Below are 288,358 nucleotides of genomic sequence, written 5' to 3' on the forward strand. Positions count from 1 at the left end.
ATAGCTAACAATTTAATATAGATAAAGAATTTTAATTTAAAAAAGCTAGAAAAAAATAGATTAATAGACTAAGAAATTGCTATTTTGGTTTACTTTTTTCATTTTATATTTTATTTTGTACTACTGATAACTGATTTTATTTGTAATAATATTGCTTATTTTGTTATTTTTGTTGTTGTTGTTGTTGCACTATTCTCTTTAGCATGTTCTTAATAAAATTACCTTCAAAATCATAGCAGAGACAAACCTCTCCAACCTTCATCAGATTTGGTCAACTGATTCAGAGAGCTTATTCCTCAAGACCCCTAAATTCCAGGAAGTCTTGGAAGAATTGGAATTTTTCTCTGGAATGGTGGGTGAGCATGAAGAGACCACATTGCCTCATCTGAAAATAACCTTTCCTACACTGTCCCCTTTTTTCCGGAAGAGGGATTGGGCCATTTCCCTAAAAGTCACAAAATGGTCAAATCATGAATGCAGCTTCTTGACATCTTAATGACTCAGATTTTTTAATTGATAACAGTGACCACATTAACCACATGAAGGGAAGTTGCTGTCAAATTACAGCCTTAGAGGCATAGCCTCTGACTCAAACCCAAGCAGCCTGATCTGGGTTAATACGACAACGCCTCAGGCTTTGAAGGCTTAGTGAGAAGCAAGTCACCTTGCGTGCCAGATATTGAGAAATATTTGATGAGTTATCCTAAAAGGCCTTGAATCCATAAAGTGGGGTTTTTCCTGGAGTTACACACAGCTTGATTTCAGCGCTGCATATTTTAAAGGTGTTCACAGGCATCAGATATTTTATCCATATGGTCTTGGATTTTAAGAAAAGCCCCTGAAGAGGCTACTATTGGCCTCTAAAAAGCTGAATTTTCAGCATCATTACTCTAGTCTTCAGCGTCACATGATCCTTCAGAAATCACTCTAATATGCAGATTTGCTTTTGTGTACATTTTTACAAATACACCCTTTTCAGTAACCAAAAACATTTTCATATGATAAATTACTTGTTGTCGACCTGAAATAGTATTCTTAACCCCTTTTTAATTTAAGAAATCAATTTGGATTTCATGTTGAAGTTCTTGTAAATTCTCAGATTAGTATGAACAGCAATCCCTCTTAAAGAAACGCTTCATTTAAAATATTCATTACATTTTAAAATGTCAATAGCATTCCATCTTGTATTATCTAAATAAAAGTTCTACACAGGAAGTGCAACTTGGAGCAAGTTCATCTATTTAGCCTTACGATGTGCCATGACCAAATACTGTAGGCCCTAAACCGCTCTCATGATAAACTGTGATCTCACAAATATTCCACTAAATCAGTCCAGTCAACCATAAAACAGCAATGCTATCGTGTCGGTATGTTAATAGCATGCTGAAATGCAACAGAACACAACATACTTGTGTGCAATTATTGTTGTGTAATTATAGCGGTGTACACTCCTGATTGGGTTTGTCAGGAATAGGGTTTTAATTATAGACAAACAGATCTTTAAATGTAAATCAGACACAGAGTCATTGTTGTTCGTGTTCTGTTCTGCTAGTAAAGGGCTGCAAATGTTTTTGTGAGTTTTTTTTCCTTATATTGAGAACACGGTGAACCACCATCAACACTCAATTTCAGAGCAAATAAAACTTTATATCATCTGCAGTACCAGAGGGAATCTGATCCATGGAATCAGCAGATTGATTTTTGCATTTTCCACACTGATTTTGAGGGGGGAAACACTGGAATTGTAGGGTTAGTTCACACAAAAAAAAGAAAATTCTGCGTTTCGTACACAATTTTAAAAATGAAGATTCCAAAAAGGATTTTTCACACCAATATCATAGAACATACAAAGAAAGTATAAGCCTTTGAGGGAAAGTTCTTAAAAGAACCATTTTTTTTTTTTTAGATGAACATTTTAATAATATGATGACATTTTTTTACTATAAAGAAATGGAAAGGTTCTTTGGATGTTAATGGTCCCCTCTTGGAACCATAAGGCTGGGACACACTAAGATGACTTCAAAGATCTAGCGCGTAGGACCAAAAAGCTGCACTGGAACACACCGCACTGACTACTGCCGAAGGCAAACAAACACGTGCATTCGGGCATGCGTGAGAGGAATGAGCAGTTCATATCAGCAGCTATTAATGGTACACATTTGTCATTCAAAAGGAGAAACCAAAACAAATATATACAAGATTAATGCAGATATATGAAATGTAAAGAAAGCAGCGCCTACTCACCATTTGGAATATCAGTAATGTTGATAACTTTAATCATTTTAAGTGGCACATGTTGTTATGAAAACATTCGCATATTAGAATGATTGGGAAAGATCACATAACATTGAAACAGCCTTCTGTCTGTACGGCCTTAATTTACATGCTTGTTATAATCGCTTTAATTCAGGGGAACTGACTCGTTCGCTTAACTAAACATCCAATCAGAGCTCTCACTTGCAACATGTTGAATCGGGCAATCTGCAGCCGACATGAGCCCAATAAGAGCCAACGAGTGGAACACTATAGATGCCAATAAATAACTTTCATTTTTAAGAGTGTTTAAGAGAGTTCCAAACATGTATGCCTTTCTTTTGGAGAGATAAACAACATTTTGAACTTTTTTTTTTCTCTCCATACAATGAAAGTTCAAAAAACATGGTGGATTACAACATATTTTTTGTTTGAACACTATTATTTGTAGCTGAAAGCATAATCAATCAACCTAATAGTCAATAAATGAAGACGCAATGGACATGGGATTTGTAGAACGTTTTAGAAGTCAGGCATTGCAGTTTCTTTGGATCCTGGGTTTCAAAAGTTATTTTCCTTTGTTGTCATTTAAAACGTTCAGTAAAATCCATGTCTCTTTTTAAGGACCAAAATTGCCTCATTCTGTAAAAATCAACGCGCTTGTGACTTTTGTTACAGACTTCCTCTGAATTCTTCAGCGTTCCCTCACATTAATCTGGCCACAGATCAGTATCTAGGTGCTCCTTTGTACTTGGCTTACAAGCATTTGCAGTGACATCATTTTATGTGATCACTCAATGTCAAAGCTCGTAAGCTGCACAGGATTGAATAACTGCCACACAATGGCTCATTGTCCCTAAACATGAGATGTAGAAATTGCAGAAACAACAAGCAGGGACCGGGAACCCTGTGTAATGACTACCAGAGTCCATTTCAGCCAACGCTTACATGCCCAGCTGGCATGATAAGATGCCATGAAGTCCTGCATGATTAAGTCGTTTTAAAGACAGCATTGGATATTTTTGGAGCATAAAGCAGCATATTTTGGAGAAATAAAGCAAACAATCTAGAGAAAATCATAGCACAGTCCTGAATTCATATTGACAGTTTTCATGATAGGTTCAGATTCTAATCAAGGAGATCTTTAGAGAAGAATAAATTAAACTGCATTCAAAGTCACCCTTAAAAGACAGCTGCCTGTCAGTGAATTGTGAGACAGCTCACTACGTTATGAAACAGAGCTACTTGTTGGCTGTGATTTTGCCTTGGGTGACATTTTCTACAAACTGCTGAACTAGCATAGAAGCCTTAGTTTTGGTCTGATGACAACTTTTCAGGAGTGCTGACACACTGTTGAGGCGACAATTGATTCCAGAAGACCTTCTGGGTGTAAAAGGAAGAATTGTGGGTAACATTAAAAAGAGGTTCCATACTTTGCCATACCACAAGCATCTAACTGCCATAACAGCTACTCCTGTTCTGACCTGATTTTCACCATAGGTCACTGACAAATGTTTGGATGAATAATTTGGGTTTAAAAGAGCATGGAGATGTTCCAAGCAGAATTAAGAATGTCTTATCAAAATCCATCATTGTTGTTCTTGGACACTTAACTACCCAGTTCTGGGCAACAAGAGTGATGAGCAAGCGTACCATCACTAAAATACTCAAACCGCCATTTAATAAACACTGAAACATAAATACACAATGTCTAATGAAGTTTGGCTTCTCTACAGGGAAGACTGCAGTCTCTGCTCTGACCCCCAGGCCGGGTTTGAGTATGAAGTAAACACTAAACTAGCACATTTTCATTAGCAATGCAGTCAATTGGAACACATATCCATACATTCAGACTCAAATGCGCTTGACGAAAGAGTAAAACATATACTGAGACATTTAAATAGTGTGTGATGGTGCAAAGTACATTGTAACCATGTGTTGGACTAAATGTTGCAAAAGCTTTTAACACTCTGGGAGAAGCAGGGGAGATAAGAGGAATTGACTTTAAAAAAAAAAAGTATTTACTTTCTTTTAAACTTTGTGTTAATCTGGATTTGATTAGCCTTGAGAACACAAAAAGTTCATTTTTCTAAAGAAAAAGGGGAAATTTTGTAAGCGTGGTAAGTAGTTCCAACAATGTGACTTATTTTAGAACACAAAAATGGATGTTAAAAGAGCAGCATATACTAGAAAAACCAGTGGTTCTCAAACAGGGGGCTGAAATAAGTCTTAAAATGATTTAAATCTAGTTAAATTAACATGATCTTAATTAACATCCTAAAAACACTAATCATAAGCCACGCAATAGTTTGTGTGAGGAACTGACTAAAATGCTAATTTTTATCCACTGAAACCTGCTATAGATTTTCAAGTTTGGTGCACTGCAGTCACTCACAAGACAAGGAATGATGTATGATTGACATCAAAACTAGCGTAACTTGAACATCGATATCAATGAATATTTTCAGTAATTATGCTGTTTTTTGTTCTATTGACATAAAAAGAGCACATTTTGCTTAATGTTGGCTGAATTAACACTTTCATAGTCTATTCAGTCACCATATACGTTAAGAAGGTTAAAGTCAAAACCACCAGCTGGGCCTTTGTATGATTATGAGCCCTATATATTTTTGGCCTTTCAGCTCAGCCAAGAAAGTCACTTTTGCTTTCTCTCACTCAGCAGACAACTTAAAAGGGATTTGAAAAGAAAGGAAACAGCCAAGATCAAATGTAATTTGTCTGAATAGCGAGGAAACACTTCTTTATTTTCAGTTCAAAGGGCCTCATAGAAGTCTGTAATACCGTAAGCAAACCCAAAGTACATTGTAAGTCTATTCAACAGCCACTTCCTAAAGTCATTAAAGGAAAATCTATTCTGGCACGGGTCCAAAGCTCATTCTATTATGAGTTTTAGATGGAGTAAAATGATATCAAACAGACTAATCGCATTTATCCAAATGATTAGAGTTGAAATCGTAACCTATCCTGCGCATTATTATAAAGCTTCCACTAAGGAAAAAAAGTCCATTAAACCATACAATACATTTGGCCTGGCAACAAGACCAACAGTGCAACAAAATACAGTAATATAGGCTACTGTATGTGTTTAAAATACCTGAAGTTTTCTGCGGTGATTATCGCTAAAAAGCGTGAGACACAAGATGGCGCCAGATGTGATTGTATAAAATAAAAGAGCGCGAGTTCACGATCTATGCCAGTTTCAGTTATTGAAACAAGCAAACTGAAATCGCTGATATGGATTACTACTAATATTAAAAATGTCTCACCACTGGATGCCAATCAGAATCGAGTAATTTCCGACGCGTATAATATGCATATATTAAGAATTAATATTAGCCTAATGGTTACTACATTGTACTTATAAATATACTAAGTCCTTTAAATAAGAAAAGCGATTATTTATTTATCCTCATAACAATCTTTTTTTTCAGCGAGAATTTGACAAGTAGCTACATTAGGGTATATATATGAGCTCAATGCATACATTGGCGTAGAAACAATTTTTACTCTAAATTTCAAAAATATGAATTAAACATTTGCACATTTTGAAGTACAATGACAGAAATAGTAGGTTATTTTACATTTACTCATTTAGCAGACACTTTTATCAAAAGTGACTTATAGTGCTATAAAAAAAAAATTCCAGTATGCGTGTTTTCTGGGGATTGAACCCATGACCTTTTGCGCTACTAATGCATTGCTCTAAAACATAATCCAATAATGTTTTTTCTACAACTTAATTTTTTACGAAGTAGGTGAATAGCGTTACTAATTACGCCTATATACACTGTAATGCATTTTATCTTTTATACATACCCTGACTTACTGAAAATTCCTTGGGACAGTCCTCAAAAATGTTTTAGTAAAAATTATATGCCACAAAATTCACTGGCATCAAAACAAAATGGAAGTTTGAAAGAAGTCAAAAATCATGTAGAAATCTGTCGACTCTTAAGCTTCACAAATGAAATCCATGTGCAAGGATAATGCCCACTGTCACTCTGACAAGCATTAGTAAGCCACTCAGTCTGTGTGTATATATATTTTTAATATGTTCCATCTGCCTTTCCATCTTGCCTGATTTTCACACTAAAGAATGATTAGGTGTAAATGAGCAGAAGTGGAATCCAGACTCCCACAAATACACACAAGGGGATAAAGTTAGTAATACCACAGCAATTTCTCACATAAATAACCCACTCCTGGTGGGATATAACAGTAACGGAGCGCTTACGAAAGGCAAGATGGCAATGTCCCCTTATAAGAGTGATTCAGTGGGACAGAGTGTTTACATCACAGATGTTCCACTTCATGGAGGTCCAAAAGACCATTTAATTGTGTTGTCCCACTCCACCAAAAACATGACGCAAATAAAACGTTGATTTGAATGCATTTGGCAGAGAACCATAGTCGTGATACAGAAACACATTTGTTACCTTGATTTGGGATGTAGATAGAAAATGTCTCTGGGGAGCCATTGAGGGCTGATGCATCACGCATACAGGACGTGTTTCTGTTCATATTCATACTGCCGAGAGGTCTTGGCACTTAGCTGGAATTTTTGTCTGCGGAAAGTGGAAAAAATCTGACATTCCGATATACAGAAAAAATATCTGTCATTTAGGCCTCTGGACACACTTGTCTGTAAAATTACCTTCTTCAATCAGTTTTCTGGCCTTTCTCGGAAGCCCTCTCACTTTGATGGTGAACATGCTTGTATTATTGCCAAATAAATGTTGGAACACTTAAACAATTAAACCCAATAATTGACTGTATTAAAAAAACGGAACGCATAAGATAAATGCCGATTTCTTTCATGAAACTCTAGATGGCACAGACAGATGGGTTCTTAATGTAACGTGATATTCACAGCGTTAAATGGCTTAGCACAAGCTGATTCATTGGTTTCATTCTGAACGGTTCATTTTGAATATGTGTTTTGGAGGAGGCGTGGCTTTGGAGAGTGATTTGCCGGGAGGGTGGGATCTTATGCTTCCAAAGCTAGACTGCTATGCTAACCTCTCTGAAATCACTTACCCTACCTTTAAAAGACCCCCAAGCTGAACACCAATCGTTTTTGAGGCATGGTGCTGTTTTCAGTTATTGAAAGTCAAATAGTTGTACAAAATAATACAATTTGACAACTGAATTCAACTGTGAGCCTGCGGCAGAATTTCGCCAAGTTTCCTGGCAGAAGGCATCATTTAGACACCATTCAGAAGCTAGATGATGCACATACAACTATTAATTTGAAAAATAAAAACTATATTGTTCACACAAAGAGTGGAACAAATACACAGTGGACCAGGTACCAGGTATAACAGCAGAGGTTCAAAAGGCAGAGCATCATGCAGAGTATTCTCCAATTTCTCATCATATCCATCCAAGATCTTGTTATGCTTGTTATACAATTTTTATTTTATCCCATCTGCTATGGACCATTGAAAAATTATATTTTTTGTCAACGTCTATTCACACTGGTTTCATTCTAAACCGGTATGATTTTCTTTTTTTGTGGAACACAAAAGACATTTATAAGACAAACAAAAACAACATTGGACCCCATTAACTTTCACTGTATGGACAAAAAAAACCTTCAAAGTGTCTTCTCGTCTGTTCCACAGAAGTCAGTCATAAAAATAAAACTTCCTTAGAGTACATTGTTCACTGAAGAAACCCCCCTTCTTCTAAAAAGCTTTTTCGAGTTTCTAATTACAAAGAATAAAATTACAAGCTTAGAAATCTGCTGATACAACAACTAAAGAGACTTGTATATTTATCCAAATGCACAATAAACAGAAAACACTGACGTTAAATTATGGATGTTGTGCCAAAGCGCATCTATACACAATATGCTCCAGTGGAGCCATATTATTTGAGGACAAATCTGAATATATCTCTTCCCTTGGCTAGTCTGGATGTGGCCAAGGGAAATTAAAATTTCAGGGGGGACACGGGGAGGGGGAACGAATGGTTTCTGACTGTCCTCCAAGAGCGTGATTATCACAAATAAGATTCCAAAGCTAAATATGTCTTTGTCTCTTCCACAGTCACTGCTAATTAAATCTGTCCGATATAAAGCTATTTTGCATTCCACTAAACTCAGAAAGCTGGCTCAGGATTAAACCAGGAGGGCAGCAACAATAGTGCTGGGGGATCCGTTGGGCCTGATTTATGGAGATGTGTGTTTTGTTGGAATTTCTGGACAATGGAAATGGAAACATGCAATACTACTTATAACTCATAAAAAACTTGTAAAAAAGCCCACATTTGGCTTTGGCTCTGAGGATAGAGGAATGGTAGTGAAGGAAGAGTGAACTATAAAAATCAGGACACCAGGAGTGAAGCTGTAAGCCAGTCTCTGGGGAACTCCTGGATTACCTGAACTTCAGGGTGGGCTGCTCGCTACCAGATCTAGATAAAATGTTTTTTTCCCCCATTTGTTTTAACTCCTGAGACACTAAGAGACAAGAAGTCAACAGAACAGTACGCACAAATGCTACTGTGCCACTGATGGAAGTGCTGAACATAGATTACTATTAAAAAGTGTCTGTTTTGCCCTCATTACTGATGTAACACAAATTCTTAATTACAATTTACCATAATGTTTTGAGTAGAAGCATTGGCATGATGTGACGTAAATTTGTTACTTAAAAAAATAAACCAATCTGTAATTACTAATAGAGGAGATATTAAAATAGCCAGAAAGCTGCAAATAGCATTTAAAAAAAAAGTGTAAAGGAAAAAAATTAAAGTGGAAGAATGAACAAGAATGAAATATATAATTATCAACTTTTTTAGCAAAATTTTGCAAAAAACAAAATAATAATTATTATTACTATATATCTAGAAAGATAGATAGATAGGATAGTACAGAAATATAATTTAAATATTAAATATATGTATAGGCCCTATGTATTTCTCCAATTCAATTTATTGAACACATTTTTTTATCTGCATTTTCCTGCTATTCTAATCTTATGATTATTCTGTGTTTTATATTAATTTACATACATACATACATGCATGCATATATATATATATATATATATATATATATATATATATATATATATATATATAACAACTTATCTAAGTACTGACTTACAGAGAATAAATATGGGCATGTGATAGAATTTTGAATAACTGCAAATAAAAATATTTGTATAAGGTTTTTTTTTTATAAATATATTTTTATTGACAAATAAAATGTATTGGTCTTTTTAAACTGTTTACTTATTTTATTTTATAGTGCCTATAAAAAAAAAGTAATAGACAATACACTCAGTACAGTAAGAAAAAAAAAAGTCAAAATACAAAAAGAATTGCATACAGAAAGCTTCATTGTTCGCTCCGCACAATAGCTGAGCTTTAGGGAGGGGTCAAATGCGTGGTTTTTGGGGTTTAATGAAAAATCACCCTTGTTTTCGGGCCCGATTGCTCCTGTTTTCCGGACTCCATAAATGAACAATTCCCTTTCATTCACCTCTCAGGTTTAATTCATGTGTTTATTTTTGTTTCGGGACCTAAGGATGAAAGCCTGGAGGGGGAGGGTGGGCCTGCTTCAATTTCCACTGATTCATTTACGTATCCGCCTTCATTCACAGACTTAAAGAGTGTTGCACAATACCAGCCAACTGTATTGTTGATGAAAACCATAAAGGAGGCATTTAGTTGGGCTATTTATCCTCTACTTAAGTCCTGCACTGTGCCTGGTCTGTTTGGGATTGTGTTCACACACACACACACACAAGGCCTTCTCCTGTTGCACCGGCTGTCTCCTGCGGAAAGTGCGGGGCCAAATAATTACAGCTGCTCATGATCAAAGCTAGAACAATGTCCAAGACAAATACAATCGCGGCATCGAATAGCACCACAGCAGATGATATATGGGAAATCAAGATTGCCAACCAGGTGCTCAGCCAACAAGCCCTGGCTGAAACAGAGCCACTGTGTATTACTAATAAAAACACATGGCTAAAGGCCAAGCAGATGTAACTACACACTCATATTTCCGCTATCGGTTATTAATTATGCGAACAAAGCTTAGGTAATCTGCAGTGGCAGAAACGTGAGATTTTGTTCAAGCCGGGCTTTGGGAAACGGTACAGTGTGTATCAAGATGAGACTGTATTTATGAGCTCACAAAGCTACCACTCCATTTGCATGCTGTCATGATAGGATCTTCAGTTTGAATGCAAATACCAGATTGCTCATATATCATCAGGTTGTGTTTATTTATGGCCAAATACCGTGAGAGAGAACGTAAACCAACACAAATGACCTCAGCCTCTTAAACCTCAGACAACACATGTATATGTACGGTTATAAAGTTGCATATTTTATTTTTTTATAATGTATTATTAATTCTCTTTTTTTTTGTTGTAAAGATATATATTAGAACTTAATATGCAGACAAGTCATTCAAAGACTGATTTCCTTGATAAGGAAACATTGCATGGCCCTAATATTGCTTTTTTTGTTGAGCATCTCCACCAGAAAAATTAGGATGTTTGTTTAATAGAAAAGCATTTAAGAAACCTGAAACTTTGAATACAATTAATAGATTTATACACACAGCAATTAACAACTTTACACATTTTCTTTTTTTTGTGTGTGCCAAATTCACAACCCATATGGTTAGTAAATGAGACCAAAAAAATTTTTTGTTTGGTGACAATACTGATGGACAAAAGACCTTTTTTTTTCTGTTTCTATGTAAATCTGGTTTCTTTTATGCTTGCATTTTTTTTTTTTTTTTTTGCATTGTTTGCTTGCTTTTTTCTAATACAATTTCTTAAGATGCAGTAAACTGAATCATTATATACTATAATTGCATGTTGAGCATGCAACTTAACTAGATTTCCTGTAATAGAAAATCTAAACAACTGAACCAAATACAATACAAAATGGCAATAATTTCACTATTGCATGATTTGCATCCACCATGTTTTTTCAGTAAGGCACTCAGAAACTCAGGGATAGTAATTTTTTGTGCAGTTTAAGTGTGTTCAGCGCTTAAATATAGCCTTTTTGAAATTATTTAAATGCACCAAATGTGTCAGAGTTCAATTTTAATTTCAAAACAGCTTTAATATCCTTATAGCTAATTATCCAAGGTTTTTTGTTTTATTCTTAAGAACTCAATTCTACTTTATTTCATTGACATTTTAAAAGGTACAGCATTCTAGATGCAACCTACCAAACATCCAAATGACTCTTTAGCTATGATTATAAAATGAAAGCAACACAAAATATCTAAAACTTGAAAAGTAACGTTAAAAGTAACCTACTGAATTTATCCCCCTAAACACAGTTTCTAGATGAACTAGCAACAATCACTAGCAGCGCTACTGGCGCTGTACATGTTTACTTTGTGAGGTACCGGTACCCCCTGAAGGGTGGTCTGAAACTGCTAGTGATTAACAAATAAACTCCGGGATTAGTGCATGTTTCTCTTCTCACAGATAGCATCTCTGTCTCCTGAATGAGGAAGGACAGATAAAAGGAGAACAGTGCAGCATCAGGACGCATTCAGATGGTGCTGACGCAAGAGACCGCTCCACATAACCCATTGCATTTGAATACAGTAGCGTGTCAGTGAACGCTAATGTCTTATTAATGCATCGTTTTGACCTATAAAGCATACAGCAGATGATAGCATCAGTGTTACCTTCGTCATCAACTCATTGTGGCCAAAAGGCACAGAGATGTGCTGACAGCTTTCAATCAGACAGACAGTGTCACTTCCCTGTCGCAAATATCGTGACTGACTGAGTGCAGCGCATTACCTGAAAAACACACGCAGACAAGAAAATCAAACTATCAGCATCAAGTCTGGTACATACTGTAGCTTGTTCTAGGCATGACATAATAACGCAAACATGAGGAGGACATTTGAAGTCAGCGCTAACACTGAAAGATGCATTCACACTGATAGTGATTTGAAGCAGAAAATGTTCTTAACACATTTATAAGACTATTCAGAGTAGGTTCCAGTTGGTCCTAATTGTTTTCGCAAATTGTGAATATTTTTTTTTTTTTTAAATAATAAAATAAATAAAACCTTCAGGTCCATATATTAAAATGTCATCACAGATAGAAAATTGCAGTGCTGACAAAAATGAATGAGTAAATAAATGCATACATATTATCTACTAGGACCCAATTAAAAAAAAAGGGGGGATTCTCTTGAATGTATGTGATGGTTCATGATGCTGGAAATACAAGCACAATTACTTTAAAACACACACATATAAACTAACATAATACAATTTTCCACACTTTTAAGATAGACTGAGCTTTATGCTGACAGATTTTGAATCTATATAAGTATTAAGATACAGACACAGCTGTGAAATCTTAAAAGATAAATATTATTAAAATTAACCTCATCATTCTGTCAGAACATAATAGCAATGTGCAATGGCTTCAGTTGTACAGTAGATATACTGTCCGTGTCTATATACATACATATATATATATGTATGTATATATATATATATATATATATACACATATAGACAAAATCTTGTTTACTTATAACTGGATCACCACTTGACTCCTGGAAATGGCAGATTTGAACAGTTCCTGTCATTTAGACATACAATATGCATCATATGGTTTGTGAACATCCTTACTGAGACGACGGAGTCTTTCGTAATGACAAAGATCACTTTCACTCAAGGTAGGTGGCATGAGGTTGGAGCGCTGCCATACCGTATAAAGACACTCAGACGGTGAACGAGGACAAGACGAGGAACGCGAGAGGCTTGACTGTCAGGTCCTCCTCCTCGCTGCCTCATGGGACTGGGTCCTCATCATGTCATGAAACAGATGCGTCTCTTTGATGTGAACATAGTAACATGTAGCATTTGATTTATGATACCCCTCTATCCATGTGATCTCTTCATTGCAAAACCCTTAGATTTTAGTATCTGCAGATACGCCAAACCGGATGGAAGCAGATTAAAATACACTATACACATAATAAATAGAACTAGTAATACTGTATGTGTCTAGTAAAGTGGGACCGGGGACTAAGCTCGAGTTGTTTTACTGTTATTTATACACCATTATAGTTTTTTAATTAGCTTTTATTTTCAGTTTTCATTTTTATTCCAATGTTTTATAGTAATTTTGTTATTGTAGTTTTTTTTCTCAACACTACGATTCAGGATAAATGTATTTTATTTCAGATTCAGTTTTCAGGTTTGTTACTTAAAGAGACAGTTCACCCAAAAATGAAAAGTCATCATTTACTCAACCACATTTCTGAGTTTCTTACTTCTCTCGAATACTAACAAAGATATTTTGAAGAACGTTGGTATCCAAACAGTTGCCAGTAGCCAGTGACTTTCATTGTATTTTCTTTCATTCTCTGGAAGTCCATAGCTACCGTCAACTGATCGGTACCAACATCTTTCAAAATACCTTATTTTGCTTTAAACTTGTGTTTAGAATATACCTTTACACTCTTGTAGTTAGTTTCCAAGTTAACTCAAATTTTTGTTCAGTTGAAGCTTTTTATTTGATTTCAGATTAATTTCAATTACCAAGAGTTAAGTTTTAATTGAAGTTAAAGATAATAGCCCAGCTTCATTGTCCTTTTATAGGAGGCAGATTTTGTCATGGACGGCTTTGTATGGAAGTAGAAGCAGATGCAGGGGAAATGTGGCCGGGCTTCATGTAACAGTTTAATCTACCGGTACAGCCGATGATGATGTCACATGATGGAGTGGTGACACTAATTAGTCACGGAGGATGTGCAGCAATGCGTGCGAGTTACCGGCCACTTTCCACACATGGGTACAAAATGGGACTTTTGAGAGTTTCAGGAAAAATGTTGGTTCTTTTTCAACAAAGATTCCGAGAAATAAGGTGCTCAGGTATCCAATTTGTTAAATCATGCATTTACTGGGAATGTAACCCATATCCTTGGCATTGCTAGAGTATTGTATAAAATTAAATTAAAAAGTCACATTTTTTTCTTACAAAGATGTTGACTGTTAAATGTTTGCACATCTAGAGTCAAGACGACAATGAAAATCGAATTGGATTGTCTTCCCGCCACAATGATGTCAGTTCATGGGTGTCACAATTTTATAAAAATGTTTAATTTTAGTAAGAGGCGGCAATATGACATGAACATGAATTTGGTAATAATTAGTAATTTTAATAATTATTTTTATTCTCTAATGAACTTCATATCAATACAAATGGAAAATGTTTGACTGTTGTAGGTCAAGACGGTCAAAACCTATGAGCTGGAACGCTTTGAGATCTCAAAAAAGACATGAACTGTCTGCTGAATGATCCAAGACTCTGGAGTTTGTATACTTAGAAATAAACTCTAACGTGTATTTATTTGTCAGGAAAACACATGCTGTTCTGACAGAGACGTCTATCGTCAACAACAACAAATATATTGACCGCAATAATTTGTTGAAAATATCTTCACTAACCCATCTTTACATGTTAAGGATATTGTAATGATTTCCACATGATTTGATGCATTTACCTTTATGCATTTTCAGCACTGGAGGGAAGGTCAAACGGGCCCAGGCTCGAACCAGGTGTTACCAAAAGCCGCTTCCCTGTCTGTCATTATTAATAAAGCCTGTGTTAACTTAAAAGACACTGCTGAAGGAAAAAAAACAGTTGGCAGAAACATTTACAAGCATCATTTATCATACACATACACTGTTACGTGATTGACTGAATGCTACAAGTTGGGCACCCTTTGTATTGACATTTTTTCTGGCAAATTTAATTAAGACATAAGGCTGGTCTTGCGTCTCAATCGAAATAATTCAAGTGATCCCATAGGAATATAGGTAAACTGATGAAGAGGGAAAATGTAACTTTATACCAAGGCAAACGTTCACGTCATGTTCAGATTGAAGAGCTGTTCACTCATGTTGAAGGCGCCACTCGATGCGGATCACAGATCGAACAAGATCTGGCAGAGGACGTATGGAGAAAAACATGACGGCTGGCACATTTGGACGTTTCATCTCCAAGCAGGAATCAAAGGAGAGGGCAGGGTATTCCTGAAAGAGTCTGGATTAACCCTAGGTGTCCCACTTTCACAGGGGCGCGACCGCATCTGGAGGCCAGCTGGCTCTCTGCGTGTACTTTCTGATGTATTTCATTGACCTTGTACAGCAGTTGCACACGGCACTGTTTAACTACGGGAACTGGGGAAAATGTACGTTATGATGAGTGATTTTCATGCCTTTTCATATTTTTAGACAAGCGCAGACTTTTAATAATCAATGAAGCTGTTATTTGTGATTTTGTATTTTTTGGTGGAATGGTTTATTAAAGACACTGAGGTAAGAAGGACAATGCTGTTAAAAATAAACAGGTCAACTATGAATTGTAAACTGAAGAACATCTACATGAAAATCTTTCTATTCTAATACAACACAAAAAATCATAAAAATAAATACTACAAAAAATGCACCTAAAGACAAAGCTAAATAATTTTGTTCAACAAAACACTATATTCAGACAAAAGAATATCAAAACACTATGGATAGAAATGTTACAGATTAGACAGATGCTATTAAAGTAATGCCAGTAACTTCAAAAACAAACCTCACAGATTTCAATTGTTTTGCTGCTTTGCAAGCAAATTCCTTAAACAGCCGTCCAGGTTTAGAATAAAATGTTGCCAAAAATGAAGACAAAGATACTGTTGTCACCACACTCAGTTGAATAATCGTTGAATAAAACAATAGGGATTTTTCTAATGATATCAACCGTCACAACAACCGTATACAGTCCCATCCAGGCACACATTTTGGCTCCAACAATTGTTCACTGCTCAGTACATTAAGCTCCATCAACAGCAATTGAAATTATTTGATGGTAAGACAAAAAAAAAAAAAAAGGTTGACATTAGTGTACTTGCAATGTATTTTTGCATTTTTATATTCGTAAATACTAGTGCTGTCAAACGATTAAACTAAAAATAAAAGTTTTTGCTTACATGATATACGTCTGTGTACGGTGTATATTTACTATGCATATATAAATACACACACATTCAAGTATATATTTCAGATTTTTTTAAATATTTGTTTAGAATATAAATTATATAAACATGTAAATATTTTCAAAATATATACTGTATATGTGTGCATTTATATATACATAATAAACACAGTATACAAAAATATATTATGCAAACAAAAACTTTTATTTTGGATGCGACTAATCACGATTAATCGTTTGACAGCACTAATAAATACATTAGTTGTGCAGTGGGTCTACTTTTCTAGGTCTTTTGTTTGGATATTTCTCTATGCAAAAAGTCCTTTATTTTTGCACCAATTGTGCAAAGCGTCTCAGCTTTACTGATGTTACCGACTTCCGGGGGTTTCTAAAAAAAAAAATAAGAAAAAGTCCAAATCTATTTTTTTGTTGTACTTCTGTTGACAATACGTCATAAATGCTGTCAATAGAGCTCAACATGCATTAAAGCCAGAACAATGCTGTAAATATAACAGTTTCAATAAAAGCTCTTTAAGGCAAGTAGGGCAATTTTAAATGTACATGTTACCTTTTATCCAATTGTTACAGTGATTATGGAGTGTACAAGAATAGAGATGGCATAATTTGGCATAATCTTTACAGTATTGAAAACTTAAAATGCACCTTTCACAAGTCAACTCACATTTTTTTTTTTAACCGACAATATAAAAATGCTGCCATAAGACTCTGAACTATGAAACCGACAGTGATTTAATGAGGAAACAACATCCAAAACATTGCAAGAAGTCCTTTGGGTGGTCCCAGTGTTCAATCATTGTGTGTGTGTTTTATTTTTTACAAACCAAGAACTTCCTTTCCCTTCTTCCACTGTAACAGAATTGCTTCCACCTGTCTCTCCGCACCTGGAAACCTGCTTAGGCCTTCTCTAAAGACTGGTAGTATTCCTTGAGAACATTCCAGGCTTTGGGTGCCATGAAGCCTTCCGGAGGGTTCCGGCCTTCACGAGCCATCTTCCGCATACGGGTTCCTGAGATGAAGTCATAGTCCTGGTGTCTGGGTAAAATGAGACGGCAGAGGGAATGTTAAGATGTGCATGGTAAAGGGACAGTGTGGTACCCAATGTGATAAGAAAATGACAAAGAAACATAATCTCGGGGTTTGCGTCAGAGATAATAACAAGGTGTTGTACACTGCTCCTTTGTTCGAGACATTTCACTCTGGATGGAACCGTGCATTGTTCTCTGAAAAGAGCTCTATGATAAAATATGTTTTCTCAAGTGGCTCTTCAAGCCGTATAATTCCTTTCAACGGTGCAAAGACGAGGAGGTAAACAGGCTGACTTTACTTCTAGACAAAAAATAAATTAGCAAGAAAGAAATCTAAACTTCAGACCCATGTCATTAAATCCAAACTCTCGGCTACACGTTTTCATTTAAACAAATGCTTTGAAAATAAACAGAGTGCAAAACGTCTGATAAATAGAGTTAATTAGTCTCCAACTGCATGGATAAAACTCGAACACTAGTCTAAATACAATCCTCAACGGCTCCTACGGATTGGGTTTATTTGTTACGGATTAGTTGTTCTTCAATTAAGACGCAGACCTTAAGAAAACAAATTCACGCAGCGCAATGAATTTATAAATGTACACTGTTGCACTGCGCTTTCCTTATCGTAACCACATTCATTAAACTGTGTCGTTCACAGCAGCTCTTCAGTCTAGACAAGCAGTTTCATATGTGCTTATAATGTGGAATGTTGAATAATGCATTCGAACAAACCCAAGTATTTTGAATCAGTCAAGTCATTTTTATGGTATTGATAGTGTTTAGTAGGATTAAGTAGGTTAGGTCAGTAGGTTGTGTTTTTAATCAATTAATACTTCAATTCAGCAAGAATGCATTAAATTGATTAAAAGTGAAAGCAAAAAGTGACAACTATAATATTACAACATTTCCTAATTCAAATAAATGCAGTTCTTTTGTATTTTTTTAATCAAAATGTATCCTTAAGACATTGTGTGTCTTAATGTACCAACTTCTGAAAAGTACACACACACACACACACACACACACACAGGCATTCAGAACACCTAAGCAATCATCCAGTAGTAAGAGGCAAATATGATGCATTCTACTATTGGATGAACCGCCAAAAGATGGTTTATAGAATATTATCACCATTCCACCTGGTATTCACTTCAGTGGGGTGAAGGGGTGGAACACATAAACTCCAAATCCATAGAGAACAGTTAATATGAATTTAAATGAGAAACAGCTTGGACTGATTTGAGGCATTTTAGAAAAGGACTTCAAGGGGGATGGGCTGGCAATTAGGCTCAGCATCCATATTCGTCTTGAATTTGGCCAGGCCCAACACCCTGCTTAAGGAGTAGACAGAACGCCATAAATTTACTAAGGCGCCAAGCGGGACCCTTTGAAAGTCAGACGGAGTGTGAGTCTGCCACCCCAAAATCACCCCCCAACCAATATTTCGGTGGTCTTGCTGGGCCATATGAGGGAAGCGATGCCAGTAACCTCCAGTCTCACTGTCGCATGCTGCTCGACTTCACATATCAAGTTAAGCAATGATCTCAAGAAATAACTGCACCACTTAAAACATAGGTAAAGGAGTAATAATTCCAAAAATTGTCTCGTATTACTTTTTTCTTGCATGGAAGACAAAATGAGATGTTTTACAGATTGTTCAAGTTGCTCTTTATTAACTGCTTCAAATGTTTATATTCTTTACATTTAAAGAGTTTATATGAATTGCTATTATTTTGCTTATTTGGTGTAATCCAATGTGTCTATGTGGTTTAAGGTTCAAAAAACATTATTTTCTACATACTGTAGATTATTGTTTCTCCTCTATGCCCCCACCTTTTCTGAAACGCAACATTTTTTCAAAGCTCATCGATCTGAAAAGCGAGGTATACGCTGATTGGCCAGCTATCTAGTGCATTGTGATTGGCCGAATGCGTGTGATGGAAATGTTATGCCCCTTAACACTGTAATGCCGTGTGTCCTGGTGCAATGAGACATACACCAATAAAACCAATTACAAACGAGGCATTCACATATCGTGTCGAGTAAACATAAAACCATTTCTGCATTTGTGTTCAGAGAAACATCAAACAACAAGCTCTAACAGTTACTCTACACTGCTCAAAACTCGCATTTGAATCATCAGTGCAAATCCTTTACCTATGAAAATGTACTTATAGACTGTGAGTCAGAAGTGCCAGACTGTCCTTGCAATGTTTATCTAAATGCACAGCACACATCTGAATATTTGTGTTGAACTTTTCCAGAACAGTTTTGTAAATATAACTTAAATGTGCAATAGGAGATCTTGGAAAATGCTAACATTAGCCTGATAGCACTGAAAGGGAACGTCCCACCCTCCCTGCAATCGCTGTCCAAAATAAAAGTTACCCCTTCTTTCATTGTGTGAACATTTGGGCGGTGTTATGCAAATCTTCCCACATCGTGACGTAGACATGTGAGGGCATGTTAGAACGAGCCGTTTTAGGAAGGCATGGTTGACTTTTAACTTTGATAAAGAATATCTCTTTGGGTTTGAGACTTTAGTCTTTGCAACTTTACAGATCTTCTTTATGCACCAAGAGCTTGTAACACTCCAAAGAGATAAAGGAAATTTTTAAATCGTGTCATATGACCCCGTTAAACCCTAAGTGACCATAATGCACATAAATGATTCGTATAGATTATTTTCAGAGCTTTTTTTTTTTTTCTGGTCCATCTATTTAAAAGGTCTTTGTTGTTGTTGTTCTGCTTCTTCCATGGAAAAAAAAACAGTCATATATTGTTTTGGAATGACCTGAGGGTGAGTAATGGATACATTTTTTTTTTGTTAAATTATTCCTTTAAACTCCGTGTGGGATGAGCATTTGCAAAAAGATCATGCAACATTAAAAGTCCACTGTCTTTCTTCAAGTCAGTTTTGCTGCATGTTGACATGCTGCATGGTCTTCATCAAGGTTGACTGAAAAGCCTGTTCACTCGATAGCAGTGGGCGTTATTAATTGCAAGACGAGACATAGTGAAAATGCATGATTTTCGTTAGTCATCTTCTGCAGCATTTGCACAGGGCCAGAGGAATAATGGCAGATCTCCCCTTCTAAATGACTTCAAAGAACGGAGCAAATCCGTAGAATTTGGTGAAGGCACACAACAACAAAACATTTCCTGTTATTCTTGGCAATGCAGCTAGGAATCGAGGAAGCCTGACATGGAGGGAAGTTTGTACAGTGATAGATTGCTTGAAGATGTATAGAAGATAAATGTTCATGAAGTAAATTCATGCTTTCAGCGGTTGGTTTCAATTTGCAACTATCAATATACCCAAGTCTCAAATTTGATGAAATTAGTTGCTTAAAGATACTCGTCTTACTGAATTTGTATAGTTTTAATAGAACGGAAGGCAAATCTAAAGAGGAAAAAAAAAGATAAAAACTTACTTTTTGGGGTCATAAAAATCCATGGCCTTCTTGGCTTTATTGTAGGCTGCCACTTTGAAAGGCACAATTTCCAAGGATATGAGTCCAGGGGCCATGGTGAGAACTTTAGCCCCGTGGGAGGGCTCGTAGAGGTCTTTACCTGTGTCTGGGTGAGGCATTCCTGCGGGGTCACGGCCCACTATGTAAAAGTTGGCCCCAGCCACCATCCGGGCCCTACAGTGCCACTGCACCTGTTGAGAGCAGTTTGAATGTATTTTATGTTTACTTAAAAACAAATCTAACTAAGAGATAGTCCAAGCAGTTGACTTATGAATGAGAATTGGAGTTGTTGTTGAGCTTTGTGTGAGAAAAAGGCAAATTTTAAACCATTATTTGCTTAAAATCTTTCCCTCTGTTATAGCTCTGAAATGTCATTCACATTTGTGTATATTGAATATGGCATAACAAAATGTTCTCGCGACCAAATGCATGCGAATAAGATTTGAGAGCACCCACAATTGTAATTGACGTACAAGTCAAACAGATAGACATTAAAAAAAATCTGGAACAATCTGTGCTTAAGATTTTATTTCTGATAAACAATCCTGTGCTTAAAATTGGAAGAACATTGATCATGTAAACCAAATGCAAATGTGAAATTTTGTTTAATGGCACAGAGAAAGTGACGATTTAAAAAGAAAAACGTCAAACTTATAATTTCAAAATAAATGAAAACATCTCTTATTATGGACGCATGATTAGAATTGGGCTACATCACCTAAGCTAATTCTTTTCTGTGGAGTCAGTGTGTTTCCTGTGGGCTGCTTTGGTCTTAAGACTCGACTGCTCCCAATAAATTTTTTAATGTCCCAAGCCACATGATTAAAGAACAAGAGACTTCAAAATAGCCATGGAACACTACACCAGCAAAAGTTTGTGTGTGTGTGTGTGTGTGTGTGAGAGAGAGAGAGAGAGAGAGAGAGAGAATGTACTGGCTTCTAAACAATTTGGTTCTGTTTACAACTCTCTTGGAGACACAAATCAAATCACAAATCAGATGTGTGACGCCCACAAGAAGAGCCTGTCCCCGTTGTCTTCAGCCTCAAGCACAGGTTAGGTGGAACAGATCAGAAATCCAGTGCACCTCCAACAATTCATGGAGGAATGTGCCCTGTGCAAGCTTCCTCACCACTAACTTTCCATACGACTATTCACTGGCTTCAAATGCTGTTTTAATTATCATTCATAGTACAAAGTGCAATAAATAGAGCTTCTTTCTTTAAAATATTGCATATATCAAACAATTTCCAATTCCTGACGAATTCAAGTATGGGATACTTTAAGAATTACATATTGAGAAAGATCTCAAAAGCTACAAGGCTAATTTTAATCTGGTGTTTCAAAATGAGGAGCTAGCAGCTGCATTACAATAGGTCTGGGGAGGGGATGTATCAAGTTTTATTTTTTTTATGTGGTGAACATCATATCTTAAATAGATGACTAAATGTTCAAGATTCTCCACTAAAAGCAAGAAAATTGAAAAAATATAGTGACCAGCTGACTTTAAGTTATTATTTTAATGGGGTGCCTCAGGTATCTGTTCTCGGTCCTTTTTAAATTTACACTAACCTCTGTTGGGCCAGCGTACATCATCGGTGAAGGGAAAATGGCCACTATGGTGGAGTTGGGGTCAAGCAGTCCCTCCTCCAGTACAGCCGCATGCTGTTTCATGCGCCAGGCCAGCGGCACGTCATCATCTTTGGTCCAGCCACCCAATGGGTGAAGCAGAAGCACGGGTCGACGATAGCCACGTTCAATTAGACGCCGATGTGTGTCCTGCATGAGTAGCGCATGGCCATTATGCACTGGGTTCCGCAGTTGGAAGGCAAAGACGGCATCTAAAAATGAGAGAAGAGTGTTTAATATTTCAAAACTTGCCCTATTTACAATTGTATTGCAGCAATATATGGATGAATGCAAGTCTAGGACAATACAAATCCATTAATGAAATTGTATGTCTGTGTGACCTGCTACGGTTCGAGACCAAGACAACTTCTACCTCACAAAATAATAGTCACAATCAGGTCGAAGGGAGCAACTCTTTGAGTGAAGCTCCATACCTGCATTCATCTCTTTAAACTTCTGCTTAAGTTCGGTTGGTGTGAGCCTGTAACTATCCAGCCCATCATTCCAGTAGATCCGATCCAGCACCTGGAGATCACCTCCAACCAACCAATCTCCGCTCTCCATCACCATCTGCCAAAGGTTAGACCATCAGGATAAACAACAACGATCATCTGTACAATCCTGTTGGAAAAACTATCATAATTTGCCCCGTCTCTTTGAGGCAGGAGGAACATAAGGAACCCTTCAGATTCTGAAACCAAATGATGCATGCAAGAACATACTGACTTAAACTCTCAACATGTTGTAATAAAGTGGTCTTACATAGCTATTGAATAAAGTCTTGTCTACAGTCTTCTTCTGGCCACAAACCAGCCACAAAGACAGAAAAAAAAACGGTTTAAATTTGCCAACCACATTTGGTTCTGAAAACATACTAAAATCAAACAAAACTATGCATTTCAAAAATATGATTTGTGATTTGTACAACCCAACAGGCTTTTCCTTAAAAGTACTCATTGTAGCAGCCTATGACCTTACATAGACCTTACAGTTTTGTTTCCCTGTACAAGTTGAATAATTCTAGTTAGAAAGCTCTAGTCTACAAGCTCTTTTCTACAGAGTTCCATTTAAAACCAGGAATTACAATCCCTCTATATAGTGATCTATTATATCAGGCTACAACTCTCGGCTGCTTCTGCTAATATTTTGCCTTCAGGAGGTCCTCGCTGGCATTCATTGCGCCGGTAACTTGGCCAGGGTTAAAAAGCAGTACAGTATGGTGAGAATTCCACAGCTCTCAGCAGATTCAGGGCCACTAGGATGGAGCATACCATTTCACAACCCCAGACGTTCATCTATTGATTTGACTTGACAGCAGCACTGGTGGCAAGAGAACTTTATTTGCAAGTATGTGATCATATTAAGAAAACTTGGAGAGTTCTGAAAGCGGTGAATGTTAATAAAACTCTTCATCCACTGCATTGCTTTTGCATTTGAAGACTGAATGCATGTGCAGCTGTCATTTGCTGGCCACAGTATAGCAACAGTAGCAGCCGTTTATTTAATTTATGTTGCAGAGCCTGGCAATGGAAAAACTCAATGAGTGATCTGTTGGCACCAATCGCATCTATACAGTAAATCAACTCTATTAGCTGTCATAGAAAATAGCAGAGCACTAGTTGATCACTGTACCCCTTTCAATGAGGGAAAAAAACAAAAAACAAAACATTGATAATGCAATTAGGTAAATGCTCTCGAGTCTGGTTAACATCCCCCTGCACCAAACCCTGAATGTGGATTCAGCTGTCAGACTGACAGCCGAAATAAACAGGAAAAGTGTATTTACCTCACATAATGGAGGCCAGTTTTACAGTCCTGCTGATTGACACGCTTCAGCAGAGAGAGTTTAACATGCACACCAGAAACAGTCAAATAATGAGATGAACGATTCTATGAACATACTATATTCTCATCTCACATATATTCATATTTTACACATACAGATTCATAAAATCAAATTCCAGATTCATAAGCTCAATAACATTCGCAAGCCATTTTCCGCAAACAATTTTGGTTCAATTAAAAACAATAAATATATAAATTATGACCAGTAACCTGATATTTAAATTTTATCCCGTTCCAACTAGAACAATTTAGAACTATAATAAGAAGAAGAATTATGCACACCAGATAAAATAAATGGTTTAAAACTCCACATATCAATTCAGGCATGACAAGATCATAAAGTACACCAAGAAAAATGCATATTCATTTTGAGATTTGCTTGTTATTGGATGATTGAATGAGTGTTTTACTGTGTGCATGCAATTTCTTTCTTTGGTCTATGGATGGGTTTATTTGTGACCAAAGGCAAGCAGACAGACCGGGCCATTCCAGAGTCCGAAAGCTCTCCGTTGGCGCCCATTAGAGCAAGCTGGAGCAGAGCGGAGCCATTAAAGTCCACCTAAGCTCACAATCCCTACTTACAGATGGAAACAATTGTTCAGTATTTACTCTGCGAGATTTGTAAGAGGAAGGTGAGGGGAGAGGAGGGGAGGACAGCGCCACTTGCCTAAACACGGTTTAAATAGAACGCAGGGCGAGAAATCCAACTAAAACACATGTGTGAAATGAAGGAGGTCGAGGAATAACGAGATTACTAAAGCGGAGGCTGAGAGAGTGAGACCTTGTTTCCATAGACCCACGAAGAGGGCATCACGGCTCTGTCTTCTGTCAGAGCGCAGTCCAAGGAAAGCTTGGCAATGCAACCGCACAAAGCCCTATTAAAGCATCAGGTCAGCTGTTTCTCGCTAGACATCCATGACTGTACCTTCAAAAAATGGGACATAAGTGGAAAATCTCTTCTTTTAAATACAATTACAGACACAAACCAAACTTCATTTTAGAAGAAAATGTCCCTGGGATAACTCACAGTCACGATGTCCTTTCTTAGGTGTCTTTTAAGAAACAGTAGATTTAAGCTTTAATGTCTTTAGTGCAACACTGCCGGTTGAGTTTCAGATCAAGAGCAAAGCAAGAGCAATAATATTTGCTTATAAACATCACTAAAGGGACATGAAGCAACCGTCATGTATTCCTATAAAGTGTGCTCAGTCTCAGACAGGTGGAAAGTGATGCATTAATGGATCATGCTGCTGAATCACTGTGATTCTGCTTTCTTTTTAACATGTATGTGGTCTAAACAGTGCTCGCATTCACGGCCTGCATATAATCGGGACTTTCCAGGTGGTTTGTGAGTCAGAAAAGAAAGATAAGGGAGGGAGCTGACAACAAAAATTAGATACAGAATGATGTTAATCATTTCCAACTGCTTACATAAGTTGATAGAAATATTTTATCAACAATTTTATCCTAACCAGCATCAAGTCTATGGTTACGTTAACATGCATGTGGTTACAGAGCACAACAAAATCTCATTAGTCCAAAATCAAGCTCCACACTGTTGTATAGGTGCATTCACAACACATCAGAATTAGTTCAATTCTGAAAGAATAATTTCAACGTAATAATACGAGACTTGGAAACGGTTTTGGCACTTGCTATGTGAACACAAAAGAATTAGGAAAAAGATTTAGAAAAAAAAAATTGCAGGCCAATTTAACCTTTTAAATAGTCACTTGTACTGTTTGACCACATAGGAAATAGTGTGAAGCAAATGTTATCTAATGGAAACATCTGGTACAGCATCAAAACTTATTTTCATTTTTGAGATATCAACCTCAAATTTGGAACATAACCTGTTTAGATTATGGCTTTGATTTTCACACAATTTTAGAGTAAAACATGTTTAGAAAACACATTTCAAATAAAATTTTAAATAAATAAAATACCATTTGTTTTTTACGTTTCACTTTACCTTTTTCACTTCAGCAATAATCTCTATATATATAAAGACACCAAACTGCTCAAAGTAATTTAAGGACAGTTTATGTTTGAAATTTTGCATGCCCAAAATGTAGTTAATAGTTACCCCTTTATAATTGGTAAAAAATGTATCATATAATTTAGTAATGAATATATATTAACATACGAAACATTAACGAAAAAAAAAAAAAAAACAGTCATTTTTGAGCAGCACCAGAAGTTTAGGACATTTCCAACTTGTAAAATGTAACAATTACTTGTAAAAATCTAAATTTGCTTCGAGCTTCTACTTCCTCAACACCATGTGGAAGCACTTAAAATGGCAGTGGCTTTAACATTACAATGTAGTTATTTTGTAATATTTCTAATAACTTCTATAATTGACTACTGTAAATGTCTTAATTATACAATAACAATTTAAAAAGCAAACAAAAAGACATACAATGCAGTTTAATTTTGCTAGCGGCGTTAAACACCGATCTACTGTACCACGAAAACACTACGTTTATTAACAAGACGTTTGCACAACTTCTTGGATTGAGTTTTTCTTCTATTGATTGCTCGAATTATACCAACTCATTTGGAAATAATAGTGTTGAAATTTAAACGCAGAATTCCGAGTTCTAATAAGCGAGTTTCAGAGAAGAGTAATTACAGTAATCTAGTAATTACAATCAATCAAATACGTTCTAAATGACTGTGATTGTGTCACATCATGCAGAACTTTTACTTGTTCACTTTTGTTAGGAAACTGTTAGTAATCTTCTAATCATACAGGTATTGTCTATATTGACCCCCTGACCTTGATGTGAGGATGATCCTTGCATGTGGTGCCCCACTGCCGCGCACAGCGCTCTTCCTTGCGATGTTCGTAGAACTCTGGGTTTCGCAGTATCGCGACCCTCTGACCACCGTAGGCCAGCGCAAACGCAGTGCTGCCATCCAGACGCTCCTTATCAGCACCGGAGATGGGGAGGACCACTGGCACCGACAGGTTAATAACCCCACCTATAAACAGAGGACAGATGCACAGTACATATATCAACCAGACTGGGGCCAGACCGAGTCCTATGACCTATGGGGCAAGATAAGAGAAAGAACCCTTGAATGTGAAAGTGATGAGTTTTCTAAGAAAGTTAGAGGTCTGACACCTTGATTGAAGCAATATGAGCGGGAAGCTTTTAAAATCCATTTTCAGGATCAAACACACACACACACACACACACATCATAGCAGAAACAGCTGTTTTCCATTAGAAAGAGCCCAGCGAGCATCCCATTTCAGCTCAATCCAAATTAAACTAGTATTAGGCCGCAACCTGCACAAATCTGTCCGCTTCATAAAAATGGCAGTCTGGTCCAACAAGTGTCCAACTGGGCTAACTGTAAGGATCAAAACAATAAGACAAGGTGTGATGTACAGTAATCGAGTTTAATGACACTGCTGATGTAATGCATGGACACCTAATGGCTTTCTTTTGCTGTATCCTGTCATAACTAAAACTAAAGATCTACTAGGTCCACTTTTTATCTTAATAGGTGTGTGTGTGTGTGTGTGTGTGTGTGATGTGTGTGTGAGTGTCAATGCATAGCTTGGATGCATATTTGAATACTAGGCAAGACAACACACAGCAGAGCGTTATGAGGCTGTAAAACTAAATTGACACATTTTGGAAACTCAAGCTTGATGTGGGAAATTGCTGTAATTACCCGGTCCTATAAATGCGAGGACCGCATTATGGTTTTAAAAAGCCATTCGCACATTTGTCGTTCTTGTAATCAAAAAGGTGCCGACTTTTTATTTCAGATGATCGGGTTTCTGAAACTGGCTTGAGAGCATGCAATCAACATCACCCAAGCCACCATTAAAACTATAATAGCTCTTTTATTTCTACCACTAATTAACATTTAAAATCCACTTTCTGAGGCTTTCAGATTCCCTCACTGAAATGAAATGTTTTCTTTGCGATTGGACCCCAATTCTGAGTTGTTCTCCTGATTCTAACCAGAAAGATTAGTTGATTACTAGTAGGTTCTTGTTCACCTCCTTGAGTTGGGTTTCTTCATGCTCTATCTGATGTTGGTTTCCAATCAATTTGCTTAAGTTTTCTGTTCTAAATAAATGTGCAAAATAACTCAAAAACGCGTTTCTCCACTCTGTCATTGTCAGTTAAAATAAAATGATTCAGTGAATGCAAACAAGTGGAAAAGATCATGCACTTCTGAATGTATTAGTGGCTGACAGGAAAAGGTGCATTGCACTGTCAAACATCACCATCTAGTGGTGCATTCAGATGACAGTGCATGAAAAAGAGATCCATGCCATGAGAAGACACAAGATCACACAGGGTCATATGTTTACCATCAAGCAGACAGTTGAAGTGTAGACACTGCAGGTACTCGCTCTCCCTCATGAAGCCGTTCAGAGGAGTAGCCCAGCCCTCAGCGAGCACCTGAACCCACTGCATGTCCACCTAACACACCAACACAGACCACACATTAGCTGCTAGGATGTACACAAGTCATGCCTTATTAAGTCATAATGTATGTGCAAACCATTTTCAAGAGTTTAAACCTGTATTTGAGTGACACACGAAGAGAGAAGATACCTTAGTGATCTCCACTGCTGGAAGAGTCTCTGCATCAGCCTTTGCCAAGTCCAGCTTGTTCTCCTGCACATAGAGCTCCTTGACCTCGTAGGATGCGTCCACAGGAACTATGTCCTGCAAACAGTCAAAACATTATCAGACAGAGATCACTGTCATTTATTTCCAAGTCTGATGAAGGGATAAGAGACACTGCTAAGCCAACTTGCAACTTTGTTTGAAAGAATGAGTGTTGAAGTACAACTGTGGTTTGAGTTCATCAAATATGTATGTCACGATAGAGTGCACAGAAAAATATCCCATCATGTAATGTGATAATGACTTTAATGTGGTTAAGGCACAAAAACTTCAGTTTGAGGCCATATTTAAAATATGATGGTTAAATGCATGAAGGCATCAAAAAGTCAATTTATTTAATTAATTAATTTTATCTAAAAATAGAATTGCCGTCTTGTCGTCATCACAGAAATGCATTCATTTAGCCATGAGTTGCCACTGCTAAATAAACTACAGTTCAGATGTTTGGCAGTACGATTTTAATTTTTTTTGAAGAAGAACTAAATAGTTTTATTCAGTAACCTATGCATTATTTTGTAAACCAAGCGAGACATTTAGATCACTGTAACATGAATGAGAGGAGGGAACTTACCCTCTCCTGCAGGAGGTCCAGTAGCTGCTGGATGCATTCGTTCACATTGCAAGAATCCGTCTTCAGTACCAGTTCAGGGGCCTCTGGCTTCTCATACTCAGAGTCTATTCCAGTGAACCCTGAGGACAACAGGAGAAACCTGTTAGATTACAAACCCAATTCATTCACCAGCAGAAACAGACATACTATGAATGCACTTCATGAAAACAAGTTTTCATTCAGTAGGACTTGAAGCAGTTTAGTTCTTAGTAGTGCTGAAAAGATTTGGTGTTTTCTTCCACTGTGTAAAGCAGCTCAGATGCATTGAGCATGTATCAGTTAACATGTACATGAGAAAGACACTTCCTGCTATAAACCTTAATCGTTTTCATCACAAAATGTGGGCAGCTTTCAGATTTGCATCTTTTGTGTATGTGATTTGTGTCACCTGATTTACCCTTACTTATTCTGCAGCTCCACAGCAAAAGAAATTAAATCTAACAACAACAGCAGGAAACACAGTCACAGTCATCACCTACCAGAAACCTGCTTTGCAAGAATCACCCCAAAAGGCTTGTGATGAATCACCACTGAACTGCTCAAGATGTTTGGTGACAGCGTGACCACTCAAAGACCTTAAGCTTACTCTCAAACTACTCACACAATGGTAAAATCACAATTGTGCTTCCCGATATGAAATGCTACGCACATACGCAATAAGCCCACAATCTCCAATTTTAAACATTTTGCAAAAAATGTAAGAACGCTTGTCTTGTCTCGTTTAATCATTTCCCATATTTCTGCACATATACAGGTCCTTCTCAAAAAATTAGCATATTGTGATAAAAATTCATTATTTTCCATTATGAAATGATAAAAATTTTACTTCATATATTTTAGATTCATTGCACACCAACTGAAATATTTCAGGTCTTTTATTGTTTTAATACTGATGATTTTGGCATACAGCTCATGAAAACCCAAAATTCCTATATCAAAAAATTAGCATATCATGAAAAGGTTCTCTAAACGAGCTATTAACCTAATCATCTGAATCAACTAATTACTGCTGTCTGCTGTCCAGAAGGCCATCATTGACACCCTCAAGCGAGATGGTAAACACAGAAAGAAATTTCTGAACGAATGGGCTGTTCCCAGAGTGCTGTATCAAGGCACCTCAGTGGAAAGTCTGTGGGAAGGAAAAAGTGTTGCAAAAAACGCTGCACAACGAGAAGAGGTGACCGGACCCTGAGGAAGATTGTGGAGAAGGACCGATTCCAGAGCTTGGGGGGACCTGCAGAAGCAGTGGACTGAGTCTGGAGCAGAAACATCCAGAACCACTGTGCACAGGCGTGTGCAGAAAATGGGCTACAGAGAAGCAGCACTGGACTGTTGCTCAGTGGTCCAAAGTACATTTTTCGGATTTAAGCAAATTTTGCATGTCATTCGGAAATCAAGGTGCCAGAGTCTGGAGGAAAAACTGGGGAGAAGGAAATGCCAAAATGCCTGAAGTCCAGTGTCAAGTACCCACAGTCAGTGATGGTCTGGGGTGCCATGTCAGCTGCTGGTGTTGGTCCACTGTGTTTTATTAAGGGCAGGGTCAATGCACCTAGTTATCAGGAGATTTTGGAGCACTTCATGCTTCCATCTGCTGAAAAGCTTTATGGAGATGATTTCATTTTTCAGCATGACCTGGCACCTGCTCACAGTGCCAAAACCACTGGTAAATGGTTTACTGACCATGGTATTACTGTGCTCAATTGGCCTGCCAACTCTTCTGACCTGAACCCCATATAGAATCTGTGGGATATTGTGAAGAGAAAGTTGAGAGACGCAAGACCCAACACTCTGGATGAGCTTAAGGCTGCTATCGAAGCATCCTGGGCCTCCATAACACCTCAGCAGTGCCACAGGCTGATTGCCTCCATGCCATGCCGCATTGAAGCAGTCATTTCTGCAAAAGGATTCCCGACCAAGTATTGAGTGCATAACTGAACATAATCATCTGAAGGTTGACTTTTTTTTGTATTAAAAACACTTTTATTTTATTGGTCGGAAGAAATATGCTAATTTTTTGAGATAGGAATTTGGGGTTTTCATGAGCTGTATGCCAAAATCATCAGTATTAAAACAATAAAAGACCTGAAATATTTCAGTTGGTGTGCAATGAATGAATATATGAAAGTTAAATTTTTTTCATTACATTATGGAAAATAATGAACTTTTATCACAATATGCTAATTTTTTGAGAAGGACCTGTAGGTCACACAAATCAAGAGAATGCTTTGGGTTTGTTGACACAGCACTTTAGGACAGACAGTCCTATTGACTACTGACCATTTAGAGATTCAATTTGAGACATAAAACACAGCGTATCTACATCAAAAGAGTGAGTAAAAATTAGGGCTGTGTGATTAATCGAAATCTAAATAAAATCGCGTTTTGAGTGTGCGCAATTTCTAAATCGCTTTATAGCACAATTTTCCGCAGCCCGACCTCCCGCAGTATGTTATCTGAACCAATCAGGATGCAGCGCACCTAAGTGGAGCGCGAGAACAGAGTAGACTGGGCATATGCCTAACTTCAGGTTCACGCACTCTGTCTGTGATGCGTAACCTCTTTTCGTAACCTTGATGCGTTCACACTGCACGCGTTAAAAAGATGAGAACAGAAAAGGTTATAAATAGAAAGGTGCGAAAGGTTTAGTATCTTGCGCATAAGCACAGAGAGAGTTGTGAGTGCACAGGACACAGGTTGAATGAGAGGAGACACGTTGTAAGGCAGCGTGTATCTGAGCCTTATACAGTCTATGATCTGAGCACGCGCATCTGGTTTTGTTAACAAAGCAATGGAAATCTGCGTGCGAGCGGATAGATTCACGCTCATGCATTATTTTAATGTGCTTTCGCATTACAATAATGTGCTCTCATTGCTGCTTCTGAAACGCGTACACATAACTTACTGTATACGCACTGCAGATGGAGTACGTGTGGCCCTTGGGCAATAAATATATTGGGCAAAACATGTAACACCTGAGGCACCACTACAGTGAGCTTTATGACCAATGCATGGCAAAAAACATCCCTGAACACGGGTTTTATTTTATTTTTTTATTATAATTTTTTGCCATATGTCTAGATTTTGTTTGACATCTTTACTTAGTGATTATTTTGACTTAAGTCTGTTCTAGAGACATGTTACAACTTTTTGATAAAGCTCTCATTGATTATCTTTTGGAAATATGTTTCAAATTTATACTGAATGCATTTATGACTGTAAAGCATGCCTGTGCGTGTCAAAACCGTGATATGTTTTTTTTGTCCATATCCATTACAGCCCTAGTAAAAATAAGCATATTCGGACACATATTTTGTTACCTCTGATTTCTCCAGCTCTAGCTCTCTTATAGAGACCCTTCACATCTCTCTGCTCACACACATCCAGAGGGGCATCTACGAACACCTCAAAGAATGGAAGGCCAGCAGCTTCATGGATCTTCCTTGCATTCAGACGATCCTGAGAACATACAGCAGACAACAACGGATTCAACATTTAACTTTATAAAGCTTACTGCATCGAAGTTGAGACATGCAGGTATCTCAAAGGCAAGTACATCTCCCTTCAGGGTACGTGTGTGTTTTAGCTGTGGAATCCATAATGATTTTTATAGAGTAAATGTGAGAATAAGACAAACACTTCCTGGACTGAGGCAACTGAGGTTTACTTTGAATATCTTTACATGCATATTGAATGTTTCAGTTTGGGTTTCAAGAACGAGCTCCATATTCTCCTATATCAGACTAGCCATGAACCATAAAATCCTGACTATAACAGAAAATATAAAACATTCAATTTTTCTGAATATTATTTCATATGTCAGGCTTTACATGGTTATACACACACAAAGTTCTGCATGTTTCTCACCCTGCTGTATGGGGAAATGAAGCTGGCGATGCACACAAGCCCAGCGTCAGCAAACAGTCTTGCCACTTCTGCGATACGACGAATGTTCTCCTCGCGGTCTTCAGGGCTGAAGCCCAGGTTCTTATTGAGGCCCTGCCTGATGTTATCTCCATCCAGAGTGTAGCAGGGGATGCCATGACACACCAGATACTCCTCCAGAGCCATGCTGACCGTCGTCTTACCCGCGCCAGACAACCCTGAGGATGCAGAACAATGGGTATTTTCAGATATAGGCATGATAGAAACATCAAGTTTTTAATTTTCCAAAATAACAGAAGAAAGGGGTTGATAGAGTACCTGTAAGCCACACCGTGCATCCTCGAAATCCTCCTCTAGTGCCGACGACCTGGCCACGCTTGTTTCTACTCACATGATGGGCTTGATACGTCACATTGGTGGCTCTTTGCATCCCCTGCACAAATTGTAGGAAACACATTTACATCACATTCACAAAGACCTCCTGTTTGACTGACGTACTGTAAGTGATATATAGCCTGAATGCACTGTTATTTACTTTGGATAAAAACGTCTGCTAAATGCATAAATGTAAATGTAATAAATTAAATACTTAAAGAGAGTGTTTTCTTTCGGTAAAATTTTCAGTTAAAATTTGTATGTTGTATTGCACACATCTCTTGGTGTTATTTTTATTATATATAACAATATAATAATAATAATAATAATAATAATAATAATAATATAAGTTATAATTATTTTGTTATATATGCATATATAAATGAAAAAAAAAAGTTTAATGCCATAATACATATACTAACTAAATAAATTGCAGTATCATGGTACCATGCCCAAACATGGTCATCTTTATTGATGATATTCAAAACTATTGCACAGACCTATAAATCAAAAACAGTTTATAGTAACACTGATATAGAACGTGGTATTAAATGATTACCATATCTATGTACCATGGTATTTACATACTCCAAAGAATACCATAGTATGTTACACGTCCTAGAAGCCATGTTAGTATCGTAGTAAATGTCCAAAAAGTGCTTGTGCTGCCTAGAAATACTGTCTAGGTGGGCAGCACACTAGGTAGTAAGACACAAGTAATATCTACGCATAAAATGATTACGTTGTAACTGAACACATCAGTAATGCAACATATTCATCCGCTAACAGATACTCACCCAGCTCTCGGGCGCGTTACTCAGCTTCTGCTTCTTACTCGAGTTACCAGATGTCTCCATTCTAACCCGCTGAATTCACACTTGATGGATAAACGAATAAGATAGTGTGATATATATTCGAAGGAGATGTTTTAATGGAGTGCCGGATCCACTGTGTCTGTGTATTGAAGCCCAAAGGATTACAGGCTGCGGCACGGGAAGTGATGGAGGCCCGGTTAAGTCCCGCCTCCCACGCGTCAAGTCTCCGCCTACTAGTCCATTGGATTGGCCGGAATGACATCAGAGCCGATCATGATTGGACAATTGAAAAGTCGTTCATATAGCCGTGGAAACCAAACAAACAAGTATCAGTTTTTATTTATTTATTTATTTATTTATTTTAGTTAATTCTTCTCTTATACATGTTTATGGTTTTTAATATCACTACTAGTATATTTTTATATGTGTGTATTTAACGTTGACATTTTTTATTCATTGTATAACTTATTAATTACATAATATAAATTACATGTTTTGAAAGTTTAAACCGTGTGTGTGTGTGTGTATGTATATATATATATATATATATATATATATATATATATATATAATGTGTGTGTGTGTGTGTGTGTGTGTGTGTGTGTATCTATATATCTATCCATCTATCTATCTATCTATCTATCTATCTATCTATCTATCTATATATATATATATATATATATATATATATATATATATATATATATGCTACAATGTATATATATATATATATATATATATATGCTACAATGTATTTTTTAGGTTAAAATGTATGTCACAACTCTAACAGTGTTTTTGCAGTTACATACTACTTAATTACATTGTCCTGTGATGAAGCATATAAAAACAGTATGAAAAAAGTGGTAGAAATAGAATTAATGTCCTCCCATGTACAGTGATTTTATTTTTATAAGAGACATGCTTCATAGTGGTACAACACAACTATATACCAAAATAAAATAAAAAAAAGTTATACAATACAACGATGTACAAAGTGTACACAATGTAAGAATCACCACCTCCACATTGATGCCAATAGGATTAATTGGCTAAATTGTATGAAGCCTATGTTTAGCATGCTGAAAGGTAGCAGTTAAAGTTGTAAAACGAGGAACTTCCAATTTTTAGAAACCTGAATAGCCATCGCAGGCCTGCCCACTATTGGCTTAACCACCCCTGATCCCTTATTATTAAACACAAATCGGTCGGGCTATACTGAATACCAGAAAAAAACAATAGACTTGATTGCATACTGAACGAGTCTCATATTTCACACAGTCTCTGTCAATGAATGCAAATGGGGCCAACAATTCAGTGGTTCAGACATTTACATAACACACCAATGGAGATGTATTTGTATACCTCTTTGAATTGTGTAAATATTATATGCTCTGTGCATGTCAAACTCACCCAAGCTTTTTTTAGGCCTGTATGTCAGATGTAGAATACAAGCAGTAGGCCTATTTACAGTATTGACATTTTTTTTACAAGCACAACGCTGAAAGTAATTCATTATAATAAATGAATTATTTAATACTAATAATTAGGCATAATTAGTAAAGCATGACATTAATGACCAGATTTGTCATATATAGTCACTTGTAATCTACATGAATGACAGAAAATTAGATTTATTGAAAAAAGCTTATACACTCAAAAACCAAAAGGTTCCAGAAGGGGGTTTTCACATGGATGCCATTGAAGAACCATTCTGAATTTCTAGTTCTTAGTATAAAGAACATTTATAGTTTATAGAACCATTTTCGAAGTATTTATAGTATTAGGCCTACTCTTATAAATGACAAACTAATAACTCCATATTGAAGTAAAACATTTTGTTTGTATATATTTAAAGCCTAATATTTAAAACTTCACTGGTAATTAACTGATATAAAGGTAAGATAAATGGCTCTAGATATAGTTCATTACTTTCTAAAGCCAAATCGCACTTGCATATATTTGAAAGTATTTTTATTTGATCTTTTGATTGGTTCAACGAACTGTCAATCAGACTTCCGCATCCAATCCTAGAGAGGGGGGGGGGATATCTTGTTGCCAGGCAGCAAGAGTCCAAATTAAAACAGTTACACATGTAACAAATGTAAACTCACTCTTTTAGACCTAATGATACAAATGTATTGTAATTGTTTTAAAACGGTTTTAACCGATTCACAAATTAACTGAAAGATGTGTAAACTATTTACAAAATCGTTCATTAATTACGTTTGTATTAAAAGCGCGTTGTAATGATGTTGTGTCAGAACTGAGAGTGTGGGGGACAGAGAGGGAGGAGCCGCACTAAAGAAGGCTGATGTTTTAGTTTCCAGAGGTTGATGTCAGTGTAACTGGATTCCTCCAGTCTGGAAACAACTGGGAACAAGATGGCTGTTGAGGGTGGACTGGAAAACTGCTTTTCCAAACTCTCACAGAAGCTGGACTGAAGCCACCCAGAGAAAAACATGCAAGTATAAACTATTCTTATATTTCGATGCGTCTCTTTTTCCACACGAATACCTTCACTGCGTTTTTGTTGTTGTGGAAGTTTTCACTCGGATTTCATCGTAAAAGTAGATTTCGAGTTTTTAAAAGCTGAAACAATAGCTGTTCAATAACTCTGACTTGACGGAAATCAAGTTCGAGACTTTCTGTTAGTGTTTAGTGTTAAAGAGCGACTAAAATGAAGACGTTTGTTTCTGTTAGGTTACTGTAAATGACACGATGAGCTCCAGTCGCGTCCGTCCTCAAGCACCGCAGGCCTCTCCGCCTTACGAAGGGATCGAGATGGAAAAGATGCATCATGAAGAGGTGGGCCTCGGAGTGCCCGATGAGAGCCCCTCTCCACCCACCTCCAGCTCCAGACAGGCGTGGAGCCGGGATAACCCAGTGTTCGAGCCGGAGGAGGGGATGATGGAGGCGGACTGGCCTCCTGCGAGCCCCGGCCGGAGGTCTGTGTCCACGGCGTCCAGCAGCAGCATCAGTGCGCGGATCAACAGAGGACTGTATCCAACTCCACCAGCACAAGAACACCGCAGCTGTGGGAAGAGGATACTGGAGAAAATGAGAGGTCAAACTTCTGCTAGCATTACTGTGGTTATGTTTCACTACACTGAAGATACAAACAACAAAACGATTAAAAAAATATAATAATAACCATCATCTGAATAAATAAGATTTCCATTGATGTATGGTTTGTTATGATAGGACGATATTTGGCTGAGATATAACTATTTGAGAATCTGGAATTTGAGGATGCACAAAAATCTAAATATTGAGAAAAAACTTTTAAAGTTCTTCAAATGAATTCTTAGCAATGCATATTACTAATAAAAAATTAAGATTTGATATATTTACGGTAGGAAATTGTAAATATTTTCATGGAACATGTTTTTTACTTAATATCCTAATGATTTTTGCCATAAAAGAAAAAGCAATAATTTTGACCCATACTGTATTGTTGGCTATTGTTACAAATTATATACAGTGCTACTTATGAGTGTTTTTGTGCTACAGGGTCTCATAGAGTAAAACTTTTAATAGCCTTGCAAGGATGGGTTACACTTCAGATAAAGTTGCTTTTTTTTGTATAAAGGGCAAAGATAATTTCTTTAGTAAAATGGTGAAAGGGTCTTATTTATAATTTTCTTAAATGAAGCATCCCAAAAATATGTACCATGGTTTTCACAAAAGGATCATTTGATACTGAACCCTTGAATAATGATGTTTAAAATTCATCTTTGCATCACAGGAATAAGTGATATTTAAAAATAAATAAAAAAATATTTAAATGTATTTAAAATGAATTATTTATTTTTTTAAAAGCCAATAATATTTCACAATATTACTGCAAAATAAGGGTTAAAACTAATTATTAAAACTATAGTTGGTCTGTATTTTTATTATTACCTAATCTTAATTTGTAAGTGAAAAGTGCCTAATCGTATAGCTAGGTAAGCATGATTTTGTGAATTAATGGAGGATTTCTTTTTTTTTTTTTTAATCTTTTTCAGTGCTGTGGGATACCCGTCTTTTGGGTGAGAGCAACAGCAACAGAGAGATGTACCTGAAAACCGTCCTACGAGAAATGATCACCTACATCCTCTTTCTGGTCACCCTCTGCATATGTACGTCGAATATCAGACAGTTTCATGCTTGAATATGTCAATGCATACCATGTTACATTAATATTTTTTATTCTTTTACATTTCCTTTGCCTAAATGTTAGAGTAATAGGAGAACTGCGAGATATAAAAATTGTGAGATTTAAAGTCAGAATTGTTAGAAAAAAGTCCGAATTGTGAGTTTTTATTTTGCAATTGTGACTTCAGATCTCGCAATTCTGACTTTATAACTCGCAATTGTGAGTTTATATCATGCAATTCTGAGAAAAAAAATAAACAATTGCAATAAACCATTTTTATTCAGTGGCAAAAAAAAACGGGCTTCCATACCAATACGCTCTACCATGTACAGAAACACAACATGCTATTCTGTTTAAAACACATTATTGATATTTGTATCAGTAACCTATGGAATGGTGAGCACCAACATGTACTACTACACCAAAGTCATGTCCCAACTCTTCTTGGATACACCGCTGACAAGCGGAGAACCGACGACCTTCAAGACCCTTTCAACCATGGAGGACTTCTGGAAAGTAATTATTCCACTGACTTGAATGCTCTTTAACAGTATGAAACTGCATATTAGTTCCAACTCCATCACAGATGTTAATGAAACCATTATCTGTAGTTCACAGAAGGCCCTTTTCTTGATGGCATGTACTGGGAGTTCTGGTACAACAGCAAGAGCCTCCCAGAAAACCAGAGTCTGATCTACTACGAGAACCTCCTGTTGGGCGTCCCACGTCTCCGGCAACTCAAAGTACGCAATGAGTCCTGTTCTGTCCATGAGGACCTGCGAGACGAGGTTTACGACTGCTACAGTGTCTATTCTCCTGCCAATGAGGACAAGTCACCATTCGGACCGAAGAATGGGACAGCGTATGTAATAATACACATATATCATGAACAATAAAATATTGGCTGATCTTTGGTCTTTTACTGGTAACAGTTTTGTTATTCTGTTTGTTTGTCAGGTGGAGGTACTCAGAGGAGAGCAGGCTGGGTGAGAGCAGTTACTGGGGTCAGGTGTCGACCTATGGCGGTGGTGGATACTACCAGGACCTGTCACGCACTCGAGAGAAGTCAGCCAATCAGCTGCAGGAGTTAAAAAACAACCTGTGGTTGGACCGTGGCACTAGAGCAGTGTTCCTGGACTTCTCCGTCTACAATGGCAACGTTAACCTGTTTTGTATTGTGAGGTAATGAACTGAAGCTGTGTTACAAGTGCATTAGATTTAATACTCAGTGTGGATTGTTACTATAAAAATGATTAAACCAAGAATACCAAATATTTCATTTTTGCAATTAATTATGCCCAAACCTTATAACATAGTCTCAATTTAACATATCAAGCTTTTTTTGTAAACATTTTGTACTTGTACTTAAAAAAAAAAAAAAAAAGGTTTCTTGATTGATTACATACTGAATTGTTACTGATAAATAACTATTTAAATGAAAATTAATAACTACATAGGTTTATATATAGTGTAGATTTAACATTCTTCTACTTTTCTAGCTTTTCTGTACTTTTTACTTCTAAAGTATGAAGAACCTTGGATTAAAGTTTAGTATTTGTGATGGTTTAATTTGCCCACCATTTGAACACTCTGTCTTGCATTTATTTAATTTAAATATATTATATCATTGAAAAAACTATTTAAGTGTAAAACATTACAACCAAAGATTGACAAACTCAAACTCAAGATTTTGGTGCTACAAATTAAGAGTTTGTTCCCTCATTTTAGTTAAATCCAGGCCACAATTTAACCGAAAAGAGGGAACAAATGAGCAAATTATGAGAACGAATTAGTAACATGACTATGCAGTGTACTTAAAACAAGAGCTAATTATTAAAAATAAATTATAATTATTTTATGTAATAAAATATAGCATAACTTTAGCATCCATGCTTTACTTTTCTTGACTTCATATACGAGGTTTCCTCAAAGATCTGTCACTTTCTGCTTTGCTGCAGGTTGCTGTTGGAGTTTCCAGCCACAGGTGGCGCTGTGACCTCCTGGCAGTTCCAGACGGTGCGTCTCATCCGGTATGTGTCCAGCTGGGACTACTTTGTGGGCATGTGTGAAGTGGCCTTCTGCGTCTTTGTGCTGTATTACCTGGTGGAAGAAGTTCTAGAGATCCGCCTGCATCGTTTGCGTTACTTCAAGAGCCTGTGGAACTGCTTGGATGTTCTCATCGTCGCAGTAGGTCAAAGTTCATAATGATAGATATTTGTGGTTTACTCCAGCCACTACTGACTGTGACACCTTGGTTTTTGTTCATCTTGTTCATCATCGTCACAGCTCAGCGTTCCAGCCATCATTATGAACATCTGCAGAACGTCAGCGGTCAGTCACAGACTTCACTTCCTGTTGGAGAACCACAGCACATACCCCAACTTTGAGCCGCTTGCTCGCCTCCAGGTTCACTTCAACAACCTGGCTGCCGTCATTGTCTTCCTCTCATGGGTGAAGGTGAGGTCTCGTCTCAATATCTGACATGTACAAAAACATGTTTTTTTGTTGTTGTCGTTTCATCAAAATACAGCCATCTTGCTTTTTCCCCACAGCTTTTTAAGTTCATTAATTTCAACAAGACCATGAATCAGCTGTCCACCACCATGTCACGCTGTGCCAAGGACCTGATGGGCTTCGCCATCATGTTTTTCATCGTGTTCCTGGCCTACGCTCAGCTGGCGTATTTAGTGTTTGGAACTCAAGTCAACGACTTCAGCACCTTCCAGGCCTGCATGTGAGTTGTGGAGGCATCTAAATAACCAAAAATATACTTCGAATATAGTATTATATAAATAATAATATGTAATAATACACAAAAACATGATGATAATTAGTTGTTAGCTATTTTGAAAAATTAAATACAAGATTAAATCCATCATGCATACATTCGAAATGCATGCTATAGATATTACGGTGTATGATTTTACATATTTAAACTTTTTTTTTTTTTAAATAAAATGTAATTTAACTACAGTCCCTGCATTACATTTTGTTACTATTATTTATTCATTTTTTTTGCGGATGTTAGAACAAAGAACAGAAGGGCCACTTTTATTTTTATTTATTTTGTATTTATGAATGAATATTTGATTTCAGTTATTCATTTAATTATAAATCAATACATTTAGTTAGTACTTTTAAAGGGATAGTCCACCCAAAATGAAAGTTCTGTCATGGTTTACTCACCATCAAGCTTTTAATATGAAAAAAAAAAGGAAGCCAATGGGGAACAGCAACTGTTTGATTACCCACATTCTTGAAAATATCTTTTGTGTTCAACAGAAGAAAGAAACTCATACAGGTTTAGAACAGCTTGGAAATGATCACCAAATTAAAAGTTTGGTGTGAACTGTCCCTTTAAGACAATTTGTTTTCCAAATATTGTGATACTTTATGAATATTACTAATGTTGGTGGTTTCTGTTGCTCACAGTTTCACACAGTTCCGGATCATTCTGGGAGATTTTGACTTCTCAGAAATCGAGGAGGCCGATAGCGTGCTGGGCCCGATTTACTTCACCACCTTTGTGTTCTTCATCTTCATGATTCTACTGGTAAACACAAACATAAATCACACGAGATCAATCCTAAATGTGCAAATGCTCGTGTTTTACTGGGCCTTTTGTTTTGTTCAGAATATGTTCTTGGCCATCATCAATGACACTTACTCTGAGGTGAAAGCTGACATGGCCCAGCAGAGGTCAGAGATGGATATCACAGACCTCATCAAGAAGAGCTACAACAGGGCGATGGTCAAACTCAAGCTGAAGAAGACCTCCATCAATGACATCCCAGACAGTTTACACCAGGCTGCAGGCAAACTCAGCTTCGATGAGCTCCGGCAGGACCTCAGAGGGTGAGAAACGTGTACCCCCACTGTATGATGCAGATTAAACCTCTCGCAAAATGGACATAACTTTCAACTGTTTTATATGCATCTGTGCACAGAAAGGGCCATTCGGATGCTGAGATTGAAGCCATTTTTGCCAAGTATGACCTTGACGGAGATCAGGAACTGACAGAACACGAGCACCAGCAAATGAGAGATGACTTGGAGAAAGAGAGAGTGAGTGAAAAACTAATGCTACAGGATCTCGTACGATTAGTATTGTTGTTGTTTTTTAATTCAAGGTACACATAATGTACAGGTCTTGTTATCCTTGGGAACCGAACCCATGACCTTCTGAACACAGTTAAATCATGTCAAATAAAGAAGCAAATTGCTAAATGACACTGAGACGGATGCTTAGTATCTGTTGAACACTCGCCAGGAGGACTTGGATCTGGAGCACAGTTCGCTGCCCAGGCCAGTGAGTGGGCGGAGCTTCTCGCGTAGCCAGGATGACTCCGAGGAGGACGATGATGAGGACAGTGGACACAGCTCTCGTCGCCGTGGCAGCAGCTCAGGGGGCGTGTCATACGAGGAGTTCCAAGTGTAAACATCGCCTGTCACTCAATATCTTTTAGCTAGGATTACGCTTTCACAATATATTGAATGTTTGAGCTGTAAATAAAAGGTTCCCTGTGCTGATTGTGGCCCATCAGGCTCGTGCGTCGAGTGGACCGCATGGAGCACTCCATCGGCAGCATCGTGTCAAAGATCGACGCCGTCATCGTGAAGTTAGAGGCCATGGAGAGAGCCAAGATGAAGAGGAGAGATGTGCTCGGACGGATCCTGGATGGAGTCATGGAGGTGATGATAAAAAAAAGTTTCACTTGAAAAAAATGTGGGCATTTATATATTTTTTTATATATATTTTACACACAAGTCAAAGTCTCAAATAATTATTCAATGTCACTTATGCTCAGCAAGTCTGCATTTATTTGATTAGCAATACAGTAAAAAAAAAAAATGGTATTGTGAAATTATTTTTACAATTTAAATTAACTTCTCTTTGAATACATTTAAAATGTAGTTTATTCCCAAGATTTTAGAGCATCACTACACCAGTCTTCAGTGTCACATGATCCTTCAGAAATCATTCTGATATGATCATTTGGTGCTCAATTATTAAAAAGATGCTTATTATTCAGCAGTTTCAGTTTTGAAAAGTTTTTGCCGCTTAATATTTTTTTGGTAAATTTGAATGTTAAAAGAACAGCATTTAACATAATTGAAATATAAATATTTTGTAAATTAATCATTTGTGTTGAATAAAACTATTTAAAATAGAAAAATAAAATTTTCCAACCTTTTGCTTTTTAGTGTACATTTTGTTTAATAGTTGATTTTATATCTATATCTATCTATCTATATATATATAATTTTTTTTTTTTTTTCACATTATTAGTTAAATTACTATTTACTTTAAAAAATATTTAGAATATTCCAACATAATTTACTACTCAATAGAAATGTAATCATATATACAATATACATTACTGTCGAGTTGCATTTTTGCTTTTAGACAAATTATTTGTCAGGACATGGAGATAACTTGTGTTGGGACTGTGCTTTATGATTCCCAAAAAAGCGTTAAAGATAGTAGGTTTTTAGGTTTTGAGACACAACTTTAGTCATTTTTATGTTTAATTGTTGATTAGACCAATATATTGTAGCATACATTAAGAAGTCTAATTTGATTCTCTCAGGACGAGAGGATGGGCCGAGATCCAGAGCTGCACCGAGAGCACATGGACAAGCTGGTGAGAGAAGAGCTGGAGCGCTGGGAGTCTGATGACACCATGTCACAGGTGAGCCACCATCAGGCCACTCCCATCATCCCGTCTGCTCAGCTCCGCCCACGCAGCTCCCGCTCACCATCCTCACTGTCCAACGAGGGTCCAGATGGAGCGGCCAGTGGGGCTGCCAACATGTGAAGGGTTTTAATTGTAAAAACATTCCTACAGATCATGAAGTCCACAATTTGTTCTCCAGTGCCATGCCTGGTGCAGTGCACTGGGCAAAATTTACTTAAACAGTATTAAAGGTCCGTCCCAAAGCCACAGTATTAAGTTAAATAGTAATAACTATTAATAAATAAACATTAAGAGTTAAATAGTCCTGCAAAAAGCTATTTATTTGGGTTTCTTTATATTAAAGTTAAAATGGGCTTTATGATGCAAAAGTTGAGATAAATGGAGTTTTTTTTTAGTTCTAAAACACAGTTTCCTTATTATTTAATAAAAACATTTTTTTTGAATATGTTATTGAAATAAATTAGATTTTAAGGTCAGTCAGTGGAAGCTTAACTTTGGTTTGCCCATAATAACCAGGTACATTTAAATGCATTTTGAAATTGATGTACATTTAGCTTTTTTCAGCAATCTTAGCTATTATTACTTCTATTCAGTATATTATTTTCCTATCAAGCTATAACTAATTTACTGTATGCATTGATCCCAAAATTGCAATACATTAGTAATGGCTGTTAAGCAAAAAAAAAAAATAGTTAAATTAATGCATCTATGTGAACCTAACAGTCACAAAAAATTACCTTGTCACCATCTGGTTGGAAGTCATTGGCTTGGGAAAGTATATAAGAAGTACATTTGATCACATTTTTTGTACTGTATCCTGCGATGGTTGAATGCAGTGCTTACAGTGTGGATGAAACGCAGTATAGATATGCATTATTCTCACTAACCTACAATATTAAAGTCCATTTTCATCCATAATGAAGAAACCAGATGGAAAGCTTACAGTAATGAAGGAAATAATGTTCAACAAGGATCAGTATATATATATATATATATATATATAAAGGGAAAATAGCTATTCTTACACACAATTATACCTTACAATGCATCTCTTACATGAGAAGTAAACATTCATAATTTTCAAACAGTGAAGGTGGTCGCACAAAACTTTATATATAAACTATGCATTTGGTAATCAGCTTTTGTGCATTTTTCCCTCAGTTTGCTTTGCATATTTTGCAGTTCACATCTTGTTTTAGTACAAGCGTGGCATGTTTTGTTTAACATATATACGTAAATGTATTTTTAATAATTATGATTCTTAAATCATTTTGATACTTTAACAAACTTCGATTTGGAGTGCATCTGATTTCATGGGAAACCCATGTACTATTTGTCTTAAGGTTGGATTTACAGAGCTTTTCATGATTCCCTAAATGTAAAGTGTATAGTTTCTGCACAACTAGCATCAGCAAACTGCTAAAATAATTGTTTTCATAAGTTGTATAAATATACAGTCAGACAGGTAACCACTTGTGCCAGATGTGATATGTTGGGTCGCTCAAATCAGTGTTTGGTGCTGCTTAAGAAACAGAAATTACACACTTCTTCTGAAAGCTTAAGAAAAAGGTCAAAAAACTTTTTTGTTCAATTTCCTCTAACTCTGTATGGTACTCTGTTGTTGTCAGATTCTATTACAGTTTAATATGACAGTCTTTCAAAATAAAATCCATTCAGACTCAAATCATGTGCTCATTATTTGGCTTGATCCCAGTCATAATGCCCTCTAACAAAGTGACTATATGATCTGTACAATAGGGATATTGTGTAGTTATCAGCATAGCCACCAAGTTTACTAGCTTTTATCCATGGTTTTAGCATTGTTAATGTGGATTAGGCCACATTAAGACCAGTTACACGGATTATGAAGGAGCGAGTCGTACCAGGCCTGTGACTGAAGGAACAATGAAAGAGTTGACAAAATATTTACATTGAACTTAATCATTTCAGTGAAGGTAACAATGTAATCTTATGAAATGCTCTTATTTAGGATATCTTGTTTTTTTCTAATAAACTAATAATGTTTCGATGTATTAGTACACTAACAATCAACATGAAACATTCACATAAAACCCATTTTATTCCACTAATGCAATACGTTCGAACAGAATAAGAAAGAAAAGTAAATTTAGGGACACATTGATTACCAGAAAAATAATGTGAACTGATTAACTATTCACGGTAAGGCCGGACATGATGTGTTTTTGTAAAGTAAAGAGAGCTGATTTTACTATGAATTCTACAGTCTTGAATTTGGGACGAGATCAGTATAGAAATCCCATCCCATCTACCAAAATTATATTGTAAGATAGCAGAATTGAGTGTGTTAATGTGTGATGATTCTTAAAGCCAACAATAATCGGAACATTTACGAGAATTTCGGAATGAATCGGAGCTTGATGTAAGCGATGATGAGAAAAATCAAAGTCATGAGCGCAAGTGCTATGTGGTTGTGCCATAAACCCCAGGATGAGTAATCGATTCCTTGGAACGCCAGATGCTGTTCTCCTGTGCACCTGTCAAATATTATGCAATAGAAGATTATGCTGAAATATACGCTACCATCACACTGACACCAAAATTAAGTTTTTTAACTAATTAGTAAGATAAAGTGGCATAGTTAGGTGGCACTACTTGCACGGCAACCTTACACAATATATACAATTCTAAATATCTCTAAGTGCAAAACCAAACTTATTAGAAGACTAATATATACATATGTTTTTACATACATGAGGATGTCAGCAGCAGGGCTGCTCATCACGGCGGAGACATTCCCACAAAACTTCAGCCCCACAAACTCATTTATCTCCAATGCCTGTTCAAAGGATTAGACGTTCCTCAACCATCATTAAAATATTATCTCAACAGAAAGTCTTTTAGTCACTCGGATGTAGGGCCAGAAGCGGAAGTTCATACCTCGAGTCCATAGCGAGGGATGCTGAGGTACTTCAGCCAGGACAGCCAGTCCATGATGCTCTTCAGGTTAACCAGCAGACCAGAGAAGATCTGGACACACATGCAATTCAAGTTCTGCGGTAAAAAGACTTGTTCTGAGGCGTGCGATTGTGTGAACTTGCCATCATGAAGATGAAGCTGATGGTCATGAAGATGTTGGCCACGGCCACCACTGATTGGTCAGCTGAGATGGCCATGGTCATGGACGCAGCTGCACAAGAAACCAGAATCACTGTCAACATGAAGATGAAGAATGCTGCCACTGTGGGTTTTAACCCTGTAAAACAAAGATTTCAACATATTAGAACATCCGCAAACGTGCACGCAGAAATACATTTGAATTAAAACTGTATAACGTTTACAGAAAACTGGTGGATCTTACAATTCAATTAAACAATTAAGACATTAAGCACTGTTTCTTTAAGGTATAATAATTTACAACATACCAATCATGAAATAAACAACAGCGGTGAAGAGTATGGTGGGGACTGTGCGCTGAGTGATGATGTCAGACAGGATCTTAGACAGGAAGTAGACAGACACTCTGTAGTATCCACTTGTGATTTCATGACTGCAAAAAAAAAAAAAAAAAAAAAGTTAATAAATAACATGCTAATTTAAACTGCAGAGGTGGAACAGATGCATCCAATCCATAGCTGTCCTGCATATAACACAGAATGAATCACAGAGATTAAGTAGAGAAATAATGCAAAAATATGTTAAAATATAGAAACTGTGAATTATGTATATAAATGTATTTAAAATAGAATAATCTTTAATTATATTTTCATTTATTAGAATTATATTTTTCATTTTTAAATTGTATATTTATTATATATATTATATTATATTAAAATAGCAGTAATAGTAAAAAAAAAACACTTCAATTGCATATTTAAAAAGTTGAAGGCAGAACCAAAACTGCATCAAAGCAGCTTTTTGATATTAGGGACAGAGACAGTTTTTTTTATGCAGCACTGCATTATTACAGATAATTTAGAGATCAAGGATATGCAAAAACAGAAATAAAATCACTCGCAAGAACCTTTCAGTTTCTCATTGTTTATGTCTGGTTATTTGCAGCATCTGATTCTCCGTAGTAGCAAATCAAATATTTCTTGAGCTTTTCTAAATGTCAAACAGGTGTTGAAGCACTCACATAAACAGTTTGCGCTCAGTGATGAAGAGTTCGGCAGCCGAAAGTGTGCTGAAACATTGATTCGTTGTGATGAAGAACAAAACACCAAACCTGGAAAGAAAATGGTGTCATTTGCATTTAATGATTCAATAGTAAATAGTAAATTGTAGTAATAGTAATATATATATAGTACAGGATTTGTGTACTTTGTCCAGAATAATGGGAAGCTTTATACATAGACACACACGGTTTTAATAAAAGCATTAAATAAAATAAAGTCACTCAATTCCATTTACTTAAGAACGATTATCTCACCTGTTTTGTATGCCACTCTGGTCATCTTTGACTCCATAGAAGATTGCACCAACAATGGCAGCCATGAGGGTCGTGACAGCCAGCTGCCAAAAATAAAGATCATAATTCAAGCAGTGTGCTTTAAACTGGTAATAAATGATTTGAATGTAATTGACACATGAACATGATTTTATTAAGATATTCCTTTGAAGGTAAATATAGAAATACGTAAAGAAATGCATAAGAAAAAACTACTAGCAAATCAAATTCAACCAGTGGCATGCACACACAAACAACTGAGATCATTTACTCAAAGCTAATGGGCAGAAGGAGTGACAGTCGTCACAATAATCTCTTAAAGAATATGATCATTGTGAAGAACAGTTGGCTAAGCAAATACAGCCGAGCTCTGGATGATAAACCACTCTCCAATCCTGATGTCGAGGCACCAGCACTCAACTAACTCCAGTCAGGTGATGGTCTGATAGACACCATCCTGTCACACTTGTGAGACGTTTCTCCACACTGCATGATGAGAAATCATATCACTTCAGATCCTCGAGGCGGGTGAGACCCAGATCACAATGGTCACCAAATCCGCTTAACTTTGACTTTGAGAAATTAGTCGAAAGCCTCTGGGAGCAATCAGCTGTTAATAATTTGATGGTATTTGGTGGTTAATGAGCATCTAAGTCTCTAGAAAGTCTCTTTTGAGGAAAATCTGGAGCGGGATGGTAGTTGGGAGGGAGGAAATGGATCTAAACCATTGGGCAATACATTTTTGTTTAGGGAAATTTGTCTTAAACTGAATGCTTGAATCTCATGAAAACAAAAGCTGGTTACAATGCAAAGGAATAAATTATTGTCACTTTATTTTATTTTAAATTAACATACCATTAACTATGACTTGCCTCAATTAACTCCTAATTTGCCTCTTATTTAAAGTTAGTAAGGTAGTTGTCAGATTTAGGTATTGGGTAGGAATAGGGATACTAATTATGGTTTGGCATAATAAGTGCTTTATAAGTACTAATAAACAGCCAATATTTTAATAATTGGCAGGCTAATAAGCAACTAGTTAATAGTAAAAATTTGTCCCTATATTAAAGGGTTACCAGAATTATGACAAAAGTCTATATTGGAACCATTAGATGACATTGTAACATTCTTTTTTTATAATAAATTTTTCATGTGTCTCAAGGTTTTGTTTTGTTTGTAATTACCATCACTCTCAATTTTCATACTACAATTCTCAGTACTGCAATACAGGAATAAAGTAAAAATTTATGCTAAGCATAATTGTACTAGAAGGCAGAAAATTATTGTTCTATAAGAAAATCATAATAGTCCTACAAAACAATTATTTTTTTAAAAAAAGCAGTACATTATATATCAAATATTTTAACATTTTTCTGGCATTACAGTAATAGGAACTAATGGACCTAATAACAGGCTTTATCTTCTTTATGCAAAATATGATTTCTTATTATACAAAAAAAAAAATCCATTTTGATTTTGGGGTTATATAGAAATTATGTCACCTACAGTAGCAGCAGAAATTATAAAATTAGAAATTATATTCAAATTAGAAATCTAAACTATTGACATTTTGATGTATTTTTAAATACAGCACTCTGTCGGTTTTGTGGTCACATTGCTTTAAAAGAATAAAATAAGAAGTTAATTTATATTTTTAGAAATTAATTAATATATATATATATATATATATATATATATATATATATATATATATATATATATATATATATATATATACACATACACACATACACACACACACACATATACATATATGCTTGTTAACAATTTAGAGGAAGGTCAGACAGACCAAAGCCATATATACGGTGGTACCTGTGCTACTGAAGTCTGAGGGTTCAGCATTAGATTCCAGAAGGTTCTCCACAACACCCAGTGGAGCTGGTGGAAGAACGAGCTGTTGTAGGTGATGGTGTGACCCTTGGCTCTGATGTTGTTGTCTTTGGCCCAGGTGATACGCTCTAGCTCCGCTTTGATGCTCCGTGCATAACTGCAGTTTCTGTACTTCTCCACCAGCTGATCCTCAATAGACTGCTGGCTGACGGCTGCCACTTCAAACTCAAAATCTGCCAACAGCATTACACATGATGTCATGTAAAGTTATACACAATTCATAATCTACAAATAGTTGACAACACTAATAATATATGAACCCAACAGCTTATGTTTTTTCTTATTTATGGCCAAATACTTTGTAAATGCCTTTTAACTAGAAGCAAGACATGTTATAGGCTATTGTTGAAAAGTTCTACATTACATTTCTGTTGAGGAAATCAATTGACAAGCGAATCTGGCTCCTCAAAATCCATTTAAATGGAAATATAACAAAGTACCTCCGTTATTGTGAATCTTTGTCATGTTGGCAGCAGCACAGCTTCCATTAATGATGTCCAAGAAGAAATCAGCCGGGTTATTATGAGCTTCACAGGCGTATCCTACAATATCAATTGGAAAAAACACCATTAAGCGAAGAAATATTAGTATTTAAAATATTGTATTTCTGTAAAACATTCACATCTTTTGACACTTGACAGATATTAGAACTAATAATATTTGAAACGGATAAGAATATAACTTTTAGTATGGAAGCCAATTTCCGCCACTAAAATAAAAAATAAAACAAGGTAATTGTGACTTTTTAATACAAAATTCTAGTAAAGTCACAATTCTGAGTTTCTTTTTTCTCGCAGTTGCAAGTTTATATCTCGCAATTTTGGCTTTCTTTTTCCTAAGAATTGAGAGTAATAAAGTCAAAATTGCGAGATATAAACTCGCAATTACCTTGTTTCATCAGTTCATTCAATCATTGGCGGAAATGGGCTTCCATACTTTTATAGATTTAAGTCATTGTATCTGTAAATTATTCTACCAATGTTGGCAAAGTAGTCTAGAGCATCTTGAGTGGGACCATGATAAACTTGTTTGCCGTTGACCAACAGGGTGAGGCTGTCAAAGAGCCGGTAAATGGAGTATCGCGGCTGATGAATAGACATGATAATGGTTCGCCCCTGACCGGCCATTCTGAAAACAAACAGGGTTGAGATAAAACAACAAATCAATACTTAAATTATAATTAATTTTGATAACATTTTATTTTAAGATGTCCTTGTTACATATTACATGTACTTACTTTTATTATAACAACAATACATTATGCATAATTACATGCAAGTAACCCTAAGCCAAAGCGAATCCTAACTCTTAACTATATAGTGCGTGCATGTTGTTAATTATTTAGTTAATTAAAATAGGAAGTTTGAATATATATTTTTAAAATCGTAATAAAGTTTTTAATGTATTTTGGAACAAATGAAGCCATGAGCAGAATATACTTTTTTCTAAAACATTATTAAAAAAATATCAAACTGACAACAAAACTTTTGAATGATATGATGACTTGCATATCTCAGAAATGGATACGGAGAACTGAAACTCAACCAATGGCTGCTTAATTTGACAGAAGATACAGACCTCTTCAGCAGCAGGAGCACAGAATAAGCTGTGCTGGCGTCCAGACCAGTGGTGGGCTCGTCCAGAAACAGCACAGAGGGGTCTATGATCAGCTCCATCCCAATGCTGGTCCTCTTCCTCTCGCCACCTGAGATACCTCGGATCAGCTGCGTGCCCACCTGTAAAAACATATACACTTATGGTTTATCTACTTTGTAATGGGACACGAGTGAGATTCTGTGTAATATCAGACATGATAGAACTAAATGAAGATTAAAAATGGCAAATAATATGGAGATTGCTTACATAATTTTATATATATATAAAAATATATTATGCATACTATTTCACCTTTGCATCAGCGACTTTGTTGAGGGCCAGCTCTGAGATGAGGTGGTTCACTCTCGCCTCTTTCTCTTTTGGACTGATTTGGGAAGACAAACGTAGCGCGGCTGAGAAACAGAGGTTTTCTCTCACCGTCAGAGTCCCCATCACTATGTCATCCTTAACACATAACCACAAATGTTGTAGATAATGTATTGATATGGTCAACAAGAAAACTTCATTCAGAATCCCAATATACGATCCTACACCTTAAAAGCATTTATGCATCAAAAAGTTCTCACATCTCAATATAGTGCATTGTACCTGGACAACATAACCAGAAAGACATTTGAAATTAGGTGGCTGTGGGGCTCCATTGATGAGAACTTCACCAGAGAGTCCCACAGGATCCTTCCGGGCTGCAAGTACATCTAAAAAACTGAAAGAGAGAGAGAGAAGCGGACGATAATGATGTTTCTTTAGCATTCATCTAATTGATTCCACATTACTGGAGGAAACTAGTCAGGAGATATTCTCCAAAACCTTGATCCATTTGGCACCGATATCTTATTAGGATGTGTAGAAGTCAAATATGCACTCACGAAGATTTGCCACTTCCCGTAGGACCCAAAATAGCATTTAAACCAGGTCTCATGATCCCACTGAAAACGGACATAAAAATGAGATTATGTTCATGTCACTAGCTATGGAATTCATCAGGCACTGTGGAAAAAATGAGGTACGTAATTGCGCAGTTTAAAAGTAGAGAGCCATGTGTTGAGATGAATGCTGCCCATCTAAGCAATGGATCTGAATGTGAATGCATGGCTGACGAAACACTTGTTAAATCTGAAATGCTTATCAAACTATAATACTGTTAAAAGTAGGTCATCTAGACGCTGCTGAGACCCTCAGTTTAACTAAGTCTTTTATTAGGTCGAGATCACACTTGACTGCATTTAACCCCGGTGGCTTGTAAGCCAAGAGATCAAGAGATTAGAATCACAAACCCATTCTTAATATCATATAATTGACACTAACACTATGGAGAAGAATGCGCTTGGCTCTGGGAAATGGCAAGCTCATTTAATGCCTTTAAGCAGTTTTTCGGTTTTCTGCTGTCCATTGTTCTGCTGAAAACATTTTATTCAATTCAGGTTTATTTGTATAGTGCTTTTTACGATACAAATCAATGCAAAGCAATTAAGTTTCTACAATATTTAGTAGTAGCTTATACGTGTTGACTGTCAGTTTATGTGCATTTGACAGGAATTTTCAGAAAAATGTTTTCAAGACGTAGTCAACCAGACGATGATCATTATTAACAGCAATTATTATGTGATTGCATAGTAAGTAGCGATATTTGTTAGTTCTGTGTGTTGTTTCAGGGTTAGCATCATCTCATTTCATGCAGCACGTGTAAAAGGGTTTTATACAGAGGTTACAAGAGACCTTTGGTATGCTTCATGTTTCTATGAGGCCATGAGAAATGTCTTAAGATCCATAAAAGTCCCTGTTTTATTTTTACTGAATTATTTTTTTAATGCCAATGACCCCTAATCACATTGTGAGGCAAATATATTTTCAAATTTAGCATGTAAGCAACGTGTTCTTGAACGTGCACATGGCAAAGAAAGAGAAAATGCTTCACAAAATGATGCAAATTTATTTATGAACTAGGTTGGCAATAAAATAATTACAATGAATTGAATGATTTGAAAGCAGGACTGCTACTACAGCCATATGAGAACATTTGTACATTAGTGTTGTCATAGAAGGTCTTTTGAAGTCACAAGGAGAGAACCTTTTTAAATTCTTGTGTTTCTATGATATTTTTATGATGTCATAAGTGAGCCTTTTTAAATTCCTATGTTGCCATAGTGATAAAGTTCTTATGATGTCATAGATTTTTTTTCCCCCAATGATGCAAAAAGAGAACATTTTAATATTATTGATGTTAAATACTTGAATAGAACTAAGAGAATGATTGGGGGGGGGGGGGGGGGGTAAGAATTACAAGAACATCAGGAGCTCAAGTGTAAAAGATATTGAAAAGCGCCAATGGAAAATTAACCGTTGACATACTGAAGAGAGTATGAGCACTAATCATTTTTCATTGGATCTTTTTGTCTGTGTGTCATTGACTCACTTGAGGTCCACCAGAATCTCTTTATGGACTGTTGTCCTCCTGCAGATGGGTCCACTCTTCTGCTCCACTCTATAACGGATGCTGTGGAAACTGACAGTAGCTCCATGTTGCTTCTTTATGAGCTCCATGGCAATGACATTTGACCCAGACTTCCCATTTCTGCCCGTCTCTTCAGTGATTTGATCATGCTCAAAGACAGCATTATCAGTCATCTTCTGACAGGTTTTCTCCCTTAGAAAACATACGCAATATGATAAAGAGAAGAAATGCATTTAATTTGTATGTAGGCGCAAAAACAACAATGTAAGGGTTGCACTAAAATAAATATAGCACAAGTTTCAATTTACTGTATTAATTCAACATAGGTGAAACGGAGAAAGATGGTTACCTCCTCGCGCCGCTGCAGTGACTCCTGGACGTCTGGGGTTTAAGCTCTTCTCAGGAGTATCAGATTGGGGGAAACTATTCAAACCTGACTGTGCTCGAGGCAGTGAAGCAGAGATCTTATATAGATGGAGCGGAGGGAGGGATTTGGGGACAGCAATCAGGGTTTAAACCTCCTTTTCCTGTATTACATTTACTGGAACACAAAATACATGTTTAATAATGGAAAAAGATATGTTTTTTGAGACAAGCCTTTTAATGACTCCTTGAATATAATATTAAGTAGATAGGACAACAAATAAAGAGGCAAAAATCAATCATGTTTATCCAACAGAGATGTTTCTGGTGAAACTTTATTCACAGCTGCATTATACTTCACAATAAACTGCATATCAATAAAGCCAAGTTAGGTCCATATATAGAGCAGGAAACACTTGCAGTTGTTTTACAGATTGTTCTGGGCAAGATCCATGCACAGTTGTATTAACACTGAATATAATATTTTGACAAACATATTAATTGGAGAACAGTACATATGAAAAAAAGACCCCTATCGTACAGGATGTGCTTCTGGACCTTAAAAGAGGAAGACAAAGGAAAAAGGCTGTTGAAGGCCTAAAATGAGAGTACATGCTGAATGAGAATGATGAGAGATAATGCAGAAATCAATAAATAAAAAAACTGCATCAAAATATGAACCAGTCTTGCAGACGTGAACAAAGACACCGACTAGTTGAGGTCACATGTGTATGGCTCTACAAATAAAAATCACTGGAAATCAGAGATCATGACAATAGCCTTCCAATTAAAAGCTTTAGGTTATAAAGTTACAGCAGAATGCATGCAATTACATCAATTCAGTGGATGAATGAATGAAATGTCACATTTCTGCTTTACCCAGGAGAGTTAAAAGAAAATATTTAAATATAATACACAATCACATACACCATAGAGTTAACTGTCCATCGTGTACATTATATAAATAACAAAAATATCTGGACTTTGCTTTATGTATTGTAGGGAATACCACTGAACAAAAATAGTTTAGTAACACTAAACAAGCACAAGTCACAGTTTAAAACTTCAGTTCTAAACCTAAAGTTGAAAGAATGACTGGTAAGTGTCAGAAAACAACAAGGTTTATGGAAAAGGCACAGAAAAAGAATTGATTAGTTTGCGAAATGATCCTCAAGTTAGGTTGTTGTTTTTTTTTGAAGTAGCTTTAAAATTGCTGGTAGTCAAGCTGGAATAAAGCATGGATGAATATTCACACTACAAATAGGAGATAAAGTTATTGAAATATGTGCTTGCACAAGAAATAGTCCACTTCAGTATGTACAGTGGTTTAACGCTGTAAATACGGGCTTATGAAAGTCCACAGCCATCAGACAAAGCAAGTAGACCACTGAAATTGGCTTCTGCGTGTCATTTTACACTCAAAGACTAGAGTTATGGGGATTCCAAAACATTGAACCTCGCATAATCTGAAAGTGCTTAAAATTCCTATTCTGAAAATGAAATGAGATTCACAATAACAGTACGGAGAATAATTGTTGATTCCACCTACAGCACACTATTCTGAAGTATAGTATCTGCAAAAAGTGAAAACCAGAACTGAGGTAACCAAATGAAAGATACGCAACACAGGTTAGGAGCTAAAAGCGGGAAAGAACCATTTTCAAGACAAGGATACATTCGAACCTCAGAGGAACTGAGGTTCAGAAAACCACTTCTCCAGACAAAATAGCTCTGTGTCATTCTGTTGAGTCAACAGCAACTCAAGACCACATTAAATGTGGGTTCTGAAAGTAATAGTCTTTTTTGAGTTGATCGTCACAGGATGGATTAGGAGAATATTGCACATTGTTGAATTCAGACTAGGGAGTCACTGCTGTGTAACGGTTAAACCATCATGGTCTTCTTATTTTTGATTAGGCCCAACGGCTAGTGGAGACGAAACTGCGACTGAAAGAGAAGCTCACGTCACAGCTTTTGTGTTTGCCCCAGGCACCGAACGGCACCACAATGATAGTGCTGTTGTCTTCAGAGCCATATTGAAGAGCCTGAGAGGGACAGAAGTGTATGACAAGAAAAGAACCTTTGAAGTTATTATGCAAACGTATGCATGTTTAAACCTGCTGCATTCACTATAAAGACAAGAATCAATGAAGCTGTATGAGTACGCTCACATCACAGTTTATTTGTGTCCTTGTTGTAAACAATCTACTAAATCAACACTTAACAAAATGAACTGTTCTTTATCTCATTTGATTATTTTCTTTTTTTATTTATAACTCTGACACACACTAAAAAACAAAAGAAAAAGAAAAATTAGCAATCATTGCACAATTTTATGTTCCCATAAAGGGCTAAGGGTTGGTAATAACTAGAACATATCCTAAAAAAAAATAATAATGGTGGATGTTGGATTCAATGACTCACCTGCTCAGATATGCATTGTGCAGCCTCTTTAGGGTCGTTACATTGGTTGATGAAGTCACAGATCTCCTGACTGTTCATGATGAAGTTAATGCCGTCAGTGGTGAGTGCCAGAAAGGAGTCGTGGACGTGGTGCAACTGATAATACAGGTAGACTTAAATCAGTACAGCTCGAAATATAAATAGCTTTTGAATATTGAAATTTTATTTATATTTAATATATATATTAATATTTCATAATGTCATCAAAAATATTTAACTCAAAAGTACTCAATGTAAAATTCTATGAATTGTATGCATAAATACTAGGGCTGGGGTCGATATCATTTTTTAACCTAATTGATTACATGTTGATTAATTAATGAATCGCAAATTACATTTGACTGTAAAAACACCTCCAAAAGATTATTTAAAGTGTATTAAATGAGAAATTACTAAATAAAGTGCATACATTTTTTTGTGTGAACTATCCCTTTAAAGTTTTTTTTCCTTTAAAAAAAAATTCTAAATAAGAAACTAAAACATCCAGTAGGTGGGGGTAAATGTCTTTATGAGTCATTCATTAATTTGATTCATTCATTCATATCGGCATTGGTCGTTAAGTTTTTCTGTTTGGCCGATGCATTCGTCGCCGGATTTTTATTTTGATGGCATTGAGAATGACAGTGCTCACATTCTCCCTCGTTCGCTGTTGTCTTTAACAGTTCGGTCTAATATGGATAGAAGTCTACCTAATAATCGGATAGAACTGTTAAACAAAAGGAAATGCATGCGAAAAGTATTAAAACTATTTATTTTACATTATTAGTAATAGAAAGGCAAATATTATAATACTTTCTCATTTTCCGTTAGCATTCAGCTATATAATTTAAACAAATCTTTGAATGACTAATATATATTTCATTTCACAAACTTAGCCGAATCCAGCTGCGAAATCTTAGTGTGCATTTGTATACTGCATGATTGCGTGTTCTCTGCGTGACGGTCGGTCCGTGTGAACTGAATGCAGACAGGAGAGTTCAGCTTCACCCGAGATGCACGATCGACAAACTTTAAACTCGTGATTTCCAATTATGCTGCTCTTTATCTGCTTTATATCGACCACCCTGCTTTCCAAGATGTCCTAGGTTGTCCAAAACCTAATATCAGTCAACCATTAGCTTTTACTTATTTTACGTATATTTTACGTAGCTTTTACGTATTTGGAGTCTCTGCGCGAGAGCTTTGGTTGAAAATGTAATAGTGATCACAAAATTGTGCTTCACTGAAAGATACGCATGACAATCACAGCTTCTGCCTAATTGCAATTTATCAACTTTGCAACTTCATTTCAATTAAACGTGTAGCCCTAACTCATACAGGAGTATTTTTGGCCAAATATCTTGAAATTTAGTGCATAACTGCATTCATGAAGTTGTTACCATGAATCATATTTGTCCACATTCAACTGTATTAAATGAATATGAAGTACAGGTCTGGGGACAGGGACGTGTATATATATATATATTAGTGGTGGGCATAGATTAATTTTCTTAATCTAGATTAAAATGGCTCATTCGAATTCTGCCAAAGGCTCATCTCCTGTTTCCAAAATGCATCACAATGTGCTTGAAAAAGCTGTAAACAAATTCCACATTGCACAAAGTGCAAACAACCTTACGCCTGTTTCACACATACTCCGTCTGCAGTGCGTATGCGTTGCATATTTTTTACGCACCCATGTTAACGGATTCCAGTTGCATTCCAGGAGCGTTGCGTCTGCAACAGTGCAGCGATCATTTACGTACAGAGTAGCGGACTGCAAACGCGTCCTGTGTGAAAGCACATAGAGTCCGTGCTGCACCACATACGTAACACACAGGCACTGCATACGCACTGCAGACAGAGGATGTGTGAAACAGGCGTGTACAGGGCTGTAGCTGGGGTCAGCGGGGACCCGGTGAAGGTTGTACCAGTGGGCCCTCTTTGAAATTGTTCGTTTATTTTTATTTATTTGTTCTATTTACACAATGTTTACATTTTTTTCAAGTTTGTAGGTGTCAAGGTACAGAAACCAAATAATTAAATGTAAAATAGCACTGGATAGTCTTCAATTTAAAAATGAAATATACAATCAAAACCTACATTTATTCAGACACCTTCAACATTTCTCACATTATTACAGTTTTGCTATATATATCAAAAAATCAGGTGTCTGAATAATTTTTGGTTTGACTGTTAAAACTACAAAGTTATTCAGTCAAAAGCAGCAAGTGATTTTCATTTTCTTGGATTAACATTACAGCAGCCAGTAGCTAAATTAGACGCGGTCACGTTAAGAGACGACGAACGCATCCATTATAATACACATCCCATTTTTTTCCTCAACTGTTTACTTTCACTTAAGAAATAACAGTTTTTTCAAGCATAATTTCCATGACATATTTTGTATATATTTGTCGGCACAAGAGCAAAAATAAGCAAATTCGATGTTCAAGTGTTTTGAGACGTCTTTCTCTGCGTGAGCCCTGAACACCAGAACACTGCGGGTACTGAATTGGGCTCTTTCACATCTTTTTGTTTTTTATTCAAACTGCGATGGTATTTGTTCGTTCATGAGGAGAACTTCGCAGAAGAGAGCACGGTTCAGTGTCGCTGTCCGTGATACGCGGCTCTCTCTCTCTCCCGAAAACAGCGCGCGAGCAACCAGCTACTCTGTTCAGCTTTTCCGCGTCTTGTGTTTGGATGCTTTAATGTTTAAATGGATAAGGGATAAGCTTTTGTGACGATGCACAGCAGTGGCCTGTCAACTGTCCTGAGCATCTTTTTAGGCTGGCCTCAGCCAGAGGGTTATTTAAAATATCAAGGTGAAAGTCATCATAGCTTGCTTAGTTTAGACCCAGCTCTCAATCCAACTTTAAGAATAGATTAACAGCGATATTTTATTTTAAATCGCCCGATAAGAGTCTCACATTAACGCAGCATGTTAACGCCAATAGCGGCCCACCACTAATATATATCGAATATAGTCAGCACATTATTAATATGTTAGTGAATCTAAAAGAAAAAGCTCTCACTGAAATCCTCTTAGTCTCTGGTTCTGCGATGACACCTGACGTTTTGAGGTCAAAATCTCCAATGCTGCGTGTCATGGCCAGTCTGCCATTGACATGAGGCTGACCCAAACTGTTCCACGTAATACAACCTCCAGTCTTCCGTATTCTTCAGAAACAAACAGATTGTGATTAAAACATGCGCTCTGCAATGCAATATCTCAGTGTGCTCAGAGCAGTTAGTGTACCTCTCTTTTTCATCCTTTCTCTCAGGCGTGTGATCCTCAGTGAGTTTGAGGGCTTTTCCTTTGCGGCACAGCATGGCTCGGCTGTCCCCCACACTGCCCACCACCAGCTCGATCCCATCTCTCAGCAGGGCCACAGTGGCCGTGGTCCCTGCACTCAACAGAGAGGCTGTAACACACCAGAGAGCGAGGCATGATGGTTAGTTTGTGATGCGTTGACGGTCACAGAAACATTATAACATGAGATATAGAGTTTGTATCTGTTTTAGCACAATCACACACAGAAAATAGACAGCTATTTACTTAGTCTTGATTTGCATGTAATGCTAGTACACTATACTACACAATACCGTGCACAATACTGAGTTTCCAAAAGAAATGATGTACTGGAGTGGTCAAGGCAAGCAGGTAGCATTGTGACTTTGACTAACTAAGGCACATAGGACATTAAAAAGTAAACATCATTGTTTAGGCAAAACATTATGCATAGTGCTTAAAAATAAAAAAAAGCATAAAAGCAATAGATTTTATCTCTTTTTAGCAAATAGCATTTCTTCACTGAAAATGACTCCCGCAGTAAATATTCTACAGTGTTCAGTTCTCTGACAAATAAAACTATTGTTATCAATACACAAAACAAGCTTTGAACACAACTAATCAATAATTTTCCAGCAACCAACACATGTGAAGAAGGCAGAGCACAGTAAAGGGAGATAAAGAGAAAGACAGAAAGGAAAGAAAGAGAGAAAGGTCAGGAACCTTCCAAAAGTCCACGCAAGGACCCGCTGGAGCAATCTAACCCTCCGGCCTCCATAAAGGTACCGCAGAGCTGCAGCTCTTATAGGGGTAAGCTGGGTCCGCGGCTGTTGTAAATATAACACGCACACACAGGGCAAGATTGGACATGTCACGCAGCAGGCCACACTAGTGGGCCACACACTACATGAATATGATGGACCTAGTATAAATCGTATTTATTCTATCACAACAGCATTTCATATCCTTATAAACAACATTTTTTTTTAACCATGTATTTATATTATATACTAAAGGTGGGACTCAAGTCATCTTTGATAATCTTTCAATTCAAGATGTTTCTATAATTCCTGATGCATCAATTTTTTCAGCGTAAGGTGCAAATTTTTACTATATTAAGATTTATAGGCTAAATCTGTTATGATGAACAGAAATGGAATAAATGAGCATAGCTTCGAGGTTTAATTTTACTTAAGTTTGTTAACAAATTAATGTACATCACTTTTCAGCCCTATAAAAATAGAAAAGAATTAAAATTAGACAAAAACATTGATAAAGGTTCTGCATGCCACAGCACAGATATCTGACTACTTACAACAAGCGGAGTAAAGGAGCAAACATTTTCAAAAACTTAAATATTAATTTTAAAAACAGCAAATATAATTTACAGTTCCCTAAATGTACACACACATATACATTATATATATATATATATTTAGCTTGTCACTAAAACAAATTCCTTGTATGCCTAAGCATACTTGGCAATAAAGCTCTTTCTGATTCTGATGAAATGTATTTATTTGTTATAGTAAAAGGTTTTATAATTATTTGCAATGTAAGAATACTGATGCATCTAGGAATCATTTTTAACCCACCCCTAGTATACACAAGCATGTAAGTGCTATGTTGTTGGGATGGATGCAGTTTACAGAGCCAAAGAGAAATCTGTGAATAATCATGACAAGACTATAAAGGTACTGACTGCTCTGTATAAGGGATCATAGTCAAAATCATGTATTTAGTCTGCATTGTCATGTTCAGTTCACAAATGTCCATTTGGCTCTGTTACATGTTTACCTGATGCATCAAAACAATAATTATTTAAGACTCTAAAACAACAGCTGAGAGACTAAGCATGCTTAAACAACAAATAAATCGGTAAAATAGGACCTACCATCTGCACTGATGTGAAGATCCCTGGCTAAAGCTTTGTCCACCTCAAGAAATGCTTTGGTTAAAACTAATTCCAAGTTATCCTCGTCTTCTGCAATGTCTCTGAAACACATGAAAAATACAACATAAAAAGTTAGCTACCCTGAAACACAACATGCCCCAATTCAGAAGCCCATTATGGAATGGTTTAAACCGGTTTAGATACTCAGTCCTCTTGAATTAATTCCAAGAACGAGTCAAGTTAGTAAATGCAGAGCTTGCGTTCCAACAAAGCTCTACGTGAGTAAAATCATGAGCTTTTATATTCTTTTTTATATTCTCTCTTACATATTCTTGCCAAATTCATAAAAAATTTAATATAAGCCCACTAATTAAATATAATATAATATAATATAATATTAATAATACTGCTTTATCCAGAGGAAAATATTCTGAATCAGCAGAGAAATATACTAGTGGGTTTAGATGCAAGATGAAAATGGATTTGTTTCACCCTTCCATTTTCTGCATGGAGTTTTTACTTTCACAAGACATTGGGATAAGAGGATCCATTGGTGAGCAAATGATGTAATGCTGAATTTTGGCATATCGGTTTTGATAAAGACACAAACTAATCTACATCTTGAATGACCTAAGGGTGAGTAAAATCTCAGCAAATTTTTACTTAAACAGTGATGACCAAAATTATTAGAACAATAGTATTTTCACCAGCTAAAAATGGTTTCAAGTTTCTAACTTTTGCTGTAGTGTGTCAATAGGCAAAATGAATATTTGGAAATGTAAACTGATATTTCCTACTGACACAAAACAGAAAAAGATAAAAAATAACTGACTTAAAACCATTTTTAGCTGGTGAAAATAGGCTACTAGTGCTCTAATCATTTGTACTATTCCTTTAAAACCACTGATCCTTACTTAATATACTTCTCCATGTTTCTGTGGCAGAAATCAGCAGCCTCTGCTCCTCCATGCCCATCAAACACTGCAAAGTACATGATGTTGTCCGTCATCTGCGATAGCTGATAGCGGTCTTCGTTCACCTTCCGCAGGCCAATCTGCGATGCACAGCCCACCTTGGACAGGCTAACTTTAGGAATGGGTTTACCATATCGGATGCTCGACGGAAGCAAGATGGGCAAATCAATGCGGTTGTCCCAGATCCCAAAGGAGTCCCAGGTAGTTGGCAGGCCACTGCTGTCCGGATCAAAGCGAGAGTTGCTGCACAGAGGAGATGATGGCGTGTGTAGAGCCCGTTTTGGGTCTTGTTGGTGGATGCTAGTTAGGCCGAGGGCAGCCCTGCAGCAGACACGGGATCCGCGGAGCGTGGCATATCGCACAAGAAGAGCCACTGACATACTCCGTAGCAGGATACTAAACTTTCTGAACAGGCAATAAGAGTCTGAAACAAATGGCCCTTAAATATGCTCCAAAAACCAATGCAGAATGTGGATACACTGGTCTCTGTAAATAAACAGTCTTGAACAGGAGTTCTCTGAAAAACAAGGAAAATAAATTATTGACTTACCCTGAGGCTTGTTAATCCCTAGAGTGTACATACTATGTAACAAAGCACGTAGCTTTCAGCTGTCTCAAAATGTAGCGAGATGTAAACAAAGACAGACAGCACATTGGGGTCACCTATGATTTCTAAAAATAGCTACTTAGCTCACTGGGTTTTCAAACACAGCCTTTGTTTGAACACTAATAATAAGATTACAGCTCCTCCCACTGAAGTCAATGATTAAAAACATGAGACATATGTACATAATACATGCCTAAAAATTTTTTTGCATAGGTAGTGGTTAGGTATAAGAAATTCTTTGTTTAATCACTAAACAATGTTTTGACTTTCCCAATGGAGGCATTCAGCAACACTACAACTGTGCCCCACCCCCTATTTAACTCATACTACAATTCATACGTTATAAACCAATGACCCGCAAAAACAACATAAAAACGGTCATTTCTAATGGAAATAACCAAATTATAGATAGACGGGCGAAGAAACATCGAGTTAAATATGAATAGAGGGTAAATAAACATGACGTAACTCCTCGCTTATATAACAACATGCTAGCAAAACATTCAAACCGCTCTCTATTAAAGGTTTAAACAAAAAACGGTAAAGCAAAATAGCTGAAACAGACATAGATTACAGAATAAGCGAATTATTGAGTTTAAACATTTAACACAACATGCAAAACGGAGAATAATCCTCGAGCTTTCGGAGCTGGCGCTGCTAGCAAGCAAACGGATTTCTCAACGACAAACCGCGAATGTTGTATAATTTCTAGACGTTTATTTGCTACTTACCTTTAACTGATATGATGACAATGATATCTGGTATGTATTTATTTAACTTAACGGGTTAACTGAAATGTATTATCGTACAGTAGGTGATTTCTTCTTTTAGGTGCTGCACACAAACCGCCTAATGAAGGAAAATACATGTGGGCCAATCAGATCCCTCCGTTTCGTCGGTGGGGTTCAATCAGTTGATTGGCCAGACTAATGTGATTGACATAGCTCTAAACCAATGAGTTAAGGGAGACTGTAGCGTCAGAAGCTTGTTGATATTATTGTTTGTTTTAATTGTATTTATAAAATGTCTCATAGCGATTAAATATTTATCTAAATTAAATCATACAGATAACTTTTGACATAAAAAGCTTGAAGAGGGATGTCATGATATACAGAATGACAGTCACTGTCACCATTCACGCTTTTGTATGGAAAACACGAATGTGAATTGTGACTTCTGAGTTTTCATTCCCCGCTCTTTTATCTTAACATCGCCTTTATGTTCTGTGGAAAAAACTGACGGTCATTGTGGACAGGTTGTCCTATTCCACATATAAAACAACTCGATGGTAAAAGCAACAAATACAGAAGATAAGATTCAGTATACTTTCGTTTTGTGGGAAGTTTTGAATAGTATCGTTTTGCCTGAAACAAGCCTTACCGGTTTAACTTTCGTGTTTGCAATTTAAGACGAAGAGAATCTCTTCAGGAGTCTGTTGAACTGTTCTTCTCGTGCATCAGCTGTGATCATGCTGTGTTTTTGGGGAGCGCAAGTCAGAGAGGGTTTGGGGCTGGTGAAGGCTGAACAAGTCAAAAAAGGCAAGTGTGGATTGCGATGCTTATGTCCAAAAACAGCAGTTCAGGACATGTCAGCTGGAAGGAGTTTTGCTGGATTTATCCGGGATGGGAAGGTCTCGGTCCTGAGATTGCGCAGTGAAGACTATAATCATGATGGAAAACTAAGTATGATACACTAATGACACATTAGGTCATAGTTTAAAGATAAAAATGTAAGATAAATGCCATATATTTATATTTGGTCTACTGATACTGTATGTTTATTAATTTAATGGCATTATAATGAAAGTGTGTTCATTTTTATAGTCTGAGAAGTTGAACTGATGAAAATAATTTATGTACTACAGAGAAACTACAGCTAAAGAATAAAACATTCAGACAAATTGTGTTTGGAGGAGATGGTGCGGTGCTTCTTGCTAATGCAGGAAATGTTCTCATTATGGACAAATCTACTGTGTGCAAGTATGTTTATGGAGATCAAACAGAATAAATGATCATAAATGATAGTATCTGACAGATTGTCTTGTCTCTGCAGGCCTCTCAAAGGTCTGGAAAATAGGCAGGTGATTCAGATCACATGTGGAGACCATCATTCAATGGCGCTAACTAAGGGTATTGACAACTATTTCACCTGCCATTTGCTTTCATCTTTTAACATCTCATGATTGAGATGAATTGATTGAGGTTTGAGTGTAGATGTTGAGAGCTGTTGCTCTTTCAGATGGTCAGGTGTTCGTATGGGGGGAGAACTCTCACGGTCAGCTGGGTTTGAGGAAAGATCATCCCGGCTCTCCGTCTGCTCAACATGTTCAGAGTCTGAGTGGGGTCCCGCTGGCTCAGATCAGCGCTGGAGGAGACCACAGCTTTGTGTTGTCTCTCTCTGGAGTCGTGTTTGGATGGGGAAAGAACTCTGCTGGACAGCTGGGCCTCGGAGACACTACAGGTCTGATCGTTTCATCATGTAAAAGCTAAATCAGTAACAGTATGAAAGTACACATAAATGTACTAAATATGTGCTATACTGTAAAATCTATATCAAAGCATGAATATGATGTATGTGGAAGTGATTAACTGACTGTTTTACTACCACAGACAGACACGTCCCAACGGTTGTAAATAGTCTGAATGGGAAGAAAACTGTGTCCATCTCGTGTGGAGGTGAACACACTGCCACTTTATCAAAGGTACTATGTTCATAATATATTAGATGTTATACTGTATTTAGCATAAAAACAAGCTGGACAGAAAATAATTAGTAAATGTTTCATGTTTCAGGGTGGCACAGTGTTCACATTTGGATCTGGAGGCTCTGGTCAGCTTGGGCACAAATCATTTAGAGATGAGCATCATCCGCGGGTGGTTGGTGAACTGTGGGGATCTGAAGTGTCACAGGTCACGTGTGGGAGGTAAAGACTGTTCGTAAGCTTTATTAGCAATCAGCATCTCAGAGCAATAGTACAGATTTTTTTATGCACTGTTCTATGTCTCTCATACAAAATTCCTTACATGGTTAACATGTCTGATGTTTGAGTTCTGCTCAATAAATTAGGCATTCAATTCTTTTTTCATAAGACATCACACACTCGTATCAGTCGCATCGTCAAAGCTGATCTACTCATTTGGATGCTGGATCCAAGGGAAGCCTGGAAATGGCAAAATGATCAAGAAGTTTGTGCCTTTCCCTGTGGATCTGTCAACTAGTAATTAAAAATCATTTCTTCGCAATGGTCCATTTTATCATCAATATTTGTATAATATTCATGATGATGCTCAGAGATCTGAACGAAGTATTTGTTGCACACAGAATGTAATCGTGAATATACGATTGAAAAGCTTATTGCTGGGGAGAATCATTACTTTGCCTTGTTTTTCAAAGTAAGACATGGTAGTTTTCATTCATAAATTATTTAAATTATTGTTGCACTGTTATTACTTATGTTTTTTCTTGTTTGTTGTTGTTGTTGTTGTTTTTTCTGTAGGGACTTGGCAACATATCTGCAATGTCTAAACCCAATCCTAGTAAAGGGATTGTGACATTAAATGAGAGGATGATTGAACGTTGGGTGTCAGAAAGAGATTCATGGGTAACGATAAAGAGGTGAGTGCCTGACTCAGTTTTATAGACAGACTTCTGTTTTCATTTATGTGTAATTAAGAAAATATTTCCAAAGTGTTTGTCAGTTTTTGTCTGAGTTTTACTGAAGGATTCATCAAATAGATTTGACTTGTAAGTAGAGTATTAGAAGTCTTACTAGTATTTCTGTGGCCTGTAATTTATATATGTTAGGGTAATGCAAATAAATGGACAATATTTACAGGGAAATAACAAAGATGTTCTCCTCTGCTGCCTGTTTGAATGGAAGTTTTCTCAAAGCAAGGTAATTCTGAAGTAGATATGTCTAGTCATGTTTCAGCCCAAAACAAATCTGCTGAAAGCATCACAAATATCTATGAATGTTTTTTTCTTTTTGTAGCCAAGATGAACAGGATTTTGAACTGGCTGAAAAAGCTTTTTCAAAGTTATTAGGGAATGAAAAGGTGATATCAAAGGTAATAGTAAATCCAAAATATCCAGTTTGTTTAACAGGTTTAACATTAAGGGGCTGAAAAGGGTTTTACTTTCACAAACTGAGAGAACTTAATTTGTATGCAACCTGAAATTCCTTTAATTTTTTTTTTATCTCAGGTAATGAAGGTGGTTGAACAGATGCTTCGTTCTCTGAATCCGAATCCAGTTGGTGAGGAATCGCTGAGAATTTACATTCTCCTCCCTGAGCTCATCAGATGTATCCAGAAACAACAACGAACTGAACTCACTGAAGCTCTGGCCTCCAAAATCCTTCAGCTGGATCCCGATGCTCACAAGGTGTTAGGTAAAGCTGGGAGAACTTTCAGCCTTTCACTTGTGTTTTTGGCTTTGTTGCATTTGTCTAAGTATTTTTAGGTTATATTCTCAGAGAAGTACTGGTCCAAACTCCCGGATGGTTGGCTCAAAAGCCTGGTGAAGTTATTTCGTAAAGCATCTGCTGAACTGATTGGCCAGATTTCTTATGGTAAAATGAACCAGGATATACAGTGCTTGGAGAAGTTTTTGAAGATTCTTCAGACTATCCATCAGGTGCCTTTTTTAAACACTGGATTAAGATGTAATTTAATCAGTCATCCTATAATACTCTATTTGCTTATACTTTATTCTGAAGGTCTGCTGCAGTGCCAACAGAGACATCCCAAACAGGGATTTCATCATTCATGAGATCAATGATCTACTAGATATGGTAAGAAGCAAAGCAATAGTGAATACTGCTGAACAGAATTCTTTTCTTTGAGGAATACTAAAATACAAGAAAATTCTCTTTTTTCTACATCAATAGCTGCAAGTCACCTTGGAATACCTGAAAGAGTGCAATGATGTCTATGAAATAGTTTTGAAACAACATTACTACATTGTGGGTATTGAAGGCTTGTAACATGATAAAAGTAAATATTTGCATGAACTTTTTATGTTTTTTGTTTAATAACTTAAACCTATATTTCTCCCATGCATCTTTCTTTCAGAGAACTATTAAAATATTATTGAAGTTCCCTTTTGCGGCTGATTCTGCATCTAAATGGAGAATGTTTTGTGTAAGTGACATATACCATGCTAATCTGAGGGTATGTTTACATGACAATTATGTATTAAAAACTGAGAAGTTCTTCCATGGATTTATTTGAAACATTTTGCATACAGACAGCAACATTGGCAAAACAATCCTCTTTCATACTGAGCGATATCAATTTGTAAAGAAACACTACGCACCTGTGCACATACCTATACTGATCACATAATATGCATGCACAGTTTTCACAAATTCTGGAGATTTTTACCTGGAGATTATATTGTTTTCAAAAACTTGCACTTTGAAACTTGTTTTCAAAAGTTTGCATTTTTAGACTCCCAAAATGATGTTGTCATGTAAATGAATGGCCAAAACGCTTAAAAAGGTTTCCATTTTTAGTTTTAGAAAACCATGTCATGTAAACACCCCGAGAATGTAATCATTTTATGCAAATACCCTGCTAACATTATTGTACTTTTTTAAGTACCTGCGGTATGAAAGGCTACAGAGCATTTCAGGCTCATTCATGCGTAATGACAATACCAACATGCTGCAAATAAACAGGGAATCAGTGTTGACGGACACACTTGAGTATCTCAGACAAAACATCCACTCATATATCCATCCATTGAAGGTAAATGCAATAGAACTCAAATTCAAAAGTTAACCATTTGAAACATCTGATATGCCATTTTACCATATTGTAAGGCTTTGATTTTTCTGTTCAGGTGGAGTTCATTGGGGAGCATGGAAGTGATATAAGGGGTTTATCAGCAGAATTTTTCTCCCTCCTTTCCCAATCTATTTTGAAATGGGAGAAAAAGGTGCTGGAAGTCCAAGAGAATTCACTTGTTTGGTTCAATCCTGATGTAAGTTTTACGCTGAACATTCCTTGTACATTCTAATGTGGTCTTTCTCATACAGGTGTGTCTCAATTAATTAGAATGTCATGGAAAAATTTATTTATTTCAGTAATTAAACTCAAATTGTTAAACTTGTGTATTAAATAAAATCAAAGCATACAGACTGAAGTAGTTTAAGTCTTTTGTTCTTTTAATTGTGATGACTTTGGCTCACATTTGACAAAAACCCAATCACAACAAATTAGAATATGGTGACATGCCACAATCAGCTAATCAACTCAAAACACCTGCAAAGGTTTCCTGAGCCTTCAAAATTGTCCCTCAGCTTGGTTCACTAGGTCAGACTGATGATCTGACAGTTGTCCAGAAGACAATCGTCAGACTGATGATCTGACAGTTGTCCAGAAGACAATCATGGACACCCTTCACAAAGAGGGTAAGCCACAAACATTCATTGCTAAAGAAGTTGGCTGTTCAGCTGTATCCAAGCAAGTTAACAAAAAGTTGAGTGGACGAAAAAATGTGGAAATAAAATATGCACAACGAACTGAGAGAACTGCAGCCTAATGAGGATTGTCAAGCAAAATCGATTCAAGAATTTGAGTGAACTTCACAAGGAATGGACTGAAGCTGGGATCAAGGCATCAAGAGCCACCACACACAGACATGTCAAGGAATTTGGCTCCAGTTGTCATATTCCTCTTGTTAAGCCACGACTGAACCACAGACAACGTCAGAGGTGTCTTACCTGGGCTAAGGAGAAGAACTGGACTGTTGCTCAGAGGTCCAAAGTCCTCTTTTCAGATGAGAGCAAGTTTTGTATTTCATTTGGAAACCAAGGTCGAGTGTTAAGTTTACGCAGTTTGTGATGATTTGTGGTGCAATGTCATCTGCTGGTGTTGGTGCATTATGTTTTTTGAAAACCTAAGTCACTGCACCTGTTTACCAAGAAATTTTGGAGCACTTCATGCTTGCTTTTGCTGACCAGCTTTTTGAAGATGCTGATTTCATTTTCCAGCATGATTTGGCTCCTGCCCACACTGCCAAAAGCACCAAAAGTTGGTTAAATTACCATTTCGTTGGTGTGTTTGACTGGCCAGCAAACTCACCAGACCTAACCCCAAAGAGAATCTATGGAGTATTGTCAAGAGGAAAATGAGAAACAAGAGACCAAACAATGCAGATGAGCTGAAGGCCACTGTCAAAGAAACCTGGGCTTCCAAACCACCTCAGCAGTGCCACAAACTGATCACCTCCATGCCACGCCAAATTGAGTTTAGTAACTAAAGCAAAAGGAGCCCCTACCAAGTACTGAGTATATGTACAAAATATTAACATACTTTCCAGAAGGTCAACAATTCACTAAAAAAGTTTTTGGTTTTATGAAGTATTCTAATTTGTTGAGATTGGTGGGTTTTTTGTTAAATGTGAGCCAAAATCATCACAATTAAAAGAACCAAAGACTTAAACTACTTCAGTCTGTGTGCATTGAATTTCTTTAATACACAATATATGAAATTAACTTTTCCATAACATTCCAATTTATTGAAATCCACCTGTATATCACATATATGTGCGGTGATGCTTGTGTCTTTTCAGGGCATGCACTGTAAAAAGTAATACTTAGATCAAACTTATAAAAAGTGAGGCAAGTGGCTGCATTGGATGTTTTAAGTTGAGTCAACTTGCAGCCTTTTTCAAGTATAATAAACTCTGTAAAATTACTTAATTCAAACACAACAAAATCAAGTTGAGTTAACTAATAAGTGCTATATTAGTCAGTTAGATAAACCTAATTTTCTTGGTATATGTAACGTATTTATGTGTTGCTACAAGTAACCTGTACTCATTTTAGTTAGGTTTTATGAACTTTATGCTCATAGTAAATTTAACCTAATCAAATGTGAATAAATATTTTAATTAAGTCCTGGCTATTACCTCAGAAAATACATCTAAATGTCTATATTCTAAGCAGTACAGTAAATCACTTTACATAAACATACTTTATCAATAACAATTACAAATTCAATTGAAGAAGAAAAAGATGGGAAGACAGATTAAAGACAATAACATTTATTCAATATCAACTAGTGTCACTTTTAACAGTGCCTACAAAACATACAAAGGTATGCATAGGGTTCAATCCCACAAAGAGCCTGTGATATATCTCAGAAGTATACACCAGATTTGAGTGATATTAGAGGTTGTGGGCATAGACAAGTCCAAACAGGAGGTTTTCTACAGGTTTGGCACACCTCTGACCATGGGCTGTCCTTCTACTGTGATAATCCAAATCGTGTATGGCTGATGGCGCATGTATATTTTCAGTGGGGAACTGCCAAGCTCAGCGTGCACCTCTGTTTCATCATGACTCTATTGGGGAGACAAAAAAAGAATCAAGAGTTTGGTCAGACAAACAGGTATTGAGATGAATATAGCAGACTGGTAGAAGACAGATACGACACAAAGTGTCAAAGTTGTACTTTTTAGTTGCTTAAGGTGATGGATACTTTGACTAGAGCATGTGACCAGAGTGAAGTCTACCATGACAATGTCATAGAGTGTTGGTACTATACTATCATGATCTACTGTAGCATGAGTGTTGTCTTTTCTCGTTCAAAGGATACATTACAATAAAACAATGCAATTTTCCTTGCCTGTACCTTATTGGTCATCACATTACTGTATTAAATATATTTCAAGAACAAAGTAATTACCCCATATCATCACAATAGTAATAACATACAGACAGAAATTAGATAAGTAGCTTTAAGCCCAGTACATACGTGGTGGACACTGATGAGGTCTTCCTTTCCCTCCCACATGTACTCAATCAGGCATCTCAGTACCACTTCTCTCCTTTTCTCCACATAGGCAGATGGATCCTGTCAACAAGTAAAATCTGATCAAAATTCACTGCCTGATGACAGTTTCACAAATTAGAGAACCTCTGTATTTCAACCATGCAATTGATGTAAAAGGTTGTACTATACATACACCACTACCACTGTACTGTAAAAGATCTCACATTATCACCAGCATCTCACAAAATTGAGATTTAACTGACCATGTAGGCTGTATTTATCAGTATGAATCAAGCTTCTATTAGTGCAGTAGTAGAAGGAGGCAGAAAGGTGATCATATCTGCCTTCTATTGGTGGTTGGTACATAAAACCTAATTCAGAAATGTAATTGTATGGAGCCAACACTATTGTTTGCAATTTTACCTATGTTTTACTTACCTGGGAATAATTATAGCTTTAACTGTATCTATTCTGAAGTTTTTCTTACCTGTATCTGAAGACCCCAGGTAACAAAAATGCTTGGTTACCTAAAGACCAGAAAAAATATGCATGTTAGAATAAGTTTAAAAACCAGTGGTAAATGTAAAATATTTAAGTAACAGGTTAAAAATAGTTTTATGGTTTTGAGTCAGTGCTATCAAATGCACTTACAACTCTGCTGCTGATAACACGAGGACCCCACGACAGCTGCATGCCCCACCGGAGACTGTGTTATTAAGATGAAATTAAATAAGTCAAGTCACCTTTATTTACAGTACACAGCACTTTGAAATATATATATATATATATATATATATATATATATATATATATATATATATATATATATATATATATATATATATATATATATTCTAAGTATTCTTATAATATATATATATATATATATATAAGTATTCTTTGTTGCCTTTTTCTCCATCACACTTTAGAAAACATTATATATGACCTGAAAACATAAAATCTCAAAATTCATCCTTTGAAACCCATTTTAAATTCATCTACCATGAAAAATGTACACCAAAATCATGTTACACAATGTTTTCAGTCGTGAATTATAGGTTTGGATCATGCACTTTCAAGTCTATGTTCAAAAATGTGAATGGCAGTTAACAGTGTAAGTTAACGCTAACTAACGATTAAAAGTGATATTATTGGTAAAATTAAAGCCAAAGTAGTCTTAAAACATAATAGGCATTACTAAAGCACTTGTTTAATTTCATATTAACAACACGGTCTTAACTGCTGTTGTCTTCTGATCGTTGCATAAAAGACTTCACTGCTTAGCACTGTGTAGCCAACTTAGCTTGCCATGTGTGTAGGATAGCTAGCTATACAGTACAATTTGCAAACCTTACTTTAGCTTCCTAGTTGAGTGAACGATTTTGCGTGACTTTACATCACCAATAAATTCCCTGAACTTGCACATCTTACCGTGTTAATCAGTCTGTGAAATTTAGATCCGCTGCAGCTTTCAAACAGTTGAAGTGCCGAGGAAGCATCTGCCTTGGAAAGTCCCCGCCAGTGAAAAAGGGATAAATCCAACTTAATTTTTATGTGTTTTTTATTTCAAATATTTAAGTTTGATGAACACACATGCCACATCGACAGCTGCTCAAATAAATTGTGTATTTCAACTCACTTTTATAACATTTCTTGTACACAACAAACTCATACAAAAAGCTACCCAAATAAATTGCTATTGTTTTACTTAAAATATATTGTTATGTAAAAAGTGATATATTTTAAGTAAAGAGGAAGTATATTTATACTTTTTAGTATAAAACAAATAAAATAAACTAGATTACAACTATTTAAAATATATAAAACCTACTGTGTGGGTGTAGCACTTTTTACAGTGTGCAAGCTAATAGAGATTTTTACTATCTTGGAGTTATCTGTGGAATGGCGCTCTACAACCATCATTTTATAAACATTGACTTCCCACTGGCCTTGTTCAAGAAACTCCTCCAGCAGAGTCCCACTCTGAATGATCTGGAGGAACTGTCTCCTGTGGAGGCCAGGTAAACGATTAAAGGGGGGGTGAAATGCTATATCATTCATACTGAGTTTTTTACACTGTTAAAGAGTTGGATTCCCATGCTAAACATGGACAAAGTTTCAAAAATTAAGTTGTACGTTTGAAGGAGTATTTCTGTTCCAAAAAAAACCTCTTCCGGTTTGTCACAAGTTTCGGAAAGTTTTTTCGAGTATGGCACTGTGTGACGTTAGATGGAGCGGAATTTCCTTATACATATATATATATATATAACCCTGCACAGATTACCAAAGAAAAAACAGCATTAAGGGACCAGTGGATGGAGTTTATTTTTACAGAGCATCAACAGAGTTGTGCAAGTGTTTGTGTTTGTTCCCTGCATTTCGAAGATGCTTGTTTCACAGGCCAGGCTGTGAGTAAAACTGCTTCAAATATCTCTGCCTCCTTGTTAGTTCCTCCGCCTCCCATGCCTGAGACCCAGGTTCGAACCCCGCTCGTAGCGAGTCGTTGCTGCTGCTGCTCTCATTCAATTTCAGCCTCTGGATCTGATTCTGGATCATAAATATACGGCTGAATCTGACTGTTAGCCATGGTTTGTTTTGGATGATGGTTTTTTCCTCAAGGTAATGTCACAGCTTCCAAACGCTCTCAACGCAAAAGCCTACTCGCGCTCGTGATTCTTTAGCTCCGCCCACATGTCACGCCTCCAGTCGGTCGTGTTTTTCCGGGAAAAATCGGTACAGACTATCTTTCTCTTATGAATATAATAAAACTAAAGACTTTTTGGAGTTATGAAGGATGCAGTACTACTCTATAGGTACTCAAGATTAACAGGATATTGAGTGAAAACGAGCATTTCACCCCCCCCTTTAAAGACCAGGAGACATTAGATGTTTTATACTGTAGGCTTCAAAGTAGTGTTTTAGAGCAGATCATATTTATAATTGTATTTCATAAATCTCATTAGAAGTCTGAAAAGCCTTCTTGAGGAGGACGAGGAGGAAGTAGTGGATATGCTCTTTTTGGATTTCATGGTAATACAGTTTCTGTGGTTGACTTGTATAATTGTACACAACTGTTATTTTAAAACTTACATTTGTGACCCTGGGCCATTCGTGCTGTTATTTACCTCCTTCAGGTCAAAGGGCAAGAGCTCATTCCAAATGGAAATCAGATTCCAGTGACCAAAGCTAATAGGTAGGCTCTACAATGTAATTGTCTGTCTGTCTGCCTGTCTGTCTCTCTCTCAACTCTTCAAACTTTCGATCAGACTGGTCCTGATAAAACATTCATTTTCTATTTGTCCTTGTGATGTTATACTGTTTTATTAAGTTGCTTTGTACATTTCTCAGATCAGATCAGAACTGAAATTCTCAAAACAACCTCTACATCACAGTCACTTGTGCACATCAAAAGCAATTTCTCATTCTTTTGTAGGAGTTGCGAATTATTTTGTATGTTCACGCAACTGATTATGTACACTTGTCTGCTGTTTCCTACAGTTGCTTATATGTTGATCAAAATATATTATACTGGTTCTCTGTTGAATAGTCCTACCCCCAAAACATCAAATCATTAGTTCATTGCTTAAGCCTTTCAATGCAAAATGGTTAAGCTAGTTGTCATAATCTGTCATTTCTATTAACCTGTTTTTTTTTAAATGTTTTCTGAATTTATGAATTGTTACAGGCTTTTGAAAGTAATCTATTGTATTGTACTGTTTGTAAAAAAATTTGTTTGTTCTGTTTGTCGATATTAATATTAAGTATACCAAAGGGACTGAGAAAAACTGAAAAATACTTCAATTAATTATCCATTACTTATGAATGGATATTACATGAAAAGACAACATAAAACAGATAATTTAGCCTATAGATGATGTATGTGTTCCCTGTTTTTGCAGTGCTGGATTTTCTTGTGTTTCATTGCAATGTTTCATTTCATTTGCAGACTGGAGTATGTGGATTTGTATGTAGACTTCATTTTCAACAAGTCAGTAAAGAGTCAGTTTGAGCATTTTTCAGAAGGTTTCTATAAGGGCTGTCCACTTGATGCCTGGAGCATGTTCCACCCTGAGGAACTCCAGCAGTTTTTCCAAGGCTCCCCTAAATACGAGTGGAAGGAACTTCAGCTGGTAAACATGTTCAAGAAACGTTCACATTTTTTATGTTTTAAATATTCTGTAATACCTGAGTTTTTCCTGCTTCAACTTCAGTGTGCTTCCTATGAAAAGTGCTCTGCCTCTGATGAGCTCATCAAGAACTTCTGGACTGTTTTCTTTGAGTTATCTGAAGAAAACAAGAGAAAATTTCTGGGTAAGTGTTGTCTTTAACGTATGAGCATCTTGAAGCATCATGCACATTTAGGGAATATCATTATTATTCTTTCACATCCTCACATTATTCATTTTTCTCTAGTTTTCTTGTATGGGACGGACCGTGTACCTGTGGGAGGTTTCTCAAAGCGCGTTCTGAATATTTCACTGTTAAACTGTCCTGATGCAGATGACCGACTGCCAGAGGCCCAGACCTGTTTTGGCATATTAATTCTTCCCAAATACAGTGACATCAATACACTTCGCAACAAGCTTATACATGCAATCAGCTTTTGTGAGGTTTTTGGACGAGAGTAAACTTTCCTCAAGGTTCCAACCCCTAAATATTTGAAGTCAAGTATATGTTACTAAACTTTGTAGCTCACTAGTTTTAAATGTTACATGAACTGTTATTCAGTGTTGCCTGATTTTCTTTCAGTCATAGATTTGCCATATATATGTTACTCTTTTGCTTAATGTGGTCACATTATTTTTGTAAATTTATAGTTGTTATAAAAAAACTGTGGGCTTAATAATCACAATATGAGAGCTATACATATTCTATTTTATATATATCATAAAATATAATGACCTTTCATTGTTTTTGCTCACAGCGGGGAGAATAACTTAACAAAAGCACTTTGTTATAATATAATATAATAATATAATGCATTATTATGTGGATATTCTGGTATGTCAACTTATAACCTTTTACTGATTGTTTCTTCAAACATATTTAATTGATCTAAATATCTAAATAAAAATACATGTTTTAGTAAACACTGTTGGGCTCATTTATAATCTTTTTTTAACAGGTTTGATCCAATTTTCAGCAAATGTTTCTTGTCACACTTAACTACTAATGTCCTCCCAGCACTTTGAACTTCCCTCATTGAGGATGATGACAGCCTCAGAAAAGTATGAAGCACAGAAACGTTCACACGAAAAAGCAGAATTTTTTTCTTTTTGAACATGAGTACATCTGATTTTTTATTCTTTTCTTCATTGGCCATTTAAATTTGAAAAAGTAGAATAAAATCGTACATACCCTCCTAAATGTCTATTTGTATCAGTTATAAGTTAGAATGGCATAAATGATTTACGCAGGAGTTGCGCAGAGCTTATACAGAATTTCAAACGTCATCATCCACTTTTTCTCTATGAAAAACGTGTATAATGGAGATTTTAGTGAGTTTTTTAGTCCATTACATTTTGGCAAACACTCTTTTTGTGATCCGCGAAGGAATGTACAACTGATTTGAAACAACATCGGAGTAGAAAAATTGCCTTAATTTATTGGCGAACTATACCTTTAAATTTTGGTTTCGTTTTCCAGTGACGTCCTAAGATATTCTCACCTACTTTCATTTTGTGTGAAATTGAACAAGTTTCGCTTAGGCTGAAACCAACAATTTTCTGATTGATTTTCGTGTTTGATTTCAGTTTCATGTGAGTGTGTTCCTCAGACCAGGATGCACTGCAGAAAATCTCTTCAGGAGTCTGTTCTTCTCGTGCATCAGCTGTGATTATGTTGTGTTTTTGGGGATCGCAGATCAGAGAGGGTTTGGGGCTGGTGAAGCCTGAACAAGTCAGACATGGAAATTCTGGAATACAATCTGTGTGTCCGAGAACAGCAGTTCAGGACATGTCAGCTGGAAGGAGTTTTGCTGGATTTGTCCGGGATGGAAAGGTCTCGGTCCTGAGATTGCGCAGTGAAGATTATGACCATCATACAGGTATGATAAAATAAATGGCGCTTTGGTTTATTTCATGTTGTTAGATTAAAACCACACAGGCTAAAACATAATAATTGATAAGATATGCAATGAAAACATAAATATTTTTTAATAATAAAACATGTTTTTTATGTTTATAAACATGTTTATAATATTTAAAATATATAGGCCTATACATTATTTGCCCCAGAATCACTAGAGCTAAACGACGAAATTGATGACAGAATCATACAGATTGTCTGTGGAGGAGATGGTGCGGTGCTTCTTTCTGATTCAGGAAAAGTTCTCATCATGGACAAATCTACTGTGTGCAAGTATGTTTATGGAGATCAAACAGCATAAATGATCATGGATTATAGTATCTGACAGATTATCTTGTCTCTGTAGGCCTCTCAAAGGTCTGGATAACAGGCAGGTGATTCAGATCGCATGTGGAGACCATCATTCAATGGCGCTAACTAAGGGTATTGACAACTATTTCATCTGCCATTTGCTTTCATCTTTTAACATCTCATGATTGAGATGAATCGATTGAGGTTTGAGTGTAGATGTTGAGAGCTGTTGCTCTTTCAGATGGTCAGGTGTTCGTATGGGGGGAGAACTCTCACGGTCAGCTGGGTTTGAGGAAAGATCATCCCGGCTCTCCGTCTGCTCAACATGTTCAGAGTCTGAGTGGGGTCCCGCTGGCTCAGATCAGCGCTGGAGGAGACCACAGCTTTGTGTTGTCTCTCTCTGGAGTCGTGTTTGGATGGGGAAAGAACTCTGCTGGACAGCTGGGCCTCGGAGACACTACAGGTCTGATCATTTCATCATGTAAAAGCTAAATCAGTAACAGTATGAAAGTACACATAAATGTACTAAATTTGTGCAATACTGTGAAATCTATATCAAAGCATGAAAATTATGCATTTTGAAGTGATGAATTCAATTCACAATTCTTGTCACCAAAGACAGGCACATCCCAACAATTATAAACAGCCTTAAATTGAAGAAAACTGTGTCCATCTCATGTGGAGGGGAACACACTGCCACTCTATCAAAGGTACAGTATCATTATTTAATAATAATAATAACAATAATTATTTTTAATTATTACAGAGTTAGGTCCATATATATTTGTTGCTGACCAAACATATGCATATAGTTGCAGTTATATAATGAATACAGGATTATAATGAATACAGGATTAAAGTGCACACTCTGATCTTTAATTTGAGAGTATTCTCGTCAAATAGAGGAAAGGTTAAGGACTTAACAGCTATTTAAAATCGTACCTCCCTTTTTCAAGGGACCATAAATTGGACAGTTCATTCAAAATCTGTTTCATGAACAGATGTGGGCTATTCCTTCATTATTTCTACATCAGTTAAGATGGTAAAAGGTCTGGACTGGAGTTGATTCTAAGTGTGTTATTTGCATTTGGAAGCTGTTACTGTGAACCCACATCATGCAGTCAAATGAGCTCTCCATGCAGTGAAACGGACAATTGTTAGGCTTCAAAAATGAAACAAATCCATCCGAGAGATAGCAGGAACATTAGGAGTGGCCAAATCAACAGTTTGGTACCTTCTGAGAGAAAAAAAGAACGCACTGGTGTGGTGAGCTCAGCAACATAAAAAGGCCTGGATGTCCATGGATGACAAGTAGTGCGATGGCATGAGCATGTTCTTCCAGTGGCACTGGGTCCGTGGTGATTAGCGATGACGTGACAGAAGAGAGAAGCAGCTGGAAGAATTCTGAAGTGTACATGTACAGTATATACTCTCTGCCAAATGCACAAAATTGATTGGAAATGACCCAAAACATATTGCAAAAGCAAGGTGGAATATTCTGGAATGGCCAAGTCAATCTTGTAGGGGAATTACAGTTAAAACACAATGACCAGATATGATGAATGAAGACCAGGAGTCAGAGATGAGTTCAATTAATAATAATTTTACTTCCATCAGCAGAAGTCAGCTTCAATACTCTCGATGTAGTTTGTAGTATTTCAAACCATTCAAAATCACCAACAATTATACTCCAGACAGAAGATACTAATAGCATCAAAGCGCTTGTCAGCAGAAATCTGATTGGTTTAAAAACCGAACAGAAAATAACTGAAGACAGCTGCAGTAAAGGCCTGGCAAAGCATCACTGATGTCCATGAGTTCCAGACTTAAGACATTCAATGCCTGCAAGGGATTCTCAACAAAATATTGAAAATACAATTTTTATTTACGGACCAAGCCTCATAGGGGCTGTTGTATCTGTACAGATTAAGAAAGTTAATCAATGGCAGCCCTATGAAAGAACATTGGAAAATTATGAAATTTGGCACACTTGTAGTGATGGTCATGAATAGTGATCTGACCAAATTTGGGGTCTCTGGAATCGTCTCTATAGCGCCACCACCAGTTCAAACATTCAACATTGAAATGGAAATAACTCTTGATCCCTTAAATGAAACTTACTACATATGGTTACTCTCATCATGTTGATCTCTTTGGAATGAGCTGCAAAGAAATGACTGAACAGAACTAAAAAAAAAGTTATGATGCTGTGAACTTAAATGAGGTTGACTTGAAATTGGTTCAAAGGCTTTATCCCAATCAAACTTTTGAAACTTTGTACACTTCTTCCAACTGCATGATATGAGGGTCCATGCCAAAGTTGGAAACAGCACCACTTTTAAGTCATGAGACATGAAACTTTGCTCTTTTTGCTTATAACTTTTCACCAGTTAGTCAAAAAAATCACTTTACTTTTGTAAACATTGTCCGAGTTTTATTATTTTTATATATTCTTTCCTTCCCTGGGTCATGACAATTCTGACAAAGCCTCATTTACAATTTTACATTAATGTGGCTATCCTCCAAATTTAAATAAATGTAAAACAGTTTTTTTTACTACTCCTACAATTTTTGCCCAATTTTGTCCAAAATCTGACCAGATGATCTTTGGACCGGGCTGCACAAAAATTTATAGCAGCTATATTTATGATTATATTTATTTGTCCAATTACATTTGAGCCCCTGAAAATGGGCAATCTGTGTATAAAAATGGTTGTATTTCTTTTTGTATTATTTTATGTTATATTTTTGTCGAGCCCTTGAACTGAAGCTTAAAGTCTATACTACAATGTATTCTGGATAGCTTCATTTGAATTCTATTCTGGTGGCATACAGAGCCACCAGCCAGATAAATTGTGTCAGTTTCCAAATATATATATATATATATATACAGTATTGTTCAAAATAATAGCAGTACAATGTGACTAACCAGAATAATCAAGGTTTTTCGTATATTTTTTTATTGCTACGTGGCAAACAAGTTACCAGTAGGTTCAGTAGATTCTCAGAAAACAAATGAGACCCAGCATTCATGATATGCATGCTCTTAAGGCTGTGCAATTGGGCAATTAGTTGAAAGGGGTGTGTTCAAAAAAATAGCAGTGTGGCATTCAATCACTGAGGTCATCAATTTTGTGAAGAAACAGGTGTGAATCAGGTGGCCCCTATTTAAGGATGAAGCCAACACTTGTTGAACATGCATTTGAAAGCTGAGGAAAATGGGTCATTCAAGACATTGTTCAGAAGAACAGCGTACTTTGATTAAAAAGTTGATTAGAGAGGGGAAAACCTATAAAGAGGTGCAAAAAATGATAGGCTGTTCAGCTAAAATGATCTCCAATGCCTTAAAATGGAGAGCAAAACCAGAGAGACGTGGAAGAAAACGGAAGACAACCATCAAAATGGATAGAAGAATAACCAGAATGGCAAAGGCTCAGCCAATGATCACCTCCAGGATGATCAAAGACAGTCTGGAGTTACCTGTAAGTACTGTGACAGTTAGAAGACGTCTGTGTGAAGCTAATCTATTTTCAAGAATCCCCCGCAAAGTCCCTCTGTTAAAAAAAAGGCATGTGCAGAAGAGGTTACAATTTGCCAAAGAACACATCAACTGGCCTAAAGAGAAATGGAGGAACATTTTGTGGACTGATGAGAGTAAAATTGTTCTTTTTGGGTCCAAGGGCCACAGGCAGTTTGTGAGACGACCCCCAAACTCTGAATTCAAGCCACAGTACACAGTGAAGCATGGAGGTGCAAGCATCATGATATGGGCATGTTTCTCCTACTATGGTGTTGGGCCTATTTATCGCATACCAGGGATCATGGATCAGTTTGCATATGTTAAAATACTTGAAGAGGTCATGTTGCCCTATGCTGAAGAGGACATGCCCTTGAAATGGTTGTTTCAACAAGACAATGACCCAAAACACACTAGTAAACGGGCAAAGTCTTAGTTCCAAACCAACAAAATTAATGTTATGGAGTGGCCAGCCCAATCTCCAGACCTTAATCCAATTGAGAACTTGTGGGGTGATATCAAAAATGCTGTTTCTGAAGCAAAACCAAGAAATGTGAATGAATTGTGGAATGTTGTTAAAGAATCATGGAGTGGAATAACAGCTGAGAGGTGCCACAAGTTGGTTGACTCCATGCCACACAGATGTCAAGCAGTTTTTAAAAACTGTGGTCATACAACTAAATATTAGTTTAGTGATTCACAGGATTGCTAAATCCCAGAAAAAAAATAAATGTTTGTACAAAATAGTTTTGAGTTTGTACAGTCAAAGGTAGACACTGCAATTTTTTTGAACACACCCCTTTCAACTAATTGCCCAATTGCACAGCCTTAAGAGCGTGCATATCATGAATGCTGGGTCTTGTTTGTTTTCTGACAATCTACTGAACCTACTGGTAACTTGTTTGCCACATAGCAATAAAAAATATACTAAAAACCTTGATTATTCTGGTTAGTCACATTGTACTGCTATTATTTTGAACAATACTATATATATATATATATATATATAAATATATATATATATATATATATATATATATATATATATATATATATATATATATATATATGGACCTAAATGTACTATTTTTAAATAATAATATATATCACGCTACATGAATTATGAGATGTCTCATAATGAAATAGATGCTGATGTTATGGCTGTATCATTAGGGCGGCACAGTGTTAACATTTGGATCCGGAGGCTCTGGTCAGCTTGGGCACAACTCTTTTAGAGATGAACATCATCCGCGGGTGGTTGCTGAACTGTGGGGATCTGAAGTGTCACAAGTAACGTGTGGGAGGTAAAGACAGTCGGTGTTCAGAGAAATACTACAGATTTCATAACCATAACATCAAGATAATTCCTCACAAGATATATATTAGCCCTAATACAAGTCTTTGTATAGTTCAGTTTAATAATGATTTTTTTCTTGTGTAAAGACATCACACACTTGTATCAATCACATCGTCAAAGCTGATCTACTCATTTGGATGTGGGATGCAAGGGCAGCTGGGAAATGGAGAAATTATCACACAGTCTGTGCCTTTCCCTGTGGATCTGCCAACTGGTAAGTAAAAGTCATCATTAAGCATTAGGGTATTTTGTAATGAATATTTTATATTCATGATGATGCTCAAATATCTAAACTGAGTATTTGTTGCACACAGAATGTAATCGTGAATATACGATTGAAAAAATCATAGCTGGGGAGAATCATTCCTTTGCCTTGTTTTTCAAAGTAGGACATAGCAGTTTTCATTCATTAATGGTTTAACATAAATTATTGCTGCACTGTGTTTACTCATGTTACTTGTATTTTGTAGGAAATTGAAAGTAAGGGCAAATCCAATCCAAGCAGAGGGGTTTTAACATTAAACGACAAAATGATTGACCGATGGCTGTCTGGAACTGATCCATGGCCAACAATAAAGCAGTGAGTGTTTTCCTTATAATCTTGATCTTATGTTTGTAGGATTCTTACTATTTTTATAATCAGAAGTGTAATGATACAACTGAGCAATTGTATACATGAAAGAAATGCATATACTGTAAATGGATTAGAAAATAATAATTAAAAGAATTGTGTAATTTACAGGGAAATAAACACAGTGTTCTCCTCCTCTGCGTCCCTGAATGGAAGTTTTCTCAATACTAGGTAAAATTAGGTAGTTATATTTAGTCATTTCTCATTTTTGTGCCTAAAATGACTACTTCCATTACAGATTTGAAAATAAATGTCTGTTTTTGTAGTTGTGATGTTCATTATCAGACGTCTGAAGAGCATTGTGGTTTGGATTTTGATCTGGTTAAAACAACCTTTGCAAAGTTATCAGAGAATAAAAGCTTGATAGCAGAGGTAATAATAATTCTAACATTTATAACCAATTTTACTTAAATGTGTGATACTGTTAATTTAATTTATTTTTTGTATCTCAGGTAGTGAAGGGGGTTCAGCAGACACTGCTGCCGTCTCTGAATCCAAATCCAAATGCCGTTGAATCGCTGAGAGTTTATCTTCTCCTCCCTGAGCTCATCAGTCGTCTCAAGAAACAAAAAACCGAACTCACTGAAGCTCTGGCTTCTAAGTTTCTTGAGCTGAATTCTGATGATTGCAAGCTGTTAGGTAAAGATGGAAGACTTTTCAGTGTTTGACTTGTGTTTTTGGCATTGTTGTATTTGTATTTTTATATTATGTTCTCAGAGAAGTACTGGTCCAAACTCCCTGATGATTGGCTCAAAGGCCTGGTGGATTTATTTCACAAAGCATCTGCTGAGCTGATTGGCCAGATTTCTTCTGGTGAAATGGGTTATGACATAACTAGACGCCTGAAGAAGTTTTTGAATGTTCTTCAGATGATCTATCAGGTGCCATTTTAAACAAAGATGCTTTTTTAGTTCAAAGATGTAATTTAGTCTATCATTGTATAATATTTGTTTATACTTTGTTGTGAAGGTCCGCTGCAGTGCCAACAGAGACATCCCAAAGAGGGATTTCCTCATTCATGAGATCAAAGATCTACTTGATATGGTAAGACTAAGAACCAAAGCAATAGTGAATTCTGAATTCTGCAAAAAAGAGATTTTTTTTAGGAAAACCAAATCACCACAGAATACTTTTTCTACATAAATAGCTGCAAGCCACCCTGGAGAAACTGATGTTGCCATTTTGGGGTTTAGATTTTTCTGATGATATTGTGGAGGATAATGTGAAGTTGAAAGATTACTGCTTTGTGAGTATTAAATGTCGACTTGATACATGATGTATGTCATTTTTATGTTTCTTGTTCAATTACTTTGAGAAACCTTATATTACTTCAGTGCATCTTTCTTTCAGGAAACTATTAAAATATTGGTCAAGTTCCCTTTTGTGGCAGACATGGTATCTAAACAGATAATGTTTTGTGTAAGTCAGACATGGATATACTAAGTCATACATATGCCAAACATGCATATGACAAATAACTAATTTTTTAAGTAGCAGTTCACCTAAAATTTTAATTCTGTCATCATTTAGTCACTCTTAAACTAAGAAGTGCCTTTTTTTTAACCATACGATGGAGATCAGTGGGCACCAAACTGTCTGGTTACCAATCTTCTTTAAGATATTTTTGTTCTGCAAAAGAAATAAAGTAGTATGAGTAAATGATGACAGAATTTTAATTTTTTGGTGGACTATCCCATTAAAGCTAACATCATTTTACTCTTTTTAGTATTTGCAGGGACTTTTACAGAGCTTTACAGACCCAGGAACCATCATTTCAAATGGCAACGTGTTGCACATAAACAGGAATACAGTGTTGACAGACACGCTAAAGTATCTCGGACAAAAAACCCACTCATTTTGTTTTCCATTGCAGGTAAAATAATTTTAGAATTGAATTCAGAATTTAAATGTCTGATATGGTATTTTAATGAAAATTTCCTGTCCAGGTGGTGTTCATTGGGGAGAATGGAGTAGATATGAGGGGTTTATCGGCAGAATTCTTCTCTCTCCTTTCCGAATCTCTTCTGGAATGGGAGAAGAAGGTGCTGGAAGTCAATAAGAGATCATTGGTGGTTTGGTTCAATCCTGATGTAAGTTTTACACCAAACAAAAGTTGTTGTTTTTTTTTTTTGGTATGTGTGTTGTTGTCTCTGTGTACTGGAAGCTTATGTCACTAAAATAAATTCCTTGTATACGCAAGCATACTTGGCAATAAAGTTAATTCTGATTCTGATTCTGAATGTGTCTGTTTCAGGGCATGCAAGCTAATCGAGATTTTTACTATCTTGGTGTTATCTGTGGAATGGCGCTCTACAACCGTCATTATATAAACATTGACTTCCCACTGGCCTTGTTCAAGAAACTCCTCCAGCAGAGTCCCACTCTGAATGATCTGGAGGAACTGTCTCCTGTGGAGGCCAGGTAAAACGATTAAAGACTACGAGACATTAGACTTTTTATACAGTAGGCTTCACAGTAGTGTTTCAGAGCAGTTCATATTAACTGTATTTCATAAATCTCACATTAGAACTTTGAAAAGTCTTCTTGAGGAGGACGAGGACGAAGTAGTGGATATGCTCAGTTTCGATTTCACGGTAATACAGTTTCTGTGGTTCATTTGTATTAGTGTACACAGCTGTTGTTTAAATTCATGCTATACTTACCTGAGGAGAAAAGCTCATCCCAAACGGAGATCAAATTAAAGTGACCAAAGCTAATAGGTAGAAACTATCCATCTGTCAACTCTTCAGAATATTTTTGAATGTTTCAAACAAACTTGTCTCGACAAAACATTTAATTTCTAAATGTCCTCTTGATGTTATTATATATAGAGAGTTATAACGGAGTTAATGAGGTAGTGACACACAGGTGGAAGTGTCCAGGCAATGATGAGTCAAGGCAATAGGTTATGTGAAATGAAGTTTATGATGGGAAAACAAGGGAGTCGGGACGAGTGTCCTCTGGTGGGACTCCAGCAGGAGGATGCAACAATCCATCACTGCATAGTAAAAACACCTTTTTTTCTGGATTTCCTTGTGTTTCATTGCAAAGTTTCATTTCCTTCGCAGACAGAAGTATGTGGATTTGTATGTAAACCTAGTTTTCAACAAGTCAGTGAAGAAACAGTTCGAGCATTTTTCAAGAGGTTTCTATAAGGGCTGTCCACTTGATGCCTGGAGCATGTTCCACCCCGAGGAACTCCAGGAGCTTCTCCAAGGCTCCCGTAAATACGAGTGGAAGGAGCTTCAGCTGGTAAACATGTTCAAGAAACTTTCAGATTTTTTATGTTTTAAATAATCTGTAATACCTGAGTTTTTCTGCTTCATCTTCAGTGTGCTTCCTATGAAAAGTGCTCTGCCTCTGATGAGCTCATCAAGAACTTCTGGACTGTTTTCTTTGAGCTCTCTGAGGAGAACAAGAGGAAATTTCTCAGTAGGTGCCGTCTTGAACATATGAATGTCTTGATGCATCTACATAAGGGAATATCATTATTATTCCTTCACATCCTCACATTATTTTTTTTTTCTGTAGGTTTCTTGTATGGGACGGACCGTGTACCTGTGGGAGGTTTCTCAAAGCGCTCTCTGAAGATTTCACAGTTAAACTGTCCTGATGCAGATGACCGACTGCCAGAGGCCCAGACCTGTTTTGAAATATTAATTCTCCCCAAATACAGCGACATCAACACACTTCGTGACAAGCTTATACATGCAATCAAGTTTTGTAAGGTTTTTGGACGAGCATGAAATTTCCTCCAGATTCCAGACCCTATGCAGTCAAGCATGTGCTGCTAAACTTTGTAGCTTATTGGCTTTGGAAGACTCATATTGGCTAGTTCTCATCATTTATATAGGTTAGACATCATTAAATTGCTTATATATGTAAATAAACACATTGTGAGAGCTATAGATATTCTATTTATGTCATTATTTAAAATATCTTGTTTTACTGTTGGTAGAGTAACTTAACTAAAGCACTTTGTGATTTGATCACCTAATATATATGTTAATATACAGATATTCTGGTATGTTAATTCAAATTTATTGTATGTTTTGTTATTAAGTGTTTTCTTCAAACATTTTAAGTTGCTTAGATAAAAAAAAAAAAAATCATGTTATAGTAAATATGTCTTGTATTATCTTTAGAAATGATGTTCATCATATTTACACATGGAACAAAAGAGGCAACAGAACTGGAATAAAATATGTTTAAGTACCAAGTTATTGTTTTGATTTAACACAATGTTTTCACAATTGAGTTTAGTTAATATCCTAACTTTATGTTTTTAACCAGTGTAAACCAGCAAGAGATTTAAAATGAGTGATCGAAGTGGCCTGTTTTGTCGGCTGAGGCAGGTCATACCACAATTTTGGGGCTGCCACAGCAAAGGTGTGGTCCCCTCTGAGTTTATGATTTGTTTTGGACACAAAACAAGAAACTTGTTTTAACTACTGCTCTAATCTGACGAGTTTAAGGTCAGCGTCGATTTTAACCCCTAAGTTAGTAATAATTGGCTAAGTATACTGGGCCAAATCACCCAGCTCAACAGAATGGGTCCTGGTAGGACCACCAAAAACCAGCAAAGGATCAACGTAAACCAGCAAAAGGACCAACCAGAGCCATATAGAGAGAGAGTTGCGACAACGGAAGTTCGAAATGTTTGGTTGTCACGTGATTCGTGTAGACTTCAAATAGTTCCAGGAAGTGCGTTGGCGGCCATTCAAACTGATAAGAGTAGAGTGACAGAACTGCGATTTCTGGTAATAAGGAGTCAATAAATGCATTTATTTTATATGTTTATACAACACACTGACATATGTATGTAGCATGAGTATGTAGTTACAGCGATGTTGCTTTTAAAATATCAAATCGGGTAATATTTGAGGATTAGTGTTCAATTACCGTTATTTTAAAAACGTATTTCAGGCTAACGTTAAGTTTTATAAACACGGGTTACTGTTGCCTTTTTACGTTACATATTGTCCATTTTTTCACTGATCTAATGTTAACTCATGTCATATTGATGACTTTCAGGTAGTACAGAGACAGGCTGGTGACAGGTGATTTTCAGCTGGCACCGCACTATGGGTCAATTAACTTACCAGCAGTAATTAGCATGTTAAATAAATGTAAAATGAAGCTTACTGTTTATAATTCTTACAATTACATATAGTAATATAATTATGTATTATAAATAATATACCTATTATATCTAGTATAATTCTTACAATACTTATTCATGTATACAATATATTCAGGTTTAAAACAACTTAAGCATACTCGTATATAAACATGTACACTGCCATTCAAAAGTAATGATGCTGAAAATTCAGGTTGGCATCACAGGAGTATATTCCATTTTAAAATAGAAAACAGTTATTTTAAGTTGTAATTATACAATTAACTATTTACAGCAATTCATGAATACATTTCTAATAAATTTAATAGCATGACAAGCATTTTGTATGTGTCCTTTCTTTAATGTTGTCCTTGCATAGTCTCCACCGTGGTTTACTGTGCTGCATGGGGATGCTCCACTCAGTCAGAGAAAGGTGTGCGAATGTATGGCTTCCCCGCTGACATAGAGAGGAGAAAATAATGGTTGGCTCAAGTCAGCAGGAGCAATCTAAATACAAATAAAAATTACAACAACAAAAAATTGTTAGGTAATTATACTTACATTTATTTGCACTTTTTTACATTGACAATGTTTTACTAGAAATAAGGAACAATCAAAGCCTTGTAAAACCCAGGGAGCTGAGACTCATGGTGAGACATTGCAGGGAGTCATCAGTGTTACCTATAACTGTGCATTTAACCACCATGTGATATGTACTGTATGTGCGTAGACAAAAAAAAAGGTGTGTGTGGAAATTAAACTGAAGTCAGTATGCAGAGAAATTGCGGCAAAGCAATTTGTCATGACCAAAAAATTCAAGAGTAGGCTGAGACCAGATGCTATTCCCACAATCTTTGTACACCGTCCTGTGGTCAAAAAGAGGAGGGCCCTGCTCCACGATGCACCCCTAGACCTGTGAACATACAAGAAATGGCTACTGATTACAGCTATGTTATTTCAGGTGATTCATATATAATAAGTACAAACTCGTACTAGTTGAAGTAAAGTGATGTGATATTTTCAATATTTAAAATTAGCAAAACCATGTATTCTACCTCTATCAGTTTCAAAGGTTGAGGAAAAAAGAACGAGGACACTCAGAGAAGGGAAAGTGAGAGTGAAGAAAAAGGACATGGCTAGAGAGGAGAGACAGGGACAGGTGACACTGCCCAGTCAACCAGCAGCAAGTCAGTCAGCATCCAGTCAGCATTCCATTGAACCATCAGCCAGTTACCTGGGTCTATTTAAAAAATTTAAGAGAGAAGAAAAAAAAAATAAAGATCAAGCAATGCAAAGGCAGCACTAAGAAAAATAATGAAAATTCAGCTATCAAAAAAAAAAAAGGTCCCCTCAGCTCTCCTGACCTGCATCATCACTGATGCTCCATCACAGAACACTTCAGTGGCACCACTAATCCTCCACCCACCAGAACCCACAGAATGTTACAGTATGTTACTTTTATACACTAACAAGTTTAAGTATATAATACAGTATTATTATATAATATAGACAGGTAATAGTAAATGAATCACAATGACTAAAAACACTCCACCCATGTTTTTGCAAACTCAATTCACTCTAAATGTATATCAATAGGGTGCATTTTATTATTAAGTAATTTAATACGTGTAATAAGGAACAAACTTTATAACCTCATTTTTACCACTTCCACTCACCGCTGTCACATGTTATATTGAACTAACGTTATAGGCTATGTAACGTTAGCTAACTTTCCCCACCCTGCAAAGAAATGTTTATACTCCTTTTTTTCTAATTGCAAACACGATGGATGAAACTGAATTATGAGAACAGATTTTACAATTATTAGGGTGTTCGTTACTAACTTTATTCAGCTCCAGTCCTAGCCTAATCTGTTAGTTATCTGATAACAAACCTTAAATCTACTCATTTAATGAGTGATTATCTGCTAGAAGGTTTTAATTTGCAATTTATTGTTATTAAGATGTACTGATAATATTCAATCTTATTATTTAAACGTCTTACCTATTAAAAGTGCGTCGCAAACGGTTTGTTCTGCTGCATCTCTACGGCGCGGCATAGGTTTGCTGCTACTTCCGGGAACTATTGAAAGGCTCCACGAGCCGCCATTGCTGTAAAAAAAGCGTTCCATTGGAGTCAATGGAGTTGTCGCAACTCTCACTCTATATGGCTCTGGGACCAACGTAAACCAGCAAAGGACCAGCGTAAACCAGCAAAGGACCAGCGTAAACCAGCAAAAGGACCAACGTAAACCAGCAAAGGACCAGCACAAACCAGCAAAGGACCAGCACAAACCAGCAAAGGACCAGCATAAACCAGCAAAGGACCAGCGTAAACCAGCAAAGGACAAACGTAAACAAGCAAAGGACCAGCATAAACCAGCAAAGGACCAGCACAAACCAGCAAAGGACCAGCGTAAACCGGAAAAAGGACCAACGTAAACCAGCAAAGGACCAGCACAAACCAGCAAAGCACCAACGTAAACCAGCAAAGGACCAGCGTAAACCAGCAAAGGACCAACCTTAAACCAGCAAAAGGACCAACGTAAACCAGCAAAGGACCAGCGTAAACCGGCAAAGGACCAGCGTAAACCAGCAAAAGGACCAACTTAAACCAGCAAAAGGACCAACTTAAACCAGCAAAAGGACCAACTCAAACCAGCAAAAGGACCAACTTAAACCAGCAAAAGGACCAGCGTAAACCAGCAAAGGACCAGCGCACACCAGCAAAGGTCCAACGTAAACCAGCAAAAGGACCAACGTAAACCAGCAAAGGACCAGCGTAAACCGGCAAAGGACCAGCGTAAACCAGCAAAGGACCAACGTAAACCAGCAAAGGACCAGCGTAAACTGGCAAAGGACCAGCGTAAACCAGCAAAGGACCAGCGTAAACTGGCAAAGGACCAGCCTAAACCAGCAAAAGGACCAGTGTAAACCCGCAAAGGACCACCGTAAAACGGCAAAGGACCAGCTCAAACCGGCAAAGGACCAGCACAAACCAGCAAAAGGACCAGTATAAACCAGCAAAGGACCAGCATAAACCAGAATCTCAGCATCAAAACATACCTAACCAGCATATGCTATTTTTTTCAGCAGGGAAGTTGGTAAAATAATGTCTGTCATCTTCTACAACTTTTAGTTGCATTACCACCACCTGCTGGACAAGTCTGAATGTCGGTACAGAATAAATATAGCCCATATATACATTGTATAACATCCTGCCAAATTGTGTGAAAACGGTCAGAATGTGGTGCTTTAAGCAATATTAAGTCACACTTTCGAAAAAGACGGAGTAAAAAAATGTATATAAATATATTCATTTTTGGATGAACTAGGCTGTCTCTTTAAGTTTTGGTTTCGTTTTTCTAATAAATCGTTATCCCTCATCCGTATTTGTCCTCAGTGAATAAAATGTAAATAAGATAACTGCTGACTATTTATTTTTATTCAGTGGCGCGGAAATAAGGACTTCAATGGGTTAGATGGTCAGCATTAAAAAAACTACAAACATGGTAGATACAATTTCCAAACGCTTTCATTTTTGGGGAAATCGAAAAAGTTTCGTTTAGTCTGAAGTCAGCATATCCTTTTTTACTTTCGTGAGTGTTTTCTTCAGACCAGGATGCACTGCAGAGAATCTCTTCAGGAGTCTGTTCTTCTCGTGCATCAGCTGTGATCATGTTGTGTTTTTGGGGATCGCAGATCAGAGAGGGTTTGGGGCTGGTGAAGCCTGAACAAGTCAGACATGGCAATTCTGGAATACAATCTGTGTGTCCGAGATTAATTGTCCAGGACATGTCAGCTGGAAGGAGTTTTGCTGGATTTATCCGGGATGGAAAGGTCTCGGTCCTGAGATTGCGCAGTGAAGATCGTAATAATGGAAAACTAAGTATGATGCTCTAAATGTCACTTCATGTCATAGTTTAAAAAGTTACAAATCCAAGTTTGTATGTGAAAGTATATGATTTACTGAATTATAGCCTACTGTAAGTGTATTAATGACATCATCATAATGAATTTGAATTAATGAAAATACTTTATATACTCCTCCAGTACAACTACAGCTAAAGAATGACAGAATCAGACTGATTGTCTGTGGAGGAGATGGTGCAGTCCTTCTTTCTGATTTAGGAAAAGTTCTCATCATGGACAAATCTACTGTGTGCAAGTATGTTTATGGAGATATGACAGTATAAATGACCATTAATGATAATAGCATATATCTATCTGACAGATTGTCTTGTCTCTGCAGGCCTCTCAAAGGTCTGGATAACAGGCAGGTGATTCAGATCACATGTGGAGACCATCATTCAATGGCGCTAACTAAGGGTATTGACAACTATTTCATCTGCCATTTGCTTTCATCTTTTAGCTTCTCATGATTGAGATGAATCGATTGAGGTTTGAGTGTAGATGTTGAGAGCTGTTGCTCTTTCAGATGGTCAGGTGTTCGTATGGGGGGAGAACTCTCACGGTCAGCTGGGTTTGAGGAAAGATCATCCCGGCTCTCCGTCTGCTCAACATGTTCAGAGTCTGAGTGGGGTCCCGCTGGCTCAGATCAGCGCTGGAGGAGACCACAGCTTTGTGTTGTCTCTCTCTGGAGTCGTGTTTGGATGGGGAAAGAACTCTGCTGGACAGCTGGGCCTCGGAGACACCACAGGTCTGATTATGCAAAAGTTTAATATAGTATTAGTATAGTAAGAAAGTACATTTAAATGTACCAAATTGTGCAATAAATATCTATATCAAAAGCATCAATATGATGTATTTGGAAGTAATGAATTCTATTCACCATTCTTGTGACCACAGACAGACACATCCCAACCATTTTAAATAGCCTGAACGGGAAAAAAACTGTATCGATTTCATGTGGAGGAGAACACACTGCCGCTTTATCAAAGGTGGAGTATAATTTTTGTATTGTTATATTTTATTTTCTGTAGCATTTATATACTATTATATATAATAATTTGTATCTGAAATAGATGCTGATGTTATGGCTGTATCATTAGGGTGGCACAGTGTTCACATTTGGATCCGGAGGCTCTGGTCAGCTTGGGCACAACTCTTTTAGAGATGAACATCATCCGCGGGTGGTTGCTGAACTGTGGGGATCTGAAGTGTCACAAGTAACGTGTGGGAGGTAAAGACAGTCGGTGTTCAGAGAAATACTTAAGATTTCTGTATGCACCTTTTTTAAATCTCATGCAAGCATAACATCAAGATAATTCCTCACAAGATAGATATTAGTCCTAATACAAGTCTTTGTATAGTTCAGTTTAATAATGATTTTTTTTAAATCTTGTATAAAGACACTACACACTTGTATCAATCACGTCGAAGCTGATCTACTCATTTGGATGTGGGTTGCAAGGGCAACTGGGAAATGGAGAAATGATTGCACAGTCTGTGCCTTTCCCTGTGGATCTGCCAACTGGTAAGTACAGGGGCTGGTCATAATTAGAATATGATCAAAAAGTTGATTTATTTCACTAATTCCATTCAAAAAGTGAAACTTGTATATTATATTCATTCATTACACATGGACTGATGTATTATTTCAAATGTTTATTTCTTTTAATTTTGATGTCTATAACTGACAACTAATGAAAATCCCAAATTCAGTATCTCAGAACTAGAATATTGTGAAAAGGTTCAATATTGAAGACACCTGGTGCCACCTTCTAATCAGCTAATTAACTCAAAACACCTGCAAATACCTTTAAATGGTCTCTTAGTCTAGTTCTGTAGGCTACACAATCATGGGGAAGACTGCTGACTTGACAGTTGTCCAAAAGATGACCATTGACACCTTGCACAAAGAGGGCAAGACACAAAAGGTCATTGCAAAAAGAGGCTGGCTGTTCACAGAGCTCTGTGTCCAAGCACATTAATAGATGAATAGATTAATCAGGGTCCCAGAGTCTGGAGGAAGAGAAGAGAGGCACACAATCCACGTTACTTGAGGTCCAGTGTAAAGTTTTTTTTTTTCATACTTTTCAGTTGGCCTAGATTTCTAAAAATCCTTTCTAAAAAGTAATATTCAAATTTTCTGAGATACTGAATTTTGGACTTTCCTTAGTTGTCAGTTATAATCTTCAAAATGTAAAGAAATAAACATTTGAAATACATCAGTCTGTGTGTAATGAATGAATATAATATAAAAGTTTCACTTTTTGAATGTAATTAGTGAAATAAATTAACTTTTTTGATGATATTCTTATTATATGACCACCTGTAAAAGTCATAATTTAGGATTAGGGTATTTCTTTATAATTATTTTATATTCATGATGATGCTCAAAGATCTAAACGAAGTATTTGTTGCACACAGAATGTAATCGTGAATATACGATTGAAAAAATCATCGCTGGGGAGAATCATTCCTTTGCCTTGTTTTTCAAAGTAGGACATGGCAGTTTTCATTCATTAATGGTTTAACATAAATTATTGCTGCACTGTGTTTACTCATGTTACTTGTATTTTGTAGGAACTTGAAAGTAAGGGCAAATCCAATCCAAGCAGAGGGGTTTTGACATTAAATGACAGAATGATTGACCGATGGCTGTCTGGAACTGATCCATGGGCAACAATAAAGCAGTGAGTGTTTCATATAGTGTTTCCATTTACTGATACTGACATAAATTCAGATTTTATGTATACTATTCCCATGCCATTTTTGAAATACTGGGAAATTGCATGTGAAAATGTCACGACCGTAATACATTTGTCCTTTTTAAACTTACTGTTAAATAGAAGAGATTATTAACTATTATGTATAAAAGGTTGTACCCTAATATAATATAAATCAGCAATTGTATATATTTATGCATAAAAAAATGGACTCAGAAAGAATTTGTAAAAGTATCTTGTTATTTACAGGGAAATAAACGCAGTGTTCTCCTCCCCTGCCTCTCTGAATGGAAGTTTTCTCAAAATGAAGTAAAATGAAGTAGTTCTTTTTAATATTTTCTCATATTTGTGCCTCCTTCCGTTGCAGATATTAATCTAAATGTCTGTTTTTGTAGTCGTGATGATCAATATCCAAGGTCTGAAGAGCATTGTGGTTTGGATTTTGATCTGGTTAAAACATCCTTTGCAAAGTTATCAGAGAATAAAAGCTTGATGTCAGAGGTAATGGTGTACATTTATAAACATTAAAAATGTTCATAACATTATAAACAATAAGAAGGAGCTAATCGTTTTTGTATCTCAGGTAATGAAGGTGGTTGAACAGATGCTGCGATCTCTGAATCCAAAACCAGTTGGTGAGGAATCATTGAGAGTTTATCTTCTCCTCCCTGAGCTCATCAGACGTCTCAAGAAACAACAACGAACCGAACTCACTGAAGCTCTGGCCTCCAAAATCCTTCAGCTGGATCCCGATGCTCACAAGGTGTTAGGTAAAGCTGGGAGAACTTTCAGCCTTTCACTTGTGTTTTTGGCTTTGCTCTATTTGTCTTAAGTTTTTGTATGTTATATTCTCAGAGAAGTACTGGTCCAAAATTCCTGATGATTGGCTCAAAGGCCTGGTGAGGTTATTTCGCAGAGCATCTGCTGAGCTGATTGGCCAGATTTCTTCTGGTAAAATGGGCTATGACTTAACTAGACGCCTGAAGAGGTTTTTGAAGATACTTCAGATGATCTATCAGGTGCCTTTTTTTTTTCTAAATAAGCTTTTTTGGATCGAAGATGTAATTTAGTCTATCACTGTATAATATTTGTTTATACTTTGTTGTGAAGGTCCACTGCAATGCCAACAGAGACATCCCAAAGAGGGATTTCCTCATTCATGAGATCTGTGATCTACTAGATACAGTAAGAACCAAAGCAATAGTGAATTCTGCTGCACAAAGAGATTTTTAGAGGAAAACCAAATCACCACAGAATTCTTTTTTTGCATCAATAGCTGCAAGCCACCTTCAAGGATCTGTTAATGCAGTTATTTCTGCTATTGCAGTCTGCTATGACTGATGATTGTGAGGATATGCTGAAATTGAAAGATTATTACTTTGTAGGTATTGAAGGCTTCGGACATGATACATATCAGTACATTTCACATAGATTTGCATTACATATAGCAATAACTACCAGAAATGTTATATTACTTTACTGCATTTTTCTTTCAGGGAACCATTGAAATATTGGTCAAGTTCCCTTTTGTGGCTGACACTGTTTGTAAACGGAGAATGTTTCATGTGAGTGCCAGACATGAGGATGTACTCAGTCATACATATCCCATACATGAATATGCCAAACAGCTATGATTTTAAGCCAAAGTTCACCCAAAATGAAAATTCTGTCATCATTTCTTCTTTTTAAAAAAAAATAAAGATTTATTTTTGCCTTTATTAAGAGTATTTAGACAGGATGTGAGGGAGAGAGAAGGGGGTGGGATTGGGAAAGGTCTGCGAGCCGGGACTTGGGTAGCCCAAAGCACAACAGTGCTAGAACTAAAGTTAAAACTAAATTTATTTTCTACAATATAATGGAAGTCAATGGGTAAACTGTTTGGTTACAAACATTCTTCAGAATATTTCTGTTACGCAGAAAAAATTAAGCCATACAGATTTGAATTAGACAGAATTTGCATTTTTGGGTGGAAAAAAGCCAACATTATTTTCTCAACATTCAACATTACCTTTAAAAGCCAACATTATTTTACTCTTCTTAGTACTTGCAGTGGCAACTCTTCAAACCCAGGGCCAGTGCCAATGTGTTGCACATAAACAGAGAATCAGTGTGGCTGGACACACTTATGTATCTCAGACAAAAAAAACACACATATCGTAATCCATTGCAGGTAAAAGAATTACAGAATTGAAATCAGAGTTGAAATGTCTGATATGGTATTTTAATGAAAATCTCCTGTCCAGGTGACGTTCATTGGGGAGAATGGAGTAGATATGAGGGGTTTATCGGCAGAATTTTTCTCCCTCCTTTCTCAATCTCTTCTGAAATGGGAGAAGAAGGTGCTGGAAGTCCATGAGAGTTCGCTTGTTTGGTTCAATCCTGATGTAAGTTTTACACCAAACATTCATTCTTCCTAATGTGGTCTTGCTCATATATCACATACATGTACTGTGATGCTTGTGTCTGTTTCAGGGCATGCAAGCTAATAGAGATTTTTACTATCTTGGTGTTATCTGTGGAATGGCGCTCTACAACCGTCATTATATAAACATTGAGTTCCCACTGGCCTTGTTCAAGAAACTCCTCCAGCAGAGTCCCACTCTGAATGATCTGGAGGAACTGTCTCCTGTGGAGGCCAGGTAAACGATTAAAGACTACGAGACATTAGACTTTTTATACAGTAGGCTTCACAGTAGTGTTTCAGAGCAGGTCATAACTGTATTTCATAAATCTCATTAGAAGTCTGAAAAGCCTTCTTGAGGAGGACGAGGAGGAAGTAGTGGATATGCTCTTTTTGGATTTCACGGTAATACAGTTTCTATGGTTCATTTGTATAAAAGTGTGTGCAGCTGTTGTTTAAATGCTTACATTTGTCCTGTTATTTACCTCCTTCAGGTCAAAGGAAAAAAACTCATTCCAAACGGAGATCAAATTGAAGTGACCAAAGTTAATAGGTAGAAACTATCTATCCATCCGGCCAAAGTTTATAACTAGCAAAATAACCTCTTGATGTTATAATAGACTTTATTTAATTATGCATTACTTCTGAAATACATACATGACAAAACAACATAAAACGGCAAATGAATCTACAGATGCTATAGATCTGGGGTCAGAAATCTTGTTCCTGGTGCGCTGGTGTCCTGCAGAGATTAGCCACAACCCTAATCAAACACACCTCAACTAGCTAATCAAGGTCTTGCTAGGTATACTTGAAACTTCAAGGCAAGTGTGTGTTGAGGTAAATCGGAGCTAAACACTGCTGGACACCAGCCTCCCAGGACCAACTCTGGTGACCCCTGCTGTAAATGTTCCTTCTGTGCATTGCAAAGAAAGAACTTTTTTATTTTTTTTCCCAGACAGAAGTATGTGGATTTGTATGTGAACTTCGTTTTCAACAAGTCCGTAAAGAAACAGTTCAAACATTTTTCAAGAGGTTTCTATAAGGGCTGTCCACTTGATGCCTGGAGCATGTTCCACCCTGAGGAACTCCAGCAGCTTTTCCAAGGCTCCCCTAAATACGAGTGGAAGGAACTTCAGCTGGTAAACATGTTCAAGAAATTTGCCAATTCTTGAGGTTTTAAATATTTCACAGTACCTGAGTTTTTCTGCTTCATCTTCAGTGTGCTTCCTATGAAAAGTGCTCTGCCTCTGATGAGCTCATCAAGAACTTCTGGACTGTTTTCTATGAGCTCTCTGAGGAGAACAAGAGGAAATTTCTGAGTAGGTGCCGTCTTGAACATATGAATGTCTTGATGCATCTACATAAGGAATATCATTATTATTCCTTCACATCCTCACATTATTTATTTTTCTCTAGTTTTCTTGTATGGGACGGACCGTGTACCTGTGGGAGGTTTCTCAAAGCGCTCTCTGAAGATTTTACTGTTAGACTGTGCTGATGCAGATGACCGACTGCCAGAGGCCCAGACCTGTTTTGGCAGATTAATTATTCCCAAATACAGCGATATTAACACACTTCGCAACAAGCTTATACACGCAATCAGCTTTTGTGAGGTTTTTGGACGAGGGTGAACTCCAAAATATAAGCTATACAGTCACAGATTTGCCACACAGATATAACACAGATCACTCACTCTTGTTGGGAATGAAACATTTTGCTTAAGATTTATATAGGTGTTATTAAAAAAAAGTAAGTATTTGTAAATAAACACAATAGGAGAGCTATAGAAATTTTAGCAAATTTGGTTATTTGGTGTTAAAATAAATGTATATTCTCCTTTATTATTTCTCACATTATCTTTTAAATTATATAATTATCATTCAGGGCTGCTGCTGGTCTAATGAGTGCCCTAAGCAGGATTGTATTCAGGGTTGGCAAGTTTTCACAACAAAACCTGCCCAATTGCTGCTCAAAACGAACCCAATTGCGTTTCGAGCGCGTACCATGTTTAAAATCACATTGTGGGGGGTAAAATACAAGTTTTGGTGGGGCTCCCTGGTAAATTAGCATCTCAGGGACAAAATATTGCGTTATTTGTGTCTCTTAGACCCGCGGACACAAAAAACAACCCACGACAACAGTGTTAAAGTAACCCAATTCCACAGGAAAACTGCAGACTTGGCAACACTGATTGAATTGTTGTGCCCCCTCCCTCAAATATAATTGACTACTATATAAAAACTACTATAGGCATCAAAATAGAACTTTAATAAAATATCAAAGTAAATAAGTTGCATTATTTACAAATCTATAGTTACCTATGGCTATATGATTTTAATAATATAGGTGATTGATTTTATAGTTTCAAGCATTCAGAAATCATGCAAAAGAAAATAAAGCAGTTTTACTAAAACCATTTTTATTTTTTGTAACAGTTGTGATGATAACATGTTATTTTGTTTAAGAAATTATAGAGGCTGTGTCATCTATATATAGCAAAAAAGTGGCCAAAAATGATAGATTAAGTGTATATTTCAATCAAATGTTTGGTCAATAGCCTACAATGATTTAATTGTCCTTTAAGTGTAGCTGCAGCAATTGAATGGCCTTTGGCTCACTTTGCAGGCATTTGTAATAACATGCAATGTACATAAATTGTTTATTTTGTATTACATTATGTATTTTTTAGTGTTATTGAATGAAACCATATAGTTATTAATTTACCAGTCATTATTGCCTCATTGTTTTTATTTAATGCATTTCAAGTTATTTGAAACACTATTGTTATCTTACTCTGTTTATTTATATATATATATATATATATATATATATATATATATATATATATATATATAATAATAATAATAATAATCTTAATACTTCATTGTAAATTATTAAAGTAACAAAACCATGGTTAATTTGTGGTTGCCATGGCTACAAGAGACATGATTTTTGGTTTTATTCCTGTAAAAACTGTGGCTAATTTTCATAATGGAACTTTGAAACTCAGAGAGAATATTAGCTTTGTTGTTATTGGTGAAATTATTACCGACATAAAAACACATTATTAACGGCAACAGCCAAAAATGTTTCACAGGATTATGAATGTACCTGAAAGCATGGCTCCATAGTTAGGAATGGATCATTTTATCACTTGTTTATTATTCATGCAACAATGCTATTTTTAGGGGTGGCACAATATATCGATATGGTGATATATCGCTGTTCTTTTCTATTCAAGACGAGAATCAATATCTGGTGCCAAATATTGATATTTTAATTATTACAATAAGGCTCTCTATATATTCCCTGCTCCCAGCATCTACAAATGCATGGAAAACGCAGCCCCGCCATTTCCACCTTCTTTCTAAACTGCTCTAAAGAACCATGAACCACGTTTTCTATAAAGAAAGGAAAAAGCACAAGGTACTGACGGATAAACAGATTTCCAACCACTGTTGTCACGACTGGGATACAAGGAGACACAGTGCGAGATCCAAATGCGAGTATGTCTTTTATTAAGGGCAATCCAAAGAATAAATAGTCCAGGCAGGGGTCAATATCAAACATCAATCCAACATAAACAAGCAAGGACACAAGGTGAGAGCACGACTAGAGACGGACGTGAATTAAACAAGGACTCCGTGACACATACTAAGACAGACCGGATATAAATACACAGGGAGAGACAAACGCTAATGGGGAATTGACTGAGTGCAATGATTGATGACCAGTGACAGCTGAGTGCAATGATTAGACAGAGAACGTGAGGAATGTGGTTCATGAAGTGACAAGACACCGTGGGGAAGGAGGACATCTAGTGGATACCCAGGGAACACAAACCAGACACTGTGACAATACCCCCCCTCTACGGAGCGGCTCCCAGACGCTTCAAGACAAGACTACAAAGCCAGAGACCAGGAGGGAGGCGGACAGGTGGAGGCTCAGGGGGAGGGACAGAAAAAATGGGGAAACCAGAGACCAGAGGAACATGTAAATGGGGAACAGACACCAGAAGTGCAAACACAAAACAGGGAGACCAGGAGGGAGGTGGACCGGAGGAGGTTCAGGGGGAGGGACGGAGGGCCAGGCTAACAGAGGGGAACAGGGACAGGAAGTGAACAAAAAAAAATAAACAACAACAACAACAAAACAGGAGATCAGGGTGGATCGGGCGTTCAGGAGCCCAGGGTGACGCCGACTGGGCAGGACCGCGGGGCGGAGCAGAAGACCACCACAACCGTGTGGTCAGGAAGGAAGCCCCCCAGGGCAGTACAGAAGACCACCACAACCGTGTGGTTGGGATGAACGCCCCCCAGGGCAGAGCAGAAGACCACCACGTCCGTGTGGTCAAAACCAAAGCCCACCAGGGCGGCGCCGAAGGAGAGCCAGTCCGGTTGGGCAAGTCTGAAACAAAGAACGTGAACCAGTTAAGGGTAGCCTAAGGGTAGCCTCAATGGCCACGACAGGATCAGTCGGGCGCTCAGAGGGTTCGACTGAGATATGACGAGGCTCTGGAAGTTCCGCAGAGGTGAGGAAAGACTCTGGTAGATCAGCCGAGACGTGACAAGGCTCTGGAAGTTCTACAGAGGCATGAAGAGACTCTGGTAATCCAGCTGAGACGAGGAGAGGCTCCAGTAGTTCAGCAGAGACATGGAAAGGCTCTGGTAATCCCATGGTGTTTAGAATGGATTCCAGAGGACCAATGCTGACTTGACTCTGCTCCTGAAGATCATTGTTGGCCTGACTCTGCTCATTAAGATCACTGGTGACTTGCATTTGTCCATGGAGATCATTGGTGAATTGCATTTTTTCATGAAGATCATTGGTGACTTGCATTTGTTCATGAAGATCAATGGTGACTTGCCTTTGTTCTTGAAGATCACTGGTGACTTGACTTTGTCCTTGAAGATCACCGGTGACTTGACTTGACTCAGGAAGGTCAACGGTGACTAGTCCTGACTCTGGAGGGTCAATGGTAACTAGTCCTGACTCTGGAGGGTCAATGGTAACTAGCCCTGACTCTGGAAGGTCATCGGTGACTAGCTCTGACTCTGGAAGGTCATCGGTGACTAGCCCTGACTCTGGAAGGAACCTGACTCGACTCTGGAGGGTCAACTGGAACCTGACTCGACTCTGGAGGGTCAACTGGAACCTGACTCGACTCTGGAGGGTCAACCGGAACCTGACTCGACTCTGGAGGGTTCACAGGAACCTGACTCAACTCTGGAAGGTCAGCTGTGGCTGTCATCCTGTGCAGAGGTGCTGGGCAAGCAGCCATCTTGGGCCATGACTCTGGATGGTCGGCCATCTTGTGCTGTGGTGCTGGGCTGGCAACCACCTTGTGCTGTGGCGCTGGGCTGGCGGCCATCTTGGGCCATGACTCTGGACGGGTGGCCATCTTGGGCTGTGGCTCTGGACCGGTGGCCAACTTGGGCATTGGCGCTGGGTTAGTGGCCATCTTGTGCTGTGGCGCTGGGCTAGCAGCCATCCTATGCTGCGGTGCTGGGCTGACCCTCCAGAGTCGAGTCAGGTTCCAGTTGACCTTCCAGAGTCGAGTCAGGTTCCAGTTGACCCTTGTGCTGTGGTGCTGGGCTGGTGACCACCTTGTGCTGTGGCGCTGGGCTGACGGCCATCTTGGGCCATGACTCTGGACGGTCGGCCATCTTGGGCCATGGCTCTGGACTGGTGGCCATCTTCGGCATTGGCACTGGGTTAGTGGCCATCTTGTGCTGTGGCGCTGGGCTGTCGGCCAACTTGGGCTGTGGCGCTGGCTCAGCAGCCGTGACGTGAACACTCCTTGGAATCTCTAGGATCTTGTTCAACATGGAGAAGTAATCCAAAAATGTATCAGCGGCCATCTTGGTTGCTAGGCTGGCAGCCGTCTTGCCTTGTGGCGCTGGCCTTGCGGCCATCATGGGCAGTGGTGCCACCATGGCGGACGTGCGCTTTTTCTCCCTTCTCCGTCTGGTGAGACGGTGGCTCTGATCCGTCCCACACGAGCGCCGGGTCAAAGGAGGGCCATATTTGAGAGCGAGTTCTGGGAATCATATGATGATTCCTAAGAGTACGTCTTTTACTGAAGACGGATTTCTTAGGGACTCTAAAAGTTCCAACTATGTAATTATGCCTGCATTCACAAATTAGCTTGTTTCTTTACATTTGTCACCAAAACAGTAGATGCATTATGAAATAATGAACTGAGCAAAAGTACATTTAAGCATTTCCGGCACAGCATCCCTTAAAATTATATTTTTTTTCTTATAGAATGTTTCACATTGATCCATATTCATATATCAGAACTGGCATGTTTCTAATCATCTCCAGTAAGTGTCTATTTGTTTTAAGTACAACTTTTCATTTGACAATGGCAGACACAAGTTAACAGGTTTTCCCACTCTGAATTCTTCTGGAAATCCAATCTCACTAGGAATGAGAAGATTCCCAACCAGAGCATGGTTTAATGATTTAGCTTTAAGTTTCTGCTTTAAGAAAGTCAGCATATCATGAAGTCTGCAAGCCATCTGCTCAGGGTCCCAAGATAAGGTTTTGTTGACTAGAAGATGTAACACTGCATTCTTCAAGTGGTAGTTTGTTAGCCCACATGGTCCAGTCAGGGCAGTCTGGTGTTTGTGTAGGAAGGAAAGGATCTGTAGGCAATGAATATTGCATGCGTTGTCTGGAAGCATTTTAGTTATGTGTTGAAGGGCGTTTTCATAGCGCATTAAAGGAGGGGTGAAATTCTCGTTTTCACTCAATATCCTGTTAGTCTTGAGTACCTATAGAGTAGTACTGCATCCTTCATAACTCCAAAAAATCTTTAGTTTTATTATATTCATAAGAGAAAGATAGTCTGTACTGATTTTTCCCGGAAAAAAACGACCGGCTGGAGGCGTGACGTGTGGGCGGAGCTAAAGAATCACAAGCGCCAGTAGGCTTTTGCGTTGAGAGCGTTTGGAAGCTGTGTCTCATTATCGTGAGGACAAAACCAACCAAAACAAACCATGGCTAACAGTCAGATTCAGCGTATATTTATAAACCAGAATCAGATAAAGAGGCTGAAATTTAACAAGAGCAGCATCAGCAATGACATCTCTATGTGGTATGTACTGAAACTTTATATATTTGCTTAGCGGTTTTGGAAAATGACTAAGTTCCACTTGGTCGTCTTTTTTTTTTTAAGCTGTAAATGTGGAAAGTGCAGTTTGATGACAACATCACATGTTGTTTACTTGATGTGCTTAACGTTACGCGCCGACAGCTAAGTTAACAACACAGAGATATTTGAAGCAGTTTTACTCACCGAATGCGGTTCCAACACACGATCGTGATCCTTTTTCGTTGGGACTGCATTATCCTTAAGAAATAAACGATGTGCAAATCCGGCGTCAAACTGGGCCTTGTTTGTAAAACAAGCATCTTCGAAATGCAGGGAACAAACACAAACACTTGCACAACTCCGTTGATGCTCTGTAAAAATAAACTCCATCCACTGGTCCTTTAATGCTGTTTCTCTTTTGGTAATCTGTGAAGGGTTGTCTTGCCCTGGCAACCAAAAACACACTCCTTTTGTGACATTTCGCGATGCTCTCGCTCTGATCAGTGAATGTCTGTGCTCTCAGTCAGTGCTCTGCTATATGGGAGCGCACGCTCTTCCGGCAGACGTGCCCTTAGGACCCATATAAGGAAATTCTGCTCCATCTAACGTCACACAGAGCCATACTCGAAAAAAAAAACTTTCAGAAACTTGTGACAAACCGGAAGGAGCATTTTTGGAACAGAAATACTCCTTCAAATGTACAACTTAAATTTTGAAACTTTGTCCATGTTTAGCATGGGAATCCAACTCTTTTAACAGTGTAAAAAAACTCAGTAATTTCACCCCCCCTTTAAACATTCAGACCAACGGGTGTGTGAGAATTTGGCAGAGGGAGAATACGTGATCAGATATACCTCTGAGTCTTTAAATCTGACCACAGATGTGAGATTGAACAGTATGACCTGACCTGACCTGAAACGAACTTTGAGATTTCCAGGGTTTTCGCTATTCTGGAATAGGAGGTCAAACTCATACTTGTAGCTGATCTCATCCCATGCTTTCTTAACGACTGTCTTAAACCACTTCAGAACATACTTTTTAGCAAGATATGAGCTATTTTCTTGGCATAAAATGCCCTTAATGTACGTTTCAGTCACATTATCTTTTTTATTTGGATGTAGAAGACACAACGTATCATCATCATCTAAGCTGGAATTGCTGCAAGGGCAGATGGTTGAACTGGCATCACCTTTGACCATCCTGACTCTGCAACAGTACTGGATGGTTGAAGAACCTCTACTTTCTTTCAAAAGCTCAAACTCAAAAGTATATGGCTTTGGATGGACAACAGGTACATGTATGTCGCACACGAAGCACTTTCTTGAAGCCCATTGCTCGTGTAAGCTCCCAACGCAAACAAAGTCCTCAATCTCCATGTCCGAACTTGTAGTCCTCACAGCTTCCAGCAGGTCATTCACAAACCCTCTACAAAACTTACAAGTTTGCCAACGGTGATGGTGGAACCAAGGTACGCTGGTTATGGAAGCTAGTTAAGGTCTTGGAATCAAGATCTGAAACTTGGGATGTGTTCAGGCATCTCAGTATCTTACTTTGCATCTAGGCAACTTTTCTGAATACATTTTTTAAAATAAAAAAAATTTAAATCAAGGAAAGTGTCTTTCAAAGGTACAAACTGTATGTGTCCTCTTGGTCACTAGGTTGTTTCCCTTGAGTTATTGTTGTCAACCTTTGACTTGAAGTTGGTATTTTTTGGTCAATGAATAATCCCTGATCAATTTGATGTTTGTGATGGACCAGTCAGATTATGGCTTTTCCGGGTGTGCCGCATCCCCTGAGAACATTCTGGTCCACAGTGGGCCCTGACTGGTCCTCTTTGACATGATCATGTGTTAGGCCTTCCTTTGACATATGCAATATCTGTTTATCTGTTTCATTATCCAATATTTCCTGGTCATCTGGTGCAAATGCCTTTTGGTGGAAGTCATTTTGCTCTCCCACTGGGGACATTTCCTCCGTGCGCAGCACTGTGGTCGTGTCATTTGGCATCATTTGTTGAACATCTGATGTGTCCCCCTCTCCTTTCGGCACCCTGCGATGACTTTGTGACTCTTCCTGAATTGAATGTGGCAGCTTCATGGCAACACTATGCTCCCCATGTTCTAGCTTTGCCCCCTCCTCCAACAGAAAGTGCTCATGGTCTTGCATGCTCACCATAATGCAATCATCTTGGTCGTGAAGGACATTGTGATCCTTTGAGAGGAGCAGACTGACGACAACAACAAACACCTTTGGTAATGTGTCCTTCATCCTATGAATGAAATGTTACCTCCAGTACACAAAGCTGTATATTTTCTTTGAAAATATTCATAAACAACATCATCAAAAATGAATATTGAATTGCTTTTGAAATAATAATAATTATATTACATTTTTAATATTTAAAAAGTTGAGGCATCAGTTACTTTAGAAGCTTGCATTCTGCAAGTGAACGTCGCTTTATTGTGCCATCCCAAAGAATCACTCTTACAGACTTTTAAACTGGTGGAATGTCCTCCCCAACTCAATCCGAGCAGCCGAGTTCTTAGCCATCTTCATGAATTGGCTAAAACCAACCCTCTTCCATCTTTATTTAGTTTTCTAACTCTAGCACTCTCTATTCTAATTCTATTAACTAGTTCTAATCTTTTTGTATTCTATCAGTTTTATTTTAATTTATCATACAATTAACAAAAGCAAAAAAGATCTTGAACACTAGCTTGCTCTATTCTTCTATTCTTTTTATTTATATTATTTAAAAAGCCCTTGCTATGTGTACTGCGTTAAGCTGAGACTTGCATATCATTGCTCTTTTGTTGATTTAGATTGCTTCCACTCTGTCCTCATTTGTAAGTCGCTTTGGATAAAAGCGTCTGCTAAATGACTTAATGTAAATGTAAATGTAAATATATTACTGCCTTAAAGTTCCAGTAGCACCAGTGTCCATCATTCTGAAATATTATTTAATTTACATCATCCACTACTACTTAATGGATATTTTTATATGTGATTAAACAATTTACCTTTCAGAACCCCAACTTTAAGCACAACATTTTTCTCAGTGTAGTTTGTAGAGCTCTGTTAGGTTTTTTGTTTCTCACACAGAATGTACTCTGTCAGAGTTTGAGTTTGACAGAACACTTCCTTTACACTGTGCTGTCATAAAACCCTTCCTCTTTTTTTTTTTTTTAAATAGTACAGAGGTAACACTTCTACCTACCATGTTATATGCAAGTTTGTCTAATAGCTGTGTATGGACCAAAAGATAAATTGTAAATCGCTCAGTAATCAAAATAAACCCATTAGTGGTGCATTTCAAACCATTCATTTCAGAAATTTTAGAATCAACTAAAACACTCAAATATACACCAAGACATACTATCCTTTTTTATTAAAAATACAATTCTGTTCTTTGTAAGAACAAAGTTGTTCTGAAGTCTCAATAGTCTCTGCCAGCTGAGGTTACTGCCACAGCAATGAAGCATGTGGACTCTCTGAAGTTAAAAACTGTTGTTACATTTGATTTGCTTTAATGGTGCTTGTGTCCACTTACCTTGCTAAAACACAAGTCTTTGATCACTCAAATATTTGCAATCCTTTAGCTTTGTTTTATCCTTAGGTTTTTTTGTTTTTTATTGATTGGGTTTAATTTCGTGATGGTATGGTGATTGCCTGTTTTTGAATGAATATTTACCTTGAGGAATAAAGGAATGTGTCCATATGAAGTGGTAAACGTATATGAGCAAAATGTGAAGTTATATTTATTGGCTTTTATGCCCTTACTGAATAGGACAGTAGAGATTAGACAGGAAAGCATTTTTGATTGGATAAAGGGGGACGAGATCAGCAAAGGGGAGAGGATGGTAATTGAACTTGGGTCACCCCGAGCAAAGTTGTGCTATGTGTCACCACACTAACCATGTGGCTATAGGTGCTGACTGTGCAAACCCTTTTGCTGAACTGATATGTATTCATTGAGGTGAATCAAAATCCCATTGATAATATTTTCTGGGGATGCATCGTGGTTTATTAATCAAGTTGATGAACCTTTGTCCAGTCAAGCCCTTCAGGGGAGATGATAACTACTAGAGCAGTCATGGCCTAATCAACTTGTAACCTGAGGGTTGCGGGTTCAATTCCCAGCAACGGCAGGAATTGTCAGTGGGGGAAGTGAATGAATAGCACTCTCTTCCACCTTCAATCATCAGTTTCATTAGCACTGGTATGCATAAATTCTGCTAGGTTGTACTCAATACATACTGTATAGCTAACAATAGAGTGTATAGTTAAGGTTTTCCACCAACTGTACCTGAAATTCCACAGAGGATTTATTTTGAAATGGGAGAGGCAATGCCTTTGCATGATCTCTGAGCCACACCGCCTGTTCCCATGGTATCGCCATCTATGCAAATACATACAATCAACCATATAAACTATGATTAAAAAAAAAAATAAAAAAAAAAATTGATACTGAAATTATGATGTTTGCTAGGACAAAATACAAACAGACAGAAGTTTAGGATATCAGCAGATTTACATTTTCACCTGAGAGCTTCAGAATCTTTCGCATCACGTGGAAGAAGGTGTGTATTTCGTTTTGTTTGTCAAAGAGAGATAATGAGAGCTGAAACGGAAAACACAAAATCCTTTGATTTTACAGGCGGATGAATATTTTGCAGCACATTGCAAAATTCTGTAAGTAGACAGAGTTTTATATTTTATTTCTTAATAATTTAGTCAGTGAATTGTCTCGTGACCCTATTTACAGTACTTAGTCTAATTATGTATTAAAAAAAGTCTACAATTTACTGCATATTGTACATTTTTTGTTAACTCTACAATAAGGTCTCATTTGTAAACATTAGTTAATGCTTCAACTAAAAGAGAGTAATGTATATTTACAGCATTTATTAACCTAATAATGTTAGTTCATAAAAAAATAATAATAATTAGTTCACTGTGCATTAACAAATTTGTACTTTTGACCTTTTAAACTTGTTTTAGTAAATTTAGATTAACATGAACTAAGAAGATTGATAAATGCTGGTATTGTTCATTGGTAGTTCCAGTTAACTAATATTATCCATATTTCATTATTCATTTAATTCCAAATTGACTTTTTACATACTTTTATTTTCATCTATACGGTGGCACAGTGGTGCACAACACAACAAAATCTCCACGATACAACAAAATCTCTGCAACACAATTAAATCATCACAGCATGCCACATAGGACAGATTTTGTTGTGTTGAGCTCATTTCTTTGTGTTGCGGCTTGTTTTCATTGTGTTTTTACTTGTTTCTGTTGTGTTGTGGCCTATTTCTGTTATGTTGTGACTTGCCTCTGTTATGTTGTGGCTTGTTTCCATTTTGTTGTGGCTTGTTTCCGTTGTGTGGTGCTAAGTTCATCGTGTTGTGGCTTGTTTCCGTTGTGTTTTGCTTATTTGTTGTGTTGTGGCTTGTTTCTGTTGTGTTGTGCCACTGTACATCTGTGGTTGCATGAAGAACCTTAAAAATTAATGGAATCTTTCTACTGCACAAAAGGTTTTTTATAGTGAAAAAAGTTTGTTCGGATAACTGCAAACCCCCCAACCCCCCACACTCCCACCCCCCAGGATTTTTATTTTTAAGATTGTAGATAACTTTTTTTGAGACTTTTATATTTTAAGACATTCTGCATGTAAAATATCAATATTTACCCTCCAAGTAACAAACATTTTTTCACATACAGGTTGATATCCAGATCCAAGACCAATCCAAGATATCAACATGGATAAGTTCCGTATGATGGCCCAGATTCTCCAGTCCAACCAAGAGTCTTTTATGAATGGCATTTGTGGCGTCATGGCACTGGCGAGTGCTCAGCTCTACACGTCTTTTGAATTCAACTGTCCCTGTATCCCTGAATACAACTACTCATACGGGATCAGTATGCTAGTTATTCCACCTATATGGTTCTTTCTTTTGGGATTTGTACTAAACAACAATATCTCGATGCTGGCAGAGGAGTGGAAACGGCCGGTGGGACTGAGGAGGAAGGACCCTGCAGTCATTCGTTACATGTGTGTGTCCATATCCCAGCGTTCGCTCATCGCACCAGCCGTTTGGATATCAGTGACTCTGATGGATGGTAAAAGCTTCCTGTGTGCCTACAGTATGGACCTGGATATGTCAGAATTTGGCAAGAATGTAAGTGGACATGGATTGTCTCAGGAGCAACTCTTACGAACACTGGCCAAAATACCATGCAAGCATATATATGATGGCCAGCACATCCTATCGAGAGAGGCCGCCACCAGATACATATTGTGTATTTCACAGGTAAGATGATGTAGTTCTGCTTACTGTATTATTTGCCACTGCTTGGTATTAAAGGGATAGTTTACAAAATGAAAATAAAAATTCTGTCATTAATTACTCACCCTCATGTTATTCCAAACCAGTAATACCCTTTTTCATCTTCGGAACACAAATTAAGATATATTTGATGAAAGCTGGGTTTTCTGACCCTCCATAGACAGCAAGGAAACTACCACGGTCAAGGCCCAGAAATTAGCATAGACGTCATTTAAATACTCCATGTGACATCAGTGGTTGAACTGATGCATACAATACTTTTTGTGTGCAAAGAAAACAAAAATAATGACTTTATTAAATAATTCTTCTCTCATGAATGGTGGTGGGCATGATGCGGAAGAGAAGAAATCATTGAATAAAGTCATTATTTTTGTGTTCTTTGTGCACAGAAAGTATTCATTTAGAATGCTCTCTGATTTAATCAAAAATTATCTTAATTTGTGTTTCGAAGTTGAACGAAGGTCTTACAAAAGTTGTCTCAAACTCAATACCTGGAGGTCCACAGATCTGCACAGTTCTGCTCCAACCCTAATCAAACACACTGATCCAGCCAATCAAGTTCTTCAGGATTACTAGAAACCTCCAAGCAGGTGTGAGTTTTAGTTGGTTGGAACTAAACTGTGCAAAGCTGTAGGCTCCAAAAGAATTGAGTTTGAGATCACTGTCTTGCAGGGTTTGGAACAACAAGAGGTTGAGTTCATTTTTTTTGGGTGAACTATTCCTTTAATTCAAAATGAAAGTATTAGAATTACATAAAAAAAATACATTGTGCATTTCTATGCTGCCTAAACTCAAAAAGTACTCAGACTCAGAGCAGTCAGAGCAGAACAGTTGGGTTCTAGAAGTAAAAATAATTAATTTGTCTACAGAAATGTGGAAAAGGTGTTTAAAAAGTGTAATTCTGCAAGTAATAAAAAAAAACATTTACACAAAGTTTAAAAAACTGTAAATTAAATAAAACATTTTTTACATTTTTGCTACTTAAAACAATGGTTACTTACAATATTTAAAAAATCTTAAACCTATTTAAGTTAGCTGCCAAGGCAACATTTCTCATTTTATACATAATTTACTAAAATAACTAAAAATGAAATAAAAATGTATAAATGGTATAAACATATAACAAAACTAACACACACACATCTATTTGTTGACAAAAGGAATTAAGAAAATACTTAAAGAACCATGGCTGCTAAAAATGTTGGTGAAAATGTAGCACTCTGAACAAGCCTAAAACTATTGGCATAGACTAACTTAGAAATGTAGTCTTTTTAATGGCACTGTACAATGAGGCTGAAAATAACAATGTTACTAATACATACATATTTTTTTTGTTTGTATTCTTAATATTCCAGGCTTTTGGATGGTTATTCTTGATGATCATCACAATCGCTGCATTTCTGATCAGAGCCATTCGTCCCTGCTTCACTCAGGCGGCCTTTCTCAAAACCAAATACTGGTCCCACTATGTAGACACAGAGCGCAAGATGTTTGATGAGACTTGTACAGAACATGCTAAAAGTTTTGCCAAGATCTGCATCAAACAATACTTTGAGGATGTTAGCGGTGAGATTCAAAGCTTTCATGATCATCCACGTGGAGATGATAGCGACGATGAGGACGATAAACCTGACACAGAAGAAGACAAACTGTTGGGCGTTCGGCGTCAAGACACCATGAATAAGGTGCTGTGGGACTGGCACACGTGCAAACCTCCGCTGAGTCTGAGAAAGTATGGAGATGCTCGCACTGAACAAAATGGCGATTGTAGCATGAATGCTAATAAAAATCAAGACCAAAATATCTGTGATAAAACTGAACTTATTAAGGGACAAAATGTCTTAAAATGCGGTTATGTGAATCCTGGCCTTGATATCGGCCAAAGCAATTTAGACAAGGGATATGAGAATGCTAGCTTTAGCATAGAACAAAATGGTTTTATGAATACACGTAGCAATGCTAGCACAAGCTTTAATGGACTGATGAATGGTGGTGTTTCTTCTCCATGCAATCCTCAAAGAAAAACATGGGCTGTGTATTATAGCAAGGTTTGAGATATATTTATGTCACATCTCACTAGAAATCCTATTATATTGCTTTTCTAATGTATGTTGTCTTAACCATCAAAATACATTAAGGTCTTTGCAGTTATATTATGCATCACATTGTATAACCAAAGCAATAAATCATAATTCTAGTTTGATATTTATATTATATGCTCTACTTTATTTGCTCTACTTATTTACTCTACTACTGCAACATATATCTGTCAGTAAAAGTCATACATTTATGTGAGCAGATGATGAATAGTTTAAATAAAGTTGAAATAAAATGCTCTCTCGCTTTGTGCCACCAGAGACCACTATACAGCACATCTCACCACATTTGACACACTGGTTATACTCTCTATTTGATGTAATTTTTCTACTAATATATATATATATATTGTTCATCTTTGGAACACAAACTGATATATTTTTGATGATATCTGAGAGCTTTCTGACCCTGCATTAACACAACTGTAATGTTCCCAGGTCCAGAAACATAGTAAGGACATCAATAAAACAGTCCATGTGACATCATTGGCTCAACTTTAGTTTTGCGAAGCTACAAGAATACCTTTTCTGTGCAAATAAAACTAAAATAACAATTTTGTCTATGCAGGGTCAGAAAGCTTTCAGATTTCATCAAATATCTTAAATTTGTGTTCCGAAGACGAACAAAAGTCTTACAGGTTTGGAACTATATGAGGGACAGAATATTCATTTTTGGGTGAACTATCCCTTTAAACATAATTGTTTATTTCAGTTATAGGCATGAAATAAGAAATTAAGTTTAAAGGCCTATTTCACCCAAAATTCTGTCATTTAGAATTTTCTTTTAATTTAGCATTTTTTAATCCAGTATTTATATTTTACTTTATTTCATCTTCATTTCAATTACTGACTTATATATATATATATATATATATATATATATATATATATATATATATATAGTTTTAGTTTTAGTTAACAACTAGTTTTTCATAAAACTAAAAAAAACTAAAACACACACACACAGACACACACAAAAAAACACTTGTATGACTGCGAATGGCAATCTCAGAATGAAATGTAACCTGCAATTTTTTTAGATAACCAGCAAACAATCTGCTTAACACAAAACTGAACTCGTATACCACTGATAAGTCATCAAGATCGCTGAGTGCGACAAACAGAGACACAGAGAGAGCACATGGTTGTTAGGCAAGCAGCAGCTGTTGTCTCTAGAGCTGGATCCATTGCGTTGGGGGTTGGTCGCCTGAGTCTGTTATATGTTTCCCCCCCCTTCTCTGTTTAAAAGCTACAATTATATTCTGTGGTTAAACATCAACAGGCTTTGATCATGTCAATGCTTTAGTAGGTCAGACAGCAACATGATCTGTATCAGATCAGCTGCATATACGTGTCACTAATTCAGTCTGCCCTATTGTTTTTTACTCTCAATTTTTTTTCACTTGCTTGTTTTGTCTCTCACCTCCAGCCTTTGTTTTCTGCAGCAGCGTGCATGCATGAGGCCTTACTTCCTTTAAAATGTTGCAGCCCTCTGAGTGAGACATACAGAAGCATTGGAGGCCATCCTGTGACTGCAGTCGCGCAGGGGATTGGAGGAGGGGAATCGCTCAGGAAGGGAGGGAGGGATTGGAGGACAGAGTTGCGAGGCAAATCAGGATCACATGAGCACAGATCTGTTTACAAACTGAAACTGTGCAGCCAGGAAAGACGCAGGAGCCTTCCTGGAGAATATTACTGGCTGGACTAGAACACATCTTTAACCCCCAGATGCTTGCGTTTTGGCTTGGATATTTGTTGAATGAGCTAAGGGACTGTTCGGGTTTTTTTTTTTTTTTTTGGTTTTTGTTTCCACTTTCTTGATGAAAGGATTGAGGGAGCAGATGATTTTAGGTGGAGAGAAAAAATACTCCCCCACAAAGGCGCACACATAAACACTCCAGTGGCTTGATGGTGGTGAAGATACTGTTCTCTTCGATCTCTAAACGGCTTGCTGTTCGAAAAAGGAATATAGCTAAAAAAAAAAACAGACGGGTCGAGGTTGACATCAAGGAAGAGGAGCTAGAAAAATCTTACAAAAAGTCTTTTGCAATAAGGGTTTGAGGGAAGACAAAGGCTGTAGATGGAGTCTTGTGTCAGCTTGTGTGTAATGGACGTTTAGAGCTCGCCAAACCACAATTCGCAGGAATTATTACTAAGATATTGGTTAACTTTTGTGCAAGACAACAAAGAAGATCACGTATGAAGTGCCATCTGGCCCCATATGGACTGGATCCCAAAGACGACGAATACCAAGGGCACATTACGCTCTCTTTGTCTGTGTAACAAAGCACCTTGTGCATATTCACATCAGCGGTGCCAAAGAGGGATTGAAATCTTTTGTTCTTCGATGCTGACATCATAAAAGTGGGATGAATGGAGGAATAATTGAACTATAATCAAGACAGCACACCCTGTCATTTGAAGAGCTGCTTTTTAGACCCGTCTGACCTACGGGAAGAACGTCAGGAAAATTGTCGGGAATAAGTCAACCCGGAATCAAGCTTTCACTTGTGTCCTCCAGCCCCCGCATTGCCTGTTTCAGACAAGCAGTGAGTTCGCAGCAGCAGCGCTTGGAGTCAGATTACATGCAACCATTCCAATGGTGTAACGGTGAGTGGATCTTTGCGAAAAGTCTAAGCTGAACTTGAGTTAGTTTTTTTCTACCAGCATTAGTCACTGAAGTGGTATTGCTGCTCGGGATGTTGAAACCAGTTTGAAGAAGTCAAGGGGAATTATTCAGAAAGGTCAAGATTGTGGAAGTATTCGTGCTATGCCTAGACTGTTTTTAACAACCCGCATGCTGTCAGCCTTTTGCTCTTCTGAAAACTGATATGTCTAGAGTTTTATTTTTAGATGAAAACATGGATCGGCCTATAACAAGTAAAATGTTAAATAACAGTAACGCTAAGTGAGTAGAAGAGGACTGCATTCTGATTACTAGCGGAAATTGCTCAGATTCTGATTATGTATACATTGTATGGAGAGTAAACGTGTCAATGTGATTGCCTTAACCAGATAAAACAATTAAAACATCAGGGATACTGGCATATTTATATATTAAAAAGACTTTTGGGTCATATATATATATATATATATATATATATATATATATATATATATATATATATATATATATATATATATATATATATATATATATGGTCATATATATATATATATATATATATATATATATATGTGTGTATATATTTTTATACACCATTTTAAAAGTTTGAGGTCAGTATGATTGTTTTAAAAAAAAAGTATTTTATGCTCTATTTAACACTGTATTTATTTAATAAAAATACAATAGAAATAGATATTCTGATGTATTTTAAAACATTTTTTTTTAGATTATAACATTCAAAAGACAGGATTTATCTGAAATAGAAATCTTAGAATTCTTATGTGACATTAAAAATAAATTTTCGGTCCATCTAATGTGTCCTTGGTGAAAAAAATAAATAAATAAATTGTGTATGTGTGTGTGTGTGTGTGTGTAAATATACAGTATGTATACAGGAAGCTGCCGAGCAAGCAAACTTCTTCTGAATAAATCATTAACAAGAATATGGACCATCACTTGAAAATTGTGTGCATTGCACATGGAAAATGACATTAGCCACCAACAAAAATGTACCATGGTAATACTGAGCAATTTCTGAGCAACCTGTACACATAAATTCAAATATAGCATAATAATAAATATTTGATTTTCATTCAGTAACCTAACATAATAAACAAAACAAAAACATAATATAATAAAAGTTCAGCTGTAGAGAACTGTAATCTTTGCTTCAATATATGCCCAAATATAGTAATAATACTGAAAATTCTCCAAATGGTTTTAAGACCTGAATCCTATGCATATGGCACACATTAAATCTCACTTTACCCTATCAGAATGACACAAGCTTACAATAATCTCAGTGGAAGCCCCTCTATATAAGCACCTTAGATTAATCGTTCTTGAGGGGGATTCTTCCAGACGATGTGTTAATCTTTAACTTTTATGCTGACTGACAGGAGAGTATGAATGGAGATGAACTTCACATGGTTAGAAAAGAGTAATGTATGAATGCTATTTTTTTTGTTTTTAACACACTAACACACATATGGCTTCCTGAAAGGCCAGATGGCAGTTTGTTGGTGGCAATTATTACACAGTTGTTCGTATTTGTTTTGTATATAGCTAATCTCCCAGAATTCTCTGAAAATGGGCGTATCAAAGAACTGTGTGCTTCCTGCTCGGATATTTTTGTGTCATCATGTGCGATTTAAAGTGTGTTTGTATACAGGCTGCCTCTGTGGTCTAGGGCTGCAGCATTCAGACTGTGATATGTCAGAGGAAGACATCTACCGTTTGCCGCTCAACGTGTACGTCATTGTACTGGGCATAGGCATGTTCATCTTCATGCTCAGTGTAATCTTCTGCTGCTATCTGTTCAGGCAAGGACCCAAATGCATTCACGACATCCGCACGACTGCTGTTACACATCAGATGAGTCCTCTGTTGCTCTCTGCTCCTGTAAAAACATGTAGAAAGACACGGCTGAGACATCATTTTCTAAAATTAATACAGACATCCTATTCACATACTGGTTTGTTAAACGGTGCGATTTAAATGACACTTTGAATCCCATATTTAATCAGACTTTGAGTTAACACAGTATAAATTGGAGTATAATTTAGTGTATGCATTATGTAGAAGTGTTTTACATGCATACGAGAGAGTTTGACAGAGGAAATGCTGCAGCGAAATTAATTTCACAATCTTTTGCACCACCCACAGCAGTTCTGCAGTTAAACTCAGGAAGTGCAGAAGTGTTTCATGTTTTTTTTTCCTCTTCTCTTTACAGATTGAAACAGCAAGGTACAAGGGAGCAGTACAGCTACAATGAGGTGGGCCTGAAACAATAAAGTTTGATGTAAACATAGCAATATAGTCTTAGCCATAGTCTTGATGAAATCCAATCTAACAGATGAACCTCATTATATACTTTTCTCCTCATATATTTAGTTAGCATGTTAGCAACTGTGACATACAATACTTTTATTTGGGTTATCTGACACAAGAAAGACAGGATGATATTTTCAAACAATAAGCACTAAAACCTGAGCCTAAAAATTAATTTAGTATTTTTCCAAATGGTGAAACGAGGTACTTAACCTTCATAATACTGTTGATCAAGCTCACTCGATGTTATATCAGAGGCATATTGATCTTAAATATCTAATGAAAGTAAAGGGTCTCACAATGAAATATGGGACCTAAGTTATCGTTTTCAAATAAAATGCTACAGTATGTAAACACCTATCACATAACATTAAATCAATTAATCGATCGATCAATTAATCAATTAACGTAGTCATCATCATGACTCGATGAAGCACACAGTTAACGTCAATTATACGTTAGTTACAGTGGTTGGGAAAATTACAACCCTTTCCTAGTAAAGATAAAATATGTTATTTTTCGGTATTAAAATACTTGATCCCAGTTTAATAATTTAAACAACTGTAGGTACCTCAAAAATGATAAACACGGTGTCCCTGTGGCGTCACTGTTTCCGTTTGTAGTCTTCAGGAGCTCGGCTGTCCTCCAACGACTCGACATGCGTTGGGGGCGGGGCTATGTGTTTGTTTGACCAATGGCTGACCAGAGAGCTGTTACCGAGAATTCAGTTCTGTTTCGTTGGCGCTAGTAGCGCAGAAATTAGCTTTCTAACTTAAAGTGATTTGTTGTAAAATTATAAACAACATATTTTATTTTCTTTTTTCATTAAAGGTGGTGTTGAAAGGTGCAGGAAAGAAGCTGAGCCTGCTGGGAGTAAGTGTCATGAGCTCTCTGGGTGTGGTTGTTTGAACTTATGTGGGGTATCAAAGCATTTTGAATCCAAAGCATTGTCTTAAAATAAAATACATTTTTAAAAAGCAAACAAAATATAAGGGCCAAACTGAAATTTATATTTTTCCTTTCAGTTAACAAAAGGGAAATTTAGCTTCTTTTTTTTTCATTATTAAATATGATTAATAAATTGTAGCCTGATGGATAGGGACATGCAAATTGGCGGATACAGTTTATTTGCATTCCACACTAAACAGGGTCCAATAGATTCAATCATGGGACTATTTTGTATAAACACAAGTGTCCGAATCAAAGATGCTAGTTCTGCATTACAGATCTCCCTCGCAGTGCATTAAAAATTCCTTTTCAAGCAAACCTCAGGGGAAATTCTTGATTAAGCAGCCCTCTGTGTGATTTTTGGATTCCAATAAAGCAGGTCCCCAGTTGGTTGAGAGGACCTGCATTATGGGAATCCAGATGTGAAACAGATGATGTCCATTAGAATAGAATTGAACTACAGACCCTGAAGTGAAGTGAAATACAGCCAAGTATGGTGACCCAAACTTGGAATTCGTGCTCTGCATGTAGCCCATCTAAAGTGCACACACACAGCAGTGAACACACACACCGTGAACACACACCCGGAGCAGTGGGTCACCATAATCGGCTGTATGTCACATCTTGTACTTTTCACTCCCCCATTGGATTCTAAGTCCAAATCTCTAACCATAGGCATGACTTTCCTGCATGATGGTGCAAAGTATGAAAAAATGTGGCTGAAACGAAAACACAGAGAAGATGTTGGCGAAGTTACAGCCGGCATTCTGTTGCGTCCTGTTGAAGGGTTTAAATTATTTGTGTAAATGAAAAGAAGACTAAAATAGCTTGTTTCTTGTGTTTCACAGCAGCCCTGTGCCGTGTGTCTAGAGGAATTCAAGACCAGAGACGAGCTGGGCGTCTGCCCGTGTTCACACACCTTCCATAAGAAGTGAGTTCCACTGAAACAAGCGTTTACTTAATGGGGAATGTCACATTTACTTAATGCAAAAACCTGCTTGGAATAGCCAGCAGAATTCCATAGAAAACTCATCATTCACAGTTCATGTCCTTGCACAATATTAAAAAAAAAAAAAAATATATATATATAGTTATAGTGTATCAGTAATTTTCTTTGAAAGAAATTAACACTTTTATTTAGCAAGGATGCATTGAACTGATCAAAAGGTTAAGTGTATGTTTAAGTGTTTGCAAAGATGTCCGAAATTTACAATTAATGCTGTTCTTTTAAACTTTCTATTAATCAATGAATCTGGCTCCTGAAAATTCAGTTTTACCATAATACCATCAGAGGAATCAATGCCATTTTAACATATAATAAAACAACAAAAAAATGTTATTGAATGATAATATTTCACAATATTATTATTTTTTTTGTAACATTTTTTTAATTTTATTTTTTTTATCAAAAATGCAGTCTTGGTGAGTATAAAAACACTTCATATACATAAATCTTACAACCCCAAACCTATATATATATATATATATATATAGTCTATTTAAGTGTATAAATCTATTTACACACTCCTATTTATGAAAAAGATCATTAGATAATTAAATTAGATTAAATTAGAATAGATTAGATTAAGTTAGATAATTAAAAATATAATGATATTAAAGCAACTTATATTATAATGCAATGCAATTCATTTGTTTGAAAATTATATGCTTATTATATGTATGACTTCTTACTATTGCAAACACTTCTGACTGCTAACAAACCCCTAAACACATCAAACTGCAAAGCAACAGCCTAACACTGTGGTGACTCATTTTGCATTGACATGTATAAGTGCCAAAAGTGCACTAGTTTGCGATTTGCACCAGTATTTCTAAAGACGTCTCTTGTTGTTGCGTTGTAACTTGCAGGTGCCTGCTGAAATGGCTAGAGATCCGCAGCGTCTGCCCAATGTGCAATAAACCCATCATGCGTCTCCACAATGCTGACACCCCGCGAGGAGCCGAGGGGCTGCAAGACCCCGAGGAAGTGTGACCCCAGAAATTGTACGGCCCACGGCCAGATTAACACCCTCTAGTTCTGCGATTGTTGGAACAGATCATGTGACCTGCCTAGGCTCTCCAAAGCCATCTATATGCACCGCCACAGCGGACCGGAGTCAAGACAAACCAGGATGACACTAGTGATTCAGTATATTGCCAGTAGACAAACATAAGAATAATCTCCTATATATCGTGCCACAAAAATCTTTAAAGTAGAATCGTGCCGAGGTTCTAAAGCGAGAGACACACTGTGCATGCTGGGTAACAAGATCAAAACGAGAGGTAAATATCTCAGGAGTTTGCCTCAGGGGATCCAAGCAGGCAACAAAAGAAAACATTAAACTTCGGCAATTAAACTTCTGCTGTCGTTGGACAGCCGTATATATGTAATAATAGGGTTGTAGGTGTAATGCACTGTCTGTTGGACCGGTACTACAAGGTCTTCATCAAGATCCTGTGTAGTCCTTACAGGAATATTAAATATGTAATCAATAACCAGCAGTTCTTATCCACTATCGTGTTCATTGCTTAAATTGATCCCTTTTCACTGTTATTTTGTATCGTTTGTTTTTGAATAAAATGTCTTGTTTTTGTGGTTAACCTTTCCTTTTTATAAAAGAAATGCTGGATCTTTCGGTGGCAGAATTTTTATTGCAAAACATGTATGACTTCATATTACAGCAATATTTTAAATCCATAATAATCATTTATGAAATCGGAAAATGTGGTCACTTATAGACGTTCAATGACATGACATTAAAGCTCAGGAAACGCACAAATACAGCTCCAGAAATGTGTATATAGGTGCACAAGGGATTAAAAAATTTAGGATTAAAGAAGCTCCTCAAATATCCTATTAATCTTAAAGCAAAAAAGATGGCACTAGCTGGCAGCTTCTGCTCCTTTGGACTCCACATATTCTAGAGCTTTCTGTTTGACCGCCTGGATGGTCTCAGGTGTGCCGTTCTTCTTCTCATACTCCAGGTAACGCTTAAAGAAGAACTTGATCTTCTTCACTGACACGCTCAGGTGAATCACACGATCAAAGAGCTCCCTGGAGGAAACAAGAAATGCATTGAGAAAACTAGAAATCTGAATAAAGATTAAAATTTCAAGTCTATTCCACCCTACATATAATATTTATTATATATACAAGCTTATTTTTAACTTTCAAATAAATAATGGTTTTATTAATTAAATCTAAATAATGCAGTAGTTTGATTTGGTTGCAAGTGATCTGATCAAAAGGGTCAATTCTTAAAGGGATAGTTCAGCCAAAAATGTCAATTCTGTCATCATTTACTCACCCTCAAGTTGTTCCAAACCTGTAAGATTTTTTTCCCCCTTCTGCTAAGCACAAGAGATGATATTTTGAAGAATGTGGGTAACCAGATTAGCCGGTAGCCATTGACTTCCACAGTATTTTTTTCCATGCTATGGAAATCAATGGCTACTGTCAAATGTTTGGTTACTAAAGGTCTTTAAAAGTATCTTCTTTTGTGCTAAACAGAAGAAATAAAACGGGTTTGGAATGACTTGAGAGTTAGGACATTTGTATTTTTTGGCTAAGCTATCCTTTTAAGAATTCGTAATATGGACAGTATGAAGAAAACAGTTCAAATTTTCTCTCTGACTAATATCGCCCTGCAGCTGTGTTTACCTCACTTCCTTCTGAGAGCCGTGCTTCACCATCAAGTCTATAAACACGGACCACAGGTCTGTGCGTTTGGGGTAGGTACTCAGAACTTTTTCAAACATGGATTTGGCTTTCTCAGCGTTCCCGTACTGAAACTCCAACCGGGCAAATTTGGCAATCAGGTCCACATCTGGAAAGTCAGCAAGGAAACAATGCATGAGCTGTAAACAGGAAACTGACTGAATATCATCCAAACTGCCTTTCAGATTCCCAATTATGAATTAATCTATTCCTAGTGAGTCTCTCCACACATACATAAATGTGGGATTGAGGTATGCATGTCTGAAGTGTGACTGGCACTCACGTTCTTTATTGGACAGGCTCTGCAGCGCCCTCTGCAGAAGGGCATTTGCAGCGTCGCTCTGACGCTGCCGTAGCAGGAAGTTGCCATAACTCAGATATACAGCTTTCTCCTGTTTGAAGCGTTTCACCATGCTTTTATATAGATTCTCAGCCTCCTACACACACACACACACACACAAACAAAACAAAATGTAATACAGGGTTTCAAATTTTGACAACTGATTTGTTCTCATCAACTAAAAAACTTGCTATCAACAACTATCGTTCAATATTAGTGGTTAATATGTGGTTTTATTTTTAAATTCAAAACAACATCTGTATTTTAAAAGGCATTTCACATACATTGTAATATTATGATGGTTTGTGTAGCATGAGATATATATATATATATACATACACACACACGTGACCGGCCAAGGCTCTCCAAAGCCATCTATATGCACAGTGTATACACTAAATGTGAATTTTCAGCATTATTTCTCCAGTATTCAATGTCCCATGATCCATCATTTCTTATTATTATCAATGTTGAAAACAATTATTTTTGTGAAAATGCAAGACATTTTTTGATTTATAGAAAAAGTAAAGAACAACATTTATTGAAAATATAAAACTTTTACTGTCACTTTTGGTCAATTTAATGTCTTCCTGAATAATAAAAAAAAGAAACTTCATGACTAAACAAATTTGGTCAGACTGCCCACTCTTAAGCCAAAATATATGTCTCAGTATCCCTTCTAACAACCACACCGGTCACATGACTGAACATAATGCTTACTTTGATCTTGTCCGACTTGGCGTAAATGTCTGCTAGCTGCTGATACACAGGAAGAGGTTCACAGAACTGGATGGCCCGTTCAAAGACTTTCTGCAAGCTTTCTTGTGTCCCGTACATGTTCTCCAGATTTAGCATGGCCACCCACACATTCAGCTTCTCCCGCTCCTCTCTAAACACACAAACAAACCGGTTAACTCTTGTGACAAAATTGAGCTTTATTCAGATGCTATTTAAAAAAAAAAAAAAAAAACTAACTAAATTATGCAAGACCAGGGAAAAGCAACACACCAATAACCCTTTGATCAAAGGCCTGTCATTCATTTGCAAGTAACATCAAAGTGGAATAACAAAAAATTAATTGACTGTTTTCAAACATGTTTCCTGTAACTGCATGCAAGCTGTACCATCTTAAATCAGTCTTTTCACCTGAAGGAGATGGTTTTGAGGGCTCTCTCGCCGACAGCACGCGCCTGCTCGATCTGCGTGGCCTGTAGATGGAAAGCCATGTACTGCAACCAGAGGAGGGAGCTGTCTGGAGACGACAGGAGCAGACGCTCAAACGCCACTGTGCTGTCCGGACGCACAGACGTGTCCATGAGCTCCGCCTCCAGTTTGCTGAGCTGCTGCTCCGCGTTCTGCTGCTCCTGCTTCAGCTCTTTACGGGACTTTTTCATCGGCTGGTGAGAAAGAGGAGCCGTTTATGGTGTGTGTGTGTGTGTGTGTGTGTGTGCAGACTATGCATTGTAAAAAGTGATTGCAAACAAAATGAGTATAAGAAAATGCTATTTTAGACTTTAAATTCAAAATGTTCCACTTTACATTTAACTGAATGTGTTACTTGCCATTTCTTTGTAATTATTAAACCATAGTTTTTTTTTTTGTCTAATAAATCACATTATCACAAGCAGTATTGAAAATATTTTTCCCATTCCAAAATTCCCTCTTGAAAATCAGAAATGTAGCATTACATCACTTGCTTACCAATGGATTCTCTGCAGTGAATGGGTGCCGTCAGAATCAGAGCGGATAAGAACATCACAATAATCCACACCACTCCAGTCCATCAATTAAAATCAAATAACGATGGCATTTTAAGAAACAAACCTATCACTTCTGGCTAAAATACATGTCATCTACCAATACTAAGTTGTGTGGATCATTACGATGTTTTTATCAGCTGTTTGGACTCTCATTTTGACGGCACCCATTCACCGCAGAGGATCCATTGGTGATTGGTGATGTGATGTAATGTTACATTTCACCACATCTGTTGTGATGATGCAAACTCATCCATATTTACCATGACATTTAGGCAAGTCAATTTTCAGTAAACATTCATTTTTAGAGTGAACTATTCCTTTAAGACATGTACGATTTTTATAACCTTAAATCTGATCAAAACTATTTTCAAGACCCTATAAATTCTACACCAAACTGTTATGGAAAATTAAATAAAAAGATATTCAACCGTCTACATGGGAGCAACTTAGGTTTGACGCATGTGTGAGCTCACCTTGCTCGTGACTTCCTGCTCGTCCTCACTGGAATCACGGGTGTCGTCTACTGCGGCAAAAGGTGTTAAAGAGCACAGTGTGGATCCCCACGGGAAGCCAAAAGCCATCTGCAGCCGTTCTGGTTCCTTTGCCTCCAGATTAACCTAAACAATCAGACGACAGCGGTTACATACAGAGGCAGCTAATATAAAATTAAAAACGTATTGATCTAAAAAAAAAAAAAAACACCTTTACTTGGTCTGTTAACGGTGTTACTTCCTCCTCTCTGAAGAACACTTCTACACCACTGTCATTATCCTCTGTTTTAGGTTTCTTTTTTTTGGTTTTCTTCTTTTCTGTGGATTTGACTGGGCCTTCTTTTTTCTTTTTAATCGTCTGTCCATTTTTCTCATCGTCTTGTTGCTAGAAGGATTCAACACAAGGTCAAATCCATCTTCTTGGAAACTATCGGTTAAACACAAAAACTCACACACACTTACCTGGCTCTCAGAATTAACCCGCTTCCTCTTGGTGGCTTTCGTGACATATTCCTCGATCGGCTCTTTTTTCAAATGCAATGGAAGCTCAAGGGATTCTGGGAGCAGATCTGGTTTGCCAGTGTCCTTTGGCAGCAGTGACAGGTTCACATGCTCGTTCTTACTGTTCACACTGATTTAGAAAGCAACCGTCTTTAGTCGTATAGCACTACACATCGATACATTTAAATGTTTTCACAATAGCTGGTCATTTTACACATTACCTGAGAACCTTGGCTGTCAGCAATGCATTTGCAGGAATGTGTTCGGAAAACGTTTTTTGGTCGTTCACAAAGTATTTTGAAGCATTCTGGAAAAGGACTCTTCCTGAGATGGTTCTTGATAACCTTCATACGAGAAAAATCATTTTAATCCAACTCGTGAGGCTAAAATGGTTTCTTTAAAAATGTGCAGCAAAATCTAAATACTTTACCTCACAAATATGCCTAGATCAGTAACCGACATCAAATATCCTCTGATAATCTGGCCCTCTTTTATATCAGAAATTGACTGAATGTCTGGATCTGTAAGATTCTGATTGTGGTCCTTGTACAATCTGCAGAAAGGGGATGCATTTGAGTTTAAACTGAATAAAATGGGAAATTTTAATTACTTGCAAAAATGGCAAACATTAAATAAAAACTGAATAAAATAAAAAAGGCAGATTTTTTTGAGACAATGTTACATTTTAAATCATCCTCATATACTCTAACACAAAGCAACCATTTATTTGTAATGCTTTCAAGATGACTCAAATGGAAAAGGCTTGTCAGATGTCCACATGAGAGCAGGCCTGTTTTATGAACTATTTAATAGTTTCAAATGACTTGTCAGACAGTGGCCAAAATATGCAAGCCAGCAAAAAATCATCATCATCATCATCATCATCATCATCTGCACAATTACGCAGATGCAGGGCTGATGTTTTCAGTATTCTGAGAAGAAAGCAACAGATGATATGGGTCAAAGACCTACACAGACCTCCCATTTATTACTGCAGGAAACGCATCACACTGCTGCTGGTTCTCAGGATAGAAAGAGCACAAACCACAGCAGGGTTCATTTCAAATGTTGTTTTTTTAACTTTCAAGATAGTAAAAATAGAACCATGTTTTGCCTCACACTTTTGTAAAAAAAATAAATAAAAAAAAAATAATAATAATCTAAATGGCCCAATTTATTGTCAAAAGCCTAATTTCAATGTCCCATGAAAGAAAAAAAAAAGAAAAAAAATAATATATAATCTATAATATAAAATAAGGTAACATTTTGAAAAGCAGATAAAATGAGGATTTTTTTTTTTACATTATTATTGTCAAGTAATATTTATCGTGGTAATGTACTTGCGGTTGTATGTGTTTATAATATAAAAACTTCAATTATAAATAAATTCATACTTAACATGTGAAATATGAAACATATACATGCTATAACAGGTTTACATGTAAATAAAATCAAATAATAAGCATTGTGAATAAAACTAAATAAATAAATGCATTAATTTATTTAATGGAATGTTTTAAAGAAGCAAAGTGATGTTTCATCTCATTTTGAAATGATTCTTGATTATGTACCTGGAGGGACGCAATGAAATGTTGAAGTTTTCATTTTCCTCCCCAATAACGTAGCACCTGCATAAAATACATGCACAAACATAAACCAACTTCACATTGGAAGCTTTTTACTGCTTCGGTGCAGGAACAATCCTTTCAGACATTCGTCATGAACAATTCCAACTAGGTCGTGACTCACCGGACTAGTTGGCCCAGCTTGTAGGGCTCTAGCGGGTTGTCTGTGAATTCATCAGAGAGATCTGTTAGCGAAGCCAAACCCGAATTCCCAAACGGGAGCTGGAGAAACAGTCCCATGTGAGGCACAATTTTCCAAACCTTCGCCATGGTGATCACCCCTTGCTCCATCTTGTACGTCCCTACAGTAACGGCACACACACAGGAAATGCTAAAGAGACTCGAGGGACGACCACCACATGCGTCATGATGGCAGAAGCGCCACATCAGGAGCTGTGTGACTCAGCGTTTGGTATAATGAGGACAAAATATGTGTTGTCACATCAAATTGCCTCTGACAGTACTGTGCTTCGAAACAGTTATGATTGCAGATGAACCTTAAAAGTATTACCTGTGAGTGAAAGGGAAAGACGAAAAGGTTTGGTGTTACCAAGACCAACAACCTTTGCAGAAGCAGTCTGTCCCAGTTTAAAAAGCGTCTGTGGGTGTTTAGCTTGCTGTGGGAAAAATCCATTTGAAAACATCATAGCTTGTTTTTTCAGAAATTAATGCAACAAAACATGCATTTAAAAAGTGCATGACTTAAAAAATATTTTTTACAAGTAACATTTAAGTCACCATTAAATTAACCCTTTCAAATAAGTTTATTAAATATAAATGAAATCATTTTTATAATAAGCAAAGCAATATTGTAACATTACTTTTCAAATTCTGCATTTAACAAACAAGTAGGGGTGGACAAGATGATCAAGATCACAATAAGAGTCATTTTACTTCACTGTAACAATATAGTTATTTTTGCTTTAAATAAGGTCTTCGTGATTTCAAAATATCATTTTTATACCATAGAAATTTCATAATTGTCACCAATGTCAATATCACAAAAAGCTAATACTAGCATAAACAACAAACAAACTTCAAGCTCACTGGACAAATAAACAGTCAGCGATTATTATTATTTTTATTATTATTATTAATAATTATTAATAAATTGTTTACAAACACTGCACATTCTTCACTGTGTACATATTAAATATATATTTCTTCTTATTAAAGTTACAAAAGTGATTCAGGCAAGATCAGCAGGAATATTAGACTGCTGTCACTTTAAGAGCTGCCCGGACCCAATACACTGTTATGTGCGTTTTCCTTCTCAGCTGTTTGTTTTTGATAGTGATAAGTTTTAGTGTCACGGAGTGTGTGACCGCGATTGAGACGATTGCCGACAAATTTCTACCAGCTAATCGTGTGTACCAGTATATCGCCCACCCCTACAAACAAGGAAAGGAAAGATGTACAGAGACTTACGCTAGCTTTGGTAATCATGGCTAACAGTTCAACAGTTCCCATGACGTTGGGCTTCACATGGACTTCTAAGCACTGTGATTCTTTGTCGAACTGAGGAGAAGGCAAAAATTACTTCAAAAGCTCATGCAGTTTAAGATTACTTTTCCTTAAACTGTAAAAATCTACCTTTGATGCAAAGCATGTGACTTCATCTCCAGGTTTGTAGTTCAATTTGTCAACTGTCTTCTTGTCAGCTTCATTCAGTTTGCTGAAAAAGAGTGATGTATGTACCACAAAACAATGAATAGAAAAAACACACCCAGAAAAATATTTGGTGCAGCTGTTCCCACATGCTGCTTCCTCACATTAATGTAAAATTAGTGTATGGAGAGCTGCAGAAATGCATACCTGGGCAGAAGAGTGAGTTCAGGGAGGCAAACCTTAAAGGAGGGATGAGAGATTGGCAGGAACCTGTTGAAAGACAGACAATATTTTATGAACATCAAGAAATTACAAATTTCAAGCTAGTTAAATACAGAATAAAACAATGCCAAGAGTCCATGAAAGCTGACATTATCTACACAACACCAATGATAAGTATTCATTCAAGCATATTCCTCAAACTAAGCCACAAAAACAAAATATGAAAAAATATGAGTCTGTAACGGAGCAAAAAAAAATAAATAATGCAAAATTTTATATTTATTACATTTTGATAAAATTATTTAAATCTACATGTAGTAACAGTAGAAATAAACATGAAATGGTAAAAAAAAAAACTGTCCCCATAAAACAGCATTAAAAAAAGAAACAAAATCAAAATATTTAAATGAAATGCAAAAAAAACCTATTTTAAAAATAAACATAAGCGTTACAATAAAAAGTAAAATAATAACTGAAAACAAGGAAACATAAAAGGACTTAAAGAATATAGCTTTAAATAAAATACCCCCCCCCTCCCAAAATACATAAGAAAATACATTATACAGTATATATTAATTTTCTTTTTTTTTTGCCTCTGGCTGAGTACTATTTGAAAGCCTTGTATGTGGGGTTTATAAATAGCCCTATTCAAAGGCACTGAGACCAAGTAGATTCTGAGACAGACAGACAGACAATACGGCTATATTTACTTGTGACCATGAACTGTTTGTGCTCCAATCACTCTGGCTTCGACCTTGCTCCCGACCTTCAGGGTTGATGTTGGGAAGCTGCCGACCACTGGTGACTCCTCGATCTGAGATACATGGATACTTCCTGCGGTCCCCGACGGCAGCGTCACCACCACATCCATGGGCTTCACCTTCTTTACGGTCACGGTCATCACTTCCCCAAGACCTGTGCTCTTAAATTTGCTCTGCTCCGGTTTCTGCGTTCCTCCCGTGGCGTTTTGTTTGTGACACTCGACAAGAGGAAGACCTCCCAACTCCTCACAGCTGTTCTCCTTGACGGTCACATTCAGACAGGAACCGACGAGAAATTTCTTTGAGTTTAAGATGTCATTTATGTGAGTGCGAGTGGGAATGATGGTCAGGTGACCAGTGTCAGCCAATGAGACGACAGCAAATTCTTTGTCGGTGTACTGGACAGTGGCAGTGAGTTTGGAGTCCTTTTCCAACTGAAGACAAACAAAAAGAATGAAAAATGAACTAACAGGCCTGAATAAATGAGATGCAGTGGATTTTCAGGGCTTTGACTTACCTTTTTCCTCAGGGTCCCGGTCAGCTTTGGAAGCAGCGACACATGGACCTCAGACTTGGAAATGTCGACATGGAGAACGACTGCAGTGAGTTTGCAGCCTGGACTCACATTCACACCTGAAACATTGACACAGATCTAGTTAGATGAGAACTAGCGCGTTATCCATCCATGTCAAGATCACCAAATTCACACACAACCACTGATATTGTACAGTCGCCGGTTTCACAAGCTTTCCACGAGATGTAGACAGTCCAATGCGAGTATCGTTTCAACAGGAAACAGTTATTTTTGTAATCAAATGATCCAAGACATTCAGCTACAACACTGTTATTGCAAACTTAAAGTAAAATTATTAAAATCAGGTAAGTATATTGTGACCGTATAATCGTTTGATTGGGTTATTTGATTTTGGTTAATTTCGATCACATTTTGCCTTCCAACTAAGGGAAATTATACTGTTATGTTATATTATATTTATTAGATATGGGTTTCATTAGTGTGTGAATGTGAAGTGGACCAAGTTTAAAGTTGAACCAGAACAATATATAAATAAACCAACACTTTTTCACAGAAATAGACAATAATATTGGACTATTTTACTATATATTTCCAAGTGAAGACTAAAAACACTTAGTCATGGCAGGTGTATTTTTTCGGTAATCGGAAAAGCTGGAAAACAAATATTAGATTAAAAACTCCAAATGGACTGAATTTCCACTCAAATGGATCCAAGAACTGTAGCTGCACAGTCTACTTAAGAATAAAAGTTGACTTTGGTATAACTAGAAACAAGCTGTTCTCATGACAATGTGAGATTAATTAATGGTTTTTTAATTTTTTTTAGAGGAAGGCATTCCTCACCTTCTGTGTGGTACTTTGAGACCAATACAGTGGCTTCACTGAGCTGATCTGAGGTCAGTGCGACCGAGCCATCCTCTCTGCTATCTCCCACCGTCACCTTCAGTTTATTTCCCAGAGATACAGCAGAGAGCTGCTGCAGGACGTCAGACTCGCCTGGAGACAACAGAGATGTGGATATCTTGATTAAAGATATTAGAATACGGCAGAAATCACAAGTTAAACACCTTATCACTTGTCATTCATCAGAGCCTACGCTCATACCTCTGCAAGTCATCATCTCAAAGATGGCCTTCTTTTCCTTCAGACCCTGGATCAGTCTGGCTTGGGACTCCTCCTCTGAGGAAATCAATTCTGACACCCTCAGACTGACCAGAAACCGGTTCTTCTCTTCATCCAAATTGGTGACTTTGGCGACAACCGTCTGGCCGATGTCAAAGACGACTGAGGTGTCCGTGATGAACTGATCACTCATGGCCTACGACGAGACAGAAACACAACATCAAATTTACAGAAAAATGTACAATTCCACTCTGAATCCCATCTAAACGACCCAAACAAAGACGTACAGCTTTGGGAGCGAGGCCGAAGAGTTCATACGGGAAATCGATGAAGACTCCGTAAGGCATGATGTTTTTCACCCAGCCGACCATCTGCATCCCCACCTGGAGCTCAGAGAAGTTTTTGGGGCCACTGTCGTCCTCCAGACAGGCCTTCAGCAGGGGTTTCTTAGTGAGAGTCTGAACACAACTAGGTTAAGAAGAACTGAATCATGTGGAAGTGCGAGTCGACTCGACTGCGCAGATACTATTTAAACGGAGCTGATTGTAGCTCCAATGGTTTCAACAATGCAGCCAAGGACGATAACATCACTGAATCAATGATGAACTGGCTTTAATTGGAAAACTGAGGGTTTACTATCATCCTCTTGCATTATCGACATAATATTTTCCTGTTTAATACTGTAACGCTGCTTTGACAGCACCTGTGTTGTATAAAGCACTATATAAATAAAGGTGACTTGACAGTCAGATATTTAATAGTTATTTCTACTGAAAACAAAGACATGAATGGCTGTGTGAGGATACAATTCCCCTCTTCTTGGTCTTGCTGAGGCACATTAAATTAGAGATGGTGTCGCCCTCCTCCAGCACCATCCACAGGGAAAGGCAGTTGGTCACGTGGTCAGAGAGGTGCACTGTGGGTATAAAAGCTGGCACCTCCTCAGGAACAATGGAGACCTCCAGACCATCCAGCACTTTGCGGCAAACTTTTACTTCAACCATCTAAATGGGACATAGCAATAAACGTTTTTTTGTTTTGTTTTGTTTTTTCACATGCTTTGAAAATAAAGCAAGTATAAAAACTTTTTTCGGCCAAATTACCTTTCCAACCACAAAGTCAAATTTGGCAGTCTTCTCCTCTTTCACATCTCCCTCAGTAACAGCCCTGAAGGATAAACGTAGCATCTTTTTTTCTTCATCACAATCCAAGACTTTGGCCTTGACAACCTGCAGAAAACAATTAACAGTGTGTAAATTAGTGTGAACTGAAGATCAAAGGTTCAAGAGACAGAAATGTGCGACTGGAATAAATTTGACAAAACACACAATGTGCACGAGCAATATAATATACACTATCATTCAACTTTAGAGACAGTAAGATTTGTTTCAAATGGTTTTTGAAGTATTTTATGCCAACCATAGTTGCCTTTATTGGATTAAAAATTGGATATAAACTTTCATTTTAAAATATAATTTATTTAAATGTAATTTTCTGCACCATTACTCCAGTTTTCAGTGTCATATGATGCTTCAGAAATCATTCTAATATGCCGATTTGATGCACAAGAGAGATTATTATCAACAATGAAACAGTTGTGCTGCTTAACATTTTTATTTATTTTTAAATGAAATGTAAACTCAAAAGAACAAATCTTCTTTAATGATGTAAAATCTTTAACGTCCTTTTTTTAATAATTTAATGCATCCTTACCGAATAAAAGTATTCTTTTTTTTAACCATACTGACCCCAAATTTTTGAACAGAAGTGTAACAATTTTTAACTAGATGCATTTGACAGTTTTTAAATATTGCTTTTCTCTGACCTGACCAACGAAGAAGAGCTCTTCTGGATTACCCACATACTCTGTGGACAGTTCTGCCTTAGGAACCAGACCCTTCACATCTTCATAGAAACGAACAATGCAGCCAAAGTCCTTCACACACACGATGAAGCCGTGGGAGACGCGGCCCACCTTGGCATCAGCGTAGGACAGGAAGAGAGGGAGTGTGGACTCAACAAGGGCCTTCTTCCTGGTCAGGCACAACTTCTTCTGCTGAGCGTCCACTGACAACACCTAAACAAACCCACGTTAAATTAAGAAGAAAGGTAGCAAATAGACTGTCAGTGAAACACAAGCCTGCGTTCAAGGGGACAGAGAGATGTCAAATGCCAAGAGTACAAAATTTGGGAAAAATAAAATAAATTCAATAAAAAACGTTGGCATGGTATTCAAAAGAAAAAAAAAACTCAAGACTGCATTAAAGGATAAAAAATAATAAAAATGTGAAATAAACAAAAATATATATACACATTTCAAATAAATCAAGGCAGCTTTAAAATGTACATTAAAAAACTTTTTTTTTTTTTAAATGTGTAAAAAAGCATGGCTAATTTAATGTATTTGATAAAAAAAAAACACTCATAATCTGTTTGTTTCAAATAAATCAAAGCAGTTTTAAAAGTTACATTGTTACAAGTCTGCATTCAAGAGGATAGAAAAAAAGTTAAAAAATTCAGGAAAATACCAAAAACAATCCTGACAATAATACCTTTAGCATAATCCATTTGTACATTTAAAAAAAAATGCAATATTTTTCCAAAACTTGTAGCCATTTCACTGTCATGTAAAGATTTTTTTTACATGGAGTAACCCCAAAAAACTGCTAATTATTACAACTTTTCCAATACTTTCATCATCTTGGACATCCTTATTTTTCCCCGAGCCAAACAACAGTGCATGACTGTTAGATCCTCACCCTGCACTTGACCCTCAGTCCACTAGTGAATATCTTCTCTGGGTTCTTTAAGACAACATCGGCCAGGTGATTTCTGGGTATCAATCCTTTGATGTGGTTCGTTATCCTCACATACGCACCCTGTTTCTGCAAATCCATAACTGTTCCCTAAAACAACACACGAAGCATTTGACCACAAGCACAGTTATTCGTTTGTGTGACATTTCCTGCAAATCCATTTCGATTTCGTGCTCGAGCACGGTTGCCCACCTCAACAATTTGTCCCACTTTCACGTCTTGATATCTGTACAACTCTGTATTAACGGTGCTCCTATAAAACAAAACAAAATATATATATAAAATAAACTGGGAACCCATAACACCCTAGCAACCACATAACAGTAGCCTAGAAACCAACCTGCGCAGTGTGCCCATGTGCATTCGCTCCATAGGACTGTACTCTATGACTCTCAGAGTGAGTTCAGGCTGGGACAGTAAGCTGTTTGGGTTGAATTCTTCATTTGCCTCCTTCGTGAGGTTTTTCTATATGTAAAATACAAATAAATCTCCATTAGACACTCAGATTAGCGTGCATGTGTCATCTGTGTGACGACTAGCTGTGTACTCACATGCACAAAGACTGTGGTCCCATCAGGCATCTTCATCAAGGCTCCAGAGTGATGGTGCAAAGCAGACATCTTACAGCCCTGCACCACCTCACCCACCCGCTCACTCGAGACCTCATCCAGCACAGCGCCGCCTGGTGGCAGGAGATGCCAGCGCAGGGACAGACCCACATGCCGCGTGGATGGCTCCACATACAGAACCCGCGCTAGGACCTGAAACAGAACCGAACTTCACTATTGCCTGAGAATCACTGTTATTTTGGCATTATTTATATACTATTATACCCTAAAGTTTTCATTTCTACACTTTCAGTTTTGATTTTAGTTAATAATTCGTTATTTCTTTTTGATTGTATTAAACATAACTATTCAGGATATTATTATTTTTTATTTCAGCTTTAGTTTTGCTACTACTTTTACTCCAGCTTCAGTGGTTCAACTTAAAACTAATCCAAAATGTGAAATGTTGCCGAGTGACATTAAGTGTTAAAAAGTTAACATTTTACATCTAATATTTATATTTTACACAGTTTCTGCAGGTTTTAATTTTATTTGAGGCTTTTTAAAGACCTTGTAAAAACAATGTAGAGAAATGTTAAAGCTGTATTAGCAACACTTTTTTAGATAGATTTTATGATTAAAAAAATATAATAGACATATGTGCTAAGGAGGTTAATTCAAAAGGGGAAAAAAGTCTGCAATCCCCATTGAAAGACATTTGTTCTTATTTTAAACAAACTCAATTTAGTTCACTTTTTCAGAAAGCTTTTCTTTGCATCATCATTTTGCATCTCAAGTTAATGTGTCTTGACTTGAGGATATCTGTATTGGAATACAAGAAAAAAGTACTGAGGTAGATATTGTTTTTTGCAGAGCATGCAGCATTTAATGCCATAACTTTACAATTTAAGACTTTCTGGTCTGATTTAAGACTTAAGAACTTCATTTGTGTAAGGGTGAGTACCCACAGAAATCCTGATTTGATTTGATTTCAGATAGATAGATAGATATATAGATAGATATATAAATTATCTGTCTAAGCTGAAAAAAAAAAAAAACTAGATTTGTATATGCATATGTAATATATATTGTTTTTTTCAGCTTATATATATATATATATATATATATATATATATATATATATATATATATATATATATATATATATATGCACACACGTTAAAAATATATATACATTTGTACAGATATATTTTTTGCACTTTTTCTATGGTCTTTTGACTCGTACCTCATCTCCTGTGTTGTAGGTAGATGCTTTGTCCTCATCAAGGTGCAGAAAATCAACCATTCCAGTAAAAGATGAAAGATACGTCAAGATAAGCCCATGAGGAGTAACCTAGCATGACAAAACATCAGCAGACAATGTCAACATCTCAAAAAGATTGATCTAGAACACTTTAAAATGATCTTAAGAGGGAATTCAGACTGCTTACAGTGACTGTTGTACCTGCATATTAAACCAGGACAGGAGGAAGTATTTTAACATCGACATCGTTATATTTTATGTCTATGTGCAGTTGACTTACCTTCTTGATGCGTGCCTGGATCAGAAGTCCTGGCAGGAGCGTGTCTAGGGTCCATCCTTGCTGAGTCTCTGCACAGGCCTTTCCAAGAGCCTGAGGATCCTGGGACAGACGCACCACACGGCCATCATTCTTGACTTCCTCTATCAGGACCGTCATGTACTGACCCACATTCAGATCTGAGATGAACAGGAAACTTACAGTCATAATACTGCTTTTATTCTGTTTAGAGGACATGGACAGTTCATCCAAAAATGTTGTTGCCATTCCTAGCATGCATAACTTTAATTATTATTAATATTTAAACATTAAAATAAATGTACAACCTGAATGCACTGTAAGTCGCTTTGGATAAAAGCATCTGCCAAATGCATCAATGTAAATGTATTATTAATGTAATAAAATATAAAAGTTAAAATGATTATTTATCCTTTACTTTTCCAAGGAAGGTTCCAGTGAGATTAAAGGAAATCTCTTCTTCCAGGGAGTCCTGGCCAAGATGACCAAGCAAAAAGATTCACATAGTTTGATATCATTTGACAATGGATAAAAAAATAAATTAAAAAAAAAGTGTAAAATAAACATTTATACTTTAGATGACAACGTATTTTTTTAAAAATACATAGATATTTAATAAAAATATAATTATAAAAGGAAGTAAACACTGTAACCAACAGTGCACTCTGTATTCTGGGAAGTTTGTGTGCATTGGGAATCATATTTTCAAATAAAGCCAAGGTAACACTAAAGTGAAAATGACATGAATTTGACAGTGGGTAAATGCATAAAGCGGAACATAATTTAAAATCACGAGTTTAAAGTTTAAAGCATTCAGTTAACATGGACCAACCGTTACACAGAGAATACGTGATCATGCTGAATAAATATGCACACTTAAGATCTCACAGCTGGATTCAACTAGGTTTACAAGGTTTGTGAAATTAAATGTTCAAAAGTACTTTAGTAAATACAAATAACTGGACATCTTAAAGCTATTTCTTGACATACAGGTTTGGAATTACATGAAGGTGAGAATATGGCAATTAGCATTTTTAGTTTAACTACTTCAACATTATTTTAACCAGTATGATTTGAGAGGTATTCATCTTGTCATTGAACTACAATAAACAGTATATGTACACTACTGACATGTTATGTGGCTGTATTTATGGTAGATTTCCTACCTTTCTTTGAGGATGTGCTTTGCTTGGGCAGGAAAGCTTTAGTGCCACTGATTCCGATGTCAACCAGGAAGCCGTGATCTTCCACACTCTCCACACATCCACTCAGTGTCTAATATTAAGACAGTCTTATCTTAGTCCACAAGTGACAATTACTGTTAAAGATTCAACAACAACTGGCTGATACATACAACCAATAGTATAAAAGTTTGTGTTGCTCTCAGTTTTATTTATTTTTTTAAATTAATTAATATTTTTATTATTTCGCAAGAACAGATCAAATTGATCAAGATTGCCAGTAATAATATTTAAATTACAAAATATTCCTATTTTGTACAAATTATGTTATTTATTTATTACAAAAAGCTGGAAAAACTATCACAAATTCCACAAAAATATTAAGCAGCCCACCATTAATAATAATAAATGTTTCTTGGGCATCAAATGAGAATATTAGAATGATTTCTGAAGGAAAGTTTGCAAACTCACCATTCCAGGTTTCAAAGAACCTGAACTCAACACCTTGTTAACCCCTTTAGGGTTGATTGACACTTTAAGACTAGTTTGACCCTCCTTAAAGGAGTCGAGAGACGACACAACGCATCTGATCAGCATTCCAGGAGTAAGCAGTTGTGGGAGAGGGACAACTTCCTGTTTAGAGTAGACAAACGCAAACAAAATGCATCCTTTAATGACAACATTCACATAGAGCTTTACATTTTCATTCCTTATGCCGCTGTGGTACCTTCAAACTGTCTTCAGAGTCCACGTTGTCTTTAAGAATACTGGTATAGGAGTCACAAATGTTGAAGATTGGCAGGTAACCAACAAGACCGCTGGGAAAACCAACTACTGCCTCAAAGTCTGACACTTCCTTCACACAGCCCAGCATCAGAGTGCCAATCTTCAGATTCTAGAGCGAGAGACCAGCGCGCCAGAGAGATCAATAAAATACAAGAAATTAATAATAAATACATATATACATACAGTGATGGACAAAATTATTAGCAGACTAGTATTTTTATTTAAAAACATTTTTTTTTAAAGTGCGGAGCCCCACACGTAGCATGCAGGAAAATAATAGTATCCTAAATCATGTGCACGATTTACTATTTCGTTCCCTCGATTTGTTCAATTGTGAACATTATTTATAAATCGAGGGAACGGAATAGTAAATTGTGCAAACGATTTAGAAAACTGTAGGAACAAAATAGTAATCGTGTGTATGTGTTAGTACACTGAGGGAACGAATTTGTAAATTGTGCGCATTATTTATAAATTTTTTTCTTGTTTGTCAGATGCAGGGGTCCATATTTCTAGGGGTGGGCGAAACTTTGGACGAAAACATAAGTTGGGTTTCCATCGGGCTGGTTTTATACGCATTTTGAAGTATCGCATCTCGAGAGATGGAAACGTTGAATTTCAAATAAAACTGCCTCAATTCAAATTGTCACAATAGCTATGTTTCCATCCAAAGTGTGTATTTTAACTAAATTTTGCAAATATCTAATATGCATATACATACCCGTAAATGAAGAATTTCCACATTGGTTTCAGTATTAAGTTTTAAATCCCCTCTTTCTTCTTTTCGTTGTTTAGTTTTTTGCTTTCCATCCTGTTGCACGGTCTTTCTCTTCTTTGTAACCACTGTTTCACGTGTCTGAAAAACATGACACACATGCACATTACTCTCATGGCAGATGTGAAGGCAGCACATTGATCTGAATTAACATCACTGTTGCAGTCACTACCATCATTATCATCGACTTACTTCAAAAAGATTGTCCACTTCGTGTGCCTTAACCTTTTTGGAGTCGGTGGTCTTCTTTTCTGTCCCACCACGGGGGAAATCTTCCTCCATAGACGCCATTCTTCACGATGTACCTAAATATAAAGGCTCTAATTAATTCCAATCAAGAAACAAACGTAAAAAAAACAGAGTTTTTTTAGACATGAATCCTGGTCTTGTCTCACATCTGCTCACGTGTCTTTACAAAACTGCAAGCATGGACACATTAGAAACACAACATATACTATTATGCAACCTTTAACCAACACATTCCTTACATTTAGTAAAACCCTCTAATTAGAGGGGGGAAATACAAAGTATGTTTACTTACGTTCTAAAAAGTTGCGTAGATCAATGTAAAACTATCTGTGTAACGTTAAGTCAATCACATCATGCTCCTCAGAAACGTGCGTTCTATGCATGACCCGGATGTAAACACCGACAGGCGGGATTTAAGATTGTACGGCAAAGAAAAAGAATCAACCAATAGGATGACGGGACAATTAGATTGAAGTCTCTGCGAACCTATTGCTTTAGTGTAAAAAGTGATTGACGTGAGTGTAATCCAATGGCTGCAGTTCGGACAGACTATTACCGCGAGGGCGGGATTTCCTGAAATCATTCACTTTCCGGCTACTCCACTGAAGGGCACCAGTTTGCTTGGTAAGTCATGTTTCACATTTTAATAGAAATGCCTTTTATTCAGAGAGTTTTGAAAATCAATGCTGTTTTTATGTTATTTGCAAAGCGAATATATAACGTTACTGCTCAAAACCCGCGGGTTCGCTTTTAACAAATACGCTTGGTTTAGCAAACGGACTGAGGAGCTAATATATAAATCATAATATTGAACACATTTGAATTTTAAACATTATTGACATTACCTATAAAATCTCGCTATACAACTACATTTCAGAAGAAGAATAAGTTAACTGTCTTTGTTTCAATAAGCAGTGTTGTCCATTTTGAGCGACCTTATGTATTCATGAAAAACGATGCGTTAACTTTGAATGGATTTATTTATTTTTATTAATGAATATGTCTTATCAACAGATTGCGCACAGAAATCATGGGAGGACACGACGCAGGAACTCACCACCAGTTCACTGGCATCGCCAAATACTTCAATTCATACACAATCACAGGCAGGAGGAATGTAAGATGAATTACAGTCGAGCAATACAAACTGCCATTATTATGCAATTAAACTCAAGTACGCATTGCCTTTGTATTTTCCACTACATTAAGTATTTAAACCGAACTCTGTTTTCCCCTTGACTTCAGTGTGTGTTGGCCACATACGCCAGTATCGCTGCCCTTGTCCTCTTCTTCAAATTGAAGCCCAAGAAGCAAAAGGCTGTGAAATCAAGTTAATTTATAGTAAGTACTGCCTAAATGTAACTTTTCCAAAATCTATGTAAATTTCCCATAGTTTAATTCTATCTCTTTTTCTTCTGTTTCCAGGATGTTTCAGGAAGCTAGATGTCCTTGTTTTGACTTCATCACTTCAATTTAACTATGTGAAGAATAAAAAATGATCACTTGTACCAAACAAACATTGTGTAGAAAACTTGTTTTATTTACAATTTTAGGCACCTAGAAATTTGTACAGGAGAGTGTTCATATGCAACGTATTTCAAAGATTAAAAACCAGTTTCTGAATTTGAAAAGTTCATTTACAAAGAAGAAAGGAGACATAGAGGGCCTTGAAAAAACAAGATTGGCAGTGATGTTATCGATGAGAAAAAGAAATGAACTCCTCGTGAGCATGAAAATTTGATCTAGGATCAGCATCCGAATGATGCAAGAGGTATTTGTGTCTGCTCTCAGCTCATGTATGCTCCGTGTTTGATGGTTCACTGTGATGGCTTTCTCTTCGCTTGAACCTATTTCACATGTTGGGATGAGCAGTAATCTTTAAATAATATGCACCGTTGACAAACAGACACCGCTACGTAAAGCCATTGTCCTCAGGATTCCCAGGTCCCTTCACTGAGAGGTGTACGCGCCTGCAGCCAGTAGCAGGTTGCGTCTGGTGAAGTGGAGGTGGGTGACAGGTGTGGATTTGCTGTGATACGTCCCAAGCAGCAGCTCCTGGGAGTTATCCGGCAGGGGAACATGGCCCGTCGCTGCAGTGAAGTCGTCGGTCTCCACGTCATCGAAAGCCTTAATGGAGTCCCATAGTCGAACTGTGTTATCCATAGAGCCTGGAGCAAAACAAAAGAATTTCAAGTTGAACTGAATGACCTTTATTAAACTTGTAAAGACTGACATGTGGAACAATAGTGCGAAACATTATTTTTCTTAAATGAAACACAAAAAAGGGGGGAAAAAAACTGCTGTATTCTATGTTTTAGTTAATATTTGATACAAAGGCTTTTATATGTAATCTAGTGCGATATAGAACAATATGGAGCTCGTACTTGAGGAAAAACTTTTTTCAGTAGCTCAAAATGAGCAAAAAGATTAAATTCTTATATCCTGTTAATCAATCGTTGTTTTCATCCACCAATTTCTATGTGCATAAATTCTAAAAATCAAGTAGGATAAACTTTTTATCCGATAGGAAAAAAAATGTGCATAAACTACGATAAAAACACATTTACCGAATAAATTCCACCATGCGCATTGAAAAAAGTAAGTGACTTGGCACTAGGGGTTGTACGACTACTGATTTCTGCTAGCTGATTTCTTATTTAAAAAAAAACTCAACTACTCGTGGTTCATGCTACTGTAAATGAAAAGACATTAAGTAGTTCTTATCATTAAACGTTTATTAATTTATAGCCGTATGCAACAGTCACATGTGTAAATTGTCAAAACTTTATAATTATGACATTACATATTGAAATTTTTTTGGTTAATGCATGCTTGAGTAGTTGATTGTTTTCGACAGCGCCGACTAGTGGTTGAAGTAATCGATCACTCGACTAGTCTATGCAAGCCCTATGAGACAGGATAACTTGACTAACCAGCAGACCGATCTCGTAATGCAATACAATAAATGTTCTTTAAAGGGATACTCCACCCCAAAATGAAAAGTTTGTAATTAATCACTTACCCCCATGTTGTTCCAGAAAAGCTTAGTTCGTCTTCGGAACACAATTTAAGATATTTTGGATGAAAACTGGGAGGCTTGAAACTGTCCCATAGACTGCCAAGTAAATAACACGATCAAGGTCCAGAAAAGCATCGTCAGACTCAAAATAGTCCATAGTGGTTCAACCGCAACGTTATGAAGTGACGAGAATATTTTTTTGTTTGAGAATTAACCAAAAATAAAGACTTTATTAAACAATTCCTTTGTCAATTCAGTCTCCTCTGTGTCTCTCCACATCACTCAGCCGACTGCCTACGCTCTTCTGTGTCAGCCGCGCCACAAGGATGCTTCTATGTATATTTATGCTTTGATTTGAAAGATAACAGCACATCCTTTTCGCGCGGCTGACACAGAAGAGCATAGGCTATCTCAAGCCTCCCAGTTTTCATCCAAAATATCTTAAATTGTGCTCCGAAGACGAACTAAGCTTTTACAGGTTTGGAACAAAATTTAAATTTTTTTTTTCATTTTGGGTAGGAGTATCCCTTTGTTCTGATGTTCTGTATAATTTCTCATACTCGTTATATATTTTTAAAGAATGATGTATGGATCATCAAGTAAACTAAAACAAAAAGACTCATACCACAACATAAAATGGGATGTATTTAGAATTAAACTAAAATGCCTCTGACTTTCTAAATAAAAAACGAACAAAAACTATCAATCAGACAACAGAAGGCATTCAGCAGATTGAGTTGTCTGACCTGATGCGAGGATCTCTCCATCTCTGCTGAACTTGAGGGCATAAATAGTGTCTGTGTGACCCTTCAGCTCTCCGATCATCAGTCCATGTCCAATATCCCATAGTAAAACTCTCCCGTCTGTGGATCCAGATGCCAGGAACTTTCCATTGGGTGAGAATGCTAGAGAATGGATGGGGCCCTGAAAAACAAACATTATCATTTTACATTACTCATAAGACTCTGTATATGGAAAAAATAAGGGCAATAAATTATTAATGAGATGGACATTATAAAAAAAAAGTTAAGTCGGTCTGTTAGTGAAGGGTTTGAATGGCATGACAAGGGTCAGTGTTTTGAACAGCAGCTGAAATAAAACATAAATTAGACCAAAACCGTAATCAGAAAATTAGTAATATTTCCTAATTTTTAATATTTGTCACACTTTTTTTCATAGTTTGGCTGGTCCTGCGACTTATAGTCAGGTGCGATTTATCAAAATTAATTTGACATGAACCAAGAGAAATGAACTAAGAGAAATGAACCAATAGAAAACATTACCGTCTCCAGCCCCCAGAGGGCGCTCTATGCTGCTCAGTGCTCCTGTAGTCTACACTGAAAACAGAGCACCCTCTCGCGGCTGTAGACGTTAATGTTTTCTCTTGGTTCTTGGTTCTAAATAAATGCGACTTATAGTCCAGTGCAACTTATATATGTTTTTTTCCTCATCATGGCGTATTTTTGGACTGATGTGACTTATACTCAGGTGCAACTTATAGTCCGAAAAATACGGTAATTGAAATACATTACGTTTAAGCTGAAGAACTAAAATGACTAAAACTAAAGCTCACAATGAAAATATTAATACTATAATAGTAAGGCTACATAACACTGAGAGGGAGAAAATTAGGACTGGGACAAAAAATGCGTTGACGCAAAATATGCATGTCGATTCGTCAGACCCAAAACAAAAATGGCGGCGTCGGAGAGTAGAAGCAACTCGACTCGCTCAGACTTTCAGACGTGCAAGATGACACGCACTCGTTCCTCTAAAGTATGGGAATTCTTTAATTTAAAAGGAAACAATTCCGTGATATGTCGTCTTTGCAAAATGGAGATGGCCTTCCATTCCAGCACCACGGCAATGCACCAGCACCTGAAGAGGCGCCACCCGGGGGCAGCTGCAGATGACAGAGCATCGTTAGTTTTCCTTCAACTCGCCACTTTGCACTCGATGTTGGAGTAGGCTATAATACGTTGTCGAAACCTAAGGTTTTAATGCTAGACATCAAGTTGTTATTTTCATCTGAAAGAATTACAAGATGCACTTTATTCATTAACCTAGGCCTTTGTGTTTTCAAGGCTTCAAGGTTTTATTGAATGCTACCTCTGACTAAGAAAAGCATTACTTTGCACTTTATTGTGCAAAATAAAATGCACTAATGGTTTCACTTTTCACTAATGTTTTATTTTGGAATTTTAAGAGCAATAAACATATATTGCAATGTTAAGGAATTCATGTTTTTTTCATTTAGATATGTAAATCAACATGTATAAATTGCTATTAGTCAATTAATGGGGAGATAATTGATAATCGAATCGAATTGGGAAAAAAATAATCGTTAGATTAATTGATGCATCGAAAAAATAATCGCTAGATTAATCGTTTAAAAAATAATTGTTTATCCCAGCCCTAGAGAAAATGAATAAAGAAAGAACGTCTTGGAGACAGTGATGCAATGCTAATTCAAAGACAAATGAGATGAATGAGGTTTCCTGTCAAGTGCTCATTTCAATACCTTGTGACCAGTGAAAATGCGGACACAGTTTCCATTCAGGACATCCCAGAGGCGTATAGTGCGGTCAGTCGAGCCTGTGGCCACATAGTTAGAGTTGGGGTGGAATCGCGTGCAAGTGACGTCAGCTAGATGCCCAGCAAATATCCGCAAGGGCTGGTAATGATCGGTCGCCCAGAGGCTGGGAATCAAATTAAGATTAAGAGCCTACTTGATTAAGGCATTGAAAACATTTGCAATATCTTCTCATTTATAGATGGTCACTTCATAACACAAAAAGGTATATATGACATAACTCATAACAGCATTATAATAATGAGAATCTACTGTACCGTGCTACTCTGTCATGTCCTCCAGACACGAAGTAATAACCAAAGGGTGAGAAGTGAGTGTCCCACACTGGATAGTTATGTCCTTTATACCCCACGAGACACGTAAACGTTTGCAGGCTCCACAGTCTGACTGTTCCGTCCTCAGAACTGGACAAAAGATAGTTCCTGAGAGACACAGAGATATTAAACCACACTGTCAGATCTGCTCGGAACGCTTTAAAACTGCAGGACAAAAACCAATCATGCAAAACATGTTTAGTCCATAGCAAAGCAATTGATCAGCTGTTCCTTACGCTTACAAACCTTCACTGTTGTCTTGTTTTACTTAGAGATACTTTTAGAGGATAGTCTGATACCTGTCTGGACTGAAGCTGAGACCGTACACCGGCCCGCCGTGACCGTAGAGGATCTTCAGCTCACTGGCCGTCTTCTCGTCCATGATCCTCTCCAGAACGTCATCAGACTCTTTATCAATCAGATTCAGCTCTAGAGAATCGGACAGCATAATTGAAACCATACATCGCTTTACACTGAGGTCTAGAAGTGGAAAATTTGGGGTTGAGATAAAGGATTTATGGAGATGCATACCTGTTGCAGATTTGACCTTGCGTAGTTTTTTAGGTGTGACGCTCCATACGCGGACGGTGGAGTCTGCAAACCCTCCCGCTAACAGACTGGAGTCATCAGTGAAGTCTACTGCCGTCAAACCCTGAGCCACAACACACAATAAGCATTTGTGAAGTCAAGCAACACTAAACATCAACGAAAACCCTGCCAACCTGGTAGGCATTGAGGAACGAATAGAAGCAAATGGAAGGCAGGTTCTCCGGGTTGAGCCGGATTCTCTTGGTGCACTCCTTCATGTACATGACCTTGTCCAGTTTGTCGGAGTCCTTCAGCTCCGGCAGAGGGATCCTGTCAGACAGAGAGAAGAATATCAGGTTATGAAACTGTGCATCCAGTTTCAAATCATTTCTAAGCATCATCTAAATTCTAATGAAAAAAAAAAAAAAAAAAAAAACATGTCCAATATACACTACCTTTCAAATGTTTGGGGTTGGTAAGATTTTATAATGTGTCTGAAACAAGTCTGTTTTTAAATGTGTTTAATCGCATCCAAAATAAAAGGTTTTGTTTACATAATGAGTGTTCACTGTGTATATTTATTATGTAATTTAAGAAATTTTTTTATATATTAAATATATTTATATATAATATGAAATGTAATAATATAAAAAAAATAAGTGTATATACATGTAAATATTTTCAGGGTATATACTGCATGTGTGTGTGTGTGTATGTATATATATATATATATATATATATATATATATATATATATATATATATATATATATATATATATATATATATATACATACATTAATAAACACAGTACACATACAGTATATTATGCAAACAAAATCTTTTTCATTTAGGATGCGATTAATCGTATGACAGCATTAGCTTAAAGTAATTATTTTCTATTTAATATCTTTTTAAATGTAATTTATTTCTGTGATGCAAAGATTAATTTTCATTATTCCAGTCTTCAGCATCACATGATCCTTCAGAAATCATTTAATGATTCAGATTTATTATCAGTAAATGTTTGTTATTATTATTATCAATGTTGAAAACAGTTGTGCTGGCTTAATAATTGAATGTAAATAATGATAAATTTTTCTATATTCTTTGATGAATCTAAAAATTTTAATGATTTATTTAAAATAAAACTAGAAATCGTTTGTAACAATGAAAATGTTTTCACTGTCATTTTTGATCAATTTAAGGTGTCCTTTATGAATAATAATATTATATATATACACACACACACACACACCCCCCAAACTTTCTCAAAAGTTAAATCTGAATGAAACTAGTTTTTCATAGTAGCCGAATACTGAGCTTCTGTCGTACCTGTTCTGTTGAGGAGCGTTGGGGTCTTGTTTCTTACTCTTGGAGCCCACACTGTCTTTTTTTGTTTTCTTCTTCTTGGGCTTCCCTTCCTCATTCTCTGCTTCATCATCTTCATCATCTAACGGGACCTCGATCTCTGGCTCCTTTAGAAGCCCATGGAATACCTGGAACCATCAGAAACAATACATACATCATTAAACCACACGATCATTTTCAAATAAGAGATGATTGTAGTTCGAGAGATTGCAAATATGAGATGATTTTTTTTAAAATCACTTTAAATGCCTTTCCTCATAGTTTCCTCAAAGAACAAACTTTCTCATTATGATCTTATCGAGTAATGATATCACAAAACATCCCTAAACACTAGTTTTCAAAGGATTATTTTTTTTTTTACAGAAATGAACACATTTATTTGGCATTAAATTAATGAAAACACATTTACCATGTTACAAAATACTCCTACTTCAAATAAATATTGTTCTCATAATAAAATATCAAATAATAAATAAAATAAAATAAAACAGAATAATTTCTAAAGGATTATGTGACACTAAAGATTGGAGTAATTTTTAAAATTCAGCTTTATTTTACAGTTTTACTGTATTTTTTTTATAAAATAAATGCAGCCTTAATGAACATAAGAGAGTTCTTTCAAAAAGTAAAAAATCTCACCAATCTCAGACTTTCGAACTGGATATTCTTCATATGGAAACATATCTAACCTTGACTTTATTGACTTCTCGCCTGGCCTCTCCTGCAAAACTGCCGGACAAGCTGTCGATCTGGCTCTTGCTGCGTGGCATGCCGTCAAAGATGTCGATGTACAAGTGCTCCTGAATGATGTTCCATATCTGGTTGTTATGCCTTTCCTGCAAGTGTCTCTTGAGCAGCTGGTACGAGTCTCTGGAGATGCGCAGCACGAACCGGCTGGTGCGGAAGTCCAGCAGCGCCTCGTTCCCCTTCAGGTGCTCTTTCTTAGTGAGGCCGCAGAGAATGCGCAGGTCATCCTGATAGTAACACTCCTGATCGCCGCCGAACCTATCAGCACACAGCAAACGAACAGGTTAAGCCACTACTGAAGAGTCCAGTGTTTAGATTTACTGAATAAAAATGGGCATTATAATCATCCCTGATTAATCCCACAGCGTAAACAAGATCTGATGCTTACTTCTCAAAGAAAGCCTTTGCTTTACTCTCATGGTTGTTGTAGACCAGCTCCAGGTACATGTGGACGAACAGAGGGTAGAAGAGCTGGGACAGCTCCGCTCGGTGACAGTCCAGCACGGACTCGATGAAGTTCTTCAGGCCGCTGTAGTACACCTGGTACAGAGAGGGATCCCCCTGCTGACTGTAGGCTGATAACACCACACTGACATCCAGCTGCTCATCTGCTCCTGCAGCCGACAACACAAACATCACTGTCAATCACACACTCACATGTTTGTGATATACTCTAACTGCATGTTGAATAACGCATGCACTGGCATGAGAAAGTTTGGGAACCCCTTGCAGAATCTGTGAAAATATGAATAATTTTAACAAAATAAGGAAGACTCTTATGCTCATGAAGGCGGCATTAATTTGATCAATATCACGGTTACAGATAATACTGGGAAATATTACAGTTTAAAATAACTGTTTATATTTTAATATATTTTTAAATATAATTATTCATGTGATGCAGAGATGATTTTGTACTGTATTAACAATTTAAAAGATGCAATGCACCTTTACTTTACTCATTAGAGGTACATCGCATGATAAATATCGACACTCACTCTTGACTGTTGCGGGAGTCGGTGTGTTTTGGGGGGCGGCTGCTGATGGGATGGACACCCGGCTGAGCAGAGAGTTTGCATCCCCTCCACCCCCGTCCCCCTTCCCTCCTCCGCTGCCCTCGAGAGTCTGTGAGTCCTCCTGGTCTCCTAAACCGGCTTCCCGCCGCAGGATCTCGACCGAGTCCGACAGTTTATTCCGCTTTAGAAACTGCAGAACTGCGATCAAAGTTTGCTGGTCCTCCTGCGTCGGGGCTCCGCCGGCGGTGAGGGGCGTCCCGCTCGCTGTGCTCCCCGAGAGGTTTGACGTCCCATCGCTGAGGACTTCTGGCTTTGTCTCTTTCTCTGCGTCCAGCTCCATCTGTCCATCTTGCACAGCCGCCATTTTTTCCCCTGGCGCTGAAATCAATTGCGTCATGACGTACGCCGCGTAGTACTTCATGACGTAGGCAGCCTCCTTTTTTTTTTTAGACGTTCTCACTGCAGAATCATACAGTCTATGTGCAAAACACGAGATCCAGGGGTGCAACTGATTATCCACTACTCCTGTGAATTTCGTAGTGATGAAAAAAAAAAAAAAAATTAATTGCATCTATACAAAGGTATTTTGGTTGATGTTGAGAATTTCGTTACAAGAAAACTTAAGACAGCTGTTAAGGGTGGGTCTGATATAATAATGATAATGATATATGTTGATGATTATGGGATAGAAATTATAAAGCGTATATTATTCAATTACTGGTTGTAATAGGGAAGTTTTATATACACAAGTGGTCTGGGGATAAACCAAATTTTTTATTTTTATTTCATTAACCAATATAAACAATAATATGGTATATAAATGTAAAACAAAAAAGCTCTTAGGACTTCTAACATTATCTGCACATTTGAAATAGACAAATAAACGGTACCATCTTCACTTTACTGTATTTTAGTTGTTTTATTTATTTATTTTATGTTTTCTTTCTTCCTCTGGAAGTAGTAATCTTGTGTACTAATGGCATTTATATGCAAAGTTGTATTTCTCTTGTTATATATGTAATAATTGTATTAATGTAATTATATATTAATAATTATTGGTTATCAGTTAATAGTACATTTAGAAATAAATGTAAATTTTATGAAGTAAATTTAGTAATTTATAACAAAGTAACATTTATCGTTTTCAGTAATTATTACTTTATTTTATAATAACTTTTTTAATTAAAATGTATTAGTTATGAGTAAATAAAACGTTTAGAAGTGTATTTAGAAATGTTTCTATTACACAATTACATTCATTATATTTAAATAATCGTTTATTGGTTTATTTTATGATAATAAATGCATTAAATATTTATCAGTAAATAATACATTTATAAATAAATGTATTTCTAAATGTTGCTATAACAAAATAATGTGTTTTATTACATTTGTAATAATTATTTACCATTTTTGTATTAAATATATTGATTATTTATCAGTAAATATGTATATAAATAAATGTATTAATACAATTTTATCTCTAACAAAATAATATATTTATTATATTTAATAAATATTTATGAATTTATTTTTTTAATTAATAAATGCATTGACTATTTATCTGTAAATACATGAATAAATAAATGTATTAATATGCTTAGTTGTCTACAACAAAGTAACACGTTTTATTTTTAATAATTATTACTTTATTTTATAATACATTAATTTATTTAACTAATGAAATGACACCTTTGTTATTTTTAATAAATATTTTATTTTTATTATTAACATTACTTATTTTATAATAAAAATTAATGGTCAAACAAATAATCACGATTAATCACATCCAGAAAAATAAATACAAATTGTTATGTGTGCTGTCTGTGTATATTTATTATGTATATATATATATATATATATATATATATACATACACATGCATGTATATATTTCAGATACATTTGTTTATTATTAAATATATTTGTAATAAAAATTATATGAATATAAATATAGATGTTAATATTTGTAATTATTTTATATATTTTTTTCCTTTAAACTTTCATGAAACCATGTGAACTTGCAAATTTGAGATTTAAAAAAAAACATTTAAAAATGAAATCCCCTCCAGTCCGCTGTAGACTGAAGAGCAGAAGAGCAAACATGATCCTCATGCTGAAATCCAGCATGCCTTCACAGTATCTGTGAGATATCATCAAAGAATCAGTGCTCATGAAGAGGGTCGAGTGTCAGTGCCAGAGCATATAAGTGAGGGTGTATGTACATAACTATTATTAATAGATTTCTATATCTAAAAAAAAAATGTTTCATATTGTATTAAAATAAAATGAACTGGTTGACCAGTATGTCATTAAACCACACGATCATTTTCAAATAATGACCAGTAAGTCATAGACCCCTGATTATTTCTTATAATTTACATGACATTTGTATAAAGTGAAAAGATTTTCTGTTTGATTATTACAATCAATCATCACTGGTTTGTATTCTCCACTCATTTCCCTTCAGGGTGCGCGTGTCACGTCTACGCCATCACAAATTCGAAATGACGTCGCGCGCTTTCAGCGGAGAGCTTTACCTTACGTTTGAAAGCGCGTCTTTACGTAAAAGACGTATTATCTTCCAAAGCGACTGTGAAGGCATTAATGTAACAGCAGCGGATGAGCGGAGAGAGGGAGTACTGTACTGCGCTATCCTTCACTTTCCGGTAGGAGGTAGTGGTGTATGGAAAGCCTGACTAATTTCCGTGAATCGGTTCTTTTGAACAGCTAGTTTCAAAGAAACCATACAGCGATTCTTTACGTCATGACGACATTACGTCACCACGTGGTCCCGGCGTGGCTCTGAAACGTTACAAAGCCACATGTAAACACATATTGCTGTTTACTATGTTGTTTTCGATGAAATTTTATGTAAAAGAGTGTTTAGTGTCCCAGTTCAGTCAGTTTGCTGCAATGACCCAATAATAATTTTTTTCATAAAAAACATATAGTTTACCTTTATATTAAAAATCCTGATTATTGGCTAAATGACCCTTCATACATGTAATTACAGTAGTCAATTGGCTCTTAAAATATTTACAATACTGTCAGCGGAATCAAGAACCAGTCCGATTCTGGAACGAGTCGTTTTGAAAGAATCATTCGAAAGATTCGATTCATAATTATGAATGATTCATTCGTGAATCTCACTCACACACATCGTTAGCAGAGGGTGTCCAGAGCGGCTGTGTCACTTGGAAGGAAACATCCTCGTCAGGTTTTTTTTTTTATTGGGCTCAAGAAAAACCTAGCGACATCCTTACAGTCATTTGGAAGAAATATGCCTGGATTGTTTATATATTCACGGACTGATGCGGCCATGGCAGGTCTCGGTGTCCGCTTTATCGATACACGCCTGAAACATCTGAAGGATACAAAGTGAAAGATACATTATAATTGAGTTGATCTGATCTCGGCAGACTTCACCAGCGCGCATGCGAGATAACAGTCCTGTGCTCTGGATGATATGCTGATGTGAACCGATATAGGCTGAATGTATGTCCAAGATAATGTGATTTTGTTTTTCCATATCCATTTTTCTGTGACACTATAATCGGCGAGTCAAAAACGGGGACTAATTTTTAAGCAATTTGCCTTGTAAAGTGTTTTTAAACGGTACATTTTGTGGTTAATGAACGGATATCTTCATCTCCAATCAGCTGACCACCTCTGAATTCACTGCATTGGAAGAGATAACCTGGAGTTATCCTTTATTTGCTTAAACAGAAGCTATTCGGAACCCAGATATTTACTCTTGTGTCAAAGGAGCCTGTAAGGATCGTGTTTGAACAGTAACGGGATCTTGGAGATGTCAGGCCGGCCTAGGACCACCTCATTTGCGGAGAGCTGCAAGCCAGTGCCGCAGCCTTCAGCCTTTGGCAACATGAAAGTCAGCAGTAAGTATCCACTCTGTATCTCATATCGGAATATTTCTCTGCCAAACAAGAAATTCCCACTTGGTTATGATCGGGATGCATATGTTTATTATATACAGTTTGTGAGCATGTGCCATATAATCTTTAACCTAATGTAATGCTGTCTGGATCTCAAGGGATGGGTCAGGTCCTGTCTCTTATTATCAGATCTATCAATGGAAATACATTTGCTGCATTGTGCTCTGAGAAAGCACACTGCCTGGGCATCATTGCACAGCTCAGTAGTTTATTCCGGGGAGGTTGCAGTGCCTAGACCTTTTTTTTTTCAGCAAGATAATTACTGCATTAACATGCACAAAAATTGTCAGATTATAATCAGATTTTTAAACATGTAATCATGTAAACACACCCTGATTACAAGTCGACTAAAATTTAAACCATTAAAAAAAATCCATTACTTGAAATGAATTAAACATTTACTGAAATAAAATAAAAGAAAATATAAATAAAACTTCAACTAAAATAAAATGAAAACATGATATAAAAAAATAAAAACTAATTCCAAATGTTAATAAACTATAACAGTATCCAAATGATCCTAAACTAACACTGACCTGATTACCATAACCAGATTAATCAGATATTCCTGGTTATAGAAGTCTGAAAAAGACAGGTGTCACATGATATATTATTATTATTATTGCAGCGTTTACTTTGAATAAAGTGTGACCCAAATGTCTGATTAATTAAGGAATATGCCAACTGTCTTTTACAGATTAAAAAATATATATATATATTGTGTCCAGTTTTGGTAAACACATTTATATGATAAACACATGATCATATTCTAATATTCATCAGAAAATTCCTGTATGGACACAAAGGTGTCATTTAAAGGGACAGTTCACCCAAAAAAATAAAAAAGTAATTTACCATCAAGTTGCTCCAAACCTGTATGAGTTTCTTCCTTCTGTTGAACACAAAGGAAGATATTTGAAAAATGCTGGTGGCCAAACAGTTGACGGTAGCCATTGACATTTTTTCCATACTATGGAAGTCAATGGCTACCGTCAACTGTTTGGTTACCCACATTCTTCAAATATCTTCCTTTGTGTTCAACAGAAGGAAGAAACTCATACAGGTTTGGAGGATGAGTAAATGCCACATTTGACAGGTTTGTGTAAACTATCACTTTAAGAGCTTAATCTGAGACCTTTCAGCTGGTTAGATTCACTGTCCTACCAAGAAAGATGTTCCTTGATGAGCTCAGTGCTTGTTTTAGTGCTCTGAGACCCTTCAGCAGGTATTGATTAATAAGCTATAAATGTCTCGAGGCATAGCTTACAACTTGATATCTCACATACTTTCTAGCTGGATAATGTCTAGCTGCCTGAGCTGTAAAATTGTCCATTGCCCCTCTTTGAACCCAAGCCCCATAGTTTGATTGACAGGCCTCTCTCCAGAGCCTCAGCCCAGCTGGATCACTCAGTTCCTGCACTAATGATGTGTATCTCACCCCTGTGCTCCTCAGGAAACGAGGATCAGAGGGATGTGTGTGACTCACCACCTCTGACTCTTCTGTAGAGTCACAGTCATCTTAACATTAGATGAGGACATGTGGATTGACGCTTAACACATCCATGTCTGTCTTATGGTTTTCTACCATAACGGAAACTCAGTGTTTCATTAGATCTATTTGGGATTAGGTTTTGGAGTATACAAGCAGACATGTACAGCTTGTATTTTCCCTCAAACAGTACGTACAGCAATGTAATTGTGGGGAATAGTTTTGTATTGAAATGTAGTGTACTTAATATATACAATATTGGAATATAAACACATCTAATTAATTCTATCATCAAGTAATTCTTCATTGCAGTGTGTTGAAACATTAGTTCCTCACTTGATATTAGAGGTCAAACGTGAGTTGTGGGAAATGCATGAAGAATTGAATACTTTTATTTTGTAGAGATGCATGAAAATCAGTAAAAGTGACAGAAAAAAAAAACATTTGTGATGTTAGAAAGATCTATATTTATTTAATGTGCTGTTTATCACTGTTTTCACCCCCAAAAATATGAACCAGCACAACTGTTTTCAAGATTTGGTAATAATAAATGTTTCTTCAGCAGCAAATCAGTATATTAGAGTGAAAATTCAGCTTTGCATCACAGAAATAAATTACATTATAAACTATATTAAAATGTAAAATACCTATTTTAAACTGTTAAAAATTTTTTTGTTTTTTTTACAATATTTTTGATTAAATAAATTCAGGCTTGCTTAGCATATAAAAGACTTCTTTCAAAAATCTTAAAACATCTGATCAATTCAATAGAAACAATAAAATACATGTTATGAAATAGGCATTGTGTTTATTCCAAATGCAGTTTTTTCTTTTAATTGCATGTATGAGAGAGGTTGATCTGATCAGCTGACAGCTAATGACTCCCAGCATCAGCTCTACCAGCTGACTCATCTTCCTGTCATAGCAATGCCCAGGCCTGAGGCAGCATGATTCCTCCACAGGGTGCGTCCTAAAGAGGGGCTACACCTGAGCATGTGACACGCTCATTATCATCACACGCCAAATAGTCCAGGTCTAGACATGCTTGTCAGAGAACAGCAGCAGGCCTCTCTTCATAGCTGTGAAATTACATTTCACAGCTCGTATTAAAGATAATACCATGAACCTGTCCAAGCAAATTAGGGTTTAAACCTATTTAGAGCTATTATAGGCCTCCTTAGGGTAGGTGTCTATTTAATGTGTATCAGATGAGCCTGCGAGGGACAGACATTTGTTAAATGGGTCAGTTGGACTGGTGTTGATCATTAATATTTTATTGACATCTAAAAATATGTCTTTTCAGTGAACAAAAAGCTGAAAGAATAATATCTTGGTACCATATTAGTAGGTGTCAGTTGGGAAATACTGGCAGATATTTTATTAATTCACACGATCCTTCGGAAATCATTCATATATGCTGATTTGCTACTCAAGAAGCATTTCTTATAATCATGTTGTAAATTATGTTGTAATACTGTTATATTTAATTTTAAGTAAATCTCAAAATGAGTATCCATTGTTCATACTGTACATTTTAATCCCATAACATGACAATAATTATTGGCTTATAGGCATCATTCAGGATTTTAATATTAGTGCATCCCTAAGTGCAGCCAATTTAATTATGACATGCATCCTGACTAACATTCATAATAATAAAAACAAATATACAAGGGTTGATATGTAGAAAGTTGGTGTTTGAGTTCTGCAGGGCTAATCATTGTATATTCATAATCAGTTCATCTTTTATTTACGATGGTTTCATTTTCATCTGTTCTTAATATTGTGGATGGCGAGGGATAATCACTTTGTATGTGAGATAATGTGATTAATGCTGAAAAGTCTCTCAGAGCGGAGAAGATTAAGCTAAGCTGCGTCTTATATTAAATGCCTCGGTTTATCTGAATTGCTAAATGACTAGTCGGTTCGCGAGCTGGATGGTGTCAGAGGAGCGGGATGGGAAGATGATCTGGGTAAGTAATGGGCCGTGACTCAATTAAAATTCCACGCTGCGTACGTTTGTGAGCCGAGATCTTTATTAGCACATCGAGCGATTGTGTGTGCACACTCACACCCTCTGACTCATCACATTTCCCCGTGCTGAACATGCACTCTCTCTGCACTTTACTCCACGGCTCACCTGACTTGCCAAACACACACACACACACACACACACTTATGCTATTTCACTGAAATTGGCTTCGATTCCCTGCAAACATGCAGCTAGACTGTTCACTGTAATAATGCAGTTTTTGTAATGAATTTCTCGTAATAGAAATATGAATTCACAGTGAGGGAGAAAAAAAAAGTGAGTACTGAGTTTCAAAATCTATTTCTACTTTATAATTGTGGACAGTTCCCGTTTTGTCCTCATATTGCCCATATTCATGTTGTCAAGCACTTGCTCAGGGGTGCGAAACTGTGATGAGGTGTGAAGCGGATGTGTTTAACTCCAAAAATTAGCTCTGGTGAATAAATGATGCACGCAGGATCTCACGCTAATGAGCATAGTAACAGCTCGAGAGCATGTGACCATGTACAACAGGCCAGGTCATGTTCCTTCGCTCTCTCTTTAGGAGATAAAGATGGCAGTAAAGTTACAACAGTGGCCGCGACCCCCGGTCAGGGTCCTGACCGGCCTCAGGAGGTCAGCTACATGGACACAAAGGTCATCGGGAACGGCTCGTTTGGGGTGGTTTATCAAGCGAAGCTGTGCAACACCGGAGAGCTGGTGGCCATAAAGAAGGTGCTGCAGGATAAAAGGTTTAAGGTAAGAATTTCTTTATTGCTGGTTTGTTATTAAGTCTTAACGAGGCAAGTTTAGCCTTCAGCAGTATATTGATGTAATTTCTCATGATTTTTTCTTTTTCTCTGCCTATCAATTGTTTCTCATGTCAGAATCGTGAGTTACAGATCATGAGGAAGTTGGATCACTGTAACATTGTCCGTTTGCGCTACTTCTTCTACTCCAGTGGAGACAAAGTGAGTGCTACATTTCTTACCTCTGTTTTTTTTTCTGAGCAGCATCTTGTGCCCTATAGACTAGAAACATGCTGTCCAGTAGTTCCCAGCAAATTCTCAGGGTCGTGGGATATGTATTCCTATGGTGCAACCCCGAAGTGAAGAGCAGTCTGATATCTAACTTTTTAATGAGCTGTGCTTGCGAGGGACTGCAGCAGAGCCTCTTGCTCAGAGCTTCAGTGTGAGTTACACTCTGGATACCAGCAAACTCATACTTGAAAAAAATCCAATAGAGTTCGGCTTTTAAGTCAAGTGTTTTTATTGAAAGAAAAATATGTAGAGTAAATTAAAAGATATTACAAGAAATTATATTTCACATATGGAAACATAAGCCTATTATTTTTATTGCTATATTACAATAATGAGTTTAATATGTTTTTTTTATAAGTATTTGTGGCAAAATTGCCATGAAAATGGCTTTATAGATGAAAACAGGGTTTCAGCTGAACTTAAAAAGTCTAAATTCACCTTTCCACAAATTAAAGCTTAGAAAAGTCTTAAATCAGAGCAGAAAGTCTCAAATTCATAAGTCATGAGTCATGGAGTTGAATGTTGCATGCACTGCAGAATTGGAAATCTTCCTCAGTGTTTTTGTTTCCCAGTACAAATCTCTAAGCATCAAGGTACATTTACTTGAAAAGGAAGTCTTTAGTTTTTACAGATATTGAGCAAAATGTATTTAATTTATGGTTAAACAATAATAAAAAAAAAACATCTGTTAATAAGTATGAATAAAAACTTGTTTTCCCTTTGAATTAGCATTTTATGAGCCCATTAGCCGGTATTTGTTCTTGTTTTAATCAAAAACTCAGTTTCAATAACATTCTCATAAAACAAGACTTCTTATTTTATGTAGTTTTGCTTCTTTAGGCATTTGCACAGGAAAACAAGACACAAATACAGATGAAAGTAAATCATATGAAACAAATAAAAAAAATTTTTGCAGTGTGATCAGAAGTTACAGTAAAAATGTCCAAATTCTAGTAGTTGGGAGCATTTGTTACGTTTACCTTAAAAAGGTATAATCTGCAGAAGTAAAATCTGCAGAAACTCTTAATAAATATGCAATCAATCAATCAATCTTAATAGTGCTGTATCTTTTCATTTCATGCATATATTAAGTAGGGCTGTGTATCATAGGCCAAGTCACGATATGATACGATACGATACGTATCCCAATACAGGACTGCACTGAATTTCACCTCAGCAGAATATAGTAAAACAGCTGTTCATAAAACACTGCATACAATAGGGCCATTGCAAACTATTGGAAGAACATGGAGTTGACCTCTGCATTGTGAAGGGCATTCATAACTGTATACAATACATACACTAGAAGACATCTGCTATCCAAACAGGGTGGTATTTTTGTTGTGATCTACAGCTCAGGCTGTTCATTCCCTCCAGCGTTGACCTGTGGATGGGATTTCAGTTAATCCTGCGATAGCCCCGGGGGCAAAACCTGTCAGAGCAGTGGCCAGTGACAGCTCAGTAGGAAACCTTTGATTGATGGGAAGCTAAACTGTTAGACCAGCCCTATTTTTACTGTATGACAAGCTCTGGCTCCTGTGCAGCCAGCCAAAGGAACAATGTGTGCGTGTAGAGAGTTCACCGAGTTCAGGTCTATGGGAGTTCAGACTTCTCTTTTAATGGATAATCTTTAAACAGATCACACAAATAGGATCGGAGTCTTGTCAGGATCCTATGACGAGAATGCTATAGCATTACATACATGAGAGTTCTAACTTTGCAAGAAGTCCAAAATCAACCATTTCTTTCTTTTTGAGAAAGAAGAACAAGGTACCACAATGTAACCCAACACTAAGCATGTTCATATAGTTCATGTCAGAGGCAGTCCACTTCAGCCAGGAGGGCCGCATTCATATATAAATATAGATTGCAGCTCATGCTTTAGCTGTGGTTTGGAAAATGATTGGTTGTGAAATTTTTCTGAGCAAAAGGGTCTGTTTCATCCACATGCTCCTTTGTTTCCCTTCACATTTTGGATTGAGTGAATTCAACTGAAGTGTCACATCAGTCAGAAAAGCAATCAAGAACCTTTCCATGACTAAAGCAGCGTTTAATAAAGTATTTTTTCTCTGTGCTGACTGGGTCCCGAAGTTAAGATTTTCAATATTACTTCCTGGAAAATATAATAAATACATATTTTTAATAATATACATTTATATGTGTATATCTCTATAAATACACTTCCTTTGCTAAGCTTTTTCATGTTCTTGAAAGAAGTCTCTTTGGTTCACCAAGACTGAATTTATTTGGTACAATAAAATTAAGTAAATTTGTGAAATAGCATTACAATTTTGAAATATGTTCTACTTTTAATATTGATTTTAATATTTAAGTAATTTATTCCTGTGATGCAATGCTGTTGAAGGGATACTATGGCCTGAAACATACTTTACACCAGTGTATTAATTCACAACACACATATTGCCTTGGAACACTGAAGTCCTTGTCATATGATCTTTCATTTCAACAACAAAAGTAATTTGTTCAAAAATTTGGGTCAGTACATGTTTTTAAAATTAACTTCCAGCAAGGATGCAACTTTATATCTCAATTTCCCCCCCCAAAAATATCATTTGACACTGAAGACTGGAGTAATGATGCTGAAAATTCAGCTTTACCGTCGGAGGAATAAATGACATATTATTATTTAACATGTATTTAAATAGAACTTACTGACCCAACTCTTTTTTTGAATGGCAGTGAATGCATCACTTTCCTCCTTTAAAAAAAATAAAAATAAATCGGCCTGTTTATTTTACTCTCTGCATTGTTTTTACATAAGTATAAGTATATCTGCAATTTGAAGAAAGTCTAATGCTAATGTAATGAGATATGTTAGCACCACAGTAAGGCAGAAACATGTTATCCTGATGATTTAGCTTGTGTAGACTATGTTTATGGCCGGTGAAGCGTGTGTCTCTGGCCGTCTCATTGACAGGGCTGTCCTCACCGGTTTAACCCTCCATTCCAGCACGGTGACATAGTGTCTGACCACTGCGTCTCCGTCCCGACGGCTCCCCTGGTGTCACAGAAACAGGATCAGTTCAGTTATGTAACCCTGTCCAAACAGAACTCTCACCCGTTTACTCACATTTGGCAGTGGGGTGGTTGAATCAAAGTTCATGGATATTAGCTATCATGTCACCTTATAGTCAAGAGCAGAAATGCAATCTAGACACAGTAGTATGCAACCACGAGCTGCATTTGCTAAAATGTGCCCAGCTAATGTATCCCACAATGCAATACGGTTGTCTTGACCTTCCAAGCTCTTACTATTTCTTGATACAATATCATTTTTTTTTTTTTTTTTTACACAAGCATGGATTTAAAGTAAAAAAAATAACAATATATCTGTTTCTGATATTCTGACTTTTAAACATCAGTAATTTCAAAATATACAAATGATATGCAAATAAAGAAAACTTATTCATCATATTTCATTCAGTCATATTTCTCCCTAAATTCAAAAAAGAGGAAATGGTAATAAACATAAACACACATATACAGTATATATATATATAAAAAAATAGATATATAATATATAAATTTAAAACAATTATTTTTATGCATATTTCAGCTATGTATTTTCATGCTGCATCATGAGGTCATGTGGATACAGCATAACATACTACCATTTTTTTGGCAGATGTTACAATATCATGTATTTTAGCATAGTTTAAATGCTACATTGACCAATTAGCATCAATAACATTATGTCTCTCTCTCAAAATGTGTAAAACTCTTGTCTTCTCTCATTGCCAATGTAAAGGCATCAGCATGGAACCTTGATACTAATATTTGTCATTTAGCAGCCTCTTTTATCTGAGGAGATGTATCTAAGCCAATCACAGCATGACTCAGAAACCACTCAGCCAATCGCAGGACAATCACAGAGCCGCTGTCACTGTTGTGAGGCAGGAGTTGGCTCAGTGCCTTTGGCAGGCTAATTTAGATAAATTAAGAAGTTTATGTCTCTGGGAGGCAACACACAGAGAGAGAAATAAAGACTGTTGTGTGACTCGTGTGTTGAGTTTCAGACCCCCTTTTCCTCTTGAAAGACCACTGCTGACATATTCTGGTTATCCACATGGTTCAGTGAATATAGGAATGAAATAAACACTCTGGTTTATGGGCGGAGAAGACAGTATGACCAAAATCCCAAAACATTTAAGTTACAGAAACTGTTAAATGCATGCACCAACTTAAATAATAAAATACACTTACCGGTTGTGGTCCATAAACAACGCCTCCTCCAGACAAAGAGGGAACTGCTCCATCTTTCAAGAATAATCTTTGTGCGAATCCGGCATTAAACTGATTGAGATTGAGGAAGCTGTCCTCAGCAAGATGTGCTGCACATAGTTTTACATGTTTAAACATAAATTGTAACCATCGATCTCTAAGTACAGCATCCCTGGGAAGCCCAAACAAAGGTGATTGGACACCGAGATGAAAATAACAGCGTTTCGACGACATGGCGACAAACACAAACGCAGCTCTTCCTCTTCTCCGTCGGAGCGCAACAAGACCATGCCCCCTTTTTTGTGTATTCATGTGGGCGGAGGTTAGTCAAAAAACGGTTCTAGTGATGTCATTACTACAGGAACTAGAGGGCTGTAGTCCAAACGGGTCGTTTTTTGTAGGCGAATTCTGTTAAATAAAATATCTCGCTTGGCATTGAACTTTGAGCTTTAGAATTTTAAAGATATTATTTATACTCTAACAACAACATTACACACTAACTAAAGTTTAAAACATGGGATCACGAAGAACGGGACCTTTAAAATAACTGTATTCTGGCTGAATACATTTGAATTAATTTACGTGATATAAGAGTGAGTTTGATGAATAGAAAGTTCAAAAGAACATCGCTGATTAAAATGGTGTCCAATTTAAAAGTCTTCGCTGTCACTTTTGACCAATTAAATATGCCACTGAAGAAAAAAAGGAATATTTCTTTCAAAAGAAACAAATTACTGACCCCAAACGTTTGAGCAATAGTTTATATCACTGTAATGGTATGTTGTATTAAAATTAAACTACAAATAACTTGTATATTATGTAACCAATGCTTATTTATATTTGAATAATCTAGTCATTCTGTTGCAGTATAAAGCAAATAAAAACACACATCCATATCATATTTTTCTGATTATTATTATTTTCTCACCCTCATGTTATTCATGTCAAAAGAACATGGGAACCAAAATAAGTTCTTCCTTTCTGTTTCTTGTCGATACAGTGGAAGTCATTGGGAATCAGAAGCTATTTAGTAACCAACATTCTTCAAAATATCTTCAGTGTTCTGCAAATGAAAGAAAATTTTTGTGTGGACTATCCCTTAAAGATGTTTTCCTTTCGTCCCTCACCTGTCTTCTTCTTCCCACCCACAGAAGGATGAGGTGTATCTGAATTTGGTGATGGACTACGTGCCTGAAAACGTGTACCGGGTGGCCAGACACTACAGCAAAGCCAAGCAGAATCTGCCCATGGTCTATGTCAAGGTAACCTCTGTCAATAGAATCTGACATTATTCACTGAACATGTGTGATTTTGTTTGTTACTTAGTGAAACCACTCAACTAATAGCATGGATTTTATGGTGTAACTTTCTAGTGTAGATATACTGGCTGGATGTATGACTTTGATCCATTTCTGATCTTTACGGTGGAATATTTAGCTAATTCTGCTGTATCAAAGTCACTGTTTATGTGTTTTCAGCTATACATGTACCAGCTGTTCCGCAGCTTGGCGTACATCCACTCGTATGGGATCTGCCATCGAGACATCAAGCCGCAGAACCTCCTGCTCGACCCAGAGACAGCTGTACTCAAACTCTGTGACTTTGGAAGGTGAGACGGGGAAATTGGGTGCTGTCTTCTGTATAACATCTGCTGGAGTGTTACCAGCACTTCTTCATTTCAAGATCTTGAGTAAAACAATGTTGAAACGTTGCCTGGAGTTCTGTATTGATGCTTATAAATCTCTAAAACCTTTTGTTGATTGAGATAAAGAAAATTGAGTATACACTGACTACCATTCAAAGTTTTGGGTTAGTAAAAAAAGAAAAGAAAATGAATACCTTTATTCTCTAAGGAGACATTAAATTGATCAAAAATGACAGAAAATACCTTGTTAGAGAATATTAATATTTCATATATAGGTTCTGTATCACAGTTTTCACAAAATATGAAGCAGCATTGTTTTCCACATTGATAATAATAAGAAATGTTTCTTGAGCACAAATCAGGGTTTTAGAATGATTTCTGAAGGGTCATGTGACACTGAAGGCTGGAGTAATGATGCTGAAAATGTAGCTTTGATATCACAGGAATTAATTTGGTTTTAAAATATGTAAAAATTCAAAACAGTTATTTTAAATTGGAAAAATATTTCACAATATTACTGATTTACTTAATTGTTGATCAAATAAATGCAGCCATGGTGAGCATAAGATACTTTTATTTTTTACATTAAAAAGTCTTACCAATCCCAAACTTTAAAAATGCGGTGCATGTTTGTGTTTCTTTACAAATTGATAATTTGGAGTGAATACTGAAATAAAAGCATGCAACAAGTATATCATACACAAGATGTCAACTTAAAAGCATCCCAGGATGCACTTCAGTGGAGAGAATAAGGACTTTGTGCTTCTGGCATGTGAATAGAGGCAATATAAAAACACAGAAAGACGTTACTTGTGTGATGTGGTGGCTTTACTGGAAAACGTCCTCTGGCAATTTTCCAGAAACTGAACAAGTCTCTTGTGAAAGTGACTATATCATGGATCAAATCCCTTCATCAGACACATTTAGCTTTCTGGTCTAAATCTGTGGCTGTCTTTTTTTGATTAAACTGCTTTAAACTTCTTGAAGTTTTAAAAAAAAAGATTTGTTCCTCTGTAACAAACATTTGGATGTAGTCAGTGTTTGGCGATAATGATCATGATTATTGTTCTTGTGATGATAGTGTGTCCAATGATGATGGCTGTTTTAATGTAAATGACATTTCTGGTTCTGTCTAATTCTCTCTGTCTGTGTCTCGGTCTGTTTCTTTCTGTCTCCTGCAGTGCTAAGCAGCTGGCGCGTGGTGAGCCTAATGTTTCCTACATCTGCTCGCGCTACTACAGAGCCCCTGAGCTCATTTTCGGAGCCACAGACTATACTTCCAGCATAGGTAATCTAATGCTCTTTTTATTCTAAAACGTTTTAAACTCCACCACCAGCATTGGCGTGCTAATGCTAACTCTTTTATCAAGATTCAGTATCATACAAAATCCTGTCCTGTTGTAGTTTGCAGTCATAATATAAACAGGACTTAATTCAGATAATATACAATAGATTCATTTTATCTTGAGTGTTACATTTAGTAAATCATTGCGTTTGTGCGATGGTGTCAAAAATATATATTTGTGATTTCTTATGATTTTTTGAAAGTCAATTATTTTCACCAATATTGCATTTATTTGATCCAAAATAAAGTAAAATACTAATAAAGTATTCTTGCCATTTAAAGTAACTGTTACTATTTGAATATGTTTTAAAATGTAATTTATTCCTATGTTTGCAAAGTTGAATTATCAGAAGCCTCTAGAAACTGAGATGCATTTTTCTTCAGGGTTCATTTAAAAAAAAAAATTCACAGTTAAAACTACATGCATCAACAATCCATATTGCAGTAATTTCTAAATGCTTGAATGCATCACGAAGCTAAAAGAGCTTAAAAACAACACTGAGACATGCTAATGACGTGATCGAATACGTTTGTGCTGCTAATCTTTGTTGTCAGAAGAGTGAGTGCTGTGTTTACCTTTGTTTTCATACAGACATTTGGTCGGCGGGATGTGTACTGGCAGAGCTGCTTCTTGGACAGCCGATCTTTCCTGGAGACAGTGGTGTCGATCAGCTCGTTGAAATCATCAAGGTATGGAAGTATATGTGTGTTGCATGAGTTTCATAAATAATAATAAAAATGAGCATCAACTTTTCTGTTTGCTGAAGTGTCTCATTATGCACTTTTCCTAGTATTAATATTAAAAGTATTTCTAGTGTTATAACGAACCAACGAACGACAACATTTATTCTGAGCATGCACTTCAGGAGTTGCAATGCACTTTAAAGTACAAAGGTTTTAAAAAAAGAAAGCTGTCAATCTTTTTATAGTTCATCAATTGAGTGATTCCAACTAGATTGTTCCTCTGTATACAGTTGTTGTAATAGTGGTGGTGTGTGGGTTATATATTTTAATAGCAACAGAATAAGAGAACTTGTTTCCTCCAGGTGCTGGGAACTCCTACACGAGAGCAGATCCGGGAGATGAACCCAAATTACACTGAATTCAAGTTTCCACAGATAAAGGCACACCCGTGGACTAAGGTTAGCATGAGCGTTTCCATGTGTTTCAAGCTTTTTATCACTTTAATTCTAGACTGTGATTCTGGTCTTTACAACCATCTTATTTTGCATTTTATCTAATGAGTCTGAGTTTTTCTGTCAACACAGATGCAGTTTATTTGTTTAAAGGAGAATACAAATTTATTTCCTAAAAAAAAAAAAAAGCATTTTGTACAGTCAAAAGTTGAAATCATTATACAGAAGTTTGTATAAAGTCCTGTGTTGTCGTCGTCCATATGTTAGGTTTTCCGGCCCCGGACCCCTCCGGAGGCGATAGCTCTGTGTTCCCGATTGTTGGAGTACACGCCTACAGCCCGATTCACTCCTCTGGAGGCCTGCGCTCACACTTTCTTCGACGAGCTCCGTGAGCCCAACCTCAAGCTCCCGAATGGAAGAGAGCGGCCTGTGCTGTTTAATTTCACTACACAGGGTATGCTGCACACAAATGATGACGATTGATTTAATCTTTTTGATATATTGTAACAAGTATTAACTGATTAGCAAATGTACACCATCATTCAAATATTTGGGGTCGGTAATAGTTTTAAACCGTTTTTGAAAGTCTCTTACTAAGACTGCAGCAGCGCTCACATGAAGTGCTCACGACTTTCTGATGATGGATGTTTCTAATGATAGCATGTGAAGACACCAGAGAAGTGCTCTCGCTCGGCACAGTGGAGTGCGTTGTTTTGCGATCACACTAGTCAAATGAACCGGGCTTTGGGGTCAAAAGCACTCGGGCATGGTTAAGATTGCCTAGTGTGAGTACACCTGTTATCTCCCGCATCACCGCAGACACCAGTGTCTCACCCATCAAGTGCTGTCCTGCACCGCACGCTGTTGATTTGGGTTCCACGATCATGCAGGTTTCTACTCGGAAAGTGCCGGAATGCTATGATCAAGGCTCTGGACTCCGAGCATACTGTATTTTCCGGACTATAAGTCGCACTTTTTTTCATAGTTGGGCTGGTACTGCGACTGTACCGAGAGAAATGAACCAGGAGAAAACATTACCGTCTATAGCTGCGAGAGGGCGCTTTATGCTGCTCAATGCTCCTGTGGTCTACACTGAAAACATAGAGCGCCCTCTCGTGGCTGTAGACGGTAATGTTTTCTCTTGGTTCTTGGTTCTAAATAAATGCGACTTATAGTCCAGTGCAATTTATATATGTTTTTTTCCTCGTCATGACGTATTTTTGGACTGATGTGACTTATACTTAGGTGCCACTTATAGTCTGAAAAATACCGTAACTTTTTTTTCTATAACAAACTATGAAATATTTTTTATAAAAACGTTAGTGCCCTGGCAGTGGCAAATAGCTTTGGTTTTTAATTAAATTTGATTACATTAATGTTATAATTTGAGATTTACAAGAAATCTTTTTTAACTGCCACAGTGCTACTATGTAAAAGGAATACTGCTGTAAAAAAAAAGTTGTTTGTTTAAAGTGTTTGCAAACCAAATGTTATTGAACTTTTGTTCATATTGCAGTATTTTTAAATGGTAAAAGTGCACAAAACACTACTTTTGAAATAATTATGGAATTTTGTGCATGACAATGTGATTATTTGCAGCAAATCATGCGATCAATTGCAATAAAAAAATGTAATTGTTGCCCAGCACTATTAGTTTTTGATTCGTAATATGAATTAATATGAACTTCATTTGGACAACATTAAAGGCGATTTTCTCAATATTTAGATGTTTTTTTTTTGCATCCTCAGATTCCCGATTTTCAAATAGTTGTATTTTAAGCCAAATATTGTCCTATCCTAACAATCCATATGTCAATAAGTCTCAATTTCAGAAAATTGACTCTCATGACTGGTTTTGTCATCCAGGGTCACATAAGATGATTTGCTGCCCAAGAAAAAATTCTTACTGTTTTTTGTTAAAACTGAATTTTTCAATGTTTCATTTTGTTTTTTGATGAATACAAAAAATTAAGAAGAGAATCGATTAGGAATAAAAATAACATTATAAGTATTTTTACGGTCTGTTTTGATCAGTTTAATACATCTTAATCGAAATTTGAGTTTTCTTTCAAAAACACTCACCCCAAACTTTTTTTTTTAATGTTAGTGTAAAAGTATTTTCACGTGCATAATTCTGTCTTTTGCACTAATATCCATTGCATTTAATCATCAGAGTTGTCCAGTAACCCTTCGCTGGCCTCTGTACTCATTCCTGCACATGCTCAGAACCAGGTGGAAAACTCTTCCCAGTCTAACTTGGCTGCAACAGGTCGGTTTTTCACTTTTGGCCTCTCACAAACCCCAAGACTGTCCTCACCAGCTTTTTTTAAACCTTCTCTTACTGTTCCAGGTGCCAACAGTGGCGATCGTGGTCCGAACACCAACGCTGCCTCTGCCGTCCCTAATCCTTCAACTTGAACCCCATCCACCCATCAATGGACCACTTTTACGCTGCTGCTTATTAGCCACGCCCACTCCCCGGGGTCAATGGCGTGGCTAAAACTAACTGAAAAGCTCATGTTATGATGGATGCACCAAACCAAGCCTTCCCCAGTCATTGTCTTTGTTTTTATTAATATTTTTTATTTATTGCTCTAAAGGATGAATCGTGGGCTCAGAAACACCGCCCCAGGATTATCTGCGGTGATGTTTGACAATTATCTCTCTTTTTCTCTATATATACACTTATATAAACCGTTACACATACAAATAAGTTTTCATATGTCTACTTTGACATTTTTTAAAGGGAAATCTGTATGCTGTAGCTGCTTCTTCTTTTATAATTGTCTCGGGCCCCTTCCTTGCCATCTGTGCATAGAGACAAAGACTTTATGAGCTGACACAGACGGCGCAGTTGGGATACAAGAAAGCTGGTTTCTGATTGGTCGATACAACCAAATCCTGAATGGCATGGACTGATTTCCAGGGCTTGTGTACATTCTGTAGATTATGTGAAATATATGCTAATGACTTTTGCCTTTTCCCTCAGTATTGGGCAGATATGTTGTATGCTTAAGCTGTATGCCGCTGTGTACCTCTTTGTTTTCTGCCACTTTTGAAGGAGTGGCATTATCCATTCGTTTCCTGCTCGTCTTCCTCTTTCCCATTGTATACTACTTCACTGAACTCTACAGACACGTAATATTGGATCATTTTCTGTGAGTGAGAGTGTCTGTGTGGGTGCATGCTGTACGTCTTATGTCTATAAATACTGTATGCTGATTAGTGAGCTAAATGAATTAAGCACGAAATTAAGGAAAACGATAATCGGGACCTTAAAGGAATAGTTCACCCAAAAATGAAAATTCTGTCATTAATCACTCACCCTCTTCAGAACACCAATTAAGATATTTTTGATGAAATCCAAGAGCTTTCTGACCCCCCATAAACAGCAACACAACTGCAATATTCCCAGGTCCAGAAACGTAGCAAGGACATCGGTAAAATAGTCCATGTAACATTAGTGACTCAATTTCAATATTGTAAAGCAACGAGAATACTTGTTTTGTGCAAAGAAAACTAAAATAACGACTTTATTCAACAAGTCTTCTCTTCCGCTTCATGTGGAAAGAGTATCTCGACACGTGTGCTTGCTTTAGCTTCAAGTAACCAACACATGCCATGGTTGTTGCGCTGTTGCTTACGTTAACGCAAACATGCGTTGTGTACATGTAGCCGAAGCAACTGTTTGTGTCGGGATATACTCTACACAATGGAGGCACACCACTGCAAATGGGATGGGAATTGTTGAATAGTTGTTGTTTTCTTTGCGCACAAAGCATTTTCTCATAGCTTCGTAAAATCATGGTTGAACCGCTGATGTCATATGTACTCTTTTACCTATGTCCTTGCTATGTTTCTGAACCTGGGAACATTGCAAGTTGTGTTGCTGTCTATGGAGGGCAAGAAAGCTCTGGGATTTCATCAACAATATCTTATTCTATGTTTTGAAGTTGGAACAACACGAGGATGGGTAATTAATGACCGAATTTTTATTTTTTGAGTGAACTATCCCTTTAAATAGGAACATGAACAGGTTTCTGCACCGCAAATTCTAGCCTAAAGAAAGATGTTGGGTTTAGTTCTCAAATTCATGTCATTGGTGTTAGAACTCAGCAGGAGTTAGCAGCTGAAAGCGGTCTGAAAACCTTAACCATCTGGACTGCTTTGCAGGGAAATTGACACTAATGATGAGGCGGAAGAAGATTAGATGGCAACACTTTCTCTGCAGTACATTCGCTTCTATTTCTTGTTGTTTTTCTTCCTCTCGTTCTCTTTAGTGTCCCCTAGTGTTATTGGATGTGCACAACCGAGGCTGTTGTATCTTGTTCCTCCGAATTAGTACAGTTACTTCAAACTGTTTATGTCTCTACCAAAAGTGTTGTTGAAAGAATTTCCATCTGTTCTGTCGCACAGTTCAACTGATAATTCACCCATATGTGAAAATAAGCATCGTTTGCTCACACTCAAGTTGTTCCAAACTCATGACTTTCTTTCTTCCGTGAATCTTAGAAAAAAATATTACTTTTTATGCTAAATGATCTTTTATATACAGTGGAGAAAAAACGGTGACTTAGGGCTGTCAACCCCCCCCCCTCCCCCGCACCCCCCAAAAAAGACTTGCGTGCTATATTGAAGTTTATATTCAAGACATACTTGTATCTTATGGGAGGAAAACACAAATTAAGTTAAGTACAAATTATTCATTTCTAACTCCCTAACTCTCAAATACTGTGTTATTTAATATCAGTACAATTATTATTTTATTAATTTATTTTTTCCTACACGAAAGAAAAAGTACAAGTTTGCAACAATATGAAGGAGAGTAAATGATGGTGATGTTATTTTTTTAGGTTAATTGTCCATTTAATGTTGTTGTTTTGAACTTGTTTTTAATTGCCAACTATTAAAATAATACAATATTGATGAGACAGTATGAAGGTGCTCCATCGCTCTCAGTATAGTATTTACTGAAATGATAATTTGACTAAACAATGTGTGCTTGGCAAAGGGAACTTAAACTAAACTCTTGTTCAGGTCAGTTCACTGTCGTAGCAGGCAAAATAGATTTAGTGTTTTTCTTTCTTTCTTTTTTCTTTTCTTTTTTATATTTAAGGTTTCAGAAGCACTTCCTATTAATCCTCTTGTTGGAGGAATTCATTGTACGTTCTTTTAACAGTTATGGAAAATTATATTTACAGGGTTTTTTAAATCATTCGTTTTTTTATGATTATTTATAATATGTGAGATCTTGTATCTACAGTATTATTTTGGAATAATATCTTTTTGATTTGTGTTTGGGCTTTTGTAAAATACTTTCAGCAGCACTTAAAGGAAGTGATGTCATGTAGCGCGACAACCTTTTTCATACGTTTTATTCAAATATGTTTTTAAGTACATCCTTGCCATTAAAGCCAGTGCTGTTGGCAGCCACGTTGCTTCACGGTTTCCTCAGCATGTAAAGTATCACATTTCTCAGTGACTCTATTTGAGAAGTATATGAGGTGAAAGGGGAAATGGAGAAATATACAAACGTGACTGTTGGTTGCCATAAGAGTTAAACAGCCAACATGAAACAGCTGTTATTTTATTTTATTTTCCTTTACGTCACAGTATGTTGTATGTTATACTGATGTGTGTTCTGTCCCTTGTGTGTTCTGGTTCAGAGCAGTCACCTGATACTGTACTGCATTGAATAAAGTGTAGGATAGCCTCACTCCATACATTGCTTCTTCTCTCTTCATCACTGAATGCCTGGGGGATGTTTTCTCCCCTCACACCTTTAAGTCAGGAAACCGTATGAATTAGTCAAAGATTTAACTCCCATAATGTTCCGGACCTGTATGAATTTCTTATATATATAGGACACAGAAGATATTTGAACATTGGAAGACATATGGACAAAAAAGCAACATTCTTCATTCTTGAGACATTCTTCAGCTTCACAGAAGAATGAGAGTCACACAGGTTTGGAACAACCCAAGTCAGTTTTTTTTTATTACATTACATTCTTGAATCAGAAATGTCTCTTTCATCGGTTGTGAACAACAATGGTAAATTTAGTTACTCGTTGAAGTGAGTTAATATATGACTCACAGTTTTCATTGCCACTAACCCTAATTTTGACAAAGTGACAAAAATGTAATACAGTAAGTAGCTTTTCCAGTCTCTTCTGTTTGTTAGTTTATAGCAATGAGAATGACAATAACAAAATGTCATTCTTTTCATTTATGCTTATTAAATAATGGCAAATAGCACAAACATAGTTGAACTGCCTTAGTGTGACCTTGGCATTAAATTATGCTGATAAAAATGAATTACGCCACATTATGGTCTTGGGTCATCATGTTCCAGCAGTGAATGATGCCTTTGTGATGTTTCACAAATAATGAATAGATCTCACACTGCTGCTGCACAAATGTAACAACTCATTAGTAATTCTGATTTTTTTTTCAATCTCTAAGATAATGCATGCTTCATCACATAGCAATAAATGGTTGATTTTCCTAACACACACACACACACACACACTTAACATGCAATATACATATGTTAAATATAACATATAATAGATGTTTTCTAGAGAGAGAGAGAGAGAGAGAGAGAATTTACCATCCAGAAGCATCTAGTTTCCAAATAAATTTTTTTATCTTTTTTTTTTTTTGTTACACTTTCATATATTCTAGATTCATTACATGTTACGTAAAACAAATTAAAAGTTTTTTAATTTTGATTTTTAATTTTGATGATTAGAGCGCACAGTTCATAAAAGTCAAAAATCCAGTATCTCAAAATATTTAAATATTTACATCTGAGTTTCATTAAAGGCACAATATTTTTAGATTTTAGATCTTTATTAGGTTTTATAAAAATATCCAAAACCACTAGAACAGTGTTATATATTTTGCTGACTTGTGTACTTACATTATCCCAAATGTTTCGAAGAATGTTTAAATCCAAAGGAATAAGCAATTATGGACCATGTCCATAGCGTAATCGTGTTGCCTGCCAAATGACATCATACGACGTTGGTTTCCGTTTTTTTGTAGAAAACATGGAGACATCATGGAGATGCTGATTTCATTTTCCAGCAGGACTTTAGCACCTACCCACACTGCCAAAACAACTTCCAAGTGGTTTGCTGACCATGATATTACTGTGCTTGATTGTCCAGCCAACTCACCTGACCTGAACCCCATTTGGAATCTATGGGATATTTTCAAGAGAAAGATGAGAAACAGTCGATTCAACGATCCAGACGAGCTGAAGACTCAATAGTGCTTCAGCAGTGCCACAGTCTGATCACTTCATGCCACACCTCACTGATGCTGGAGGTGGTGCTGAAGGAGCCCGACCAAGTATTGAGTGCATAAATTAACATACTTTAAAGAAGTTGAACTTTTCTTTTTTGAAAATCCTTTTTTGATTTTCGTGTGCTGTAAGCTCTAATCACCAAAATGTTTTTCTTTACATGTAATGAATTTGCAAGTTACACCTTTCACTTCTCTGTTTTTGAGATGAACCTGTATATGTCTAGATTCTCTGTTACAAGACATTTTCACGTCCATTCAACAATCGCATCACTTAAGTTTAGTAATGACGCACATTTCAGGACAGGAGAAACCTCCCCCTGACTGTTTAAAAGTGTATCAGTCTCCTTGAGTCCACTTACAGAGTGAGAAACGTCCTTTAGCAGCTATCTTTTTGTTTAGAAATGAAGCCGTTTTGCTCTGTTTGTATCCTGTTGCTTCTTACTCATGGTAAGCCTGATTGTTTATTTAAGTTATTATATTTGGTCCAACGTTTCAATTTTTAAACTTTTCATGTAAATGCTACGATTTTTCTTTGGTCCCATTAAGAACCTTTAACATCCATGGAATCTCCCCATTCCGCAAAAAGTTCTTTATGCTGGGGGAAAAAAAGGTTCTTCAGATTAAATATTCTTCAAACTAAGAAATTTTTTACTGATTATTGAAGTTATATATATAATATTTTTTTTCACTGATCGGTTCACTGAAAGCTTCTTTGTAAAACCAAAAATGGTTCTTCTGTGGCATCTCTACAAAAACCCTCTATTTTGTAACTGTTATTGTTGTGTTATTATATGCAAGTAATATATTTCCTTCAATCGCTAATATTTTTCTCTTCTCTTTTCCTGTCTCAGATCTTGCTCTCTTATCATCCACAGGAATGGCATTGAAGTGTAACCTGTGTGTTTCCAAAGGGAATGGGGACCCCTGCACTCCATCAGTACAGACATGTATTTCTGACATGACGGCCTGTGGAAACGTCACATTTAGAGCTGGTTTAACGGGTGAGTTCAGCAATCATCACAAGCCTTAGACAGAACAGAAACAGAACACTTATTTGTGTTGTTTCCACAGCTCCTCCTTCGATCCGTTCCTGTATAAGCATGTCGACCTGCTGGAGCTATTTGCTCTCTCCAGAAGTGAAGGCTTTGTGCTGCAGGACTGACCTCTGCAACTAAGTCAACAGACCTGTAATCAGAATCATTAGAGACTTACGCTTTAGCTGGATTTTACCTTTCTGTAACTTTGGCAGTGTGATTATATGAATTCTTCTGAACCCTTAAAGGCGCAGCAGGCAAATGTAACAACGAATTGCAACAAAAATGTTACAAACAGCAATGATGAATTGATGAAACTTTTTGCAAGCAACAATAAAAGCAGTCAAGCAGTGTCTGTTGTGTTCCTACAAGGTACAGTCTGTACAGAGGTCACACAAAATGAACAAATAACCGTGAGATATCACTTTAAAATAAAGTTTGTGGTTAATAATGAATAATAAGTGCCACTGGAGGATTGAAAATTGAGATAATAGATCTTAGTCAGTGTGGCGCCATATAAACTATTTCATTTTGGCAGGAATAAAACGAAGCTCAGCCGATTTGCAAAAAAATCTGAATAAAACTTTAAGTGGACATAAACGCCATAAAACAGTTTTCAAAGTTGTGAGTTATGAAACTGATCTAGGATCGGTGTGTGCACAACCTCGTTTTCAACAGTCTAATCTTATTAGGTTAGCTATGAGGATTTTTTTCTGTGTTTGTCACTACTTAAAAAGAAAGGAATACTTAAATTATTCTTTTCTTGTGTAGGTGTCACGTGTCAACTGAAATCTTGGTCGTTTAAGGCTGAAGTGGCTCAAATAGACAGTAATGGCCGTCAAAGGGTTTCAGATGGCGCCACCTCCTGGACAATAGACGAATAGAAACAAGGGTCAAGGATGGAGCTTTGTCGCTACTAAAGCTTAAAAAAATTAAAATAATAATAATTAAAATAACATTAAATACTACAATAAAATAAACTAGTTCCTCAAAATAATTACATAAATAGCCTACAGGTTAGCCTATTCATTATATATTTGTGCAAAAAACGAACACTCACTAAGTCTAAATCTGACCAAATAGCTAGTAAATTTCCCTGTGATTTTGCCCAACAAAATAAAATGAAATTAAATGAAATTAAAAACTGAGTTAAATTAAAAGATTAGTTTAACAGTTAGCACTTCAGATATCTTGACAAAAAGAAATAGAGGACTCTGTCTCTATTTTAAATAGCCTAATTATTGTGCGAGACGGGTGAAGAAAGCTTTGGCGTTATAAAGCGGAACACCATTTATCTTTAGGTAATATTCCGCACGTCTATGTGGATCAAATGCCTGCAGGTTTTATGCATAGCCTATTTCCAAAATGTAGAAATTTAAATATCCCTTTTAAATAAGTTTAAATAAAATCGAATATATATATATATATATATATATATATATATATAGGATCTATATATATAGGATATATATACACGAATAAAATCGAATGACAGAAATAAGAAATGCGATGTCAATAGGCATCCATAAGTTAAGACGATAAAATAGGAAACGGATAAACTTTAGAAAGAATATTTTTATTATTTTATTTTAGACTAATAAATATTTGGTCTTTCAAGGCACTTCCAACATAAGGCCAATAAGTACTTCTTCTGACGGATAACCTCCGAGTCAGATGATCTTAAAAGAGTTACACATCTACCTGCTCCACAAGAGCACGTCACTTTACAACACACACAATATACAGCAGCTTCCTTCCGTCATTTCACCTGGCTTTAGGGAATCGGATTCAAACATGGCATTGTCGTGCCCGTGGTGATATTAGAATTAATTACAGTAATAACAAAGATTAATTAGAAACTGTTCCTCAAATTAATTAGCCTACAAAAGCACATGTTGTTCGTTAAATTTATCCAGCACTTATTTGTGCAATTTCCAACGTTATTACATGGTAGCCTAATTTTCCCTTTGAATTTCGTGTAAACGTTCATATCTGCGCAAGTCATTTCGAAGTGGAAGAAGCCGTCAGATTAATGTTTTTAAGACAAATAATACATCCCATAAGACACGGGTCCGTTAAATAGTCCTGGCATCGGAACGGGCCGCGGGAAAGAGGCTGGAGGTCCGTACAGAGATGATGGAGATCCCAGAGGGAAGGGAAGCGCGAAGGGGGCCAGAAGCGGCTTGGAGGCGCATTTGAACTTCTCCAGCTCGGCCTCCTGAAGTCTCTTGGCCTTCGCCCTCCTGTTCTGGAACCAGATCTTGACCTGAGTCTCGGTGAGGTTGAGGGAGCTGGAGAACTCGGCCCGCTCAGCGATGGAGAGGTACTGTTTCTGCCTGAACTTGCGCTCGAGGGAGAGGAGCTGGGAGGTGCTGAAGGGCGTGCGCGGCTTGCGGTTCGTCTTGTGCTTGCGTAAGGTGCACGGCGGTGGGCTCGGGTGACCTGGAGAAAACAGCGAAATAAAATAGATAACATAAATTAATATTTCGTTAGCAATATGAAAACGTTTCACAATGCCTTTGAGTTTCTTCCTCACGCATTTCTGAAAACCTTTCTTTCTCTTTTGCAAAATTATCTGAAATGTGGTTTAGGCCTATCTGTTTTTTTATTTATTACTATTATTATTATTATTATTATTATTATTATTGTTATTATTATTATTATTATTATTATATATATATATATATATATATATATATATATATATATATATATATATATATATATATATATATATATTTTTTTTTAAAACACTTTAGCTTTATTATTTTGCTGCTAAACATATATATATATATATATATATATATATATATATATATATATATATATATATTTTTTTTTTATTGTCATTTAACAATAGCAAGTATAATATTTTTAAATAAATTGTTATTTAGCTACTCTTACTGATTGATTATTAATTAGTGCAGTTGTTTAATATTTAATAGATACAAATATTTTGTTGTCATTGTTTTTTGTAGATTATTATTATTATAGTAGCCCAACTGTAGCAGTTCTCTATTTATTAATGAGAAAGGTGTGATGGTTAGAATGTCTAAATATGGATTATTAAATATTTTTTGAAATATTATTTTAAAGCATTTTCTTTCTCAGTCTTTCTTTCTTTCTTTCTTTCTTTCTTTATATAACATAAAACTACAAGACATTTGAAGAATTTTATAAACAAACTTTAACCTTTGGCTTCCTTGCAAGCAGTAGTTCTTACTGGCAGATACATATTTCTTGTTTGATCATTTTGGAAAAGGTACCAATAACCTTGAAAATATGTTTCTATAAAATCATGCATTATTTATTTATAATAAAAACGCGTTCTTTTCAAACGATTAAACAATTTCTAAATGCACAAAAGTATATTGAAAACACAAATGTAGTAGGCTAGCCGATATCTGTGAATAATGAGGGTGAAGGTAATTACGCATTAAAATATTATTGCGTTTGCACTGTTTTGAGAGAAAATAAAACTCAGTTATGACTGTAAATAGTTTTAAACACTTACGAGGAGATGTGAAAGATGAGGAGTTTGACCAAGTGCTCTGTTCCTTGTCGCTTAATTCTTCACTGTCGTCGTTTAGGCTGTCCGAAACGCTTGTCAAACTGTCCACAGAAACTTTGGTTTTCTCAGCAAAGTAAGTCCTCACTAAGTCCTGTCCCAGTCCCAGTCTCGCCGGGGTGCACGCGACCTGGCAGCTGGATTTGGCCATCAGGGATTCAACACTGAACGGGAGGTAAGTCTTCTTCACTTTATGTCCCGTGTCGGTGGTCATATCTCTCGGCTTTTGACTTTCCTCGCTGTCCGAGTCCGATTTCTCTTGAGCTGTCGTTTCAACGGGTCCCTTAGGAGGATTCATCGTGAACCATCCACCGCAAGCTGTCCCAACAATTTCTAACAGGTTATGGTCATGCGCTGCTTCAGTACACTTATAATAGTTCGCAAACTGCGCTCCTCCAATCAGCGCGCGCGCTCTTCCAGCTGACTAACAGAAGTCTCGATTTGATTGGTCGGAATGTTCCACTGAGGCACTCTCGGACCAATCACAACCGACCCTTCAGAAGTCATGTGGTCAAGTTGACACCAAGACATCAAGGGGATGTTGAGAAAAATGAGTAGTTAATCGCGGATGTCTTGCTGAGATGATGTATAGATGGCCTCGGGGCTCTTGACTCCTTGGAACACAAAGTAGACCAATTTTAGCCCAATTAAACAGTGGGGAAGCGCTCAAAGTATCTGTATCCGACTGTTGAGAAGTCATTGAAAAGGCACAATGGAATTACTCCACACCAAAACTTTGGGAATACACGGTAAACAAGAAAACCGGAATGTCTCGTTCGTAAAGTTACAGTTTGTAAATGTTGTTAAGAAATTATTTTCATGTAAGATAACAAATAAATATAGATAAATAGGCTACCTACCATATAGGCTATAGCCTATATAGCCTGTATAAAATGAATAGAGCTGTTTTATGATTAAAAAAAGTTTCATTATCAAACTTTTGATTAACAATAGAATTTTTTAGAGTCTAAAGTCAGCAGCGACTAGGAAAGGGAAAAAAAGGGCTAGCCTATCAAATATATATATATATATATATATGCGTTAGCCTATACACACACCCATATAAGATACTACCCTATATGTTTGCCATAGGCTACTCGAAAAGCACAATTATTTTTTTCTATTAAAAATAAAGTTTTTTTTTTAAGCATTTCTTTAGTATATGGAAACTTTTCATGGTTGCTTTATTGAGAAGAGCTTTTGTGAAGGCAGAAATTGATTCGAAAGGGCTGTAAGTTACACAATACTTAGGCAATTTAAGGCATGTCACGGGCTTTTAAGGTTACAAAAGGCTCAGCTGAGAAGCGAGCGGAGTTTTCTTCTCTCTCATTTAGAGAGCCAGACGAGCTGCGTTCTGGAAGGCGCCAGAGACGGTGGGATCAAAAGAGAAGGTACCTCGAGGAGGAAAAGGCAACAGTTTAACTCCACTTAACCAATTGTCCTCAAAATATGTAGTCCTGAGCATAGCTTCAAGGCCAAACAGTGACGTCAAGAAAATGAACCAGTACTTTCCCAAACCCGAAAAAGAAAAACATTGAGAGAGAGAGGACAAACTCTCCTTAGTGTTTTTAATAAGTTTGAGACTCACTTCTCTTTCCAAAAACAACAAAGGAACATACGAACGCATGCGTATCAGTAGTGTATATATGTATATATATATATATATATATATATATATATATATATATATACTCGATTTTTAGGCTATTATTGTGTTAATATTAATATATTAATTTACATAAATGTTGTCATTCCAACCGATTGATTTCTTTCTCGGTGGCATCTTGAACCGATTCAGATGCTCTAAAATTCTCTAAATAAAAGCCGAAGGTTCTTCCTCTTACGGGTGACAGATCTGTCACGGTGGGTCTGAAATCAAACGCACTGGTCTCCCTAAGCCCCCCTGCAATAAACTTCATCAATCTAAACGATGAATAATTGAAAAGATCACGGAAGATCCGTTACCAACACGCTTTAATAGCTGTAATGATTGAGTCGACTGACTTTTGTAATTGAAGACTCGTTTGGCGCGAACAGATGAAGACAAAACTTCATCATCATTACATCTAAAGGATGTGGTCTCTGTCCGCAGACTCTTCATAGCATATTTGCCCTCTGAAGGCTGGGCTTTTGTAGGCTGAATAATTTATATAGCCAATAACTGCTCTTTTCACATGGAGTCACTTCCAATCATTTTCAAGCTTGGTTGAAACCACTCAGTCAGTTCATAAAACCAGAGGCCAAGTCAAATTTAGCAGCATCAGAGCAACACACTACACACTTTAAATGTTGGTCATTGTGCGCTTGACATTCCAGGAATTCTCTGTCTGTTTGAATATTTACGCGATCATGCATGCATCTGACTAATATCTTACAGTTGGGTTAATTAGACAGTTCTTTCCCTTTCCATGTTTAATCTTTAAAAGTGAAAGCATTTTATTCTAAAAATAATTTTAATATCTTGATATATATATATATATATATATATATATATATATATATATATATATATATATATATATATATATATATGTATATATATATGTATATATATATGTATATATATGTATATATATATAAAGCTTTACGAAAAATGACATGACTTCTTCAGGGCACCTTATGTGTGTGCCATATTTTATAAAAATAAAAATAATAAAAAATTATATTAAAAAAAATATATATGAGAAAGTATATATTTGTTTAAAAAATATATCTTTTTATATTTAAATTATTATTTTTAAATTACAAAGTTATTCTATTGAATTTAAAAATACTGAATCATATTTTTCTTGGTTTTGTAAGTAGTATGAACAAAATACACTGGAATCTATGAAACAAACCTTAATTCTCAGCTCCTTGTTCCTTGCAGTGTCCTCCTGGTGCCATTGATACTTGTGTTTACATTCTTCACCAATGCATTCTCACCATAGCAATTTATAATTTCCAGTGAATAATATACACATGAGCTCAAGAGGCAGACCGTTACTCAGGTTGTGGCAGAGACAGTGACTAATGCTTGAAAAGAGAGATAAGGAGTTTAACAGTGGGGAATAACTGACACTATTATGAAACAGATGACAGATGAGGGGGTTTTATATTTGTCCAGAGCTGAATGCACTGGGCGTATTCTGCTCATTACAGTAATGTCTCAACAAAGGTTTAAACCCACTATGCGACAGATCTATTATTTTCTGCAACAAAACTCTTTGTGTTCAGTGAGTGATGGAAGTGTCCTATAGTGTAAGACAGACAGTGTTGTCCATTGAGAGTGGACTTGCACACTAGATTCATTTCCTTCAGGCTATTTCATATTCTTAAATTGAATTAATTAAAAAAATCCTTCAGAGAGAATAACAAATTAACTTTGTTTCCAGATTTTGTAAGCTGCCTACAGAGAGAGAGAGAATATTTTAAGTCATTATACTATGCAATGGCTTTTTTGAACAACTTGATATTTTGTGAAAATTTAAAATGAAATAACTATAACAAAATCTACATTTATCCAACACAGAACAAAATTCATTTATATCATATGTTGCTTTTAAAGTTGAAGCTCACAACAGAGTTCCTTTTTTTCCCAGTTGTGCTGGTTCCAAAAATATATTTCCCATTCACTTTTCCCATAGAAAGAAAAACAAACAAAACAAACAACAAGAACAAAAACACTTAATTAAAGCATCGTAAGCCATAAAGCAAAGCAACCCAAACAAGGGCAATCGCAACATTACAGACTTTAATTTGAAGTAAAAAAGTGATTGACAGTCGGAACAAAAAGACAAAGGTATGAGACTACATACTTAATGGCTTTAGGGTGGGAAAGAACTACAATCCCATGAAGCATTGCGAATGATATTAATCAAATAAAAAACAATAGGAAACATAAAAATATTAGTTTAAAGTAGATATATCCATAGAAACAAATTATGTGTATAACATGCACGCTGTGACTGTCTGATTTGTGGAATTTTCTGTATAGCATCATGGGTAATGTAGTTTTTCACCAGGGATTCTAGGGTTAAACATGATTATTTTAAACATTAGCTGAATTAATGCAGAGAGATGGGTTCAACAAAAGCATAAATCAATTAACAACCTCAGCGCTCACAACAGGTCTGTCTTTAAAGGTTTATCAGTTATGGTTAAAAATCATTTTTCCTATGGAGGACATTAGTGGAGCTTTTACTTCCGGAACCCAAATGTTACACTTTGTTCTCACAAAATGAAGATTCACATTCACATTCCACACAAATTCCGGAGGCAAAGTTATTAACATTGTGTGATTTATAGTTTTTGTCATTTATAGTTATCTTACTTAAAGCAGTATCACATATTTAAATATGAAATTTTCTCAATATATGTATGTGTTGTGGTTTTTATGCATTGAGTACTGTGGTCTATTGTTGGTCCTGTATCTCATGCACTTATTGTACTTGAGGTTCTGTTTTTTTCTGATTTAGGATGTTGCCTATGTAGGCAGCACATTAGGTTTTGGAACAGAGCCTACGAGTGTCTGTGTTTGTGAATGCTACTGTGACAGTTCTATATTTTCACCAATCAACCATGAATAGTTATGTGTGTGTGTGTTAGTGTGTACGAGCACGCACTGTGGCGACTCCATGGTCACTCATACTAACCAGGAATGTCTCCACACTTTCATAGGTAGTTAGTGGCCAAAGATGCACTGTTATTTCTCATGAAGACTCCCGCAGCTGCCTAAATTACGCTTTAACTGCCGGGGTCGCATCTCAACCGCGGGCTATTGTATGAATTCCAGCACTTGGAAGGTCTTGGAGTGGGTATTTTTCTTTTGGCTGTAGACTTGAGTAAGACTGCAATACGAAACTGTGCTTATTTGTGGCACAGCTGAATATACAAATTGACCTAAATCATCTTAATACGCTTCACAGTTCATGCCACTAACAGATAGATTTGGAGTTATGGGTACGTGGCCGCAAAACTTGACAATAGTATCACTCCACACATTCGTTCTCATTGGACTTCATCATGAACTAATGCCTTTTTTTCCTCCCAGTAAAATAACGTGATTTGCATATGAATTCAGTTTGAAGTCGTTACGTACGAGGATTCGTGAATGTCTTATAGAGGGCGTGACAGAAAAGTGGATCTTTGTGAGTTGAGAATAACCTCAAACCTGTGGAACATGAGAGGAGGATTTTATGTTTTTTCAAATGTTTTACTCATTAAAAAAAAGCTTTGTTCAGTGTTACTGATATTCAAGTTTTAGTAGAAGTAGGATGTATTGCTTTGGGGCTGAAAATCTGAAACCTTCTGAGGGTTGGGTGTTTTTAGAGGCTCATAAAATTACTTTTTAAATTCTTCGGTATTCTTATGATGGCATTTTATTTTCCTTTTTTATAGGCCCACTGGCATCTCCTTCGGCTTGCCATCTGGTGTCATTTGATTATGTGGGAGATCAGGCATGAACAAATATGTGTGCTTGGTTCTCCTGAGATTACAATTTGAAAGTTTTACCATGAAAAAGCCGGGCACCAGGGGGCCGGTGGGTTGAAATGACTCTTTGAATAAACACTCTTTGGTCTCTCTCAATGAGAATAGAGAGGGAGCGCTGAGCTTTTAACAGCGTTCACAGGACACGAGGCAGGAGGTCGGAGCCGCTGTCTCTGGGCAGATGTCTGTTTCACAGTGTCTGCGCTGATCCTAGAGCAGTTTTCTAGTTTCCTTTCGGTCAACAGTTTGATTTCTGAAGAAGGTGAGTTAGAAGTTGCTTCAAGATTAGTTTGAAAGATTGGCTTCCAGACAGAACCGAGCTTATTTTATTAGTTACTGAGGCTTAAGAACTTGGGAAAAGTTGTTCTTATGATTTGGACACAAGACAAATACAAAGTTCCTCTGTAAGTTTGCATGAGTAGGAATTTCTGTACATTCCATCTAAACATGACATGTATTGGGTTTTCTCAGTTAGAGTTTAAATACGAATGTAAATATAATAAAGACTAAATATATTTGAATATATTTTAAATTAAACATTAAATTAAATTTAATAATTTGGACAAGACTTTGTGGGAATTAAAAATGAGATAAATAATAAAACCTTATTTAAATAAACATATTATAATACAAATATTAATATGTTTTAGATACAGTAGTCATCTTAATTTAATATTTTAAACCCTCTGGAGGAATTACATAGTTAAAAAAACTATAAATATATGAATGATATTGTAAATAAAAACAAATACTGTAGTCTAAAAAAATAATCTGGGGGAATTAAAAGTGAGGCAAAGAATAAATCCTAAAAATGCTAAAACATCATATAAACATATGAAAATTATAACATTTATTTTAATTTAAACATGAAAAAACTGTGGGGTAATTAAAAGAGACAAATAAAAAAATTTAATTACAAAAAAAAGAAAAATAATAAAAACTAAAAAAACTGTATATATATATATATATATATATATGTATATGTATATGTATGTGTGTATATATATATATATATATATATATATATGTATATATATATATATATATTTATATGTATATATTTAATATATTTGGAAAAAAATGTAAATTATTTGGTGATTTTTGGTATATAAGGTCTTTATTAATAAGATAAATAAAAAATGAATAATACCATTTCGAAATATGCAGTAATATATTTATAGAAGTATTTTAAATAACTTATTTTTATTGAATAATAATAAAAAAAGAAAAAAAGGAGGTTGAAAATTTAATTAATTGGAAATTAATTAAATACATATTTTACAGTATATGCACTTATCTCTCAAAAGGTTTTCCCTCGCTGGTTGAGTTTTTTTCTTGCACAACTCTCGGACAGAGGGTGTGCGAGAAAAAGAGGGTAAAGCCGAGCGAAGGGAAGGGGGAACTCGGTGCTTTGTTGTTCTATTGCTTAATGAGGTAGAAAACACAATTGCACTTTTCTGAGTGTGATAATTGTCTGCAGGGTGATGTAAATGAGATGCGTGGGTAATGCCTTAAAGGGATGTGTGTCTTGCTGTGTGAGGAGAATGAGGAGGAGAGGGAGGGGAGGGTCGAGAGGAAGATCACAGGGCCAGTAAGCTTACATTAATCCACCTTACAGGTAATTGACTTGTTGCATTTCAAAGGCTCTTCTGAGGTCTGTTATCAAGAGTTGGGTAATTAGCAGTAGCTATGAGGAATTGATTAAGAGATTAGACCAATGATGACTGCTTTCACATCAACATTGATGAAGCGGTGTGGGTAAACAAAAAGACGCTCATATTTTCTAATCAGAGCTCTATACATAGTCAGTCTTGTGAGGCATCATGAGCATAATAATGACACAAACTATACAATTTTAAATATATTTAATTTTTAAGGCCGTAGTGTGTGTGTGTGTGTGTGTGTGTGTGTGTGTGAATATCTATACATACATATGCTAATATGCTACACGCACACACACAACAAACACACACACACACACTCACACACACACACACACAACAAAGTTTATTTTTTATTTATTTAATTAAAAAATGCTATTTCATTTTTTTTTCTTTAATGTATTATTATTACAATAATGTATTATTGTTTCTTTTTGTTTATTTGCAAAATTTATTAGCAAATTCAAAATTGTTTCTACATCAAAAAAAGTCTCTTTTTCTCACCAAAATTGCATTTGATTAAGAAAAATACAGTAAAACTGCAATCTTGTGAATTATTATTATGGATTAAAATAACTGTTTTCTATTTGAATATTTTCTTTTTTAATGTAATTTATTCCTGTGATGGCAAAACTGAATTTTAATCAGCCATTACTCCTATCAATTCATTTTATTATGAATGTTGAAAAGTTTCGCTGCTTAATACTTTTGTGAACAACTTGATAATTTTATTTTGTTTATTATACAGAAGAGCATTTATTTATGTCATTTGTCATCAGTTCAATTAATTCTTTCTGAAAAAAAAGTATTAATTTATGCATTTTTTCCAAGAACTAAACTAAGCCAAATAGGTACATCCATTAAACTGAAAGCTGACACATAATGACTTGTTTTGTCGTGTCCTCACTTGTGTTGTTTTAAAAATACTTTGACCATTTTCTCTATTTGATTAGGTGATTATCATTCATGGCAAACCACCTTCAGACTCCAAACAAACATAATTAGCTCATTATGCCGAAGTGGCTTGTCAGACTGTTCTCACACTACAAATTTCTTTTGTCCGCGAGCGTTTCTAAAGTTTTTCCACTCAGCATCTGCCACGCATGACCCTTTATGCTGATATCTGCATTCTAATAGATGTTTTCCCGCTGAGACATTCATTTCTGTGTCCTGTCTGTCCACACGTCTGTCCACACGGCTATATATTAGCCGCCGCTCTTGTTTTGTCCCAGTTGACGTTTGCTATCAGCCCCATATATAATGGTGTAAGAAAGAGAGCTCTAATATTTAGTTGCACGGGGATTTGTCTTTCCCATTCCGCAAGCTTTTCCACAAGGCTGCTGTTACTAAGTGGCGGTGAACTGAAAGGCCTCGCATCCTCTTTTCATCCTCTCCGTAGGGCGCTTTGGCTAACAGCTCTGGCAGCTGCTGTGATCTCTATTTGCCCACTGAGCTCTATAGTCCTCTCTCCGCAGGTGAGGTAAGACTCAAAGGACTCTCTAATAATCTCTCTCTCTCAAAGTCGACGGCGACTGACTTTGTGGGTAGCGTTTTCTCGCAAAGCGGGCCTGCTGAATGCGAATGCCGCTCTTAATTGTTCGTTATTCCATCGGCTGGGAAATTACAGACAGTTGCCTGGCTGGTTTGGCGCAACATGTTTGGAAGAGGTGTGGTATCTTCCTCAAAGCACTCCTCTGTTTTTCCTCTCTCAATGCTCCCCGGCAAGACAATCTATTCATACGGTTACTTAAGTGTAATTGCCTTCCTTTGAAGCCTCTTAGAAGCAAATGATTTGCTTTGCCCCGGGGGCGGCCACGGTCAAATACCCGTCCCATCCTTGTCCCGTCCTCACGCCCCCCTCCCCGAAGGGTTGACACTGCTGGCCTGCCCAGCAAGAGGGCAGCTCCCTCACAGAGAAGAAATAATACAGCCCGGGCTGCTCAATTTCTCCTCCTTTTCATCCTCGTCTTTTAAAGTTTTATTAACAACAGCTTTTTCTCGTACGGTGGCGGGGTGTGGGGCGACGGGACGGCGGGCGGCTCCTGGCGAACCCTCAGGTGCTCTCACTGCTCGCTCAATGGCTCCCTATGTGTGCTGACAGGTCAGCGATGCTCTTTAGCAAAAACCCCGGCTTCAGGAATGTTAGATTTAGCCTTTATTTTTGAGATGTGACCGCAACGACTCCTGCCATCAAGAACAAGTTGCCAATAAAATACTTGTCAATTAAAATGCTTATTTTAAATGATATTAAATGTGTTTTTTATTTTATTCTATGTTAACATGTAATAGATTTAAAAAAAATAAACTAATAAATAAATTGGCAGATATATTTCTGTGGAAGCCATGATACTTTTTTCACGATTTTTTGATGAACAGAAGTTTCAAAAGAACAGCATTTATTTGAAATCTTATTTTGTCTGTGACTTTTAATTAATTTAATACTTGGCTTAATTTAAGTATTGATCTCTTTCCAAAATGAATGAATTAATAAATATTACCTAAACATTAACATGGTTGTGTATACAGCCCACTAAGTTTTGAAACAGAGGCATAGAGTATATTCATTAAACTAAAAAAAAAAAAAAAAAAAAAAAAAAACAAGCCCATGTTTCTGTCATGTTCTTACTTGTGGTTATGAAAATAATATCTTTTCCCCCCTATGCAGTTATGTAATTATTCAATTTATCTGGCATGCTTGTAAGTCCACTATTTTCATATTCCATATTCCCTAATGTTTTATGAATCCATTTTGAAGGATTTGTATTGCAAAAAGTAATATGCAAATATTCTGAAACTGACTTATAATAAATAATACTTTTAATCTGTCATGTATCATGTATATATTTCAAATTAATAATCAATTCGGTAGTATCAATAGTAGTATATAAATATTTGTATATGCGTGTATTATTTTATATCAATATTATACTTTATAAATAAAATAAATATGAATCGGATAACATTTTGGTTGCATCACTTAAAACAAAAATGTTTCTTATATATTTATATTTCAAATGTTTGCATACAAATATTTATGTATTTTACTTTCCTATCAGTATTATTCTTGAAATACAGCTATAAGCAATGTTTTTCTCACAGAATCATCATCATGTATGATGCTTCAATGCAACTTTAGCTGTTTTGCTGATTGATTCATGTATTTATTAATTCGTTCATGTATTAACTCATAGCCATCCTTTGGGTGTGTGGGTGTCTCTGGTGGTCCATTGGGCTTACTTTCACATCTTGAAGATTTTAAGAGGATTTACTTTAAAGTAATTACAGGCTCACTCATGACAGTAGAGTAGAGCAGCCATTGCTTCTTTTAATTAATATGAACAGCAACATCTAATGCATAAAATAGTCCTGGCTCCACAAAGATCCCTCCAACCCCAAATGCCAGAAAGCAGCATTATCTCAGCCTCGGTATTCCTGAGAGCCCGTGAGCACTTGTGTGTGTGTGTAAGCATCCAGCAACACTAAACCAGGTTGTGAACATGGCGTATTCCTTGTATCATTTGCTTTGAGGTTTTTAAGAGAGAAGCATTCCCCAACGTCAGGCCAGATGGGAACGATTCTGGAGCGAATTACGAGGCCAGGCAATATACCTGTGGGCGATGCTTTATTTTGTATTTTTTCACAGCTCCATAAAAGAGCTCAGTAATGTAATTTTGATCTAATTTATCTAATATCACTCCAACGCAGGGTACTTTACGCAAAACTAGGCTTCTTGCTGGGCACATATCTTCTTGATCTCCTGTTGAAATAGCTTGTATTATTTAACTCGGAGGATCCAGAGAGGGTCAAGCTGGCTGGAGACATGTGGGTTAGCTTTGAATTTACTTAATGGATGTCCCTGGGCACTTGGGATTTTACAATAATATGCTTCTCCACAGAGGTAGACTCCTATGCTTGCGTGTCTAGTATTGAAGCCCGAGGAACTTGGTGGGCTCGCTTGAACTTTATAAGAGCAACTCTGGGTTTCATAATAAACTAAACACTCTTAAAAATATTGGCATCTACAGTTCCATGAAAAACATCCACGGAGCCTTTCTATTCCACAAACGTTTCTTTATAGTTTAAAAAATACAAGTTCGTTAGATTGATCAACTTTTCTTCAGGTTCATTAATGCCATCGATGGTTCCATAAAGAACCTTAGATATCAAATGGAACCTTTCCATTCTACAAAAGGTTCTTTTTAGTGGATAAAGGTTCTTTTTTTCCAAATGTTCTTCACTTTATTCGAAAATAAACACTCTTCGGCGTCCGTGGTTTCACAAACAACCTTTAACATCCATGGATATTTTCCATTGCTGAAAAGGTTGCTTATAGTGAAAAAGCTTCTCTAGAGCTTTCAAATGTTCATCACACTGAGACAAAATGGTTCTTTTGATTACTGTTCACTGAGTGTTTTTTGTATGGCATCGCAACCCCTGTTTAAATATGACCAGTTGATGATCTACTTTTGGATTTGATATGGTGGCTCCATTTGAACTCAAGAGAATGGATGTGTCCATGTGAATGTCTGAACACAAACAGCCCTTCATGTAAACATTCCTAGATTACGTGAACGCATGTTCCTTCTACTTCCTTCGACGATTTATCTGCATTACATGTCATCCTTCGACACAACACGGAAAAGCAATAAACCCACAACAAGGCTAAATAACGGAGCATTTTTAGCTCAACATTTCCATTAGCGGTTGGTTTTTTCCCAGCAGTGAGGGAACTTGTGCACAACTGGCAACCCGCTGTGTGAAATCACTCACTCTAATGGCACAACACACGTGTTTGTTACAGGAAATCGTACAGCCGCTCTATAAGTATTCTGTCGGTGATAAAACCAAATTGCATCATGATGTTGGGTCAAATAAATGAGAACACGGCCTCCTCCCCCCGTGTAATTAGCTCCAGGAAAAGTTGCTCTTCCACGCTGATTTGGAACTGGCTTCTCCCGCTCGACTCCCAGTCGCAAACATTAACAAGAGCAACCGCAGAACTTGGAAACAAATACCTCTGATATGAGCCAAATGATTGTACTGCAAAGTAATTGCACAATTAAATCGAACTGGATAAACTTGTTGAAGAAGTTGCTCTTTAAAGCTCACCACTGTTGCTGTTTGACTTTTCATGATTAGGACTGGGATGGAAACTGGTCCTCGTTCAATAAAACAGCACAGACTCCCCTCGAGCAGTTGACTCGTTGCTATTATCCGTACAAATATAAACACAAAATACCCTCAGCGCCCCAATCATTGTAAATTAAAGAACCTAGCGACCCTAATGAAACTGCTGCAGTGTTGTTTTTATGTGTAAGGTGTGCTGCTAAACAAGCCATTTGATAGGACTACTTTATGCATGCAATGTGTGTTAATGTGCATCAGACTTGTCAGTTCTAGAACCAGTTGTCCATTTTAAGGAAAAGAATAATGATCATAAAAAAGAGAAAAAATTTTTTTTTCTCTGTATCCAGTTCACTCTTTTTAATATAACAAAAGATGTCAATTGTGCCATAAATGTGTTGACTGCATGATTGAGAATCCTAATTGATCATGTCTGAATCATAAATTGATTCCTTTAAATCGGATCTTTTTCAAATGACTCACTGACCCAGTGATTCATTTGAAGTGGTTAAAAGATTACATGGAAAGATCAAAAGTGAATAATCGCTTACATTTTATGATTAATTGCTTATATGATTATACTCTTTTGTAAGTTGCTTTGGATAAGAGCATCTGCTCACTGAATGAATGTACATTTATGTTTCTTGCTTCTTCTTTTTTTAAGCAAGATTTACAATAGAATGTCATTTAATTGATTTTATGATACTTTTGAAGCTTGTAGACAGTACATGTGTGTGTGTGTGTGTTTGTCCTCAAACTCATTTAAGTTTGAATGCAACTGATGCATCCTGATCTGACATTCAGTTAGATACTACGAGCACTATAGTAAACAAACAATGTTGATTATAGTAGAACTCTCAAACCACCACAGGATGTTGTAATAAAAAGTCATTAGATATGCATCCATTGTGCATCTTCATCACTGCGTTTCTTCTTACAGAATCCATCCAAATTTCTTAGATGACACACAAACTATAACATGATGGTACAACAGGAATTAGGGAGTATTTAAGTCTTGCCTGGTTCTGTTTTTCTGTGGTTTATGAAGCCAGTCTTTTACTTTTTTTCTGACTGTGTGCATTAGACACATTCTTCATCCCTCAAAATACTGGATGCAGTAGGGCAAAAGCCCTAACAAGCCTCCTCTTTGACCCTGTCAGTGCTTTTTTTTGTAATTCACTGGAAAGGCTTTAAAGTCCATAGGATTTACTCTGAAGAAAACTGAAAGAATCCCTGGGAGAAGAACAATGAAGCGTCCTTGATGATTTTTTGAGAAAGCCTGATAATGATTTATGACTGAAATAAGACCCGAAAAGCTTCGCAATAAGAGGGAAGTAAATTCAATTCTTGATGTCAGAGAACATCAAAGGCCTGCTGTGTTTTAAAGATGTAGTTTACCCCAAAATGAAAATTCTGTCATCATGCATTCATCCCCATGTCGTTTAACTAACCTGTATGCCTTTCTTTTTCCATGGAACACAAAATGTTGAGCTAAATTATTTACGCAAAGCTTTTCTTGACAATTAAAGTCTACAGTAACCAGACGATTCAAAGAAACTGAAGTCTGCCATGAAAATATCATATGCGCTTATCCAGATTTTACATCAATGATAATAAAATAATGATGCTGTTCCAAGAAAGAAATAAAATCATGTTTCTGTAAATGATGGCAAACTGTTTTATCTTTAGTTTAGTTTGTGTAAATTGAAAAACTCCTGAAATATGCTCAAAACTGCTGCAACTGTTTTTTTTTATATAAACTAACTTTCTTTATGCTAAACAAATTTAAACCTTAAACAGAAAAACAATTGATATGGCCTATAACTTAAAATGAGATGATTTAACATGACAAATATCTATCTGTCTGGTAATATATTTCTTTTTTTTTCTCTCTCCAGTGGGGATTTCCTAAGACTTTTAAAAAAATACTTTCTCTCATTCCCTGTTTTCAGAACAAGTTTTTCTGTAGTGGAAGTAATTTCCTCTCTTGGGCCTGAAAACAATATAAACACTCAGAACAATAGGAGCTGGGGTGTTTGGGCTGTTCTATTGTCTGTGGGTACTCCAAGCCCATAATCATGTTGTTTGAGGTTATATGCAGCTCATCCTACTTTTATTCTCTCAAACTGTGTCTCCAGCACAGTTCAATAATACTACATATGCAGTCAGTTCTGCTATCTTTGTTTGTTTTGAAATATCAATTATCCTTATGAATGTGTTGCATGCATAGATCTTCAAAACTTTCATTTTTATTCCAAATATCCTTGATCGGAATAGGAAATCACATTTTCAGTGTGGTAGGCAAACAGAAAAACATCGGTTGTTTCTATTAAAACATGCTGATGTGGAATTGCTCTGTAGACTGCCACAGCAATTTAGCATAATAATTGATGCCAAAAGTAATTTTCTTGCAAAAAATGGCCCCAAATGCACAAATTGCAGCACTTCTGTGGCAATAAAACATGGATAGATCAACAAAGAAACAATATGAGCTAATGCTACAACAGTAAACTAATACAGTTCAATTTGTTTGAATGTAATTATCTCACAGCAGGCATTTTCCGGTTAAAGCCAGTTTTTTGATTATGCAGTAGTCAGAGCATGCAATTGCAACAGGGCACAGAAGAATAATAATAGCATTTTAAAATAAAACCAGACCAGAAATCTATATTTGATATCTGAAACCTAACATTCAGACAAGTAAGGCAACTTGGACAGTAAGGCTAAAATTTCTTTTCAATTCATCATAGGTTTTTAACATGCCACATGGCTGCATTATGTACAGTAATGACGTGAAAACAGAGGTGTAAAAGTCAAATTAACTGCCAGATGTGAGTGCAGTGAGTACTGATGAGGCTGTAAAGACATAAACAACACAATGCACCAGCAGATAAACACACTTTCTGTGAGCTAATGCAACGATTCTAGCTAGGCCTTCTGATGAGAGCTGAGACAAAGTCAGCTTTTCAGAATTTTGTGCCATTTCTGTCCCAGAATTGTTTATTTTATTTTTTTAAAATATATATATATATCTCACAGTTGTGACTTTAGTCCCTACAACAGAATTTATGTAAATAACTTATTTTTTAACTTATTTCATTTTATTATATTCAATCTTTAAATCTCACAGTGTAATTTAGTTTCAAATATTTTTTTTATATCACACAATGTCCCTTCTTAATTTAAACAATATCTCATTTATTCTTTTAAACACTTTATATCTCACAAATATTATACAGAGGCAGAAAAAGGCTTCAACAGCAAATGGAAAAGATGGTATGCCCAAAAATATAAATTCAAGCACCACTTACCCATAAGAGAGTTTTCTATGCAACTAAGTGGACTTATTACCCTACGATTACTGATTTGATAACATAGTACGTGTGAGAGCCCCTTCTATAATGTAAAATTATTTCCACAATGTGTATTGAAACTCTTATGCTCAAATCAAAGCCATGACAAACTCATTTTCATAACAGCAGGAATCAAGTAAGATGACGGGCCGCTCTGGAACCAGTGTCTCCTGCACAAACCCTGCTGTCCTCCTCCGAAGCTGCTCTGAGACTGAAAGCCGAGCATCTGAAGAACAGGATCCTCTGTGTGTCTGACTAATTGACCCCTGGTTCCCTGGGGGTCAATCAACAGAGGCTAAAGCCACCGGGCCACTAACAAGCAGCTCTCGTAAAGCAATCCATAACCAATGGGCAATTTGAAACACATGCTATTGGATATATTTATGACTCCATCAAAAAAAGCGGTTCTGATGACCCCTTCATTTTTTTTTAAAGACAAATGGCTCATTCTATTTCCTTCCCGAAATGTCACACGTAAAGTAAATGCTTCGTAATCGACATGACTTGTGTCTAAACAACATCCAAATACATTTTTATTATTAGCCTCGTTCAGCACAACATGATTGCGTTAGACTGTTGGGGACGGGAGGATTAGGCTTTATATTAAAAACAGCTGGGCCGTTATTCTTTGATTGTCCTCATCAAAATGATCCGACGGAACGCCGCACGGTCACACATAATCAACAATCACGGCCGTCAGCGTCACACGGACGTAATGCAAAGAGAGCCCGGCAACGGCAATTTACTTGCATTTCAGTCATTTGATTTGCTACAAAATTGTGTTTTTTGAAAATGTTCTCCCAGACTGCTGGAATTCCACGGTGTGTTCTGGAATTTCAGACCACTCAAAAGTGGCTTGATTGTCTTTCTTTCTTTTTTTTTTTCAGATCCTGGCATGCCTGGTTCTGGAGAAGGCCAACTGTTATTCCCAGTGGGGTTATCAGACAAAGCACTTCATGAACTGTGCAGCCACTGGCCTCAGACCAGCTGAAACTGCTTAGCCCCAGTCGTAAAGCAAAAGGTCTCTTCAAGCGATCCATAAGTGCTCCTATCCCCAAGAGTGGAGGCCGCGGTCTGTTCAAGCCACGCAGGAAAGCTTGAAGGAAAACAGCATGGCAGACAAGTCAGAAGATCAAAGACCCCCTCAGACGACAGACCCCGTCTCCAGACATCCAATCTCTTCCCCTTCATGGTTCTAATTAGCAGATGGTGGAGAAATGGCTCATATTATGGTTTTATCAATTAGAGAGAGACGTTCATATCTTTCTTTTTCTTGCTGTCGGCTCATGAGCATGGCATAGATAGATGAACTGAGAGAAGGAAAGAGAACCGCTGCTTCATTTAATCTGAACAAATTAGTTCACCATGGAAAAGGAACATTTTGGTATTTTCTTTTCTGATGACTTTCAGTCTACAAATGTGAGTCGATGGTACATGGAACAAAAAGATCTTATCTTATGTCGGGATAGTTTCTATCATTATCTACTCACTCTCATGACATTCCAGCCCATATGCAGTTTTTTTCTGCAGTTCAAAAAGACAAATTCCAAATAGCTCTTTTTTTTTCTTACAACAACATTAGTTTATAATGATCACATATGTTACGCTATATGCTACATGGACTTTATATGAAAAATCCGTATGCCACTTAAAAAACGTTTTTTTTTTTTTCTTTCGGCTTGGTGACATAAATGGAGGCGTGCGTCAATTAACGGAAAAAGCAAATAAAAGGACCACAAGGCTCATGCACCATTGAAAAAAGAAAAGAAAAATGACACAAGTGAACACAGTTCTTGTGAGAGGTTTGTCAGAGGAGTTAATCAGTTGTGCTTCTGTGTGGAGTGTGACTGGTCTTCCGGGTCAGTCATGTTGTTTTGGGGTCCTGTTCTTATGTTCACACACAGTTCGGTTATAGAGTGATAACAATATGTGACAAGTGTCTACGTAAACGTACAAGAAAAAAGTTGTTTGTCTTGTTATATTTAATTCAATTCAAGTTTATTTGTATAGCGCTTTTCACGATGCAAAGTTTTGTATGATGTCTGAGGATTGGCATCATCTGATGGCTTCTTGGAGGTTAGTATCATCTCTTCTCAGGTGTTCGTTCATCTCAGGTTTTTATAAGAGCTGGATCCAGACTGAAGCTTGTGCAATTCAATCACGCGTGCGTGACCCCGGTCTCCACTATTAATGGCTTTGTCGGTTAATTAAAATTTGACGGATGAACTCGCTCCTCAATTGGACTCTTGTAGCAACAAGTGTTATGACATTTGACGTATTTGAAATATCTATTCTATATTTGATCTGGCGTAAATATTGCACTTCAGAAAACTTTTAATTGCTTTTTTCTCAGTCTCTCTATTTTCTCTATTTTTAAATAGCCTATGGGTTTGGAATGACATGAAGGAGAGTAAATAGGCTTCATATTATTATAATTTTGTATCTATTTAACTAAAACAGTAATATAAGCTGATTGTAGTTGGTTGGAGTGGCAGTGCCGACTAAGCTCCAGTACATGATGAAAACATGAGGTCATGCTAAGAAATAAACAAAGGCTTGCCTCCAATAAATGACCTGAATGTCCATGATTGAATAAAAATACATAATAAGCATTATTAGAGAACTTTGGGGCCCCGAAGTGAACAATGTAAAAAGATGAAGGAATATAAAACTTGCAACTGATTTCCGAGAGTGACAACTTTGATTTATATTAATAATGCTTTCAAAAACGGACTAAATTTATAGTCTGCTGTAAAGATGATTTTACATGCATGCTGCTTTTAAGTCATTTTATTGGAGTCACCAGTGCACTTAATTTACAAGGCATCTTAAGCATTCAAAATATAACCTGACACTGGTTTGTTTAACAAACAAATCTGACACGTTCAAAGAGACAACCAGATGTCACACTGAAAAGATGAAACTAGGCTCATCGAAGACAAAAAATCTCATTAATGCTGCCTTAATCATGTCAGAATGATAAGAGGAGTTCATTCCAACACCACCTCCATGAGTAAGAAATCCAGACTTTCTAGTTTTTAAGCATGTCAGGAAGAGAAAAATGGCTGAGGCAAATTGATATTGACGTGAGATTCAGCCAAGTATGGTGACCCATACTCAGAATTCATGCTCTGCATTTATAAATGATGATTTAATATAACCTGAATAATGCTGAGATTGTTATTCATGTCATTCTCTTCTGACCTCCTGAGCTCTTCTGAGTCCATTAAAACATCTTGTTTTGGGACACTTTGTATGCCAGACCCTTGGAGACACTCTGAACACAGTGAACTTTAGCAGTTGGCTAAACGCTGTCAACGCTCGGCCTCAGTGGCCTGACTCACCTTCTTAATTACCCATCATCCCCTGCACAGCCAGGCTCTCACAAATTACACCCCATTGAGGACGAGTGATAGAGCTGTCAGTGAGTACTCAGTGTTTCTTAGTGGGAGAGGGCCATCACACATACACACAAACCTGCTGAGCAGGCAAGAGCTGGTGCCAACATCAGAAACACTCCCCAAGCTTTCTTCAGTTTCAACACACAGGAACAATGACTGCGGTGACACTGACATAATAGAGAGAGCGAGAGAGGAGAATGGTGTGTGTGAGTGTGAGGGGGGGTGGGGTGGAGAGAGCCTGGGAAATGATGGATATGATGGAGGACTAGAAGTATTATGAGATCTCCACTGGGACTTTGTGACCTTATCTCTGGGTTGGTTATGAATTGCAGGTCTTCCTGAAGAGTATGCTAATATTACCTGATTGACAACATTTAGAAGTTGGTAAAAACAAAATGATTTGTCTCAGACAACAGGAAATAGTTCACAACTTAGTATTGGACATTTGTTATTGAAACAATAGTGGTGTCTGGGGCAAGTTGTCACACTTGTTTAAAATTTTGCCATTTTTTATTTAGTTATTATTCATTACCTCTTCTGTATTTTCTGGTGTTTCATAAAGTGTTTCATGCTTCATAATTGTATAAGCTTAAATAATAAAAATATTATGGCCAGTGTCTCCTGTGATGGGGTATGTTGCCAGAAGAGGCTAATATATATTATCAATCAAACGTTTACAATATATATATATATATATATAATGTTTTTGAAAGAATTCTCAGAAAAACTTTAAAGCATTATAACAAGTTATCAAAGGGTATAATGCAAATGCATTATATTGTTCATAATGTGCAATACATTAAATCTTGTTGTAAATAATTATAACTGAATTTAAAATGCATAGCATAACAATCAATTGATAAGTGCTATCATGCGTTAACTGTGGTTACAATTATTCATGAGACTGTACAATGTATTGCTGTGCATAATTAATGCATTAAAACTACTTTTATTATGCATTACAGGCACATAAAGGCTTTAAATAAATCTCTGATGCTCACCAAGGCTGAACTTATTTAATATAAAATACAGAAAAAAAAAACAGTAATAGTGCGAAAAAGTATTAAAAAGTTAAAATTAACGTTAAGATGTTTTTCAAATGTTATGTATTCTTTTCATTGCACAGTTGAATATAATTGTTGCTGAATACAGTTTTACTGTATTTTTCATCAAATAGGCATCCTTGGAGAGCATAAGAGACTTTCCAAAACATTTTAAATCTTAATTATTCAAATTTTTTGAACAGTATAGTGTATTTGAAACAAAATAGTATTGTTCTGGCCAATAACAGTTAATATGATACATTTTTTTTTTTTGTCACAAATCTACTAAAAATAAACACCGGTGATCATTATATATATAAAATATTAATAATTAATTGATTATGCTATATCTTTTTCAAAGTTACCATAATTTTATAATGTGTGCTGCTTTCACTTTGTTTAAAAAAAAAGAAGCAAAATCAATTTCGTGAAATGGAAAAGGTCACATGTATCATAAAAGTCTTCTGAGTCATATCGCTTACAGAGTATTGTTCATATAATTATTCTGTCCATGAGACACATGGTTCGTGTTCATGCAATTAAGACTTTGATACAATAACAACAACTTCCTCTGTCTGTGAGGCTGTAAATTGGCATCTATTACTCACAATGTAAAAAGAGTGAATGCGGTAACAACACATGATTCCCGGACTTCAGACTTCCTCTAATTCACTCGTCTACGAATTTGCCCCACCATGTGTAATTGCCATAAATTTGGATTAGAGATTGGGGACAGGTTGTAAGTGGATGTGAAGTCCTGATACATACCCATTTGTAAGTCATTAACATTTTTTACCCTCTAATTTTGCCCTTGAATTCTGCATTTTTTAAGAAGAAAATGACGTTATGGCTCCAGTGATTCTGGGTGACACTATAATTATGACGTTAACTGGTTTAAAAACTGAATAAGAATTGAAATGAAATCATTATTTAACAAAATAAGTCACCAGGACAAAACAAACAAATAAACTATAATTCATGCTCCTCATGCCTTCTCTAGCTTTTTCTACATTCATTATACTAAATAAAAACCATCACAAACGGATCATGTTGAATATAAGCATCACAAACTAAAGATCAAACAGATATCATTGACTGCAGGTTAGACGGCCGACCAAATCCTGGCCTTAGGACAGTCCCAGTCTGATGTTTAATAGAAATTGTTGCCTGTGTAGCCAGGCTTTGTTTAAACGGGCTTATGACTCAATTTAATCCGTAAAAAATATAGCCATTTCATTACGGAGCACACTCAAATATTTGTTTCTGCGGGTTTCTCCCTCATTGAAGCATAAATTGCTGCAAACTACAGAGCTTGGAAAAAGATTCCACGCCAAGCCGTTCCTAAACGAATAAATCAAGGACTAAACGCTGCCCTTAAACAGCTAAATACATTCATTCAGACAGTCATTCAAAACAGATCCTACATTCAATAAAAACACAGAGCACACACACTGTACACTGGCTCTTGCCCAGCGTCACGGAAGGCCTGCCAGCTGTTATTATGCTTTGACAGTTGTAAGTCACTTGATTTCTCATTGATCCCTTTATGACTGCAATATGGCCTTATTAACATGAAGGGCAAATGATCAAACACAGAGGACTAGGTAAGTAAATGACGTATGACAGTGTTTTTTCTTGGCCTGTAAGGGTCAGGAGGTTCTTGTGTTATAGCAATAAACTCCCCGTCGTAGTGCTAAAACGAGAACACACTTTTTACGCAGTTTGAACATTTATAGAAGCAGAAAGTCAACGAAAAACCAGAGGCTGTCAACACTTCTCAATTTAAAGTGGTTTTACAGCCTCACTTAAACATAGATGCTACACACAGGATGGGGACGTTTATTTATACACTTAGTTGTATTGTAAATTAAACGAATGTATTTGGTTCATTTTTAATTACTCTTTTAAAACCACGATTATCATATGCAACTACTGCTTTTGCAGAATGTATGTGCAGAAAAGCCTTTTTTATATATGTTTCATCTTCAGAGAATATATCTAGAATTAAGTAGATTTTTATTAGCCAATGCACTTTCTTATTATTAAGCATAAATCGGAGAAATTAAAAAGGGGACAAAAAAACCAAACAAAAACAAAGGCATACTTTGAAACGTAAATGCACAAACTCTCATAGTAAAAAAAAATAAAAAAAATAAAAAACAAACCAAAAAATAAAAATAAATAAAAAGAAATCAAACAAATCATAAAACAAGCACAATACACTAAATGAAAAGGAGGGCTGTTCTTTAAACACACACAAAAATAATGGGGTGAGAAAAATGTACTCAATTGAAGAAACTGCCATGTCAAAACAATAAATCCCAAGCAAAATAAATCCATAACATGTCAGCTAATACAATGACAGAAGTTCATTAAAGACAAAAACAAACCATAAAACAAGCACAAAACAAAAAGGATTGTTCTCAAAACAAGATAAAGAAAAGAAAAAAAGAAGTAATTGAAAAGAAGAAGAAAAAAAAAACAAGAAAAAAAACAAAACAAGCATGTCCGCTAATACAGTGCAATAGCTGAAGGCTTTAGTAAGGTGACCTGACGGTGGCACTGTATACACTCTCTTTAGAGAGAAAAAAAGCGAGTTTTCACAGTGACTATCTTTGTGAAAATTGTCTGATTTATCTTTCTGAGCTGTGTAACATATAACAGGCCACAGTAATGTTGTAGTAGTGAGGAACAGTCAAATCAAGTATAAGCAAGTCATTCTTTTCATTCAGTGAAAGTAACAGTAATCAGTAAAATTACTCACTCACTATATAAGCGATGAAAATGTTCAAAATGTTCTTGCTGGTATTTCATAGTTTTCACCACTTTACTATTATTGTAAAAGTAGAAATAATAAAGAATGAGTGGGAATGTCCTTGTTTGCATTGAGAGGATTCAGAAGAACGTTTGTTTAGAGAGTCCACTGGGTCGGCTGTCAATCTGAGTCGAGTTGAATTGAGACACTTTATTTAATCTGTATCTGTGTCTGTGTGTGTGTGTGTGTGTGAGAGAGAGAGAGAGTAAAAGAGATACAGTGTGTGTGTGTGAGTGTGTGTGTGTGTGAGAGAGGGAGAGAGAGAGAGAGGGGTATCTGTAATGAAAGGCATTCTCTGCTGGCGCCAGTATTCAGGAGATCCTACTGAGACGTGCGCGCGCGCGCACACACACACACACACACACACACCCCTCAAACAGGGCTTGACCCACAACCACTTTCCACCCTCACTCAAATGAACGCCCTTTCCTCTGACAACACCTGCTGTGAGCTGACTATGCTGTTCTCTAATAATGACTTTATTGGGTTCAGTGCCTGCATGACATACAGTACAGTACAATGCAAGGAATGGATATTATATTAATTACACAGAGGACTAGAAGGAACATGGTGTGAAATCCTGTTTGTGTGATTGTGTGTGTGTGTGTGTAAACATACACACACACACAGACACAAGAATTTTAAGGTTATGTAAAATACAATCTATTAAAATTTGAAATATGACTTTTGAAAATGTTTACCTATAGATTAAATATTCTCAGTTGAATATTAGCCATATTTATATTTAGACTAATACTTCACAAATGTAGCATGCATAATCAATTTAACTTTTACATTTAATTTGGTTGTTTTATCTTTCATAAAATTGTTCATGTAATTTAACTCCATGCTTTTTAATGAATTTATGATCTATAATAATAATTCTAGAATCCAACTTAAGTTTTTAATCCAACCAGTTTTAATGAATTTATGATCTAATTGTCATCATTATTGCCATTTTTTATTTAACTACAATTTTATTCAATCCTTTTCAAACTTATAACAATAACACATTATTGCTATTATTATTATTTGTTTATTATTCCAGTGTAAATAAGTTTTTATTCAATCCTATTTAATTAATTTATGTTCAATAATAATCGTTATTATTGCTATCATCATCACCATTTTTAAATAATATTAACACTACAAATAATAAATTAAATGTTTATGAATTAAGTGTTATAAACTTACAGCACCACCGCTCTGGATTTTTCTGAATAATACAACCTATTCACCATTATATGGACACCAACTGCAGTTGTAGAAACTCCAGCGCAATGATAGAACCCCACGCTGGTGAATACTGAAACCTTTATTGTGTCATTATCCACTGAGGATGAACAAATGTTTGTGACACACAGAAATAACTAATACTGCAGGCTTTAGGATTTCACCTGCTGCACCTTACAAGAACTTCAATTCTCACTTCCAGCACCAGTCAAATGAATAAGAGAAATACATAAATTAATGCACATTAGAACTTTACATTTAGCAATTGAAAATAAAAATCAGATCACAATAAATAAATATAAAGCACAGTAATAATAATAAATAAAAACTGGCAACATAAAGTGGGAAACATGTTTCAATCTGCTTTTGAAAGTTTATACATTCAGCTGGGACTGATTTGCTGTAGAAGTGATAAATGTCCACAAAAACAATTCAAAGGTCACTCACCTTCACGAGGTGTTATCACATTCTCAAACTTTTTAAAGGATCCACAACATTAATCAACATTTAAATGGCTGCTGGTGCTTTGTGGGTAAATGTTTCAGCACACAAACAAACACAAATGACTGTTTCTAATACCTAAAATAGTTTACTGTTACTCCTATTTACATTCAAATGAATTGGTTTTCACATCTTTAATTTCAATTCTAGGATATTTTTAAGCATGCAAATGTGTATAAAATGTACTTTTTAAACCAAAAGAAAAAAAAAAGTCAGATTATCTCATTTAGTAAAATGTACAGAAAAAGTGTAATAATCGCTTTTCTCTTTGTAAATCAAATACAGGTTGCTTTAAGACAACAATCAGTAGTTAGAGTTTATTTAAGGGAAAATGATCAGAGTTTTTGGAATAGTTTTTCTAGTAAATGCAGTCATTTCTCAGTTGCATTGCAGTCCATTAGAACACAATTCACAGCCGACACGCACTTCATTACACTAAGCTAAATGACTTCAAATGAAACCATAAGTGAGAACTAACGGTGAACAAATTTTGCAGAATTACAAGTAGCACGACTAATTCTGCAATGCCACTGTGAGACGTGCCTTCGAAAAGCAGCGTGGTGACATTTAAAACACGTTCGGATGAGCTTCAGAGTCTAGATCTCTTCTAATCAAGTATGGAGTAGATTTCTTTTAAAGCATTTGTATTGCAGAAGAACCTTTCCCACCAAAATTCCCATTTTAAACACGAAATACACGCATAAATGCCTTCCGATTGACTTGACCATCAACATTATCTGAATTTCATCCTCATAAACCCTCTAAAGGGAAAATACAGTGACCCCTTCTCGCCCTTATTTCTCGGAGCGGACCTTGTCCTTCATGACTGGCAGCCAGGGAGGAGACAGCTCTGGGATGTTCTTCTTGGCCTGGTTGAGGTGGGTCATGGCGGTGTACAAGCTGCCCCTGGAGTTCTGCTCAGGGTAGTACATCTCCAGAGCCGACGGGGTGCAGTGTCTGTGCTAGATTAGAAAGCAGACGTTTGCTAATAAAGGTTATATAGGAATACATTAACTAGAATGGAGAAGGTCAGGCAGGTTCTGTAATAAATCAAACATAAAGGTGAATGTCATGCAGCGCTGCATTCCTGTTGATATAGCATCGGTAGAGCGGCCAAACTGCTGAAAACTGCCTCTGAAAAACAACAATCCTGCCACTTCCGTTTACACACAAGCATAAATTGTGGAAATCGATATTTTTTCCAAATGTGTTGAGATGAAGTGAAGCTTAGCACATTGTCAGCAAACATCAACAAAATACACATGTCTGTAAAAATCAATGACCTGAAGTGCTAAAATATATTGTTTGTTATATATATATGTGTGTGTGTGTGTGTGTGTGTGTGTATAGCAAGCAAAACAAACAACAACAACAAAAAAAGTAAGATTTTAGACGAAATCTCATTATGTTGCATGTTTAATTTAATGAGTGGCCAATTATCATAGAAAAAAAAATACAAAACTGTTTCCGTTAGTGTATATCAAATAAATAAATAAATAAATAATAATAATAATAATAATATAATAGATGATTTTAATCCATCAATATGCAATGAATATGTAATGTGCTCTGGTGCAAAATTCTCCTTTGAGTAAATTTCATATAGACAGTTTGTATACTCTGCAAAATATACACATACTATATTCTGCCACAAAATTAAGATTGCTGTGGTAAGATGTTATTCTTAACAAGAGCATGTAAACAACATAATCATCTTATACAATATAGAAAAAAAGAAATGTACCATCTACATAATATTATGCATGGAACAAACACGTTAAGTTATAAGCAAAATGTAGAAAGAAGTATTTCTAGTTAGAATAACATCTTAGTATATATTTATTTGGAAAGTTACATAAGCACAATTTATAAAACAAATGTAAACTTACAGAACCTGTAGCGATATATCTTAAAATGCCAACATTCTTAAATTTAAATGAAAACTGATTACATAGTGTAAACAGTGATAAACTATTTTAGGAATGCAAACTATGAAATATTTATTATTTTTCCAATTTGTAAAACAGTGACACTTTACACATACCACAAAAAAGAAAAAAGACAAAAAAAAAAAAAAAAGTGTTTTGCGACTGAAAGACGTCAATCAAGGGACGTCAACATGCCAAAGCTTCCATAAACCTCATTCCATCTTAACAAGAGGCAATTTTCCCGCTCTTCAAGTTAGCAAGGCTACATTACTGTGGCATGCTAATTATGGCAGTGGTATCTGCATCAAAGGGGGTGAGGTGGAAACCCCTGCAGGCCTTAATCACAGTTTAGTCATGGTTAAGACTAATTAAAGACATTCTCACACTCCACCAAAGCTAATGCACCGCTTCAGATGCTGTCCGCAGACTGAAGATCTGCCGCTAAGCTTTGCTGAGCTGCAAACAAAGTACATTTAAACGAATACCACACCAACAAAAGATGCAGTTAATACTTAATTGCTCAGCTCCAAAACCTAGTAAGCTGCCCTGCTGCCTATCCTAACAGAAATAGACTTTCATAGGTGGGTAACTTGAAACAAAAAATATGTGCATCAAACTAATTAAGTTCCTCACATGGAGCACAAGGAAAACTCAACTGAAATGTATTGAATTATATTTCAATCAAATTTAATTCAATACATTATTAATTACATTTGAATCATCATTTGACTGAATTCAAATGTTTTGTTCCTGAATAAATCAGCAATTTTGAACAAATGAGTTGAATGAATGATTCAGTGAGTCATGCATAAAGTCGCTCATAAGTCACTTGGCACCACTTGCCGGAGTTACAATGCAACTTAAAAATCCAAACTACTAATACACAGGCTGCTGTATAAATTATTATTATTCTAGTAGCTATATGCCACCATTCACAGATGATTCATTCACAATGAAAGAAAGTAGGATATGTTTTGAGGTGAAAATGATTTTGAGATGTCATACCGGTGGCAACCACTGACTAATTTTCACTAGAGCCACAAGTGAGACGTTTGTTTACAGAAGTGTGATTTCTCATCTACATTTCAGAGAAAAAAACGGTTTGTAAAGTAGCCCACAAATGTTCTCAGCATGGTGTGTTTGTGCTATACGGAGTACCTGGAGAACGAAGCCCTCAGGGCAGCCGAGCTGATCGTACCACAGTGCTTTATACATGACCAACAGCAGCAGACACGCCAGGAACGCCAAGGTGATAATAATCAACCCAGTCAGCTGGAAAACACAGACATTCACACACCTATTTATGCCTTCCATTTTTTATTCATACTCGCATTTCCCTCACTATCAGAGACAAATGCAAGATCTAAGTAGGCTGGGCAATCTGTCCTCGTCTTTATTTACCTTCAGCTTCTCGGACATCTCATCGTAAAGGTTTATGTTTAGCTTCTTGATGCTCGGAACGTACAGCTTCCTCTTCTTCTCCTTCAGCTGATACTCTGTTGTGGTTTTCACAATCACCTATAGAGTCACAGAGAAAGAATGAACTATTAAAATAGTCCAAACAAAGAACAAGATGAGAGGGGGCTGGGTAGAAACCACAAGAATGGGCTCGCTGCTTTCAGAGTTAGCATTAGAAACCCTAATGGAAAACAAGCTGAAGCAAGTAGCTGTGTTTTCAAAAGTTTCTAAATGGTCGACAAGATATTATGTTCCAAGGAACATCTTGACTATGTTAAGGTGGATTGTTGTTCGTACAATATGGTCTACCAGTTTGCGCACCACTGAATGACACACTCAATGAGGCTTTTTGGAATTATTGGGACAGCCAAAGTCAAGTCAACATTACTTCCCAACCAAGTCTTATGTGCTCTGATTGAAGCCGATTTAGGATTTAGAAATGTAGGACCCACTCCTAAACCTAACCGATAGCTTTAACAAAAGCAAACGTAAGATAAAACACATTTGCTGAAGCAACCTTGACATTTTAGCTCCTCGTGCAGTGTTATACCGGGTGTGCTACCGAGCAAGTTTACTATGTCAGAAAAGCCATACTTGTAAAGCTGGTAATGTGATGCAAACATCAAAATGTATTATTCTAGTTTCCAAATCATGCACTTGGCTGTTTGTTGAGATTATAACATAGTATTGTGCAAAGAGATGTGGGATAATGAGTCTTATTAATGAACACTCTGCCCTTGTAATCATAATTTGCATGAAAAGGAATACAAATCAATGTTTTTCTGCCACTAGTGGTCATTTCTGCTGGAAACCACAGTGAATTGTGTGTATAGATATGTTTGGGAAAAACATAGGTAGAAGCAGGTTTTTCAAACAGTGTAGGTTGTAGGATACACAAGATGTTACTTCAGCACATTAAAAATGCAGAGAGCAAACACCTACTACTATATCATTAGTCATCTTTTAGATGAGTCACTGCAAAGTTAAATCCAAACTCTGCTGTGCGTTTCCATCCGTTGCACTTTCCTCCTACAGAGCTTAGAATCGATATAAGCCATCTGAAATTAGCTTGTGTGCATTTGCAAGATCAGATGGTTTTTGCAAAGACTTTCGGTGACAACGAATCTTGATGGTGTCACATGAATTCTTTCTTTCATGCCAGGCTATCCGCTGGGATCTATCGGGGTGGTTTCCACAATGTCTTTGATGGTATCAGTGGTACTGGATGTCTGCCGGTCCACCTCCGGTCTCCTATGACATTCTTCCCCTTAATGAAGTTTTATGCAGAGTAATGAGTAACAGAGGTGCGCTGCTGTCTTTAATATGGTGCTATGTGTGGGTTCTGCTCTCTAATGCATGAATGGTAATTACCTTATCAGGGAAAGGCTGCTGTAACTGGCCCACCTCCAGTGGAGTGATGAGGGGGATGTTGTCAAAACCGTCCTCCGACGACGGCTGTCTCTCCATCTTGTCCACCAGTTTACTGCCTAATTTCACCATATCTGAAGCAAACATGAATGATTAGATCCTACATTCAGCAAAAAAAAAAAAATATATATAATAATAATAATTAAAAAAATGCAAATGAACTCAATATATTCAAACAAATACTTATACAATTTCCTTTCAGTAAGTGTCTTACTTTTCATTACTTAGCAATTTTGTGTTATAACAGGATTTTTTTTTTTTTTTTTTTGTTTATTGTGATGTTTTCATCTAAAAGCAGTTTTTATGTTCAATAAATCATTTGAATTACTTGCTTGGAGAGGTTTTTGGACCTGGTTTCCTATCCTTTTGCTGTGTTTTTTCTTAGTAGTTTGTGACAAAGTTTTTATATTATTGGTGCAATATAATTTAATGTAATATACGTATGTATACACACACATATATACACACACTTATTTTACATAGTATATATGCACACACACAAACGCGCGTGTGTGTGTGTGTGTGTGTGTGTATATGTATTTCGGTTGAACTAAATATATTTCTTAAGAGAAATTAAGAGTCACAGTTACTAATTGATGTTATTGCATAATTTCATCATTCCATGCCATCGTTCACCAGAGAGGATTTGTAACTCTGATAATAATGCATCTGTTGGTTGATGTTTTCCATTTAGAACTAGTTAGACAGTAAATATCTCTCCATTAAGTCTGTCTCTGAGGGGTCTGATGTTGTTACTCAGTTACTGTGAATCTCTCTCCATGTCATTATGACTGAGTGTGCATGTACACACACTCGCGTCTGTGCATGCTAATTCACCAACACACACACTGTCTCATGTCTTACTCATTAGCCGACTAAGGAAAACATCTGATAGGTTACAGCTCTCTCTAATTATCTTTCTCCAAGCTAATAGGCTATTACAGAGCCCTCTCCAGAATACAAAACACATAAACACAACAATCACTAGTGATAGATGGACACGTCAGCCCACATTAAGCCATTTTGAGATTGTCGGCACCGGCCAATAAAAGCTTAACTGATTAGACATTTCCATAATTGCAACTATTCTTATTTAAAATGATTTTTGAGTGGATTTTAGGTGGAGATCAGCTTCGAATAGCAAGTAAGGTTTTTTTTTTTGGTGCATTATGATGAGTTTATTTGCAAAAGTCAGTTTGCATAAATCTTTTTTTTTTTTTTTTATCATATATATATATTTTTTGTTATTATTACTTAATCAAAATACCCAACAGGAGTTTGATTGATATTGGAATGCAGGATAAAAAAAAAAAAAAAAAAAAAAAAAAAAAACATGATTTTTGAAAATGTTCTTTAAAACAGACTCTTCTTTGCAAATCAAAAAAATCTTCATATAGGCCTAGAGATTACTCAAACAAAAACAGCTGATTTAGATATGAAAAGGCTGTCTGATAGACATTAACTCACTAATCATGGATCACTTGCTTTTTTTTTGTTGACATTTTGGTTGTTGAAATGTGTCTATCTATGTGTAGTTTTAATACCAAATTATGTAAAAGTAATAACCCCATTTTTGTTTTTATTTATTATTATTATTGTTAAAGACGCCATTAATGCTATTTTGACAATGCATTATATTTGAAGCTGTATTAAAATAATAATTGCACGTTCCTTTTCAGATACAATCACTTCACGTGGAAGACACTGGAGGCCACGGAACAGGCGTGTTTCATTGGCTCTTCCACAGAACACCTTATTTGCTCTATCAAGGTTATCCGAGATGCCCACATTGAACAGCAGCACATCAGCATGTGTGAGGCGTCCAGATGATATCTGCGCTGTCCACAGACCAATACAGCACCACTGGACGCTTATCAAATCAGAATTCATTATCAAACACACAGACAAGACAAACGTAAGCATTTAAGCGTAATTTGTAATTCATCAAACGTCATTACGCGCTCACCTTGTACCATTATTACGCAACAGCTGTGCGTTTCAGTGAGGCATCATACGTCAAAATAATGATGGATGTTTTTCTTTCTTATGATGTACTGAGGGATAAAGCGAATTTTCGATTGGGAAAATAGAAGAGACAAATAAATTCTACGTTTCTATCTCGCATTTCTCTTGTCTTATCCGCTTGGAAACGGCAGAGAATAAACGATATACCGTTTCGAATAACACAGCATACGATTTTTTATTTCCGTCGGAAATGAATGCAGAAGAGATACTCACTGCTTCCCCTGCGGATGTGTTGTTGATGCTGATGGAGAGCTACTGTTATTATGGCGGTGTGTGTGTGATTGACTGAAGCGCGCTCCCGTCGCTGCTGTTTGATGTCAGCGGTATCGCAGCAGATAACTGGCTGATCAATGTGACAAATCCCATTCTACACATATCCACAATTACTTTGAGCATGTGTGCTCGGTGATTTATGTGAAGGAAAGGACAGTAAAAATGTCAGATATGCAGCAAAAAGAATCCTTCGTGCTTGCGCGGATCAAAACGATTTTTGGAATTTAAATAGAAATTAAATTATTAATTGTGACAATATGTGTAAAGTATGTTTGACACAAAAGTGATATTTAGCAGTAATTTAGTACGCTATAATTATATTTATATAATTATTGTACGTCTCATCTAGATTATTAAACGTTGCATTTTATTTAGTCTATTAGATGTTAGATTAAAGGCAAATTAGTTAAACGTACATATGGGTGCTAGTTGTCACAAAAAAAAGTTAATTAAGAAGCAAAAGTTTTACAAAGATTTACATTTAAGTCAACTAAATAACCAAGATGTATTTTCTTTAGGTCAGACCAAACACACACACACACACACACACACACACACATTTGGTTATTTAGTACATGAATTCTCTCTGCTATCAGACTCAACCCTGTCTGAGCTTATGAACATTTTATCACCTCTCAGCAGGACACGTGCTGTGGATTTACCAAACTTAATGAATTTATTTTGCCAACTCATTCATCTAGTCCTTCAGATCTGCACATTAATACCAGGTTTACTGTAGTTTGATTCGTTATGATTATGAATATTTTCTGAGTGTATATAGCTGTAGTATTCATGTGGATGATGATTTTTTTTTAATTCAGACGTCAAAGGTCACCTGGCCAAGTCTGACTAAACTTTAAGACAGCTGAACAAATCCTTTTTATTTTTACCATTTTATTTTTCGGCCATTTTATGTATTCAGGATTTCACTGTGTCTAAGTTGTCACTAGATGGCAGTGTGGCTTTTAAAATAATATATATTTTTTTTAAACACGACTTTCCAAATTATTCCTACCCCATATCCGATTGCACACGAAATGAAAGGGCACATGCCAAACTACTGAACTGCTCTTTCCAGATTTATCACGGATGTTGAGGGAATAATCCCAGGTCAGTCCTGGAAACTTTCCACCACTTACAGTATTTACAGTAACTGGGACTGAAGTGACCCTAATTCTGCTGGTGACTGCTTTAATGCCACAAGTAATCTAAAGGAAGCCTATGTTGGGAAATGCCAGTCACGGGATAAATTTATGAGCTACACTAAATGTTAAACATTTATATATATTTACACAAGCCTGAAAACTATAATATAGAGTTACCAAATGTACAGAGATGAGTTAGTAGATGTTTTTGGTATTTAGTACTGTGTTAACTATTAAATGTTTTAGTATCAAGCACATGCTCAAACAAAACCACAGCTGCTGGTAAAGCACAGAAATCATGTGACAGCCTTGAGTGCGCCCCTGAGAGTTGATAAATAGTTTTTCTTTGGAACTGAGTGCTTTTTAGCCAGCTTCTTCCCAAACTGTCCTTCCCAAGCACACAAAGCACCCTAACACTTTCATTTCCTACGTGGGAAGCTGGGAACATCTGGACGATGGGTGAATATGTACTCTTTTCCAAAACAAAACATGCTCATTTGAATTGCTTATGATGTGTTTTTTAATAGTAGTCTTGTTTCTCAAGATGAACGGGTAAGAAATATTAATCAATATTAACATCTTGCAATTTTCCATGTATCTTTCTCAATGTAAACATGATCAAATTTATGTTTACATCACTGAATACTTGGCAAAGTTGAAAGAAAATACCCCTTTTTTATCTAAACCCCAACAAAGCATGTCTAATCTAGAGGTATTAAATCAAAGCTAAACTTTCCTGTGATTATAAAAGGCCAATGAGGATAAGACCATAATGTCAAATTAAGTGTGTGTTTGTTCACAGTTGTTCCTCATCATTCATGTAATAGACTCCCAATTACTGAAAATGTTGGCATCAGATAATCACCTGAACTAATTTGCCCTCTTTTGCTGTAACTCTAAAGGTCAGGTGTGGTTTGGTTAATTATGGGATGTGGGAAGTACGAATTCAGAGAGGCCTTTGACACTCCAGACTGCAGAAACACAGGCAACACTGAAGATACTTTTAAACTCCAAAAATCACTCACCCCAAATAAAAGGGAATAAAAAAATTCATAACAAATTATGTAACACCATAAATATTATACAGTTATTTCTGAATGTTGTTTGAATGGTCAAAATGTCTAGTTTTTTTTTCTTCATATATATACTTTTTTATTTTAATCATATTACAAGGTAACAAGCCATTTTATAATTTTGCAAACATTTCTGGTACCTTGCTTTTGAATGTTCTCTGAATGTTCTGAAACAATTAGGCCTAACATTTAAAAAAATGTTATACAAATTTCCAACTAAACATTTCAGAAGTTTTATTTTCAAGTATTATTGTTCCTAAGTTAGGTTGAACATTTCACTCTCTCTTTAAAAAAGAAACATGTTTGAATAAGTTCAGCTGTAAAGTTGGGAAAGTACCAGTTGCAACAGCAGCCGTGTTGTTTGTCTGTGATTAATGTTGCTTGGATAGACAAAGGCCACATTCATCTCATCTGCGCATCAAATGCCTGTGCATGAAGACAAACACACAATTATAGCAGTAGTTGTTTATGAATCACAACACACACAATTATAGCAGTAGTCGTTTTATGTCTAATGATGTCTCAGAAACGAAATCTCTTTCCGTGCAGATGGAGTCTGGACTGTGGCGATAGGAATAAAATCAGAAGTATTCCTCCTTCGGTTACAACCTCCTCCGTCTAAGCAAAAGCGTTTGGTATTTCTGTTACTACAAAGCAGCAGATGGAGATCAAAGCCTGTGGATTGACATGTTCGTATGTTGCTGGCTGCTTCATGTAATATTTATATTCTACACTGGTCTATGTATTCTCTGCTCTACTGATTTGTCCATTTGAATGTTCCAGGTTTATACAACTCCACATGGTGAAGATAAAACTGTAGGCATCCAACCCTTCATTTTCTTCTCCTCCCTGTAGGGTACGCTCATTCTATCATTCAATCAACAATCATGTTTTACATGAGTGCCAATTAAAGAAAATAAAAAATAAATAAATGCGAACTGCAAGTTTATGTTTATATGTCAGAAGTACGATCATATAATACTATATTTTTATATAATACTATTTTTTTCTAATTTACATATTATGCCAGTAGGTGGCAGCAATTGACTGTCTATCACAAGTGGGTTGCACCAGCCGCACGCGTCCTGCGTGACCAGGGCTGCGCTTCCCAAAAGCATCGTAAGCCGAAGTTGATCGTCGCTCCATCGGTTTACAGTGCTTTTGGGAAATGCATCCCAGAACATTCCGCCCCTTGGTGCATGGCTGCAGTACAGGTTAGAAACCCCTCCCTCATGTAAAAAAATAATGGGATGTGAGCCAAACTAAAATATCTAACTACTGTTGTTGTTTCTGTGTTTTTAGGTAGTTATTATCATGCTATTGTATGTTCAAGCATTTTTCTTTTTTTTATTGTTTTTGTTATTTTATGCTATAAAAATCAGCTGTGGCGTTGTGTTTGTGTGCTTGAGATTGAGTTTGCGGGAGTTTGGGCGGGACTAATATCATAGCTGCCACTATACACAGACTCTGGGCCTTGGGTTCCAAATGATGGTATCGGCACAAGGTATTAGTGCCTATTTCTGGGACATATTAGCTTACTTTCACATTGCAAAAAAAAAAAAAAAAAATGGATAGGCCCACAATTAATTCAAAAACACTCATTCTGGAACTAAATTAGTTACAAATGCTAATTCGAAGAAGCAGGCTAGTGAGTCGTTAAGTCATTCACTCAAACAATTTGTTCACAAAGACTGGTTCATTCAGGAAGAAACATTAGACTGATTTTATGATTAAAGCATCATTCCTTCAACTGATTTGTTCAAACATGCTCATTCCTATAAGAATGAAACAATTTAGTGAGTCATTCAATTACTCAAACAATTATTTCAGTAACTCTATAGACTTAGGAACAAAGTAGAGAGAGGCAGGTTTTACTAAGGCTTTGTTTGGAACTACTTATGTTACAGTAGCAAAACCAGTAAAAGCAGCTGACAATACTGTTTCTGAAATGCTTGTTACTCAGTATGATTAAATTATCTCCTATGTCCCTCTCCACCACCTCCCACCATTTCTACAACAGCTGATGATTTTGCCACATTCTTCTGTGTGAATGCAAACACATCCCGGAGATTGATTCCGGGACCTATTAACTTTGCCTGGTTCAGTCCCGGAACTAGCGCTGTGTGAAGAAAAGCCAGAACAAATGCCGTGTCATAGTGATGACGCACGTCATTTTACCAGGTGTTTTGAAGGAAGATGTTTGCAAAATGTTCGCAACAAATTTTTTTTCTAAAAACTGTAATGAAGCAGAGATCAGTTAGTTCCTCACTTTCCACGCTGAGGCTGAGATCGTTTGACAGCTTAAGTGAAAGTTAAAGTGTCTAGCGTTTTCGACTCATACATTACACGTCACATCCTGACGTCACATGTCTTTATGGGACCTTTACGGGTTGTGTATGAATGCACGCACATATTCCGGGTAATCACTGGCAGTATGAAAGTGCAAAATCTAGCGATCCGGGAATAATTGCTGAGTTGTAGCCATCCTACAACATGCCCTCTAGATCCAATCTTCTCACACCTTCTCCAAGCAATCTCTCTTACACTTTTACCAGCACTCTAACACATCATAAACACATCTCTCTTCACAGGCACCTTCCCCACATCATTCAACCAGGCTCGTGTAATCCCAGTGCTCAAAAACATTTCTCAGGTTACGCATGTAATCATGGTTCCCTGAGAATAGGCAACGAGACGCTGCGTCCTCTAGAGGGCGCTATGGAAACGCCCTCTAGAGGATGCAGCATGGAGTTCCCTTTCGAAAGGGAACTACATTTAACACTTCACTTACAGATAGTTACAGACCTGTCTCTCTCCTTCAATTCATAGCGAAAGAGTTATTTTCAACCAGCCATCATAGTTTATTTCACAGAACAACAAACTGGATGCTAACTGGTCAAGTTTGAGAAGTGGCCATTCATGTGAGACTGCGCTACTGTCAGTCACAGAAGCCCCACGGGTTGCAAAAGTTGATTCTAAATCATAATTTCTTAACATCAGGAAGATCATGCCCTTTCTAGTGCAGCATGCTGCACAACTTTTTGTCCAGGCCATTGTCATTTCTAGGCTGGACTACTGCAATGCTCTTCTGGCTGGACTTCCATCAAGCACAGTCAAACCTCTACAAATGATTCAGAATGCAGCGGCTGGTCTTCACCTCTCTTTATCTCCTTGCGCTGGGTTCCAGTTACGGCTTGAATTTAGTTCAAGACATTGATGCTTGGATATAGAACAGCCACAGGCTCAGCACCTGCCTACTTTCACTCACTACTATGAATCTTAAAGTGACGCAATATTCAGCCATGTATGGTGACCCATACTCAGAATTCATGCTCTGCATTTAACCCATCCAAAGTGAAAGTGAAAAAGTAATGACATTTGCCAAGTATGGTTACCCATACTCAGAATTGGTGGTCTGTATTTAGCCTATCCAAGTGGACACACACAGCAGTGAGAAGTGAACACACCCATAGCAGTAGGCAGATCCAGTGGGTGGAAGAGAGCACTGTTCATTAACTCCCTCCCACCTACAACTCCTGCCAGCACGAGACTCTAACCAGCGACTTTCTGGCAACTAGTCCGGCTCTCTAACCATTAGGCCATAGCTGCCTCCAAGTGCACACACACACGCACGCATGCACACACGCACACAGGGAGCAGTTGGGAGTTCAGTGCCTTGCTCAAGTGCACCTAAGTCATGGTATTGCCAGCCCGAGACTTGAACCCACAACCCTAGGGTTAGGATTCAAACTCTCTAACCACTAGGCCACGACTTCCCTAGTTGTGGTCACTTGAAAATCTACATCCCCTCCAGAAGTCCGAGATATGCTAGTGAGCGACACGTCGTGGTACCATCACGGAGAGGCTCAAAATCACTTTCAAGAACATTCTCGTTCACCATTCCTGGCTGGTGGAATGATCTTCCAATCCCTATCCGGAATGCTGCATCCCTGGCAATTTTCAAGCGACAGCTGAAAACTCATCTTTTTCAAAGCTACTTGAATTCATCATAAAAAACCCTTTCCCTTTATTAATTCCTTCCCTTTCTAGCTTGTACTTGTTCGAACAATGCCTAAAACTTGGTATTACAAGCACTTCATGTGTCTGTTTGCCTCTTTAAGAAGAATCACTTCATGAATCCCCCAATTGTAAGTCACTTTGGATAAAAGCATCTGCAAAATAACTAAATGTAAATGTATATGTATTAAATTATTGTTCATTTAGCTGCTGTTTACAAGGGTAATCATACATTCATGCTGTATTTTGAATTGGCTGACATTTGCTTGATATTGGTTAAATATTATATTATTTTAGGACCAGTATGCTTGTGATTCATATCACAAGAAGTGGTTCTGAAAATTATTATATTATATTATATTATATTATATTATATTATATTATATTATATTATATTATATTATATTATATTAATATAAAGCTGTTTATAAAATGCAATATATTATAATATAAATTATATATATAAAAAAAGAAATAAATGAATAATAAAATAAACCTAAAATGTCAATTATAAACATTATTGTAGCTATAGAATTACTAAATCTTCTGGAATGAAAAGCTGAACCGCAGTCCCAAAATGACATTTTAGTTATGTAGCCTGAGTGAGGTTTCCTTGTGAAAGTATGTTGAAGGTTATGCTTTCCCTAAAACATTCCATGGAGATTAATCATAACAAAGGGAAGGAATATGAGCACCAAGGCCTGCTGTAAATCACCAGATGTTCACCAGAGGAATGCTGCCTGCTCATTACTGACTGGTTCTTCATGATTTAGCTTTAGCGAGAAGCGTATAGTGTTCAGGGACTTGAGCTCAGTGAATTTCCACAGAATACTGGATATTCTCATCCCTCTCATTCTTAAGATACAGTAAAAGATAAAAAAAAAAAAAACAGATCTTGGCTCTGCGCATGCTGTGTTGCGTCAGTTCCAGGTGTCATGGATTAATCATTTGTCTGCTTCCCGTTTCTGAATATTTCTCCATTTGACTGTACATATATTTGAATGTTTTCATCATCCATGGTCTAATCAGGATTGGTAATTTCCTTTTCCTGTCTCAATTCGGTCCAAATAGAGATAAAGTATAGAGGTCACAGTTATTGTGTTACTAAGCACTAGACAGATTATTTTTATGCTCTTTGACCTCTCAAGCCATTATTAAACTGAATTGTTAAGGCATTTAAAAAAGTATATAAATAAACTATAGGCTGTGCACCTATAAATACATATAACAAGTAAAATAATAAGTACAGTAGAAAAATGACTAATTAATTTAAATGACCATTAATTTAGTACAATTACAAAAACAAGATGCACCCACAAGATGCATTCTAGCATTTAAAAATTAAACAGAATATATCTTGAAAAGTAAGTTTTAATGAATAATCATTCAATTAGCATATAATTTAATTAATTCAGTTAGTTTTTTAATTAGTTGACAACCCTATAAGTGATATTAATTTTCAAACAATTAACTAAACGTTGTGTACTATTGAAATTTGTTCTAAGTAAATAATAGATAAATAAAAAGACACATTGCATAACAATCGTTATGAGTTTTAAAGCATTTGATGATCATGAGCAGTGAATATATTTTTATTATTTCTCTCATATCTTAATGGCTTATGTTATGCAACAATCAAAGCTAAAAAGTTTTTTTTTTTTTTTTTTTTTTTTTTTGAGTAACGGGTGTGAGAAATCTTGTAACCTGTTCTGTTTACTTATTCAAAAGGTATGAAACCATGAAGGAATATAGATAACTCTCATGTGTCTTTAATCATGTGAACCAAGGATCAATTGTTTGCTCCGTGGGAATATGTCTGAGTGACGAAAGAGAGATGGCACAAATTCAGGAGCGAGTTTCGCAATTCGTTAATCGCTGTAAAAATATGAATATCTTTCATCTTATTTGTTCAGTCTAGAGCCAAGTTCAGTCAACTGTTATGTCAAGCTGTAACTCGAAACATGCATACTATAAATCTAAAGATTGAAGTCTCAACAAATATTGCACAAGACTTAATGTGGAGTTAAATACAGAGTGTACAAGTAAAATTATATAAAATGCATGCATAAATACAGTAGATAAGAGGGTTGTGTAACTTACAGATAAACATGTTCTGACCAAAACACACACAATCATATAAAAATCATAAAAAAAGCTAAAACAAAAAGATAAGAGGCCTTAAATTCCAAGGAGCATAGAACAGACCAAAACACTGGTGATATGAATATTAACAGCTGATTTGATTCAATACTGATGCCATAAAAATGTTTTAAGAAAATGTGATTCATTTGAAATAAATCAGGCATGGATCCAGTGTTTTTATCTCTCACTCTGTCAGTTCCAGCATGAAGCCCAGGAGGCTTCTGACCTCTGTAGATCGTCCCACTTACAATTCTCGAGCTCCAGGAGAGTCAGAGTCTGGATGACTACCTAGACTATGAGTCCCAACCCACCTACCCTTTTAGTGGACCCCTCCGGGGCTCCCATCTGTCCCCGCTGCGCATGGCCAAAAACCCCAGCATGTCTCTGGCCACCACAGGTTCAGTCCTGGCACACAAGCCCAGGGCTCTCTCTGGACCTGACAATGTATTACTAAACTCGACAGACTCGAAGAGCACGGCATGTTCAAATCAGGACCCTCTGTACTGGCTCTGATGGAGACAAAAATGATGAGGACTCACAGCCTTGGGAATATGTTGCAATACTCATAAACGTTGCAATTAATTATTTTATTTCCAGTGTATTAAATAGTATGATTTTTGAGATAAGAAATAGGGACTAGTTGTCACAAAGGCTAAAAAATAGGTTTAATGAATATCAGGGACTATTTTATCCAAATAGATGGACATTTTCTGTTTTTTTTTGTTATATCAATTCAGAGTTTGATGTTTGGGGTTAGAAATATGTCTTGAAATAAATTAATACTTCTATTTAGCAAAGATGCATTAAGTAGATAAAAAATAATAGAAAAGACATTTATAATGTTATAAAAGATTTCTATTGTTTTGAATTTCTATTCTATATGGGTCCTGCTTTCCACAAAAAAACATTAAGCAGCACAACATTAATAATAAAAGAGATCCTTGCTGAGCAGCAAATCAGCATATTAAAATGAGTTCTGAAGGATCAAATTACACTGAAGACTGAAGTAATGATGGGATGCTTTGCAATCAGCTTTGCATCAGAGGAATTAATTACATTTAAAAATGTACTAAAATAAAAAAAACAGTTATTTTAAATTGCAATGCATTTTTTGGTCAAACAAATACATATTTGTAGTTTTTCTGTTTGAATTTTGCTATTTAATATTATGTTTAACAAATGTAAATGTGTTGAATGATCTGAATACTATACTGATGCATGTAAAATAAAAAATAAAAAATAATAATAATTGCAGCTTTGCATTAAAAGACTAAAGGGACTAAACAGAATAACAGAAGACAAAAAAAAGTTAGGTTTCGTTTTCCTCTAAACCACTATGCTTCTCAGACACACTGGGCATGATTTACTTAACCAAAAAAGAATGTTGTCTTGCTGCCAAACAGCTTTACACAACGTGCACAAAACTGCTAGACCAAATCACTGTAATACACACTGCAAATACACTGTCAAGTGCTAAGAGTTCCAGGTTTGCATAAAGGTACTGATAATGTAAACACAACTTAGTTCTCTTAGAAAAGGTTTTAAAGTAAATTAAGCTTGCTATCATAGAGCTCAAAGGTCAAAGAGAGTATTTAGACAGCCAAGATATTTCGCAATCTGGTGCTTTCCGTTGAGCTGTGCTCCAAAAAACAAAGAGGAGAGAAAACCTTAATCTAACTAAATACAAAACATTTATCTGCAAACATGTCGGTCTGGTCTCATTTTTGCTAAGTTTTTCTTTTATCAGCCGATCGATATCTCTGTTTTGACTTACTGGATCTCTGCATCAATGGTAAGGGGATTTCTGGGCCACACAAAAAAATAATAATAATAATAATAAGTCTGCATACTGGACGAATGAGTTGATGACAACTTATCCAGTATGTCTGAAAAAGGGCATCCTTCCCAGTTCTTGATTTTGATGTGGCAATGGCATAATCCTCCTTTTCCATCTAAGGGTTTCCACATATAATTGTTATTTTACAGGCACTTATTTAAAGCTAATTAAAACCATGAAACCTAACGGATCACTTAATGAGTTTAATGGGGGCAGCTATGGCCTAATGCAGGGGTGCCCAACCCTGCTTCTGGCGATCAACTGTCCTGCAAAGTTTAGCTCTAATCCTTGAGCAAGGTACTGAATGCTTTATATATAGCTGCCCACTGCTCTGGGGGTGTGTTCACTTCTCACTGCTGTGTGTGTGCACTTGGATAGGTTAAATGCAGAGCACCAATTCCGAGTATGGGTAACCATAATTGGCAAATGTCATGTCACGACTTTCACTTAAACCTTACAAACTTTCCTGCACAAATTCAGATCATTAAGCATCATGCCACACCATGCCAAGTGCATTTCATAAAGGGGTAGATCAGTGTACAGGCAGCTGTTTCTTACTATAATTTTAAATATATGTTTTCTATTTAAATATATATTTTAGGTGTATTTTATTCCTCTGATGCAAAGCTGAATTTTCAGCATCATTACTCTATCCTTCAGTGTCACATGATCCTTCAGAAATCATTCTAATATGCTGATATGCTGCTCAAGAAACATTTCTTATTATTATCATTGTTGAAAACAATTTGCTATGTAACTTTGTTTTTAGTGGAATCTGTGATACTTTCCCTTGGATACTTGATGAATAAACACAAAAAATAAACAAATATCATATCTACTGTAGGCTATCTATTTGTCTTTATATATACATCAGGGGAGTTTCCTCCAAAGAGACAAGGGAGGCAGTGCCTCCTCGAAAGAAAAATAAATGTTGCACAAAAACGTTTCAAGGTTACGTATGTAACCATGGTTCCTCAAGGGAACGAGACGCTGCATCCCAAATGCTATGGGGAACGCATTTAGTGTGAGAGACTCTGAATATCACGTGTAATCTGTCCAATGGAAGAGCTTGACGTCACATGCGGGGTGACGTAAGGACCAGGAAGTTGTAAGAGCATGTGCCAGGCAGCTGGTGTCAGGGGTGTAAAGGGCAGGTGTGCCGGTGGTATGGCATTGAGTGACATGCGTAACCTTGAGACGTTCTTCTTAAGGAACTCGAGCTGCGTCGGAAACGCAATGGGGAAACGAGGTGCCCATGCTGCCAGACTACCAAATCCCTGCCTAGTGTTTATCTGAAGAGCACAACTTGAGGAGAGAACAGAAGTGCCTGGAGTAACTGGCACATCTAGGCCATATAATCTTGCAAATGTGGAGGGCGTGGACCACCATGCAGCGTTGCAGATTTCCAGCATGGACACACCTGCTAGGAAGGCCTTGCAGGCCGCCATACCCAATGTAGAATGAGCCTTGGCTCCCAGCAGTGGGGGAAGACGAGAGGACTCATAGGTGGCGTTGTTAGCCCCGACTCTCCAATGACTAAGAGTCTGCTTAGATGCAGGAAAGTCCCTTTTGGGGGGACCATAGCACACTAGCAATTGGTCCAATTTTCTCCACAGGGCAGCTCTGTGGACTTATGTGTCCAGCGCTCGAACTAGACACATATAATTTCAGCTTCTCTTGGTCAGGCTCCCAAGAGGGAGGAAGGCTGAAGGCCCGCAGCACTACAGGTTGTGGCATGACAGAGGGAACTTTAGGAACATAACCCGCTCGAGGGTATATGAACGCTTTGGCCATAATGGGTGCAAAGTTGAGATAAGTAGGGGCCACTGAGAGGGCATGAAGATCTCCAACTCTCCACAGAGAGGTGAAAGCCAACAGAAAGGTAGTTTTAAGGGTCAGATGTCTGTCTGATATATATTGTATTGGCTCAAATGGAGGTTTACGAAGAGCCTCTAACACCACAACAAAATACCAGGGGGGAATACGGGACTGTACTGGAGGCCTCAGCGCACCGTGGATGAAACGTTTAACTTGGGGGTTTCTTCCCAAAGACTGACCACCGAGAGGGACATGGTAGGCCGCAATGGCTGCCACGTAAACCTTCAGCCTGGAGTGGGTCAACCCTGCATAAAACCTGGCTTGCAGAAACTGGCAGTTAGCTGGGTCAAGCTGACGGTCTCTGCACCATGAGGTGAAGAGTTTCCACCTCAGGGCATACAGTTTCCTCATTGAGGGAGCTCTGGATTGGTGGATGGTCTCAACAACCTCGGTTGAGAGACCGGATCGTATATAATTGAGAATGCGGATGCCCTGCATATGCAGAGGAACCAGAGCCGCATCTACACAATTCATATGAACGTGCGGGGTGAGAGTGCAAGGCCAAAGGGAAGTACTTCATATTGGTAAGCTTCGCCCCCAAAAGCGAACCTCAGAAACTTCCTGTGTTGTGAAAGGATGGAGAAGTGGAAGTATGCATCTTTGAGATCTATTGTGACAAACCAGTCCTCGGATCTGATTTGAGCTACAACATGCGTGATTGTGAGCATTTTGAACTTCAGTGTCATAACTGATCAATTAGAACATGTAGATCTATGATTGGACGCAACCCCCAATCCTTCTTTGGAACTATGAAATACCTGCTGTAAAACCTGGACTCCCTGTCTTGAGGAGGGATCATCTCGATGGCCTCCTTCCCTAATAGGGTATTCACTTCTTATTCCATTACCAGAGCCTGGTCGGGGCTGACTAGCATTGGAGTAACCCTGTTGAATCTCGGCGATGGAGAGCCGAACTGAATGTGGTAGACTTTCTCTACTCTGCGCAAGACCCATTGAGATACATTTGGCAGTAGTTTCCACGCTGCTATTTAATGTACTAAGGGAATCAGTCTCTCGAGACTGATCTTTGGTGTTACTGAGACAGCCAAATTGGTGTTTCTGAGACAGCCGGTGGCGAGCCTGTCAGCTCCGCTATGCACACGGGCAGAAAATACTGAGAACGGCACTCGCTGGAGGCCGCTGCAGCCTGGAACTATGGCAGGGTTGGCAAACTGACCTCCTGAGGGCACTGAGGCGAGATAGGCACCGTGTAAAGCGGTGTGCCCCGCTCTACCCCTGCAGGGGCTGTCTCTGAATCCCTGTGCCCCTGGCATCAGGGCGGAGGACTTCTTAGCCTCGATCACTGCCCTAAGATCTTGTTTGGACTCTCCCGACCGAGAGTCAAAAACTCTGTTTTTGAGCCTCTCTATATGAGGAGGTGGCATGCAGCTGGGGAATCTACCACCCAGATTCCCCAAGAGAGTGACGTGGGATGATCTTATGGAATGCTGCAGCTTGTTTATGTGCCTCCTGAAACCTGTCGGCGACTGAGTTGACAGCGTCATCAGACAGGCCAGAAGGCTGAAGCGTGGCATCCATAAGGCAGAACCTGTCCTTCTCTTTCATTTCGGACAGGGTCAACCATAAATGTTTCTCTGCGGCCACCATAGCTTCCATAGACCACCCAATCGCTCGGGCAGTCTCCTTGGTAGCACTGAGGGAGAGATCAGCGGTCCGCCTTAGCTCTTATTTATCTTTGGACTTGATCTCCTCTCCCTCATCTAGCTCTTTTAGCAGGTTGGCTTGGAACGCCTGCAGACATGCACCAGCCTGACCTGCTGCTGTATACCCTTTGCCCACCAAAGCCGAGGTTGTTCTTAAAGGCTTGGAGGGCAATACCAGGGCCTTCAGAGACAATGCAGCTCCTGGGAACAGATAGCTCACGAGTGTCTGTTCCACCTGTTGCATCGCTCTATAGCCATGCTCTCCCATCCCCACCATGTTGCCATAATAATCAGAAGAGGGGATGTAGAGGCGGGGTGAGAACGGGTGTTTCCACGATCTGGCTATTTCTTTGTGCAGATCAGGAAAAAAGGGAAGGCCCTGGCTAGGAGGTTGTTAACTCGCCCGCAGAAAGCACTCATCAAGCTTGCTTTTCTGCAGTTCAAATGTTTTCCGGCGGGCCAGTCAATGTTGAGTTTGGTCACAGCCCGAGTAACCACCTCTAAAATCTCCTCATATTGTGGTGAGTGGGGTGGTGAATCCCTGCCAACAATCTCCACGTCAACCTCCTCAGAGGAAGAGAGGCGGAGTGTCGATCCCTCTCTCTGGGATTGGGCACCAGATCTGGCCGAAGTTGAAGGAGATAGGGACTCTCCCTCTGCCAGATCCACTTTTGAACCCCATGAGTGCAGCTGCCATTCTGCCTCAGCAGAAGCGGGGCCAGCACCTTGCAAAGGCTCCCTCCTCAAAGATAGCCCTTCGGGATCGAAGCAACCGCATTGGCAATCTTTCACAATGCGGACAGTCGGCCCCCTCGAGAGCCGACTCAGCATGCTGAGAGACTGTGTGTATCCCCATTCATTATATATCACGGGCAGGGAGGAACACACAGCCTGAAAGTGATCTGGATTCACCTTTAAAAAACTTGGTTTTCACCTTGCTCTTTTAAATGTTTTGGAGCTTTAACTGGGACAGACAACAGTAAATAAGACTCACAAGACAAACTGAGGACATTCACACACAGAGCTCTTGCTGAAAGACGCGAAGCTGACGCCAGATGTGCGGAATGTGCTTTTTTAGCTTCCTGGTCGCTTACGTCACCCCGCGCAACAAAGTCTTCCATTGGACAGATTACTAACGATATTCAGGGTTGCTCACGTTAAACACGTTCCCCATAGTGTTTCTGACACAGCTCGAGTTCCTGAAGAGGAACAAAAATTAACAATGCAAATATTATAAAAATATAACATTATCTTTTTTATAAATCACTCTTTTTTTCCTAAGGAAACATTAACAGCTATATCAGCAGGTAAAGCTACAGTGGGACTGTGCATTTCTCTTGCCTACCCTGAGCCCATTGAGTTTGAACAGACCCCCTATTTATGTGATAAATCCCGCCTCTTGTGTTTGTGCACATTCACGAATCTGAAGGAACAAAATAATGGCATTATTAAATAATGGACTTATTAAAAAAGTTAAGTAAACAACTCTTTGTTAAGTCAAAATAAGACAAAAATTTGTCCCCCACTATTTTTGGGGGCAAATGAATTTGTATAGTATAGAGATTTTTAATGGCCAATGTGAATAAATCTAGATTTATACGCAAAGAGACAAGATAATCTTTGCATGACCTGACGTTTTATTTGTATCCAAAATGAGGTAATGTGAACATCACTATCTATCTATCTATCTATCTATCTATCTATCTATCTATCTATCTATCTATCTATCTATCTATCTATCTATCTATCTATCTATCTTTTTTTCATATTTGTCACACTTTAATGATTCAAATCATGAAACAAAATGTAATATTACACAAAGATAATGCAAGTAAACATAAAATGCTGTTTTTAAATGATGATTTAATTTCCTTCCTGGCCATATGTGAAAAATTAATTAGCCCTTCCGTTAAATCATGAAAGAACTGTGATTAACCACATTATTTTAGAAAGCTGAGTGAAATTTCACTAGCCACACAGAGGCTTCGCTGCCAGCGATTTTGAATCAAGAAATCGCTTAAAAATAAATTGTCTGACAGTCAGGTTTGCTTAAAGATCAACACATCAAAACTCCATCTAAAGAAATTCAAGAACAGACGAGAAACAAAATAGTCAACGTATCAGTCTGGAAATGGCTATGAAACCATTTGTAAGGCTTTGGGATTCCAGCTAAGTCAGAGCCATTATCCACAAATGGAGAAAACTTGGAACAGTGGTGAACCTTCCCAGAAGTGGCCAGCCTACCAAAATTATTCCAAGGGTGCAACGACGACTCATCAAGGAGGTCATAAAAGAACCCAGACCTCACTTTCCTCAATTAAGATCAGTGCTCATGATTCAACAATAAGAAAGAGACTGAGCAAAAACAGTATCCGTGGGAGGGTTCCATTGAAAAAGCCATTGCTGACCAAAAAAACCCACAAAGGTTCGTTTCACATTTTCCAATAAATATCTGGATTATCCCCAAGACTTTTGGGCAAATATTCTGTGGACTGATGCAACAAAATTTGCAAATGAAATTTTTGGAAGGTGTGTGCACTGTGTTCTGATGTAAAACCAACACAGCATTTTATAAACAGTCAAACATTGTGGTAGTGTGATGGTCTGGGGCTGCTTTGCTGCTTCAGGACCTGGATGACTTGCCATGATTGATGGAACCATATATTCTGCACTCGATCAGAAAATCCTCAGGGAGAATGTCCGGCCATTGGTTTGTGACCTCAAGCACACTTATGCAGCAGGACAATAATCCCAAACACACCTGCAAGTCCACCTTTGAATGGCTCAAGAAAAAAACAAACTAAGGTTTTGGAGTAGCCAAGTCAAAGTCTGGACTTAAATCTGATTCCGATCGAGATGAATGTTGTGGCATGACCTTGAACTGTCCATTCAAGCTCAAAACCTCCAATGTGGCTGAATTAAAATAATTCTGCAAAGAAGAGTAGGATAAAATTCATTGCCAGGTATTGCAAATGCTTGAGTGCAGTTTTTGCTGCTAAGGGTAGTAGAACCAGTTATTAGACTGGGGGCAATTACTTTTTCACGCCGTGGCAGGCAGGTTTGGACAGCTTTTTTGCCCTTAATAAATGAAAAAATTATTTCAAAACTGCATTTTTATTTATTTGGGTTATCTTTGTGTAATATTAAAATTAGTTTGATCAGAATGAATCAACTGTGAACATGCAAAAATATAAAAATTGTATAAAAACAGTAAGAGGCAAAAGCTTTCACACCTATCTATTTACATTTTACGTCTTTACTGTCACTTTATTATTAATGCAATTTGATAAATAAAAGTAATTCTTTCACCAAAAAAATATATATATTGAACTGTGGTGTATAATTACAGAGTAAAGAAATGTAAGGGAAAATAAATACAAAGGATATACAAAATCATAAATAATAATTAAAAAGTTGTATATGGTCTAAGTGACAATTGCAGCAATGTAGGACAACATGTGCCTCCTCTCCGCTTTTCTGTCTCTTACTTCATCCCAAAAAATTTTGAAAATAGGTCAAAACAACTGACTCATCATGCTTTCTCATAGAGGTTTAAACCTCACATTATAGCCATCTCTGTTGGGCATCGGCATTAACATTCTTTACTGTTTCTCTCAAATGAGCACCCACCCCCCCGCCCCCCCCCCCCCAAAAAAAGATTGTCATTTTATTTATTCACCCTCATTTCGTTCCAAACTTGAATTACTTTCTTTCTTCCATGGATTTTTTTTTTCTGTATTTTCAATGCAACATAAACTATTTGGTTAGTAGGATAAATTACCTACTTGGTTTTGGGGTAATTATCCCTTCAATTCACAATTTAACATTATATTAACAAAGTTAACTACCATTATGTTAGCAAAGCCTGTCTAGGGTCTAAGATCTAGTGAGCCAATGATACCGAAACATTATGATCATAAAGACATAATAAAGACACTGATTCAGGACTAAATGTGTCCCTATAGGCTATGTGCATTTTGCCATTAATGAAACAGGGAGAAATGACACAAAATCCCATGAAAATTGGGCAATGGTCAGACTCCAGACTTCTGTCAGACTTAATGATATTGAGATCTGCCTCAACATGTCAGACAGTAGCAGCGGTTGCATGTTCTGACATTGATATGCATCATTGGGCTGCTGAATGTTATCCGCTTGGATGTTGAGTCACTGGTTCTGGTAAATGAGATGCACATAACAGAAGTGATACAGGGAGAATAAACTTTCTTATCTCTAAGAAACACAATGAATCAAATGTTTGGACTGTTTTTTTTTTTTTTGCAATATCTAAAAATCCTTTGATTTAAAAGGGTTGTGTGCAAATACTTAGATTAGATTTTCTATATATTTTGAGTTTAACTAAATGCATAATGCATGTGATATATATAAAAATGTTTTAAGGGGAACTCTTTTTTTTTTTTTACTTGAACAAGACAAATTAAGAAACAAAAATTCAGCATAAATAGCCATATGACACATTTTCACACAGAGCTATTGTGTAAATATATAATAAATCATTTCAAATTCAAATCTCAAATCTCACTTTTTAAATACATATGTGCAGTCAGCAATTTATTTATTTTATTACTAGCCTGCATTTGTTTGGAATTATTTAGTTCACTTAGTTCTCTCACTTTCCCTACTTTTCCCTTTACTTATACCCCTCCCTCTACTTGACAGGGAGATATTTGGAAATTCCAAACAGCATGATTGCTGGGAAATGTCCCTTTCCTGCCCTATATAAAGACAGACGAGAGGCTTTGCTCCTCACTCTTTCTCTACAGCTCCACTAGGACTTACTACTTTCTTAAAAGCTCAGCAAACCACTGCAGCTGATCTTTTTGTGTTTTGTACATATTTATTACAATAGCAAATTAGTAATGGCATTTTTACCCAGAGCCATTCTTCTGCTGCTGTCTGCAGTAGTTTGTATTCAACTGAGTGGAGGTAAGACATTGGTGACACTTTAATATTGCTTATTTATAGTCAGATATTGCAGGAATTTGGTCCTTTTATGTTTTTTAAATTATTATTATTATTATAATTTTTTTCATGATGGAGAGAGATTTTTATGCAGAATTAATATCTTCTGTCAGAATCATGCATTTTAAATAAATCTTTCTATGCTTTCTAGGTGAAGCAATTGACAGGTGCTGGTGTTTGAACAGTTTGAACAGATATGTCCCAAAAGAAGAAATTGAAGAGTTCTCTATTTTCCCCCGAAGATCAAAGTGTGAAAAGGTTGAAATCATGTGAGTTTATGAGTTTTTATTATGAGTTTTTAACATGTTAAATCTGTATAAATCTGTATGTAAACTTTGTTTGCATGAAATCCTATGAGCTAGACTGAATCTTATTCATTTGATGCATTTTTAATGTCTGCAGACTGACACTAAAACCCGTGAATAACTCAACTGAAGGCATCCAGCGCTGCTTGAGTCCAGAAACAAAACAAGGAATTAACCTGCAGACTTGCTGGAAAAAGTAAGGACATTTTGTTATGTCTCTTGCATTTCTTAATCAGTAATAATGAACTCATACTAAACAATATTAGCCACAAATCTTATATTTTATGGTATATAAAAAAATAACTACTATTTTTACTAAGGATAAGAATCAATTTGTTAATTTTCTTAATGCACTTGTATCCACAAGGTAAATATTAGGCATTAGATTAATGTGTGCACTTTTTTTATTGTTTGATTTGCAACAGCAAGAACATCAACAACACTCCCACTTTAAAGATATCCAGCTGCTTCCAGATATAAAGCCATAAATGAAAGTTGCAGAAGAGCACGAGAGGACAGAAGGGGGGATCTGGAAACTCTAGAAACCCTGTGAGTGGAATGGCATGCTGCCATATGCTCATTCACTGGCCAATCAGAATCCTAGGTTTTGATTTTTGCCTAAAACAGCTGATGGGAAATCACAGAAGACCTGAAAACATTGCCAGTAACCGCCGGACGCAGATGTTGTCGACAAAAGCATTTGGATTAGATTTCACTTGCTGTATAGCTGAAGCACTGAAAGTATTATTACTCCAAACTTATTTCAAATACTATATTTAAATGGTTTTATAACTTAAATTATTTTATAATGTCAAAAGTTAAAATGTGTTTTACTATTTTTGTCTGACCAGGCCCTTTTATGTAATATATAATGTTTCTTTGACATGAAATGTTATAACACATGAAACATTTTCACAATGGACATTTCATTGTACAGTTTTGTAATAAAAGCCAATTTAAAGTTTTGCACATTTATTTTCCAAATCCTTTATATTTTCCTCTTGATATGGGAATATTTGTATGATTAATTGTATAGGAAACATGTAGCAGTATTGCATAGATAATAGATGTGAAGGAAGATCAGAGTTTTTTTTCCTTCTTTAGTATCTTTACACTATTTGCAGACTTTTTATTTGTAGATTTTACATAAGCACCATCTACTGGTCATGTCTATAAATGTACACTAAAAAGGTCTATTTAGCAGATGCATTCATCCAAGTGTCTTTAAGGGTCTGTGGTTCAAACTTTTTTTGATTCCAGCCCAGACCTTTATCCCTATGTCAATGAACTGAATTTAAAATATGTTCATTTACAGTAGATACCGAGGAAAAATTCAAGGAAAGCCAATGACCACACAATTTCACATCATCACACAACTTACAGCTCATTATATTTACATGCTGTTAGAAAAATGAATTTAATTGCCCACTTCTTTTAAATCATGAATGAACTGGGATTAACCACATTATTTTAGAAAGTTGAGTGAAATTTCACTAGACACACCCAGGCCTGATTACTGCTAGACCTGTAGAATCATGAAATCATTTAAACAGAACCTGTCTGACAAAGTTAAACATGCTTAAAGAGCAACACATCATGAAAAAATATAAAGAAACTCAAGAGAAGACGAGAAACAAAATAGTTGACACGTATAAGTTTGGAAAGGGTTATAAATCCCCATACATGCAAACCAAAAGCCATGGATGACAGCAGAGGTTTGTGGGCTGCTAAAGACCAGAAATGAAGCATTCATATCAGGAGATAAAGCAATCTGTCCTATGAAATAAAAAAAATGCAAAACCGTCATATGCTCAAATAATAATCAACAATAACTTCACAAACAGCAGAGACACAAGGAGCCTGTGGCAAGCCATTCAGGCTTTTTAAAAGTGGGTAGTATCACGTAGTAGACTACACCACTGTAAAGTTTTCTAAATCAGTCAGCCTCTTGCTGCTCTGGGGTCCTCTCGTGCTGGCTCATTGTTATGATTGGAACCCAGAGAAATGCAGGAGACGAGAGATCCAAATGCAGTGTGGTATTTAATGGGTAATCCAAATCAGAAATCAACAAGCAGGGGTCAAAACCATAAATCCATCCAACAACAAACAAACAGGGAAGGAACAGGAACGGGAACAGGAAACTTGAAAGACGAGGAAACTCAGAAGGCGAGGAAACTGGGTGACGGAATGAAAGGACTCCATGAAGACAAACAGAAAAAGACCGGTTAATATAGGCAGGGTAATGACTATCAAGTGAAGACACCTGAGTGCAATTAACAGGAGTGCAATTACTGTGTTGAAGGGACAAGGCTTTGTGGGAATTGTAGTGCCTACGGTGAGGTGCCTATGGGGAAGTGAGACCACTAGTGGAGACTCAGGGAAACAGAGACCAGACAGCGTGACATTACCCCCTCCTCCACGGAGCAGCTACCAGATGCTCCACCTGAACACAAGAAGAGACCAAGGAACACTGAGACCAGAAGGGAGGTGGAGCGGCAGAGGACCAGGGGGAGGGACAGAGGACCAGGTAAAAAAGGGAAACAGAGACAAGAAGTGCCAAAAAACAAAAACAAGGAGCCTAGGAGGAAGGTGGACCGGCGGAGGATCAGGGGGAGGGACGGAGGGCCAGGTCCATAGATGGAAACAGAGAGAAGCAAAAACAAAACAACAACAAAACACAAGTAAAGGAAGGACATAACTTTCAGTGTCCCAGGTCGAACCAACAGGGCAGGAATCCAGAGAGGAGCAAGGTGGAATTGGAGCCATGCGGTCGATACAGAAGCCCACCAGGGCGGTGCAGAAGACCACCGCCTCCGTGCGGTCGAGACAGAAGCCCACCCAGGTGGTGCAGAAGACCACCACATCCATGCGGTCGAGACAGAAGCCCACCAGGGGGGCGCAGAAGACCACCACATCCGTGCGGTCGAGACAGAAGCCCACCAAGGCGGCGCAGAAGACCACCACATCAGTGCGGTTGAGACAGACGTCCACCCGGGCAGCACAGAAGACCACCACAGTGGGATCGATGACACAGGAGAGCAATTCCATTAGGCAAGTCTGAAACAGAGAACATGAACAAGTTAAGGGTGGCCTCCGTGGCCACGACAGGATCAGTCGAGCACTCAGAGAGTTCGGCTGAGACGTGACGAGGCTCTGGAAGTTCCGCAGAAACGAGGAGTGGCTCTGGTAGTTCAGCTGAGGTGAGGAGAGGCTCTAGTAGTTCAGCAGAGAGATGGGGAGGCTCTGGTAGTTCCACAGAGGCGTGGAGAGACTCTGGTAATTCCGTGGTGTTTAGACTGGATTCAGAAAGATCAACGGGAATCTGACTCGACTCTGGAGGGTCAACTGTGGCTTTCATCTTGTGCCATTATACAGGGCTGGTGGCCATCTTGTGCAGTGGCGCTGGGTTGGTGGCCAACTTGTGCTGTGGCGCTGGGCTGGTGACCACCTTGTGCTGTGGCGCTGGGCTGGTGGCCATCTTGTGCAGTGGCGCTGGGCCGGCAGCCAACTTGTGCTGTGGCGCTGGGCTGGTGACCACCTTGTGCTGTGGCGCTGGGCTGGCGACCATACTGTGCAGTGGTGCTGGGTTGGCGGACCTCCTGTTAGCAGACCCCAGTCCAGAATCGGACATCCCACCTGGAGAGACAGGAGTGGCTGGGGCATCCCACGGAAGCCGATGCTGCAAATAGAAAACGAATTCCCAGAAACCGAACGCATCCAACTGATCCATTTCCATACGGGGTACTGGGTCATCCAGACCGGTGTTGAAAATGTCTTTAAGGGCTGAATCATTATATCCCATACCATCCGCCAGGGTCCAGAACACATGTGCCATAGCACCCGCCTCATTGCCCTCTTGGCGGAGGGTGGTTAATTTTATGAATTTTGCCTTCCGCTCCACCATACTGGCTGGGGAACGGGAATGAAGACCCACACCGCTGGATCTCGACATGGATGGAGTCCTTCTGTTACGGTAGGAACCCAGAGAAACGCAGGAGACGAGAGATCCAAATGCAGTGTGGTATTTAATGGGTAATCCAAATCAGAAATCAACAAGCAGGGGTCAAAACCATAAATCCATCCAACAACAAACAAACAGGAAAGTAACAGGAACGGGAACAGGAAACTCAGAAGATGAGGAAACTCGGAAGGCGAGGAAACTGGGTGACGGAATGAAAGGACTCCCTGAAGACAAACAGAAAAAGACCGGTCAATATAGGCAGGGTAATGACTATCAAGTGAAGACACCTGAGTGCAATTAACAGGAGTGCAATTACTGTGATGAAGGGACAAGGCTTTGTGGGAATCGGCCATAACTTTTAATTTGTTGCTGCCAGCTGCAGCAACTGCAACTGCCAAATGCAACTGCGAATACCCTAACAGCTTAACCAACCAAGTTAACCAAGTTAACCAACTTTTGGTGCTTTTGGCAGTGTGGTGAGGGGCAAAATCCTTCTGGAAAATTAAATCAGCATCTTCAAAAAGTTGGTCAGCAGAAGGAAGCATAAAGTTCTCCAAAATTTCTTAGTAAATGGGTACAATGACTTTGGTTTTCAAAAAACACAATGGATCAACACCAGCAGATGACATTGCACCACAAATCATCACAGACTGTGAAAATGTAACACTTGACTTCAAGCAACTTGGACTATGAGTTTCTCCACCCTTTCCCCAGACTCTAAGACCTTGGTTTCCAAATGAAATACAAAACTTGCTCTCATCTGAAAAGAGGACTTTGGACCACACTTTCCACACTTTTTCCTTCCACTCAACCTTCTGTTAACATGCTTGGATACAGCAGTCTGTGAACAGCCAGCTTCTTTTGCAATAAATGCCTGTGGCTTACCCTCCTTGTGAAGGGTGTCAACAATTGTCTTCTGGACAACTGTCAGATCAGCTGTCTTCCCCATGATTGTGTAGCATAGTGAACCAAACTGAGAGAACATTTTGAAGGTTCAGGAAACCTTTACAGCTCTTTTGAGTTGATTAGCTGATTGGCATGTCAACATATATGACCCGTATTTTGTTATTGCCCCCACCCTCCAAGGGAAGCGTGGCTACTTATTATTCAGCGCTCTAGCCAGCAAACGGAATGCTTATGAACGAGCGATCACTGATTCTGAATGCGATCTGAGCGACGATGAAAGCGGCATAATAAGACTGAATAATATCCCTAATCTACAACTGAGTGAAGATGAAGACGAGGAAGAATGTATCGGACTGGCGTCAGACGAGTTGGGCCATAAGATATCAGAGGCTATATCGATAGGAGAAAAGAGAAATCTCTGCATGGGAGAAAGTCCTGTAGCCAGAAGCTTTCTCCAGACATTATGTACAACATACGGCTGGATTCTTTAGCTGCGGAATAAGAGTGGTGGGACATGCAAATTATTGGACATTTAGAGGCAAACAGACACACAGTGCAAACTTCGGAGATGGTTACATCCACAAAGAAGTGCCCGGATTACTTATTTCATTGGAAGCAATGAGATCTGCAAGAATACTTTTCTGTTTCTTATGGGGTGAGTTTCCATAAACATCAAAGTTTGTCGTTCCTTTTCGGGAACTCGAGCTGCGTCGACAACGCTTTGGGGAACGTCCCTGACGAGACCGACTCTGAATATCGTGTGCAATCTGTCCAACGGACGGGCGTGACGTCACGGAGCGGGGTGAAGTAGCGACCAGGAAGCTATATAAGCACGTGCCGTGCAGCTGGCTTCAGCTTCGCTCTGTCAGCAAGCGCTCTGTGTGTGCATGTTAAAAGTCTGTTCCGTTGGTCCTATTTATTGTTGTCCGTCCCTTAGCCATTAAAAGATCGTTTAAACAGCTCAATATGCCTAAAGTTAAAGCAAAGACCAAACATATAAAGGGCGATTCCAAGCCACGTTACAGATTGTGTGTTCCTCCCTGCCCTCGCTACATCACGAGCGGGGATACACACAGTCTGTGCCTGTCTTGCCTGGGATCGAAGCACGCTGAGTCGGCTCTCGAGGGGGCCGACTGTCCGCATTGCGAGCGATTGCCAATGAGGACGCTTCGATCCCGGAGGGCTCTCTTCGAGGAGGGAGCCTTCACCAGCGTTCCTCGCGGTGCTGGCCCCGCTTCTGCCGAGGCAGACGGCTGCTGCACTCGTGGGGTTCGCAGGTGGATCTGTCAGAGGGAATGGAGACGGGCCAGTCCTTATCTCCTTCCTCATCTGCCAGATCAGGCGCCCAAACCCTGGGTTCGGAAGCACGCTCGTCGGTTTCTTCCCCCCAGGGTGAGGGATCAGCTCTTCACCTCTCTTCCTCCGAGGAGGTCGATGTGGAGACTGTTGCTGGGGATTCGCCACCCCTGTTGCCCCAGTATGAGGAGCTTTTGGAGGTGGTTACACGGGCAGTAGATAAATTAAAAATCGAATGGCCTGCCGAAAAACATACTGAGCCGCAGAAAAGCAAGCTAGATGAACGCTTTCTGCGGCCGAGGCAACCACCTCCACGACGGAGTCTAACATTTTTTCCCGATCTCCATGACGAGTTATCGAGATCGTGGAATCATCCATATTCAACCCGCCTCTTTGACCCCGATTCACTATACTATGGCAACGTGATGGGGCTGGGAGAGCGGGGTTATAGAGCGATGCCACGGGTCGAACAGACGCTCGCGGGCTATCTGTCGCCCGGCTCGGCATCGTCTCTAAAGGCTCCGACGTTGCCCACTAAGCCGCTGCGAGTTACATCATCGCTTGTGGGCAAAGGTTATGTGGCAGCAGGTCAGGCTGGGGCTTGCCTTCACACTATGGCAGTCCTTCAAGCTTATCAGGCCGACCTGCTGGGAGATATCGATGAGGGAGAGGGGATCAAGTCAGAAGATATTGAAGAACTTAGAAAGACCGCTGATCTCTCCCTCCGCGCCACTAAAGAGACCGCTCGCGCAATTGGGCGGTCTATGGCAGCCTTAGTGGCCGCGGAGAGGCATTTGTGGCTGACCCTGTCGGAGATAAAAGAAAGAGACAGGGTCTGCCTTCTGGACGCCCCGCTTCAAGCCTCGGGCCTGTTTGGCGACACAGTCAACACTGTCGTCGACAGGTTCCAGGAGGCACGCAAACAGACACCGGCGTTCCAGAATTTCCTCCCTCGTCGCTCTCGTGGTGCATCTGGGCGGGAGATGACCACGCCACATACCGGCTCCTCATACCGGGAAGCGCAGAAGCAGAGTGTCGCCGCTCGTGTTCCCCCACGATGGGACCGAGGGCCTCAGCGACGCCCTGAGTCGGGGACTTCCAAAGCTAAAAAGCCCGATTTAAGAACAGTTATCGAGGCCCGGAAGTCCTCGACGAAAAGATCCTGACGGCAGGGTCCAGAGGGTAGCCCCTAGTGGGGTAGAGCGCGGTCCACCTCAGTATACGGTGCCCGCCTCACCTCAGTGCCCTCAGGAGGTCGGTCTGCCAACCCTGCCAGAGTTTCAGGGCGCAGCGGCCTCCAGCGAGCGCTACTCCCAGTTATTTCCTCCCGTGAGCGCAGCGGAGCTGGGATGCTCGCCGCCCCTTCGGGGGCCTCTTACACCAGAGGTCAGTCTCGAGAGACTGATTCCCTAAGTAGATTATTTAGCAGTGTGGAAGCTACTGCCAAATGTATCTCATTGGGTCCTGCGTACAATAGAAAAAGGCTATTGCATTTAGTTCGGTCATCCACCACCGAAGTTCAACGGGGTTACACCGACTGTGGTCAGCCCCCGGCAGGCTCTGGTTATGGAACAAGAGGTGAATACCCTATTAAGGAAGGAGGCCATCGAGGTGGTCCCTCCTCTAGACAGGGAATCCGGATTTTACAGCCGGTATTTCATAGTTCCAAAGAAGGATGGGGGGTTGCGTCCGATCATAGACTTACGTCACCTGAACCGCTCAGTTATGTCACTGAAGTTCAAAATGCTCACTGTCAAGCAGGTTGTAGCTCAAATCAGATCCGAGGACTGGTTTGTCACAATAGATCTCAAAGACGCATACTTCCACATATCCATCCTTCCACAACACAGGAAGTTTCTGAGGTTCGCTTTCGGGGGCAAAGCTTATCAATATCGAGTACTTCCCTTCGGCCTTGCACTCTCACCCCGCACGTTCACGAAATGTGTAGATGCGGCTCTGGTATCCCTCCGTATGCAGGGCATCCGCATTCTAAATTATATCGACGATTGGTTGATCCTAGCTCAATCAGAGCAGATGGCAGTTCGACATCGAGATGTCGTTCTCGCACACATGGGGGAGCTGGGTTTGAGACTAAATGCCAAGAAGAGTGTACTTTCTCCAGTTCAGAGAACCACCTATCTAGGCGTAGTGTGGGATTCGACCACGATGCAGGCACGTCTGTCTCCTGCTCGGATCGAGTCGATCCTCACATCAGTAGAGAGAGTCAAAGAAGGCCAGTCACTCACTGTCAAACAATTCCAGAGATTGTTAGGGCTGATGGCAGCTGCGTCCAACGTGATACCTTTTGGCCTGCTGCACATGAGACCCCTACAGTGGTGGCTCAAGTCCAAGGGCTTTTCCCCGAGGGGAAATCCACTTCGAGTTATCAAGGTCACGCAGCGATGCCTTCATGCCTTAGACATGTGGAAGAAACCTTGGTTCTTGAATCAGGGCCCGGTGCTGGGAGCTCTTCGTCGCCGTGTAACGCTAGCGACAGACGCGTCCCTCACCGGTTGGGGTGCGGTCATGAGTGGCCACCCTGCCCGCGGTCTGTGGAGTGGTCGCCATCTGACATGGCACATCAATTGCCTAGAGATGTTAGCAGTCTATCGAGCACTGAAATATTTCCTCCCAGACCTGAGAGGTCACCATGTGTTGGTGCGCACCGACAACACATCAGTGGTCTCTTATATCAATCACCAGGGGGGTCTGCGTTCACGCCCCTTGTACAAGCTGGCACACCAGATCCTTCTCTGGTCCCAGGGCAAACTCCTCTCGATCAGAGCAGTGTATATTCCTGGGAGATTGAATGTGGGAGCAGACATACTGTCGAGGCAGGGGCCGAGGCCCGGGGAATGGATGCTTCACCCCGAGGTGGTGAAGCAGATATGGAGAGTGTTTGGCAAAGCCCAGGTGGACCTCTTTGCGACTCAAGAGACATCGCAATGTCCCCTCTGGTTCTCTCTAGTTCATCCAGCTCCTCTGGGACTGGACGCTATGGTACAGACCTTGCCGAGGCTTCGTCTGTACGCATTTCCCCCTATCGCTCTGCTCCCGGGAGTTCTGGCGAGAGTACGCCAGGACGGGGTCCGTCTGTTGTTAGTAGCCCCGTTCTGGCCGGGCCAAGTATGGTTCTCAGATCTAGTCTCGCTCCTCGACGGCTCTCCGTGGGAGATACCGATCAGGACAGACCTACTCTCACAGGCGCAGGGCACGATAATTCACCCTCGCCCGGAGTCATTCAAGCTGTGGGTGTGGCCCCTGAGGGGGCACAACTGTTAGCAGCTGGTCTCTCAACCGAGGTTGTTGAGACCCTACTCCAATCCAGAGCTCCCTCTACGAGGAAACTGTACGCCCTGAAGTGGAAACTCTTCACTTCATGGTGCAGAGATCGCCACCTTGACCCTGTTAACTGCCCAGTTGGTACAGTTCTGGAGTTCTTACAAGCTAGGCTCTCTGCGGGGTTAACCCACTCCACCTTAAAGGTGTACGTGGCGGCCATAGCTGCTTACCACGTCCCTTTCAGTGATCAGTCACTGGGTAGACACCCCCTAGTTACACGTTTCCTCCGAGGTGCACTGAGGCTGAGACCTCCAGTACGGTCCTGTATTCCCCCATGGGATTTGGTTGTGGTTCTAGAGGCTCTTTGTAAAGCTCCATTCGAGCCAATACAAGATATCTCAGATAGACATCTGACACTTAAAACTGCCCTGCTACTGGCAATCACCTCACTAAAAAGAGTTGGAGATCTCCAGGCCCTTTCGGTGGCCCCTACCTATCTAGACTTTGCCCCTGGTATGGCCAAAGCATTCTTATACCCTCGAGCGGGTTATGTTCCAAAGGTTCCCTCTGTTACACCACAACCTATCGTACTGCAGGCCTTTTGTCCTCCTCCCTTTCGGGAGCCAGACCAGGAGAAGCTAAACTGTATGTGTCCAGTGCGAGCACTGAACGCATACGTCCACAGAGCTGCCCTGTGGAGAAAGTCCGACCAATTGCTTGTTTGCTACGGTCCTACTAACAAGGGTTCTCCTGCCAACAAGCAGACCCTTAGTCGTTGGATAGTCGAGGCTATCAACGTCTCCTATGAGTCCTCTGGTCTTCCCCCTCCTTTGGGGGCCAAGGCTCACTCTACTCGGGGTATGGCGGCCTCTAAGGCCTTCTCAGCAGGTGTGTCCCTCTTGGACATCTGCAACGCTGCGGGGTGGTCCACGCCCTCTACATTTGTCAGATTCTACGATCTTGATATGCGAGCCACTCCGGGCTCTTCTGTTCTCTCGCCTTAGCCGTGCTCTCCGGATACACACTAGGCAGGGATTTGGTAGTCTGGCAGCGTTGTCATATCGTTCCCCAAAGCGTTGTCGACGCAGCTCGAGTTCCCGAAAAGGAACGCCTCAAGGTTACGTATGTAACCCTAGTTCCTTGAGGGAACGAGACGCTGCATCGCAGAGCCATACTCCCGGCACCCCTGCCGGCGCTTGCTTCCCTACTCGAAGCTGAAGCCAGCTACACGGCACGTGCTTATATAGCTTCCTGGTCGCTACGTCACCCCGCTCCGTGACGTCACGCCCGTCCGTTGGACAGATTGCACACGATATTCAGAGTCGGTCTCGTCAGGGACGTTCCCCAAAGCGTTGTCGATGCAGCGTCTCATTCCCTCAAGGAACTAGGGTTACATACGTAACCTTGAGGCGTTTTGTGTTCATTAACCAAGTTTTCTGTAGAAAACCAGCAAATAACAAATAAAATTAGCATCAATATGTACTTTTGGTTTACATAAAAATTCAAATAATAACATTAAAAATGATGGCCAGATTGTAAAGGAGTGTCTTGCAACATGTTATCTACAATGCACAAGTTCAAATAGAGTTCTGATAAAAAAAGTTTTATAAAAAGATAAAACTCACATATTTCAGCCTCTAAATAATTTTTATAAAAGTAAAAAAAGATAAATTACTGACATTTACAATGAACATTATCCTTTATTATTAATAGTATGCAATCTCTGAGTTTAAGAGAAAACACCAATGAAAATTGGCTAGTGGATTTAACATACCTGAGCCACTCCCCATGCCAACGGATATAAATAGGGCGACAGGTGCATCCACTCATTAGGTTTTACCCTGAGGAGCCGAGAACATGTCCCGGCAACAGCGATCGGTTCAAGGTTGTGGCATGGGGACATAACGTCTCCGTTCCCTCCATCAGGGAATGAGGGTTACGGACGTAACCGAGACGTTCCCTATCTGTCGGTCACTACGAGTTTATGTCGAACGACATATGGGGTCCTATTGGAAAATGCCACAACCTGAACACCGTCATAACCCTGTGGCGCTGCAATTGTCGGCAAGACGTGGCGTGCCACAAAAGCTACGCTTAAGGTCGTAATCTTCCCAAAGCCCCAGCGCAAATTCACTGACCTTGGTACCGAAGGGGGCAGAGGGTGATTACATCGCTGCTGGAGAAGGCCACACTGCTGTTCCGCCCACATAAAATTAATTGAAGGGATTTCAACCTTCAGTGAAAGATTGCTTCAAATCTTCCCTATTTGTTATTTCAGCTTGGCAAGACAATGGGGAAGTGAGCCTTAGGAAAAGGTTGTTACGGAGACCACATCCTACCCGTAGGGAGGTGACATGTGGAGATACTGATATGGACTGACCCAGGGGGCAGCACTACATATGGAAGGGGTCTCTGAGGCAGGTCCTACCTTAGAGTAGGGATGGAACGGCTGCCAGAAGAGACTGACATAACGGGTCTGTCAAGGGAAGACACGGGTTTGCCAAGAGACAAAACTTACCATGGAAAATACACATATGGGATTACCTGTAGGGAATCAAGCCATATTGACACCTAGCCCAGTACAGGGGCTGACCGGAGCTCGGGACATGCTAACACCAGTACTGGGCCTGGCAACAGACTGCTCCGCCAAGTCTGACTGCCGAGGGTGCTGGAGGATGCTCAAACAGGGTGCGCCAACCGGGGAACTCTACTGGGAGTAGAAAGGCACTCACATCCCTGTGTTACGGGGTGGCAGCCACATACACTTTCAGGGTGGAGGGTGACAGCACACGCTCCAGCCTTTCTTGCAGGAAAAAAAGCACAACTCTGACCGGGCATCTCCAGGGTTCTTTTTGTTGAGAAGAACACCAATTCATGAACAGACTCCACTTCAGAGCATAGGCCTGCCTCATAGAGGGGGCTCTAGCTTGAGTGATAGTGACCACCGCTGGTGGCAGATCACTTAGGTCTGCCGCATCCCATCCAGAAGCCACACGTGGAGGTTCCAAAGATCTGGACGCGGGTGCCAAATGGTGCCAAGCCCCTGAGAGAGGAGGTCCCTCCTCAGGGGGATGCGCCAGCGAGGGGCTGTCATGAGGAGCTTGAGTTCCGAAAACCAGGTTCGGGTGGGCCAGTAAGGCACAACCAACAGGACCTGTTCCTCGTCCTCCCTGACCTTGCACAGCTTCTGTGCGAGCAGGCTCACTGGGGGAAACGCATACTTGCGTAGAGCCCGAGGCCAGCTGTGTGCCAGTGCAGGACCGTCTGGGGATGGAGTCGCCATTCCCGGGAAAGGTGAGCTGTCATGAGAGCACGTCGGCTGCACGATTGAGCTCCCCCAGGATGTGGGTAGCGCGCAAAACGTTGGAGGCATCTGTTGTGACAACAAGGGAACAAGCCACGCTCCCAAACTTCATACAAGTGGCACCAAAGGGACAGTCGACATACCCGCAGTGGTGCAGCGATGGGGAGTTGTGTTGGATGGCCCAGAAGGCATCATGTTTGGAGTCATCACACTCACACTCCTCGTGTTCCCGGAGGAACTGGCCAGAGACGCATGGAGAGGCGTTGCGTCTTCGAACCGTGACCTCTTGACCGATGGCGAAAGGGGGCGTCGTGGGTGAGAATGAAGAGGCAGTGCATCGCTCATCGTCATCCTGCGAGCCTTGCAACTCGAAGGAAAGGGAAATTGCTCTTTTATGAAAAAGTGGGTGCCGCTGGCCATTAGACTAGCGGCGGAACAGAAAGAAACAAAAACTGAGGATTCTCCACCCGGCCCTCCTCCGGGCTAAGGAGTGGCTCTGTCTCCGCCAGCTCCTGAAGAGCAGTCTCCCACATCTCCGAGTTGCATGTGTGAGGGCCGCTTAGTCATCTTCCTAGAGGACTTCACAGCCAGAAGTGACAAGGGGGGCACCGCTCACCTGCCCGGGCCTGACGCACTGGCCTCGAAGAACTCTCAGCATGGGCACGGGGAGTGGCACGGGGAGTGGCTTAGGTATGTTAAATCCACTAGCCAATTTTCATTGGCATTTTCTCTTAAACTCAGAGATGATTGGCCTCCCAAGTGAGACCCCATATGTCGTTCGACATAACTCGTAGTGACCGACAGATAGGGAACTGCACAATCTTTAGAGGCCATTTTCTCCCTTTTGAGCTTTTTTGAGTTCCTACATACAAATGGCCACAACTTTCAGAATCTGTGAATAATTAAAAATGCCCCAGAACCGACTTGTTTCCCTCATTTCCATGATTGGTCATATTCTAATTTGCTGGGATAGTGAATGGGTAGGTTATTGTTAAATGTGAACCGAAATCATCACAATTAAAAGAACCAAAGACTTAAACTACTTCAGTCTGTGTGCATTTAATTGGTTTAATATATGAGTTTCACAATTTGAGTTGAATTACTGAAATAAATGAACTTTTCCATGACATTCTAATTAATTGAGATAAACCTGTATGTCCACACATGTAACGGAATGACAATAAAGCTCAACTTGACTTGACTTGACTTAAAGCCATATGTAATGCTTTGGGACTCGAGCAAACTACGTTCAGAGCCATTATCCACAAATGGAGAAATCCTGGAACACTGGTGAACCTTCCCAGAAGTACCAAAAAGACTCCAGGAGCGCAACAACAACTCATCCAGGGGGTCATAAAAGAACCCAAAACAACATCTAAAGAACTGTGATCAGTTAAGGTCAGTGTTCATGATTCAACAATCAAAAAGAGAAAATGGTCAGAAAGAGAAAAGAGAGTCATGGGAGAGTTCCAAGGCAAAAGCCTTTGCTGACCAAAAAGAACACAAAGGCTAGTCTCACATTTGCAAAAGTATATCTTGTTTATACCCAAGACCTTTGAGCAAATATAGACCTAAAAACACCCTGAGCACTGCCTGTAACAGCCGGAGCAGGGTTGTCGACAAAAGCATTTGGAATTAATTCTCTTGCTGCATAACTGAAGCACTGATTATAATATTACTCCAAACATATTTCAATTACTATATTTAAATGGTTTTATAACTTAACTTATTTTATAATGTCAAAAGTTCTTTTGACATTACATTTTATAAAACATGCAATACATTTTGAGGCTACCAAACAACATATTTTCATAATGGAAGCTACTTTATACAGTTTTGTAATAAAAGCCAATTTCAAGTTTTGCCCATTTATTTTTCAAATCCATTATTTTTCCTCTTGATATAGGAATATGTATGACATATCGTATAGGAAACATGTTGCAGTACTGCATAGATAATAGACGTGGAGGAAGATCAGAGATTTTGTCCATCTTCAGTATATTCTGTGGACTGATGGAACGCAACAAAAGTTTAACTTTTTGGGAAGTGTGTGTTCTGTGTTCTGGCGTAAAACCAACACAGCATTTCATAAAAAGAATATCATACCAACAGTCAAACATTGTGGTAGTGTGATGGTCTGGGGCTGCTTCAGGACCTGGATGTCTTGCCATAACTGATGGAACAATGAATTCTGCAATCAATCACAAAATCCTGAAGGAGAATGTCCACCCGTCAGTTTGTGGCCTCAAGCGCACTTGGGTTTTGCAGCAGGACAATAATCCCCAAACACACCAGCAAGTCCACCTTTGAATGGCTCAAGAAAAACAAATCTAAGGTTTTGGTGTGGCCAAGTCAAAGTCCGGACTTAAATCTGATTGAGATGTTGTGGCATGACCTTGAACAGTCCATTCAAGCTCAAACCCTCCAATGTGGCTGAATTAAAAGAATTCTGCAAAGAAGAGTGGGATAAAATTCCTCCACAGCGATGTGAGACTCATTGCCAGGTATTGCAAACGCTTGAGTGCAGTTGTTGCTGCTAAGGGTAGTAGAACCAGTTATTAGACTGGGGGCAATTACTTTTTCACGCTGTGCCAGGCAGGTTTGGACAGCTTTTTTTCCCTTAATAAATGAAATCATTATTTCAAAGCTGCATTTTGTTTTAATTGGGTTATCTTTGTGGAATATTACAATTAGTTTGATCTGAATCATTTAAGTGTGACAAATGCAACAAAAAAAAAAAAAAAAGAAAAAAAAGAAAATGGAAAGAGGCCAAACCCTTTTTTACACCACTCTATCCAGTAACATTCTACATGTCTTTAATGTCACTTTAATCAGTTTAAAGCAATTTGCTAAATAAAACTAATTTTCAAAAAGAAAAACTATTGAACCATAGTGTAATTATACAGATGAATGAAATGTAACCAAAAAATAAATATGAAACAACAAATAAAGCTTGTTGTTCTAACAATTAGTAAGTAGTATATGGTGTTAAGTGACAACTGCAGCAATTTAGGACAACATGTGCCTCCTCTCCACATTTTTGTCTCTTACTTCTTCCACAAAAATAAGTCATAGCAACTGACTCATCATACTTTCTCATAGCGGTTTAAACCACGCATTATAGCCATCTCAAATTCCAGTGTAGCAAACGACATGATTGCTGGGAAATGTTTTGGGTCTTCGGATCCCTATAAAAGACTAAGGAGAGGCTTTGCTCCTCACTCTTTCACTACAGCTCCACTAGGACTTACTACTTTCTCTTAAAGCTCAGCAAACCACTGCAGCTGATCTTTTTGTGTTTCTTTCCTATTACACTAGCAAATTTGTCATGGCATTTTTACCCAGAGCCCTTCTTCTGCTGCTGCTTGCAGAAGTTTGTATTCAACTGAGTGGAGGTAATGACTCTTTAACGTTGCTTTTAATAGTCAGGTATTGCAGGAATTTGATGCTTTTTTGAATGTTTTTTTCACATGATGCAGAGAGCTTTCTATGACGGTGAACTATCTTCTGTCAGAATCATACATTTTAAATGAATCTTTCTATGCTTTTATATGGTAATAATACTAGCTGAAGAACCAGATGTGACACTGTTTGAATCAAGTAAGTGTAAATCTCTTAACCTGCATATAAAATTTTACATATTTATAGTGACATTATTACAAACTTTGTAAGCTGGCTATATATATATAAGTGAACAAGAGTTTTTTTTTAATTTATTACTATCTTCTGTCAGAATCATGCATTTTAAATGAATCTTTCTATGCTTTTCTATGTTAACAGCCAGAAGTGAAGGAATTGACAGGTGCTGGTGTTTGAACAGTTTGAACAGATATGTCCCAAAAGAAGAAATTGAAGAGTTTTCTATTTTCCCCCGAAGATCAAGGTGTGACCAGGTTGAAATCATGTAAGTGTCAGTCTCTCAACCTGCATATAATAAATACTACATATTATATTTATGGTGACATCCTTTGACACTATAACTCTGCAAACAGGCTGTGTGTATTTGCTTGAGTCTAGAAACAAAACAAGGATATATATATATATATATATATATATATATATATATATATATATCCTTGTTTTGTTTATATATATATATATATATATATATATATAGTTCTATTCTATTTGAAGCAACACTGCATAATATATTATTTTTTAACATGTTTAATACACTTTACTACAGAAAAGGCTCAGTTAGACTAATTTAAAACTTATGGTTTTAATCTTAAAGTATAAATCTGTATGTAAACTTTGTTTGCATGAAATCCTATAAGCTAGACTGAATCTTATTCATTTGATGCATTTTTAATGTCTGCAGACTGACACTAAAACCTGTGAATAACTCACCTGAAGGCATCCAGCGCTGCTTGAGTCCAGAAACAAAACAAGGAATTAACCTGCAGACTTGCTGGAAAAAGTAAGGACATTTTATTATGTCACTTGCATTTCTTAATCAGTAATAATGAACTGATACTAAACAATATTAGCCACAAATCTTATATTTTATGGTATAAATAAAAATAACATAATAATTAATTTGTTAATTTTATTAATGCACTTGTATCCACAAAATAATGTTCATGCATAGTATACTGTATATTAGGCATTAGATTAATGTGTGCACTTTTTTTTGTTGTTCAATTTGCAACAGCAAGAACATCAACAACAGTCCCACTTTTAAGATATCCAGCTGCTTCCAGATATAAAGCCATAAATGAAAGTTGCAGAAGAGCACAAGAGGACAGAAGGGGTGTGGGTGGACATTCACTGGCCAATCAGAATCCTGGGTTTTGAATTTTGGCCTCAAACAGCTGATGGGAAATCACAGAAGACCTGAGCTGAGAACACACTGAGCACTGCCAGTAACCGCCGGACGCAGATGTTGTTGACAAAAGCATTTGGATTAGAATTCACTTGCTATATAACTGAAGTACTGCATGTATCATTACTCCAAAGATTACTCCAATATTTCAATGACTACATTTAAATGTTTTTATAGTGAATCTTATTTTATAATGTCAAAAGTTAAAATGTGTTTTATTATTTTTGTCTGACAAGGCCTTTTAATGTCATATATAACATGTGGTTATTTTACACATTTATTTTCCAAATCCATTTTATTTTCCTCTTGATATGGGAATATGTGTATGATTAATTGTATAGGAAACATGTAGCAGTATTGCATAGATAATAGATGTCGATCTATTTGCAAGACTTTTTATGTGTAGATTTTACATGAGCTCCATCTTCTGGTGATACCTATAAATGTACACTAAAAAAGCTTTAAAGTTTAACGATTGACAAAATAATTATTTAGCAGATGTGTTTATCTTTTTTAATGGTGTGTGCTTGGAACCTTTTTGGCTTCCAGCCCAGACCTTTACCCCTATGTCAATGAATTGAATTTAAAATACATCTGAATTAAATTAAAATACAATTGAATTCATACATCATCACACATCTACAGCTCAATATGCTGTTAGAAAACTGAATGAAATAAGCAGGGGGAAATACATTGCTTATTTTATTTTAAAATAAAAGTAATTTATTTGCAAGCAGAAAATATATACAAGTAATAAAATATTTTTTAAAAGATGTTTTCGTTTAGTTTCATCCAATTATGCCATCAATCATTTTATCATATACTGTAACTTTACTGTTGTAAAGTTCAGCGGAGTAAGTCTTTGCTCGGGGAGGCCCGAAAGGTTTCTCTCTCTCTCTCTCTCTCTCTCTGTGTGTGTGTGTGTTCTCCTTTCCCTTGTCTCAGGGGAAATCAAAGCTTTTCTTTGGGTTTAACTAAGAGGGTTTCAAGAGAAGAATAGATCCTCAATAAATTTCCACACTGTCAGTCGTGTTAACGCTTTGTCTCCCTCTGTCTCTTTCCTTTAATTCATATCTCTTCAGAGAAGCAGCAAAATTAAGTTTTGGGCCTCAACTCAAAACAGGGATGGCTTGAGGCTTGAGTAGAGTTAAATAATAAAAAGATCCCTAAACCTAAGCCATTTATATTTAGATAAAAAAAAAAAAAAAATATATATATATATATATATATATATATATATATATTCTACACAAATGTATGCACAGGTGAATATTCAGGTTATAATTCTCAGCAAAATAACAATAAAACCTGAATGACTGAATAAATAAACAAATAAATCAAATAACAGTCAAATACAAATTGCCTGATTTGTACATTATATTTTGCATTATTTTCCGAAATAAATTTCCTTAATAACATTTCCACAAAACTATTTATTTATGTATTTATTCCTTTGTTTGTTTTTACCGTTACAGTGATGAGAGTTAGGGCAGAAATGTGCTTAATTGTCAAGAATATATGCAAAAAAAATGAATAAGTAAATAAATAAGTTCACAAATAAAAATGAAAAATGCCCATAAAATATTATGTCTCTGTTTTTATAGTTGAAGTTGAAATATACAATATGTCCTTAACTTCTCACGCATACACATATAGAGGAATGCAGAAAAAAGGGGCACAAAATATCAAAGAGATTTTTCATGAACTGAGATCTCAGCATGATACCTGAACACTCAGAACCCCTTTTAATGTGTCCATTCAGTGAAGTCTGAAGGTTTTTTTTGTAAGCTTGCACATAAGGAGTGTTAATGCTGAAGCTGCCTGTCTTCAGTCACAGAATGTGTGATTTATTTATTTATTTCTCAATCTGCTAGTTTTAATGAAATATCTCTTTGCAAAGAAACCTTGCAGTGTTGGTCCTTCTGTGTTCTCTCAAAAAATATCAAATTGTCAATAATGTAGTAATTACTCTTCCTTACTTAACTCAATTCTTCAAAAGGTCAATCTGCAGCTCTAGCAATGGACGGTTACTGGCAATATGGCACAAAATATGGCTTTCAAAAAAGTAATAGCACTCCTGAACATGCCACCGGGGACAGTTTCCATATTTTTAAGACTTATCAGATTACTGAAATTCAATGATGGTATATTAAAAATTGTGTTTACTCGGCAGATGCTTTTATCTAAAGTGACTTTTAGTACACTATGTAGGAGCAAACAACCTGGAGCATTCTGGGTCATTTTATGTCGCTACATAGTGGTTAATGTTAAAGTTTGGGGCTAAAAAATGTCTATGTAGCATCAAATTTCTATCATAAATCAAACACAAGTATAAAGCATTACAGTACTGTGTGCGTGTTATATATATATATATATATATATATATATATATATATATATATATATATATATATATATATATACTGTATATTTCCCATATATCGACCAATTTAATAAATAAATGAAGTTACATTATAAAAAATGTATACATTAATATCATATAAATAATAAATTAAATTAATAAAATATTTATATATATATATATATTTTTTTTTTCTGCCTTACAGAGTGCTATTCAGTGTTTGTTTAACTCCTTTAGTGAACCGAAAGCTACAGCAATGCACTAAAGATCATGCAAGTAAACCATGCTATCAGAAAACGCAGCTCTTTTGAAGTCAGTTATTCCTATATGATGCTCCTGGTGATTTGACATATAGCTTCTAGAGATTTCTCATTGAATATATCCCTCCCATGCAACTATGCATCCAGCAAACACATACTGTTTGTCAGATCTGCAAATATTTTATTTATGATGATGAAACAGAACCCAGTTATCGTTGATGTCACTGTCAGAACAAAGGAAACAGTAAATCATATCACGTCCACTTTCATGCAATATTCATGTGCCGCAGTTTAAACCGCTTTCACACACTCTCCGCAGGGTTCAGTGGGGCGAGCTGTAAATAATGCTGGACTTTAATTAAAGCAGCTGATGACAAGAATAAAAAAAAAAAGTCCTCACAGGGCAGGAAAACATGCTACATGAATCAGGAGGCTGGGTCTCAGAAAACGGTTCGACAGTGACACCTCTCTCCGATTTATCTCCGAGTGAAGGACTATGTTTTTTATGTTTCACACATCCTCTTGGGTTAAAGCGAGATATAATATCCCATCTTGCCAATCACTCGCTCATGGACCAATGTCAGGAAGTTACTTTGAAACCGAAGCTTATTGAGTTCATGACATAAAGTAAATCAACTACAGTCAAGCTGCTGTTTGGAAAAAGAAAGAAAAAGCCACAAGCTATTAACAAAGCCAATGCATTAAAGCAACTTAAAGGGGCAATATCTTTTTAAATATCTAGCTATCACATAATACAATTCATATATTAAACTGAATATGCCAAGTAACGTTTTCTAAACTACTGCTTTAAACTTGACAGACAGTCATCATGTAATTATAAATTACAGCAAAACAGATGTACATTATGAAGTTTTTGATATCACATATCCCAATGAATTATGAATATGATTATTATTATTATTATAAGGTATGTTTCTTTGTTTAATTTTTTTTTTATATAATATTAACATAAAAAAAAATTCATAGTAATACATAATCGTACTGCTAAATTTACTTGCTAATTTTGAAAAGATGCAGACCTTAAGTGTGGCCTTGTGCAGCGCTCCAGTCAGCTGTGTGTTGAGGTGAAAGACTGCCTGCAGGAAATAAGCTGGAACAGTCTGAACATTGTTTCTGGTCACTGACTTGGGTTTTTTAGTCCAGATGCCCAACGTGGACATTCAGATGGAGAACTGTTACGCATACAAAAACACAAAAGCACACACACACACACACACACACACACACACCCTGTTAGAAAAGTACATTCTTAAAAAATGTTATCTGAAAACTTTCCCAGTACTTGCTAATCCATTGATGTGTGGTATCTAGAGCAGGTGTTCTGAGCGGTTTCTTACTGTCCAGAGTCGAAAGAGCCCACCCTCAGGCCTCTGTGATGATCTGATCCTCTAGATATGGGTGTCAGTGGGAATTGATGGGATTTTATGCCCATTTTATTGTCTTTCCAGTGAAAACCATATGTCTTATCACTAAGCTTTGGGCTGAAAATATAATAAATATGAGCAATATTAGTAGTGAATCATCTCTTCACCTGTTATGCTTTAGAGAAGAAAATATATATATTCTTCTGCAAAAATCATGTTACATTTATGATGTATTATTAAAACAGGAACCACCTTCACATCTACACTAGTCATTTTAAATACAGTAAGGAATACTTTTATACAGTAAGGATGAAATTATTTGATTAAATGTAACAGCAAAGACAGTAAAAAAAAAATCTATTTTAAGTAAATCCCCATCAAAGAATCCTGAAAAAAGTATCACATTCTCCCCAAAAAATATTAACTGATTTTTAAAACTTATAATAATCAGAAATGTTTCTTTTGCATCAAATCAGCATATAAAAATGATTTCTGGATGATCATGTGACACTGAAGACAGGAGTAATGATGCTGAAAATTCAACTTTGTTTCACAGGAATAAGGTACTTTTTAAAATAATATTTCACAATATAATGAAACATTTCTTTTAACATTTTTTACAAATCCTGGTTTAACAAGAAGTCAACCATAAACCACTAAACTATGTAAGAACACTGCATTAATGTATTAAAATCTGACAGTATGTAACAATAAAAATAGACAACATTTTATTTTTACCATTGCACCAGTTGAAATGGTAGAGCTTTTAAGTGATGCATTTCTGCTGGAAGTGTTAAGGAAGTCTTTTCTGCTTTTGGACATCCAGAAAAAATAGTAAACACATGTTTATTTATTGAGTGATATTTTAATTTTCATTTTTTAAATCTGTAACTCCATTTTAATGTATTGAGCTTGTAATGATGCTTAATCGCCCAGAGGGGGCAGCAGAGGCACCTTCAAAACCGTCCTCCACTGCATCAATATGCCGAACAAATCTGCTCTCTCCCTGGTGTGCCCACTGTAAAGGATTGGCAGTTCTACTGAACTGAATCCATTAACCTTTTAATCTGGTTCCCTCTGAAAAAACACAGGTGACCCACCCCTTGCAGCACCACAAAAGGAATTGTGTCAAGGGCCAGGGGAAGCAAGCGGAGGGCCCAGCCCCCCATTTGTCCCCATCTAAGAGGTGTCATCCCGAATAAGACTCTTAGTTATTCACAGGCCCACTCAGAGCCTATAAGGGCTTCACCCTGCACACTGTTGCAGAGTGACCCCTAAACTGATATCCCGGTTCCGGACAGGCGACAAATTGTATGAAAGTTTTTGAGCATGGCGACAATTATGTGCCACAGAGGCCTTTGATAGCTTTCCAGCTCTTGTAAGTTTTCAAAGGCGATTTGCGTCAAAGCTGGCTCCTGTAGTTCACTTTCATATTGAGCAACACACAGTGTCACATTGCTACTGACATTGGTGTCAGTAAAAAGAAGAGCTTTCAAGTAATGCAACGGCATTTAATGTGTCGAACTTTGCACTTTTGCAGTTTTATGTAAATGAATGTTTTCAGCTTTTATATTATCAGTTTGTCGTTTATCATAAATAACAGTTTTTTTTTTTCTGGTTCACAGTCAATGTATTTGATTTATTAATTAAAGTAATGCTTTTGCACAATATTTATATATAGTCATCAGGAAGTCATCACGTCACGTGTTTCATTTTATTTCCATAAATTAATCATATATTATTATTAATGCAAATATATATATATATATATATATATATATATATATATATATATATATATATATATATATATATATATATATATTTTTTTTTTATTTATTTATATAAAATCATTATGTTATCATCAGTCATATGTCTTATGTTTTAAAATTGTCACACATAGTATTTATTATTATTATTATTATTATTATTAACCATTTAAAATATTATTGACATTACTACTACTACTAGTAATAATAATTTAATAATAAAGCTAATGTTATTTTTATTTAATTCTGTTATTGTTATACACTAGTATTATTACCGTTTATACTACTACTACTACTACTACTACTAATACTAATAATAAAAACAACACTACTACAAATAATAATACTATTTAAAATTATTCATTGAAATATGGTTTAATAATGTTGCATTCATTATTATAATGAATAATATGAAAATTACATTTGATTCATAATAGAACTCAAGTAAGAAACTCTGAGCATTATCAAAAATCTTCACAATGTAAAATATTTTGTATGATTAAATACAATAAAGAAACATTAAAATGAATTAAAATATCACGATTTATCATTGCTATGCCAAAAGCAAAGAACAATACAACAAGTATGCAAATTATATAAATATGTAACAAAAAAATAATATAAAAAAATTAAATGAAATTATGTTTTGCATATTGGTTGAACTCCAAATACTAAAATAATTGGTATCTGGTACCATGTTAAAACAATATTGCGTGACCCTATAATAGAACATTTGTTCATTGATATTTTAATCACTTGCTTTAGTTGCCGGAAAAATAAAAAAATTAATAAATAAATAAAATAAGAAATTCCTGAGGGAACATGCATAGTTGCATCTGTACATGCAATTGTCGCATGACATGAAACTGTAAACAAAACTCTGTCCAATTCATCATGGAGCGTTACTTTGATTCCCAAATAAGGTTCAGATTTCAAAAGTGGCATCTTTGTTCCTGGTGATGTTTGACATATACTGTCGGGCACAGACTTTTCACATCTTAAGTCGTGCACAAAAATACACCAAAGAAGTCTGAGAATGTTTTTTTGTATGTGAATGTTTGCAACATGCATCTTTCAGAAAACCTTCCCCCACCGTCTTTCTCCTCAGCAAACATAAAGAATTCTAGAATAAGAGCGCTCTGAAGATCCAAAAGAGAGAGAAAACAAGACGCAAGCCACCACAACAAAAGGAACAGAAACCAAACCGCTACATGACAAGCTGAACACTGCCAAACCGTGACATACTCCCACCAGTGTCGAGTAACTCTTAAATGACTCCAAGGTTTTTCTTCCATAAGAAATAGAGTGATCATGCTTATTAAAAGCAGAGAGATGGCAGATCAAGGAGAATTAAAAGGGCAAAAAGGGAGATAGTACCGATGGAGGAAGGCCCTCACCAAGCTACGAGAGAGATTGAAAATCACAACAGGGAATAGAGAAGAGAGAGAGAGAGATATGTTTCGAAGGCAGGAGAGCGGAGATCTCAAAGCCCTGTTTCAGCAGATGGAAAGCCCCTAATGAGGAAGGAAGAAACGGACAGGAGATGAAGGTAAGAAAGGGTCAGGGAAAATGAGAATGTACCAACATGACCCAAGGCATTGGATCAGAGATTTACGGTCACCGAGAGACAGAAGGAAATCGACTTTTATAAGGAGAACTGAGATAGGGGTGTGCCTGGAGAGCGCTAAATAGCTCTGGAGGAGAAATGTCAAAGAACAACCTGAGAGACACCCCGTGTAAAGTTATACAGGGGATCTCGACCTTCTCCGGTTTAGTACCTTAAAGGGGTCATATTGTGAGGTATCAAATTTGCCTTGATCTTTTCAATATGAGGTATCAAATTTGCCTTGATCTTTTCAAATAAAAGTATACAGTGAACACGTTTCGTAACTTTCAGAACTCAAAACTTCCTCCACTGTCCGAAGAGAACATTAAAACTAAGCTGCAATGAAATACTGAATACATCTGACCAAATGATCATAACCAGAGTATGTGAGCGGAGCAGAGTGGGAGCGGAGCGTGGAGTGGAGCGGTGTGATTTTGACTGGAGCGAGGAGCGGATTTTTTAAAAGTCGGAGCGTTGTGGTTTTCACTCACTCCAAGAGCGCTCCATCACGAGTACAATTCATGCCAACGGCCCGTAATATAACTGCATATTTAGCAAGTATTCACGTTAAACATATTTAACTATAGCTTGATACAGATGGATCTCTCAAATCAGAAGGTTACAATGACGACAATAGCCGAGCGGGAAGTTATAGATTAGTTCTCAAGGAGTTTGTCTGTTCCTTTTACGGAATATTTTCGGGTCGAGCATGATTTAAACAGTTACAGCACATTCACAAGCAATCACTTTTGCAATAATGCATTCAAACAAATGTAATCTTACAGTGTTACTTCATCTGTATCTGATTTTGAATGAGCAGAAATCTGTAAGAAATGCATTGATCTGTAGATAAAATAAAAATATACTGTTATTTTCATCACAAACAAAATTTGCACAGCAGAATACAGTAATTATATTAATGCTGACATCCATGTTATTAGTTTGGCATGTGGTAGGAAAAAAAAGTTTGCACACAATAGCCTAAACCACTTTGAAACTCTCCTCATTTTATTTTTTATTTTAATATAGGCTACGTTATGAACATAACATTTCAAACATACTGAAATACTTTAGCCACGGAGCGAAGGCGGAGCGGTGTTTCTGATATCACTGAGCGCGGAGTGGAGCGGGAGCGGGAAATTGTGAACCCGGAGCGGAGCTGGAGCGGAGTGATTATTAAATGCTCTGAGCACGGAGGGGAAATTGTTGCCACTCCACTCCGCTCACATACTCTGATCATAACCAACAACAAACCATCAACACCTACTTAGTTAACCCAAATGTGGCCTGCAGGACTGTTATCAGCATTAAAACTAATACTACTAAAGCATGAAGCACATACATAGACACCACAGGAAGTTAAAATTGAATTCAAATTAAATTACGATAGGATGAACAAATGGTAGATAGATAGATAGATAGATAGATAGATGTGTCTTATCTAGTGTCTTAAAGGCTCAGCAGCAAAACTGTACCAATTAATCCCAAATAACGAATTGGAGAAAGAGTGAGAGAAAGAGTCGAAATGAAAAGATAAATGATTACTGGCCCCTTTAAATGTTTTTAACCATGTGGTTCTGTTCATGGTGGGCAGAGAAGCACTAACTTTATTGTTCAGACAAGAACCTCTGAAGGGTATTTTCAGTCTCAGAATGACAAAAATCTCCACTGACGTCAAAGGCCGGTTGAACGTGATGTTCAACACCAGCAGGACATCAGAACTCACCTGAAGCTATTGTAGGTCTCCTATTGACCCTGAAAGTTTCTGCTAACATAGTTTTACCTCAGGGGTTCTCCAGAGAAAAAAGATCAAAGCAGAACTGACGCAAAGCTGGTTAGTCCAGCATTAAATGCATGGACTGACGTCTCCAATCCCTGAATGATGCACATTTAGCTCTGGCCTCACTGTAGCATGTGCAGACCTCTGTCGACTGGGGTTGAAACTGACAAAGAGTCAGATCTGAGCAGTGTCAGCCTTTGCTTTCTCTACATCAGTTGTGTTGGTCAGCCCCAGGGTGGCAGTGGTGAAGACTAGTTAAAGGCCAGGTGAATGTTGAATGAGGCGCAATATGACCACCAAAATTACACTGGACATTGAACAGAGAAATATCAGAAGAGCTGGCTTGCTTGCTTCCATTTTAAATTAACACATTTTCTACCAAATACCAAGTTTATAATAAAGTTTAATTTGTAGTAAGTTTGCAAGGTTTGTGGTGATTTTATACCCAATGATCACATAGTCTATACATTTCTTCTGCACTTTAAGGCCTGTTCAATCCAACACATGCGTTCAGCATGAAAATTGTGTTGTTTTTTACATGTGATTTGTCGGTTTATGCACAAAAATGGCAGACAGGCTGAATGAAAATACCATTTCACTTTGAGAGTAGGTGGTGCTTATCTAAAAGCAGAAATATAAAGTGCAAGTTAACATTCTTAAAAAAATAAAAATAAATAAAAAATAAATAAATATATATATATATATATATATATATATATATATATATATTATATATAATAAATTAGCACACACACACACAAAAACTGTATATACAGTATGTATACACACACTGTTTATCAAACTAAATTTTCACATCTAAACATTTAATCAGGTATTTACTGAAGATTTTACCAGAATAATGCTGACTCGTAGTACTTGATGCTGGTTGAGCCCTAAGTTTCACAAGTGCATGTGCAGGACAGCGGCTGTGTCCAGACTGTCCTTACTTACAGGCCGATCACCACTGAAGGACTACAATCTCAATATTGATCTGCCGTCCAATGAGGCAAGACTGAAGGCTTGAACGTTAGGAGCTGTGAAGTGGAAAACTGTCAGCATCTGGTGAATGACCGGGTCAAAGTGAGTGTGGAGCACTTGATTACAGTATCTGGCAATTTCTTTCTACAAGAGCATAGTGATGGGCTAACAAATAAAGCTGAAATGGCAATATGCAAACACAGATCTGTTTTTAGTAAAAATAGTACAATTAATATCTAGAATAAATATTGGTTTCAGTTGTTAAAATTAGTTGGTAAACAAACTAACAAAAGCATAGTTCTAAAGCATACATTTTAATGTTTCAACTTCAATGTTAACTTTAATGTTTCAACATTTACTAGTACATTACTGAAATAAAAAAAAAATGTTCACATAGTTCTTCCTCTGAAAAACAATGCTACAGCCTGATATTCTGCTTTGAAAAGTATGTTTCATATCAGAATGTCTAGTTCTGTTTTGGCCCATATTATTCCACCCACTGCCAATTTACCCAATAGTATTTAAAAAACCAGGGTTGCAAGCTGTTGGAAAAAGAAGCTTGTTGCATACATGGAAGCCAGGGTCAGAGATTGCAAATTCTACCCAACTTAAAAACTTAAGCATCCATCTAAATAACTCTATGCCCAGAGTCATATTAAAATATGGATAAATCAGCACATCAACTTGTGTAACAGTGTAACCATAAAGACAACATATATTAGCGTCCACACCAGAGGTATATACACATACAGTGATTTTTTTCTAAGTGCACATGGGTTTGTCTCTTTTTAATTGGTTGTCAATGTTTTTATCGTTCATCAGCTGAGAAAAAAATAACACCGAAAGTGAGTACAAGGATATTTTTTCTCTGTGCCCGCTGTGGTGTGGACTCTGCTATTTTTTAAAATTGGGAATTGTTTAAAATTGAGAGATTTAGAGAACTATATATTAATCGTTATCTTTATAGTTATTTTCCTTGGTGCAAACAGGCCTTAAAGGGGGGGGGGGGGTTCTCGTTTGCTCGTTTTCACTCAATATTCTGTTAATCTTGAGTACCTATAGAGTAGTACTGCATCCTTTATAACTCCAAAAAGTCTTTAGTTTTATTATATTCATAAGAGAAAGATAGTCTGTACCGATTTTTCCCGGAAAAACACGACCGGCTGGAGGCGTGACCTGTGGGCGGAGCTAAAGAATCACGAGCGCCAGTAGGCTTTTGCATTGAGAAACAAACCATGGCTAACAGTCAGATTCAGCGTATATTTATGATCCAGAATCAGATCCAGAGGCTGAACTTTAACAAGAGCAGCATCAGCAACGACGTCTCTATGTGGTATGTACGTTACTGAAACTGTATATATTTGCTTAGCGGTTTTGGAAAATGACTAAGTTCCACTTTGTCATCTTTTTTTTTATTTTATTTTTTTTAAGCTGTACATGTGGAAAGTGCAGTTTGATGCCAACCTCGCATGTTGTTTACTTGATGTGCTTACGCGCCGATAGCTAAGTTAATAACACAGAGATATTTGAAGCAGTTTTACTCACCGCCTGCGGTTCCAACACACGATCGTGACCCTTTTTCGTTGGGACTGCATTATCCTTAAGAAATAAACAATGTGCAAATCCGGCGTCAAACTGGGCCTTGTTTGTAAAACAAGCATCTTCGAAATGCAGGGAACAAACAAAAACACTTGCACAACTCCGTTGATGCTCTGTAAAAATAAACTCCATCCACTGGTCCCTTAATGATGTTTCTCTTTTGGTAATCTGTGCAGGGTTGTCTTGCCCTGGCAACCAAAAACACATTTCTTTTGTGACATTTCGCGACGCTCTCGCTCTGATCAGTGAATGTCTGTGCTCTCATTGCTCTGCTCTTCTGGCAGAAGTGCCCTCAGGACCCATATAAGGAAATTCCGTTCCATCTAACGTCACACAGAGCCATACTCGAAAAAAACTTTTCGAAACTTGTGACAAACCGGAAGGGGTATTTTTGGAACAGAAATACTCCTTCAAACGTACAACTTAATTTTTGAAACTTTGTCCATGTTTAGCATGGGAATCCAACTCTTTAACAGTGTAAAAAACTCTGTATGCATGAAATAGCATTTCACCCCCCCTTTAAGGCTTGACACATTATGTTTTCCAATTGTGTGTGTTTTTGTTGCTTATCCTCAATCTAGAAACCCGTGTAAAAAATAAAATAAAATTGTGCTTACATTGAAAAATGATGTCCAGTGACTTTATCGCTTGCAAATCATTTTCACTGTGAAAGCCCTTTCACAACACCTCTGTTCCCTCAACAGGACACACCTCACACTGCTATAAAGCAAAAATGTGTACAGCTAGTAAACACAGCTTGGCTTTTATTTCAGTTTTTCAACACAACTGTACTGAGAGAATGCCATTTTCATAATATAAAGGGATATACAGTAGCTTATTGCCTGGCCCTTTTGAGCTTATTTTGGTGCACTGTGGGACTGGCTCTGGTTATTTTTTTCCTCTGAGTTGCGGAGATCGTCACATACTGGCCTCTAATTGTTTCGGCTGAATGCCGCTGTCGACTCGCAATGCTCCACTGGCGACTGCATCTAGACTTTGCTGAAGATGCTACTCAGACAACACAGAAAAATATGGCTATAGCGGAGAAAGGGAATAGGGCCAGAGAAAATGGCACACATCACTCAATTTTAAAGATTTAAAGATATTTAAGAAATATCTCAAGGGACTTATCGCTTTATGTAAAATGTTATGGATGTAATTTGAAGTTGTTGCCAGGACATTGGCTTCCCAGTTTCTCAAGGCTGAAAGCTTTCAAAGTGATAGCTTGATAAAACAGCCCACTCGTCCTCATTATGTCCTCAAAGAATGCTACCAAAGTCATATGCAATTGTGTAAAACAATGGAAGATTGTATGCTTTTGACCACAAAGCACCTGCTGCCGTTGATTTTATTCAGTCAAGTACCAATACATCAGAGGGTAAAGTATCTTAGTGTTAGAGCATGTTTGTAGGACAGCTAACAGTGCTAACTGTGTACCTGGGAAAGAGCATAAAGGATGTTGTCAGACTAGCAGCCTAATGGTATAATTTATGAAAACCATTGCCTCTTCTATCTGTTTGCACTGCATTGAGGTTATCAAGCCTGTTTAAGGAGATACTTAAACTTCATGTTGCTTAAGTGAATGAAAATGGTCTCATTATTTACTCAACTGCATGTCATTCCAAACCCATACGTTGTTTCTTTTCTTCTTCTTCACAAAACACAAAATACATTTGTTGATTAATTTTGACATTATGACATACTTTGAGAAGCCAAACACTATTATTGAAAAGTTTGGATAGGTAATGTTTTAAAGTCTCTTATGCTCACCAAGGGCTGCATACTGTATGTATGGTTAGATATACAGTAAAAAACAATCATTTTAAAACATTTAAAATATTCACAGTGAAAATTTTCAATAACATCAAATAACACTTTTCAAACCCTGTGATTTTCTTTTTTTGCACTGACTATGTCAATAACACAAAACACACATAGTTCTCATGTCTCATACTGTATACCTGCAGCTCTTCAAATTGAAATGAGTAAACATGAATGACATTTAAGAGCTACTGTTGAAAATATTACTTCTGAATAATGACTTTAATTTCAATTTGATCCCTATACAAAGCTAGATTATTATATAATTAATAATGCATTTGTATTCATCCACCTGTTTCTCTCCATGAAGTGATTCTCCAAGCTATGGCTCAGTGCCTTGCACTACTGTCTGCTCTCTAGTTGGGCAGCTCTCAGAGCCGCCGGTGTCTTCAGATGCCACTTTGCATCCATCAGCAGCCCAGTGGGCAAGAGGAAATGTAAATTTCAAACCAGAGAGGTGGGAATTGTGAGACAAAATACATGTAGGGACAAATAAAAAATGAAAGAGGCAGGGATAAAGTGCCCACATTTTGATTGCATTGAGCAGGTTCTTCTGCTCCACCTCTTACATGGCTTTCTGCAGCTGGACATTATCTCTCTCCTCCTGAAGCAACGCAGTCATGCACTACTGTATATGCCAGAAAATGCATTTACAAATACAACTGATGATGAAATTCAATAAGTTGACTTATTGAGTACTTATTAAATAAGAGGATACCACAATGCTTGAACTGGTGATCAGGCTTTAATATTTTTAAATGTACACCGTCTAGTTTGATAACTGTGTTGTTGATATATATATATATATATATATATATATATATATATATATATATATATACATAGCGATAATGCTTCAAAATATCTTTCTAACATGTGACACTGAACCATAAAACCAGTCCTAAGGGTACATTTTTCTGAAAGATGAATAAATAAGCTTACCATTGATGTATGGTTTGTTAGGATATGACAGGACAATATTTGGCTGAGGGACAACTATTTGAAAATCTGGAATCTGAGGGTGCGGGACCATGATCTTTACTTAGATTTCTGAAGGATCATGTGACATTCAATGAAGTAATCAAAAATCAGCTTATAAATAAAATTTTTAATATATTTGTACATTTACAGATCAAATTTTATTTGTCTTTGTTGTATTTTTGACCCAATACATTATGGTTGGCTAAGCATTAGAATCAGATCTTTCAGAAACATAAAAAAAAAATCTCACATACCCAAACTTATAAATGGTATTACTGATGTAATTTTAGCTTAATAAAGGGGCCGTCATATTTGTGGGTCCCTGGCATCAAAAGTTTAAAAACCTTTGGATCACCTGCGTACAGTTCTGATTGTTTTCAGCTGTACTGCTGTAGAAGCTGGTTTGAAATCTCTTGAGCTAGTGTGAAGACTCAGAACACAGTAGGGCTTGGCTAACCACATATACTATAACCATGTAATATAGTCCTCTAAGAAACCCTTTCACTTTCTATCTTTCCTCCCTGCGGTATATGGTAATATAATTTTCCTTCTTTTGATCCCTCACGTCTTCTGTGTTTTTTTTGTCATTTATTTATTAGTTTGGTTGCTTAGTGGATGTTGGGTGTCTACAATACCTTGTGACAGCCATTTTATTTTGGGTTGTTGCTGCAGAGTTTTTCTTAATCTTTTTCGGTAGGAACATTATTACAATCCTCCACTTGTGAAATCAATTTGCTCCTAATAAGCAGACAAAACCAAATAAAAAGAATTCTTTAATCAGTCAGTGAGTTGCAATGTTTACAATAATTCATGTAAATGTGTTATTTAACCTAGGGCATTAAGTCAAACACCCCCCCCCCCCATGTTAATAAATAATAACAACATTGCAGACACCCCAAGACATGAGCCAAATCAAGCCCTTTTTTCATGGTCCTACTCTAAAATACAGTGGATCAGGGAGTTGAAATTGATTTACCTGTTCAAATTAAATTCCCCCGTATCCATGCAACTGTGAAATTAGCTGTAAGTGCACCATACAAAAATACTGAAAACAGAAAAGGTTACCACAGCACCTCATAAGAATTACGCAGCTCCAGTGGATGTGGGTGTCGCGCACAGCAAATGTGCTTCTGCAGGTGGCGTAAATTAGACGAATAAAGCTTTCCTCAAGTAATCTGTCATGGCTTTGATTATACGTATGGTATACAGATGATTGTTTACTTACCTTCATATATAAAAATGTGTTTTTTAAGTCTAATCTTGAAGCTAATGGGCTACAGCAGCACACCGGGTGCCGCTCCTGTCAGCTAAGAACAGGAAACTGGGGCTACAAATTGCATGGGCTCAGCAAAATTGGACAATAGGAGATTGGAAAATGGTTCCCTGGTCTAATGAGTCTCGATTTCTGCTGCAACATTCAGATGGTAGGATCAGAATTTGGAGTAAACAACATGAAAGGATCCATCCTGTTTTGTATCAATGGATCAGGCTGCTGTTGGTGGTGTAATGTTGTGGGGGATATTTTCTTGGCACATTTTGGCCCTTCAGTACCAACTGAGCATTGTTTAAGCACCACAGCGTACCTGAGTATTGTTGTTGACCTTTTCCGTTGCTTTATGATCACAGTGTGGCTAATTTCAGCAGGATAATGTACCATGCTTTTACAAAGCTCAAATCATCTCAGACTGGTTTCTTGAACATGTCGCTAGATCTCAACCCAATAGAGCACCTTTGGGATGTTGTGAAACGCTCGATTCTGCAGCAACTGTGTGATGCTTTGGACTAAAATTTCTAAAGATTGTTTCCAGCACCTTGCTGAATCTATGCCACAATGAGTTAAGAAGCAGGTCCAACCCAGTACCAGGAAAGTGTACATTCTATAGTGGCCAGTGAGTATATGCTACACTGAATATAAAAGATCAAAATGACTCCTTCCCCTAAAACAGTCTTTTATTTTCGCTCAAGAGTTCAGTGGAAACTGAGGCTTGATAAGCAATCACAAGCTCACAACTTCCTCCAAATTACAGAGTCTCATTTATAATTCACATCGTTAGTGGGAGAAATCCAAACAGCTTCGCGTTTTGTTGTCTGAGCGTGGCAGTGCGGGTTGCGTCTTATTTATAAGTGTCGAGTGTGCGCAGATGTGTGTGTTCATGTGTGAGCGTGTTCCACTCTGCTCTTTTAAGAAGGGAAGTGTGTCTCATTCATGAAAGATTCATCCCCTCTTTGAGAGGATTTAGCACTTTTCTGCTTCACCCCAGCATACTTTGCATTGTTTATAAAGGAATATGCTTTGTGCTGGGCTTTTCAAAACTAAGGCTGCTTTGGCACTTTTACAAAAGGTACAATATAAAACTTTACTTGTTTCATTCCTTCTTTCTCTGCTTATTCTTTTCCCCCCTCTAGTTTAAAACCAAAGGAGACGCTAAAGGAACCTCAAAAGGTTGCTCGTGCCACCTGGTTGAACAAAAAGGCCACAAAGCAGAACCAAGTCAATCAATGACTTACAAAAGGTGGATTTTGTTTCTTCAGCACAAAGCTTAAGTGCGTCACTGAAGCCAGTGTTTCCACATGGCCTACACAAATATAAGGCCACATTTGAATTGACTCTGACCCATTCGTGTAGGATGTTTCGAAAGGAATTGATATTTAAATGCATTCAACTTCAATTAAATTTAATTTACTTTTACAAAACTTGAAAATAAAACACTTGGAATATAAAACAAAAAAGGGATTGCAATTGCTCATGAAAGGAATAATTCAATCAAAAATGAATATTTGCTGAAAATATACTCACCCACAGGCCATCCAAGATGATTTTGTTTCTTAATAGGAATGGATTTGGTTAAATTTAGCATGACATCACTTGCCCTTAAATGAATCCTCTTCAGCAAATGGGTGCCAGGAGTCCCAACAGCTGATTAAAACACATCACAATAATCCACACCACTTATTTTCTTATTAAATGAAAAGCTGTGTTTTTTTTTGGAAACTAATCCATCATTAAAAATGCTAGTCCTCTATCCATAATATTGCTTTCAATCTTTTTAATGAATCAATCGCAAACAGTTTTAACAAATATGTTGGTGGATTTTGGTGTACAGGGGATGGACTTTTTCACTGGAGAATGCCCTGTTTTTTTTTTTTTTTTCACTAAACTTTCAGATCTTTTGCTCCTTTCTATGAAAATTAAAATCAAAATGAGAGTTGTGTCTGCACTATTGTACCACTCTTTCTTTCAGAACAAACTCCTCCTTTTATATACCAACCTCATTTGTTGCATCCTACCTGGTAGAAGTCACCGGTGTAAGATTTTCAAATTAATTTTTGAAACATACAAATTAAACCTATGCCATCACAAATTAATATCCAGTTCATTTCAAGTGAATGTCTAACTTTAAACCAATTTATTCAAACTAGACTTCACAGAAAATGACTTCTTCAAGTGAAAAACAACTCTAGGATGTATGAAAAGCAGAAAGACTTCAAACAGACACCTGGTGTATCTATGAGTCACTGTTTTGATTCTGGCTGCATGTGTCAGACACCCTCTGTACCTGATAATATCCGCTTGATTGGTCATTTTAAGCTAATGGCCACAGGCTCTTTCATTGGTGAACGCTTTAATCCCTGTCGGTGGCAAATTAGTACGACGCACAGGAGACTAGACACGTGGCTCTGTAACTACAGATTGTAACTCCTTGACGGAGAGGCATTATTAAAATGATAATCCTTTGAAAATACCTTCAAGCATACAAATAAGGCTTCTCTGTTTGCTATTCCAATGAATCTGTTGACTGTCTTGACACTAGCTAATTTACAAACTCATTTGCTAGGATCAGAACGGTCAATGTGATCTTGCTAGTTGTATCACATCCATGTAGACAATTCCATTTATGTATACAAAATCTATTTTTTAAATAAATATGCATGCATCATATACATTTCAAAACACAGCAGAAAAAACATATATATATATATATATATATATATATATATATATATATATATATATATAATGAATAAAAATAATGCAGACTTTTGTGTAATTTTGGTGTATTACACATTCTATAGACTTAATTAGACACTTGCACGGTTTTCTACAATCAAACTCGTGAATCAGAAGTTCTAAGGTCAGAATAATAGAAATTGATGTAATTCGCTTGGCTGATGTATTTAATGTGTGCAAGATCATGTTCAATTAAGATGTAATTGCTTAGCCACTCTCTGTTCCCTTGGGGGTCAACTCCATTTAACACTTCATGCTTTAAATAATGTAATAATTGCATTAGACTTTCAGCTCCAGCCACATTTGAGTTCCAACAATTACTTGGTACAATGCGTACGCACTGTCTCCACTTTGTTGCCATTGAGAACTCCCAATGAACTCATGGCTTTAGTCCATGAGTGTATCAAAAGCTAACGATGGCTGAAAGACATGATATTAATAGAGGATGTCACTGACCATATCGTGAAATGAGACTTGTGGATGAAGCCACACACACAGTTTTAACAATAATGTTGGCAATAAACTTTCACTGCATGGATACTCAATATAAAGAGAAAAGCTATGAAAAAGAACTAATAAAATGATATGTGGACAGAGTATTATCTGAAATCAATAAAACAGGTGCACTGGAACAGATTTTTTTTGTTTTTTTTGGAGAATAATGCCTATGTTCAATGTAAACGGCATATAAGAAACACACTAACACACACACTACAGTTTTAAATATATCACATTTAGGATGCATAAATTATCAATCCATTTCAGGCCAAAAGTCATTTGAGGATTTAATGAGGATTCAAATGAGGATTCAAATTTTGCCTTCACACCTTCCAAGATCATCAAAGACTGCCTCAGAAAATCATCCTGTCTTGTCATTTAAGATGGGAGAACTGAAGGGATGGGAGATTCACACACAAATTATTCAATAATACATCCACCATCAATATAATTCATATTTTGGGAACATGGGAGCATACAAGAAAAAAAAATCTTGCACTAATAAAGTAAAAACAATGAAATGTACAGTAAAAAAAAAAAAAATATATATATATATATATATATATATATACAGTCTTGTTCAAAATAATAGCAGTACAATGTGACTAACCAGAATAATCAAGGTTTTTCGTATATTTTTTTATTGCTACGTGGCAAACAAGTTAGCAGTAGGTTCAGTAGATTCTCAGAAAACAAATGAGACCCAGCATTCATGATATGCACGCTCTTAAGGCTGTGCAATTGGGCAATTAGTTGAATTAGTTGAAAGGGGTGTGTTCAAAAAAATAGCAGTGTGGCATTCAATCACTGAGGTCATCAATTTTGTGAAGAAACAGGTGTGAATCAGGTGGCCCCTATTTAAGGATGAAGCCAACACTTGTTGAACATGCATTTGAAAGCTGAGGAAAATGGGTCGTTCAAGACATTGTTCAGAAGAACAGCGTACTTTGATTAAAAAGTTGATTAGAGAGGGGAAAACCTATAAAGAGGTGCAAAAAATGATAGGCTGTTGAGCTAAAATGATCTCCAATGCCTTAAAATGGAAAGCAAAACCAGAGAGACGTGGAAGAAAACGGAAGACAACCATCAAAATGGATAGAAGAATAACCAGAATGGCAAAGGCTCAGCCAATGATCACCTCCAGGATGATCAAAGACAGTCTGGAGTTACCTGTAAGTACTGTGACAGTTAGAAGACGTCTGTGTGAAGCTAATCTATTTTCAAGAATCCCCTGCAAAGTCCCTCTGTTAAAAAAAAGGCATGTGCAGAAGAGGTTACAATTTGCCAAAGAACACATCAACTGGCCTAAAGAGAAATGGAGGAACATTTTGTGGACTGATGAGAGTAAAATTGTTCTTTTTGGGTCCAAGGGCCACAGGCAGTTTGTGAGACGACCCCCAAACTCTGAATTCAAGCCACAGTACACAGTGAAGACAGTGAAGCATGGAGGTGCAAGCATCATGATATGGGCATGTTTCTCCTACTACGGTGTTGGGCCTATTTATCGCATACCAGGGATCATGGATCAGTTTGCATATGTTAAAATACTTGAAGAGGTCATGTTGCCCTATGCTGAAGAGGACATGCCCTTGAAATGGTTGTTTCAACAAGACAATGACCCAAAACACACTAGTAAACGGGCAAAGTCTTGGTTCCAAACCAACAAAATTAATGTTATGGAGTGGCCAGCCCAATCTCCAGACCTTAATCCAATTGAGAACTTGTGGGGTGATATCAAAAATGCTGTTTCTGAAGCAAAACCAAGAAATGTGAATGAATTGTGGAATGTTGTTAAAGAATCATGGAGTGGAATAACAGCTGAGAGGTGCCACAAGTTGGTTGACTCCATGCCACACAGATGTCAAGCAGTTTTAAAAAACTGTGGTCATACAACTAAATATTAGTTTAGTGATTCACAGGATTGCTAAATCCCAGAAAAAAAAAATGTTTGTACAAAATAGTTTTGAGTTTGTACAGTCAAAGGTAGACACTGCTATTTTTTTGAACACACCCCTTTCAACTAATTGCCCAATTGCACAGCCTTAAGAGCGTGCATATCATGAATGCTGGGTCTTGTTTGTTTTCTGACAATCTACTGAACCTACTGGTAACTTGTTTGCCACGTAGCAATAAAAAATATACTAAAAACCTTCATTATTCTGGTTAGTCACATTGTACTGCTATTATTTTGAACAAGACTGTATATATATATATATATATATATATTTTTTTTTTCAGTAACATAATTTACATTAAAATGTAATTAATCAGATATCCATCCAAACCTGGATAGTCCCAATACTGGTAATGATAAGCAAGAGGGAAATTATTCTCCCACAAGTTTTATTCTGGAGACTGAGAATCAGTGATCAAACTGAGCTCACTCAAGCGCCTGTCACTTCTTCCTTCACCACCAAACTTGATATGGCACGGTCCTGCTGTTTACGATTTTCGATTGCTCACACCAAAGGCCTAAAAGTCAGCTTTAGCTAAACTTTTTCTTTATTAGTTTAACCAACATTTAAAATAGAGTTTGTCTGACAGAATGGAAACTTCAGAGAAACGCCAGATACATGCATGCTAAAAAGTGCCTAGATAGACCTTTGATCTCTGCCATTATATAATCTGAGCTAAAAGATGGAAGTCATAATCTCTAAATCTTTAATATGTGCAAATGAATGTCTACGCTCCTTGGAAGCCTCTCACAAATATTAAGCTCCCCTCCCAAACACTAAGTGTACAGATGAAACCTGTGTTTGAATGTTTTCATAAACAAATCTGGATTTATTAATGTAAAAAATGCTTTACATTTGATAATATATAACATAAATATAAAATACTAAAATTATATTATGAATATATGAACCTTATCTACACAGGTAAATACACAATTTGTATGAAACGTAGTGAATGAGATCCAATGCAGCTTCCACAAAATCCCGGAAAGTGTATGATTGTGGCTAATAATTGCAAGAGAATCAAATAACATTACTGTAAAGTTTCAATCAATGGGGCAGATTGCAGTGCTGAGTGATCAGAATAAGAAACAGACTTGGCAGAGATGAGAGATGGTGCATGAATAGAATTATTATGGCCAAGACATTGATTTCGTATTCAAGATGCCTACAGAACAAGAACATCTTCAGATTTTTCAGACACCTTCTTTTAAAATAAAACTATGATTTCTGCTCAAGCACCTATTTTTTTAAAACATGAAAAAGATGCATGTATCTCTCCCCAAGGCAACTGCCAAATAACTTTTTACATTATTTTGAACAGGCAATGCAGAATTCCCTGTTTATATATCCAAGCCATGATATATATTTTTTTCGCAATATTTTTTTAATTCATATGTTATTTTATTTTATTTCCCCCAAAAGCAAAAATGGCTAGCTTTCACTAACTCCCATGTTGTTCCAAATGACTGGAACAAAAAAAAGAAGACGTTTTGCAAAATGTCCAAACTTTTACATTTCCATCCCCATAAGTGAAAACTTTACAGAAGTAATAAAGTAGGGACGTTTTCAGACTCTTAATAGATGCTGACCTGGAGAAAAACAAATCTGATCTATAACATTCATAATAGTATGCCGATTCTCTCGGCAGGTAAATGTTTCACAAGGAGCCTGCATTACGGCCCACTCCTGAAAAGCTTACAACAAGGGTTTTGATGATTAAACAGATGGGAAATAATGGCTTGTGATATAAAACAGCAGTAGCATAATAAAAGATATAAGAGCACTTCATCAGAGCAGTGGAGATCGCTCTTTGCTTCCACAGAGAGCTTCTCCGAAGTTTAAAACATTCTATAACTTTAAACAGATAAATATAATAGCTCCGAATGGGCATAAAGAATATATATCTACTGAAGCCCTATGGATGTTAACCTGCTTTGTGAAGGGCTTTACAAAATTCGCTGTGGCTGCAAAATTGCATCATTAGATTGCATCATGCAACAGAATTGCACTGCTCCTGGCGCATATGGAAGTGTGTGTGTGAGATGGTGTTTGTCAGGAGGTTGAATGAGGGTAGCAGGTCTGACTTTGTCTGACTAATCATAAAAAAATGTGAGGATGGATAAGGGAGCGCACAGATGTGCCACCCCACTGACACAGTGTGTGCCTGTACTAGTCTGAAGACTCATAGGACTGGCAGCTGCAACCCTCCCTGTAGAGACAGAGAGTGAAGCATGCTGGGAATCAGAAGCCGCTCTCGTTTGGAGTGAACATATCTAAAATGAGTGTCAGGTGTAGATACGTCAGTGTGTTCTTGACAAATTGAGGGAGGGAGGCGTCTGACGTTCATCTGCACATTATATTGCAGACGGGTTCATTTATGATGCTTCAGAGTGTGAAATCTTTTTTTTTTTTAAATAGTCATCGGTGAAAAGCATCTCATGCAACTCCATTATGGAACATGATTGAATAGCAGTGATAAACAGTGGCTGTAATTGAAATATCATTCACTGGAATGTTTTGCAAGGGTTTATATTATACATGGCGGAGTGCTTCAGCAATATAATATTGTCATGTTTGTCTGCTATTTAATAAAGTAGCTTATGTACTGTGTAAATTAATATCAAGTAGAGATGCATGTTTTTGCAAATATCCCACTGTAAAAACTCAGATGTTATGTTTAGCAGTATATTCAGAAAAGTTTCCATAAACGCAAATAGCCTGCTCTGAAAATCACACAGCAACTACTGTCATATACCGTATTTTTCGGACTATAAGTCGCACCTGAGTATAAGTCGCATCAGTCCAAAAATACATCATGACTAGGAAAAAAACATATATAAATCGCACTGGAGTGTAAGTCGCATTTATTTAGAGCCAAGAACCAAGAGAAAACATTACCGTCTCCAGCCGCGAGAGGGCGCTCTATGTTTTCAGTGTAGACTACAGGAGCACTGAGCAGCATAGAGCGCCCTCTCATGGCTGTAGACGGTAATGTTTTCTCTTGGTTCATCTCTCTCGGTTCATGTCAAATTAATTTTGATATAACTTATAGTCCGGAAAATACGGTAAATATGAAATAGAACATGCTGATTCATGGAATTTTTTATACATCGATCAACATTATCTCAAAACAAATTATAAACCAGACATGAAGTTCTATCTTTTAATGGTGCTTTTCATTTTTGTGCTCAAGATGGTGCTTCAGAGTATTTTCACTGACATGAAAAGTGGTCATTGTTCACATAGCCTATGACATTTGTTTTTGATCAGATTTCCTGCTGCACAAAAACGGTTCTGAATCACCGAACTGAGAGGAAAATGTACACAGACACAGCAAAAAGGCAGATATGAGGGAAACGACATAAATCTGATAAACACAAAGTTTATTTGTCCTGTTTTCATTTTCTTCTTTTGTGCAGCTGTGAGTTCTATATGTGCTAATGGACTGGGGAAATAGAAAGGGTCAAAGTTCATTGTGTACATATAATGTGCTATGTGTTACATAATCAAAATTTAGTGGGTAATGGAGGTAACGGCACCTCACATTTGGCAACATAAAACACAAAAGTTTTTTTTTTTTTTTTTATTAAGTAAAAGCCTCAGCTTTTGTTTACACAGGCAAATGGGAACATTTGGTGTGATTATATAGCATGTTTAGCTGCTCCTTCCTGTCTTGTTTTTTTTTTCTACCAAAAATTATGCTCTTCAATACATCCCTCAATTTCTAGGCAAGCAGGATCACAAGGTCCTAATTTACAAAGAAATTACTGCTGTCCACCTAGTGTTCTTTTTAACATTTGAGAGCTCCTCAAGGCCAGCAATACTTTTTCTACTAATCTAATGAGACTGAAAACATGTATTAAGAACATGCATGAACAAAAACATTTAAAATACTGTTTGTATAAAACAAAAATGGCATGCTGCTTTGTGATAAAGCGAATGAATAAATATCAATCAAGATGTTAAAGCTTGGATAGTTAGCATACACCTGTTAGCACAGATGGGAAAAGAGAACATATGTCAGGATTACATGGCACACTTCAAGATTTATAAAGAGTTTTAATTGAAGTTTACATTTTTCATTACACTGTATGACTGTAGAATATATTGACTATATTGCGCAGCTTTAACAGCTTGTCCTTAAAGTCAATTCATATTTTTTTCTATAGGGCTTTATACAATAAAGATTTCTTGAAAGCAGCTTCAGAGTAACAGACAGGAAAAACATTTAAAAAAAAAACACTAAAAAAAAGGTACAAATTCTGTCAGTGCCTTTTCGAAAGGTACAGTTTTGTACCTTTTAGTACTAAGGGACAAATATGGACACTTTAGAAACAAAGGTGTACCTTTTTGAAAAGGTACAGTACCACTCCAGTTACAGCGTCTGTAACTTTTTTTCTGAGAGTGTATTATTCAGATCAATTTAGAATTAATGTTAAATCAGTTTAGTTCAATGACAGTATTATTATTTCCAAAGTTTAAAGAAACTACCTTATTTGTACCTTATCTGTCCCTAAAAATTACATACTACAGTATACAATACCCATAGGAAAGAGAAATCAAAAGTGAGATCTCCTTAACATCTAAAATAATGTTCTACAGACAGAAATTAGGTTACTTTAAGATCGAATTGAGATTTTTGCTTGAGTCTTCTGCTTCTCAAACCTGTCCCCTGAGAGATACACTCTAACACTCTCACAATGTTCTCCTTTAAAGCTTTAAAAGTGATCTCAACAACATCACACACTGTGCTCACATATTTCTCCTTAGCTTAGGATTCTGGTGGTCTCATATTTGTCTCCTCCAGTGTTTTAAACAAGATATCAACAGCATCACACACTGTGCGATTTGATAATCAAAACCTCGACTTAAACTTTTAATGTTATTGTAAATTAAAGATTTACATGTTTAATGTCATTGTAACCTAAAAATGCTATGTGACAGATGTGAATTTGAAATAGATAAAAAGTGTTTTTCATCTTGCAACTTTCTTGGTAAAGAAAACATCTGACACACTGTTGAGGCTAAAATGAGAAATTCATGAGAATCACAACTATGTCTGCCGAGGTTAGAAAGAGCACCACTGAGCAATAAAATATTCCTATAATAAAGACTTGATAGAGATTGCAGCAAGACAATAAAGAGATATTCTGCTTCTTCCCCCACATTCTCAGTTTACATTTGTTTTTATCAGATATTTCTCATGTCTCATTTGTGTCTTCTTTCATTTCTCCTAAGGAATTTTAGGAGAAACATCTGAAATGCTGTTGCAACTAAAATGAGAGCTATATGTAAGAGTATATATCTACAAAGTCTACTGAGCTTAGGAAAAGCCACTGAGCAAAAATATTTTTCCTATGGGTATATACTTTATAGCAAATCTTGGCCTCATGATAGTTTATATTGTCGAAAAATTTCCACTATATTATCACCCAGCTTATAATGTAAATTGGATATAAATACTGTATGTCCAGTTGCTTGAATTGTTGACAATATAAACTGCACACTGTTTAATCAGCCTTTCTAACTTGCTAAGATATTCTAAACATTAACATTATAAATTTATAAAATGTGTATTGTTAAAAGCACTATAAAGTTCACTGTACTACCAGAAGTGACTAGCCGTTTTTTTTTTTTTTACTTTTTATGTTAAGGTAGTCAGCACAGGCAGATCTTGGTTCATCAAAGCTGATTTAACTAGAGAGAGGAAGGTTCTAGAATGGCAACACATTTTCTCACTGAGCTGGTGTGACACCTCGATTTAGAAGAATGCTAAGAAATTCAAAAGGATAGTCCAGCCAAGTGTATCAAGGTGGGCTATTAGTGTGTGTGGGCTTGTGTGTGGGTGTGTTTGTGTGTTTTTGTGTATGTGTGTGCTTGCTACTTTGCAGACAGTGAAGCCTGAAATCTTCCATCAATCATCTGGCTATGACCTAGTTGGATGTCAATAGCTCTGTCCGATAGCTCCTCCGGTAGCTGAAACAGATAAGTAATGGCAAAATCTTTTAGTGGACACTGGCCACTGAGGCAGTACTCAAACCAAACTGACAACAGCAGCTACCTCCTTCATCCGATCAAGAGCTGGGTTTGTTATGATTGTAATTAGGGGCTTGCTTGCTGTTCTATGAGTTTTGAAGATTGGAAAAGATTAAACAATTTTAAAATGTGATAAACATTTTGCAATGACAAACACAGACATTTCCATATCCACATACACATACATATATAAAGGTGCATCTAAATAAATTACAACATTAATGTGAGTATTGTGTTTTATTTTGTAACTTATTTAAAAAAAATAAACTTTCATATATTCTAGGTTCATTACATGTAAAGTAAAACCTTTCAAACGTTTTTGTTTGTTTGTTTTAATTTTGATGATTGGAGCTTACAGGTCATGACAGTTAAAAATATTTTAATATTCCCTACGATAAAAAAAAAAAAATGTATTTGCAAAAAAGAAAAGTTCAACACTTGGTCGGGCTCCTTCAGCACCACCTCCAGCATCAGTGATGTGTGCCATGAAGTGATCAGACTTGTGCACTGCTGAGGCACTATTGAGTCTTCAGCTCGTCTGGATCGTTGAATCGACTGTTTCTCATCTTTCTCGAAAATATCCTATAGATTTCAAATGGGGTTCAGGTCAGGTGAGTTGGCTGGCCAATCAAGCACAGTAATATCATGGTCAGCAAACCACTTGGAAGTGGTTTTGGCACTGTGCGCAGGTGTTAAAGTCCTGCTGGAAAATGAAATCAGCATCTTCATAAAGCTTGTCAGCAGATGGAAGCATAAAGTTCTCTCAATCTTCCTCTAGACTCCTGACCTTGATTTCCAAATGAATGCAAAATGTACTTTCATCTGAAAAGAGGTCTTTGGAACACTGAGCAACGGTTCAGTTCTTTTTTTCCTTATCCCAGGTAAAATGCTTCTGATTGTTGTTTCTGTTTCAGAAGTGGCTTGGTAGTCCTTTTTCTGAAAACGTTTGAGCGTGGTGACTCTTGATGCATTGACTCCAGCTTCAGTATACTCCTTGTAAAGCTCTCCCAAGTGTTTGAATCGGCTTTGCTTGATGGTATTCTCAAGCTTGTAGTCCTCCCTATTGCTTGTGCACCTTTACCTTCCCAATAACTTCCCTCCAGTCAACTTTGCATTTGATATGCTTTGATACAGCACTCTGTGAACAGCCACCCCTTTCAGTTATGTCCTTCTGTGACTTACCCTCTTTGTGGATGGTGTCAATGAATGTCTTGTGGACCATTGCCAAGTCAGCATTCTTCCCCATACATAAATGTAAATATTCTAATATATTTGAATACTGGGTTTTTGACTTTCATGAGCTTTATGCGTTGATCATAAACAAAGAAGAATATAAAAATAAATAATTATAATAATTTTTCACAATATTACTGTTATTTTTGATTAAATATGAATTATTCCAAATGTTTGACAGATATAGTTTGTAATTAAATTCTCATAACTTGATTGTTAATTTTAATCAAATGTTCCCAAAAAAATTCAGTTTTATGTAAGCACGTTATGGCTCAAGATTTTACAATAAAACAACTAACATTTATGCATTTTTACTCCAAGTTATACATGAAAAATTACAAAACCTCTAACTGAAAAAGCATTTTCTCTGCCCTTGGCAGTGCTTTTGAATACACCTCGAATCCACAGCAGTAAATGAGCAACAATGACCTTACTTTAAAATCCTAATTGTTTTTCCTGCCAGCGGCCTCACAGTCGGTCTCTCTGCCCCCAGTCAGTGAGCTTCTCTCTGCGTCCCGCAGGGCCATAACCCCCTTCCCACTTAAATTCACATCAAACCAGCCAAACATAGCCACCATGCACAGACAAAGAAAATAAACCATAGTTTAATCTCTATTGAATGGTTCTGAGTGTTAATAAGTGACAGTCACTATCCTATGATTATGGGATATCAGGACCTAGTTTGTTGTAGAAAAAAAACACAAATCATATAATAATAATAATAATAATAATAATAATAATAATAATAATAATAAAATAATGTTCTCCAATGTTGCTGGTGTCAAAACAACAACAACAACAACAACAAAAGGAAACTAACATATGCTGTCTGTCTTTGGTAGGTGGGCTGACATGCTTTTTGCTTTTCATCTTTAAATAGACACTTTAAAGAGTTTGTGGTGATCACTAAATGAGAAGATAACAGATGAAGCGTATAAATCACCACTATTGCTATAAAATCTATTTTCCTCAAAATTATTTTCTGTCACACGCGTGTAACAGTTTACGGTGAAAGTGATGCTGAAGAAGAACTAAATTGGATCCCAGGACATTTGTGTCTTTGAAGATGAGGATGCAACAAGTCTTCTGAACTTTTTGAGTTTTTTGGGTCAGCCGTAATCTCCAACAATAGACGCTCTTCGGGGACGCCACAGAACCCAACCATCCTCATTTGCGTCTTCCTCTGTTCCTGCACATACACTGCTCCTCTAATAGTTTTGTTGTTTGTATGCAAGTACAAAAACACAACTACATCTGTCTTTCATTAGTTGCGGGAAAAAAAGGATAACTTTATACCCTTATAAAGAAGAGTGTGTGCTTTGATGTTCATATACTTTATTTTCTACTCCGGTGTTTAGTTGCATCTAGTTGGACTGACAAAACTTAGTCTTAACTTAAGGATAAATGTCACAGACTGTCATTAAGTGGAAGCAAGTCTTGCCAATTCTGTTGGATATTTGTCATATGGAGGTCATCAATATGATTTCCACTTCCTGAGTCATGCGTCACGCTGCAGACAGTCAGCAGTGACACTAATGGCTCAAACTGTTCTCAATCATCATAAATTACCGCTCATTAGCAATCATATTTGAATAATACTGTAATCAAGGAGAACTCTGCAAGACTTATAAAATGGTTAGGAACTATTAACGATGAAATATGTTTAATGGCCTCTTAATAATCCGAGAATCAGTTTTAGCTCCCCAAAGACATTAAATAGGCCAGACAGTGATATAGACAGTGCAGATCAGACAGACTTTAAAATATGAACAATATGAGGGAATGAAAAAGCACTCGTGTTGATTGCTTGAAGGAAATATTTGGCCAAAAATTTCAGTTGTCATAATTTGGTCAACCTAATGCTATTCCAAAAACAAATCATTTTTGTTCCATGCAACACGCACATAAACAAAGAGAATCATGATAAACAAAGCAGTAAAATGCAAGCTGCCATCAAGCAATCTGCAATTATTTTTTTTTTAAATTACATTATTAATGATTGGATGGCTTAAAGTGAAAATGAAACAATGAAACATTCTGTAATCAATTTCTCAATGTCATTTTGGTGTAAATATAGGATGACTTTATTTCCTTTGATATTATTATTTTTTATATATTTATATATATGTCAGTGTTATTTTAATTATTTATATTCTAAGGCTTATCGTTTTTATGAATATTTTGAATAAGCTTTTTTATATTTTCTGTTTTATTTTTTATTTTTTTTGCCGTGTGCTTTTGTCAATATTTGTTAGGTTTTGTTTTTGTATTATATTTATAACATTATATTTTTTTTTTCAGTTTTAGTTTTATTTATTGCAATTTCTAGTTTATTTCCAGTCATTTTTGTGCACATTACAGTTAGTGCTGCAGAGGCAACAAATCGAATTCTTGTTTTTCACCTAATATTTACATTTAATTTCAGCTTTATTACAATGAACAAAAATGTTTTAATAGATTTAATTATAGTAAGTGATTATAATGCTGTTATTTCTACATGGAAAATTCAACATGCTTCCAAATATCTTCTTTTACATCCTGCAGAGGAAAGAAAATCATACGGGTTTAGAATAGCACTCATATGTGGCGTGTAAATGATGACACAATTGCTTTTATGAACATTTCCATAGAATCAATTTTATAAAAAATTACCTGTTACCAGTGTTAATTTTGACACGCAATTTTAATTTAGTTTTAGTCTTAGTCTTTTGACTATAATTCTTTTTAGTTTTAGTCAAATTTTAGTCATCTGATTTGTTTTAATTTTAGTCTTATTTTAGTCGACTAAAATTGCTTGGTATTTTAGTCGACTAAAATTGCTTGGTATTTTAGTCGACTAAAATAAGACTAAAATCAATAACAGATTTACTAGACAATTTTTTACAGCTGGTATAGGAAACAAACTTAACCAAAATATATAAAACACAAATTCAACTTTATTTCAACACAACTGTGTCTTTATTTCGATTCAAAAGCTTTTATGCAGCAACACACACTGTCATGATAATGTAAACAATAACTAGCTGCCAACTGACCATCAATAAAATAAAAATAAAGTTAGGTCCAGGACCTTAAAGCTTACAGCTGAGCTGAACAATAAGTGCATACATTTAAAGTAAATATTTAAGAAGTTGGATGGATAAAAAAAGTAACAAGATTTTATAAGGTATTCATTTGTCTAGCAATATTGTATGTTTTAAATACTACAATATTGCTAGATTAGTATGTATAATGATAGGATGTGAACATTCACGTTTCACATGACTAATATAGAAATATTTGTGATATTGTCAACAAGTAGAACATTATAAAATATACTAAACATTAGTATTAATCAAATGTATGTATCATAATATTACGTATTAGTATTGTGCTCTCATCTAACTTGATTAAGGGGCTATTTTACAGTACTTTTCAATTCGTAATATTTAATGCTACAACATCTACGCACTGTAGTCTTCCAATTTTGCTTAGCTCAATAAACAAAAGAACATCGTTGTGAAATTACATTTGAGAAAATGTCCAGGTGGCTCGTCTGTAAATGTCTTTTCAAATTGGTTGTGTTCTTGCCACGAATGAGCGCTCCGCGTGCTTTACACTTTGTTTTGTTTTGTTCGTTGTCAAACGTGAAGCGAGCTATGAACATTTTGTCGCTCTTTTAGACATCACCTCTTCGAATGCCGACTTCCCGGGAGCTCATTTAAAAATTGAAAACCTTCGCTTCACGTCTCAATAAGTCAGACTCGGATTGGTTCTCTTCTCTCATGCAGTCTCGCCTGTTCCGTTTTGCCGGGTCTTTTGTTCATTCCTCGCATCTCTCCCGTCTGCTGATTTGATTTTCGTCACAGTCTATTTTCGTCTCGTCCTTTATTCGTTGACGATAATGTCAATCAATTTAGTCATAGTTTTAGTCTCCATCAGTGCCTTCTTTTTTAGTTTTCGTTTCGTTTTCGTCCGCAAAAATATATTCGTGACGAAAATAATGACGAAAATATTTAGTCAACGAAATTAACACTGCCTGTTACATGTAAAATATTTCCAAAAGGATTTGACTCTAGAGTCATCAGAATACATGAGAGACTTGAGGATGTCTGGAACTTGGCCGTATAAATCATCGAGGTTGGAAATTCTCCCAAACATCTCCTTTTGGGGAAAGAAAAATAATGCAGAGTTGGAACAACATGGGGCAGAGTTAATGATGACAATTTTAATGTTTAGGTCAATAATTCTGCTAAATAGCTTATCTAGATAAGCTTTTAAATTGGTCATTTGTAAATACCATTATAATGCTTTACTGTATGCATGCAAATTTGCAGCATTCCTTTCAAAGCGACCTTTTGCCCTTTACAGATGCAAGTTATTGTGCAGCTGCACATATCCAGCCGAAAATGCCTCTGTGTCCTGCAGGGCTGTTGCGTAACTCATGTACTGTTACGAGTCTGTCATATGTGTAGCCTTGCGAGGTAGATTTTCTACATCATTGCAACAGACCAATTCAACCTCGTCCTAATGCTAGAGAAAAACACCTAATATTATTTTGAACACCTGCTGTAGGGGTTAGTAATTCCCACAAGAGGGAGCATGTCTCTTTTACGGTAATTCATGTAGTACAAGCCTTGTCTTAGGTAGGTCAACTTATTTTGTGGTTTCATTGCATCTTCAAATCTGCTTTGGATCTCTGGGTATTTTGCAACACATTTGAGGATACATCTTCTTCTGGCATAGCGTTTCAGTAGATTGAGACGAGACATTCGACATGTGCAAGACCCATGATGTAAATTACATGAAGTATGTTTGGCATAGATTGACATTCCATTTAAACAGAAAGACACATACTTGACATAGCTTTGCTAAACCTGCAGTTCCTCTCAATTCACATTGTAGTCGGATGAATGAAACATTAAAAATGAAATGAAACATTTAAAAAAATATATAAAAGCTATTTTAGCTATTTCTGCGGTGCTTACAATTGGATAATTCTCCATCAGTACTCAAGCTATTCAATTGACATTTCCAAGTAATAGATGCCCAACTCACGTATAAAGCCCTGTTTTCATCTTCAACAGGTAACGCATCATTTAGCACCTTATCCAAAGCCTCCAGCTGCATTTGCCCTTATTGTGTTCAACCTCCTGTTGAACAGCTTCATATGTTACCTAACCTGAAAATATGCGCCATAAATAAAACAAAGAAAGCATTGGGGTATCTCACAGTCTCAGCCGCACATTAAGTGCTGCTGTTGACAATAATAGGGCATTATCGTGAAAGGGTTTGGCTGAATGGATTGTTGGATGGGGCATTGTGAGATGTTATGATATGTTACATTCCCTTGCAGGGATCATGCAGACTGGTGAGGAGGAAAAATCCTTCTTTTAGGGTCCTCATGGAAAATTTAAGTCATTTTCTGAAAGGCTTCCACTCCACCAAGGCTCTCAAATGTTATTCAGGAAGATTCAAACTGACATTTCGCAATCAGTCACAAGACCATGTAAAAGCAAGTGGCATTTGACATCAGTGATGTCAAACGTGACTCAATGTGTCTCAAGGAGCCCATTTTCAAATATTGAAAGAGTACTTTGCTGTAAGGGAAGAATTCAAAAAAATAAAAATAAAAATAAAAATAAAACACTTGAAAAAGAAAACGCAGTGTCTACTTTGACTGTACATTAAATTTCAGCTCAGATATTCTGATAAAATAAAATACAAAGATTTGTAAAGAAAATGTCAAGATAAATAAATGAAATCTTCCTAAATTTATGGAAGTTATTGATTAAATGGAAGTCACTTATAATAATTTAAGTTGTCTTGTCTTTGCAGAGTGAACATTTAATTTATATGAAAAATTATAAAATATAATAATAATAATAAAAATTAAAAATAAAATATCTCATAAAATATCAATAATCTCAAAATTTTGACAATTTTCTCACAATTCTAAGAAAAAAATTAATTGTGAGATATAAAATTAGAATTGCAAGATATAAACTTAAAATAGCAAGATATAACTGAGAAAAAAGTCAAAATTGAGAGATGTTAACTTGCACTTCTGAAAAGTCTAAACTGTGAGATATAAACTAATTACTGCAAGAAATAAAAGACACATCGTGAGCTATTTTTTTATCGTTTATTCTGTGGTGAAAAAAAACAATTGAATACTGTAAACTCAGATTTATAAGAAAAGGCTAAATAATTTGTGGGGTATAAACTCAAATTTGCAGATGAGAGCTCTGAACAGAAATATAAAATTTGAATTGTGAGGGAAAAAGTCAAAACTGTGAAATAAAGAGACTTTTGTGGCAAAAATGGTCTTATATAAATAAAATATGTTCATTCTGCAAAGAAAAACATAATAATAATAATAATAATAATAAAACAAATCTTACATTAATAATTAAATTAAATGAAAGCAATTAATGTAATTATTTACAGTAAATATGTATTTTTTCGGAGGTGCAAGATCAAAATCACTGTCGCAATGTTTCCTTATATTGGGAAATTTCAATCTGAAAATCTCACACCCTCCTGTCCTGGTTCTTTTCTTGTCTACTGAGTGATCAGTCGACCTCTTGTGCACTGTAGTACACGATGATGCAGCAAAGCATCTATCAAATGCTCAAAGGTCACCAAACTGAGATCTCTCAGGTCAGAGCTGTATTCCTCGTGGTGGTCTCCTCCCGCTTGGCAGGCTGCCCTCCTGGCTCAAAGCTTGAATATGAGGTGACATATTTTCAATAGGGACCACTGGCTTTTCCTGCTCTGTTGAATATACATTAGGCTGGCACGGCCCCTGCAGAGCGGCTGAAATTTCCTGTCCCGCATCGCTTGTGTCTTAAGCCATAAAAGCCAGTGTCCACTGTAGTGACAGCTTGGAAACGCGTCCTTTGGATCCCGTGGATGTACTCAGTCTAATGGTTAGAGTAACTCTGAAGAGCCTACACGGTTTTAAAGTCTCTACCGAATCTTATTATTGAAGTCTTCAATGTCACCAGTGAAGTTTAAAGGCTGGGTCTGCATTGCTTGGTATGGATGGATACCTTGATTGAATGCTAATGCTACTATTCTTATCTGACTGGGAATTTACCTTTTAAAAGAATAGTTACTTTAAATTCTGTCATCATTTAGTCAATCTCATGGCATTTGTAACTGTACAAAAGAGCTCGGTCGAAGCCCAGTTTGGTGTGATGCTATGTTTAATGCATTTTATGATGCATTTTATGATACCTAAAAAAAGAATATATTTTCTTTCTCTTTGCATTTTTTGTACCATTAAGTTTAAAATTACAGTAATCCAGCACTGTGCCCATCCAGGTATTTTTAGGCCAGCGCTTCTTTCATGTCTTTCATTATATCACACTTGCTTGTTTCCTTCAAATGCAACTGCTGCCATTTTTCTCCTTAGTTATCCACTATAACTGCTGTAAAATGAAACCGGAGGACTTCAGTATTATTAGTATTCCTGCAGTAAGATTGTTGGAGTGTTCATCTTGTTGCCAGAATATTTATTTTTTGTACACAGTAATCTGAACATAAACAGGAATCCATTTTATGTTTTTTACTCAAATAACACTTCATGTCCTTGTCTTTATTGACTGTATGTCATGAAATTATTTAGTGTTATGGTTTACATGTTCATATTGTCTAGAGTTTGTCCACAGGCTCAAAACCATTTGTTAAGAACAATATTTCTTTGCCTTGCATTTAAAGAGCTAATAAAATATTTCAGCGATTCACTTCATGTCTAATCATTTGCGTACATGGCAAATAGACACATAATAAGTTGTAATATATATTGTTTTCATTTTTTTTTTTTTTTTGTGGACAACAAAAGGCAGAATTTTAGAATTCATATAATGGCTTTCCATATTGACAACAACTGTCAAAATCCAAAAAGGACCATAAAATATGTCCAAACAAATCGAAATTTAGAGACTTTTTCACTGCCTGCCTCATTCTCCATTCCTCACAGCGAAACTCTAACTGTGGGACTTGTTAAAGAAAGAAAGAAAGAGAGAGAAAGAAGGATACTGTAGGTGGATAAATAAAACAGGCCTACAGGTTTGGAACCACATGAGGGTAAGTGAATAATGACAATATTTTATTTTTAAGGTGAACTATTTCTTTAACAACCCGATCAGTACATGACCCCCAGAGCTCTGTGGCGAGACCGATTGAAAAACTGAGCTGAAAATCCAATTAATGAATCCCTCACCTTATTCAGTCTAAAACAAGGATCAACCGAAGAGACTGTGGGAAACTTCATTGATCAATTACTGCAGACCTGTAAAGGGGAACTCTCTGAACCTTAGGAACCGCAATGAACGCGAGGGAAGCTGACAGGGGCAATAAGTGAGTAAATGAGCTTTGACCAGTCTGGTTTGTCTATAATGAATAATTATGGCAAGCCAACTCACACAATCTTATATTTAAGCTTTTAACAGTTTTAGCACCCATCAGACAGTGTTATAAAGTTGTCCACAGAGATGTTTCTCTCAGCAAAAAAAATGGCGTGTCCATATTTCTTCGTAATGACTCCCTCTGATTTCTTGTGTCAGCAGTGGCAACTCCAGTTCTGGGATTATGAGTCAAATACGCCTCCGCCTCCAAATTGATTTTCATGGAAACTACAGCACATTGACATAGGCAGACTAAAAGCTTGCAAAATCCAATATTGCCGTCTTCAAAAGCGGTGGCCTTTGCTCAGCAGGTGATAACAAAATTACGCCAAATCATCTTGATTAGAGCGGTCAGCAGGCTAACTGGGTGACCTTACCTCGCGCTGGTGGTGTTTCCGGACAAATGAGCCGCAGTGCAGTGGCGGCACCGCTGTGACCTGCGCAGGCGACCTGAAGCATGTGAGCAGAGACCCGCGGCTGTGCCTTAATAAGGTGAGCAGCTGTGTTTATGTGCATGTGTGTGTGTGAAAATGAATCAGTGAATGCCTGTCTGTGGACATTGTGTGCTTGCAAACACAGGGGTGTTGCAGCTCACTGGCGGCTGGGAACCGGCCGATTCACTGACTCAGCAAGCCGGCTTCAAAGCGCATACATCTCAGTGTAAGTCTTAGAATGTGATTTCAAGAGAAACAACTACAACACAGCCTCATAAAATACTGAGATGTTCTATTTGTGGTCAGATGTGGTGTAGTTACATCATAACAGGCATCAAAGTCAAGGTCATGGTCCAAGTTATGTCATCAAAAGCGCTCAACTGAAATATACTGACTACATATATGTAATATCTGTGGTGACCATTATGTCAGATGAAACACAAAGTACAGTATGTTTAACTATAAGGAGGAAAGGCAAACTATATATGATATAAATAAATAAAATAATATAATGTTTATTAATAAACATTTAATATAAAAAAATCTCATTAATAAAAGTAGGACTATAATTACATATACAAACCATACAGTGTATAAAACACTCCACCCATCGTAAAATAAATTAAAACATTCCATAACTGGAAGTAATGACTCAGCGAGTTCATTCAATGGTGGACTCGTAAGGCAGACTTAAAATTATAATTTGTTTATGAACTGGACTACACACTAAAATGAACTGATAATAAGAGTCATGTGTTACCAGAACTGGAATACATTGTTATGTACTATTTTACCTCTTACTTTAAAGGGGTCAATAGATGCGATTATAATTTCCCTTAGTCTTTGGAGTGTTACAAGCGCTTGGTGCATAAAGAAGATATGTAAAGTTGCAAAGACTAAAGTCTCAAATGCGAAGAGATATTCTTTATAAATGTTAAGAGTCAACCAGTCATAAAATGCCCCCATGTCTATGTCACTTTCTGGGAAGATTTGGCACCACGTTGTGGAGATGCTGTGTTTCGTTGTGAAAGCAAAACTACTTTTTTGGCCTTCCAAAAGAGGACACAACTAGAAATCAGTGGTTAAGTTGTATTTGCAACACTGTTCTAGAACAGTTCAACCAAAATATTCAAAAGTGTCACATAGGAAGGGGACTGTTGTAAAGTTCGGCAGTTCCAACTTTGCAAGGGCAGTCTGGCACTTCTGACTCACAGTCTGTTAGTATGTTTTCATATTTAAAGAATTTGCCTCCAATGATTCAAACGTGAGTTTTGAGCATTGTAGAGTAGCGCTTGTTTGTCATTTCTCTGATCACAAATGCAGACACGGTTTTATGTTTATGTGGCGCGATACGCAACGCAACGCGTAAAAATAATTAATAATCAAGCTTCTGATGATGTCCTGACAACACCTAAAGATGTTACATCAGTAACAAACAGCTAGAACAGTTACATGCTATCAATTGAGCTTTTGTTCCTGTGAGACCTGGCAGACATGACTAAACTGAAAGCTATAAAGCCCACACTATTGCTTTTATGTGTCCTGTTGCTTGAGTTCTTCCTCCATCAACTGGAGATAGGAGTTAAATTCATCAAGGACACAGAGGGAAGCCATTGTGAAAAGTCTGCTATTCGGAGACAAATAGAGAATATAGGCAAAAAGGTGAACCTCACAATCTAGCCAGTAATGCAGAGCTGCTTTCTTCAACACAAGAGAAGGGCAACCTCTTGTCAAAAGAAGATAGGTGACACTGTTGAGGTCTTGTCTATTGATCCATTCAACAGTTCTAAGAAACCCAAAGTGAATGAAGACAGCTGATCTTCCCGAAGCAGCAGAATGAAATTGAAAATTAAGGGTCTGTCTGAAGGGAAGGACAATTCCTTCCAGTCAAACTGCCTAAATGCCACGTAAGGTTGAAGAATATTGTTATATACAGTATAATAGCAAAATTATTTATAACACAGATATTCAAGTCCCAAAGTCTTGTATGAATGCCTATCAAAATCTGCTAATAATGGAACAACAGCTTCAAAAAAAGTGATATTTCACTATTATTTACAACAGGATGCACATTTTATATATACAGTACATGAAAAAAGTGGATCCTTTTGTAAGTAATAGTGATTTTCCTTTTATTTCCGTATAAGAGACGATAAAAACCTCTGTGCATCAAAACTTGATTTTCAAAAAGAAAAAAAATCTACGACAGATATATTTAACAAGCCAATTTTGACAAGCCAAACATGTCAGTCTCTAAGTTAAATGTAATGTATCTAAGGTGTGAAATATAATTCTTCCATAAAATAAGTATAATAAACTGCACGAATAGTATCCAGCATGTTATATAATTACCACGAAATGAAAGCTATTTTTACCCCTTACCTTCTTATGTCTGTCAAAACCTTAGGCTAACTGTCAGTTGCAACATCGATGTCTGTCAAAAAATTATGTGCTCAATATACAGTAGTATTTTCGAGACACAGCGTCCCAACTAGTCCACACATTTCCTGGAAAACCCACACTACCAGATGTTTTGAATGCATCATCGCTTTCTGAAAAGAAGAAAATAGAAATAAAAATAGAACAAGCCTGATTGGTGATAACTTGCATAATGCAATGTAAGTATAAGTTGTTCCTTGGAATTATCATGGAAACTTATTAAAAGTAAAATACTTCACACTGCAGAGTGAAGCATTTTAGTTGGTTAGTGAACATCGTTTGACAGACATTACCGCACAAGCTAATCTGATTCAGATTCTAATTCTTACGTTCATGTTTTGAATATTTTCAATAATTTTCTATTCTTATCTGATTAGTTTTTTTTTTTTTTTTTACATGATTGTGGAAATAGATGAACTGTTAAATAAGTGGTCCCTTGAGATCCCTGTCCCTGTAGTCCAATTCAAATCTCATTTGCTTGTATAATATTTATTACTGGACGTGAAAGTAAAGTTTTAGAAAATGTAGTTTGAATACTTTTTTTTTTTTTTTTTTTTTACATGATTTGTTACATTTCATTATTCCTTGGCAGATTTTGACTCATTTAAATGAAAATACAAACCACAAAGAAGCAGCTCTTTATATATTGAAAAAGGAAAGTTTTGACACAAACAGTAAGAAGTTGCATTAAAAGGATAGTTCATCCAAAAATGAAAATGCAATCAATAATTATATACTCACCCTCATGTCATGGTTTGGAATGACATATGAAGGTGAATAATTAATGACAGAATACATTTTTGGGGGGTATCTTTAAC

At 37.1% G+C, this 288,358-nt stretch overlaps 15 protein-coding genes and 5 long non-coding RNA genes across 26 annotated transcripts; 10 read left to right on the forward strand and 10 right to left on the reverse strand.

Annotated features, from left to right (window-relative positions):
- Positions 1-16,820: 16,820 nt before the first annotated feature.
- LOC113044032 (bifunctional 3'-phosphoadenosine 5'-phosphosulfate synthase 1) lies at positions 16,821-34,833 on the reverse strand. Its single transcript, XM_026203621.1, has 12 exons — positions 34,596-34,833; positions 33,742-33,856; positions 33,406-33,641; positions 32,859-32,997; positions 29,503-29,621; positions 28,857-28,970; positions 28,610-28,721; positions 27,051-27,256; positions 22,858-22,993; positions 22,367-22,635; positions 20,759-20,988; positions 16,821-17,328 (listed from the first exon to the last, which is right to left on the reverse strand). Exons 1-12 carry the CDS (start codon positions 34,653-34,655, stop codon positions 17,190-17,192), a joined length of 1,875 nt encoding a protein of 624 aa, XP_026059406.1. The 5' UTR covers positions 34,656-34,833; the 3' UTR covers positions 16,821-17,189.
- Positions 34,834-36,888: 2,055 nt separating this feature from the next.
- Positions 36,889-46,134, forward strand: LOC113044033 (polycystin-2). 3 transcript variants are annotated; one of them, XM_026203623.1, is made up of 15 exons: positions 36,889-37,078; positions 37,314-37,677; positions 38,621-38,734; positions 39,134-39,267; positions 39,363-39,613; positions 39,709-39,933; positions 40,710-40,938; positions 41,038-41,208; positions 41,304-41,485; positions 42,184-42,304; positions 42,386-42,606; positions 42,699-42,816; positions 43,025-43,185; positions 43,296-43,443; positions 44,343-46,134. In XM_026203623.1, exons 1-15 carry the CDS (start codon positions 37,073-37,075, stop codon positions 44,568-44,570), a joined length of 2,673 nt encoding a protein of 890 aa, XP_026059408.1. In that variant the 5' UTR covers positions 36,889-37,072; the 3' UTR covers positions 44,571-46,134. The 3 variants fall into 3 exon arrangements, with proteins under 3 accessions (XP_026059408.1, XP_026059407.1, XP_026059409.1); XM_026203622.1 differs by having other exon boundaries at positions 36,892-37,078; positions 43,022-43,185; XM_026203624.1 differs by having other exon boundaries at positions 36,892-37,074; positions 43,022-43,185.
- Positions 46,135-46,193: 59 nt separating this feature from the next.
- Positions 46,194-55,465, reverse strand: LOC113044041 (ATP-binding cassette sub-family G member 2-like). The gene is made up of 16 exons (XM_026203633.1): positions 55,209-55,465; positions 54,821-55,051; positions 53,274-53,333; positions 52,996-53,110; positions 52,699-52,851; positions 52,369-52,526; positions 51,767-51,918; positions 51,231-51,332; positions 50,713-50,963; positions 48,862-48,944; positions 48,568-48,657; positions 47,855-47,979; positions 47,531-47,685; positions 47,370-47,459; positions 47,183-47,268; positions 46,194-46,966 (listed from the first exon to the last, which is right to left on the reverse strand). Exons 2-16 carry the CDS (start codon positions 55,030-55,032, stop codon positions 46,819-46,821), a joined length of 1,980 nt encoding a protein of 659 aa, XP_026059418.1. The 5' UTR covers positions 55,033-55,051; positions 55,209-55,465; the 3' UTR covers positions 46,194-46,818.
- A 61-nt stretch (positions 55,466-55,526) lies between these two features.
- Positions 55,527-65,832, reverse strand: LOC113044038 (protein phosphatase 1K, mitochondrial). 2 transcript variants are annotated; one of them, XM_026203630.1, is made up of 7 exons: positions 65,812-65,832; positions 63,765-64,341; positions 62,851-62,951; positions 60,924-61,089; positions 60,700-60,844; positions 57,647-57,781; positions 55,527-57,267 (listed from the first exon to the last, which is right to left on the reverse strand). In XM_026203630.1, exons 2-7 carry the CDS (start codon positions 64,202-64,204, stop codon positions 57,136-57,138), a joined length of 1,119 nt encoding a protein of 372 aa, XP_026059415.1. In that variant the 5' UTR covers positions 64,205-64,341; positions 65,812-65,832; the 3' UTR covers positions 55,527-57,135. The 2 variants fall into 2 exon arrangements, with proteins under 2 accessions (XP_026059415.1, XP_026059413.1); XM_026203628.1 differs by lacking the exon at positions 65,812-65,832 and adding an exon at positions 65,163-65,296.
- Positions 65,833-65,871: 39 nt separating this feature from the next.
- Positions 65,872-78,304, forward strand: LOC113044040 (probable E3 ubiquitin-protein ligase HERC4). Its single transcript, XM_026203632.1, has 25 exons — positions 65,872-66,113; positions 66,296-66,410; positions 66,484-66,560; positions 66,670-66,891; positions 67,041-67,132; positions 67,224-67,354; positions 67,521-67,648; positions 67,753-67,823; positions 67,928-68,046; positions 68,267-68,326; positions 68,423-68,498; positions 68,635-68,821; positions 68,906-69,066; positions 69,149-69,223; positions 69,320-69,394; positions 69,504-69,572; positions 70,032-70,181; positions 70,276-70,416; positions 71,644-71,645; positions 75,071-75,235; positions 76,178-76,244; positions 76,349-76,407; positions 77,161-77,344; positions 77,426-77,525; positions 77,628-78,304. The coding sequence occupies exons 1-25, from the start codon at positions 65,900-65,902 to the stop codon at positions 77,840-77,842; spliced, it is 2,955 nt and encodes a 984-aa protein (XP_026059417.1). The 5' UTR covers positions 65,872-65,899; the 3' UTR covers positions 77,843-78,304.
- LOC113044043 (uncharacterized) lies at positions 72,354-75,018 on the reverse strand. Its single transcript, XR_003275844.1, has 5 exons — positions 74,646-75,018; positions 73,866-73,920; positions 73,702-73,741; positions 73,197-73,295; positions 72,354-72,783 (listed from the first exon to the last, which is right to left on the reverse strand). It is a non-coding gene; the product is annotated as an uncharacterized LOC113044043 (long non-coding RNA).
- A 571-nt stretch (positions 78,305-78,875) lies between the features above and the next one.
- On the forward strand, positions 78,876-89,316 carry LOC113044036 (probable E3 ubiquitin-protein ligase HERC3). 2 transcript variants are annotated; one of them, XM_026203626.1, is made up of 24 exons: positions 78,877-79,260; positions 79,451-79,574; positions 79,648-79,724; positions 79,834-80,055; positions 80,211-80,302; positions 84,283-84,413; positions 84,553-84,680; positions 84,781-84,851; positions 84,937-85,046; positions 85,209-85,268; positions 85,364-85,469; positions 85,550-85,736; positions 85,815-85,978; positions 86,067-86,141; positions 86,245-86,343; positions 86,448-86,516; positions 86,824-86,970; positions 87,044-87,187; positions 87,352-87,518; positions 87,625-87,695; positions 87,763-87,817; positions 88,166-88,349; positions 88,430-88,529; positions 88,629-89,316. In XM_026203626.1, exons 1-24 carry the CDS (start codon positions 79,053-79,055, stop codon positions 88,841-88,843), a joined length of 3,006 nt encoding a protein of 1,001 aa, XP_026059411.1. In that variant the 5' UTR covers positions 78,877-79,052; the 3' UTR covers positions 88,844-89,316. The 2 variants fall into 2 exon arrangements, 1 of the variants encoding a protein (XP_026059411.1); XR_003275841.1 differs by lacking the exon at positions 87,763-87,817 and having other exon boundaries at positions 78,876-79,260; positions 87,625-87,691; positions 88,629-88,908.
- Positions 89,317-90,756: 1,440 nt separating this feature from the next.
- On the reverse strand, positions 90,757-92,362 carry LOC113044042 (uncharacterized). 2 transcript variants are annotated; one of them, XR_003275843.1, is made up of 3 exons: positions 92,221-92,362; positions 91,272-91,456; positions 90,757-91,129 (listed from the first exon to the last, which is right to left on the reverse strand). It is a non-coding gene; the product is annotated as an uncharacterized LOC113044042 (long non-coding RNA). The 2 variants fall into 2 exon arrangements; XR_003275842.1 differs by lacking the exon at positions 92,221-92,362 and having other exon boundaries at positions 91,272-91,577.
- A 1,392-nt stretch (positions 92,363-93,754) lies between these two features.
- Positions 93,755-101,981, forward strand: LOC113044034 (probable E3 ubiquitin-protein ligase HERC3). Its single transcript, XM_026203625.1, has 24 exons — positions 93,755-94,104; positions 94,269-94,383; positions 94,468-94,544; positions 94,654-94,875; positions 95,025-95,116; positions 95,228-95,358; positions 95,528-95,652; positions 96,549-96,619; positions 96,705-96,814; positions 97,097-97,156; positions 97,243-97,348; positions 97,431-97,617; positions 97,703-97,866; positions 97,958-98,032; positions 98,124-98,228; positions 98,344-98,412; positions 98,889-99,017; positions 99,091-99,231; positions 99,320-99,486; positions 99,587-99,653; positions 99,743-99,801; positions 100,207-100,390; positions 100,471-100,570; positions 100,668-101,981. Exons 1-24 carry the CDS (start codon positions 93,894-93,896, stop codon positions 100,880-100,882), a joined length of 2,982 nt encoding a protein of 993 aa, XP_026059410.1. The 5' UTR covers positions 93,755-93,893; the 3' UTR covers positions 100,883-101,981.
- Positions 100,126-116,325, reverse strand: LOC113044044 (uncharacterized). Of its 2 annotated transcripts, none has more exons than XR_003275845.1 (5): positions 116,226-116,325; positions 110,893-110,971; positions 110,657-110,749; positions 100,446-100,543; positions 100,126-100,361 (listed from the first exon to the last, which is right to left on the reverse strand). It is a non-coding gene; the product is annotated as an uncharacterized LOC113044044 (long non-coding RNA). The 2 variants fall into 2 exon arrangements; XR_003275846.1 differs by having other exon boundaries at positions 110,885-110,971.
- Positions 112,030-114,837, forward strand: LOC113044037 (calcium homeostasis modulator protein 1-like). Its single transcript, XM_026203627.1, has 2 exons — positions 112,030-112,670; positions 114,062-114,837. Exons 1-2 carry the CDS (start codon positions 112,119-112,121, stop codon positions 114,758-114,760), a joined length of 1,251 nt encoding a protein of 416 aa, XP_026059412.1. The 5' UTR covers positions 112,030-112,118; the 3' UTR covers positions 114,761-114,837.
- A 122-nt stretch (positions 116,326-116,447) lies between the features above and the next one.
- LOC113044039 (RING finger protein 122-like) lies at positions 116,448-123,132 on the forward strand. Its single transcript, XM_026203631.1, has 6 exons — positions 116,448-117,412; positions 119,101-119,251; positions 119,662-119,704; positions 120,591-120,632; positions 121,556-121,638; positions 122,577-123,132. The coding sequence occupies exons 1-6, from the start codon at positions 117,388-117,390 to the stop codon at positions 122,698-122,700; spliced, it is 468 nt and encodes a 155-aa protein (XP_026059416.1). The 5' UTR covers positions 116,448-117,387; the 3' UTR covers positions 122,701-123,132.
- Positions 123,133-123,347: 215 nt separating this feature from the next.
- Positions 123,348-141,732, reverse strand: LOC113044045 (protein RRP5 homolog). Its single transcript, XM_026203635.1, has 36 exons — positions 141,597-141,732; positions 141,248-141,360; positions 141,002-141,136; positions 140,222-140,389; positions 139,966-140,127; positions 139,480-139,588; positions 138,299-138,474; positions 138,001-138,108; positions 136,758-136,967; positions 136,547-136,671; positions 136,399-136,459; positions 136,150-136,296; positions 135,216-135,467; positions 134,494-134,619; positions 134,197-134,394; positions 133,678-133,848; positions 133,373-133,586; positions 133,112-133,264; positions 132,251-132,366; positions 131,683-132,167; positions 130,958-131,020; positions 130,736-130,817; positions 130,571-130,660; positions 129,654-129,759; positions 129,267-129,444; positions 129,089-129,145; positions 127,948-128,070; positions 127,739-127,861; positions 127,479-127,647; positions 127,228-127,401; positions 126,999-127,142; positions 125,912-126,162; positions 125,486-125,654; positions 124,709-124,862; positions 124,369-124,534; positions 123,348-123,762 (listed from the first exon to the last, which is right to left on the reverse strand). Exons 2-36 carry the CDS (start codon positions 141,344-141,346, stop codon positions 123,591-123,593), a joined length of 5,436 nt encoding a protein of 1,811 aa, XP_026059420.1. The 5' UTR covers positions 141,347-141,360; positions 141,597-141,732; the 3' UTR covers positions 123,348-123,590.
- Positions 141,733-141,869: 137 nt separating this feature from the next.
- Positions 141,870-142,821, forward strand: LOC113044047 (up-regulated during skeletal muscle growth protein 5-like). Its single transcript, XM_026203637.1, has 4 exons — positions 141,870-141,928; positions 142,319-142,421; positions 142,550-142,645; positions 142,730-142,821. Exons 2-3 carry the CDS (start codon positions 142,335-142,337, stop codon positions 142,637-142,639), a joined length of 177 nt encoding a protein of 58 aa, XP_026059422.1. The 5' UTR covers positions 141,870-141,928; positions 142,319-142,334; the 3' UTR covers positions 142,640-142,645; positions 142,730-142,821.
- Positions 142,822-142,889: 68 nt separating this feature from the next.
- LOC113044046 (transcription initiation factor TFIID subunit 5-like) lies at positions 142,890-151,263 on the reverse strand. The gene is made up of 11 exons (XM_026203636.1): positions 150,875-151,263; positions 150,265-150,490; positions 149,819-150,134; positions 149,094-149,257; positions 147,953-148,088; positions 147,762-147,882; positions 147,530-147,659; positions 147,174-147,338; positions 146,845-147,022; positions 145,070-145,247; positions 142,890-143,472 (listed from the first exon to the last, which is right to left on the reverse strand). The coding sequence occupies exons 1-11, from the start codon at positions 151,254-151,256 to the stop codon at positions 143,255-143,257; spliced, it is 2,214 nt and encodes a 737-aa protein (XP_026059421.1). The 5' UTR covers positions 151,257-151,263; the 3' UTR covers positions 142,890-143,254.
- Positions 151,264-154,320: 3,057 nt separating this feature from the next.
- Positions 154,321-170,483, forward strand: LOC113044747 (glycogen synthase kinase-3 beta-like). The gene is made up of 11 exons (XM_026204923.1): positions 154,321-154,790; positions 158,913-159,106; positions 159,235-159,318; positions 164,781-164,891; positions 165,108-165,238; positions 166,456-166,562; positions 167,212-167,309; positions 167,666-167,761; positions 168,023-168,209; positions 169,929-170,024; positions 170,106-170,483. The coding sequence occupies exons 1-11, from the start codon at positions 154,703-154,705 to the stop codon at positions 170,171-170,173; spliced, it is 1,260 nt and encodes a 419-aa protein (XP_026060708.1). The 5' UTR covers positions 154,321-154,702; the 3' UTR covers positions 170,174-170,483.
- Positions 170,484-177,657: 7,174 nt separating this feature from the next.
- On the reverse strand, positions 177,658-180,031 carry LOC113044048 (homeobox protein MSH-B-like). The gene is made up of 2 exons (XM_026203638.1): positions 179,617-180,031; positions 177,658-178,544 (listed from the first exon to the last, which is right to left on the reverse strand). Exons 1-2 carry the CDS (start codon positions 179,966-179,968, stop codon positions 178,141-178,143), a joined length of 756 nt encoding a protein of 251 aa, XP_026059423.1. The 5' UTR covers positions 179,969-180,031; the 3' UTR covers positions 177,658-178,140.
- Positions 180,032-205,064: 25,033 nt separating this feature from the next.
- Positions 205,065-209,156, reverse strand: LOC113043937 (neuronal vesicle trafficking-associated protein 1). The gene is made up of 4 exons (XM_026203490.1): positions 209,028-209,156; positions 207,600-207,716; positions 207,357-207,470; positions 205,065-205,232 (listed from the first exon to the last, which is right to left on the reverse strand). The coding sequence occupies exons 1-4, from the start codon at positions 209,154-209,156 to the stop codon at positions 205,065-205,067; spliced, it is 528 nt and encodes a 175-aa protein (XP_026059275.1).
- Positions 209,157-230,260: 21,104 nt separating this feature from the next.
- LOC113044049 (uncharacterized) lies at positions 230,261-231,084 on the forward strand. The gene is made up of 3 exons (XR_003275847.1): positions 230,261-230,389; positions 230,523-230,621; positions 230,851-231,084. It is a non-coding gene; the product is annotated as an uncharacterized LOC113044049 (long non-coding RNA).
- A 15,305-nt stretch (positions 231,085-246,389) lies between these two features.
- On the forward strand, positions 246,390-247,033 carry LOC113044050 (uncharacterized). Its single transcript, XR_003275848.1, has 3 exons — positions 246,390-246,569; positions 246,742-246,774; positions 246,995-247,033. It is a non-coding gene; the product is annotated as an uncharacterized LOC113044050 (long non-coding RNA).
- The last annotated feature ends 41,325 nt before the right edge of the window (positions 247,034-288,358 follow it).

The sequence above is a fragment of the Carassius auratus genome, chromosome 26 (assembly GCF_003368295.1).
Source record: "Carassius auratus strain Wakin chromosome 26, ASM336829v1, whole genome shotgun sequence".
In the NCBI taxonomy this organism is placed as follows: domain Eukaryota; kingdom Metazoa; phylum Chordata; class Actinopteri; order Cypriniformes; family Cyprinidae; genus Carassius; species Carassius auratus.

Coding starts and splice junctions, on each gene's coding strand:
- LOC113044047 (XM_026203637.1), top strand. CDS start 142,335: ATGGGAGGACACGACGCAGGAACTCACCACCAGTTCACTGGCATCGCC. Junction 142,422..142,549: donor CAATCACAGGCAGGAGGAAT/GTAAGATGAATT, acceptor CCTTGACTTCAG/TGTGTGTTGGCCACATACGC.
- LOC113044036 (XM_026203626.1), top strand. CDS start 79,053: ATGTTGTGTTTTTGGGGATCGCAGATCAGAGAGGGTTTGGGGCTGGTG. Junction 85,047..85,208: donor CCATGGCCAACAATAAAGCA/GTGAGTGTTTTC, acceptor TGTAATTTACAG/GGAAATAAACACAGTGTTCT. Junction 85,470..85,549: donor ATAAAAGCTTGATAGCAGAG/GTAATAATAATT, acceptor TTTGTATCTCAG/GTAGTGAAGGGGGTTCAGCA.
- LOC113044034 (XM_026203625.1), top strand. CDS start 93,894: ATGTTGTGTTTTTGGGGATCGCAGATCAGAGAGGGTTTGGGGCTGGTG. Junction 94,876..95,024: donor GGGCCTCGGAGACACCACAG/GTCTGATTATGC, acceptor TTGTGACCACAG/ACAGACACATCCCAACCATT. Junction 97,867..97,957: donor TACTTCAGATGATCTATCAG/GTGCCTTTTTTT, acceptor TTTGTTGTGAAG/GTCCACTGCAATGCCAACAG.
- LOC113044048 (XM_026203638.1), bottom strand. CDS start 179,968: ATGAATCCTCCTAAGGGACCCGTTGAAACGACAGCTCAAGAGAAATCG. Junction 178,545..179,616: donor CTCATCTTTCACATCTCCTC/GTAAGTGTTTAA, acceptor TGTTTTCTCCAG/GTCACCCGAGCCCACCGCCG.
- LOC113044033 (XM_026203622.1), top strand. Junction 37,678..38,620: donor GATACTGGAGAAAATGAGAG/GTCAAACTTCTG, acceptor AATCTTTTTCAG/TGCTGTGGGATACCCGTCTT. Junction 39,934..40,709: donor AACCTGTTTTGTATTGTGAG/GTAATGAACTGA, acceptor GCTTTGCTGCAG/GTTGCTGTTGGAGTTTCCAG.
- LOC113043937 (XM_026203490.1), bottom strand. CDS start 209,156: ATGGTGAAATTAGGCAGTAAACTGGTGGACAAGATGGAGAGACAGCCG. Junction 207,717..209,027: donor AGCAGCCTTTCCCTGATAAG/GTAATTACCATT, acceptor GTGACTCTATAG/GTGATTGTGAAAACCACAAC. Junction 207,471..207,599: donor AGATGTCCGAGAAGCTGAAG/GTAAATAAAGAC, acceptor TGTGTTTTCCAG/CTGACTGGGTTGATTATTAT.
- LOC113044045 (XM_026203635.1), bottom strand. CDS start 141,346: ATGGCGTCTATGGAGGAAGATTTCCCCCGTGGTGGGACAGAAAAGAAG. Junction 132,168..132,250: donor CCGGGACCCTGAGGAAAAAG/GTAAGTCAAAGC, acceptor GTTTGTCTTCAG/TTGGAAAAGGACTCCAAACT. Junction 125,655..125,911: donor CTCAAAACCATCTCCTTCAG/GTGAAAAGACTG, acceptor TTGTGTGTTTAG/AGAGGAGCGGGAGAAGCTGA.
- LOC113044046 (XM_026203636.1), bottom strand. CDS start 151,256: ATGGCGGCTGTGCAAGATGGACAGATGGAGCTGGACGCAGAGAAAGAG. Junction 150,135..150,264: donor GCAAAGGCTTTCTTTGAGAA/GTAAGCATCAGA, acceptor GTGTGCTGATAG/GTTCGGCGGCGATCAGGAGT. Junction 147,023..147,173: donor GGACATGACAGAGTAGCACG/GTACAGTAGATT, acceptor TTTGATTCCCAG/CCTCTGGGCGACCGATCATT.
- LOC113044747 (XM_026204923.1), top strand. CDS start 154,703: ATGTCAGGCCGGCCTAGGACCACCTCATTTGCGGAGAGCTGCAAGCCA. Junction 159,107..159,234: donor TGCAGGATAAAAGGTTTAAG/GTAAGAATTTCT, acceptor TTCTCATGTCAG/AATCGTGAGTTACAGATCAT. Junction 170,025..170,105: donor GTCTAACTTGGCTGCAACAG/GTCGGTTTTTCA, acceptor TTACTGTTCCAG/GTGCCAACAGTGGCGATCGT.
- LOC113044032 (XM_026203621.1), bottom strand. CDS start 34,655: ATGGAGACATCTGGTAACTCGAGTAAGAAGCAGAAGCTGAGTAACGCG. Junction 32,998..33,405: donor TCATTTCCCCATACAGCAGG/GTGAGAAACATG, acceptor GTATGTTCTCAG/GATCGTCTGAATGCAAGGAA. Junction 28,722..28,856: donor CAGCAGTGGAGATCACTAAG/GTATCTTCTCTC, acceptor TTGGTGTGTTAG/GTGGACATGCAGTGGGTTCA.
- LOC113044038 (XM_026203630.1), bottom strand. CDS start 64,204: ATGTCAGTGGCTCTTCTTGTGCGATATGCCACGCTCCGCGGATCCCGT. Junction 57,782..60,699: donor CAGAGACTAAGAGGATTTCA/GTGAGAGCTTTT, acceptor CTGTATTATCAG/TTGCACCACGTCCACGACTC. Junction 57,268..57,646: donor CACAATGCATATCTGAGCAG/GTGAGTCATTGA, acceptor TGTCCCTCTCAG/GCTCTTCAATATGGCTCTGA.
- LOC113044039 (XM_026203631.1), top strand. CDS start 117,388: ATGCAACCATTCCAATGGTGTAACG. Junction 117,413..119,100: donor ACCATTCCAATGGTGTAACG/GTGAGTGGATCT, acceptor GTTTGTATACAG/GCTGCCTCTGTGGTCTAGGG. Junction 119,705..120,590: donor AGCAGTACAGCTACAATGAG/GTGGGCCTGAAA, acceptor TTTTCATTAAAG/GTGGTGTTGAAAGGTGCAGG.
- LOC113044040 (XM_026203632.1), top strand. CDS start 65,900: ATGCTGTGTTTTTGGGGAGCGCAAGTCAGAGAGGGTTTGGGGCTGGTG. Junction 69,573..70,031: donor CTAAATGGAGAATGTTTTGT/GTAAGTGACATA, acceptor TACTTTTTTAAG/TACCTGCGGTATGAAAGGCT. Junction 77,345..77,425: donor AGTGGAAGGAACTTCAGCTG/GTAAACATGTTC, acceptor CTTCAACTTCAG/TGTGCTTCCTATGAAAAGTG.
- LOC113044037 (XM_026203627.1), top strand. CDS start 112,119: ATGGATAAGTTCCGTATGATGGCCCAGATTCTCCAGTCCAACCAAGAG. Junction 112,671..114,061: donor ACATATTGTGTATTTCACAG/GTAAGATGATGT, acceptor TTAATATTCCAG/GCTTTTGGATGGTTATTCTT.
- LOC113044041 (XM_026203633.1), bottom strand. CDS start 55,032: ATGACTGATAATGCTGTCTTTGAGCATGATCAAATCACTGAAGAGACG. Junction 52,527..52,698: donor ACAAAGTCGCTGATGCAAAG/GTGAAATAGTAT, acceptor ATGTTTTTACAG/GTGGGCACGCAGCTGATCCG. Junction 48,658..48,861: donor CAGAGTGGCATACAAAACAG/GTGAGATAATCG, acceptor TTTTCTTTCCAG/GTTTGGTGTTTTGTTCTTCA.